Raw genomic sequence first — 286,314 nt, 5'->3', positions numbered from 1 at the left:
CATGAGATCCTGGGAATGAGGTTGCAGAAAGGGTATATAATCAAAGATCTCTTCGAGATATCGACTTTTTTTGCATGAGGTTAGTATGAGTAGAAGGTTTATCCTGGGCATTGTTGTTCGAACATATCATGGAAGAATTCAAACGTCTTTCAGTTCAAGTATTTTTTATTTTCGCGGAGTAAATGCTGTATTTGTCAGTCGCGACGACTGGGTGCTTTGCGACTCATGTACTTTGGCTTGGTTAAAAAAGGTAAACTTTGACGTTTGCCTTTAACATGTTTAATCGAAATAGTCGTTTCCTTTCGAGTTAGAAAGATTTCTACTCGGCCTAATGCAGAAAAATAACGCCTGATCGCAGGTTAGGTTACGCACGACAGAGTTACCTTTTGTCTCGTCACGCAATCTTAAAGAAGTAAATTTTCGTTTGGATATTACCAAAAGCCGCTTCTCCTCGCGTTATTCTTTACCTTACAGCTACACATGCCATTTCTAACGACTACATTTCCAGCAAAACAGTTGCTGTTATTTTTCTAATTGCGATCGATGCATTTACTTCTGAACAGAAGAAATCTTTTAACGTTTACTTACTACTTCCACCGGAAGTAATTTCACAACAGGCTACAAAAACACTTATAAATATCACTTAACACATTTAATGATGTTGCAATTAGCGAAGCGCACTAATGACGTCACAGAATTTGACCCCCGGTGTGAGTCAAAATTCAAACAAACAAACCGCTCTCTGTAAGAGCAATGTATGGTTGGCGGGCACTTTGGAGGCATATTTAGCGATTGTTTCACAAAACCATGGCCAGATTGGCTCGGATTTCGAGAGAAAGCCTTACCTGTGCAACGTAGAAAGCTCAAACCGTGGTTTGAAACAAAAGGTTTGTCAAACAGAGCGATTATTCAATAAATGTGTAAAATGTTTTACTCTCAGTTATTGAATGGATTATAAAGGCCCGATTTGCTGCCGGGATTTGCTGAAAGAAAACATTTATTTTTATGAGAAATGCAAAACGTTTACACTGTTCTTAGTGGCACATTTTCCAACACAACAGAGCTAACCTCAGATTTATGCCACCACAAAATTACACAAAGAAACGCTCGTCCGATCGGTCCCCTTGCCTGACCCGAATATTTTAAGAGGTCAATTTCGTTACACAATTGTCGCGGCAAATACTATTTAATATACACTGATCGAGCTCGGCAGCTGTAGCTGCAGTCTGTAATAGTAATGGGGATAAATAACAGCTTTATTAAAATCAAACCCGCCGTCAATTCCATTAGAAAGGCGTTTAAATAGCATAATATTTTCGCCCTCTATATCTATCTATCATGTGTCGAAACAGATCGGATGACCGGCGATCAGTGCCGTCAAATTCGGGAAGAATTCTGAATTTCTTGCAACCGACGATCTTTCCGGTGCCTAAATAAAGCAATCCTTCGCAATTATATAATTCGATAGTAATTCGCTATCCGCCGCTTAAATTTCTCGGCAGCCTGAATAATTTTGCACTGGGAATCAAGGTGTTATTGCCGGATCTTCGACTAATAAATTCAATTTTGGGCCATTTTTTGGATACCTTCAATCTGTTTTCACTTACTAAAGCTAAAATGTTTGGAATCTATCATTTTTCGAGCCTTTCGAGAATCTCGGCCTCGCATTGTGTCGGTCCCCTCCATACAAAGCCTTTGCCCAAACTAAAATTGTTGTCCGACTCACGCAGAGGGGGGGGGGGGGGGGGGTATCATGTGGCGAAATCTATTTTTAGTAATAGTGCGCTTCGCTAGATGATGTTGCAATTCTAAATTGTGCAACTCAGCAGAAATAATCAATTGTCACGAAATGAGATCCCTTTGGTTAACTATTAGCAACGTTTTAGTGTGTGAAAGACTTGTACGAGTACAAATTTGCGTTGTTAATCGTTTTAGGTTAAATTAATATTAGCGCCTAAAGACTTGTACTAGTAAAAATTGCGTTCTTAATCGTTTTAAACTTCACTGTCTTCGAGCGCTGAACCGCTTACATTCTTAATTGGATATGTGACGTAAGATTTGGGCTACTCACGTTTTTGATTCTTATATAATGTTTGTAAATTTGACAAGTCACGTTTTTTCTACAAGAACGGAAGTGCTGAAGCACAATTGTGCAACTCAGCAGAAATAATCAATTGTCACGAAATGAGTTCCCTTTGGTTAACTATTGGCAACGTTTTAGTGTGTGAAAGACTTGTACGAGTACAAATTTGCGTTGTTAATCGTTTTAGGTTAAATTAATATTAGCGCCTAAAGACTTGTACTAGTAAAAATTGCGTTCTTAATCGTTCTAAACTTCACTGCCTTTGAGCGTTGAACCGCTTACATTCTTAATTGGTTATGTGATGTAAGATTTGGGCTACTCACGTTTTTGATTCTTATATTTGACAAGTCACGTTTTTTCTACAAGAACGGAAGTGCTGAAGCACAACTATAGAGTGACACTTACAAGTCACGCGCTTTGACCACCCACAGCGGAAAGTATTCCCTTGAGAGTTAACAAGAATGCGATCCCTTCCGGTTCAGATTTGAGTCCACTAAACGCTATTCTCCTCTTTTTTGCTTGTAAACAAGCAAAAAAAGTCGAAAAAAGGGTAAGGGTACCCCGGGGCAGAGCCTCCCCATAAAACTGTTTTTTACTCTGCAGCAACCTAAGAGACCCAGAGGAAAGAAGTTTGATAAGTCATCAATATCAGCAATATCTTTCCCCTCTGTGGGTTAAATCACTAGCTGGGCTGGGAGAAATAAACCAACAATGAAAACTGACATGCATTTAGTTGAAAGCACGAAGGGTTAATTCATTTGTTAAGCCAGTGCCAGTCTGAGTGCATTTCATGTACTTTCATTAGTTTTTTCACATAGAAAATCAATGAACATGAAGCAAGAAAATCCAGTTCAATTAATATTTTAGTAATCAAGGTTAAAAAAGAAGCAATAATTATTCAGGTCAATTTTTCCTAGGTTTAGAAAAAGGCAATAAGAAGTCAAAAACACCTGTGTAAACACTTTAATTAAGTTATGATCTTATCTTTGTTACATGATAACCAGTTGACAAAAATAGAACAGAAAATTTAAATTGTGAAAACACTTCAAATTACTTAACTCATCAAATAACTTGTTTATAAAATTAATGTAGTAACAAAAGCAATTCATTTTATTCAAACTGAACATCTGAGCAGGCAAAAAGCACTGAGGTTTCCAGCACAAAAATTTGCTAGTTACGGATCAATGCCCGAGAATGGGGAATTCATATATTTACAAAGTTTGTAAAAATTTTTACTAGAACTAATAAACGAATTATTTTACAAAATAACTTACCAGTGAAAGTTATATAAAATAAAGTAAAACATAGAAATATTACTTTACTAATAAATGGATTTTGTTGCAAAAAAGAAATCTACTTTTTGCAAGATTTCGCTTTTACTAGTAATTAATTTATATTTACTAATAAACGCAATCTTGCAAAAAGCAAAACAGCTAATTTGCAAGATTTGGCATTTACTAGTAAGTACTATATAATTACTAGTAAACGCACTGTCTTGCAAAAAAGAAAACGGCTAATTTGCAAGATCTGGCATTTACTAGTAAGTATTATATCATTACTAGTAAACGCATTATCTTGCAAAAAAGAAAACGGCTATTTTGCAAGATTTCGCATTTACTAGTAAGTATTATATCATTACTAGTAAACGCACTATCTTGCAAAAAAGAAAACGGCTTTTTTGCAAGATTTCGCATTTACTAGTAAGTATTATATCATTACTAGTAAACGCATTATCTTGCAAAAAAGAAAACGGCTATTTTGCAAGATTTCGCATTTACTAGTAAGTATTATATCATTACTAGTAAACGCATTATCTTGCAAAAAAGAAAACGGCTATTTTGCAAGATTTCGCATTTACTAGTAAGTATTATATCATTACTAGTAAACGCACTATCTTGCAAAAAGCAAAACGGCTTTTTTGCAAGATTTCGCATTTACTAGTATTATATCATTACTAGTAAACGCACTATCTTGCAAAAAGCAAAACGGCTTTTTTGCAAGATTTCGCATTTACTAGTATTATATCATTACTAGTAAACGCACTATCTTGCAAAAAGCAAAACGGCTTTTTTGCAAGATTTCGCATTTACTAGTATTATATCATTACTAGTAAACGCACTATCTTGCAAAAAGCAAAACGGCTTTTTTGCAAGATTTCGCATTTACTAGTAAGTATTATATCATTACTAGTAAACGCACTATCTTGCAAAAAGCAAAACGGCTAATTTGCAAGATTTCGCATTTACTAGTAAGTATTATATCATTACTAGTAAACGCACTATCTTGCAAAAAAGAAAACGGCTTTTTTGCAAGATTTCGCATTTACTTAAGTAAGTATTATATCATTACTAGTAAACGCATTATCTTGCAAAAAAGAAAACGGCTATTTTGCAAGATTTCGCATTTACTAGTAAGTATTATATCATTACTAGTAAACGCACTATCTTGCAAAAAAGAAAACGGCTATTTTGCAAGATTTCGCATTTACTAGTAAGTATTATACCATTACTAGTAAACGCACTATTGTTGGATACGAGATCGTTATAGCCAACTCAGCGCTACGCGCCTCGCTGGCTATCTACCATCTCATATCCAACAAGTGCGAGTGGAATAATTGTTTTTATTAAGAAAGCCCAAAGAATTGCAATATTTTAGCTCCCAATTGCAATATTTTAGCCAACTCAGCGCTACGCGCCTCGTTGGCTATCTACCATCTCATATCCAACGCGCGCTTGTGGGATATTTGTTAAAGCGGATATACAGTCACGGGAAATCATATATTCGCCAACAATTTCCCGCAAGCCTTACGTATCATCCGTCATCTTCATCTTCTTTATTAAGCAGGTTTTGAATTATAGGCAGCATGATTAGCTAATGCGGAAGGGATTCGATTTCGCTCTTTGCTCCAAAAAAAATTGACTGGGCGCTTTTAGAATGAACAATAAAATTTGCATGCTACAGGGTAAAATATTGAAATTAATAAATACTAACAGCGAATGTCTCTTTCGTTTTATGCTTTCAGGTTTACTGGTCTGAATCATAACCAACTGTATTCTCGTTTCCAGCTTGCAAGCCGAAAGGTACTGTCATCCACAGGAAATATTAGTGAGGATCGAAATGCACCAATCACAGGAAACCAACGTGCATAAATAGCGACATGTAAACAATCGACCTCATCGCCTGACGAGGACTAGCAGTACTACAGTCGAAAACAAAAATTGTACCTTGGAATTTTCACACAGATATCATATTTTACAACACTTAGGCTTCACATAATTTGTCTGTCTTTAAAGGAGTGACTAGATGAACTACCAATTTGTTGCTAATTAAGGAAGTCACAGAACATGAAAAAGAACATGAAAAAAAATTACAGATAGATTTGAAAATTAAAATAAATCATGTTTGATGCGACGTACTATTTTTATGAAATTCACATAATGTTGTTAAAGACTATTCAATGAAGTATCCATACCTCCCCACCGAAGGGTTTTTTCCTAAGAGCACCACCCCCTTGAAATAATAATAATAATTGCGGGCCCAAGAGAGGCCCGCAACCCTAATCTTGACAGTGACCAGCGGATTGCGTTTTACGCGTGCGCGCCACGTTTATAAACCGAATAGAGAAGCGGAAGTTGAAAATTTTTGTTCTTCCACTAAGCACGATCGGAATGCGAAAATGTGTCAATCACGACAGTTTGTTGTAACACCGGAAGAAAAAAATCTGTTCTCCAAGAACGAATGCGAAAAATAAGTTAATCTCTCAACAGCTTGTCACATAAGATCTAAACATTCCTTATAACACTGAAAACATAGCGAGTTTACCGACTGAGAAAAGTTCACATCCCGATCAGTTCACACCGCGTGCTCGATTACAATTCCCAAATCGACAATCAAAAGATAACTTTGATCGGTTCGCGGCAATAAGCAAAATTATAAACATGCATTCCCGTTACTCGGAATAATTGTCTTTTGTCCATTTTATCATTTATTTATCGACACAGATAAATTACGGGAAAGCGAATGATTCCAACAACGGTTATTGTCGAGAAATACGTTATAACACTTACAACATAGCGAGTTTACTGACTGAGAAAAATCACATCTCAATATTCACACTGCACCGCAAAAATCCTTGCGTGACGCGTTACTCAGAATAATTGTCTTTTGTCCATTTTATCATTTCAGTCATTAATTTATCGGCACTGCCTACCAGTACCTTGTCTATGTGCGTCAAGGCCCGCACTTTTTAACCTGTGGTTACCACTAGTAATAATATCTATAACACAATTTTCGTTTTTATTTGTTCTGGCATTAGAGGCGTTGATCAGTTCAGCATCTGTTTTGTCTGTTTCAAGGATACTGCGCATTGCATAAATTGCAGCCTCGTTTCCACTTGTTAGCCCAGGGTATACTTCAAGTGAGCCACTTGTGTTGATGACATCAGATCTGGCTACTCTTGTCACACATTTCCTGACAATATGATTGAAGATAGTAATGCCTTGATACTGAGGGGATCAACGTACTCTGTGTATATATCTTCTGGCCATTCTCCTAAAACCACAAGCAATTTATTTCGTGGCGTCGTCCGAAGGTGTCAATACATTGAATCCTTTTTCGGAAGTATTTTATTTATTTATTTATTTTAGTTCAGCAAAAATTAAATTAATTTTGGGGAGCCAATTTACATTGACCCCCCCCCCCCCCCCCCCCAATTTGAAAGTAATAGAAAAGCGTGTAAAACATTCAGGGATAAATGGGTTTGAAAACATTTCGTTGAAAGTTTTAAGCTAGCCCTGAGAACTAAACATCTGAGTCGAATGCATTAGCTTCATTACATTTAAAACAGCTTTGTTTTAAGGTCTTGCACTAAATTCGCCGTGCGCAAACACTCAAGCTATGGATAAGCAGATTGCATTTGAATCAAACTGAGGGCTCACGCAGAATTTGCGAGCAAAATTGAACATGAGAAATTTGGACTTTTGAACCAGAAAAGTTCGGTATATATTTCCGGTGCTTTTCCTGCTGATGTAATTTGTTTTAAACGTAATGTTGACTAAACTTTTCGGCTTATTTTCTTGCAAAATAGCCGTTTTCTTTTTTGCAAGATAATGCGTTTACTAGTAATGATATAATACTTACTAGTAAATGCGAAATCTTGAAAAATAGCCAATTTCTTTTTTGCAAGATCTGGCATTTACTAGTAATGATATAATACTTACTAGTAAATGCGAAATCTTGCAAAAAAGCCGTCTTCTTTTTTGCAAGATAGTGCGTTTACAAGTAATGATATAATACTTACTAGTAAATGCGAAATCTTGCAAAATAGCCGTTTTCTTTTTTGCAAGATAGTGCGTTTACTAGTAATGATATAATACTTACTAGTAAATGCGAAGTCTTGCAAAATAGCCGTTTTCTTTTTTGCAAGATAGTGCGTTTACAAGTAATGATATAATACTTACTAGTAAATGCGAAATCTTGCAAATTAGCCGTTTTCTTTTTTGCAAGATAGTGCGTTTACTAGTAATGATATAATACTTACTAGTAAATGCGAAGTCTTGCAAAATAGCCGTTTTCTTTTTTGCAAGATAGTGCATTTACAAGTAATGATATAATACTTACTAGTAAATGCGAAATCTTGCAAATTAGCCGTTTTCTTTTTTGCAAGATAGTGCGTTTACTAGTGATGATATAATACTTACTAGTAAATGCGAAATCTTGCAAATTAGCCGTTTTGCTTTTTGCAAGATAGTGCGTTTACTAGTAATGATATAATACTTACTAATAAATGCGAAATCTTGCAAAAAAGCCGTTTTGCTTTTTGCAAGATAGTGCGTTTACTAGTAATGATATAATACTAGTAAATGCGAAATCTTGCAAAAAAGCCGTTTTGCTTTTTGCAAGATAGTGCGTTTACTAGTAATGATATAATACTTACTAGTAAATGCGAAATCTTGCAAAATAGCCGTTTTCTTTTTTGCAAGATAATGCGTTTACTAGTAATGATATAATACTTACTAGTAAATGCGAAATCTTGCAAAATAGCCGTTTTCTTTTTTGCAAGATAATGCGTTTACTAGTAATGATATAATACTTACTAGTAAATGCGAAATCTTGCAAAAAAGCCGTTTTCTTTTTTGCAAGATAGTGCGTTTACTAGTAATGATATAATACTTACTAGTAAATGCGAAATCTTGCAAAAAAGCCGTTTTCTTTTTTGCAAGATAGTGCGTTTACTAGTAATGATATAATACTAACTAGTAAATGCCAGATCTTGCAAATTAGCCGTTTTCTTTTTTGCAAGACAGTGCGTTTACTAGTAATTATATAGTACTTACTAGTAAATGCCAAATCTTGCAAATTAGCTGTTTTGCTTTTTGCAAGATTGCGTTTATTAGTAAATATAAATCAGTATTACTAGTAAAAGCGAAATCTTGCAAAAAGTAGATTTCTTTTTTGCAACAAAATCCATTTATTAGTAAAGTAATATTTCTATGTTTTACTTTATTTTATATAACTTTCACTGGTAAGTTATTTTGTAAAAAAAATGCGTTTATTAGTACTAGTAAAGTTTTATACAAAGTTTGCAATTATCTGATGACCCCCGAGAATGCTCCTCATTATAAATGCGAAAACATGAAACAGTTCGTTGAAAATAACAACCTTAGTCCACAAAAAAGCGGCAGCAGATATGAAATGTCACATGAAAAGAAAGAGGCATACACTTTATGTTCATTCTAAAGTTAAGCGTTCAATGTTTTATGGATTAAGCTGAATTACATGTAAAACACGCCACGCAAGTTTGTGTACACATCACGATATTTGCACGTTGTTTTACGTAAGTTTAAGCCTGTCGGAAAGGTTTTTGTATCAAGCGTTTGCAGATTAAAATTATTTCAGACCTGATCCATGACTGCAGTAGCAAACAGATTGATTTCACTTTTGTATCCGTAAATATTTCTTCAGATTCACTTCGAAAATTCTCCGAAACGTCAACGAAGCAAATGAAACGTAATCCAGAACATAACACATTCCATATTTGAAAGTTAGGCCCAGTCCTAAACACTTGAAAGCGAATGGTTTTCGAAGTTGCTAAATTTTGCAAAGACACGTTACGTACTTATACGCTAAATGCGAACAATTTTAGCGTTTCCGTTTAAAATGAAGCAGTTTTTTGTTTTTAATGGGATTTTTTATGCCAATGAAACAAGGTTACAAGGAAATTGAAGTCAAAAGATGGGAGTGGAAGATCAATGTTTAGGCGCCCATACGGGCTCCTTGAACAAAAATTCAGTCGCCCGCACTCGTAACTTAGGCGCCCCTGGCGACCGGGCGCCCGTTAGGCAGCAGCCTTGGCTATGAAATCCATGTGTTTGTTACGGATTTTAAGTCACACTCCTTGAGTGACTTTCCGAGAGTTAAGTGGGAAAGGGGTATAGATAAAACCCGCCAATAATGCTTACATTTGATTTTAAATACATAGCCTGTACCATAGTTAGTAGAGTCCCCTCTACTAACTATGGCCTGTACTTACCCTTTCTCAAATCTATACTTCCCATTGTTCCTACTGTATTCCCGACAATGATAAGACTAAGAGATAGAAAAAGCAAACATTACAAAGATAACACAAATTAAAAGACTGAAAGAAAGTGGAATAAGTGACTGCAGAAGTCACAATAGCCTCTCTCAACAAAAGACATTTTTAAATTACCACTACTTGCAGTACTGTTTACAGCCTCTTTTTTTTCAACACAAAAAAAACACAAAGGAAACAGCGAGCAAAGTGAGTGTGAGCGCAAAACACAAGGGGGTGGCCCTCGCACCTCTCGTTTTGCACCAACATCCAGTTCTCTTGCATCCAGTTCTCTAAACCCGGAGGTTAAGAGATATACTTGGCGCCAAAACAAACCCGTCATACATTGCCGACTCGATTTTTTCCTATTAAGCGAATCATCTTTATGTGATGTTACTCATGCAGACATTGTTCCTGGCTTTAAAACAGACCACTCAATGGTCACCCTAAACTTATCTCTACACTCTAACCCCAGGGGAAAAGGTTTCTGGAAGTTGAACACTTCTCTTTTGTCTGAAATCAGATATATTGAAGAAATCAAAACAACAATTAATATCACCGTGAACCAATACAAGGATGACACAACGGTGAATCCGGCTCTTCTTTGGGAAATGATTAAACTAAAAGTGCGAGAAAAAACAATATCCTACGCCGCGTACAAAAGCGCAACTACAAAGAAACAAGAAGAAGCACTAGAAAGTGAAATCGCCTTGTTAGAAAATCAACTGGATAATGCAGAAAATAACAACCCCTTATATCACATCGTCGCAGAAAGAATTACCACCTTAAAGAAAGATCTAGAAAAAATCATTGAGTATCGTACTAAAGGCGCTATCATTAGATCAAAGTCGCTATGGTACAACGAGGGCGAAAAGAATTCAAAATATTTCCTAAATCTCGAAAAGAGGCACTGTAAACATGGAACAATAAGTCAATTAAAAGTCAGTGACAGCGACTTTGTAACCACGGATAAAGTTATTTTATCTGAATGTACAGATTTTTATAGAAACCTCTACACGTCCAAAATCCCAGACTGCTTTCAATCATCAGTGTTCGCCAAAGTAAACACCACTTCATTGACTCAAGAAGAACAAACCCTCTGCGAAGGAAAATTAACTCAAAAGGAATGTTTTGAAGCGCTGAAGAATATGAATCCCGACAAAACACCAGGCACTGATGGTTTTCCCGCTGAATTTTACAAAGTCTTTTGGAAAGATATCGCCCCGTTTTTGATCTCGGCCCTCAATTATGCTTTTGACTCTGGTTGCCTCTCAGTTTCACAAAGGCGAGGGGTCATAAAGCTTATCCCAAAAAAGGATGCGGAACTTTACTTCATCAAAAATTGGCGGCCCATTACTCTTCTTAATACTGATTACAAAATTGCTGCAAAATCTATCGCAAATCGAATTAAACGCGTCCTCCCAAACCTTATTAACCACGATCAAACAGGATTTTTAAAAGGCAGATTTATAGGTGAAAATATTCGGCTTATCGATTGCATCATCCAATATGCCACAGAAAAGAACATTCCGGGCCTACTTCTTTTCATAGACTTCGAAAAGGCTTTTGATTCTCTTGAATGGTCCTTCATATATGACACTTTAAGAACCTTCGGCTTCGGTGCTTCGCTCACTAATTGGGTAAAAACTTTATATAACAATACCGAAAGCTGTGTTCTAAACAATGGCTGGGCTAGCGATTTTTTTGAAATTCAAAGAGGTGTTAGACAAGGCTGCCCACTGTCACCATATCTATTCATTCTATCGGCAGAAATTTTGGCCATCGCGATAAGAAACAATACAAATATAAAGGGAATCTCTGTAAACGATGAGGAAATTAAGATAAGTCAGTACGCCGATGATACAACACTAATTCTTGACGGGTCTCATGAATCTCTCTTTTCATCTCTTGCAATGCTTGATGAATTCAGCAAAGTCTCTGGCCTCAGGCTCAATGACAAAAAAACTGAAGCCCTATGGATCGGTGCAAGTATTGGAAATGACAAAATCGTGCTACCAGGAAAAGAACTCAAATGGCCAAAAAACAAGGTAAAAACCCTAGGGCTATGGATCTCTACAGACCCCGAACTATCTGTTTCTTTAAACTACAGCGAGAAACTTGAGAAAGTTAAGGAAATGTTAGGATGTTGGAAATACCGCAGGCTCACCTTGTTAGGTAAAATCACTGTAATCAAGTCATTAGTAGTCTCTCAACTGGTTTATTTACTCTCTCCCCTTTGCTCAAACCACAATGTCATTAATGAAATTAACAATCTGCTTTATAACTTTCTGTGGAACGGTAAAGGCGACAAGATTAAGCGAAAAGTTATGATAAACGATTTTGGTAATGGTGGCCTAAAAATGATTGACATTATCTCCTTCAATAAATCTCTTAAGACCACCTGGATTAAAAAATATTTAGATAACAGTAACAGCGGAAAATGGAAAATCTTCTTCGATATAGCTCTCGAAAAATATGGCTGCCAAAACTTTTTTTCTTGCAACCTCAGCGCTAGAGACACCTTAGCGACAATAACAACTTCTGATGCCTTTCTAAAAGAAATATTAGTTATTTGGGCAGAAGCTAACTTTGAGCCTGAAATAACATCTAAAGATCGTTTTTTGGACCTGCCACTTTGGTATAACTCCCTTATAAAAATAGCAAACAAGCCAGTCTTTTTTAAAAAATGGTTCACAAAAGGAATTACCATGGTAAAACATCTTCTCGGTCCAGACACAAACACCTTTCTATCGCAAAAAGATTTCTACTCAAAGTATGGATTAGATCCTCGCCCTCTAAGTTTCTACGGATTAATATCGGCGGTAAAGTCCCTTCGGGCTAAATCTAACTTCCGAGATGTACAGAAAACCAACTGCGACCATGTGCCACTCACAACAAAAATTCTACAGGCCCAAAAGGCAACTTCAATAGTATACAATAAACTGATTAGCAACAAAAGTCTAACGCCAGAATTAAGTCAAAATAAATGGCTAGAAGACTGTAACCTACCAATAGAGGTTAATATAAATTGGACCGCTGCCTACGTCTTGGCTAAGAAATGCACCAAGAGTACTAAACTTATTGAATTTCAATTCAAACTCCTACATAGACGCGTGTCAACCAATACCTTCTTAACTAAAATAGGTCTAAAAGATAACGAAAACTGCAGCTTCTGTCACTCCTCCCCAGAGACATTAATTCATCTTTTTTGGTTATGTGACAAAACATCACACTTCTGGAAAGAAGTTATCAAATGGCTAGAAAACGTAAATTTACTGCCTAAAGACTACAACTTATCAAATGCCACTGCTTTGGGGCTGAGGCCAGACAATTCTCAATCTGCACTTTTAATCAATTACTGTCTTCTCTTAGCACGATATCACATATGGCTAACTAAAACAAAGGAAATGTACCCAAACTTAACGTATTTCATATGTCTACTCAAATCTTATCGGGAAATAGAAACAGAAAGTGGAGAAATTAAAAAATGGAAACCTTTTGCGGGATACATATAGGTATGTTTAATATTGTTATGTCCGTGTTGTTTTTTCTTTTTTTCTTACTTAACTTTATACTCCTAATCTCATGACAGGAACATAGGTTACTGTTTTTTTAAATATCTCAAGTGCAATCACATGCTTTTGCCTTACTTTAACAATCAACGGTACATTGTGTCTTCCTGTAATTATGGTTATTTGCCTTCTTCTTTTCTTTGCCCTGTGGTGTTATTGTAATTGCTAGTAGTTTAAGTAGTGTTTTGTAAGCTGTATTTAGGTATTGTTAAAGACTGTTAGTAGTTTAAGTACTGTAAGCAGTGTTAACCGTGTACTGTTGTTATTGTACTGTAATCGCTGTTTTTTTTTCTGTATGTATTGTTGCATTTCAATAAAAAAAAAAAAAAAAAAAAAAAAAAAAAAAAAAAAGTTCTCTTGCAAAGCTTTCCCCACACGCAATGCTAACCAGCTAGCGACTGAAGAATAATACCAAAAAATCTAGAGGGCTGTGAACAGTCTTGGTTTTTTTTCTTCCCTGGGGTGGGGGGTACTCACCCAAAATACCTATATGGGTATGTGCCACCAATTGGGTCATGATATTGGGCTCCAATGATCTCTTAGGATCTCCTTAGGATCTTATGGGATCCATAACGATCCTAAATAGGAAAAAGATTTTACTGCACGCAATAATGTTATCTCATAACTATCATTTAATAAAATAACCAGAATGTTGAGGAGCATGTTTTCTTACTTTTCGTTATCTGTTACAGCTAATGCTGAGACGGGAGACTCTCCAAAGTCAAAGCTTAAAACTGGTCGGCGCTGTGCCTTGGTGTCATACAATCGCACCTGATGGTACCCAGTACCAACTGCAATGCTGGGCTGTGATTCTTGACCAGGTAGAAACCCTAGATCAGTCACCCAGATGGGAACTTGAAGGTCCAGGAAATCATTAGGTACCTACAGGAAGGACAAGGAATTTAACTACCTGAGTGTAAATTGTTTGATAATAATGGCAGGGCCACGATCATTTAAGATGGAATCTGCTCAAAGTTTAAGCAATAAGTGCAAAAAACGAATATTACTTTAAGTCTTCTCATAGCACAATAACACCTTAATTTAATTCACTTCTCTACTGAAAACTGAGCCCAAGTTTAAATTCTCAAGCATTCTCACGAAATGCTCAAAACAAGTTATTTTGTTTTAATTTGATGTAAAACATCCATTTCAGTTAAACAAAGCAAAACTTTACTGTAACTTGAATTTTCTCTTTCAGGCTCCAGCTTTAGAGCTTAAGTTTCGATAAGTTGTTCTTAACTGTATTGAAAATGTTACCATTCTATGAGCTCTTTTTGGTATCTTTATTTTGTCTTTACAGTTACTGCTTGAATGTTCAGCAAAAACTGTTTTTAATTAATGTCTTTCTCTCATGGTCATTACATTGCTGCACACTGTACTGTTCCACTTGACAAAGTTTTTGATTAATCTTGACAACTTTTTGTGAACTTTGGTTGTCAAAACATTAATCAAATGTTTTCTCGACAACAGTATAATGAACAGCACTGTAACAATATTATTCCATGACCTGGTAATAACAACAACAACATTAAAAGATACAAGACGTATATTAAGCTGTACATTACATTCTTGGCTTTGAAGATTGGCTCTTCAGGTCTGTTAAGGTCCCAAAGTTTCAAGTCATTCTTCTGTCCTCCTGTTCCTACTTGAGATTGACAGAAGGGATTATGACGCACAGCAGACACATGACTGCCAACTTTAACATCTGTCTGAGAAGAGAAACAATTAAATTCATTAAAACCTAAGAATTATTATAGTCTACACATAAGAACTAAAATAAGATTTTAACTTTTTTTAGGGGAGGAGAGATGGCAAAGTGGTGAGAGTGCTTGCCTGCCACCAATGTGGCCTGGGTTCGATTCCCTGACTCCACATTATATGTGGGTTGAGATTGTTGTTGGTTCTCATCCCTTTTTTATTTTTTTTATTTTTTTTGTGGGGTCCTACCGTTTTTGTCCCTTCACAAAAACCAACACTTCTAAGTTCCAATTCGATCGGGAACAGTAAAAGAAGAGCCGCTCTTTGGAAATGCCACTGTGAAGGTCCATTAATAATTATTTGTTTTTATTTATTTATCACTTTCCAGTATGGGCAATTGACTGCTCAAGTACATTCACTCTGCCAAGTATTACAGTTAGTAGCAAATTTCTATTCAGTACTAACTCAAATTTTCATGGCTTCCAACTTGCAGAAACAAATAATAAAATTAAAAGATTTTCAGAAAGGCTTCTGTGCCTAAATCGCGATTCCATCTAGTTAACGCCTGTTTACACAGGCAATTTTTGTCATGTCAAAGTTGCATGAAGTCTCCTGCAATATCCCAGCGAGATTGCACACATGTGATATGGCAGAAAATCACTCCATATTGCAGGAGTTTCTAACCTGTTCAAAACTTAATGCAACTTCAGCAACTTTGAGTTGCGTGACAAAAATCGCCTGTGTACCGTAAATGATCTAATAAACTATTAAATTTAAGGAGTCCAAGAGTTAAATAGTTATTATGAGGCCTTTATTAGAGAGAAGCATTTATTTCACTTTCAATGTAACAACTTCAACCAAAAAAATAAGACTTTAAGTTTGCTCGCGGAGCTAAAATAGAAAACAGAGTTTGTGAGTAGCAGACAAATCTAATCAGCGCCAATGCAAAGACTTCAGATGTCGTTCATAGTTTGATATAAATTTATTCATTGTTATTGAGGTCAACCATGTTGGCATCGTCGGCCTCTTCGATGTCCAAGTCAAGCAGGAAACTAAATTAATCGTGTGATTTTACTCTATGGATCGTTCCTTAGTTTTTGAGGCAATTCTTGGGGGGAGGTGGGCGTCTATTAGACTAAGAACACAATGCAGTGCCCTGGCAAGGTCTCAAACCCAAACCGCTCGATCCAGAGTCTGGTGTACTAACCATTAGGCCACCGTGCTTCCCATAATTGATTCACATACTTTACCATTATTTGTTAATAACAACTTACAGGATTATTTTCATTTCTCCATATTTTCAGTTGTCCTGACTCCACACATGTCACAACAGCACTATCAGCACAAAAATGAGTATACTATTAAAATTAATATGATCCAAATTGCTAACTCCCAATGCGGATAACAATTCCTGTCCTCTACCTGGACAGTACAACATTCTTTTTCACAAATATTCTTAGTTATTAGCATTTTTATTTCGCAACTTCACACATTACATATTTTTACCTTTTTACATTTTACCCGTCGAAGGCTGTAGTTCTAACAGCCGATAGCTTGTATTTTTAAAGTTTTTAAGCCAGAGATCGTTTTAAATTTTATAATATGATCTAAATTGTTAATTTTATTAAACTAGCCACCCTCGAGTAACATCTATCAGGGTATTTTCCTTAGATGGCTTTATGGGCTGATAGTGTCTCTTCACAGAAGAACATAATCCCATCAATAATTATTGTTCATTTTCCCAGGGGAGAGTCTTGTTATCTGAATTTTATGGTAAAGCATCGCAACAACCTGTTTGAATACAATTTTTTCAATACCAGGCAGCAACAACTGGAAACTCTGCATTTCCAAAATCCTTTTTTCTTTACCTTCTCCCGCCATATTTCAATAAACAGCCTTCCCCAAAAACCAACCTGTCCCATTTGAAGAGTCCTTTCAGCTTTCCTTCTCCAATAGCATGGCTGCATTCAGCAATGAATTCATTCTTGGTGACATCAAAGGTCTTGATAATACCATTTGCTAATCCCAACAAGATCTAATGATAAAACAACCATCATCATTATGACACAATGTACCAGCTCTTACAATGTTAACATGACAGGAGGATTGTAACAGGAGGATTGTAACCAGGATGAAGCAATCTTTATATTTTTTTTCAGAGCTAGGGAAAACTTCAAAGGCAATGTCCGCTGGTTTACATTTTCCTTCACAGGCAATCCCCCCCCCCCCCCCCTCCCCTAAATCCCAATAATTTTAAACAAACAAAAGAGAAAGGCTGAGGCTAATAAATAAACTGTAATATATATAAGCACATCAGTCTTGATAATTCTCGAAATCATACCTGATTCTCACTGTCGTCAGCCCAACACATGGCACATATTTCGTGGCTTCTATCCACTTTTGTTGCAACACCATGATTTGTAAATGATGACTTCTTGAGATCAATTCCTGGGAATCACGTTCAACAACACTCAACACAAATCCATAATATCGAGTTTTCAACTGGATTATAAAATATTTCACAAACGTCATATAATTTCATACACTTTAACCCACAAATCCGTATACTGAATAACAGAACAGTTCTGTGAAAAATTCGTAAAAGAAATAAGTTTACCGTACCTTTAAGAAATCCTATTTCACTTCCAACCCAAACGTCCGCCATGCTGGAAATTCACGGTCAGGAGGTCTGAGAACTGGTAAGGCTCGAAAAGTTCCATGGGTAACTAGCGCCAGTTTTTCTCTTTCTTCTCCTTTTGGACGCCTGCCACAAATGGACTTTTGTGCTTGTGTTTATATGCCGGTTGTTTTTGTGGAGAGGTTTTCAATCGACTTGGAGTGGAAGAATAAGCACAATGGATCTGAAAATGGCAGTTTCAATACTTTTTTATGCATTTATTGGATGTTTTGTCCAAGGGAGCCAACAATTAGAATCGTCATTTTCTGAGAAAACGCGTCTAAAGTTTGCATCAAAGACACCTTACCAAAAGAGAAACATCAGTTTTGAAACACCGAAAAATTGCGAGTCACTTCACATTAGCATGGTGCTGAGACATGGAACACGATATCCCAGCAGAAAAGACGTTGGAAAAATCGACAAAATGCTAAAAGTGGTTAATGAGGCTTTTAATTCCAGTACACAAAAACGCATTGGGGATCTGAGGTTTCCATGGAAAAACCCGTTTTCACGTACCCATGACAAACTTTTGGCCCCTGTTGGAGAGCAAGAAATGTATGAAATCGCCAAAGAAATGCTCAAACGTTTCCCTAGCTTGCTATCGCGCCCTTATCATCCTCAAGACTTTGACTTTATTAGCACAGGAACCTCTAGGGCTTCACAAAGTGCAATGGCGTTTGCTTATGGTTTGTTTGAAGGGCGTGGCCAGCTTGGGCTGAGCCTGTTCCAACCTGTGGCAGTCCAGTCCAGAGCCATCGACAATGATCCCCTACTGCGCTTTTTTGATCTGTGTCCAAAGTATTCAACTGAAGTTGCGGAAAATGAAACTGCACTTCTTGAATACAAGAAGTTTAAACATGGTGAAGAAATGAAAAATGTTTTTCAAAAAGTATTGAACAAAATGGGTATTCATTCAAGTGCTTTTTCGGATGATAACATAGTTGCCATGTACACAGCTTGCATCTTTGAGGTTGCGATCTTTGGCAGGGAAAATACTTGGTGCCAACTTTTTGATGACGAAGATTCATTGGTTCTAGAATACTTGTTTGACTTAAAGCATTATTGGAAACGAGGATATGGATATCCAATAACCTATAAAATTAGTTGTCATCTGTTGGAAAAAATTGTCAGCACCCTAAAAAATGCAACAGATTCAACTTCAGAGGAGAAGAAGTATGGTACCTTTATGTTTGCACATGGCGAGACATTACAACCCCTATATGCATTGCTTGGCTTATTCAAGGATCGTGAAGATCTAAGAGCTGATAACTTCCTCAAACAGCTTGAGCGCAAATACAAAACTGGTAACATTGTACCTTTTGGAGCCAACATTGCATTCGTCATGTATAAATGCACAGAAAGCCTTGATCCTCACTCCTTTATAGTTCAAGCGTTTGTGAATGAGGAGTTGGTTGCCCTGCCTTGTTGTGGTGAACAAACAGAATGCCCTTGGGAAACATTTCTGCAGTGTTTTGATAGCAAACCAAATGGGTCATGTAATCTGTCATCTTTATGCAGCTTGGATAGTAGTAATCCAAAACAATCTCATGTGGAATTATAGGTAATGTCAAAAACTGGAATTAAAAACAAACCCCGCTATTCCCAAATAAGCCCGCCAAAAAAATTTTTTTTAAAACCCCCCCCCCCCCCCCCCCAAAAAAAATTTTTTTTTCCCCCCCCCCCTTCGCCCCCCCCCCCCACCCCCCCCCCCCACCCCCCCCCCAAAAACCAGGCCCCCCAACGAATCGCGCCAGAGGGGGTCCGCTTACGAGAGCTTCACTGTATTTTCTTTCCATTCTTTGTAGGAGGTTTGCTGGGGAAATCAAAGGGCCAGGTTTACAAAAAAAAAAAAAAAAAAAAAAAAAACCCTAAAAAAAAAAAAAAACCCAAAAAAAATTTAACGCATTTCACTGTAAACTGCAATAAGGCCTGGTCAGGGTATTCTTCTTCTCACAGTTCCCCTTTCGACCCAGGAGTATAAATGGTCCAGAAAATTGTTTAAGCACCTGACAAAATACTGGTGGGTGGGTATATTATGACGGACTAGCATCCCATCCAGAAGTAGTACCAATACTTCTTGTCACTTCATGTTACAGAAACCAGAGTTAGACCAGTACTGATTAGATAGCCCCCCAAATCCCCCCCCCCCTCCTCTCCTCTTCCTCCACCACTGCCCCTTTATACTAGAACAGACTTATAAGTTTCTTTAAAAACTGACTTTAGGACAGTGATCCTTTTGTTGGTGTGAACACAATTTCTGTGCATCACAGGATGGTCCGGCAGAAAACCCGGGAGCTTTGTTTTTCTTAATGTTATTTATTTGGTTTAGCTTGTACATATACAGGATTCACACTGCTAAAAGCATACCATCTATACATTGTAGTAAGAGACCATAAAAGAAAGTGGTACTATAGGCATAGCAAAGAAAGCTTACAATGTAAAAACCCTGGTTTTCTGTGGGTCTATCCTGTGATACACTGAGCATGTGAGCACTAACAAAACAAAGCACTACCCTAATCTTGGTTTGTGAAACCACAGAACTTGACAACTCCGTTACATGTAACACTGTTACAATCTGTCTTAGTTTTGTCAAGATTTTGTACTGTAGCTTTTAGCATTTTGCCATTTTTAACTACCACTTCAAACTGTTATTCTGGAGATTTTTATTTAATGTGAGAGAATAACCAAAAAAATTTTTTAGACTTTTTACAATACATCTGTCCATAATTTTTAAATGTACAGTAAACACCCGCGTGTAAGAACCACAATTTTCTAAGTTTGGCAAAATAGGTTCTTGTATTTGGGGGTAGTTATTGGTAATTTAGTCTAAGTGGTTCTTAATAAGGTTCTTATTTCTAGGGGAGCCATAGTTTGGTACGAGAAGAAAAAAATGGGTTTGGTCCTTCATTGCGCATTTATTCATAACTTTTGCTTCGCCTCGCGGTCAAGAGACTATCTTGTGAATCTGTCTTTTCTTTATTTGTAAATACAGTTCTGTTAAAATGTTCAATTACCCACTGCTGAATTTGTTGGCAACAGGTTCTTATCTTGGTATTAAAATGGCAAATTTCTGCCAGCGGTTCTTAAACCACTAGGTTCTTACATGCGGGTGTTTACTGTACCATACCTGTAGGGTCATGGACATTTTATTGTGAATGTCTCAATAAATGTGTAACATTTATTACAAGTGTGGTGCTTTACATTTTCAGACCTATTATGGAGAAATTAAAATACATTTTTATTTAATACAAAGCTAATTATTATTGTGAATATTTCCCTTCTGTATTAGTGGAAGCAAATGCTAGCTGTCAGTAATTCCCAAATCTTCCTTTAACTGCTCTATCATTTCACGTAAACGACTCTGAAAAAAAAAAATACAGAGAGAGTGTTTTAAAATGAGGAATAACACACCTTTTATATAAGAGACAGTACTTGAAATTGATATGGATATACAATTATTATTTTCTTGGAAAGACTTTAATATTACACATTTAGGCCTTTCTGTTTTTTTTGTGCTTTTTTTGCGCCCCGTTTTGGGGGGGGGGGAGTTTGAAAAGGGCAAATTTTGTCAATGCCGGCCGCAAAGAAAACTCTGCTTGCATGCTCACAAATGCAAAAGCCACAGTGCCTAAATGGGCAATGATTAAAAAGTAGCACAGATAATTTTTACATTCCTTACTCAATAGATGAAGGATAACTAAACAAATATGACCATTTTACATGACCAAAAAAACAAAAACTTCAAATATGTTTTGCAGTGAAGTGTAAGCAGCCCAGTCCCCAGGTATTCTCTTTTAGCAAGCAAATAGCACAAGCAAGGGACTGGGAATGAGGCCATTTTCATCACAAATCATCAGCTATTAGCCACATTGTGCATTATTAACCACAAAGACAGACCATAAATGTACACATGTGAAAAATGGGTGTTAGATGGGTAAGGGTGTATACTTACTTCATCTAAATAATCCTTTCTTCTTTCAATATGCATTTCAAACACTTGTTTTAGAACCCTGGAATGTAGAAATGTTAAAAACAAGTTATTACAAAACAACTCTAAACTTAAAAAAAAATAACAAGTTTTATACACTTCCCAGTAGTTTAACAGCTGCACCTTAGTAATTTAAACCCTTCATTTCCCAGTTTGCTCTGTATATAATCTGGAGTCTGGACCAAGAGGTCTAGGTTCAAGCCAGGCTCATTGTGTTGTGTTCTTGGGCAAGACAGTTTATTTCACATTGCCTCTCTCCACGCAGGTATAAATGGTACGGCAAATTTAAGCTATGGGGTAACCCTGGGATGGACTAGCATCCCATCCAGAGGGAAGTTGGAACTGACTCCCAGTTATTTCATGTTGATGAATTCGAAACTGGAGAGAGGGGCCAGCCTCCTTGGAGCCCGGGGCAGTTAGTGGGGGGGGGGGGAAGTCTATCGGGCAAAAACTTTTTCGCCGATTTTTTTTTCTTCGCCCGTATCTTTCTCCCCCCCCACTAACTGCCCCTGGGTCTCCGAGGATGGGGGCCAGCCTGATGGACCACAAGGCTTGAATTCACAGAAAGGGAAACTACTTTTAAGTATTTTGTGAAACAACAGACAGTAATCCATCTGCAATCACAAGCTTGAATAGAACATACCTATTGCTAAAGATGCCTCTAGCCAGGATGTCTGTTGTAACATCTGAAATAAATTTAAGGTACTGCTGTTCCTCTTCCCTAAAAGACAAAAACATTGATCACAAAAAAAATCACAAAAGAATGTTATGAATAAGATGTCAATTTAAAGCAAAGCTAAAATACAGTGCTTTGGACAAGAAAGTTAGCAAATGTACTACCCCAAGCTAAACATTGTGTGTACTACACACAATTTTTAAGCCAGAAATGCAAAAAATATTGTGTACTTCCCCAATTACAATGTAAGCACTACAATTGAAAACGTTATCCGGTATTTGTTTTAGGGCTAAAACTTTAGGAGCCCACTGGAAGGGATTTTTAGATTTAGATTTTTTCAGTTATTTTTGAATTATACAGTATGTAGCAGCTGTAAAAAAATTAAAAACACCCTAAGCAACACAAAAACAATTTGAAATGGCTAAGCTTCTCAACAGTGCCATGTAGAGTGTCGACACCCTCAAATAAGTTTTAACTATGGTCTGTTATAATTTGTATAGAGTGAAATGTACTCTATTCCTTCCCCCCCCCCCCCCCACCCTCTGTAACAGATAAAAAAATACCAGGCATAGAGTTATAGAAATTTCACTAAAATTACCAGTATGTAGTGTGCACTTACCAAATGTTAGCCTTAAAATCAGTTGAATCATTTGTCCTTATTGATGGTGGACCTCTGTGACTGTACTGCACATCAGTTAAATCAAGATGTGGGACACCATCATGTCTAACTGACACACCCGTATTTTTAAAGTCCTGTGGCTGCCTGTTTTGATCATCTGATCTTCTACATATTTCCGCATAACTAGTGTTTCCAGTTGCTGTTGTCACTGAATTTTCCATAGCATGAAAAGGTTCATCGTGGCTGGCCAATAATGTGTTAACATTACCATTTAAATTATCCAAAGTACTTGATTCAGCCCTATTCAAAGTGCGCTCAGTTCTCTGGTTCCTTTCAAGTCTTGTTTTATGATGACCCTTCCTTGTTGCACTCTGTGGTTGCTTAGCGATGGGTGAAGCAGGAGGTTTGGACAGCAATCGCGCAGATACTGGGGTAGAACGATCATGTGTCGGCATATTTCTAGGTGAGGGAGAAGGACCTGCAGGTGGGTAATGCCTGTCAAGGGACTGTGTAGACAGACTTCTATGAATTGGTGTACCTGTGGCCTGCCTCCGACCTGGAGACTGCCAGTTTGTAGTTGAATTTAAAGGAGACATTCCATTATGTGATGATGACAAGAATTCCATAGATGGGCTCTGCAAAAGAAATGTAATACTCAGTTTGGAACTGATTAGAAATGAGTTTGTTTTGCTTTAAAAAATAATAATAATTTATTAATTAATTATAAATTTTAATTTGTTCATCTAGTACAATCAATATAATTCTAATGAAAGTAGCCCTTGCATCAGGAGTGTGATCATGAAATAAGCTAATGGCAAGCCTGACAAAGCCCTAGAACTGTCTGATTTTTGGCGACCTTCGTATTAATAGTAGTTATTTTTTAAGTCAGATAAATAATAATTTAGGCTCTGGTTGTTATTCAGTTGATGTATATAATATAATCTTATTGATTCATTCTAGATATCTATTTTTAATTACCTTGTGGTTGGGAAAGTCATAAAATTAAATTAATTATATATGAAAAAAGTTATCAATCTACTGCATGTAATTAAGACGTAAATGTATGAGCTATTTGACTGTCTCATTCTTTAATGGAAATTCCCTGTGCAGTCACTGGCTTATAACAGTTGGAAAGACAAGTACTCTTCACTGGCTAGCTCTTTTTGTAAACATACACTGTAAATATATGAAGTCAGGGAACTAGATTATAAATAGTTATAAACATATAAAGTCACAAAAATTCAAACCCGTGTTCTCAGTGAAGCTGGAGTTCCGGCTCTACTTTCCAAGACTGCACGTTTCTTTTGATCATGAACTGTGCACACAGTAAAAGTGAAAGAAATCATTAATTACATTTATTACATAACTGAAGTTGTCATAGGGGCCATTATAACTAAAATCAATCAATCAGGCCGGCTAGAGTGCTCCATTGCTGGCAGCTGGTCAGATATTTTCTAAGTATTGGGCAGGACTGGGTATTCATTGTTCCAATCAACATTAGAAAATTCATTTCTGACCAAAACACCCAGTCAATCCTCTGTCAGAATTCTGTTTTTGTTATCCTTTCCACTTAACGTATAAATTATTTTTATAGCTATAAAAATCATTTATATACTGATGTAATAAATAACCAAGCTTGCTCTTGACCCTAATGGCAAGGCCTTTTCTGTCTGGATCGATATTCTTCCAGTACTGCCTTCATGCTTAGTTAATAATCTGTATACATGTACTAACTAAACTTAAGGTACTAACATGTGTATCCAAGGGGCACTTATATCACAGGCATTTTGTAAACATGGTGCTAAAATTGAAGAACTTCAGGAATGTCTTCTTTAATCTTCATTATTTTTATATTGTGGCTGGGTCATCTTAAAAAATCTTGCACTCCCAAGATAAAAATCTCACACCAATAACTGGGAAATGTTGGCAGGTATAACATTATATAATACTTTACCTTTTATATGTTTTTTCATGGATTTAGGAGGAGATGTATCAACAGCAGCTGTACCATAGAAAAAAGTGACAATAAAAAACATTCAATTTTTAAACCAAGCTATGAGTAAAATCATCTGATGTTAACTTAATATAAACTTTATGAAACTGACCAAAGAGTAAAATGATCTCATAAAAACTTTTAAAAAACTAGCTTTTCAGCAAACTTTTTGTTGCCTTTGTCAGAACTACATGTAGTCTGAAACAGTGTTACTGTTTCAAACTTACTTTACATGTAGATGTTAGTGCATATTTTTTTGGCCACATGTAGGGGAATGACCAGCATCTGGAATCTGTAATAATTGTGCTAACTGGTCTTCCAGTGTAAATTAAGCAGAATGTTGTTATCAGAAGAGTAAAACTACCTGCAACAAAAATTACCTTTTGCAGACATGATACGTCTGTAGTGAGATTTCATGTGGTTTGCAATAAAATCCTGTCCCATGTAAGACATAGCTGTAGGGGCAAGTACTAAAAAAGCACAAAGTTTATGTTATGATCTGAGATACCTGTATTTCCCATTCGGTTTTTTAACTACAAAAATGCTTCAAATATCTAAGAAATTTCAAATTACCTCAGATTGGCCAAAATAAGTGTGAAAACAAGTAGTTCAAGAACTTTCACCCTTATCTGGGAGATTTGGTGACCCATACGGGAGACTAGGCATGGAGAAGCAGTCCCGGGGGGGGGGAGTAAAGCGAGTGTTAGTAAAGCGACTTTGATTTTATAAAGATTTGTGTTTTGCCGTGCGCGGTGCCGTTATTTGCGTCGTCACGGCGCTTCTCCTCCCTTGTAGGGTGTCATTCGTTGGGCCTTAAAAGGGATCAATTCCCTTTCTTTTCCTTAAATAGGGTAAGGGTAAGAACCTTGGCGGCACACCCCTATCCAAAATTTAGGAGTACCCCCCCCCCCCCCGGGGAAGCAGTCTTTATCCAGGAGTCAGTTGGCATTTAGATACACACTTAGCACATATACTTAGGGACTTGTTTTGCACAATCTGCAACATTTTTAGATTTGCAAACCTTCCAAAGAGTTCAAAAAACTTAAGAGATATTGACACTTAAAAGTCATTGGATGATCTTTGTGCAACTTTGAGTGATGACTGACAACTGTCAATCTTTTTTCCTTTCTGTCAATCATTTCCAGCTTTTTGGCACCCAGGTGCACCTGTTGTTTTGCAACATAAAACTTATTTAATGACTAAAATTTGTTAAAATGTTAATATATGCACAGAAAATTGAGCCGGTAAAGAAACCAAATTGCTTATACATGAAAGAAATCAAGATCCTTGTTTATAATTGAGAAATGTATGTATGTAACAGCTTAAATGTTCTACAAACTTTGCAATTATAACATGAAAAATTTTTGCAGTTTCAATTACTACAGAGCGAAACTGTGTTGTAACTGAGTTACACCAACGATACTAAACAATCCAGCAGCTGAAAAAAAAAAAAAAAAAAAAAAAAAAAAAAAAAAAAAAAAAAAAAAAAAAAAAAAAAAAAAAAAAAAAAAAAAAAAAAAAAAAAAAAAAAAAAAAAAAAAAAAAAAAAAAAAAAAAAAAAAAAAAAAAAAAAAAAAAAAAAAAAAAAAAGCTATAAATCAAGGAAAGTCGAGCTAATTATAAGATGGATTCTGCCTACTCACCGCTACTCTTCAAGGTGAAATGACCACGTTGTAAACGTGTCTGTGAATTACTTCCAAAGCTCATCTTCTATTAAACAAGCAGCGAACTATTCCATTGAAGCATTTTTGCGTCTTGAAGGAAAAGCAATCGAATAAAATGGCTTTCTTTCCGAGAGAAAACATCTCAATACCTTTGGATCGCGGGCTCATGCAGCGTTGTTATTTCCAGGGCAACAGAAGCCAATACCGTAGGTCCGCACTGTGTACTTTAAAATCTCGGAAAAGTTGGTTTGGAACAACCAGTAACTTTGGCAGGTTTCGCTCGTGATGTCGACCCAAGAAAAAATATTTTCTGAAATTGGAATTGTTTCCTCTTTTAGGAGGTTTTGTTATAATTTCCGATGAGCCTTTCTGTCTCTCTTAAATGGGAGTCCCCACTTCCATCCTCAACCTCGTTCCCAGGGCTTTTCCCTTGGTGACTTGGAACGGGCAGGAAAAGACCCTGACATCGGCCGGTCACGTGATTATCTTAAATATTCCGCGGAAATCTAATTTATCCAACGGCCGGTTAACCCCGCTAAAACAAAAGTGAATAGAATACGTTTTCTCGGGTTTTCTATGAAAATTATGGAGCAGTCAACTCCCAAAAAATACACGGCCGGTCCAAATCACCAAGGTAAAAGCCTAGGCTCTTACCGAAAGTGCTAGTAAAAAAAGCATTTAATGCTTAAAGCAGTGCTCGTTTTTTGCCAAAAAAGTGCTAAAATAATGCTATTTTTTAAAAAAGTGCTCGTGGTTTACATAAAAATGCTCACTTTTTTCCGATTTTTTAAACAGAATATAACATTTTTCAGATTTTTAGTAGCATTTTTTCATTTTTTGCCTTGGCTGGCTGTCTTCCATTGTTCCTCGATGACAACGTGGATGACGCCATCCTGGAACGAATCAATCTCGAGCCCAGACTGTCTCCCGGCTCCGCGGTCCGTCAGCGGTTGGTCAGCGGTAGGGTCACCGGTATACACTCTGGGGTATGTAATTTATGTATCCCTTATTATAGTGTATACAGATATTGTATTCCCCTGTATTCTCATGGATTAATTCCCATGTATTCTTATGTATTCCCATGAATTCTCCTGTATTCCCCTGTATTCTCATGTATTCCCATATATTCTCCTGTAATCCCCTGTATTCTCATCATATATTGCTCTGTATTCCCCTGTATTCTCATGTATTCCCCTGTATTCTCATAAAAAAAAAACAAACTATAACTAAGTATTCCCCTGTATTCTCCTGTATTCCCCCTGTATTCCCCTGTATTCTCGTGTATTCCCCCTGTATTCTCATGTATTCCCCTGTTATTCTAATGTATTCCCCTGTATTCTCATGTATTCCACTGTATTCTCCTGCATTCCCCTGTATTTTCATGTATTCCCCTGTATTCTCATGTATTCCCCTGTACTCTCATGTATTCTCCCTGATCCCCCTGTATTCTCCTGTATTCCCCTGTATTCCCTATATTAAATATGAATTTTATTATCGAGTGGTAAAGCAATATTTTACAAAATATGAGCGCAGCGAATGAGTAAATTATTGCTTTTACTACGAGAAAATAAAATTCATATCTTCAAGCCACCGTGTAAATTTCTTTTTATTATAATAGAAAAAACAATGCATGAAGTAAAAGTTAAAACATTTTTATTAAATTCAAATGGTTAAACATGAGCGACTGCTAAATATAACAACTGAGCAAATTGCCAAACTGAAAGGAAAAATTTTGCAAACGGAAGCTTTCAGAAGATCAGATGTATCACGTAAATGAAAAAACAGTCTGTTTATTAGCTTTCATCATTATGTCACTGACAATAAATGAATCGCCTTTTTGAAATCTGTTTCTGCTCAAACTCACCGCTTTTCTGATTTCATCTGAGCCAACACTGACAAACAAAATACCGTAAAATTCCGGTTATAAGCCCTGGGCTTATACAACTTCCTAAGGGGTTTTGAGTGGGCTTATAAGCGGAGGGACTTATATCCGGGAGGGCTTATGAGCCGAATAAAAACATCGTTTCGAAACGAGCCACGCGAGTGTTGATCGAAATATGCTTGTAAGTTAAAAACGCATAATAAAGCAACATTTAGCCCTGTTCATTACTGTCATCCAGCAGAGGTGGGCTTATATCCGGGGAGGGGGGGCCCAGGGGGGTACTCCGGCTTGTAAATCGGAAAAGGGGAGGGACAACCAATTTAAAATTTAATTTAAATTTAAATAAATTTTAAATATTCAGAAATTAAGTAAAAATATTTAAGAAATAATAATAATGAAATGGAGCATGATCAAATTAGCGAGCATATTCTAATGCATTTTGATTGGGCGCCATCTTGGATCCTCACTCAGGAGAGGATTGGGGATAGGAAGAAACGTGCCCTAGCGTAGTAGGAGTGAGGCTGAAAACACAGTGAGGGGGAGGGGGAGGGGGAAGGAAAAAGGAGTGAAGTTGAGGTCCAGAAAAATAAAACAAAAGAGAAATTGAAATCATTTCACAACCTCGACTTTATTTATTTGTTTGTTTGTGATCAGTGGAGCGTAATTCGAAACTAGCCTATTGAGTGGTCATTGATCCTTACGCAAAAGTATGTGACTCCTGTTCGTTATTAGCCGCCCTTAGACTTTCTAAAAGTCGTTCGCTTCTCGTTTCCAGTTTGGTGGTAGAAGACCCTGTGAGCTCGACCTGTAAGCAAGTCTACCCCCACCCCTCCCCCCAGTCCTTAACTTTTCCACTCCAACTCCGTCCTTTCAAGATTGTTACTTTTTTTGCAATCCAACTAATCACCAGGGACTGCAGAACATTTTTTTCTAGAATACAATTCAGACAGCGCTAGGTACAACTTACATTTATTTCCATTCGATTCATAACTGACTTTACTGTTATAGTTTCCGAGCTTCCCAAATAAAGGTTACTGCATGGGTACAGTCAACTCTCACCTTGTGGACACTTGCTATTACGGACAAAATCCAGATCCCCGGCGAAAGAGGTTTGACTGGAAGTGACTCCCACTATTACAGACTCTCGCTATAATGGACAATAAACGATACCCTGAGCGTGTCTGCTATAACGAGAGTTGACTGTACTAGATTTATTGGCTATGTAAACATCCTAGTACAGATCTCAGTGACAAATACCTTGATCGAGAACAACTACACTTACTTTTAAATTTAACACACTTTCACATATGAAATAAGAAATTGCAAAGCAAGTTAAATCTGTAACCTCTTCAATTGGTTGCCATGTAAGAGTTGAAAGTGGGATGATTTCATGTAACCACGCATGAAAAATACCTTGATAGCAGGTTCCAAGTTTTTATTTCTATTTTTAAATTATATTTATTGTTAATTAAGTTATTATTTTTAACAGCTAAAGATTTAAAATAAATACATAAAGATTAAGAGGAGCGATTGAACTACCAAAAACTATAAGGTTTCAATGAACACCCTGCACATTGTCATTTGTAAAATATCAAATGTAAATGTGCATGCCGGCATGGGGTCATCGAAATTTTATGCAATTCTATTGCTCATCTTTATCTTAAAGTATTTATTTATAACAACTAAAGATTTTATAACAACTAAAGAATTTATATAAATACATTAAGATTAAACAAGCAATTTAACTACATAATGTTTCAATGAACGTTAAACCCTGCACATTGTCATTTGTAACATTTTCAAATGTAAATGTGTATGGCATGTGGTCATTGAAATGTTACATAATTTTATTGCTCATCTTTCCTTAAAGTATTTAATAATGATATTTTGTTATCAGTGTATAGTTTATATTACTGTTTATGTTGGTTATTTTTTAATATCGCTGTTGTCATTGGAAGCTGGTAGCAAGATTAACTTTTCAAGCATGATTACATAAAGTCATCCCAGATTCAAATCTATTATGGCAACCAACTGGTTTTGTTTTGTTCATCATTGTATTATGTAAATGTGTGTTGAAAGTAAATGCAATTGAGGTCGTTCCTAATCAAGATGCTGTTTAGTTATTCTTTCGTTTCATTTCAATTCTCCTTACTAATTCCCATACATTTCTTTTAATGTTTGTTTGGAGAATTTGGTGGTTTTCAGACGTATTCTCCAGTTGATGATTGTCTTTGTTCTCGTCACTTGACTGATGGACAGCGGACCAACAATGTAAGGAGAAATCAGAAGTTGATCGCTTGATCTTCTCAATATCGTTTGTTAGTAGAAAAGAAATCTTGTCTGGACTTTAAACACAGCATATCCAACTGACTACATCAATGTCCTTTTATGATCTTTACTGTTAGTCATTTGTAACATTACAGTTTGGATGTAATTGTACTTTGCTGCATTGAGTGTTGGTGAGTTATGCATTGCTCTTCCTCTGAGGACTTTGTTAAACTTAAACACTGTGGAAAAAAACCTGCAAAGAAAGTTGAAAAATACTGAAGATTTGCAAGCAAAAGATCCATAGCTTGAACAATTACTGTTGAAATGTACTGACGCTACTTGAATGGGGTCACTAGGATTTCTGACACAAGTATCTCATTATCTGACCGCAGTAGAAAAAAGCTCATCTTTGTCTAGACAGAAAATATAAGCCTCCTCTCTTAATATCGCTCCAAATATTGAAATGAATTTGATTTGGTTACAAGTTTTTAAAAGCTTAACTATGCACATCCAGATAATAAAAAATTATGTATTATGATCAACATTGTTATAAGCCCCCCTCTCCCATTTAACAGAAATTTATTTCATTGAGTTCATTCAATGTTGCTATGGCTCAATTCAAAACCTTTATTATTCTGCTTATAAGCTCCACCCAGAAATAAAGGGCAGCCTTGAACCAGTGGCACATACTGCTGGAGCTTATCCTGGTTCCCTGGATGGGATGCTAGTCCATCACAGGGTACCCCCAGCATTATTTCGCCGGTACCCATTTGTACACCTACCTAAGACCCTGTAATGTCCGGAGTCCAGCATGCTAACCATTAGGCCACTGCGCCCCCAGGGGGAGTACTCGAAGTATACATGAGGGGGGGTCTGACGAATTTTTTTGGTTGAAAATATACGTGCTCGGTATTTTTTTGGGCCAAGAGACCTATCATATTTTTTTAGCTCTTAAAGAGTATGTGTATTTTTTTGGGTTTATCTCCGAGTGAACTAATTTATTCAGGTTTTCGTTGCAATCATGCAGTGGGTCAGAAAAATATTCATTCGAACTTTTTCTAGCATTGTGCATTAAAAGCATTAAGCTGACCCCCCCCCCCCCCCCGCCATGTATACTTCGAGTACCCACCCTGGGACTGCACCTCCCATACCAAGAAATTAGCCTTGAATTATTCGGCTGAAATTTAAAAATAGAATGACCCTTTACAGTTGTGCCTCTCTTGTTGGTGGGGCTTGGAGTCCAAGCCCAGAAAATCCAGAATTTGTCCAGTTTGTAAATTACCAAACCATGCAAAAGCACACTTCAAATTTTGTTACAGCTTGTCTGACAGAAACTGAAAGCATCGATAGCGAAGGAAAATTGTTAGTTGCCCGTGCAGGTAAGTTAAAATTTTTTTTTTTCTTTGAACCACTTTTACGTATGGGTATCTGAATTAATACAAGCTTAACTATCCAATACCTTAGGATTTTTGTAGCGCAAGAATGCCAAGAACATATGACAGTTTGCCATAAATACAAGAACACGCTCTTTCGCTGGCGGACTGGAGAGCAAGATGTTCTATACCAATGGAAATTGCGAGTCATAAGCCTTCTTTTACTCAGGGACGATCGCGGAACTACAAGCAACCCTACTCTGTTTTACATGAGACGGGTATGCTTTTTTGAGCTAGATCACATAAGCATTAACTTTCTGTTACTTAATTTTGTTTTAAGCCCACAGTAACAACCTCCAAGTAAAAATTTAATGAATAATAGCTTACATGATTACTATAGTATTTCCTAGACTTTTAAGTTAAAACACTTTCTTTAATATTGTGAAAATCGCTTTTGGTTTTAAGTTATAAAATGACAGTTGACCTTACCCTACTAGCCTTCAGAACAAGCGGTGTTGCTCAAGGGATAGAAAGCGTATGTAAACGTGCGAGCAGGCGAGTGCAAACACAAGAGCGTGCACGCGATTGCTAAGTGGTACCAGTTGTTTATCCGCTTGATCCTTCGCGCCGCGCTAAACCACTCGTTCTGTAGACTAACACTTTTGCGAAGGCATTAAGTGACAGACGTTGGTTTTCAGCCAGTGATGCCAGATATTCGTTCTGGCAGTTATATACCAAATATTTTACCTTACCTGCACGGGCAACTAACAATTTTCCTTCGCTATCGATGCTTTCAGTTTCTGTCAGACAAGCTGTAACAAAATTTGAAGTGTGCTTTTGCATGGTAATTTACAAACTGGACAAAGTCTGGATTTTCTGGGCTTGGACTCCAAGCCCCACCAACAAGAGAGGCACAACTGTAAAGGGTCATTCTATTTTTAAATTTCAGCCGAATAATTTCGTGCTTTGTGTTAAATGTCCTGACGCCGGGTCCTGTCGCTGTGTACATGTTCGGTTTCTTTAATCTAATTTTGTGATGTACATATGAATGAATGAATGGATTTTGCACGATCAAAACCTTTTATATAGTTGTTTTAAAACAAGATGAGAAACTTTTCGTATTTTATTTCCATTAATGACAACTGAACGGAAGCTAACAGCGATATATGTCCATCATAGTTTTAATAATTATGTACGTTTATGTTCGTAAAAAGTAAACTTCCAAATTAATAATAACTACACGATTTATATTTTTGATGTAAGTTACGCAAGTAAATAAAATATACAAATCATTCCCAATTTCAGGTATTAAAGTGAATGATATTATCTTAATCTTTAATCTTAAATTTGAAATGTAAGAGTCCTAACAAACAAATCTTTCCTCCGATCTTTTTAATTCAATTATTGACAAGAAAATTCATAACGTGACGCAGGTCACGCAATGAGCTCAGTCGATGATTTTACTATTTTTTTCTTCTTTCTTCGCGTCTATATAACCTGTTGATAGGCATAAGACGTCAACAAAATCAAATAAAGTTTACAATTGCTTTCTTTGTGCAAATCATAGCTTCTAAATGTAAATTTAGCGGACCAGATCACTTAGCGGAGGATGAATTCAAAAATTAGCTTTATGCAAATTAGGCACGAGGAGGTCGTAAACTTTCGTTTCTCATTTGTGTGAATCTTGAGTACCCAGATTTTTTATTTAATATTATAACAGACGAGACATTGAGCTTTTGCACAGTGTTTATTTCGACTCCATATCGGACATATCAAGGTGCTTTTTCGGCCTCCAAAGTTTCTCAATTTTTGCCCTTTCCCGAAGTGCTTGATAAAGCAATATTTTAAAAGGCGAAGAAAACCTCAAAATAGCCGGAAAAAAATGAAAGTTTATGTTGCCTGAAAGAAGAAAGGTCAAGCTATTATTCTAAGTTTATTTCGATTTAAAGCATTGAAAATTGCTCTCATAGGAATATCGAGAACTTTGCCATTTTTACGCATATTTTTTGCATATTTAATGAGCCAAAAACCGTTATTTTCGTTTTTTCTTAATTTCTCGAAAACCATAAATTCCTAGAAGATGAGAATAATATTTTCGAACATAGTTCCCCAAAGGTGTTATTCAGGCAAAGTTTCAAGATTTTCGATTTCCCCAGCCTGTCCAACGATTCTCCATATTCTCAGTCGGAGCCTCTTAGTCATTTGGAGACCACACTTCTCTAATCAGCACCTTCAAGCCCTTTAAATAATAATTACACTCTACAAATTATCCACATACCTGGAGGAGTATCAATTATCAGGTTTTTCAATCATTCCCACTGCAAATCTGATGGAAACTGCCCGAGGTATGATTCTTGCTACAAAAAAATTACAAAATTACTGTTGTCACTAATGTCAGTGGTGAATGGTAAAATCAAGATAATTACATATACCATTTACATGGCTAAAAAAGTTAAATATTGTAAAATAAAAATGTAAAACCATCCACATGCAAGCATACCGGTATATCTTATGTAACTCCTGTTCGGAAAAGTTTGAAAACATAAGAAATAACTTGTTTGTTTAAGCTGGGGAAGAACTGTTGGATCATTAGCCTTTCAACAATCCTACGCTAATAAATATGGAATGTCTGTGCTGAGGAGAGAACACGCCAGGTGAAAGAATGTGATGGGCTAAGTTTCTCACAGGCTCACCAATGTAATCAATGCCACAAGAACAATTTCCTTTGTAAACAACTTTGGATCTTCCAACGGTTTCGATCAATGCAGTTTTACTTCATGATTTCATGTGTTCACTAATCCTTTTACCCAATACAGCAAAAATTAAAAACTCCGCCAAAATTTCAGGTTACCTTTCTGCCCTTACAGTTTAAAAGCATGTCCAAGCAATCTGCATCTCGACAGTACTAAAATTTTTGCCAACTACACTGTAGCTCTCCTCCTTTGTGGGACAAGAATAGGATCAATGCATGCCAGATGGATTTACACTTCTTCTCAAGTCTGAAAAGTAATCAAATATGTACTAAAGCTTATTGTAGCTCTGTGATAATTAGCAGCCCATGCATGTCTCTGCTGACGGTGACTGTTTCAGGTGATTTATAAACTTCATTCATTTCTACTGTTTCAAAATTCATAAAACAAAATAACACAAGCTTATTTAAGGTCTTAAAAGGTCTCTGCATGCACACATGTGGACAACACGCAGGGACATGTTACAGCGACATTAATATGTAGCAGCGACAAAATCATGTGTTTTTCACACTGAAGGGACATGAAGCAGGGGGTGTAGTGGGAATATATGTAGACAGGGCAAAAATTTAAACATGTACACACGCAACAGAATGTATCGCTTGTCTTCTCTTCTTTTGAAGTGCAATTCACACTGATGATTCAAGCTTACTGCTGTAAACACACACAAAAGAGGCCCTGTTAGGGTTTCAGGATTATGGAATATTAGGGGTATTCAGAGAAGAGACTGGTCACTAAATGTAAAAATTATGGATTATTTATTTTGTGTTCCATTACAAAATTACCGTAAGGACTTGTGTATATAAGCTGCACCCCCAACTTTCGAGGTTCAGGATTCTGAAAAAAAATTAAGAATGCTAAGTTAAAGTAGTTGGTTGCTATGCGCAATAAGATTTAATTTTATGCTGTGCATTTACTTCATTAATTAACTCTCAAATTACCTTTTGAAGCTTTTATTCACTCAAATTCCCAAATTCTTCAGAAAGAGATGCTCTTTTGACCAAAATGTTGTCAGTTTATTACAAAAGACCACGGATTAGTATGTACATTACAATACAGATTATTATCAGTCATCACTTTTAGGGTTATAATTATTTTTAATTGGGATATGAATTATTTCCAAAATTTACTTAGAGGATTATGTATTATTGACAGATCCCCTAACAGGGCCACACAAAGTCAGAAGTTTTATTCCAGGAAATTAAGAAGAAGAAAGGGTTTTGATCAATGCAGTCTTGTTGAGATTATGCATCATGTGTTCATTAATCCCTTTACCTAAAATTTTACTGTAAAAAATTAAGCCCTCTGACCCTTCTCCTCAAAGAAATATATGAAACAGAAAACTGCCAAAATTTCAGGTTACCTTTCTGCTATGACAGCTTGAAAGCATTGTCCAAGCAATCTGCATCTCGGCAGTACTAGAATGTTTGTCAACTCCTTCTTTGTGGACAGGAATAGGAACATGCTTGATAGATTTACACTTCTTCTTTTGTCTGAAAAGTAATCAAAGATATACTTAAGTTTTTGTAGCTCTGTGATAATTAGGAACCAGTGCCTTCGCTGAAGGTGACTGTTTCAGGCGATTAAAATTAGACTGCATTCATTGCTACTGTTTCAAAATTCATAAAACAAAATAACACAAGCTTTAGTCTTAAGGCAAGGAGGACACACAATTAACATGCAGTCTTTGAAGCGTAAACTACTGGGCACATTTACCAGCTGGATTTGTAAAAAAAAAAACCAATAATTTTGTGTTTACAAAACTATTAGAAGGGTGACTATATCAATTTGGTGTTATTTTCAAGAAAAGTAGGTTAACAAACTGGGCATGTATCAAAACCGAAACAACGAAACGAAACCACCGCAATGACACTTCAAAAAGCATTATACTGCAAATTAAGAGCCAGTGTTCAATGTGGTTATAATTGTATACTTACTTTTTCATTGTTGCCATTTTGATACAACAAACCCTCCTCATTTCCAGGGTCTTCTCTTCTTTTAAGGTGCAATTTACAATGATGATTCAAGCTGTAAACAGACACAAAAGAGGCCCTGTTAGAGTTCAAGGATTATGGAATATAATTTTACGGATTTTTAGAAAAGAGATTGCTCACTAAATTTTAAAATTACAGATTATTAATTTGTGTTCCATTAAAAAATTTAATAACCGTAAAGACATGTGTATAAGCTGCACTTGTACATACATGTACATGTAAGCTGCACCCCCAACTCTCAAGGTTGATTCTGAAAAAAAAAAATAAGAATGCTAAATTAAGGTAAAGTACTATTCACAATAAGATTTAATCTTATTCTGTAATCTCGTTCCCAGATCTCGCGGGCGAAGCCGAAGGCGAGATCTGGTCAAATCCGATTTGTACCACGTGATTGCCTGTCAGGAATGTGGCAGGCGAGTCAATTGCGCATGCCCTAGACAATTCTAAGAAAATGGCAATCAAATAAATAACCAATCCTGAACTATATGAATAACGAATGCTTTACCATTCTCGTCTTTCCTGGAATAATATCTAGCAGAGTATTTTACTAAGCAAAAGGCAATCATGAAGGCTTTTAGGTCGGGTAAAAATATTTGTTTGATTTAAAAAAATTGTTTATTCGGCGGTTACATGCAAAGTTTGAGACATGTCTAGATTTTATGCAAATTTGATCCGGTCACGTAATCAAACGTAAATATTCTTACGGCAGATTCTGTTTTTTAAACATCGTTTTTCGTTTGAAATAGCTTTATAATGCTACAAAGAACTAAAACGAAATCTTCTTGTCTTTTGAGGCCGACTATAAACAACGAAACATCCCAACAAGAATATATTATGATTGCGTGCAAGCTATAATTTGCATAAAATACAGACATTGAATTCCCTTGGGGCGGCATCGCACATTCAAATTTTAGCGCTGTGACAGCCATGCTTTGAAAGAGCCAATCAAAAAAATTGAATTTTCTTACTTGGCCAGATCTCCCCTTCCGGCTTTGTCTAACCCGCGAGATGTGGGAACGAGATTACTTATTCTGTTCGTTTACTACATTAATTATAATTAACTCTCAAAATACCTTTTTAAACTTCTCTTCACTCAAATTCCCAATTAACTTCTTCAAATAAAAAATTGCTCTTTTGGCAAGATGTTGTCTTTATAACAAAAGTCTACAGAGCCTCACAAAAAAGTCACAAATTTTATTCCAGAAAATTATATTCCAGTATAGCTATACCTTACCTTTTACACATAATTATATATCCAGAAATAGCACCAGTCAGATGGATATAGATTGCCATCCAGGTGATCCAGGCAAAAAAACCTGAAAAATATTAAGAAAACAAAGAACAGTACAGCAAGGAGAAGAGTGTCATAAAAAAAAAAAAAACAGACAGACATAAAAAACAGACAGTTTCAATACATAGAGGATGTACACGATACATGGTTGTGAGAAGATATGAAATTTCTGATGATTTTGACTCAAATCAATCGGTTCGAATCGAATTAACAACGTTTTTTAACTCTCCTTTTTGCAAAGTTGACTTCCGGTATGTCGGTTAAAGATCAAGATAGACAAATCGTCTCGAATCGATCAGTTCGAATCGAATTAACAACCTTTTTAACCCTCCTTTTTGCCAAATTAAGTTGAATTCCGGTATGACGGGTAGCGATCAAGGCAGACAAATCGTCTCAAATTGATTGGTTCGAATCGAATTAACAGCCTTTAATTTTTAACCCTCATTTTTGCCAAGTTGAATTCCGGTATGACGGGTAGAGATCAATGCAGACAAATCGTCTCGAATCAATCAGTTTGAATCGAATTAACAACCTTTTTAACCCTCATTTTTGCCAAGTTGAATTCCGGTATGACGGGTAGAGATCAATGCAGACAAAATCGAATCGAATACGATCAGTTCGAATCAAATTAACATTTTTAACCCTCATTTTTGCCAAGTTGAATTCCGGTATGACGGGTAGAGATCAAGGCAGACAAATCATCTCGAATCGATCAGTTCGAATCGAATTAACAACCTTTTTAACCCTCCTTTTTGCGTTGAATTCCAGTATGACGGGTAGAGATCAATGCAGACAAAATCGAATCGAATCGATCAGTTCGAATCGAATTAACAACCTTTTTAACCCTCCTTTTTGTCAAGTTGAATTCCGGTATGACGGGTAGAGATCAAGGCAGACAAATCGTCTCGAATTGATCGGTTTGAATCGAATTACCGGTAACAGCGTTTAATTTTTAACCCTCATTTTTGCCAAGTTGAATTCCGGTATGACGGGTAGAGATCAAGTTAGACAAATCGTCTCGAATCGATCAGTTCGAATCGAATTAACAACCTTTTTAACCCTCCTTTTTGCCAAGTTGAATTCCGGTATGACGGGTAGAGATCAATGCAGACAAAATCGAATCGAATTAACAACCTTTTTAACCCTCCTTTTTGTCAAGTTGAATTCAGGTATGACGGGTAGAGATCAAGGCAGACAAATCGTCTCGAATTGATCGGTTCGAATCGAATTAACAGCTTTTAATTTTTAACCCTCATTTTTGCCAAGTTGAATTCCGGTATGACGGGTAGAGATCAATGCAGACAAAATCGAATCGAATCGATCAGTTCGAATTGAATTAACATTTTTAACCCTCATTTTTGCCAAGTTGAATTTCGGTATGACGGGTAGAGATCAAGGCAGACAAATCGTCTCGAATCGATCAGTTTGAATCGAATTAACAACCTTTTTAACCCTCAGTTTTGCCAAGTTGAATTCTGGTTAGGTATGACGGGTAGAGATCAAGGCAGACAAATCTTCTCGAATTGATCAGTTCGAATCGAATTAACAACCTTTTTAACCCTCCTTTTTGCCAAGTTGAATTCCGGTATGACGGGTAGAGATCAAGGCAGACAAATCGTCTCGAATTGATCGGTTTGAATCGAATCGATCAGCGTTTAATTTTTAACCCTCATTTTTGCCAAGTTGAATTCCGGTATGACGGGTAGAGATCAATGCAGACAAAATCGAATCGAATCGATCGGTTCGAATCGAATTAACATTTAATTTTTAACCCTCATTTTTGCCAAGTTGAATTTCGGTATGACGGGTAGAGATCAAGGCAGACAAATCGTCTCGAATCGATCAGTTTGAATCGAATTAACAACCTTTTTAACCCTCAGTTTTGCCAAGTTGAATTCTGGTTACCCCCCCTTTTTTTTTTAGTTGGGCGCCCGGGGTGGGGGGGCGAAAATCAAAAACACTTAATCTTTTTTAAATTTTTTTCCCCGGGGGGGGCAAAACCCCCCCAAAAAACGCAGGCGACAAAAGGCTTAACTTGGAGGGTTGGTATGACGGGTAGAGATCAAGGCAGACAAATCTTCTCGAATTGATCAGTTCGAATCGAATTAACAACCTTTTTAACCCTCCTTTTTGCCAAGTTGAATTCCGGTATGACGGGTAGAGATCAAGGCAGACAAATCATCTCGAATTGATCGGTTTGAATCGAATCGATCAGCGTTTAATTTTTAACCCTCATTTTTGCCAAGTTGAATTCCGGTATGACGGGTAGAGATCAATGCAGACAAAATCGAATCGAATCGATCGGTTCGAATCGAATTAACATTTTTAACCCTCATTTTTGCCAAGTTGAATTCCGGTATGACGTGTAGAGATCAAGGCAGACAAATCGTCTCGAATCGATCAGTTTGAATCGAATTAACAACCTTTTTAACCCTCCTTTTTGCCAAGTTGAATTCCGGTATGACGGGTAGAGATCAATGCAGACAAAATCGAATCGAATTAACATTTTTAACCCTCATTATTACCAAGTTGACTTCCGGTATGTCGGGTAGCGTAGAGATCAATGCAGATAAATCGTCTCGAATCGATCAGTTTGAATCGAATTAACAACCTTTTTAACCCTCATTTTTGCCAAGTTGAATTCAGGTATGACGGGTAGAGATCAAGGCAGACAAATTGTCTCGAATTGATCGGTTTGAATCAAATTAACAGCTTTTAATTTTTAACCCTCATTTTTGCCAAGTTGAATTCCGGTATGACGGGTAGCGATCAATGCAGACAAAAAAAAAATCGTCTCGAATCGATCAGTTCGAATCGAATTAACAACCTTTTTAACCCTCATTTTTGCCAAGTTGAATTCCGGTATGACGGGTAGAGATCAATGCAGACAAAATCGAATCGAATCGATTAGTTCGAATCGAATTAACATTTTTAACCCTCATTTTTGCCAAGTTGAATTCCGGTATGACGGGTAGAGATCAAGGCAGACAAATCGTCTCGAATCGATCAGTTGACTTCAGGTGATGCAGGTCATGACTGTGCAAATCGGTCGAAATCGATTCAATCAAATCGATTCCGTTTGATGGAATGTTTTAAGAACGAGGAAGGTTTCTATTTTCATTTTGTGCTAGCCCTTGAGTTTGAGTAAAGTACATCTTGTTGTGCGAATCGTGTTGAATCGACAAGTACTCTTGACAAAAGAACGAGGAAGGTCTATCCTTTCATTTTGTGCTAGCCCTTGACTTCCAGTATGAGTATGAATGCTGTGTGGATCAACAAGTACTCTTGAGAAGTCAATATAGTTTGGGTGTAATTAAAAAGTTGCTTCTGTAATATGGCTTTGAAAAGGAGCTAAAAAAAGAATGTCAGGAGCCAGGCCATGGTATTTGCTTCTAAAGTTGTTTATTACTGTGAGAAGAAAGTTAAGTGAACATGTCATAATTATGTCAACACATGGCGATTGCATAAAAGTTAATTATTGCGAGAAGTACGTAACTGGCGAGTGCATCACAATTGATAAAAGTGGTTTACAAGGACACCAGGAAAACATGCATGGCAATTGGATATAGATCTCATCGTTATTAAGTAAAAACATCAAAGCAGTAAAAAAAGGATGCACATAAAAATACCCAATAGTAAAATTGCATGCACTTGGAATTGAGGGTTTGGAGTTACTTTAACACCACTTCTGTCATTTATTAGGAAATATTTTAACGTAGAAATTAAATTTCTTATTTTTTTTATAATTCAATTTTAGCCTAATAAGTAAAATAACATGTGACGCTCACATGAATGCATTGCAGACCTATTTCTTATCATTGCTGTAAAAAGTACATGTAGCCTTGAAAAATATTTTACTTTTCAAAAGCGCTTTACAAGTTCTTAACAATTAAAAAGTACATATCTATATTAAAAAACTTACTGTAATTAGTATATAATAAATACAGAAGATCAATAAAAGGATTAAAAAGAATAAAAAGACTAGCAAATTTATTCACCTAAGTTAATTTTTAAAAATACACTAAATTATAAAAACATCTTTTTGAGGTGAGCAGAGAAGTAGGCTTACAAAAAATATAAAAACATAACTACCAGTATCTGTGAGCAAATGGCTTTTGGAAAACAGGGTGGGACCTAGGATTTTTTGTCTGTGGGGGCAAACACCACACACTCTTTAGTTAGTTTTCTTACATTTTTTTGTCAGTTTTCTAAGTTTTTTGGGTTTTCCTGGCAGGGGCAACTGCCCTCCCCCCCCCCCCCCTGGCCCCCTTGAATGAACAGCCCAGAAAAAGGCTTAAATACCGGTATGTCAGTCGCAGCCCATTACAAGTCTCTCTTGCTTCATTTCCTAGCACAAAACCAATACATGTTTGTTGTTGCCGTAAGAAGCAGGATAAAAATGGCATTTGTGAGCATATGGCAAATGCTTTACAAGTTGCGCATTATTGTCGTGGGAAGAAAGTGATTGGTGAATTGAATTCAATTTTACTCGTCACTCACCTGCTAAATATCCGATCTGTTCCAAACTTTGAAAAAAGGCTTAAATGGCGATAAAATCCTTAGTGGTCTGGTCTTAAATTAATCATGTACAAATACCCAAAATCTAAAAAGCATTGGCACTTAAAATTATCATGTACAAACACCCAATAGTATCATACAAAAAAAGCCAATAGAAAAATAATATACTTGGAGTATCAAATAATAAGTATGTAAAAATATCCCAGGAGAAGGCGAAGCAAAGTAAAATCAAACAAAAGTTTTAACCATAATAAACATATGCATTTTTACTTACCAGAACTGTCTAATTCTTGAGAGCCAAATGTGTCTCATTGAAACACATGTAAACAGAAAAGGAAAAGTGGATCCACTCATGTCACAGAGTAAATGCTAACATAGAGAACAGGAATAATCAAAATAGCCAACAAATGTACTACAGTTATTCTCAAATGACAGTTTTTAAAAAATGGTAACAAACAAAAGCTTGTATGATCATCTGAACACTTGATTTAATTGATAGAAGTGGATGATTAGCTGTATTATACTTACATATCATGATCATAATTGAATTCGATTTAACCCGTCACTCACCTGCTTACGAGCTGTTCCAAGCTTTCCAAGCTAAGTGGTCTGGTCTTAAATTAATCATGTACAAATACCCAAAATCTAAAAAAGCCTTGGCATTTAAAATTATCATGTACAAACACCCAATAGTATCATATAAAAATAGCCAATAGAAAAATAATATGCACTTGGAGTATCAAATAATGAGTACATAAAAACATCCCAGAACAAGGCAAAGCAAAGTAAAATCAAACAAAAGAGTGAACCATAATAAACATAATGCATTTTTACTTACCAGAACTGTGAGAGCCAAATGTAAACCATGTACAAAAAGCCAAAATCTAAAAAGCATTGGCATTTAAAATTATCATGTACAAACACCCAGAAGTATCATATAAAAATAGCTACCGGTAATAGAAAAATAATATGCACTTGGAGTATTATAAATAATGAGTACGTATAAACATCCCGAGAGAGGGCAAGGCAAAGCAAAGCAAAATCAAACAAAAGTTTGAACCATAATAAACATATGCATTTTTACTTACCAGAACTGAGAGAGCCAAATGTGTCTCGTTGAAGCGCTTGTAAACAGAAAAGAAAAAGTGGATCCACTCATGCCACAGAGAAAATGGTACATGGAGAACAGGAATAATCAAAATAGCCAACACATATTGTACTTCAGTTATTCTCATATGACAGTTTAAAAAATGGTAACAAACAAAAGCTTGTATGATCATCTGGACACTTGATTTAATTGATAGAAGTGGATGATTAGCTGTCTTATACTTACATATCATGATCATAATCGAATTCAATTTTACCCGTCACTCACCTGCTAAATATGTGAGCTGTTCCAATCTTTGAAAAAGGCTTAAACGACAATAACATCCTTAGTGGTCTGGTGTGAACCTCGAGGGCAACAGGTGCAAGGAAGCTCTCTATTTCATTCACTATTAAAGGAGATGGAATTGCAGACAGTTAATGGTCAAATTACAATTTTCTCACACAGACCAAGAATTGACAATTACTGGTTACGAGCAAATTCAAAGCAAAGTGAAGGGCAAAGGAAATTGCATACAAGCAAAAAGCTTCAATCATTCGCAATTCTATAATAATACTCATTCCCGACCAAGCATCTCAAGAATTTTACAAACCCATCTCTCGACTCCTCAAACTTAAGAAATGAAACACTATATCTTTTTTTTTAAATAGCTGCTTGTCTGTAATCAGGTGTTAGTTGAAACACAAAAAAATTGTACACAAACATCCATTGGACTCAAAGGATGTTTGTCTACTCGAAGTATCAGTTGTGAGTTATAAATTTCCTAACTTTTTCCTGACGAACATAAACTTCCCCTGACCAAATAAATACAAAAAGTACATCATCTTATAGTTACAGTAGTTTCTCTGACCTTTAGCAATTGTAAAACTTAGAATTCGAAATTTATTCCGTCGACTTCGTAAGATTGTATAAACCCGTACTGGAATTATTAACTTATGCATATGCCACGAGGTAACAGCTAAACGAGCATTGCACGTTAAAATGGCAAAGAAGTAAATAAAATTGGAACTCCCGCAGATATTTAACAATTATCCTGCGAAATCGCGCGGAATATCGCCTGATACTTAGCCGACGAGGCCGTAGGCCGAGTTGGCTAAAATCAGACGATATTCCGCAAGATTGAGCAGGATAATTGTTTTATTATTCAACAAATTGTCAACGAAACACATTTTGCACATAGAAAAACTGTAATTGTGCCGCGCTTTACAAGATTTCGGACGAATCTTCGCAACCTACGAATATCGCAGGATATCTGTTATGTACGGATGACAGATATCGTTAACATTTTGACCATATATGGGCAGCGCGCGCATCTGTTGAATAATAATTAACAATTAGATTATGAGCTCGAGATTTCTATCGTGTGATAGTTGATGAGGGCGAAGCCCGAATCAACTATCACACATAGAAATCGAGAGCGAATAATCTAATTGTTTTAGTATAAATCTACTAGACGTTCAAAACTTAACAACAAAACAGGTTCTCGTTTTTATTAAATAATGATGCAAATAAGTCACACAACACGCGGATAATTGACAACTTCACCACATTGCATTGGCTTCTGTGTGCGCGTTTGCATTTCATTCACAATTTATTGAAACCGTTATATGCCCGAAACTGAAGGAAAAGCCAAGTTTTTTATTGTAAAATGACGATTGAAAGATGTACTGGCGTACAAGGGCCCTTGGAAGTCAAGTTTTTTTAAAATTCGAAAGCGTAAAAGATAAAAAAAAAGTTAAGCGAGTTGTTCGCAAGGAAGAAACCACATTGCACTGTTTAGCTTCTGTGTGCGCCTTTGCATTTCATTCACGATTTATTTAAACCATCGTTTGCTCGAAATTGAACTAAAAGCCGGATTTTCATTGTAAAATGACAATTTAAAGATAGTCTGACTTACAAAGGCCCTTAGGAAGTCAAGTTGTTTTATATGTAGGAAACTTGAACGATAAGAAATTTATGAAAAGTTGAACGATTCGCCCGCAACCTTGAATTCGCATTCAATTTTGTTGTTTTATTTAAGTCTTATTGATGCATTAAAAAACTTGCAGGTCGAATCTGTTTAGCCTTTCTTTAACTGCTCCTTGATGGGACGATGAAACTGTGTTAGTTTGCCAGACATTTTAAACTTTATTTCCACAAAATGTCTCGGTGAAACGCATCTCTGAATGTTATAAAATTATAGATTCGCCCGCTTTTAAAAGCGTAAACGAATATTAATTGCTTTTCTTACCGTGTAAAATCTTCATTACATATTTCGGTACAGTCTTAATCTTCTCCAACATCGGCTGGAATAGTAAATAATCCAAGTCCTTCTTTACGGTCAATTTAAAAGCCAGAAAAGCGAAAAAGCGGCGACCATTCTGTTGACAACCGCACGCTGTTTCGCTACTCACCTTCTACAACAGAATAGAAGGTGAGTAGCGTAGCCAATCAGAGAACAGCATTCGTGATAGAACGCTAGTAGATTTATACTAATTAAAGTGGTACTATGATCAAAATTTTACCTTCCCTTTTCTCTTCGGTTTTTCAAAGTACTTACATTAAATAGTAACCTTGCCAAATTTTAAGTTCAAATTCGAATTGGAAGACCACTTATTTCACGCGTAAACTTCGGCTTTGGCTTGCCGCCATTACTAGATTCAAAAATGTCCGAGGACCAAATAGAGATCTGGAACTAGTTGGGGCGAGAGCATGCTGACGTCATATGCGCATCAACAAAATGGCTTCTTCGAAGGCTGGAGTGACCGATCTGGAAAAACATTGGTTTTCTTTTTAATCTGTAGTGATGTAGAAGCCGTATCTACTGCGCAAATGTTTTTTAAACATATTTCAAGGCATCTCCAGGTCACTTTTGCACAACATAGTGGCAGAAAACATTTCAAGAGGCGAAATTTCGTGACATCTTAACTAGCCCGAACCACGCAAGATGAATAATAGATCGTCTGATAACTTTGAGGGAAACTTGTACTCTTGGAAATGCTTTATAGATATTTCTCCCTGCAACCATTGTGAGGTTAACTTCTTCAACTATCCAAGGGAAGTGAATAGAATAGAACGCTTCGAATTATCTACAGTGAGTTTACTGTATTCGCTCCTTTTTAGAAGCAAAACATTGGGTGAGTGGCGTAATTTACTTCTGTTGCTCAAGCTCTCGTGTTCTAGAATAGTCATTTTTAAATTAATTGTAAATACTTCATGTCAAAAAGGTAATTTTTGCGCAAATCGGCCTGTATGTTCCTGAATTATATCCTGTATTGTACAAATAAACTTAAATAAATTCGCACGAGGCGGTACATTATGTGAAAGTACATACAGAGGATGCAAAGCTTAGCAATATCTTTTTACTGATTATATGTACTGAAAATGTTTCCATTGTAGTCCTCTGTATACACTGTAGTCTTAATAAACTCACCAGCACATCTGCAGTGTTGGTCACTTGTTTATTTCTGCCATGCAATATAAAACACTACAGTAGACTGTACTTCATTGTGCACTTATAGTATTCATTAACATTTTTTGAGAAGTAATCTCAGGATAGAACAGTATTAGCCTGTCTCAGAGACATAAATGCTATCCGGATTTTACTCAGTATATCTTTATTATATTTAAGTACAACAGGGGCCATGAGCTATAATTATGACCTGTGCCAATCACTCCTGCTGTGTGCAACAGAGCACCGTTGAAATCCTAGCTACTCTTTATTTTAAGTTTGCAGTATATTTATTTTTGGCATGCTCTTTTTGTTCATAAGTTGAGAATGTAGTAGCCAACAATAAATCATGTAATTTTGCCAGAGAACCCCTGAGCTGCTGATCCATCATAATTTCTAACACAAGTACAGTCAAATCTGTACCATAAATAAAAATTCGACACCCCTATTTAGGTGCGGTGACCTAATGATCAGTGTGCAAGACTCTTAATCAAGCTGTTCAGGTGTGAGCCCAGACCAGTGTCATTACATGTATGTCCTACTTAAACCAAGATATGCTTTGGCCTGATGGGCAAGCAGGCTTGCATGCAGACTTTGCCTTTTTGCATCAAGGGAGCAATTTATTTAGGGTGGTATACGGAGCTGGCTTGTTTACAGTCACGTTAAGTTGACACAAGATTAGTCCCAAAATTGAACTCTCAATTACATACACATACTGCAGATGCACAATGTACTGCCAGTGATATTCTCTAGAAAGAGCCACTGTCATATTGCATATGATACCATAAAAAAATATTTTCTTGAGTAGATGCCAGACCCCGACTCAACGCAGGCTTCATTTAAATGCCGGTTCAAAACTGGAAACGTTTGATCAAGGTCCCAGTGTTTGTTTGAGGTCCAGGTGTTCCTGTTTATGAACTTAAAACTTTATACCCTTAATATTATTTTACTTGTTCCCATGTTGTGCATATATTGTTTGAGTTATTTTTATCATCAAAAAATCACGGGGCCAAGAGGAAAACAAATGGGTGAAATGAATAAGAAAAACTACTCCTACCCAGTTTTGCTGCTACTTGTGGGACAGTTTCATAATCAGTAAAATAGAGTGAAGGACTCTATACAGCATTCAAATGGTTTTCTTATTTTAAGAAACAGGAATACTGAATGCTGGCTGAAGCTGGATGTCTGAAGTGTTATTACCCATTAAAACACTTAGTTTTAAAAAGGTTTATTACCTGTATTGTTATGTAGTCAAGGAAGGTAAAACTGTATAAAACTCAAGGAACTAAATCCATTGATCACCTGCACCATCTTGTTGACTTTAATTTTTCTGTATAAATTTTACATTATTTCATGTTTATAAAGCTTTTTTCGGAATAAACAGCTGAGATAGATTTTATGCCCATGGCGTGTATGATAGATTACAAGAATGAAAACAACAGTAAAGATCATTTCAATCCTTCGCAAACGGCAATAGCAACCTACATGTATATATATGCAGAGCTCTCTATTAATTCAAACATTGCAGACATTTTATCCTAACTATTCAATGTCGTTCTCATCATACCATGTATTCAAACGAACGTAGTCCATGAATCGCCGTTCCTCTTCGTTCTTCGAGGCTTCTTCGATTGGACAAGAAGACGGCAGCTTCCTTGCAGCGCCAAAACCTCATCGATCGAATGAAGTATTTGCATACAAACATTGCCCTTTAGACCGACGTCAAACGGCTTTAAATTCTCATTATAAGAAACGATACCGCTAAATTGCAATGTCTCTTCGTTGCGGCTCTCTTGGGTTTCGCCACCGGGCAAACTAGACGAAGAATTTGTCGAAGAAATATCTTTTATAACCCTGTTAATTCTCAGTATATTCTCTCTTGGAACACTCGAAGCTCGAAGCGACGATGCGCATATGACGTCACGGACCAACTCATGCGTAAATCCGCTTTTCAGTACAGTCGCTGGCTCACTTTAGACGTCCGAGTAATGGCGGACGGGTTTTCCACGATTTTCGGCAAGCTATTTCAAGGCTTATATTGCTCGCAACGTTCTAAATTCTAGCGCGCTAGTTAAATATAGACTTATTGAACAAATTGACTTTAGAAAAAGACGAAAAGAAAAACAAAAATTTTGGTCATAGTAGCACTTTAACAATTAGACGGCGAGCTCGAGGTTTCTATCGGCTGATAGTTGGCGAGGGGCGAAGCCCCGAGTCAACTATCAAAAGCCGGTAGAAACCGAGAGCGAGCCGTCTAATTGTGTTAGCATAACCCACTGACCGATCTATTAAACACAAAATATAGCTAGAGTTGATTTATTGAAGGTTTTGATTGATAAAATTCAGCGAAGACTAAGCGCGCGCTCCGAGAGCCTTCTACGGATCAATAGTAGGCACCTGTTTAGCCAATCAGATTGCGCGATTACCAATAGTAGGTCAGTGTGGTTATGCTAAAATGGAATAGTCGACTCGACGAAGAAAGCCTAAAGGGTCGGAATTGAATGACGCTAGCTTTATAAGCTTATCTCGCTTCGTTCGCGCTCGACATTTTGCAGGTCGTGAACTGGAGGTATTAAGCCGCTTAAAGCGAAAGGATAATAAACAGAAAACAACACAACAAAACAATTTGAGAACTTACTTGCAAATAGAGATGAACAGAAGGCAGAATCGTTCCACAACACAAACAGTATTTTAGCTGCTTGTCCTCGTGCTCGAAGTGTCAAACATCTGACGTAATGCGCAGAAAACCGTATTTGCCGCGCTCAGAAGGCGCGCTGGGGGCGCTGGGTACATTTTCGTACCCAGTTCCATTCGACCAAAAATCCGGAAAATTCCAGTGGCGAATTGAACGATGGAACAGAATTTTTCGACTTTTCCGGATGACTGCACAGAATGCAAAACAAAATTATCATATGGTAGTCCGTCTAATATGGAAATTTTGACGGTGCATTTAAATAATGCACTGTGGCGGGTTTGCTGCACATAAAATGATAATGATAATATATAACTGATATTTTTGCAAATAAAAAAGCATTGAGCGCACTGATAAACACCCATGTCCAATATACCCGACCTGATACGGATCGTAAAAATCATCAGACGAATCGTACGGTTCGTCGGAGTCGTGAAACAATAGTTTACGAGTCGTACAGTTGGTGAAGTGCATATGATTGGCGAGGCTTAGTCAGGGACGGCGGAGCAATTTTCCAAGTTGGGGGGCTGACTAGTGACTTGAAGTGGGGGGCTAAAAAGACTTTTCTCTTAGTAAGTCTTTATTTTTTCGGAAATTCTGGGGGGGCTAAAGCCCCCCCAGCCCCCCAGCCCCCCCAGCCCCCCCCGGCTCCGCCGTGCCTGGGCTTAGTGGGTCCGAACAGTGCTAGTGCATATAATTAGTGAGACTTAGTGGGTCCGAACAGTGCTACGAATCGTACGAGTCGTGAAACAATATTTTACGAGTCGTACAGTTGGTGAAGTGCATATGATTAGTGAGACTTAGTGGGTCCGAACAGTGCTACGAATCGTACGAATCGTACGAGTCGTGAAACAATAGTTTACGACTCGTGCAGTTTGTAAACTGGGATACCAATATACCTGAAAAATGCAACAACGTTGATACCAAATACCTAGAATTATTACCTAAAAGCCATGTCCGACAAGAAAGGCTGGTGTAACTAAGGAACGGACCATTGTTTGTTTGGTGGTAAGGGATCCAATTTTCTTTTAGACAAACAATTTTTTATTTCGTTGTCCGTGCTTGTAAACAATTTTATTCGGGCTTTGACTTCCAGCAGAAATTTTTTTTTGGTGTCCAGATAGGTGCCTTGGCTGGTTATTTATTTATAGAACTTAAAAAGACATATCCTTTTCCTCTTTGGCGATATTCCCATAAACTATCATACAACTATACTAATTGAATTTTTTGAAGAGAACGATTTTTTTAATTTTTGCAGTGAGCAGCATCTACGAGAACTTTAGTTAAACCATTTATTTTTCTCCTACGTGTTTCATGTGACCAGTGCACACCTCATTTTGATCAGGGAGTTTTACAGTTATACAAACAAGTAATTCAGGGTTTTCAATGACATTTTTCATAAGCAGCTTCCGATTAAGAATAGGTGGACCACAGAATGGGGCTGCGAGGCCCCCTTTCCAAGGGGGGTCTGGGGCATTCTCCCCCAGAGAATTTTGAAATCTAGAAGATCGGAAATGCAATTTCCAGCATTCTGGGCATCAAAAAGAGTACTGTTGATTATGTATCATGATGTATAAATGGCTGACTATTTATTGTCGTCAAACTATTTATTTTCTCCTTCTCATGTCTGCAAACTATTTTATCAGGATTGTTTATCCCCCCTCTCCTTCTGCTTTTTTTCCACTCGTTCGTTAAGAGTTTCATTCTCTAAATTTTCAAAATCAAAATTAAGCGAAAAAAATGGAAATTCGGACTCAATTTTTTCAGTTTGAATGTCTCAGAACTCGTCGGCAAACATCGTGCAATTGGCGAGCGGGTTTTTTTTTTTACGGCCGCTAAACGCCGCTAAATTTAAATTACGAGATTCTGTTTTATTGGTAAAACCTCCTTTCAATTCATCGTACAGTAACACTACTTTACTTCAAAGTGACCGTGATATGGTGGCATATCAGGTCAGTTACTTGATATCGTAAGATATCAGGACAGTAGATCGCGCTTCTGATTGGCTACTTGTGATTTGGGTACGGTAATGCAAGAGTAACGTATGATATTCAAGTGAAAAAAAAAACTCTGATTGGTTGTCACTTGCGTGAACAAAAACAAAAATGTAAGAACCAATCAGAGGTTTCGACTTGAATTCAGACATTTAATACTTTTTTTGTAGGGATAGCCTCTCCAGACTAGTCTAATAAGGTCTCTCTTCTTACGTGAGCGAACGCAAAATGTATGCAAAGGCCTAGGATCTAGTCGCGTGGTTGCGTGAGACATGCCTTGACGTCATAACATTTAAGTGAGAAGGGGACACCTAGTAGCCAACGGATCTTCTTGTTCAAAACAAATGCACGCGTGGTTCCCAGTGATGGAACACTTGCATACAGGGAGTGGGGGTGGGGTGTATTATAGACTGGGATCGAGAATGAAAACGACCTGAAATATTATGGCAACAACAACTATGCATAGCAAGTATTTCTTATTCACAACAATACGGGTATTTCATGAACCTATTCTCATCAAATACACATGCACAGAATCCACTTCTTTTATGCCGTGGATAAAACGGACATTATATAATCATATTCTCGACAACTTTACATATACCACTATTTACGAGGTTGCTCTTTGCTCTGCTAGTTTGTTGATTTCAGGAGAGCTCAAAGACTTGACCAGCTGCTGAAGCCTGTTGCTTCCGTCAATCAGTGCTTGTTTTTCAAGGATAATCTGTTCTTCGAGAGCTTGGATTTGTTGCTCCATTTGAGCTTTAATATTTAACAACTTTGCCCTCTCGGAGTTTACCAAGGAACTGCGAAGCTTCTGCTTCCTATATGAAATGACAAACGGCATGTTAATAAATCTTTTTTTTTTTTATTTAATGCATTTTTTTCTATTATAATCTACCAAGAACTATAACGATAAGATGCCCCCAAAACCAACACCATGCCACGAGGGAAACGTCGTTCTCCGGGCCAAATTGACGAGATAGGGTGCCTTGGGAACGCTACTGGCTCATGGATGAGGCCCTGCCAGGGTAAATTCCGACAAGCGACATGGCCCAAAAAGTAGCGACAGCATACCAATAAAATTGCGACAAACGACAACCCTTATGGAAAAAACTTAAATTCCGACAAGGACAAGTAATTTCCCTTCAATTTAATTACCGACAGCGACATGAAGAGCGATAAAACAGCGACATGGCACATATTTAAATTTAGACAAGCGACACGGGAACCCCCCCTGGCAGGGCCTCATGGATATGGGGCCCAAAACTTAAATTTTCAACCTCGTCCCAAGTGTCTTTTTGGCTATGAGTTTTCCAAATGATTTGATTGTCTAGCATTAAATTCTTTTTGTTAAAAGATCTAGCCATTCAAATCACGTGTCCCCAGAGCCACTTGAAAGTGTAGTAGGTCTTGAGAACAAGGTTGTTAAAATTCAAAAGGGCTAAATATTGTATTCAAAGTTTTTTCTTTTCTTATTTTTGCAAAATGTTTCTATTTTAGGGGGGTGCTACCAGTAATCTAGTGTATGATTAGAAGTAATTTTGTTTAGCAGCAGTACGACAGGCTCAATAACCCACTGCATGATCAATCAGCTTTTCCGGATCGAATGGACCGAGTAAGAGCCCTGGGCTGGGGTCATTGTGTTTGTGGCCATTTTCTTCCCATAAGCCACTTGTTCTTACCCGGCTGACTCGGCCTGGTGCTCGAGAAACAAATGGCTCTGACGAAACGTGATTTGATTTGCTACATTTTTTAACAAAAAGCTTTAAAGCTTGCCAATTAAGGAAACTAATCACATCAACCCATTTGAAATCCCTTTGTAGCCAATTAGCCAATAAAATCAAGTGTCTCCAGAGCCACTTGTTCCTTGAGCCCTAGGTTCAGCCGGCCAAGAGGGACAAGTGGCTCTGGGGACTGGAATGGTTTGTGGTAAGGACCGATCGCGACTTTACTCTTACGTGAGTGTATCTCTTCTCACACACACTAGCTAGGTTTATAAATAGGTACGCCAAATTTAATGCTAGAGGGTAACCCTACAATAGACTAGCATCCCATCCAAGAAATACTCCTAGTCGCTTATAGCCATGGATATGCACTGGACTCGAACGCGGACTTTTTCTCACAATTCAAAAGTAAACTCGGTTTTCTTTGTGGAGTAAGCAAATTGATTTTTATTGCCGTACTGAAATGCAGTATGTCAAAAAAGTGAAACGTATATTGGGAGTGCGTTTGAAATACTGCAATGAAGAACACAAACAGTCAGATGTCTCAAAGACAAATAAAACCGTGTTGAGACATCTAGAAACACTGATGAATAGGCTATCCCCAAATCATCTAAAGCCTGTTCCAGACGTTCAACTTAAGCACGGCGGTAGCGCGACGTTTGCATTCATTCAGTTCGGCAGGCTGAATAAGTTCGGCACGACTACTTAGCACGGCGCAGCGCGACTTGGTTTAAAGTTATTTTGCAGCTTTTTGTTGCGACTGAAACGATTTAAATTTGGCGCGACTGTATTAAAGCTAATTATTAGTTAGACGTTTGAAACCATTGCCGTGCTATCGTCGTGCCACTACCAGGACAAATTCATTTGAGTTCGACACGGCAGTAGCACGACGTTTTGAATAGGCCTGACTTTTTTGCAGTATGTTAAAAGCAGTCCCAATATAGTTTTCACTGTTTTTATCCTTCAGTTTGACGGAGTGCTACGCAGCAAATCTAAAACTCTTTTTTTTCTGAAATGCTGTATTTACCACCAAAAACGCCCATTGAATAAATAAGAGCAGAAGGTGATTATTTAACGTTGTTTGTACGTCGCATCCGGCAGCAGAACGCTGTGTGAGAACGAAGTTCTGATTGTAAACTTTTCTTACTTTATATTTTCTTTTCTTACGATGCGTGGCGCGTCGTTTATTTTCGTTGATTCCGTAAATCGCAAACAAAAACAACGAAATAACGGTCAAACCTTTTAAGTTCCTTTTTCTCCTTTCTCTTTCCTTTGTAAGAACTCCAAGCAATACCCATTTTGAGCAGTTTAATAAGTTATTTTCTCTCTTTGCAAAAACACGTCTGAAGCAAACAGATTTGTTTTGCGACTAAAAAAATTTCTTTTATGACATAACAAAGGGAAAGATGCGCGTGCAAAAAACAGCCAATGAGAATTGTTTTAGTTGTGTCTGATGCAAGCGCGCGCGCTCAAGCGCAAAAAATAACTTCTTGATTATTTAAAACAGTCGATGTGGTGGGCTGCCTTAAAGTTTTAAATGACTTATTGATCAGTTAATTATGAAAATGGTCAAACCGGCTATTCACCAACAGATTGCCTACTGAAAATAATGAATATATCATATCATATATTTGAACTGCGGATAAAGAATAAAATGAAGAGAAGATTCTCGCGCCTGTATATGATGTCATATATATGAACTGCGGATAAAGAATAAAATGAAGAGAAGATCCTCGCAGTTATGAACACACTCTTTCCCAGCAAATCAACTTGAGAGCTCTGAATATACAAAAAGTTATAACGCGCTTGCAGGCTAAACCATTGTATTGCTTGCTAAACTTTTTGTTTGGTAACATTCGCGTTTCTTGTGTGCCTTTTGAAAGATCCCTGTTGTCGCGGCCACGATGTCATTCATGGTCGTTTATCAGTGCGCACAATGCTTTTTTATTTGCAAAAATATCAGTTATGTGTGCAGCAAACCCGCCAGCATTGTTTAAATGCAACGTAAAAATGTTAATGAGTCGTATAATATTCTAATGTTTGTGTACAATAAAACAATACACGAGTGGTCAGCAAACCTCAAAGAAATCACTTTAATAGTTATACAGAAAATAAGTATAAACAGGACGTGTCTTTCTTTAAGCACTTTAAGAACATGTTCAACCTAAATCGAAAATTAGCGGTCTGGTTCAAATCACGCAGGATTTAGTCATTTCACATTGTTGTTTTTCAGAAGATGGGAAAGAAATTTGCCAAGAGTAATAGAACACGTGCACAGCTATTTTCCTGCTCATTAAACCATTTGTTTGCTAAACATAAGTTGTTTGTCATCGTGATTTGCTAAAGCTCCCCATTGGATTGCTCGCGCAGAATTGTGTTACAGTCAAGTTTAATTTGTTTTTCTTTACGGGATGTTGAATATAAAATGTTTGTCTAAAATCGCAAGACAATTCAAGGCATGATAAATTTTAAGCCCCGTTATCTGTTTTGGTTTTTACATATTGGTAAATGCTTGAATTTTAACCTGACTTCCACATGCAAATAATTACGATTTATCCGCAATTTTCTGTTTTCCTGTACAGCTCATTTAAATATTACACGGCGCATTTGCATATAAAAAACGGGTTACACGAATTCACTCTAATATGAAAATTTTGTTTTGCATTCTGTGCAGTCATCCGGAAAAGTCGAAAAATTCTGTTCCATCGTTCAATTCGCCACTGGAATTTTTCCGGATTTTTGGTCGAATGGAACTGGGTACGAAAATTTACCCAGCGCCCCCAGCGCGCCTTCTGAGCGCGGCAAATACGGTTTTCTGCGCATTACGTCAGATGTTTGACACTTCGAGCACGAGGACAAGCAGCTAAAATACTTAAAAGGGTTTAAAATGTTTTCAAACTCGGAGCGCAAATAAAATTTAAAAGCGTGAAATATTTCGTCTGATATCATCCAGACTTCATCAGTCACTGAGGTGGTGTTTTTTAAGATGAATGTTAAGAAGACATTTCACTGCCTCGGGGGAGTTAAAATTCTGTCATAAATTGAAGCTAATTCAAAACCATTGTCTCTATTTAACAAAGGTTTTCTGAGTTTTATCTCAATGGCCTCTTTTACCCGGCGTTTAAAGGTGTTGATTTCGGTGGCTAACACTTTTGTCTTGCTTGTGTCTACCGAGTGGCCCTCCAGTCGACAATGTTCATGAATGGCTGACGAGTTCCTCGACTGATGTTCTTTCATTCTGGTTTCCAGTAAACGGGACGTTTCGCCAACGTACTCCTTGTTGCACTGTTCACATTGAACCTGGTACACAGTTCCGCATTTCTTTAGAATGGACGTTTTGTCCTTGACATGTACCAATTGCGACCTCAGGGAATTTACGGGTTTATGAATAAGTGTGACCTCGTGTGACTTAAACGCTCTTTGAAGGCGTTCAGAAATTCCTTTGATGTATGGCGCTGAAGTGTAGATTTTCTTCTCGTTTTCGGGCTCTTTCGTTCCAGACTTGGAATGCGGTATTGTTAGCATCCAATCTGGGTAGTTGTTTACTTTCAAAGCTTGTTTCACGTGTTGGGCTTCTCTTGTTTTGTCCTCGTCCTCGGTAACCAAGGTCTGGGCTCGCAGCATCAGGGTGTTAACTACAGCTCTTTTGTGTTGAAGATGATGATTTGAGTGGAAGTTCAGGTACTGATCCGTGTGCGTAGGTTTACGGTACACGGAGATCTTGGTAGAACCATCTTGGTTTACGTGTACACAGGTGTCAAGGAACGGGATTTTACCCTCCTTTTCTTGTTCCGAAGTGAACTGGATGTGCTGATCAATCGAGTTCAAGTGATCAGAGAAAGAATCGACAGCATGTTCGTGAATCTTGGCCATCGTGTCGTCAACATATCGGTACCACATAGTTGGCGGGGTCGGGGCGGTGTCCAGTGCTCTACTCTCAAACTGTTCCATGTAGAGATTAGCCACTATGGGAGAAATTGGGGACCCCATCGCAGCTCCTTGTTTCTGTTTGTAGAATTCATGCTGGTATGTGAAGTAGGTACTCGAAAGGCACATCTCAAGTAATGTGGATAATTGTGTGATATCCAGAGGGCATCTATCCGGCAGGCTACTGTCACCTTCCAGTTTCGCTTTGGTAACTGAGATGGCTTCATTAATCGGGATGCTAGTAAACAGTGCAGAAACATCGTATGAAACGAGTTTCTGTCCAGGAGGTACCTCAAGCTCTGCAATCTTGTTGACAAAGTCTTCACTGTTGACGATGTGATGACCGTTGAGGCCAACAAGAGGTTTCATAATCTTAGCAAGGAACTTGGCAGTGTCGTACATCACGCTACCAATGCTGGAGACTATTGGTCGTAACGGGGCGTCCTTCTTGTGAATCTTGGGCAGACCGTAGAACTTTGGAACATTTTCCGCTGTGGGGTAGAGCTGGTTATACAGATAGCCAGGGATTTTTCCTTCTCTGCGCCAATTTCTCAAGGTTTGAATGAGCTTGTTTTTGATGGAACCAGTTGGGTTGGATGTCAGTTTCTCATACGTGTTGGTGTCGTCTAGTAAAGCCTTCACCTTGGTGTGGTAATCTTGTTTGTTAAGAATGACCGTAGTGCGCCCTTTGTCTGCTGGCAGGATGACAATTGAATCGTCCTTCGCCAAATATTTGATAGCTTCCCTTTCGGCTTTGCTGATGTTCGATCTTGGAGGTTTACTCTTGCTTATAATTTTAACTACTTCATTTCTCAGGCTCTCGGCTTGGCTCTTATCCTTCAGTTGGGTGCAAGCCAGTTCTGTGGCTGCTACGATATCTTCAACTGGAATCTTTGACGGGGTGACGCTAAAGTTCAAACCTTTCATAAGAACCGATTGTTCACTGTCGGTGAGAGAGCGGTCTGAAAGATTTATTACCCACTTTCTCTGATCAATTTTAGTGTCTTCGGTGTTCAACGTCGGCAGTTCAGTTTTTTGTTTACTTTGAAGGCGATCGAACTTATGCCTTTGGCGGCTCTTTGCCTCCTCAAAGTGCGACGAGTGTGTGTTCGCGAAGAGAGTGAGAATTCGGTTGTTTATCTCTGTTGACACCTTGGATTGTAAACTTGATTTCAACTCTTCCATGTTCTCCTCATATTTCCGGATCGTAAAGTCACATTGTCTTATACGTTCCTGAAGCAGTTTCCTCTCGGCGTTATGTATAATCCTCGTGGTCTTGATGCCTTTCATACAAGTGCGTAGTTTCAGGCTGTTCGGAGTGACGTTGTTATGTCTACATCGAATGTTGAAGTGCTTGTGATTTTGCCACCGGGCGAGTTTTCCAAGCGTTTTCTCTCCCTTCCTAACCATCTTTAGGACTTCGCAACACGGACGCGAAGTCCTAAAGATGGTTAGGAAGGAGAGAAAACGCTTGGAAAACTCGCCCGGTGGCAAAATCACAAGCACTTCAACATTCGATGTAGACATAACAACGTCACTCCGAACAGCCTGAAACTACGCACTTGTATGAAAGGCATCAAGACCACGAGGATTATACATAACGCCGAGAGGAAACTGCTTCAGGAACGTATAAGACAATGTGACTTTACGATCCGGAAATATGAGGAGAACATGGAAGAGTTGAAATCAAGTTTACAATCCAAGGTGTCAACAGAGATAAACAACCGAATTCTCACTCTCTTCGCGAACACACACTCGTCGCACTTTGAGGAGGCAAAGAGCCGCCAAAGGCATAAGTTCGATCGCCTTCAAAGTAAACAAAAAACTGAACTGCCGACGTTGAACACCGAAGACACTAAAATTGATCAGAGAAAGTGGGTAATAAATCTTTCAGACCGCTCTCTCACCGACAGTGAACAATCGGTTCTTATGAAAGGTTTGAACTTTAGCGTCACCCCGTCAAAGATTCCAGTTGAAGATATCGTAGCAGCCACAGAACTGGCTTGCACCCAACTGAAGGATAAGAGCCAAGCCGAGAGCCTGAGAAATGAAGTAGTTAAAATTATAAGCAAGAGTAAACCTCCAAGATCGAACATCAGCAAAGCCGAAAGGGAAGCTATCAAATATTTGGCGAAGGACGATTCAATTGTCATCCTGCCAGCAGACAAAGGGCGCACTACGGTCATTCTTAACAAACAAGATTACCACACCAAGGTGAAGGCTTTACTAGACGACACCAACACGTATGAGAAACTGACATCCAACCCAACTGGTTCCATCAAAAACAAGCTCATTCAAACCTTGAGAAATTGGCGCAGAGAAAGAAAAATCCCTGGCTATCTGTATAACCAGCTCTACCCCACAGCGGAAAATGTTCCAAAGTTCTACGGTCTGCCCTTCACTGGCGAAAAATGTCTGATTGGTCGATGCGCAACCACGTGACACCGTTCAAAATGGCGGACGAATGCGGACAAGATGGAAGGTTGTAAGTCTTGTAATGCGAAGTTGTAGACGCATGCATACTGAAAGAATACGGATATTTTTTCTTCTAGAAGAAATCTTTCATGTGAGGCCAGTGCTCGAGTCCGCATTTTTAATACACACAACGTAACGCAAAGGACGGCCGAGGGAGCAAGGAGCGTGCACGAGCTCATTTCAAAAATCTACAAAAATCAATGGTTTCATAGCATAGTTAATTTAAATTCACGACCCCACAAGCTTTTAGCTTTTATTATTATCGTGTCAAAATAAAGTTTTACCTTACCTTACCTTTCATTGACGTGCAATCAAATTGTCGGTAAGAAAAAGGGCTGTACTTTACACTACAGTTGCAAGATTGGTTTCCTTCAGCAAAATGGAACCGATGCGTTTTGTAACAATAACATATATATAAGCTTATATTGAACCTATTTGGTTTTTGAGGTTGTCATCCGATCGATCACATAAGCTTATATTTTTGCACGTTCGTCAATTAGTCATATTAATTTTATTCATTGTCCAACTCTCTTTATAAACGAAGTTGCCAAGTACATCTGTTTTGTGACTTGAGGTTAAATTTCCTCTGGCAATTGTAGCTCATTAGGTAGTAATATGAATGATAAATGTTTTGCCTTTGAAATGAACAGTTTTTGTAGGTAAAATTGATTATTTGTAGCATTTCTAATAATTTTTATAGGTTACTTGCACAAATACCGCCATACATATGTGAATGCTGTATTATACATCAGTCCCTGAGAATTATTGCTTTCTCTTCATACACATTTGTTGTGAATAAAAGGGGAAATATCAATTCAATGTATGCTATTATTTCTGTACTGTAATAATATTCAAGTTCTCCAGGGGTGTATCATTGCACTGATTTAGTTTTTTTTTTTGTAACATTTACTGAGTGCTGTGAGAAAGATAAAATTAATTAAAAGGTTGTGAAAATTGGTTTTCAAAGGTTGTGAATATTTATTTTCAATCCCACCATCCCACCTGAAAAAAAAGACCTGATTGCATGCCGTTAAAAACAAATTGCTTACACTTAAATGGTTTGTTGTGCGTTCCTACAAGTTATTTTTTTTTTAACAAGACACAGTATTTTGAATTCATTTACAGATTCACTGAAACAAAATTATGACACTCACACAAAAATATCTTGAATTTCAACACAACACGCTGAACTTTGCATGAGGCTGTCAAAAGGTATCACTATGTGGGCTGGAATGAACATCTTTTTACTGTAATTGTTACTGAAAAACCATTTTATTGGAGTGACAAAAAAGTTTATTATTTGTTACTATTTAACATCTCCCAGTAACTTTTACGAAACACAAAGAGAGCAGCAGTCTGAATGAGAGAAAAAGAATTTCAAATTTATTGTCATTTTAGTGATCTTACAGTCAGTAAACACTGGTCTCTATTTGTTGCCATTTAGCCAACTGCACAACCTGCAAAAATAAAATAATATTTGAAAGTTAATGATTGCTGAAAAAAAACCTTTTAAATACCGTAGTTTCTGATCCAAGATGACCTTCAATCCAACACGGTATCCAAATCTAGATGGCTAACAATGTATAAAGATTAATTAAAAGGAGAGTAGCAAAGCTGATTTTTGAGGCATGAAAAGCATATCATGTAAGGTAGGTAAGGTAAAACTTTATTTATGAGGGTGGCCCATTCAGCACAGTGGCTGGTCTCCAGAGGGGCCCTGCTAAATGCAATTTCTAAAAATATAAAATAAAATAAAATATATAATTAAGGAAATAAGCAACAATTTTCAGTAGTTACAGCAAGGTGCCCAAAAGTGTGACCACTTTTAATTTATTCACATTCTTTCGTGCAGATTTAATCCAATCTGAAGTCAACTGTAAGCTATCCACGTCTTTTGATTGGATTAAATCTGCAGGAAAGAATGTGAATAAATTAAAAGTGGTCACACTTTTGGGTGCCTTGCTGTAAATGTATGAGGCCCCTTGATGATAAATTTTGTTGAATTTTACTATTTCCTGCAAATTTCAATTTTCAGTAGTTACATGTACATGTGTGGGGCATCAGTTTGAAGCATTCTGTCACACTGCCTGTCAATCTTTTACTAAAGTCCCTTGTGTACCGAACATTGTTACTTATGTCAATTCCCCTCACTCTGCAGTTGGATAGGAGTCATTTACACACAAGTTGTCAGCTACATTAAATTATGTTAATTTGATAAATTTCCTGAAAACTATTGAAGCTCTCCTTGTGAAACATCATTGCTGTGGTGAATGAAAACTTTGATGTACAAAGTAATTAATTTTGAGGTCAAGCTATTGAAGCAAAAGTCAGATCCTTTGATTGTTCCAGTAAATGTACAAGCAGTTATTTTCCTTTTGTTGGGTTCAAGCAAATAAAAGTACTTGGAAGATTTGAAAATGTAGCTTTTGCTTTAGTTAAGCATGTGTGACATGTAGTAATGTTAAACAGGGTACATGTAAGTCATTATAATGTACATTGTACAAATTTTGTTATAATTTATTTACCCATACATAAATGGTTAAACCTAATTCTGTTTTTTCGATAAGTTATCCATATCCTTAATCCTCTGTTGCAGTTAAACTATGACAAAGCTTTATTTTGTAGAACAGCATCTTGCAACACATTCATGGTGTGTTGTAAATAAAGCTACAAAAAACCCAGATGGCTATGAGAAATGAATATTCCAATATGTATAAATGCCACTGCCCTAAAGTTTGCATTTCTAATGTAATTGACTGGCAATCAAAATATCCCTAACCCAATTAAAAAATCCCACTTCCCTAAACAGAAACATATGCATCCAAACAAACACAAAGTGGGGTGAAACTGAACCCAAAATAAGCATTTCCTTAAGCCTGGTTTTCACTAGTGAAGCAAGCACAAGTGCAAGTACAAAAACTTGAACTAGAGTTCAAACAAACACTGAGAAATGCAAGTGCCGCACAAGGATGAAGACATTTCGATGTTTGTATTGGCGAAAGTTGAGGTGAAATCCTGTGTATAACACTTGACTGAGCCTAAGGTGTTCCGGTTTTTAATAGATACAGAAAATAGGAAACTTTGTAAACTTCAACAAAGATTTGCCAAGGCACATTTATTCTTATAACACATTGACTGTAAAAATGAATTTAAGCGGCCTTCTTGCTACAGTGAAAAGCATCAAAATGGCATGTGGGATGACAAACAGAAACTGATGTACATGTAAAGAGCTCATGGACAAAAAGAGCATGTGGTAAACTTGACAGTTGCTGTACTTAATATCACCAGTTTTAAGGAACTAACAAAAGTGAAACCAACATGTAATGTCAATTTAAACACTGAACAGGTACAAGTACAAATGCCATTTGAACAATTCTGGAACTCTAGAAAATAAATTTCTTTTGTATTCTGTGTCTGTATTTTTCTTTGAAATTAAAGCTTCTTTATTTGTACTGCAGTTCCAAAAGGGTTATCTAACATACCGAAAGCAGCATGTGTATGGCCTCCTGAAATATAAAAAGTCTCCTAGGGAGCAACATTTAAACTTAGGAAGTTTTATGTTCATAATGCAGTATTCTGGCAGAGAGTTTTTAGAAAGAGAAGATCATCAATACATGTCATACATGATATTTATATTTGGACCAGACAAGATCAGGAAGAAACAACAACTGAAGAAAAGAAAACTTCCAAGGTAAACAAATACGAATCTCTTAGGCCCTATTCTCCCAGAGGAGATTTGAGGATTCAGATGAAACAAATCCGAAAATATAGAAGGAAAAGCTATTTCTTCAAAATTCTTGCCATGTTAGGGGAAAAATTTACACACAAAGATTTACAATTCCATGGAACCATTCGCATTTACACTCGTGCCGCAATAAATAAATAACAAATAAGCAATAAACTATCGAATTGTACGATAACAACATCATTTTTATGTAGGATCGATCAGCCACTAAATAAAACAGCTCTCGGAGACCCATTATTCCTTTGAAGGATAAATTGAATACACTGTGCGAAAATCAATTTTTGGGTCGCGTTTTTATATTGATTCGATAGTCATCGATGTCGAATTCACTCTCCAAAATACAGTCCAAGTTTCAGCCAATTGCCACTTCCCTGCAACTCGGTACAAGCTAATTTATATATCTACAAAAAGCCTAGAAAATGTACTTTTACTTACTTATAATCCCTTCGTGTACCGTGCTGCACGAAACATACCGTAAGCAAAAACGTGAAATTCACCCACCTTTTTTGCATCACTTTTCGTCGCGATACTCCATTCCTGAACGCCACTGACAGTGAAATGCATTAACCAACCGTATTTGTTAATCGGTCCCAGGATGCAAGAATAACTGGAGAATGCGATACATTTAACAACGTGAAGAAAACAATCTTCGATCTCTCACAGAGGTAAAAAATCACAACACCTTCCTTGGTAAAAACGGCGGCCATTAATTTCTTCAATTTTGCCGGCATCTTCGCGATGAGCAAATAAAAAGGCTGGAAAGCCGTCACATGACTTTTTGCACAGCGCATGCGTATTACATTTTTCGCCAGTGAAGGTCTGCCCAAGATTCACAAGAAGGACGCCCCGTTACGACCAATAGTCTCCAGCATTGGTAGCGTGATGTACGACACTGCCAAGTTCCTTGCTAAGATTATGAAACCTCTTGTTGGCCTCAACGGTCATCACATCGTCAACAGTGAAGACTTTGTCAACAAGATTGCAGAGCTTGAGGTACCTCCTGGACAGAAACTCGTTTCATACGATGTTTCTGCACTGTTTACTAGCATCCCGATTAATGAAGCCATCTCAGTTACCAAAGCGAAACTGGAAGGTGACAGTAGCCTGCCGGATAGATGCCCTCTGGATATCACACAATTATCCACATTACTTGAGATGTGCCTTTCGAGTACCTACTTCACATACCAGCATGAATTCTACAAACAGAAACAAGGAGCTGCGATGGGGTCCCCAATTTCTCCCATAGTGGCTAATCTCTACATGGAACAGTTTGAGAGTAGAGCACTGGACACCGCCCCGACCCCGCCAACTATGTGGTACCGATATGTTGACGACACGATGGCCAAGATTCACGAACATGCTGTCGATTCTTTCTCTGATCACTTGAACTCGATTGATCAGCACATCCAGTTCACTTCGGAACAAGAAAAGGAGGGTAAAATCCCGTTCCTTGACACCTGTGTACACGTAAACCAAGATGGTTCTACCAAGATCTCCGTGTACCGTAAACCTACGCACACGGATCAGTACCTGAACTTCCACTCAAATCATCATCTTCAACACAAAAGAGCTGTAGTTAACACCCTGATGCTGCGAGCCCAGACCTTGGTTACCGAGGACGAGGACAAAACAAGAGAAGCCCAACACGTGAAACAAGCTTTGAAAGTAAACAACTACCCAGATTGGATGCTAACAATACCGCATTCCAAGTCTGGAACGAAAGAGCCCGAAAACGAGAAGAAAATCTACGCTTCAGCGCCATACATCAAAGGAATTTCTGAACGCCTTCAAAGAGCGTTTAAGTCACACGATCGAGGTCACACTTATTCATAAACCCGTAAATTCCCTGAGGTCGCAATTGGTACATGTCAAGGACAAAACGTCCATTCTAAAGAAATGCGGAACTGTGTACCAGGTTCAATGTGAACAGTGCAACAAGGAGTACGTTGGCGAAACGTCCCGTTTACTGGAAACCAGAATGAAAGAACATCAGTCGAGGAACTCGTCAGCCATTCATGAACATTGTCGACTGGAGGGCCACTCGGTAGACACAAGCAAGACAAAAGTGTTAGCCACCGAAATCAACACCTTTAAACGCCGGGTAAAAGAGGCCATTGAGATAAAACTCAGAAAACCTTTGTTAAATAGAGACAATGGTTTTGAATTAGCTTCAATTTATGACAGAATTTTAACTCCCCCGAGGCAGTGAAATGTCTTCTTAACATTCATCTTAAAAAACACCACCTCAGTGACTGATGAAGTCTGGATGATATCAGACGAAATATTTCACGCTTTTAAATTTTATTTGCGCTCCGAGTTTGAAAACATTTTAAACCCTTTTAACTATGTATCCGGAGCAGGAAACCAATATTTTCAATAGCTAAAATACTGTTTGTGTTGTGGAACGATTCTGCCTTCTGTTCATCTCTATTTGCAAGTAAGTTCTCAAATTGTTTTGTTGTGTTGTTTTCTGTTTATTATCCTTTCGCTTTAAGCGGTCTAATACCTTCAGTTCACGACCTGCAAAATTTCGAGCGCGAACGAAGCGAGATAAGCTTAAAAAGCTAGCGTCATTCAATTCCGACCCTTTAGGTTTTCTTCGTCGAGTCGACTATTCTGTTTTTATATCTGCGGGAGTTCCAATTTTATTTACTTCTTTGCTATTTTAACGTGCAAAGCTCGTTTAGCTGTTACCTTGTGGTATATGCATAAGTTAATAATTCCAGTACGGGTTTATACCATTTATTTTTACGAAGTCGACGGAATAAATTTCGAATTCTAAGTTTTACAATTGCTAAAGGTCAGAGAAACTACTGTAACTATAAGATGATGTACTTTTTGTATTTATTTGGTCAGGGGAAGTTTATGTTCATCAGGAAAAAGTTAGGAAATTTATAACTCACAACTGATACTTCGTTTTTGTGTTTCAACTGACACCTGATTACAGACAAGCAGCTATTTAAAAAAAAGATATAAGCTTAGTGTTTCATTTCTTAAGTTTGAGGAGTCGGGAGATGGGTTTGTAAAATTCTTGAGATGCTTGGTCGGGAATGAGTATTATTATAGAATTGCGAATGATTGAAGCTTTTTGCTTGTATGCAATTTCCTTTGCCCTTCACTTTGCTTTGAATTTGCTCGTAACCAGTAATTATCAATTCTTGTTCTGTGTGAGAAAATTGTCATTTGACCATTAACTGTCTGCAATTCCATCTCCTTTAATAGTGAATGAAATAGAGAGCATCCTTGCACCTGTTGCCCTCGAGATTCACACCACACCACAAAAGATGTTATTGTCGTTTAAGCCTTTTTCAAAGATTGGAACAGCTCATATATTTAGCAGGTGAGTGGCGGGTAAAATTGAATTCAATTATGATCATGATATGTAAGCATAAGACAGCTTTTCATCCACTTCTATCAATTAAATCAAGTGTCCAGATGATCATACAAGCTTTTGTTTGTTACCATTTTTTAAACTGTCATATGAGAATAACTGTAGTACAATATGTGTTGGCTATTTTGATTATTCCTGTTCTCCATGTACCATTTTCTCTGTGGCATTAGTGGATCCACTTGGAGTGGATCTACTTTTTCTTTTCTGTTTACATGCGCTTCAACGAGACACATTTGGCTCTCTCAGTTCTGGTAAGTAAAAATGCATATGTTTATTATGGTTCAAACTTTTGTTTGATTTTGCTTTGCTTTGCCTCCTCCCGGGATGTTTATACGTACTCATTATTTATAATACTCCAAGTGCATATTATTTTTCTATTACCGGTAGCTATTTTTATATGATATTCTGGGTGTTTGTACATGATAATTTTAAATGCCAATGCTTTTTAGATTTTGGCTTTTTGTACATGGTTTACATTTGGCTCTCACAGTTCTGGTAAGTAAAAATGCAATTATGTTTATTATGGTTCACTCTTTTGTTTGATTTTACTTTGCTTTGCCTTGTTCTGGGATGTTTTTATGTACTCATTATTTGATACTCCAAGTGCATATTATTTTTCTATTGGGTGTTTGTACATGATAATTTTAAATGCCAAGGCTTTTTTAGATTTTGGGTATTTGTACATGATTATAATTTAAGACCAGACCACTAAGGATGTTATTGTCGTTTAAGCCTTTTTCAAAGCTTGGAACAGCTCGTAAGTAGGTGAGTGACGGGTAAAATTGAATTCAATTATGAACATGATATGTATAAGTATAATACAGCGAATCATCCACTTCTATCCATTAAATCAAGTGTTCAGATGATCATACAAGCTTTTGTTTGTTATCATTTTTTTAAAACTGTTATTTGAGAATAACTGTAGTACATTTGTTGGCTATTTTGATTATTCCTGTTCTCTATGTTAGCATTTTCTCTGTGACATGAGTGGATCCACTTGGAGTGGATCCACTTTTTCTTTTCTGTTTACATGCGTTTCAATGAGACACATTTGGCTCTCAAGAATTACAAAGACAGTTCTGGTAAGTAAAAATGCATATGTTTATTATGGTTAAAACTTTTGTTTGATTTTACTTTGCTTCGCCTGCTTCTGGGATGTTTTTACATACTCATTATTTGATACTCCAGGTATACTATTTTTCTATTGGCTATTTTGTATGATACTATTTGGTGTTTGTACATGATAATTTTAAGTGCCAATGCTTTTTAGATTTTGGGTATTTGTAAGTGATTAATTTAAGACCAGACCACTAAGGATGTTATCGCCATTTAAGCCTTTTTCAAAGTTTGGAACAGATTGGATATTTAGCAGGTGAGTGACGGGTAAAATTGAATTCAATTCACCAATCACTTTCTTCCCACGACAATAATGCACAACTTGTTAAGCATTTGCCATATGCTTACAAATGCCATTTTTATCCTGCTTCTTACGGCAACAACAAACATGTATTGCTTTGTGCTAGGAAATGAAGCAAGAGAGACTTGTAATGGGCTGGCGACTGACATATTTAAGCCTTTTTCAGGGCTGTTCATTCAAGGGGGCCAGGGGGGGGGGGGGAAGGGCAGTTGTCCCTGCCAGGAAAACCCAAAAAACTTAAAAAACTGACAAAAAAATCTAAGAAAACTAACTAAAGAGTGTGTGGTGTTTGCCCCCACAGACAAAAAATCCTAGCTCCAGCCCTGTTTTCCAAAAGCCATTTGCTCACAGATACTGGTAGTTATGTTTTTATATTTTTTGTAAGCCTACTTCTCCGCTCACCTCAAAAAGATGTTTTTAAAATTTAGTGTATTTTTAAAAATTAACTTAGGTGAATTTGCTAGTCTTTTTATTCTTTTTAATCCTTTTAATTTATTGATCTTCTGTTTTTATTATATACTAATTGTAAGTTTTTTAATATAGATACTTTTTTATTGTTAAGAACTTGTAAAGCGCTTTTGAAAAGTAAAATATTTTTCAAGGCTACATGTACTTTTTACAGCAATGATAAGAAATAGGTCTGCAATGCATTCATGTGAACGTCACATGTTATTTTACTTATTAGGCTAAAATTGAATTATAAAAAAATTAAGAAATTTAATTTCTAGGTTAAAATATTTCCTAGTAAATGACAGAAGTGGTGTTAAAGTAACTCCAAACTCTCAATTCCAAGTGCATGCAATTTTACTATTGGGTATTTTTATGTGCATCCTTTTTTTACTGCTTTGATGTTTTTACTGAATAACGATGAGATCTATATCCAATTGCCATGCATGTTTTCCTGGTGTCCTTGTAAACCACTTTTATCAATTGTGATGCACTCGCCAGTGACGTACTTCTCGCAAGATATATGCAATCGCCATGTGTTGACATAATTATGACATGTTCATTTAACTTTCTTCTCACAGTAATAAACAACTTTAGAAGCAAATACCATGGCCTGGCTCCTGCATGACATTCTTTTTTAGCTCCTTTTCAAAGCCATATTAAAGAAGCAACTTTTTAATTACACCCAAACTATATTGACTTCTCAAGAGTACTTGAATTAATCCACACAGCATTCATACTCATACTGGAAGTCAAGGGCTAGCACAAAATGAAAGGATACACCTTCCTCATTCTTTTGTCAAGAGTACTTGTCGATTCAACACGATTCGCACAACAAGATCCACTTTACTCGAACTCAAGGGCTAGCACAAAATGAAAATAGAAATCTTCCTCGTTCTTAAAACATTCCATCAAACGGAATCGATTTGATTGAATCGATTTCGACAGATTTGCACAGTCATGACCTGCATCACCTGAAGTCAACTGATCAATTCGAGGAGATTTGTCTGCCTTGATCTCTACCCGTCATACCGGAATTCAACTTGGCAAAAATGAGCGTTAAAAAGGTTAATTCGATTCGAACTGATCGATTCGATTCGATTTTGTCTGCATTGATCTCTACCCATCATACCGGAATTCAACTTGGCAAAAATGAGGGTTAAAAATTAAGAGGAAATCCGCCAAGACTTCGAGTAGTTATTGGACAAAATTATGTACCAAAACTATTTACACCTGATTGCAAGCTTTTGTGTTACTGATTCAAATATCTTATCGAAAGAAATCTTTTCTAACAACACCACACATCGAAAACACATTTTGAAGTTCCGCTGAATTCCACTGAATCGCTTAAAAGATGTAAGCTTTTGCCCATAGCTTGTGACCTTTAAATATCATTTTCTCAGACTCCGATGAGAAATTGTTGTACCAGAATTATTTCCACCTTATTGCAAATTTTTTTGTTACAGCTTCAAATATCTTATCAAAAGAAATCTTTTCTAACAACACCACACATCGAAAACACATTTTGAAGTTCCGCTGAATTCCACTGAATCGCTTAAGACGAATTTACAAAATGGCTACATGTGAGATTTTTCCTATACCTTGTGAACTTTGAAATTCATTTTCTCAGACTCTGATAAGAAATTGTTGTTGGTGTTATCACGGATAATTACTTACATCTTTACCTTTTATTAAGGGTAGGAAATAACGCAATAGGATTTAAATTATTCTGGAAATTGAGTTTTGTCCAACTTTAATAAATATTACTGGACTTCCTAGTGGATTCCGTCTTAAACGCTGTTAATTTGATTCAAACCGATCAATTCGAGACAATTTGTCTGCCTTGATCTCTACCCGTCATACCGGAATTCACTTGACAAAAAGGAGGCTGTTAATTCGATTCAAACTGATCGATTTGATTCGATTCGATTCGATTTTGTCTGCATTCTTCTCTACCCGTCATACCGGAATTCAACTTGGCAAAAAGGAGGGTTAAAAAGGTTGTTAATTCGATCCAAACTGATCGATTCGAGACGATTTGTCTGCCTTGATCTCTACCCGTCATACCAGAATTCAACTTGGCAAAAATGAGGGTTAAAAAATGTTAATTTGATTCGAACCGATCGATTCGATTCGATTTTGTCTGCATTGATTTCTACCCATCATACCGGAATTCAACTTGGCAAAAAGGAGGGTTAAAAAGGTTGTTAATTCGATTCAAACTGATCGATTCGAGACGATTTGTCTGCCTTGATCTCTACCCGTCATACCGGAATTCAACTTGGCAAAAATGAGGGTTAAAAATGTTAATTCGATTTGAACCGATCGATTCGATTCGATTTTGTCTGCATTGATCTCTACCCGTCATACCGGAATTCAACTTGGCAAAAATGAGGGTTAAAAATTAAACGCTGTTAATTCGATTCAAACCGATCAATTCGAGACGATTTGTCTGCCTTGATCTCTACCCTTCATACCGAAAATTCAACTTGGCAAAAAGGAGGGTTAAAAAGGTTGTTAATTCGATTCGAACTGATCGATTGGAGACAATTTGTCTGCATTGATCTCTACCCGTCATACCGGAATTCAACTTGGCAAAAATGAGGGTTAAAAATGTTAATTCGATTTGAACCGATCGATTCGATTCAATTTTGTCTGCATTGATCTCTACCCGTCATACCGGAATTCAACTTGGCAAAAAGGAGGGTTAAAAAGGTTGTTAATTCGATTCAAACTGATCGATTTGAGACGATTTGTCTGCCTTGATCTCTACCCGTCATACCGGAATTCAACTTGGCAAAAATGAGGGTTAAAAATGTTAATTCGATTCGAACTGATCGATTCGATTCGATTTTGTCTGCATTGATCTCTACCCGTCATACCGGAATTCAACTTGGCAAAAAGGAGGGTTAAAAAGGTTGTTAATTCGATTCGAACTGATCGATTCGAGACGATTTGTCTGCCTTCATCTCTACCCGTCATACCGGAATTCAACTTGGCAAAAATGAGGGTTAAAAAGGTTAATTCGATTCGAACTGATCGATTCGATTCGATTTTGTCTGCATTGATCTCTACCCGTCATACCGGAATTCAAATTGGCAAAAAGGAGGGTTAAAAAGGTTGTTAATTCGATTCAAACTGATCGATTCGAGACGATTTGTCTGCATTGATCTCTACCCGTCATACCGGAATTCAACTTGGCAAAAATGAGGGTCAAAAATGTTAATTCGATTCGAACTGATCGATTCGATTCGATTTTGTCTGCATTGATCTCTACTCGTCATACCGGAATTCAACTTGGCAAAAATGAGGGTTAAAAATGTTAATTCGATTCAATTTTGTCTGCATTGATCTCTACCTGTCATACTGGAATTCAACTTGGCAAAAAGGAGGGTTAAAAAGGTTGTTAATTCTATTCAAACTGATCGATTCGAACCGATCGATTCGATTTGATTTTGTCTGCATTGATCTCTAGCCGTCATACCGGAATTCAACTTGGCAAAAAGGAGGGTTAAAAATGTTGTTAATTCGATTCGAACTGATGGATTCGAGACGATTTGTCTGCCTTGATTTCTACCCATCATACCGGAATTCAACTTGGCAAAAAGGAGGGTTAAAAATGTTAATTCGATTCGAACCGATCGATTCAATTCAATTTTGTCTGCATTGATCTCTTTCCGTCATACCGGAATTCAACTTGGCAAAAAGGAGGGTTAAAAAGGTTGTTAATTCGATTCGAACTGATCGATTGGAGACAATTTGTCTGCATTGATCTCTACCCGTCATACCGGAATTCAACTTGGCAAAAATGAGGGTTAAAAATGTTGATTCGATTTGAACTGATCGATTCGATTCGATTTTGTCTGCATTGATCTCTACTCGTCATACCGGAATTCAACTTGGCAAAAATGAGGGTTAAAAATGTTAATTCGATTCAATTTTGTCTGCATTGATCTCTACCTGTCGTACCGGAATTCAACTTGGCAAAAAGGAGGGTTAAAAATGTTGTTAATTCGATTCGAACTGATGGATTCGAGACGATTTGTCTGCCTTGATTTCTACCCATCATACCGGAATTCAACTTGGCAAAAAGGAGGGTTAAAAATGTTAATTCGATTCGAACCGATCGATTCAATTCAATTTTGTCTGCATTGATCTCTTTCCGTCATACCGGAATTCAACTTGGCAAAAAGGAGGGTTAAAAAGGTTGTTAATTCGATTCAAACTGATCGATTCGAGACAATTGGTCTGCCTTGATCTCTACCCGTCATACCGGAATTCAACTGGGCAAAAGTGAGGGTTAAAAATGTTAATTCGATTCGAACCGATCGATTCGATTCCATTTTGTCTGCATTGATCTCTACCCGTCATACCGGAATTCAACTTGGCAAAAATGAGGGTTAAAAATTAAACGCTGTTAATTCGATTCAAACCGATCAATTCGAGACGATTTGTCTGCCTTGATCTCTACCCTTCATACCGGAATTCAACTTGGCAAAAAGGAGGGTTAAAAATGTTAATTCGATTCAAACTGATCGATTCGATTCGATTTTGTCTGCATTGATCTCTACCCGTCATACCGGAATTCAACTTAGCAAAAAGGAGGGTTAAAAAGGTTGTTAATTCGATTCGAACTGATCGATGCGAGACAATTTGTCTGCCTTGCTTGATCTCTACCCGACATACCGGAAGTCAACTTGGCAATAATGAGTGTTAAAAACGTTGTTAATTCGATTTGAACCGATCGATTTGAGACGATTTGTCTGCCTTGATCTTTACCCGACATACCGGAAGTCAACTTGGTAATAATGAGTGTTAACCACTGCCTCGTGAATATGGAGGATGGGTGCCTGGGATACCCGGGAGGGCCTCCACTGACGTCAGCCGGCCCTCCCCAGATAGAATAAAGCTGCCAAGGCTGGCAATCCCAACAAAACAGCCATGAGCCCCCACGCACAGTCACCCGTCACACTGATTAAATCAGTGGAAAAATGAATAACTAATAACAAGAAACAGGGAAGGGAGGGAGGGAGAGGAAAAACTCGCAAAACATTCCTGAAAAACCTTCATGGAACGAAGTCCTGACACCACACTGTAATGTCCGAGAACGCAAAGCACTGAGCCTGACAAGAGCTAGTAACCGCTGACCACCAGGACAGCTGACTACCCACTCGTTGTGGTTAACTTGGTTAAATTGGTTTATTTAACTTGGTTAAATCGCATTTAACCTCATTTAAAAACGTTGTTAATTCGATTCGAACCGATCGATTTGAGACGATTTGTCTGCCTTGATCTCTACCCGACATACCGAAAGTCAACTTGGTAATAATGAGGGTTAAAAATGTTGTTAACTTGGTTTTAACCAATCTATTCGAGACAATTTGTCTGTCTTGCTTGATCTCTACCCGACATACCGGAAGTCAACTTGGCAATAATGAGTGTTAAAAACGTTGTTAATTCAATTCGAACCAATCAATTCAAGAGGATTTGTCTGCCTTGATCTCTACCTGACATACGGGAAGTCAGCTTGGCAAAAATGAGGGTTAAAAACGTTCAACTTGTTAATTTGATTCGAACCAATCGATTCAAGAGGATTTGTCTGCCTTGATCTCTACCCGACATACCGGAAGTCAATTAACTTGGCAAAAAGGAGGGTTAAAAATGTTAATTCGATTCAAACCGATTGATTCGAGACGAAATCTTCCGAAAATGGTCCAAAATCATCAGAAATTTCATATCTCGGTGCAACCATGTAATATCCTATATGTATCCAAACTGTCTGTTTTTAATATGACTCTCTTCTCCTTGCTGTGCTCTTTGTTTTCTTAATATTTTTCAGGGGTTTTTTGCCTGGATCACCTGGATGGCAATCTATCCACCTGACTGGTGCTATTTCTGGATATATATGTGTAAAAGGTAAGGTATGGCTTCCACGCATGGCGTGGAAAAATGTCTATAGTGCTGGATTACGGTGGACAATGTAAGCTACAAAATCGTTCTTTTTTTGCATTATGTTATTTTTCGAAAACGATCCAAAGACCAGCCAAATGAAACGCAGGGCAGTGTTTAGCACACATAAACAAACCTGCATGCGCAATTTGGAGCTGTTTGGATAATGTTCGATTCAGCCAGAAAGTCCAGGGGCCGTTGTTTCCCGCCGGTCTTCAATTAATAATCTGTAATTTTAAAATTTATTGAGCAACCTCTTTTCTGAAAATCCGTAAAATTATATTCCATAATCCTTGAACTCTAACAGGGCCTCTTTTGTGTCTGTTTACAGCTTGAATCATCATTGTAAATTGCACCTCAAAAGAAGAGAAGACCCTGGAAATGAGGAGGGTTTGTTGTATCAAAATGGCAACAATGAAAAAGTAAGTATACAATTGTAACCACATTGAACACTGGCTCTTAATTTGCAGTATAATGCTTTTTGAAGTGTCATTGTGGTGGTTTCTTTCGTTGTTTCGGTTTTGGTACATGCCCAGTTTGTTAACCTACTTTTTTTGAAAATAACACCAAATTGATTTAGTCACCCTTCTAAAAGTTTTGTAAACACAAAATTATTGTTTGTTTGTTTTTTTACAAATCCAGCTGGTAAATGTGCCCAGTAGTTAACGCTTCAAAGACTGCATGTTGTGTGTCCTCCTTGCCTTAAGACTAAAGCTTGTGTTAGTTTTGTTTTTCAAACAGTAGCAATGAATGCAGTCTAATTTTAATCCCCTGAAACAGCCACCTTCAGCAAAGACACTGGTTGCTAATTATCACAGAGCTACAATTAACTTAAGTCTATCTTTGATTACTTAATTTCAGACAAGAGAAGTGTAAATCTATAAAGCATGTATTCCTGTATCACCGGAAGTCAACTTTGAAGGAGTTGATTAACAATCTAGTACTGTCAAGATGCAGATTGCTTGGACAATGTTTTCGAGCTGGAAAAGCGGAAAGGTAACCTGAAATTTTGGCAGTTTTCTGTTTCATATTCTGAAATTACACACAAATGTGAAACATAGCAACTGATCGAATCACACGGCCTTGCGCTGGCGATGTTTCACATTTGCGTATAATTTTAGCTTCCACGTGGGTAATTTCAGCCTCACGTGTGTAATTTCAGCTTCTTTTCTTCTTTACTTTCTGGTATATATTATATTCTATATTATATTTTGTATGTGTGTCCGGCCAAAATTTGACTACTCAATTTGTAAACTGACAACCTGGCATTTTTAACCTAGTGGTTATTTCGGGTTGCCAGAACTCCTTATCTTTAGCAATATGTTTATATAATAATTCTGTAATGTAATTTAATGATAAGGAAAAATAAAGAGGATGTTTGTTTGTTTGAGGAGAAGGGTCTTAGGGCTTAATTTTTTACAGTATTAGGTAAAGGGATTAGTGCATGAACACATGATGCATAATCTAAACAAGACTGCATTGATCATTAATTTTCTGGAATAAAACTTCTGACTTTGTGTGGCCCTGTTAAGGGGTCTGTCAATAATCCATAATCCTCTAGGTAAATTTGGGAAATAATTCATATCCCAATTAAAACTAAAAATAATCTGTACTAATATTTGTAACGTACATAATAATCTGTGGTCTTTTGTAATAAAGACAACATCTTATCAAAAGAGCATCTCTTTGTAAAGAAATTGGGAATTTGAGTGAATCGAAGCTTCAAAAGGTAATTTGAGAGTTGATTAATGTAGTAAACACACAGCACAAGATTAAATCTTATTGTGCATAGCAACCAACTACTTTAACTTAGCATTCTTAATTTTTTTTTTCAGAATCAACCTTGAAAGTTGGGGGTGCAGCTCGTACACAAGTCCTTACGGTAATTTTTTAATGGAACACAAAATTGATAATCTGTAATTTTTACATTTAGTGACCAATATCACTTCTGAAAACCCCTAATATTCCATAATCCTAAAACCTAAAACATGTCGCTGTTACATGTCCCTTATCATGTTGTCCACACGTGTGCATGGAGAGACCTTTTAATACCTTAAATAAGCTTTCTTTATTTTGTTCTATGAATTTTGAAGGGCCAAGCGGCCCACACTGCCGGAGCTTATCCCGGTTTCCGTAGCATTAAGCAGCTAGGAATATTTCTACTCCCCCCTGAATGGGATGCTAGTCCACTGCAGGGTTCACCCCTGGGTGGAGAGAGGCACTATGAGAGTAAAGTGTCTTGCCCACGAACACAACACAAGTGACACCGGCCGGCTGCCTCCCACATGAATTTTTAAACAGTAGAAATAAACAATCACCTGTCAGCAAAGGCACTGGTTGCTAATTATCACAGAGATACAATAAACTTTAGTATATATTTGTTTACTTTTCAGACTTGAGAAGAAGTGTAAATCCATCTGGCATGCATTGATCCTCCTATCCTAGGAGCGCTAGGAATTGGCAAATATTTTAGTACATGGACATGCTTTTGAGCTGTAAGGGCAGAAAGGTACCAGTAACCTGAAATTTTGGCAGTTTTTAATTTTTTACAGTATCGAGTAAAGGGATTAGTGAACATATGATGAGATCAAAACCGGGGGTTTTTTTTCCTATAGATCTTGACCTGTTAGATCAAGGTGTCTAGTGGAGTCCTCACCTGCAGGGCTGGTGTCTGGCCTTCCCCTTGTTTTAATGTATTTGTTTAGTCTCAAAAACTCAAAGCATCATTAAAGGGGCTATATCACAGTATTTTAGGTGATTTTATTTATTTTCGCTAATCAAGAGCTCTAATCTTCAAATTGGCAGAGCAAAAGTCTTTTATTGGCAAAATCATGGCCACATAAAAAACTGGGATGATTTTTGAGCATTGTCAATGGCACTTTCATACAAATTGAGATATACTTGAAAATCGTAAACAGGTTTGGGATTGGCTAATAAATGGGAGGGCTAATTTATGCAATGGGTATGGGAGGCACAGTGGCCTAATGGTTAGCGTGCCGTTTAATATGAATAAATAATAATTAATATAAATAACTGATTACAGATGTTTTCTTTAGCAATTTTGGAAATCTTATGATACCTTATATAATTGCACTCATAACTTAAGAAAAACACCTTTCACGCTCCTTAGGCCCTTCTATGTGGACAAAGTCAGGCCTTGTAAAAAGATTGGACTTCCTGGCTAAAAGCTTGGCGCCAACGTTTTTAAGGTACATGTCACTTGACTTAACTATTTACATTGATAGTCCATTCTTTTTTTTTTTTCTGGCGGTTTATGGTCAGGAAATATATGGCAGTCTTGGTCTTAAGGAAGAAATAAAAGCAATTTGCAGTCTAGGAAGAAAAAAGAAAAAAAATGTGGCAGTCTGTGGACTGAACGACCCCCCTATAATAGCTGACCTTCTTACTAGTTTCTTAAATATTTCGGTTTTGTGATAAATTATAAGATTTACTGGACTGGTGTAAGGTTGTGGGTTTCTCTTCCATTGGGAACTCAGAGTTCTTACCTTTGTCTGGTGCTTATACAGTCACTCAGTTGATCATGACTTGAATAAAATTAATTACTGATTTTTGTTGTTGAGATTCTTGAGAAATATTCCTTTTAATGTTTTTAGAAATTTTGAGTATTGTATTCTCCAGGGTGTCAAGTTCCTATTTTTTCCTATTTTTTGGCCTGCCTCCTATTTTCTCCTATTTTTTCATCAAATTCCTATTTTTTCCTATTTTTTAGGGTTTTCTCAGGTACACAGAAACATTGTGAAATATTTGAAATGAAATTGTCAATAAAATTGATAAATTCTACAAAAAACTGAAACTTCATGTCAAAAAAGACCGCTTTGAAGCCTTTATGAGATGCAAAGCTTGGCGAAAATAGGACAAAAGAGAGAACTGTTGACTGACAAACAGCACAGACTGTTAGAAAAGGCCATGTCCTCAACAGCAAATGCTGCCAAAAACGAGAGCAAAGCTAAGGTTACCCAATCTGCTAAAAGGGCCAAAACAGTATAGTGTTGGACTTTTTGATTGTTGATTTTTCAAAGTCGTGGTTGGCTTTTATTGTAAGAAAGACATACATTTGGTGAAAGTGAACATTATATTGTTTCGGTTTGTAAAAACAATAGCTTTTCATTCTCACAGTTTTAAAGGTCTAATGACTTAAAGTAAAGGCATCTTGTGAAGTATCTATTAATGAAATTTGGAATCTGGTTATTGTTGTAGGATGAGTTGTGCTTGGTAACATTTGTTTATACGGCAATACATTGTGGATGTATGCCATTGTGCCTGTTAAATATTAAAGCGTTGGGTTGTGAAACAAAGTTGCTGTTGGGAGTGTTAAGAGGATAGAACTCAAAGAAATCCTCCTATTTTTTCCTATTTTGGGGTGAGAATTCCTATTTATTTCCTATTTTTTGGACATTGTCATTCCTATTTTCCTATTTTCTAAGTGCCATTTGTCACTTGACACCCTGTATTCTCTCATTTTATTGGTTTTGCATTTATCTGTATGTCAGTACATTTCAACAATAATTGTTCAAGCTAGGGATCTTTTGCTTGCAAATCTTTAGTATTTTTCAACTTTCTTTGCAGGTTTTATTTCACAGGGCTAGTTTAACAAAGTCCTTAGAGAAAGGCCAATGCATAACTCACCAACACTCAATGCAGCAAAGTACCATAATTAAATCCAAACTGTAATGTTACAAATAACAAGCAGTGAAGATCATGAAAGGACATTGATGTAGTCAGTTGGATGTGCTGTGTTTGGAGTCCAGACAAGATTTCTTTTCTACTAACAAACGATCTTGAGAAGATCAAGTGATCATCTACTGATTTCTCCTTTCATTGTTGGTCCACTGTCCATCAGTCAAGTGATGAGAACAAAGACAATCATCAACTGGAGAATACTGTCTTGATAAACCACCAAATTCTCCAAACAAACACTAAAAGAAATGTATGGGAATTAGTAAGGAGAATTGAAATGAATCGAAAAAAAAAAAACTAAACAGCATCTTGATTAAGGAACGATCTCAATTGCATTTACTTTCAACACACATTTACATAATACAATGATGAACAAAACAAAACCAGGTTCATCTATGAACTCTTCAGCTGGTTGCCATAATAGATTTGAATCTGGGATGACTTTACGTAATCATGCTTGAAAAGTTAATCTTGCTACCAGCTTCCAAATGACAACAGCGATATTAAAAAATAACCAACATAAACAGTAATAAACTGATAACAAAATATCATTATTAAATACTTTAAGAGAAGATGAGCAATAAAATTACGTAACATTTCAATGACCACATGCCATACACATTTACATTTTGAAAATGTTACAAATGACAATGTGCAGGGTTTAATGTTCATTGAAACATTATGTAGTTATAAATTGCTTGTTTAATCTTAATGTATTTATTTAAATTCTTTAGTTGTTATAAAATCTTTAGTTGTTATAAATAAATACTTTAAGATAAAGAATAGCAATAGAATTGCATAAAATTTCGATGACCCCATGCTGGCATGCACATTTACATTTGATATTTTACAAATGACAATGTGCAGGGTGTTCATTGAAACCTTGTGTAGTTCAATCGCTCCTCTTAATCTTTATGTATTTATTTTAAATCTCTAGCTGTTAAAAATAATAACTTAATTAACAATAAATATAATTTAAAAATAGAAATAAAAACTTGGAACCTGCTATCAAGGTATTTTTCATGTGTGGTTACATGAAATCATCCCACTTTCAACTCTTACATGGCAACCAATTGAAGAGGTCACAGATTTAACTTGCTTTGCAAATTTCTTATTTCATATGTGAAAGTGTGTTAAATTTAAATGTAAGTGCAGTTGTTCTCGATTGAGTTATTTGTCACTGAGATCTGTACTAGGATGTTTACATAGCCAATAAATCTAGTACAGTCAACTCTCGTTATAGCGGACACGCTCATGGTATCATTTATTGTCCATTATAGCGAGAGTCTGTAATAGTGGGAGTCATGCCTTCCAGTCAAACCTCTTTCGCCGGGGATCTGGATTTTGTCTGTAATAGCCAGTGTCCTCAAGGTGAGAGTTGACTGTACCAGTAACCTTTATTTGGGAAGCTCAGAAACTATAACAGTAAAGAGTTATGAATCGAATGGAAATAAATGTAAGTTGTACCTAGCGCTGTCTGAATTGTATTCTAAGCCGGAAAAGCTGGGGGAGGGGCACGAAAAAATAAAGACTTACTAAGAGAAGAGTTTCTAAAGCTCCCCACATCAATCCACTATCAACCACCCCCCCCCCCTTCCCCATTAGAAAAAAATGTTCCGCAGTCCCTGGTGATTAGTAGGATTGCAAAAAAAGTAACAAGTTACCATTTGAAAGGGTGGAGTTGGAGTGGAAAAGTTAAGGACTGGGGGGGGGGTAGACTTGCTTACAAGTCGAGCTCACAGGGTCAATTACCACCAAACCGGAAAGGAGAAGCGAACGACTTTTAGAAAGTCTTAGGACTGCTAATAACGAACAGGAGTCGCGTACTTTCGTGTAAGGATCAATGACCACTCACTGGGGAATACATGAGAATACAAGGGAATACAGGGGAGTACTGGGGAATACATGAGAATACAGGGGAATACAGGAGAATACATAAGAATACAGGGGAATACATGAGAATACAGGGAAATACAAGAGAATACAGGGGAGTACTGGGGAATACATGAGAATACAGGAGAATACAGGGGAGTACTGGGAAATACATGAGAATACAGGGGAATACAGGAGAATACATAAGAATACAGGGGCATACACGAGATACAGAAGAAAATATATAAATATCGGAATACACTATAATAAGGGATACATAAAGTACATACCTTTCTTTTCGAGAGAAAACATCTCAATACCTTTGGATCGCGGGCTCATGCAGCGTTGTTATTTCCAGGGCAACAGAAGCCAATGAAGGTCCGCACTGCGTACTTTTAAGTACGCAGTGCGGAAAAGTGCGGAAATCTCGGAAAAGTTGGTTTGGAACAAACAGTAACTATTGGCAGGTTTCGCTCGTGATGTCGACCCAAGAAAAAATATTTTCTGAATTTGGAATTGTTTCCTCTTTTAGGAGGTTTCGTTATAATTTCCGATGAGCCTTTCTGTCTTTCTTAAATGGGAGTCCCCCCTTCCATCCTCAACCTTGTTCCCAGGGCTTTTCCCTTGGTGATTTTGATCGGGCGGGAAAAGACCCTGGCATCGGCCGGTCACGTGATTATCTTAAATATTCCGCGGAAATCTAATTTATTCAACGGCCGTTAAATCCCGCAAAAACAAAAGTGAATAGAATACGTTTTCTCGGGTTTTCTATGAAAATTATGGAGCAGTCAACTCCCAAAAAATACACGCCCGTTCCAAATCACCAAGGGAAAAGCCCTGGGAACGAGGTTGTTCCATCCTATCATCAACCCCTTCTTTCACCGTAAAATATTAAGTTATAGTGATAAGTCACCTTTCAAATCATACTACGACAAGGCCACACTGAATTAAAGGAGAATTAAAACTTTTATTTATAATTGTCATGTATAGTTAAAAAAGCAAAAAACCATCCGTTTTTCCATTTTATTAGACACAATAAACACTAAACAGTACTGCTATTTCACACTGTTATCATTCATTCAGTTCATTTATTAAAACAAGATCTTTTCTCAAACAATACATTTAAAGCGGCTTTGCCGCATAAAATGGTACTTTTGTATATTACACTCTCTTTTATTTTGTTTTATACGGACTTATTTTAGTCAAATTTAATAACATTACACTCCCACTCGTCACAATTTTTGTTGCCCCACGCCGCCAGAGGCTTTTTTGCGCGTTTTGCAGAACTTTTAGGTAAAAAAACACTCTCTTGTGACCTAGCGTTTGACTGATAGTACGATAGAAACACTGGTAACGAGGTCTAAATGAAAGACACGGCGTAGAGGATCATTTTCATCAAGCTATTTCACTCTCTTGGATATTATATTTTGAGTGAAACTACCACCTTCGCAGTGTTAATAAGCAGCTAAGCCAATTTTTTGCCCGACTGAAAAAAAAATCATAGCTGTAACTTTTTTCAGGCTCTTCAAACCTCGTTTCACACAAGACTTCATGTTTCAAACGCAAATCATACAAAGAATTGATGTGATGCTGTTATGTCGTTCATTTACAGTACTCATTACGTCATCACACCCATTTTGGAATCCAGGTAAAACCTGTTCTGCTTCGTACGCTTCGTACTGGATAAAAATTGCATTTTTTGTTTGTTTAATTTGTTTGTTTTAGTTAAGAAATTAGTTGAATAAATCTAGTAGCAAGGGTGGTTAAAATGTATTTCTTAGTCTTGACTTGAACGATTGTTGGCAATTTAAAACAGTTGAAAAAAATAAGCATTTAATAGGAAATAATCTACCAAAACCAGTTTGTAAAATGATTACAATGAAGCCTGACTTAATCTTATTGAAAAGTTTTGAACAAGCCTTAGAGATTTAAAGATGTCTGTCTCCTTCTATTATTTATTAATGTTATTAATGTTGCCTGTGTTCAATCAATTTCTTGGAGCGTTCCCCAGTCCATGAAACGTACTCTTTGAGCCAAACGTATACTTTGAGCAAACTGAAAGAAAACAGCAGAAAGATCAATGTTAATATTTTACCGACTCACGCCACATAAGCTCCAAGAAGTGGGGATATAGTAATCCCTATAACGGACTGTATGGAGAGGCTCTGCCTGAAAGAGGTACCTTTTTCAAGCTAAAAGTGTTCCCTAAGTGAAAAATTTGGAAAAAGGATCAGTACTTAGGCAACCCTTTAAGCTTGAAAAATGTACCTCTTTGGGTACCGTAGGTATGTCAATGGGGAACAATTGTCCAAACCTTTTCTGTACTAAAAGATATAATATGACGGTATGGGTTGAACCTTAGCGCGGAGCCTTTCCGAATAAAACTTTGTCGAGTGCTCGAGCTCCCGGGTGTAATCTGAATGAAATTGAGAATATACTTGATCATTTTAGGCGTATGTGTAGCCATTGTCTTCATTGGAAAAGATTATGGCTGCACCGGCTAAAAAATGCAGCTACGATTACTGGCTTGTCAAAGGTTAAAAAAAGAAACTGAAAACCACTTTGCGCATACAACAGTGAAAAAGATCATTTTTATTCAAAGGGGTATCTTTCGGTATTATCACCTTACAAATCATTTTGAAAGGTGTAAATTTCTCAAAGGGATTCTTTCAACTAAGATCATAAAAAATGTCAACGAAATTTTAACTAAATCGTATTCTTACGTGTGATTCGATTGACCATTGGATCTTTTTCCAACCAGAACTTAAAACCTTCTTTAGCGCGTTGATTGTACACGGAAGGACGCCTTTGAGCCTGAGGCCGCTGTAGTTTGCTCGTGGGCGCGGGTACTCTGGTTGAAGATTCCTTGTCCATCGGTTTGTCTTGGTAGTACATGGTGTAGGTTTCTGAAATAAATACGCACATGTATCAAGAGGATATCGAGTTTAAAAAAGTTCCCTTCAACACCTGAACTTCTTACTGTAAACTTCAACTTTTAAAGTGGAAACAGTCTGGTCTGGTAAAGAGAATACATACTAACAGTATATCGTCTTCGTTTTTTAGCCTCAGGTGTTTTATCTGCTAGTCATTTTAAAAATAGCAGAAGGTTATGAAAACGACTACAATGTTATGTTTTAATACTAAAAACAAAGTCTATCAATATCGCCCAAGAACTGAGTATAGCGTTTCTAAAGAGAGGCCAAAAGGCACCACGGAACAGGAAGTTTTAGAGACCCGATCTTGTCTTTTCACATGACGCAAAGTTGTCTCAAAGGGATGTTGATCAGGCCCGTAGGGTGGGGGAGGGGGGTTCGAGGGGTTCGAACGAACCCCCTAAAATTTTTGAAGTCGGCATTTTTAGGGAGTTGAAAAAATAAAAAAAATACACAAAACAATCCAAAGACTGTGACTGGTCGATTACACGGACGACTGCCTTCCTTGTCAGGATTATCTGAGGAAGCCGCAACATTTTGGCACTATAATAAGAAGTTCTAATGTTTTGGATTGGTTAATTGAAGTTCGTTTTGCTTTCCATCCTTGTCGTGGCGCACGCGGCAATTAGAACTAGCGTTGGTTGGCTGGATAAGCAAGCATGCGCATTTATTGTTTTGTTTTAGCGCTCGTGTTAGCGCCTCCGGCGCTAAGGAATAGGCCTCCCAAAAAATAAAAGAACCCCCCTCAACAGAATCCACCCTACGGGCCTGTTGATTCTATTGTCGCGCGTGAATCAACTATTAGCAATATCAAAATTAACAAAAGAGGTTCTTTATGTCCAAGAAAACGGACTAAGCCTTACACGTCCCACTCTGTTCTTACTAGTACTTTCTCATATTTTCAAGCGTGTTTCTCGTCAGTATTGTCTGTGTGTTTAACCATTGTTACTCACTTTTCAATAGATCCTCTCTATGCCTGCCTTTATCGTAGTAATACCTCTGAAACGCACTTGACAGCGCCGGGGTATTCTGGGAGCGGCCCGTTATGGCTTCATTTGGCGGGTAACCGTACGACACTCGATTTACAAAGTGAACGTGCTGAAACATGAAGGTAAAGGTCTGGTTAAAGTCGGATTTTTTCGTTAAGTCTTTTTGACCTTGTAAGCTTTGCATAAAATAATGAGAGGCTTATTTTATCATCATATTTTCACGCAAACGTCTTTCGTTATTACCGTAATTCTTTTTTGGATAACAAGAAAATTAACAGTTAATAAATACAAACACTGTGCAACAATGGGATGTGTATATCTCGCTACAAAATGTCCCGCTATATTTTCTTGTGTGTGTACATGTTATGGTTTTGTTCCTGCTACATGTGGCTGCGACATGTTCCTGCAACATGTCTCTTTGTGTCACCACCTGTAAGGCTTAAGTTAATCTTAATATTTAAAACCTATTAGATAGTCCAAAGCGGACTTTGAGATAAGCCAGGATAATTTCATCCTTCACCTGTTCCATCAAGTCTCGCATTTCGACCAAATTAATACATGAAATACCTAAACGCAAAAAGAAACACAGGTAATTTTCCGGCATTCCCTGTTTTTATCAGTAATACAGTTTTGGCAGCTCAGCCCTCTTCTTGCAGTATTTAGTTTTCTGGGTTAACTTTTTCTTTTGTTTTTTTTTTTTTATTTATATAAACTCGATATAAACAGTTAAACGATCAAACGCTTTTGTCCAACATTATGTTGCGGGACGCACCGTCAAAACGAACCAACGCTGTTCTTTACGCCAAATTTTGTGTGAATTAATGTTTGAACTAGGAGCGGCTGAAAAAATCAGTGAAGTTAATACAACATGCTTTTCTGCTGGAAATGTTTGATAGTTCTGATAGTTTAGCCAAGGCTCTGCTGTTGTTTTTAACTACCTATCTATGGCGGTTAAAATGGTGGAATGTAAATGCATTACGCGTGTTTCGTATATATCAGTTCGACAAGTGCTTAGAGGACACAGATTCTGACTCATGAAACGATCAAAATAAAATTTCCCTCTGAAATATTGATAGAATGTCAAGCAAAAACGTGACTGATGTGAATGAAAAAATCAAACTAAAGGTGGGATAACCAAAATGTGCCACCAAATTCTCAAAACATTCATAAAGAAAATTGAAGCAAGCAGTAGCGAGAACTTTTACTTTGATCTTGATAATAAAATGTCAGTTATAAACACTTACCTTTCCTTTCAGTTTGGCCCAGTGATCTGTATCCAGTTGACCAGCTAGTTTAAGAGATGGAACATCTTTTTTAGCCCAGTGAGATAAATCCTTCCTGAAGAAGAAAAATAAATAAATAAACCCTGCGAAGAGAAGGGGAAAGGGATGATTTGTGACTACGAGGAACGGTGGCATAATGGTTATAGCGCCACTTTTGCCTCCGGTATGAGCAATCCGGGCATGGGGTGCTGGTCAGAGGCGTTATTTAACTCGCAAAACGCTTCTCTCCCTCTCGCCAATATCGAGTTGGGAAACTTTGAATTAAAAATTCTAGTTGACGTATATCGAACTAATTTTGCATATTTCATTGCTCGCTTTAAATAAAAATTAAAGGTATTGCTCTTTCTTCTCGATGCTACAAGTTAATGAAAATTTCAGCTAATTTTGCAAAAATTCGGACGAGATTCGCGTTAAATGCAATAAACGATGACGTTTTTCTAGCGAGACAGTGGGCTTTTCTTATTTGCAAAGTATAAATTTACATCAAACACAAAGTTCATGTCTAAAATATAATTTTGTTTTCGTCCCCGTTTCCTAAAATGTAAGTCAAACATTGTACCTGTGCTCCCAAACTTTAGGAAATTCTTTCGCCAACGGCGCTTGCGAAATTGCTGGAAGGTGCAACGCTGTAGCCATTTTAACGAGCCACCTCTAGTCGCAAACACTTAGTATCTAAGAGACCTGTGTTAGGTTTTCATTCATATTTAATTAATTCTGTCTCAAAACAGCTGTCCTCTAGGGAAAAGGTCTATTTTCCGTCTACACAAAAGCTGGATATACAACCAGACGCTCTGTAAACAAGGGCCATTATGTTAAAACAACACGCAGAAGTTATTCGTTAGAGTGCATAAGTTTTAATTGTTTGCTTAGGTATTTTTTTCACTATGGCACGGACTTATGGTGTTTCTGCAGCTCTAATCGCGCTGTTTGCCGTTCTTGGTTCATTAAAAGTACATGCATGATCACAAATTGAGCCTGGCTGATAATGGACTTTTGTCTTATGAGTTAAGCGCCGTAATTTGCAACAAGTTTGTGAGCGAGTGTCAATTTTTTTTTCTCGATCCTTAAAGTATTTTTCACTGTGCGTTGACAATGAGACGTTTTTCTAGCTTATAATTCCATAATTTGTTTGCCGACCGACCGATTTCACTGCCTTGAGTGTTTTCAATAGACAAGCTTTATGTTCAAGCTTTGACATTCAAGCCAAATAGAAAACATATAAAGATGGCGGCAAACTAAGATGAAGCTTAAACTTTAGACAAGTATGTTATTATTGTGTTAATGATGATATTTTTGGCCAAATCTTCATCGAAGAAGGAAGTCGTCTTAGGCTGAAAATACGGCTCAGTTTTTCGGTCCGGAATACCGTCAGTGGGCTTTGGCTGAGCCCACGGTTTTCTTTAAAGACGTTGCTAAGGAACGAACGTATCCTCATCGGGCACCAGGCTGGAAAGCTGGAGACAGTCACATTCTTTGGTGCAGATTTTATTCAATCGGAAGTCCACTGGAAGCTGTCTTCGGCTTTTGATTGGATAATGCATACTTTTGGGCTCCTTGCTGAAATACTGAAATAATTTAAATAAATGGCTTTAAATGATTCTTATGTGTAACTCTAAGCAGGCTAAAGTCTCGCACTCTAGCTTTAATCAGCTAACCCTTTAACTGTGACTTTCATTAGAAAGACTAAATTAACTCACTGCCGTGTCAAAAACTACACGCTTATTGACTACATACCCAGTAATAAGCATTTTATCGTTTCAAATGAACCTGCTTTTCTTGAAAAGTTTTAAAAATGTTAATATGAGTAGCCACATTTTTCTAAAAAGACAAATAATAAGTTCCAAAGGTAGCATAAGTTTAACATCGATTTCTTCGTAATAAATTGAGGACAAAAAATTGTTCTAGACTTGACTGAAAATTAAATCAATAAGAGAAAGTCATTTCATTTTTTGCCACATTGACTAAAAGAACAGCGAAAGGGGTGATATTTTTTTGTTTTCCAAAGTGTCCAGGCGGCACTTAACGCACGTATCCGTTCTTATTAAAAAAAAAACGGAATATTTTTGTTATTCGTAATCCGTCTTAATCTTCGTCAATTGAAACCATCCTTGGTCATTTTTGCGTTTTAACAACAACAATACTTTATTTAACCACGCGACACCTAGGAGCGCAAGCGCTCGTTAAAATGCGTGCTCGAACGCAAAATTGTATGAAAGAAAAAAAAATATATACCTAAAAAGAGTTTAAAATATTAAAACCTAAAATATTTACCTATAGTAATCGTTTAAAAGTTAAAAGATCGTTAGCGTCGCTTACTCCTTTGTTGGTTTTCTATGACAAAACTATTATTTTGAGGTTTTCATCAATTTGGAAGTAATAAGAAAAATGTCTTAAAATAACGTGACATTGCTCCTTAAATTAAAGAAAATATGAACATTAAATATATATGCTTTAAACATTCTTATCCGGCGCGAGTTACTATAGAGTCACCACTTTCAAAAAGTTCCGATTTCAAACACAAAAATAGCGTTTTCAAAAATTTCCACTCTGGAGAGCGTTTCGAAACAGCTTTTCGGTCACCGTTTTTACGGAAGCGTATGGACGGGGCCTGATCGAGCCTGCAGTTTTCGTCTCCATGTTGCTAAGCAACTGATCGTGCCATGATGACGTGACATTTTTCGGAGAACTCTCGAGTGCTTACGCTACTGCTTTGATTGGTTAATAAAAATCGGAAACTTTACGAGTGTTACGTCGAAGATTTGCCGAAACCGGGGCAATTGTTTCCTCGACTGTAACAAAAGCACTGCAAAAATTTGCAGTTGTGAACCAGGCATTTATTTGAGAACACAAAAAGATATCACGCGTAAAAAGAGCCAATTACTGTAGTAACTAAACTGGCGCCCGAGCCGATTAACTATACAAAAATTGTAATATAGTGGCTGTGTTTTTTGTTATATAGTGACTGTGTTTTCGTTATATAACCCAGTTTAAATTATCCGATACAGTGATTGTAGCTCACACAGAGTACAATACTAAAATTTTGTTTAATCTTACGCTCGCTGACAGCTTGCATTTTTATTGTTATTTTTATTGCTGTGTCGACTGGTCTCGGGGGGAATCGCTCGTTATTTTTTTTGCGAATCACGATGCTTTCAGTGTAGAAAAGTCAGAAAAAGGCGATGGAAACATTGAGATTCGAATAGAAGAAACTAACTCCCCGATGTAATTTTGTATAAAAACAATATACAATGCTGCCACAATTATGTTTTAAATCAGACTGATTACATGGAATTTATATTACTCAGTGGCGAATATTTTTTGCGGGTCTCGTTTAAGAGTTTCCGGCTCTTAAAACAAAAATCTGGCTAATACAGTCAAGCATCGTTGTTTAATATCATTTGAGTAAACTTGACTTCACGAATATTAATATATTGGATGAACAGTATTTTAATAAGTATTGAATTAAAATTTGTTTTATCCAACGCCGTGTAAGATAATTTGCTGTTTCTTCAATTCTTTGTGCGACTGATCCAAATACCTACTGAGGCGCAATGAAACTTGCTCATTGAAGAAGCGAAAACGAAAAACTCAACTATAAAATAGAGATGAGTTGCTATAAAACGGCAAGGTTGTTTCTGTTTTTATTTGTTTTCTCAAAACGAACAATGAAATCCGTTATGAAAAGTACCGTAGATATTACTGAAAAAAGAAGTGCTGTTCTGACTGATTTTCGTAATATTGAAAACCTGCTCGGAAAATAATTAACATCTGTAAAACAACTGATCCATCAGGCGAGATTGTGGCATTTTATGCTGCGTTCAATGATTCATTATTCAGTTTTTAACTCGTAAAAGCCATCACTGACTCTGATGCCCTCGAGCGTTTTTAAACCAAGCAACATTCTTCGCTTTATGTCCAGTATCCCTTGGCAGAAACTGACATAAGCTAGCACGCTTTCTGTTTTTCCAAATAAAACAAACGACATTGAAAATAATAATGACTTTCAGCGAGATCTGAAGATCCTTGAAAATGCTTGAAACAGGTTTGTATGTTTACAGCAGTGAAATTTGAATATCTCACGGAACTTTGGCTAGCTAGACTTTAATGACCGCTCTCTCAACTATCAGCGTCATCTTGACCGCTTACAAGTTGTTTTCGCTTTCTAAATTGCCCGTCTAGTTCAATTTCAAGTAGAAAATTTCCTACAGAGGTGGGCGATTTTAAATTTTTCACGGGGAATGAAAATGAACCGTCTTTTCGCTTGACGTAACATATTAAATCAATATTACAAGGCTTGGAAATTTTTTACGAGTTTTATTCCGTGTTTTATCGCCCTTAACTCGTGTTTACCTAGCGAGACTCAACTGTCTTTCGCAGTTAAAACCACCAGCCGCTCCATTTACAAAAATAATCACAAGAAAAGTCTCTAGTATGAAAACAAATTATAATTTCTCAACGCTCAGTAGGTTAGCGGCGAGATTTTTCCCGCGGGAGGTATTTTGGTGTTTATTTTTCGCATATATAGAACTTCACTCAAAGCCGTATTCAGCTTAGAAAAATCTCTTTTGTTGTCAATTCCACCAATGTATATTTGACAGTATCACTGTACTTTTTCTTTGAAAACGAAGTCCCTTTTTAATGTCAAAGGTTCAACGACAGTCTAGAGTAATTAAAATTCTTCTTTTTCGAGACGCCAGCTAAAAAAGGAAAACAATTGAGCAATGCGTTTCACTAAATACAGTCGGTATTAGGAACAACTGTTTTCGCTCGTGCGTTTTCAACCATGATTGTAAAAACGCGTTTCGTTGTCAAAAAGAAGAAATAAGCCCTAAAGTTAGGGGCGGAATTATTTGATTCATCATCTTCTGCCCAATGTTGCAAATTATTTTCTTTGCGGTTTTGTTTTAATCTGAATAATCGTCGCCTGGATTAAATTTCGGGCTCAACTTTCCGTTTTGAACCCAAGAAGTTGGAAAAGTCTCTGCGCGTCACAAACACACTTTCACTTTCTTGTCTCTTGGGAAAAGCTTAAGACTGATAGCAGGTATTTTCACCATATTTTTATTTTGATTCAAATTTAACCATTATTCAAATAATTGCTCCAGCGCTTGGAAGATTCCATGCATTTTGCATAACAATAGCATTAATCACGTGGGCTTTTTGTTCGCCAGTAAATGATTGACACATACTACGTATCGGATGAACAAGTTTTTTGCATTTCTGTGTGGCACGGCCTTGCTCAAACGGCAAAGTTCTAAACTCGAGTTTTTCTTGCTAGTTTTCTCGACAACGTTTAAAAGGCTTGATGAACGCTTAGCGGCGTTAAATTTTCTTCCCGTTTCGTTTACTCGAGTTTGGAATTTCGATTTTTTTCAGGCGAATTGAAAAGTGGGTTGTGTTTTCTATATTAGCACACAGTTATAGATTGGCCGGCAGTTTAGTTTTCATCGAGGCCTTTTCTTTTTAGGCGCTTGTTTGTTTTTCATGGAGATTGACAACGTACTAACTCGCTTGCTGTTGATTTGCTTTATTTTAGACGAGATTTCAAGGAGCAGAAACTGGCGACATGTCCACAGAAGATAAAACAAAGCACAATGGAACTGAAGAAGCAAAGAAGCAAAACAAGACTTCGCATGGAAACGAGGTCAAGTATTTCACGCACCGCAACGCAACCATTTCGGGTTTTTTCCGTGTTAAAACTTCGCAAGAAACGTTTCGGCTTCGAGCAACAACTGCAAAAATCCCAGTCATTTCTTTATCAACTTACAATTTGTATTTAAACGGACAATTTGTCTTGCAAAAGGACGTTTTTCCGAAGCGAAACTGTCTGAACCCAAAGGTTATTGAATATTCAAACATTGAAACTCTTGAAGCGTGTAGTCGACAGCATCGAAGAAAGTCGCTGCGGTATTCGCTTAAAAGCTGTTTGCTCCTTTGATAATTATCGCTTAGGTTTCGATGGATCTCGTTTGCTTTTGTTTGAGGCAAGAATGACTAAGCTTTTCACGATTTTCCGTGTCATAACCTCGCGGTTGGCTCCAAAAATAGCTTTTAATTTATGAATTGATTTCATAACATTATAATGCCATCTTAGCTACTTTTGTTTGTTTTGCGTCTTTTGGCTTCGCTGAACAAGAAAAGTTGAAAAAGGTTCGTTTTCCTTACGGATTTCATCGTGTGTTTTAGCTTTTCTACAAATTCGAAAGTAACACTTTTGAGCTTTTCTGTTTCTTCTAGAAAGCGGATTTGTTTTCATAATTCACACTGAGATACTTATGACATGCACAAAAGCAGTCGACCTTTTCTTTCAGGGGTCGCGGATTGTGGCAGTTTCTTTGAAAGCGTTTCTGTCATTTATTCTGCTTCGCTTATGATCATGCCAATGGGTAAATTGTTCAAAGTCCGAAATTTACGTCATAATATTTTCAATCACTCTCGCTTAGCCTGCCAGTGCAAGCACTTTAGAACGGAAGACAGCCCAATCTCCTTTCAGTCTATGTGAAAATTCAAACGATTTTAACAATTTCTTTTTTTTTATTTTATCGCACCTCAATGCTTTATAAATCGACGTGTTGTTTGGCAACCCCTCTATCATATTCCTGCGCGCTTTAGACGCTCGTTAAAAATATCGTCACTTGAGTGGATATTCCGTTGCAGTGTTTTAATCACCACAAAAAACCTTTTTTTTTTTAACAAGTAAACCGTATTTTTATCTCCCGGAAAGAAATTTCTTTTCGGGCAAAAATGTGCGTCGCATCAAGAAGTTTCTATTTCACTAAGTAATTTAAACATGAAGATACGATAAAACAAAACAAATTGGAAAAGAAAGTTTCTATTTTTTTTTTAGTTTTAGCTCCGGGATCTGGCGATACAGTCAAAAGGTGTTTGTGAAAAAAACAACTGTCTCTTCGTAGCTGTTCCACTGTAGAATTTACAAAAATCTTGTTCAGCCGTCCAAACGCTTTTCTAAAAATCTGCAACCATTAGTGGGTGGTTCGAATTGATTTTATCTTGCCTACAGGTAGAACTTTCGTTTCATTTACGTGCTGAAAAGGTCAAATCTTAGATAGTCGGCCGGCCGGATACAGACTGTATCTGTTATTCTTGTAAATTTAATACTTTTTCGTCACGCAATTCATCAAGTCCCTTAAATTCTACTTTAGACGGGGCTTCCCGACAACTCAAAGCCGTTCGAAATTCAAACTTTCAAATAAACATTTTTTTAAAAAAATGCGGAAAGCAGCAGTTTGTTTTCGTTTCTTAGTCTTAATTCGTTAAATGGCCTCGCGCTCTTCTAAGTCAGTTCCCAGAAAAGAACATTGCTGGCAGGACATTTTATTCCATCGCGTGTGTATTAAAAAGTGTCAGAGACGCGTCGCTTCTCTGCTAAATCCTTTCGTTTAGAATCGGCAAAACTACACTAAGCGGCTTTCGGTACTGGCAAACAAAAGATCACAGAAAGAATTTCGGTATTCCGCGTCTGGCACAAAACAATAAAAGATGCCTCATAAAGTCATTGTATATATAAAATTTCAACATCTTTCTCTCGAGTCCTAACTTTCTTTTCAGATCAATTTTCTCCATTTGTTAACTTTGTAACTGGATTCAGACTTTTTTTCGGTGAGAAGAGTTTGAGGCAATTTTGTCTTCGCCTAAACAGAAGAACAATTACTATCTCGTTCTATCTTAGAGAAGAAAATTGCCGACGGCAACTCTATATCTACCCGTTATTAAATTTGAGCGGGTGGCAATATTTACCATAATTTATTTTTATTTTTATTATCCAACTCCACAGTCAGTAGATTACAAATAACGCGCGAAACAAGAACAGATATCCAACGATATTAGTCCTAAAGGAGACCAGTTAAGCACTTATGATCTGTAGTCTTCTTTTCCTTTTGTGACCGCGCAAGGGGGCGAAATACGTATAATTTTCGTGAGGGGGGGGGGGGGGGGGGCGTTGGATACTAAATCTCTTATCAGAAAATTTTTGTTCCAACTTCAACTTTTGTTTCAGTAACATATTAGTTCTAATATACAGGCAAAGCCGCATTTTGGAGTATCGCTATAAATTTTTAATCGAAATAATTATTTTGAAAAGACATGTCTACAACGATACTTGGCACTATTATAAAAATGTCTAATTTATAAGTATATTTATTGTTGGAAAGAATTCCTACAACGGTCGACTCGAAAAACGTTCAACTTACAAGTTTTTGTTTTTCAAGTAGTAAAATCGAAAAATACAGATTTTTTATTTTATTTTAGATTTTGACGAGTTACATGAAAACAAATAATAGATTATTATTATGTGCGGCTATGCTGATGTGTTAATGCGATGAATGTGAGGCCACAGCTGTCACTGACTGTTCTTGTTATATTTTGCTTTCTTCAACAGTGGATATACGGGAACATTGCAAATGGAGACTTGCACCAGAACACCTTTATAGGATTGGCTTATGGACCGCCGACAAAGAAACAGAAAACTGAAAATAATGGCGAGGCGAAACGGGCAGAAGAGGCCCTACACTCAAATGGTATTTCAATATATTTAGTCACAGAAATAAAGTGGGTGATGCAAAGTTATTACACAGGCACTGCATGTCTGAGCCGCGAGGAGAATGGGGATGGCACGAGCACACACTTCTCCCCATTCTCCTACCGGCTAAGATCGCGCGCGACTTGTGAGCCTCTTAGTTTGTTTGTCCCGAAAAAAAAAACAGTGATATCTCGCGAGTTTTACGACTTAATTCAGTGTAGATGTAGAAAAAAAAACAGAAACGCGTAGCCGCGTAGGCTAAGCTTGGAACTGCTCTTTGAACGCTGTGTTTTATTTAGTAGCAAACACCAGTTATGAAACATCTGATATAAAAACGAGTTCACGTGCTCCGCTAGAATCGATTACACATACATACACATACATTACTTTATTTATTCTCGGGTTGACGAGGCTTGTTGGGTCACTAGCAAATACAAAAATTGCTAATTTGCCGAGAAACGAAATAAAAAAAATATATTTACAAGCTAAACATAGTAAGAATATAAGGGGGAAAAAACCTATCCAATAAACTTAGCTAACAAGTATTAAGTCTGCGGACGCCTTTACAGAAAAGTGAATGAGAAGTTAAAGTTCTTAATAGTAAAAAACCTCGTTCTTTTTATAATAATACTTATAGGATTACACTCTCCTAAATAATAATTAAATGAGCTGAGTTTAAAGCAGAGTTTTAGATCATAGCAGATTTCACACGCAGGAATTAAAGAAAAACTTACGACAACTTTAATTATTTCCGTATAGAAAATTTGGTCATACGATCAGAGCCATTCCCGGAAGTAAGCACTTCTTCACCACTTGTGACCACTTCCGGTGTCAGCGAGAAAAATAAGACTTCGCCGACAAATGCTACGGAACTTAGTAGTGCTGTTGCCAGGCAACCAGTAACCAGTGACAGTAGCAACGATCTGAAGAAGACATCTGTTGAGAAGAAAACTGCTGATGATGGTGACGATCCGTTTGGGGCTCTAGACTGGAAAGATGGAATTGCCACTTTACCAGGTAATACACTTCTGTGCTACCTTTGGTATTCTTTATTTTATTTTTTATTCCCTCCTCCCTTCCTTCCTTCCTTCCTTTCCTTCTTTCTTTCTCTTTTTTTCCATCGTTCTTTCTTTCTTTTCAACAGTGCTTTGCTACTATTGGTATTCGCTGTAGTTCAGTCCTTTTCGCAAAAACGCTCTTTAACCTCAGTATATTTTTAAGAATATTAGCGTTGAACTGGAGAAAAGTTTAATCGCAATCTCGTCAGCTTGACCTAGCCTTCGCTGGTGTGGAAATCCAAGATAGGACTATTTGGGGTCTGAGCCCCATCTTGCGTTTGAACACCAGAAAAGGCCCTGGAGACGAGTTGGTCTCATCACACGGTTTAGCTAACATGACGAACATGATGTGAATTTTGTGTGGATTATTTTAACAGGAAGCAATCTTAAATTCAAACTGACCGAGTTCGGTACTCTGGAGATTATCAGCACGGTGGAAACAGACAAGGGCGAGTACGAGTGGAGTACACCAACACAGCATCGTAAAACAAGCTCTGACGACAGAGAGAACAACAAAAAAGGCAAGAAAAGCAAAGGTGAATTTTTTAATTCTATTTTCTCCTTACCTTTCTTTAGTATAAAAGAGGTCAGCTAATGAAAATAAAAAACTATTGACTCAAGGTAAAACTCTCTCGAGGGGAGCTACATACGGAATTCTATGAAAACAACAAAGAGAATAAAAAGTTTCAAGCTGAACATATATTCGATCTACTAAAGAGGGCAAAACATGAAACAAGCCAAGTGAATCACTGTTAGTTAAGTCGCGTCGCTTACAAAAAATGTTAAGAAAGGACTTTTATCAAGAAGGCCTAGAAACTTGCCAAAGTGGCATTCGTTCGGACGTCGTATTAAAATTGCAACATGCGCGCAAAGTTTCAAAAGACAAAACGTGATATGGAAATCAGGGAAAAGCTCGTACGCCAAACGACAGCGGATTTTTTTACCACCCTACCTTCAGTTGGTCTGACCAAACTGCTCTATATTTTGGACAACAGAGAAACTCACATTAAAACAAATATGTACTATAATAATATTTTCGATATCATCTGGAAAAGCACTCTGATCATCCAAATGCGATATTACCAGAGGCACCCAACAGACCGTTTCGGTGAATATCTGTTCGGAAGACCTATCTTCTTTCTTCTTTCTTTTAAACCCTTTCGCTCCCCATGGAGCATAGGTCCACTGAAACCACTGCTCGCCATCGTGTTCTGTTTTGGGCTAGCCTTTCAATCTGCCTCCAGGTGTAGCCTGCTTTGCTCGCCTCGTCATCTACCGTCCTCCTCCAGCTGTTTTTGGGACGGCCTCGGCTCCTCTTCCCCTGTGGGTTCCATCTCAGTGCCTGCTTGGTGACATTGCAGTTTGTTTTCCTGAGGGTGTGCCCAATCCAACCCCACTTTCGCCTTCTTATCTGGATGTTGATCCTTTCCTGCTCAGTTGTTGTCCAAAGCTCTTCATTTGTTATGACCTCTGGCCAGTGGATGCCCATGATGGATCTCAGGCATTTGTTGATAAAGGTCTGCAGTTTGGCGGAGTTCGCTTTTGTTACTCTCCACGTTTCAGAGCCGTAAATGAGGACTGACTTTACGTTGGTATTAAATAACCGTAGTCGGAAGACCTATAATCGCCTATTATTTTCGGAATTAAGTGTGATGAAAAACTGGAGCCAAGTTTACTTTAGCTCAACATTTCGTGACATGGGAAAAGTAATGCCTGTTGTTTTCGGAGAGAGAAAAATATCGTTTTGGGTACCAAATATGGCCAGCTACGATTTTCGAGAAGGCAACAGCGGCTCGTAAATTCGGGTATTAATGCTTTGCTCCCTAAAATTTTCGGAAGTTTTCAAGGTAAGCTAGCGTTTCCGAAAAAATACACTTTTCAAAAGGACACTTAAAACGTATAAACGATGTTTCGACACCTATAGTATAGCCTGCAGAACAGGCTGTTTATTTTGCGGCTCGCGCGATATACTATAGGCTACCTATAGTAAAATTTTCTCGTTGGTTGCCCCTGATATTACGACCTAACTAATAAAACGTTCACTTCTCTTAATGAGTGAATTTTTTTTATCTATTTAACAGCAATGTCAAGAAGTAACGCGGATTCAACAACAGCATCTCCCGACACCAGCGGTGTATTGTGCTGTGAAGTGTGCGGAAAGTACGGTCTGCCTCATGAATTCTCCGCCTCGGGGAGGTTTTGCAGTTTGTCTTGTGTGGGTGTTTATACCGGAAGGAGAAATAAAGGAAGAGAATACGTACGGCACGCTAAAACAGTGGACGGCAAGATTGTGAAAAGGAAGAAAAAAGACAAAACAAAGAACCGGGACTCGTCCGCGCCTTATGCGGATGTTCCTCATGTAAGCACACACAGGGTATACGCTTACGATTGTTTAATTAGAGATCGATTGATTTGATCTCGTTTTAAATTAGACAACGACAAAAACAAAACGTGTTTTTATTTAACGATGTTTGACTGATGTATCATTAGAAAGGAAGGAAGGAAGAAAAGAAGGAAGGAAGGAAGAAAAGAAGGAAGGAAGGAAGGAAGGAAAGAGGGAGGAGGGAAAAGGGGAGAGAAAAAACTAATCAGTTCTCAAATTATGTTAATTAGCCAACAAGCTTACGTCTGTCCTGATCTGTGATACAAAAGTAAAATTTCTGTTCCTTCCGGTTTTAGGAAACATCGCCATCTCAAGAAAATGGGCAAGAAATGTTGGGAGCTCGCCGAACATTTAAAGTAAAAAGAAAACGCATGAAAAACAAACTGAAGTTTAAAAAGGCTTCTCTGAATGCAACGGATCTCATTAAGGGTGAAGACGGTGAGTAATGGATGGACTTACACCCTTAAACTATCAACGTATGTTTTGTTTTGCAGGTATATATGATATAAGGCGCGGTCTACTGTAGCAGTTATTTGGCTTGTCATGTAAATTCAGTGGAGACGCTTTGGGTGGCGTGCTAAAACAAATTGCTGCCGGAAAGACTCTTTCTAATTGGTTGTTTAGTATGTTCTCTTATGAACATGACTTCGACGCATTCACCCCATATTTTCTTGCCTGTGGCTTGCACGTACCTTGCCTCAACTCCTTTTACACTATGGTTTTTGTTGTTTACAAGAAGGTTCTAAAAAAGTTACTTGACATTTGCAGTACTGTCTTATGACTTTTTTTGTCTGGCTTTGACTCTTTCTCTAGTTCCATATGATTCAACCAAGCCGTTTATATGGGCAGATTACTTAGCAGCTTGTAGTTCGAAAGACGTCCCAATCAGCGTTTTCAAGCAGGTTTGTACTTGTTGATATATTTGGTAACATTCTTTTACGCCGTTATCTTCAACATCTTTTTCTATGCTGTACAGATTGTGCTGCATTTTTTTCAGGGCACGAAACAAATAATACGTTGTTTTTTCCTTTTATAGGAAAACCCGTTTCTTGATATGGAAAATAATTCAGCGTGTGGATTTGAAAAGGACATGAAACTGGAAGCAATCGATCCAAAACATCCTTCATACATTTGTGTTTGCACCATAGTCAGGGTAAAAGGAACACGTTTGAGGCTTCATTTTGATGGCTGGTCGGAGAGTTATGATTTTTGGACCAGTGCTGATTCACCTTTCATATTCCACGTTGGATGGTGTGAAAAGAATGGCCAGAAACTTCATCCTCCAAGAAGTAAGAGAAGTGCACGGGCTTACGTCAAATTCTACTGGAATTTGTGTTCTCTTTGTTTTTCAATACACGTCTAGTACTCGATCATCGGTCTTTTAATTTCTGGTTGAAAAGAGATTTAGCACAAATGAATTGTCCCATAACACCTCACACGCCCTGCGTCACTTGTTTCCAATTTTTTAGTATCTTGGTTGGGGCTTCACCGCGGTCAAACGTCTCAGGCAGCTTTTCTTTCCATTTCGACGTTTTCGACGTTTTTGAGTGTTAGTACGAGCAAGGATAGATAAAAATAGTTGCTGAGTGTAAACATAATCTCATTTCCTCAGGTAAACGAGTGTTTTTCCTTTTTAAATGTTTCGCATCCGAACCAAAGTGCTTTGACAAAATGGCGCCGACAAGTCCGCATATCGCTATTTTCAAACACGTAGAACTTTTTTAGTAAAGCTCCAAAAAACTTAGTAAACCCTTAGAATACCGGTTATGTATCGAACTGTGAAAATTAATACCTTATCTTTGCAGTACTTTTCTTATTTTTTGCATATTTCTGTCGTTTGACCGCGGTCGAGGTTGGGGCATAAATAAAATCCTGTATAATATACCATAGAATTACTGCCGAACAAACATTTAAAGCGGAAAGGAGTACTTTTAAAGTTTTAATTGTTACACTACATAACGATGGGAGAGTTATTATTGATATGACTTTTTTTATCAAATCTGACGAAGCAGAATAATCATCAGAAGCATTAGCTTCTTGTCGGGTACAAATCACTTATTTCAAACTGTTTTTCTTTTGTTTCAAGGCATGTCATTTTCGGAGTTCAACTGGGAGAAGTATTTAAAGGCATGTGAGGCTAAAGCCGCACCTGAACACCTCTTCAAACCTGTAAGTAGATTGCTGCTGTTAAAGTGAGCGGCGTACGTACAAACTACCATCAAACGGGACAAGCGGGCTTTGGCTTCTTTAGGGAGGGAGCTTTGGAAACTAATCTTGATTACGCGTCACTTCAAGATGTCACCCAAAGCAGTATATTTTTGCGCTCTCGGACGTTGAACAGATAAAACCGTCTGAGAACTAGGTCGACAAACGGTGTGTTTAGGCTACTTTAAAATCAGAAAACCTCAAAAGAAATCCTGTAGATATTCCTGGTATAAAACTTGCATACTAGGAATATGACCCACCCTTCTTCACCCTCGCACTCCCCTCCCTCCCATCACCACCACCATGCAGTTACTACAACCCCCCCCCCCCCCCCCCCGCCCCATCTAAAAACGCTAACACGAACAGTCACGAGCACAAAGGTATTTTTTGACAACAGTACAAGTTATGTTACTTCCCTGTTAGTGTAGTTCGCGAGTTCCATCGATTCTCAGAGACGTTTTTTGGAAAAAGAAAGTGTTTGGTTTTCAGACTTTAGTTATGAAAATCTCTTTATCTTTTTCCAGATTCCACCAACGAAGCATGGTTTTAAAACTGGTATGAAGCTGGAGGCTTATGATAGAATGAACCCGGATCTTATCTGCGTTGCTACGGTAACAAATGTGATTGGCAACCACTTTCTAGTTCACTTTGATGAGTGGGATGACTCCTATGACTACTGGTGTGGGGATGACTGTCCCTACATTCGTCCTGTAGGGTGGTGTAGGGAAAATAACAGGAATCTTAACCCACCTAACGGTAAGTGTAAACATTGTGGCCAGGGTAGGAAGGGGAAGCCATAGCATGCTTCTGTGACGCGTTTACAGCTAGTCGCGCAATCTAACCTCGTCGACGTTGCTGACGAAAGATTGCGTGATCAGCTGAAATTCTCCGTGACAAGGCAGATATGAAGAGAGAGCTATTTGCAAGAACGTTTAAGCTCATAGACTTTCTCAATAAACCTCGTGACATCGCCACTTAAATGAAATATTTGACTTAAGAACTACTTTTCTATTGACAAATGTGGGTAAAAACTTCCCAGATGATGCGTGACACTTTAAAAACAGTAAAATAAACAAGAAACTAAAAACATGGTGTTGTAAGTGTCATTTTGTGCAGCTCACAAACGTTTCGCGCATAGCTTAGCCCTTCTTAAGTGTGTAACCGTTACAATATTTATCAACAGTTTCTTGTTTATATCACTTTTCTATTGTCGTCGACGTTCATGGCAGAGTATAGCCGAGTATTTTCATGTAAGACAATCCACTTGTGTAAGTTCCGAACTATTTGAATAAAACATCAGTTATCCGTCACTATATACCATAAATTATCATGAGAATTATCATTACCTTCTTCATTATCGATCATGATTATCATCATCATCATCATCATCATCATCGTCGTCGTCGTCTTCGTCGTTATCATCATCGGAAGCTTATACTCGCCTAAAAATAGATCAGTAATAGATATTATAGGAATGGACATTAGTTTTCTTGTGAGTAACAATCTCTTGTTTAAATCTCATTTAGATGACGAATTTCACACTTTCCGCTGGGAGGAATACTTGAGGTCTACTAAAACCATTGCTGTGCCTTCTCATGCCTTCAAAACGGTGAGTATAACAAGGTTTTAATACGTTTGTGCATAATGTTACCAAATACGACCGTTAACATTACCAGAATGGCCTAACTGCTGGCCGGTTTTGCAGTGGAACAATACAGCGGTAAAAAAAAAAAGAATTTTAAACTTCTTAAGTCCCCGGAGTATCGTTGTGAACAGGCGAAATGGCAAAAAAAGTTCGGGAGAACAAATATGTGATATACAAAACAAACCTGCTAAAAATAGAATTTTCAATAACAAAATCGGATTCAGATTGGCCGGTAACGTTTTGAAACGGTGCAATGTATAAGTAAACACATTGTTTTAAAATCTGCTGAGAAAGCAGTCGATGAGTGATCCATCTTACTGTTTCTTTTCTTTTTTTTATTTTAGCGGCCTATGCCAGGTTTTCAAGTGAATCAGAAGCTTGAAGCAGTTGATAAGAGAAACCCTTCTTTAGTGCGAGCTGCTACCGTAGCTGAAGTGAACGAGTACCGATTACGAATTCATTTTGATGGATGGGACGACATTTATGACGATTGGTTTGATGCTGACTCCTTGGATCTGTACCCAGTGGGCTGGTGTGAAAAAACAGGTCATCCCTTCGAGACCCCTCTCAGTAAGTTTTTTTGCCTCATTGAAAAGTGTTGGCGATAAGTGTGTTTAAGTTCGATCCCTGTTAGGCTTTCCAAGCACTAACTCCTTAATATAGCAATGAATTTTCAATACATTTAACCATTTATAATATTTATTGTCCATGTTTATAATTCAAATTACTCATACAAGCCTCTTTTTACACCTCAGCTACACGGGAGAAGATCTCGAGCGCCGCATGTCCAACTCCCGGATGTAAGGGCATTGGTCACGTGAAGGGCGCAAAGTATTCCACCCATCACAGTACATTTGGCTGTCCTTACTCGATACAGAACTTGAATAAAGACTCGTGTCTTGTGGATCGACTATCCAACAACTCTATGACGGAGGAATCAGATTGGTCTTACGCCTCGAAGCAGAAGTTAGCAGTTGTGAAAGCAATAAAAGGTAACGAGCTTTTTCAAATTGCATTATTTTACACGGCATTCTTAGTCAGAATCCACCGCGGAGAAATTGTCTAAATCTGGAGATTTGTTTTCGGGAAGTTTTGCTAGGTAATCGTCGGAGTGCTGCCGACTGCTCGATCATTTCTCTGATTGGTCAGTGACAATCGGAAACCTTCGGAAGACTTTAACGAGAATGTGCGCACAAACTGCACCTAGAATGCTAGTTTTCGTTTTCTAGTATTATTTGATATTCATGACATTTGTTTGACCCAAATCTTGTAGTTTTGGTTTCGTGGAGCTGGTCGGATGCTAAATACATTAACTCACGGGCATTAGGAACCCCGATATAACGAATTTGATCAAATTGAATCACGTAGCGAGTGTGCTATAGAGATACCTGCATCTTTAAATAAGAGAAGTGTTGTTGGTTGACGTCACATAGTGCAGATTGATTAAATTGTGCTAACATGATGTTGGGTTGACTGTTTGTTTTGTTGTTGTTTTTAAAAGGAAAATATTCGATCTTCGAGTTAAAGACAACAGCTTGCGAAATTTTTTTATCGGTTTTTATAAAGCTCTATATGAGTTACATTTTTTACCCAGAATCGGTTATATTGAACACTGCTATTTTGGAAACCGGCATGTTTTTTTTTTACGTTAGCGTTTCACTCTTATATTAGTTGATAATAGAGAAACCAAATAACAGAATCGTGAATCAATTTTGTTCAATATATTTTTTTATTGTAGAAGAAATTACTACAACCCAAGATGGAACCTGTCCAACGCCTGGATGTGACGGATCAGGTCACTTGAGTGGACAATGGAAGACACATTACACGTATGTTCATATCATTTGATATTCCATGTGTAGTTGATATAAAATAAATACTCGTAAGTCGACTAAACTGCAAGGGTAGGCAAAATCTCCTTAGTGCATTAGGCAGTAATTTCCTTGCGGTTTTTTGGCTTCAAAACTCGCAAATATGGTCCATTTTCAATTATGAGCCAACTAACGGGATACCGCGCAAGGATAATGTAACCTCAAGACGTAAAACTCCAATTTAAACATTTCAGTAGCAAGAGCAATTTTCTCTAAGTGTCCACATTCGATCGATCCCAAAGTGATCTTGTCTTTTACCATCATCCTCTTTCTGCAGTTTGTCTGGTTGTCCAAGAGTAAAGCATTTGGCAAAATCCCCCACCACAAAGAAAACTGCCTCACTCTACTCCCCCACAAACAAGAGTTTCTCCACTAGCAGCACAGAATCCACGATCATTGGAACACGCAGTACTTCCAGGTGAGGAAAGTTTGACCGTTGAAAACTAATAACATTCTGGACTGAAACAGTTGGGAAGGGTCGATTAGTTTGCCACATTTCAAAGCCATAAATTCCCCATGATTAATATCAAAGCCATAAATAGGCTTTGTAACTACGCATGGGTCCCGAATATTGCAGTAGCACTCTATTGAAATTCCTCAGCTTTATAATCGCCGACAATCAGTTAATATCCAAACATGACACTGTACTTGTTAACGAATAACTGCTTATATAACAATACTGTTCCATTTCAGGCGAGTCAGCGTCAAAGAAGAAAAGTCGGAAAGTACCAGGCACAGGGGTAAATTTACAGAGAAGCGATTTTTTACGATTGTAAAAAAATACTATTAGATATTTCATTAAACATTCTTGAAGAGACAGTGAAGAGAAAAGTTACTTAATGCATTGAAGGAATGTCTGTAGATGCCAGTTTTTTCTTTCTCTCCTATTCGTTTCATTCCATTTTGTGGTTAATTCGAACTTAGAACAGCGGAAGTTTAATTTTAAATTTATTTTCTCTTAGTTGCAGACAAAGGTATTCAACACGTCTCGCCATTTTCGTTCCCATGGCCTCTCGGTAGTGGATTTCCGTCAGCATTTCTTAGTGAGCTCAAGACTTCCATCAACCGCAATAACAATAGTGCAGTGTCCAGTGAGCGACAGCGAATCCTGGCATGGAATGTTGATGACGTAGCTAGTCACGTGCGTCTTTTAGGTTGTGTAGACCAGGCCAAAATTTTCATTGATCAGGTGAGACTTTATACCCTATTGTATAAAAAGCCTAGCCATGATATATATTGCAATTCCTGAGTTTTGATTGGTTAACAGGCAATGGCACTATATGAGCTCATATACCATGGACCACAAACAATTTTATGGTAGGTGGCACTCGTCAACGAGAACAACTGAGGAGCTTCAAAATCGCAATTCTTTGGGTGTTTTCGGTAAAACAATTATTCTACTCGCGCTTATTGGATATAAGATAGTCATAGTTGGATAAGACTATAGAGATAAGAGACGCGCCTACGTTGGCTATCTACCACCTCATATCAAACGCGCGCTATGGAATAATTGTTATATCCCCTCTAAGCAAAAAACACAAAGACGCAATTTCCCTAGTTAATTCTTTAACCTTTTAATTCACTTTACTTGTTGCTGTCTTGAGTAGCCTTCGTTAAATGTTAAACAATGTATGTTTTCTCTCTTTTCCATGTGTCAAAATCGTAATACCGGGGTTCTCTTTTCAAGAACATCTTTGTATGTTACAGGCGATAACTGACCCCTTTGATAAACGACACAAAACGTTTTCTACTGTTTTCTTGCAGCAAATTGACGGAGAAGCTTTCCTCTTACTCAACCAAAGCGACATCGTTAACATTCTCAAGATCAAGCTGGGGCCTGCTCTCAAGATATACAACACTATCCCAAAGCTTTGATGAAATCGCTTTTAACTCTACTAACACAAAAGACAATCCATTCACCCAGTCCTTAACGGCTGTGAATAGCCGGGCACTTACGCATTTAATGGTCTTCAGCGCCAAGATACGATACATGCTTGGTTGTAGGACGTATATTACTTGTTTTCTCGTACTCACATTATGGAGACTGACGTATTCCAGTATTAAAAAAAAAGTATTAAAAAACAAATGTCTTTCTTCAAGCGCTTAATTCCACCCACTGCGAGGGAGACTAAAAACGACAAATTACGCGCTAATGACGTCGCACTAAAAAGATTCCTGAGTTGGCTCTGATTGGTTGTAACTCAGTTAGGAATTTCACGCACCATTGCGAACCAATCAGAGATCACCGTAGTGCTACGTCATCAGTACCGACGTTTTTGGCTCGAATCTCGCACGGGTGAAATTTGCGCGTTACGAGAGACGTGTCACAGCTTCCTAAGTATTATAAAGCTAGCTAGTAATTGAAATTCCTTTAGACAAGGTTTTGTCAAGAAAAATCTTTTTTTGGTTGCGTTTAATGCGTTATTGTAAAGCAATCAGCATTTTCTTCGAAGGCATATATTTTAGATATCGAATTCGACTTGAAATACATTTGTAATAGCACATCCATGGAATTGTCTTACAGTTTTTTAAACCTGTCAAAAGTAAAAACTGAGTGAATTAAACAATCTATTAGGAATATCCTTTTAAAACCAACTGGCTCATAGCTTTCGGCGCTTAACTTCAGTTGCAGTATGACGTGGCTAAGAGTATTTCCTACTTCCCCCTGGTCTACTCCCCCTGGAAGGGATGCAAGTCCATTGCAGGTCACGCCCCAGCATTCTGTCAGGTTCCCCCAACAACTCGTTGGTACCCATTTGTACACCTGGGTGGAGAGAGGCACTGTAAGAGTGAAGAGTCTTGCCCAAGAACACAACACAATGACCCCGGCCAGGGCTCAAACCCGGGCCGCTCGATCCGGAGTCCAACGCACTGACCATTAGCTATAAAGCCCACCGCGCCTCCCACAGAATTATATTACAAAGGAAGTTTTATTTAAAAATTGACAGAAAAAGCTTTTCATCAAATCGTTGGGAGCCAAAAGAGACTGCTGATGCCAGTGCCCAAGGGGTTTATTTCCCTTGTAGCATCTGCGTAGGCCTCCCTATTATTTGCCTAAAAATGTTAACAGATTATTAGTAGGTGGATTTTTCTATTTTTTCACCACTCGGGATAAATCATATCTGTTGTTGGACAGGTCTAACTTAAAAAGCATTAAAACACGTCTCCAGCCGCACCATTCCCACAAAGGTCATGTACGATATACGCTTTCTATTGCTAACTGGCCTGAAAGGGGTGTCGGTAAAGCTGGTGCATGGTGCATCCTTTCCCGCCACTTTTTACGAGACTCACTTGTACCCAGTTCTTTTGAGGTCTTTAAAACAATGCACGATAAAGACCGCTAAATGAGCCCCTTGTTGTCAACAAGGAGAGATTGGACATTAAAAGTATCAGTGTACCCCATAATTACTAATTTGCAAGGTTTCAGTTTTCGATATTTGAAGATACAGTATTTGTAGATCGAATGTATAAGGGACTGGTCAATAAGTAGAGAGGGGGTGGGCCGGAGCAGAAAGGGGGTGGGTCATCAGTTTTTGAGCCCTCGAAAAGGGGTGGGTTATGTAGTTTTGATCTACATGTAGGGGGGTGGGTCATCTTATTTGTATCAGTATAAATTGATAAATTTCTCGAAGTAAGCAGTTTTAAATGATTTTCTAGCGATTTCAGGAGGCCCAAATATAAAAAAATTTCCCGGGGGATCGTGCCCCCTGACCCCCAATAGATGGCTTGTGATTACAGTTTTGCCTGTCTGTCTACAGCCTTCGTAGATTCACTCTGCGCTTTAGGCTTTCACCAGTAAACTCTTTTCTCAAACACTTCGGAATTATGAATTATAGACAGTGGTTGTAGATAGTTTCTGTTATCAATTTCTGTATTTCTTGAATAATTGTTTATGAATTAATGTTACGTACTGTTCCAGTTTTCCCATATGTTTGTGTCTAAATTTTCCCATGGACTTAACACACAAATATGTGGAAAACTTAAAAAAGACTAGTATACCAAATTTTTCCCTCTTTGGTGTGCTAAGAAATGGAAAAAGCTGTATACCGAACAGCAGTGTCCATCAGGGATAAAGTAGGGTGGTGTATGTAGGGAATCACACTTTAAAAGCCGATATCAAACCAAAAACCTCCAACCCCTTACAGAATAATGAACTTTTTGAGCAAAGGGGGTGGGTCATGTAATTTTCAACCCCCTATCAGGGGTGGGTCGGTCAGTTTTGAGCCAGAAGAAAGGGGTGGGTCACAAATTTTCAAGCCACCACTTTTCCAATTGCTCCGGCCCACCCCCTTTGGTACTAATTGACCAGTCCCTAAAGACTCCTTTCAATTCCAAAAAGTTTCACGAAAGAAGACACACCTTTCAGTCACGGTTTTGAGAAAAAACAGGATTCTTGTCATGGTATTTCTAATCGAGCTGTCAAGAGTGTGTCATCAACGACGTATTTGAATTTCATGTTGTCATATTTTACAACCTGATTTAGATTTTGTTCGTGTTCTAATTTTAATAGTTTTTCTTAAAATTTTTGAAATTAAAGAAACGCAATTGACTGTGTTCCAGTTTTTCGTCAAAACGATACCGAAAAAGTTTGATACGAGGTAGACTCGCTCCGTAACCTTCTACGCAGATAGCGCGAACGCCTGCGTTAGAGCCTAACGCGCTCGTCGCAAACTAAGTAAATGCTAACTCAGAAAGGCCTAGAATTTGTTGGAATAAATTTACTAATCTAAATTTTGAGACCACTGATGTTTACATGCAAGATTATATGTCGGTTTGAAAGTTTAAAGGCTTTGTATGTTGAATGGCAAAGCTTGCATTCAGGAAAATTTTTTCTTTCTTGAAACATTCAAACCGCATAAAAATTCACATCTTGACCTTAATAGTTTGAAAATTGGCAGTCGCATTTCATTAATTCTCTCTCATTTGTCTTTCTTCAAGAGGGGTTCTAGCCTGCAGAACAGGCGGTTCCTCTCTGGGTTCCGAAGATCCACTTCCACTTTGCTGAAGTCCATGCCAATCCACTCGCTATCCGGGAACTTGATATCTAGGAGGAACATCCCGGATGTTACCTCTCGCGCAGAAGAACGTGTTCGAGGTCGTGTTGTTCGCCATTTTAGCATCGGCTTGTGCTCTTCATTTGTTAAAATGTCAGGCTTAGGAAGGTATCCCTTGAACATCCCCTCGCTTTCTGATGCTTTCGCAAACTTCCAGCATGGTTTGTCAAATTCCAACCAAAGACGGGACCGACTAGATTACGATGACAGACGGTTCAGAGACCGTGATCGAGATTCAAGGAGAGATGACGACTTTCGACGAGACACTGCTGGTTCAAGAGGAAGATCTTCCCGTGACAGGTTTTCACCAGAAGTAAGCTCTATCTTGTTAAATAACAACAAGTCTACCTTATGTAAAATGGGTTGTAAAAAGTTAATTATTCTGAAGAGCACGTGTTTATAAGGGCAACTCCGAACTAAACTTTGCACAGAAATCGATGAACTGGAAATTCCACGCTTTCTTTCAGTAACCTAAGCGTTTCGTTTTCCTTGCGTGTATCTCGATATCTTGGGTGCAATGCCATTTGGTTTACAAAAGACATGTCTGCGGATCGGGAGATGGAAAATAGTTTGCAAATGTCTTGCATCGGATCCTAGTTCTTTGATCTTCCAGAGCTGAAGGATTTTAGCTCGAAGGTCATATAGTTTCCCATCAATTTATCCTCTCTGTGAGTTCCAGGTTTTACTGAAAAGCTGGAACACAACAGCCTCATACTGTTCCTGCTATTCACCAAGCTGACACAAACCTATCTCACTGAACTGCTGTTGTGAAATTGCTTGGTCCTTGCTGAAAATTATAGCATGTTAAAATTGCACTTTATTTGGGTTTCTTTGTGAAGTCAAGTTATGTCCATGCTACAACTGTAAGCTCTGAAACATATACATGTATCTTTTATAAGCAGTTTGACCATTGATCTCATTGGGTCATTCTTTATCAAGGCACGTCCTTCAAATAGGCATTCCTGCTTCTCCCAGGATCAACAGACGTAAACATGTCACCATGTTGCCTGACACATAAATGCTTGAAAAATCAGCCATTTTAATCCTGAATGGCAGACAGTTTGGCCATCAAGGACGTTGACAACATTACAAACTGTTTCCTGTTGCTCACAAGTTCAACACAACAGTTTGGGAAACTGATCCCCATTCTTTTATATTGTTGTCAGTGAGTTTATGTTACTTTATGACAATGCCACAAATGCCAAATTGGAAGAAGGCCACTCAGAGACTAATCATTTATGATACTGTACAGGTGTTTGCCAAGTCTCACATTTATTGAGAAATGTCATGGCTTGTTAGAGTTATTGGAGTGAGTAAATTAAGGTGGCCTTCAGTCAGGGATGTAGCTAAGGAACACTAAGCTGGCTCATCAACAATCCCAGCTGGCTTTTTTTTCTGGCCTTGGCAGCTCTAAAAGTTTACCTAAGTCTCTGTTTTCATGTAAAATTTCAGCCAGATTTAAGATCTCTTTCAGCCAGTGAAATTAGCCAGCAGCCGGCTCTTAGTGACATCCCTGCTTTCTACTATTGACAACTCATTGTCACATCCATTTTAAGGCCACTGTAGAACATATTACTCTCCATTATTTCAGTCTCTTTATAAATCCCAAATGTTGGAGAACTGAAGTACAGTACAAATATATTGTCTATTGTCAGTCAATTCAAGTGGCATGTCTTTAGAACATGGTACATGAAGTTGGAAAGTGTGTCACAAAGTCATTTTGCATTATTTTAATATACAAGATGAGTACATCTTGATGATTCAAATATGCCGTGAAATTAATTAAGGATTGAAAAACACCTGGCACTGGAGATTTTAACATAGACTCATATTTATATTTAAGTTGGAATTGCCATCTGTTTTTGGCTTGGTTTTTGGTTCGGTCAAGAATATCAAATGCTTAGTTCGCTTAGTTTCACAAATGCTTATGTGTAGCTACTCAGTGAGATTTGCTGTGTGAATTCAGGGATTATATTGTGTGTACCATCATGTTTTTAAATCCCAAGATGAGTTTCATGAAAGCTTCGTCTATCTTATCTCCAGTGCAAGTTGATGTACAGACTGTAAGTGAACCAGTTATAAGATAAACTTTTGTTCATGTGGCAAGTGAAATGCGCTGATGGTAAAGATAATTACATGTAAACCATAAAGTATTTTTTGAATATGTTATATCTTTTGTACATGTATACACTTTTATGTCACTGAGTCAGGATTTTCTTCAATTGACTTTTCATGTTTTTGTTATGCAGAATGTATGCCATTTGACATAATTCTTATGGTTTTGTTGCCTCATCAGGAAAAAGTGATAATCAACTGTGCTTTGTTACTGATACCATTCTTGCCTCTATTTTGTCACTTTACACACAGCCTTCGTACTCATCATATATGGATGATCATCGTCAGGGAAGCCAGTCAAATCTGGTCAGTTATCCTCTGGGACACTTAAACAACTCCAGGTCTGACCGAGGCAATAACAGGAATGATAGAAATCGGAACCAAGGCAGAGATCGCTATCGCAACAACAACAACAACAATAATCGGTCGCAAGGCAACAGAGGCCCTTCTAATCAGGGACCTGGAATCCTGGGCGCTAAGCCTGGCGATCGCTCAGTGCCAGAGCTGCCATCAAACCCTTTACAAGTTCCAGGTCTGGTGCAATTGTCATTGATCAGTCATTGTTTATTGCTGTAAGACATTAACATGGCATAGCCTAATAGGCTTTCTGTATTGTCTGTTGCTGGTTGCAAACTACATGTATTGTAAGGTCGCCATCATACAATGTTGTGACTTACATGTATCCCTTAAATTGATATTGCTCCCTCGCAACTATGCACTTTTCAGTTTTCCCTGTATGTAACCTTCTCTTTCTTTGTGTAACTTTGCTTTCTTCCTGATAGTTTGTGATGGCCTTGTTATTTTGTTGTTCTGTGTTCTCTGTCAGTTTTTGTCATATCTGTTTTTTCATGTGAAGCAATTCTGGAGGTATTTGTAACCCTGCAGACCATTTTACATCGTTGGATGTTAGAACAAATTTATTGTTACATGGCTGACTTCTTTAGTAAGTTACCCAGACATGAAATGGAAACCAAAATGATCAAAGCATTATGATTGTAGACCAAAACAACGATATTGAACAGGGCTGTAATTGCACTGTCTCACCTTGGGTGTTGTTTTTTTGGTCATTTTAAAACTTTGAATTACCACAAGGTCATCTTCATTTGCCAGTCATAACAGGTAACCTCTACATGTACCTACAATTGACAGCCGTGCATTGAAACACCTTACACCTGAGACCATGGTCTTTTGTGCCATTTGTGTTTTGAAATACCCTTAATGTATTGATAAAATAGGGAGAAAATGCCCCTGTTCTTTTTTTTTTCTTGCACCCACACGCTTCTCCATCTTGTTTGCTGTGACTGTGATGTTGTTGTTATAATAAAAATCTTTCTCTGCACTGAAGAATTTAAACTCAACACTGGAATACATTTTGACACACTGGTCCATCTATCTTCTAATGTTCATGTATCTATCTACATGTACAACCATACATTTCCGAGCCATATCTGGTCATAAGGGCATTTATTACTCAGAAATTTGAGTACACTAATTCAAAAAAGGAGAAATTTTACCAGTGGAGTTGAATTGGTCAAAGTTGTGAATTTTGCAATTCTTTACAGCGGTATCTGCTTCATTCTGCCAGGAAATGCTATACTTGTTATTTATACAGGTCTTGATATACATGTACATGTTTCACTGCGTACAAATTGTATTTGACCTGAGCTTCGTAGATCCCTTTCCAGTTTTGGAAAAAAAACCTGGATATATTTTGGTGAACTTTTGATCCTCAAAGTTCGAGCTATGGCTATTGTAGTATTACAAACATTAGCTAACGAAGTGCATTCTATTATGCCAATTTCTGGCACTTGTCTAAGCACATAGCAAGTAGTTGCTTACAGAGTAAACTTTCAACCAGGGAAGCTCTTTGTGCACTTAAACTTCAATCTATATTTTTCTAATTGAAACACAATGGGCACCTATTTTGTTGTTACATGATCAAGCTAGAGATGATATATCCCTTGCAGCACTTAAAGTTGCTGTCTTGAAAACCTTACAATCTAGCACCAATATTTTTGTATATATTCTGTATGCATCTGTTGGACTTCTTGATAACGAAGTTCATGAATTGATTCATCGTACCAATCCAATTACTCCTGATACTGTCTGCTGGGAATTCCTGAACATTTGAATGTCAAGAGACAAAACCAGATAAACATACATGTAAGATCTTTCAACTTTCTAAAAAGCCAGGGATGTAGCTAAGAAAACACTAAGCCGGCTCATCAACAAGCCCAGCTGGCTTTTCTGCCCTAGGCAGCTCTTAACATTCACCTAGTAAGTCTATGTTTTCAGTGAAATTCCAGCTGGATTTAATTCCTCTTTCAGCCATTGTATTTACCTGGCAGCCGGTCCTTGGCCACATCCCTGAATAGCATCAGAGATTGTGCTAACTATGATGGAGCTAAACAGTCATGTGTTTACAGCACCGTAACAGTGAAAATTTTCCTTAACCTTTCATGTTACCCTTTTCTCTGCCTGAAAATACCAGTACATGTACTGGGGGGCTCAGGGAAATAAAACTTGGTGTTTTCCTCTGGGCCGGTCACTGAGTCCATGATGAATGATTCTGTATTGTGCTGATTAAAATTTGCCCAAAAAAATGTTGACTCTCTGTCACTTCGAATCACCTGATTTTGTCAATTTACAAAAAGGTGCTATTGCAACAGATCCTCTGCCATGTCAGCATTGCACTGGATACATGGGTAGCATCTGATGCTGCTGTATGTCAGATGTGACCTTGTATCAAACATCTGAAAACATTCTGGTTTCTTCATTTCTTTTTCACAGGTTCATGCAATACCCATGTGAATTTACGGCAGTCTTAAGATGTACAATTCAATTGTTCAACCTGTCATTTTCCCTATAGAATTATGCAGTTTTTCCCCTCTAGGAAGTTGCAGCCTTTTGAGGTGTCACATAGTGACTTTGTGAATTTACGGCAGTCTTAAGATGTACAATTCAATTGTTCAACCTGTCATTTTCCCTATAGAATTATGCAGTTTTTTTCCCTCTAGGAAGTTGCAGTCTTTTGAGGTGTCACATAGTGTTATCTTGCTTGTTTCCTCTATTTCAGTGGCATGCCTGTAAACTAGGCTATCTCAAAGCTAAGCACATGACCACTATATACAACATTTACATATTTTTTAACATTTACATCAGAAATCTTGACATTTCAGAAAGAACACAATTTTAGAAGTTTTGTTTTGAGAGAATGAAAGTTACACAAACACTATGATGTACCAAACAGAGATATTTGATGGCTTTCAAAAACAAGACAAGTGACAAAGTTTTTATGATTGTTACATTAGCAGAAACCAAAGTTTTTTGTCCTCTTTGCATGTAGCATCAGATAAACTACAACCTTAAATTTAATTTGTATACCTTAGAGGTACATGTACATTAATTGTATCCCTAGTCTAAGAGATGTAGCTCTTCCAGATTACATCACAGCTCCCTTGAACACTAGAAAAGGTAATAAAATTAATTGGAAACAAGAAGATACTATTATCTGAATGTACATATTTTTCTGAGACTCCTTAAGCAGAGTTCTTAATCCAGTCGCCTCTCTGAAGCTCTGACTCAAAGGAATTTGTAATTTCATTGATCTGGTAATTTCCAGAAAATCTCCATCAAAGGCACTGCAGTTCCATGTTCTGCTTTTTTAATATTTAATACCAGTAAAAAGATATGCATAATGTTGGAAACCAAGTTAAAAAAATCTGGAGTGATTGCACGTAATAGCCATAACAGTGAAAGTTTTGAAAATTTTGAAATTCCCAGACACTTTTTTGGTGGTTTGTTTATCTGCCTCCTCTCCAAAAGAATGGACAAATTTCCTTTAAGTTGTAACTCTTAAGTTTTAAGATGCCTCAATCTGCTCAAAATATGTTTAAGGAAAACAGTGTGAAAAGTTTCGAGCCTCACTCAAACTTCCAGTAACCTTAAATGTATACTGCTAGAATGGATGTCTTGCACGATTTAAAAGTAGAGATTTCTTTGAACTGGATATTATTGAAATGGAAAACAAACCAGGAAACCAGCATACATAAATCAAAGTAAAATTTTCCATTGTTATCAGTGGTTTCATCACATCTGGATTTGGTGCCTTCTTGCCGAAGTTTTGGTTATTGTTTAATGAAATTTAAAATTGTCACTATGCACTCCAGGTCACACTGTGTTGCTATGTATTTTTCCATTGTTACAATGTGAGTACAGCCCTTCAAAGCAGATACCAACGGTAAAACTTGAAGGTTAGATTTAGTGTTTTGTGTAGTCCTAAACAATATATACTTGTATTTATTTAAACATCCAGGTGTTGAGTTCAGATTCTTCTCAGTGCAGAAAAGCTTAACATACTACTCACTTCTCAATTCATGCATGGCCTTGTAACTTTAAGTTTTTTTTCCTGTGCTAAATTTACAGGTGGGAATTGCTTCATATTAACAAAAACTGATTTTTTTTTTTCGTTTTTTGTTCGTAAACTTTGTTTAGAGAAATTAACTTTGCATTATGCATCATACAGGAATGGGTGTGTCATCAGGTGGTAACCTTGGGTCTGGTTTGACAGCACAGTTGGCCCAACAACAGCAGCAGCTTATGGCAATGGTGCAGACACAGTCCTTACTAGCCGCCATGCAGGCCCAGGCTAACGCAAATGCTCAAGCACAAGTACAGGCTCAAGCTCGAGGTAAACAGGTCATGCCTTCCTCCCTAGGACTACTGCCAACACCACTGATCCCAAGGACAGGTGGTGGAAGAGACATGCAAAATCGGCAAAATCGCAAGCGGAGGAATGATGGATGGGGTGGAGGTGGTAACTATGGAAACAAAAGAGAACGGTTTGATCGTAACCGTGGGCAACAGGGTAATAACCGTGGGGGACAAAACCAACAGAACAGAGGCAGGCAGGGTGGAGGGGGACCACAGAGTCAGCAGGCCAAGAAGGCTACAGCACCTGATGAGAAGGAAACCAAGAAGGAAGAAGCCACAGAAGAAGAGCATCATGAAGAGGCAGAGGAAGATGGTAAGGCATCCGGGAAAACTTTGTACTCTGTATCACAAGCTTTGATTTTTGTCTCCAACATAGAAGAGGATTTAAGGGGTCATTGGAATAAAGATTTTAGAAATCGTGTAAGAATCTTAGAGAATGCGCATTTAGAGTGGAAAGAAAATGAAATCAAAGTAAAATTAACTACTTAGTCAGCAAGTGTTGCTTCCAGAATGAACTGGAAAAGGTTTTAATTTGCTAGCATGAAAGGAAGAGCTTTCACTAGATATGTTTGATGATGGAAGTCCTATTTCAAAGAACAATGTATTCAACATAAATAAAAGGCCGATTTACACTGTACAATTTTGCTGCATGCGACAAGCTTATGACACGCCTACGACAGTCGTAAGCGAGTTGTAGGTTTGATTTACACGACACAATTCGTGTCGTAGGCGTATTGTAAGCATGTGGCACACATGTCACATGCAACAAAATCGTACCGTGTAAATCAGGCTTAATACAGCATTTTAAGGGAATTGCTGGTTATATTATTGTGAGTAGTAACCATTAGTTCACTCTATATGTTCCTCCAGTGTTGCCAATTTTCATTTCTGTCAGTAGTTAAAATTAGTGTGAGTTTATAGTGATACATCCCAGATTAGTGTTTTTATATTGTGTGCTTGATGATACGTATCTTTTACTAGGTGAGGATGCACATGAATTAGATAAGTCACAAGAAGAAGACAGACAAGATCAAGAGGATGTTGACAAAGCACCCGTAGAGGAAAACCGTCAGCCCCCTCTTCCAAAATCTGTCAATTTCCTTGGAGAGGATGTCGACTCTTTGATGATCTCTCTGTTTGACAGAAAAAGGTCCAAGTACATTTGCCAAGAATGCAAGATCATCTGTAACTTACCTATGGTAGGATTTTTCATGTAAAATTATTATGTTTGGAGAAAAGTGTGTATTATTTTAACATCCATCCTTGCAATTTAAGGCAAAAATTGTTTTGCTTACTTTTCTGACCTCTTTAGTCAAGACTTGTTATATTATTTTTTGTCTTGTGCATAGAGTTTTCACAAACATCTCCTTGGTAAGAGGCATGCCAGGACTGTTTTGGAAAATCAAGGGAAAGAATTTGATGCGGATGAGTTCAAGAGTTTTAGTCAGGTGTGACACAGTAGCTGTATTAGCTAGTAAAGAAGTACACCTAAATTGTTTTTCAAGTGCTTTATTGGTTTGATTAAAAAATGTTCATTATCCTTCTAACAAGAACGAAGCACCTCCCCCCCCCCCCATCTTTGAATCTTATTAGAATCAAAATTTAAAAAGAATGAAGATTCTCGTAGGTATCTGGTATCTTTCTCTCATTAGAATACAAAGATTAGGTATAAACATATATACAGAACAAAAGGATGTGATCATTAGCAGCATGCGTCATAGTTACAAGGTTTTTATTCTGTAATTATCTAATTTTAGCTGCTTTTCAGCGTTTACCCCTTCTCTGATCTCTATTCCATATGCTTACCCAGCATGTGTCAGGGAGAGGTATCTCCACTCATTAATATGACTCTGAAATAGAGCCAAAATATTGTATAATATATTATAAAATCAAATTTCTTGTAATAAACCAAAACTTGGTTTTTTACAATGATTACGCTTCTCGGCCTTGCCTTCTTTCCGTTATATTCTAAACTGTCAGATGGCTCTGGATATTGTGTTTTGTTGGTCAAATATTACCACTGAGAACTCTGAATTCTTTTTAGTTTTAAATTGCTGGCTTATTTGGTTCTGGTCTGTTGTTTAGGGAGGTGCACCTGCCGAGAAGTCAGAAACGGAAGGAGTGGCAACTGGAACTGAATCTGATGAACGAGAGAACATTAGTGACCAGCAGTTGTCCAGTCCTGCTGATGATGAAACAAATTTAGACTTTGTCAAGTACACTTGCGATACGAGAAAGACAGCTATGAAGGAAGGAAATATCATCACTATCTCATCGGTGACCCAGTCGCGAGTCAGGATTGATGGTTTTACCAGTGGAAGGGACATGTTAGGTAAGTCATTGTTAGTTGTTTGCTAGTTTGTTTTTTGAAGTAATGTATCAAACACGTGGGAGAATGTTTCATCACAGTTCCAAACACCAAGAAGAGCTTTAAAAAATGCGCAACAGAGTATTTTTGACAAAGTTTTAAGGTGTTTGAAAATGTGATGAAACACTCTTGAGTGTTTGATATATCTTCTCAATAGACCGTAAAAAAAAGAGGGGGGGGGGGGGCGGGGAAAGAAACCGCCGCCCCCCCCCCCCCAAAAAAAAATAAAAAATTTTATTAAAATTTTTTTTTAAAAAAAAAAAGAAACCCACGGCCTTCGCTCTTTTCGACTCTTTCATTCGCGTTCGCATTATTCTTGTTCATCCTGGACTGGAACTAGCTTGCAATGGAGGCTCATGCGGGGGAAAATATCATTAAAAACAGCTTCATGTCATTTGCATTTGCTCTAAAAGATTACCCGCATGAGCCTCCATTGCAAGCTAGTTCCAGTCCAATACCGAGAATACGAAAAAGGTCTATTGAAACTAGAACTTTACAGAGAAAATGGGCAAATAAAACTGCTCAAGTCTGTGCTAATTAGGATCACATATCCATTCCACCATCATTTTTCTGATCTTTGTTTTAACTTGATGAATTATTAATACTAGGTCAAAAATAATTATTGTCCTCCCTTTATGTCAGGTTGTGAATTTGTCAAAGCTGTGTCGGGATTTAACTGTCGTCTTTGCAAGGCATTTATACGCTGTGGAAATGATGTGATAAGTCACATTAAGGGCAAAAAACATCAGAAGAATTATCAGGTAATCTGACTTGAATTAAATATGCTGTACTAATGGCTGACAATGCTTCTGATTGGTTTTAAGACCTTCAGGAAAATCGTAAAGAAGGAAACAAGTAGCAATCATTTTTCTTTCAATAACTATTAGACCTATCAGAGACACTACAAAATCTCTGTATTGCCAAGTCATCAGCCAAAACTTTTATGTACCTTGTGATATGTCATGTTATTGTTTTGGGCTGATAATACTGTTATCACACCAAAATCAGATTACCCATTTTGATCAGTCGTAATTCTACTTGGCTTAGATATGTAATGTTATGGTCTGTTCTGCCCTCACAAGGTCCTGTGGAACATGTATCTGCACTTCCAAGTGTAGTCATTTCCATTGATTTTTTTTTTCAAGTTTCCTTACCTTCACTATCAAGTTGTCAAGAATGAGTTTGTCACCTTGAAATGGTGTGAAACAAATACATACTGTAAAAGACTTATTTTTTACTTGTTTTAGACGTATGTCCAGGAACACCCACAGTATGAAGAACACCAGTTAGCAAGAAATAAAGAATTAGAGGCAGTGTTGGAGCCCAAAGAAGGAGAAGAGGTGGTGTTATATGAAGTACTTGATAAAGACATAAAAACAACAGCTTCAAAGCAGAGAAGTCATCGTAAGGACTCACAGACTGAAGAGCCATCAGAGGTGTGTATTGCAAGATTGCTTTGATTATTCAATACTACGGTCCAAATTTTATTTTTGAGAGTGATCAATGTTAAAGGAGCAATGTCACGATATTTTAAGTCATTTTTCTGATTACATCCAAATTTAAGAAAACCTCAAAATAAAGTTTTTGTAATGTTGAAAAACAACAGAGGAGTAGTAAAAATGCAAAAATAACCAAGGATGGTTTCAAACTGCCAGTTTTCTCAAAATGTGTTGTCTGTGACGTAACTCCTTTAAATTCTTATGCAAAGGGGAAATCTGACAGCTGACATGCTGGGCCTGAAAATCTAAGAAAGCACTCTTTTTAAACCCAAGGCTAAAATTTTTGAGGACAGTTAATTGCATGATGCCCTTTCAATACTCAAGGTTGAAATTTTTTAGCTTGGTCATAAATTGAATGAGGCACTTATTCTAATGATATAAAGATTGTCAACAGATTTGCCTTTTGCATCAAGTAGCCCAGTTGGTGACCACTTTTAATTAGTTTACATTCTTTCTAGCTGATGTTTGATTGGATTAATTCTGTAGATTTAAAAAGTAGTCACCCTTTTGCGATCCTTGATGTAATCTACAAACCTTGTAACCCAAATTGAATTATAAGAAGATTATCAAATGAATATGATGTTTGAAGGGTAAGCCCCTTAAAAATCGTAACTTCCAAGCATTGTTTCCAGGTGCAGATCACAAAGTTTGTAGTAGCACTTGAACAGACTAACGAAGGAGCTCAGCTACAGTTCAACTGTGAAGCAGCAGAGGTAGATGTAACCATGGAAAACATGGAACACATGAATGACGACTCCCTATTGACAGAAGACAGTTTTGAGGAACAACGTGATGCAGCCTTGATTACAGAACAGGAAGAACTCTCATACGATCATGCAGAGCTGGCTGGTGTTGACGACACTTCAGGAAATGAATTGACACTGTCAATAATTGCACCACAACTTGATGTAAGTACATGTAGAATACCACTTGGTAAAAGTCACTGTTGTTGTTGTTGATGATGATGATTAAGGAATTTTGCAACTTTCTTAACTAGCAGTACTTATCAACCAGAATTTAATGTCAAATCAAAGCTTGTATAGCATCTTGCGGTGAAATAAAATGATAAAACAGAAGTGGGATTGCAAAGATCATGCAGCCCTGATAAAAGTGTACCGGCAGGTGGTGATTTGGCATCAACAGTACAATATTAAGTTAACACTCAGTTACAAAATACAGGGTGTTGCTACTACTTTTTAAAAAGTGTCATCTTGTAATAGTTTCGTTTTCACTCGTTTTGTTGACAATCGATGTACAGGTATCTTTTGTCGTTTCAACTTTGCGGGGCGTGTTCGTCAAACTGGTCGTGATCGGCACACGGTTTGTTGGGTGGCCACAGTGGCGTCGCACTGTAATACAATTGACTTTTTAATCTACAGTGGAATTCCAATTTTCGGAAGGGAAACTGCTTTTGCTTCAGGTTATGGAGAGATTCTAAAAATTAAGGGGTTTCCACTGTATTTCATCTTATGAATGCACTAATGCTTACAGTATTTCAATGACACCTTTTACAGGAGACTGAAGATTTCATACCACTGACTGTTGATGAACCTGTGAAGACTGATGAGGTAGAGGAGCCAAAGATACCACTCCCCATCACGCCCAGACTTGCCGCCAGCCAGGATGATGAGAAGGAAGAACTGACTGAGTCAGAGACACCAAGCAGTTCACAAGAAGAGATAGAAGACACCCCTCCTAAAGAAGTCACCCCCACAGGTAGTGGAAGGCGTGGCAGAAAGGGTCAAACTAGGGGAGGGGCTGGCAGAGGAGGTGCAGGTCGGGGAAGAGGGCGTGGTCGAGGATCAAGGCGTAGTGCAAGGAGTGCTGCAGGACCAGGAAAGGCTTTAAAAGCTAAAAAGGAAAAAGCAGAAGCGAATGTGGACAATAATGATGATGTGAGCTTTATGGAAGGCTTTGAAGTAATAGATGAGATTGGCGATGGAGAAGATTAGAAGCAGATAGCACTGTCCATTTAAGCATTTCTATTTTAACTTGAATGAATGTTTTTGCTGAATGCAAAGTAAAATTTGTTTTAGTTATTCTTTATGTTTGATTGTGGAAACTTATACAATTAATAAATGTGCCTGAAGATTAGTTTGACAACAAAATGTTTTAATTCGGAACTTGATGAGTTCATTTCTTTCTCCTTACATGCTTGTATTTGTATATTTGCCGGTCCACAATAAAATATCAGTCCAGTCAAAGTTCTGAACTGTTGAAGTGTGGTTTGTATATATCCCCTCCAAATGTCCCTAAAAATCAAAATTCAGGCATTCTTAAACTTGTGAACATGTGTTCAACAAAGAAACTACAAGTACTCAGCTTTTACTTTTTGTACTTAAAAAAGGTCAGCTAAACAAATCGATCACATTTTTCCATGGTCTACCCTCTTTTATTAAAAACTAGCAATGGTATATTGCAATTCCTGAGTTCTGATTGGTTAACAGGCAATGGTATATGAGCTCATATACCATAGACCACAAAAATGGTAGCCAATAGGCATCAACGAAACAGCTGGGAAGCTCAAATATTGCAATTCCTTGGGCGTTTTTAATAAAAACCCTAAAAACTCACACGGCTGATATTTTTCTCCATTGAAATCAACACCACCGGTAGAGTGAATTTAGAAGCAAAATCTGTAGCATGGATTTGTTGAAATTAACATTATTTAGAAAGTTATGATGTCACAAAAACTTTATGACATCACGGGTTTTTTTCAGTAACTAAAGGTGAATTTCAACAAATCCATGCAACAGATTTTGCTTCTAAATCCACTCTACCACTGGTGTTGATTTCAACAGAGAAAAATGAAAGCTGTGTGAGGTTTTAGGATTTTTGTGTTCTGGTCACTTGACTAACCAAATATGGTCATGACTACCAAAAATGAAAACAACCTCCAATAGACAAACATGACCAAAAACTAAACCCAGGATACTAAGGGCCGGGAGCCCAAGATATGATGGTTAGAAGCCATCCATAACAACCATTTAGGGCCACCCTCCTTAACGTTAACCTATTTCTGTATGACAACCATCTCGTGCGACACACCTGTACGTAGATACAAATGCACCGGCAAACCATGCTGCTAGGCATGATGACCATGAAAAATCAAATGCATGGTTTTCCTGTTTCTATAGTTATAGGGCTCGCTCTGCAGAGCTCGGCTATTATCATTGACCAAAAGAAGACAAAATATAATAGGTTTAATTTTAATTTCAGAACAAGAAGTGATGAGTGATTTCTCTCTAAATATCGTGAAACTTTACAGTGTTATTGAACTCTTTCAGCATCCATTTCATGTACAACCTTGTTCACTGGGTCAGTCTAACAACTATTACATAACCCTTACTACACACAAGGGGCAAGTCCCAGCACAAATTAATACTACCCCCCCCCCCCCCCTTTTTTTTTTTCCATTTTTTTTTTTCCTTTTTTTTTATTTAAAAAAAAAATAATTTTTTAAAAAAATTTTTATAATTTTTTACAAACCCAATAAACCACCCTAATAACCCACCATTCCCCGAGGGGCCCTTAATAGATTCAACTTAGTTTGACTTGAAGATAGAAGTCCTTGAGACTGTCCCACAAATTAAGGCTAGCACACGTGAAGGGACTAGTCTGCTAGACAAAAAATTTAATATGTAAACTCTTCCAAGGTACTAGTTGCAGGGTCTTGTCCATTTGTGTGTGCTGACCTTACTTAAAGTCCCAAGTTTGCTTTAACACAGGGCTAATAATTTAAACTTGGAAAGCAATAAGAAGACCAGGTACAATGCGAAACTTAGATAAAAACAGTTTTGTTCAAGTTGGTGATTAAGAAGTTTGAAGTTTTACTGGTTTGAATACAAGTCATTTTGTTTCTGTCTTTACGATTTAAAATTTTCTGCGTACTGCAATGTTTGTATGGGGTGTTATGACATCAGTGCATTGTTGTATGAACTTAGAGATGTATACATGCTCTAATGGCTTCTAATGCATCTTCTGGCTCAATAAGTTACCATGAAAACTTCCTCTGCAGACTCCATATTTTAATCTGACACTGACAATGCAATGACATCACAAAACTTACCATTACAACATGGTGTGATGCCAAGGATTTTTTGAACTGAAAACTAAACACTGTGCAGCAAACGTCTGACTCAATTATTTGGGAACTATTCGGTTACAAAACAGACTTACTCTAAAATAGCAAGTCACAGCTAAACTACACCATGGCAAAAGTCTGCCTTTGGTTCAGTTTGGCTATGATGTGAACCACTCTTCCAGATTACAAATATGAAATAATGTAAGGCATAAAAATATTCATATGAAAACCTCAATCTTTTTCTCCATCCTTACACAAAATAAAAGATAGTAATTAAAAAGCAAGAAAGAAGAAATTCTGAACAACGATGATTTGGGTGGTCAAATTTTAAAATTTACCGGTACATTATGTTTTGTCTTTGGATATTGTTATTTTTCAAACCTGAGTTGGAATTTTGTTTTCATTTGTCAATGTTCACTTCCAAAATTTGAAACAATGGAAAATGAAACTCAAACGGTTTGAAAAATTTCAAATCCCCCCAAAAAGGAATACAGTAGAACCTCAGTAACTTGAACTCTGAAGGGAATTGAAAAACAGCTTGAGTTTGCAGGGTTGATTCAATCGATTCATGTTGCCATGTTAATAATTGATAGTTTACAGATTTTTTAGCACTTCAGTAACTATACCAGGGGCGTAGCTAGCCTATAGACCCGTAGGCCCGGGCCTACAAACGGCCAACTCGTAGTTTAAAAGTACAATAGAAATGCAATATTAACATATCTACATCAATATGTGCCTCCCCTTTCATGTTGGATCGGCTCATCTGCAAGTGCATCTGTGGGCCTTCGGTTAGCCAGGTGACAGGCAAACACGCACGGCATGTGCTGTGTGTTTGAAGCGAAATGGTGCAATTCTTTTATGGTAGATTGGGCTGTGAATACACAAAATCACTAAATAGTGGAGGGAAAGCATCCTAGGGTCTTGCTTTCAAGCCTTGCCCGGTGACCCTGTACCCCTCAAAGGCGGCTTGTCAGGCCTACAACTCTTCAAAAGCTGGCTACGCCCCTGTTACCATACAGTGCAAATTAAACTTATCTCGTCACAAACTATAACACGATTACAGAGATTCCAACCTTCTGAGGTGAAAAAACGGGAGATTTTGGTGCGAGCCTCTAGGGGGTCCATGGGTACCCCCCTGGAAATTTTTCTAAGATGTCATTTCCTGTATTTTGAGATCATAGTCAATGGAAATACCAATTAAAAAACATGCAAAACCACAAAGTTAAGGCAATCCATCCATTACTGCGTCCAAAAACTGTGGGCTCATGCTAGGGAGCTGGGCAATCATCTCGGGCTTCCTTTACCTTTACAAGATACCATAGAGAAACGACAAAGGATCGTGGAAAAAAGGCTAGTATGGCAGAGAAAACGTTATCTTACTTCGCTAGTGGAAAGTTACAAAAAAGGGAGAATATTGAGCGAAAAGGGGAGGCCGGAAACGATTGCCAAAAACAGGAGGTTTCCGGCCGAAATGGGAGGGTTGGAATCTCTGCAATAATATTATGTATTCTTATGATAATACAGTAGTGTGACCTATAAGATGGACACAATGCTAATAAAAACCTCTACAAGAGCTAATGGGGGTATTTCAATGGGCATACCTGTCGAGTTGCAAGAACCAAAATTTAAGTTGATCAAGGGAAACAAAATTTATTTCGAGTTAGTGAGGAATTTAAGTTATTTGAGTTGAAGTTAACTGAGTGAAAATGACTGAAAAGTGGTGTCAAATCAAAGGGAAATGGGACCTAGTTCAAGTTAGCGGGGAATTTTGAGTTATCCGAGTTCAAGTTACGGCAGTTCTACTGTATAACCATACAGAAAGGAGTTGCATGGTGGGAATGAACAATGACCAAAGACAAGTAAATTCAAGCTTTATGTTTACTTAAAGTAAGGATAAAAAGAAAGGAAGGTTTCTGTTTTGGCTTATTGTGACCTAGCCCTTTAAGTTCATCACAGTAAATCATGTTGCAATTTTCTCACATTAACATTATTTTTACAAGACATTGTTGACAAGCGAATTTACCGTTCATAGATTTGTTTTTACAACATCCACTTGTCTTCATAAAATTTTTTACAAAATTAAACTTGGCCATAAGCCATAATAATATTTCATTACTTATGTTCTCCACTGGCAGAAGCCACCTTGTGGTGGCTTGTGGTGAATATCTCCTTTTTCTTTCAAATAGTTACCCAACAACAAATAATATACTCTGACTGGCATCTTTTCAGTCATTTAGACAGTGCAGGCTTGTAAGTATCATGTCAACTGTACATCCTTCAAATTATCATTTAGTAAGTCTCGAGCCCTTGATTCACATAAAATATTTTAACAAGTGTATGAATAACAAACAAATAGATGAGACAGGTGGATTTACATAGTCTCTCCTTTTGCCATTAAGTGGAGAGCTGTGCAGCAAACTGAGCTGCAAGATTATCTTTGGCATGGCAAGGGGAAACCTACAACTCAGGGGCCTCTTTGTCCTCTCTGCTGGATAATTTTACATTTCAAGAAAATAGAGCGCATAACAAGATATAAAAGGAATTTGCATCTTTATTGTACTCATTTAAGCAAGTCAAGAGCTTGGAGCACCTTTTGTCTTTTTATTGGCTGAGAAACATTGCAAGATGGGAATCAAGAGATAATTATGCACCTACACACTACATTGATTTCCTGCTTTGAACTATAAGAAACAAAGTTTCCTCTCAGTAAATGTGCAGACATCAATTTTGCCAGGCTTATATCAGGGAAGGCCCAGTTTCAATTCTATTTCCCAGTCTAAAGCTAGAAGGAAAGTTTTATGTCCAACCCAGACACAGTTGTATATCTAGAACAGTCACGCACTCCATAATTGAAAGGAAATTAATTTTGTTCGCAAAATATCCTGCAATTTGTCCACCAGGGGGTGGGAGGGGGGGGGGGGCGGATGGTGAGATTCAAGAACCACAGAGATTCTTTCAAGACAAAAATTATCATATGACTTCAAGAACACTTTAGGATTTCTACACTGCAAAACCCAAGAAAAATTTGGTTAGACTCATAAGGCACCACTCTTCTCCTTGCTCAGTTGGACAATGACATTAATTCAACGTGATATCCCTGACTTATACCACACACATGACTCAGTCGATACAGGAAGTGTATGTACATAATATAATGCCTGATTCCCAAAACTGCATGTACTGTACTGTCATCATTAATTTTCATGGCTAGATAAAGCCAAATGGCAAAATCCAATAAAAGAACAAACAAAAATAAATAAAATAATAATGGCATTGCATTGGTGTTTATTTTGCTAAGCACTTTACACAAATTGTCTTATTCAAAAATTCCAGAAAGTACTGCTGTTAATTCACTTTTTACATGGCTGTCAACCAAAGAAATTACTGGTACTCACAAAATGGACAGAACTTGATGTGAGGCATGGACCACAAAAACCTTCCATTTACAGAATAAATTTCCTTAGTTGATGAAACATTTGCTCATCTGAGCCATAATTTCAGCCTAAGTGCATCAACACCATTAAGGTAGTACCTAAACAACCGTTTATCTCGAACAAATCCCAGGTTTTCATAAAGTCGGAGGGCTGCTGTGTTGCTCACTTCAGTCTCCAGAACAACCTGCAAGTAAAATAACAAGACAATGTTACATTATCCATGATATGAACTGCAATGTCAACATATTATTCTTGGTTTTTCTCTTTATATAAAGACAAAGCCTGAAACCCACAAAAACATTGACAAAAACACAATATTATTATAATATGATCAAAAGTTAACTCAGTCTGTCTGTATAATATAGAATATAAATTTTTATGGCTGTGAAAATTTAAAGATTGTCAACAAAATAATTAGATTAAATGGTGTAGACTAGAGGCTCATCTAAGCAAGAAATGATCACAAAAAACTGCAACAGCATCAGCTTGGCCCAGCAGTGAGTGTTTTATTTCTACAGAAAGACTCACTTGGAGGCTGGATAAATTAAAATGATGAAAATAAAAATTAAACTGGTTTGAAAAATATGTACACTGTTTGAAACATTGTTCAAATTCACATTTTTGTAGCCTGTGAACGGGCTTCCCAAACAGGGCGGGAAATAAAATAGTGCATAGAAAACAGTGCCAAGCAACAGCACAACGTTGGAAAATTTTCTGCCTTGTAGTTGTTTTTGTCCTAGCTAGAACACTAAAATTCATCATCGATCCTTTTCGCGCCAGAACACTAAAATTACCATACACAAATTGTGGTTTACCAATGGACTCAAGCAGCAGGGATCTGCATTCAACCCATTTTAATACCAGAATTTTGACAGAGAGGACCAGTCCACGGTCCACATTTGCCAACTGCAGAGACAAACCCTTAACATATCCTTGTATTGTCACAAATAAATAATATTATTGCACTTTATCTCTTTGCAATACAAGGATGAGCTTTAACATGTAGTATGGGAATCTTACCTCATCACAGCTGTCCTCAACCATTGCCTTGATGGCCCTTACCACAAGATTTGTACCTAAAAAGGATGAACTATTAGAACAGGGACTGCTTCGGTATCTGGTCAAAAAGAACAGTATGTGTTTGAGTCTAATAGCCCATCAGGCTGGTGCATATCTTTGGTTTCTTTAGCATGAAGTGACTAGGAGTATCTCTACTCCTCCCTGGATGGGAAGCTCGTCTATCGCAGGGTTACAACCCAGTATTTAATTTGCTGGTGCCCATTTATACCCCTGGGTAGAGAGAGGCACTATGAAAGCCAGAGTTTAAGGCTAGATCTGGAATACAGTGCACTAACCATTAGGCCACCATGCCCCCACCTACTTGGTCAAACCATGTCATTAATTATAGAATTTTCATGATATCTCAGTTTTGGTCTCTTAACCATCACCTTCATTGGACAGAAGATCATTTTACACAAATCAAGGATCAAGTGACAATGATTTTTCCCTGTTTTCTGGACAATTTCATAAGTTTGGGAGCATCTCTTACTTTTAATTAGTTCATACATGATTGACCAAAGTTAAGGCAGTTCTGAGAAGAACTGTTGTCGGTGATTGAGGTTTTGACAGCCTGAGCAGTGTTCAGTTGTGAATCAAGTTAGGAAAGACCACTTTTAGATACTTATAACACTTGACTGTCAGCAATTTTTGTACTTGACTCTGAAGAAGACTTCTACTCAGGTTGTCGAAACATCAGTCACCAACAATAGTTCTTTTTAAAAAGTACTCTCACCCAGATCTCTTCTGATTCTTCAGTGTCCTGGGTGATGGTGTATAACATGCCGTGTTACAATTTTTCTTATTTTATGATGTCTGTCTGTTATGCCAAGCATACATGTATGTTAACAACCACACAGCTCACCTATTTTATGTCGTCTGTATTCTTTCTCTACAGCTAACATTGCTATGTATCCTCTGCGAACCATGTTCTTGTGCATGTCGAGCTTGCACACAACAGCACCGACACACTTCTCACCATCCATGGCCTATAAACATGTAATAGTTTAGTTCCCTAAACACTTCACATTTTCAAATTTAGCACTACACCGCAGGGAATATACAATAGAGTAAGTAAAGGACTGAAAACAATGAATGGTTTAGATGTTTTTCTTTACCTTCCCTTACACAAACTTACAGCAAAGACTGCTAATAGTATCCACGTCTTTTACTGCTGTGATCTCAAATTTTAAAGGAAATTGTTAAAAGTCTGTTTCAATCAATGCATTTAATAGTTACAACATTTACAAACATTTGTGTGGCTGGTGAAAAACTCTTGCACCTGACCATACTGATACAATCTGTAATTTCACATTTTTAAACAGGAAATATTCATTCATTCAGTATTTAACATGTTTCTCTTGTATTTGCTACAGTAACTAAATGGTACAGTCACTATTAATTTATCACGTAATTAAGTTTGCCAGACTGGGTTACAAGTAACTTATTATTAGTAAATTTGCTAATACAAATGACATGAAAAACCTCAACATCAACAAGACTGCTTTTGAGGGTGGTAAAGCAAGTTGTGAACTAACAATAAAGAATTTTAAGGGGAAGGGGGGGGGGGGGGTAAATATGACTCCCGACTCCCCAGTATCATATTTCCTGGAATTCAAGAAAAATGGATCCACAATGCACTCCAAGCAGATGGAATGCTTCAATGGTCAAATATTTCAGCATAATTATTTTCCAAAGAGAATTTTTACATGTTATGCAACAAACTTCCTGGTGTAATTTTAACTTATTTTTATTAGCTTGATTACCCTTAACTCACCAAAAAGCACAGCTTGGGCCAGTTATGTATGAAATAACGATATGTGTAGATGGAATATGGCTCAGAAAGGTCCTTCGTTATAAGAGCCATGATAGACTCCATCTGAAGTTCAGACTCGTACCCGACGTAAGTCAAATTTATACTTTTTTCAGAAGCATCTGCAGTTCCAGCCTGTTCGGAAGATTCTTTTTCTTCAGGAAGTGACATGTTCGTCGTTGAGGGGTCACAATTTGAGTATTCAGTGTGACCGGAGGTTAAATGATTCTCACTTGCCGATGTACTTGGACATGATTGAGTGCGGATCGTTACGCCATTAAGATCTGTAACTTTCTTGGCACCGCAGATTTTCTGTGACTGTTCAGGATCGTGAATCTCGTCTTTTCCGTGGCAAGATGTCGAAAGCTCGCCGTTAAGGACGGCGTTTCTGTCCTGCGAAGTTAGAACTGATGTTTCGTCCCCACTCTCCGCAGGCGCTGACTCCATTGCATCGAGCTAAACTAAGAATAAATATTTAAAAATCTGGTAGGATACTACTTCGCCCTCTGAGCGCCAAATTTTAAGAGCAAAATGTCACTACCAAGCAAAACGTGCTAACTTCGTGACTACGTTCAGAACGGGAAACCGCCGCCATATTGAACTATCTAGCCTGGCAAGGAATGCTGGGTAACGCAGTCTTGGTAGTGCCAGTCCTACTCGGGTGGTTTTTTGAAACTCAACATGGCGGGCAGTGAGGATGGGAGCCCGTCGGACGAAAACAGCGAATGGTCTGATTTTAGCGGCAACAGCTCAACAGCAAATACTTTCGACAACGTGCCTTTTGGTCTCAGATCTTTGGATCCTATTTGTGTCATCAATACTCTAATTACATGTTTTCCCTGGCCATCAGATTCTACATCAGCTGGTGCGAGCGATGAAGTGCCTGTTGCGCGAATGACAGGTTTAAAATATTATCTACAGTACTTTGATTTTAGCGTCCAAGTATTTTTATGCTTAGTGAATCTATTCATTTATTTTTGCGCCTTTTTCGTTGACAGAATTTTAGACCGTGTCGATCCATCGCTAGAAACTTATGGCGAACCTTTGATTTGGCGGGGTTCGCATACAGAGGTGAAATTCTCCAGGGCGTTGAATCTTCCTTCGTGTAGCTGTGAAGTAAGTTAAATTTGTTCGTCTGAAATTTGATGATCTCTAATAGTTGTTTAATATTGCTGCATAAGTACCTTTTAAACCGAATTTCCTAAGGATTTCCCTTGCCTGATTTACATTGCAGATGTTGCTTTCAGGCAACAAATCTTTAAAGTTCTGGATTTTATATTTAATTTGCCTGTTCTTTATGAAGCTAAGTTTATTATCAAGTTTATAGGTTTCTTTATGAAACATTTATTCAAATTTAATTCGTGGGTACAATAGTGTTTTGACTATCCTTTCTTCGTTTTAAAAAGCTGTCTCGCATTTGTTTCAAAGTTTCATTGAAATAAATTGACTGTATCCAAAATTTGTAGTGGAAATTTCATTTTCTAGCTATTCACTGTAATGGGTTCGCACCTTTTGCGAGTTATCCGTTTATATTAGACATTTTAGATTAGAAAACGATTTTAAATGACCCCGGTGACACTTGGTAAACAAACCATAATATTGCCCCTGTAATTTTCATGTGTCAACACGAACAAGGACAATAAAAATTCCTATACACAAGAAACTTTTAATAATTTTAAGAAACCGGGCTTGATTAAAATAGGTTCTTAGGACTATTTATTTACCATTATTTTTATGCAGAAACCAGTGCATACAGTGTTTACCTAGTACATGTATCTTATATTTATGCACCTCAAATTCATTCAAATAAAGAAGGTTTACAAAAAATTAAAATGAGGTAAGGGCCAAGTTAGTTGGTACAACTTTGTTGCCTTAAACTGTCGTAACTTGCGATACTCTCGTCATACAAAAATCATATATAACTTTAAATAATTTATTCATCATTGTGCACCGTTTGCCGACTATGTCTGATGTAGGGTTCATATAAAGCGTGTTTCAAAATCCTACAACACTTGGCAGACACAAGCAAGTTGAAGCTTCAGTCTAAATCTTTATTGTCAGTAAGCATCTACCACTGGCGGCCCAGACATTGTATTCGTTCAATGTGACATGCTGATGTTGGCGATTAGATTGCCTTACGTTTTCAGTTTTAAAAGCTTTTCTTTTGGGGAAGCTAAACCGCCGAAATCGTAACTCGCTTAAACGGCTTAAAATCCACTTTTTGAACACATAGAAGTCAAAATAATGCAAGACAACGGAATGTAAGGGTGCGTTTCTTTGGGAAAATACAAATCCGGATTCTCCAAAACGGATTTTCTCTTACCTTTCCGGGATTCGATCATGTCGGTCCACACTTCGGGAATGCCGATTAGGATTCGTCGTGCGTTTCGGGGATTCGAGTCGGCCGCGCTGTGAGTGCACTGTACACTGGCATCGGAAAGTGGCGGTTATTTCGTCACAAAATTTCCGAGGAACGGTAGCTTCAGATAGGTATGTAGTATCATTAAACGGGATACAGGTTTTCTGAACAGCCACTGTGTGCCACGGAAGTGTTCCTTGTTGTCCGGTGAATTTGCACTGATCATTTCGCATCATTCTTCGCTCTCTGCTTTGTCGCCACATTGTGCTTAACGCTAAAGAAGATCTACTTCGACGTGTGGTTTTGTAGAGTTGCTTTAATTATTTTAGTAGGATACATTCGGAAAAAATGTGCGTATTTTATGTTCTGTGCGTGTGTTTACGGGGTTGTCATGGCAAAAATCCGTTTGATTCTTCGTTTCTTTGGGAGCAAAGTATCCGTGTGATCTGAGATCAATGATCCAATTTTGGATTTTCCCAAAGAAACGCACCCTTAGCCAATTTTATTTCAATTACTTTCGACATGTAGTATTTAGTTAAGAGTAATTTTTGAAGCATTCTCATACATTGTTTTACAGCTGAAAACGTAATGCAATATTATCGCGAACATCAGTATGTCACGTTGATCGAATACAACGTCTGGGCCGCCTGTGCATGTACCAAACATACTTAAATGAAAGGAAGGTGCTTTCATTGTTTTTTGTTTTTTTTGCAGAATAATTTGCAAGCTTGGCAGTACAAAGAAGACGCTGATTTTGTCTCAACAAGAACTTTTGACTTTCATAAACTTGCTGAAAAATTCAGCTCACAATCCTCTTGTCAAAGATGGAGTAGTGATTCTAATGAACTTCCAGAGGATTTTGTTTTATCAAAATCTCCTGATCCACTCTCTCCCACTGCTGATTCTGATAGTGAAAATGAGGATGAAATTTTTCTTGTCTTCAGAGGAAAACCAAACAGTCGGCTGTCAAGTTTCGATGAGTGCCAAGCTGCAGCAGGTAAAGTTGTCAAAAACAAGAGCTCTTGCCCTGCGCTGGTCTCGTGGCCTTGGGGGCCTGTCGGGGCGCGCCGCCCCCTTTCCCCTTTCCCGTCCTGTTCCTCCTGGTCCCCTGCGTCTTCTTCTGTCCTCCGTTCTCTCTCTTCCCCGTCCTTCCGCTCTTCGCTCCGTTTCTTCCCTTTCGCTCCTGGTGCTCTCCCCTGTGTGCTGGCCCCGGTGCTGGTCCTTCGTCGGGGTCTCGTGTTCCTCTCCCTCTGCCCTCCCCTGTCCCCCTGTTCTTCGTCCCCTCCCGTCCTCCCCCTGCGGTTCGGTCCCGTCCTTCCCCCCCTCGTCTCCTCCCTGGCGTCGGGTCGGCCTTCGTCCGGGGGTCGCGCGCCTGGGCCTCCGTGTGCCTCGGTTCGTGGTGGGTGTTCTCGTCGCGTCCCCCTTCTCCTGTCGCTCTCCGGTGTCTCTGGCTCGTCGCTCGGCGTGGCCTCCTGTCTGTCTCGCTGCGCGGTGTCCTCTTTCCGGGTTGTTCGTCTCCCGTGCCCTCCCGGGCCGCTCCTCGTGCTGGGCGCGCTCTCCGCGTTCCGCTGCTTGCTGGTCGCTTTCTGTTTGTCGGGCCTCTTCCGGGCTTTTCTGCTTTGTCTTGCTTTCTCCCCCGCGTGTGCTTCGGCGGCTCGGCTTCTTCTTGCTGGTGGTCCGTGTGCACTGCTCCGTTGGGCCTTGCTGTCCGCTGCGTGCTGGGGCCGCCTTTCTCTGGCTGCCCTCTCGTTCCGGCGTTTTTCTCGCCCCCCCCCCTCCTCCCCCCTCCCTCTCCTCCCGCGTTCCCCCTCCGCCTCCCCTCTCTCCCGCCGCGCCGGCTCCTCCTGCGGTGCTCTCCGCCCCCCTGTCTTCCTTCCCTGGTTCGTCCGTGCGCGTGCTCTCTGCGGCCCCTCCCTCTCGTGCGGGTGTTGCCGTTGCGTCCTCGGCTGCTTCTCCTCGTCCTGTGTCTCGCCGCCTTCCGGCCCGTTGTGTCTCCCGCTGCGTTTGCGTGTGTTCCTCCCCCTTTGGGTTGCTTCGCGTGGGGCGATTGCTTGGTGCTCGGGTCTGCCGATCGGTGACTGTCAGTGCACTTCTCCGTTGTTCACGATTCTGCCCCTGGTTTTCTTCGCTGTTCTTTGGTCGCTCGACACTGCTCCTTTGCCGCTGTCCCATTGTGTTTGCTTTCCTGTGTCCGGCCCGGCCGGCGGGGCTCGTCTGGTCACTGGCGCTGCGAGCAGCTGCGCAGCGCAGTTAATTAATATTCACTGTAGCACAGTCTAATGTGTTTAACCACCAAGAGTAATCTCCCTTCAAGTTTTCCGCACAATATTGTGACATAGTCATGTCCATTAGGAAAGGTCATGAGAAGTAAGCAGTGTTCCTTTTTTGAGAGGGATCTTAGGTCAAAAACCCAACAAGGGCAGTTAACCGACCTGGTAGATTGTAGAAGACGTCTTGGTGAATTGGTGGGCTCTTGTAATATATTCCATTTGCACAAAAAAATCTTGATCAGGGATGGGGGGGGGGGAGTGAACTTCCTCTGGTTCTTGACGAAAAGAGTTTACAGAAATACCTCCCCCTCCCCCCCCCCCCCCAAAAAAAAAAAAGTGTGGTACAAAAATATTCCTAAGAACAAGGTACTTGATTGAATGCACAAATAAAATAGTTATGCCAAAAAGCATAAGTGACGTAAAGTGTTTACATATCTGGCCAGGATTCAGAATTTCGGGTCAAAATAGTGCAACATTGTTGCTGAAAAATTTAATAGCACTTCGTGAAATAAGGCTAGTACGTTAATTGGCACAATGTTTTAAACTTACATTAATTTTGTAAATGTTACCGGAATTTTCAATAATGGGTAAATCGTGAATTTTTTGCAGGACTTTCTGAGCTTTCAAGTGGAGAACTTTTAGACTTGAAACAGGAAATGGCTGCTTATGTCAAGGAATACTCTGATGTTCTTGTTGAAGAATTGACACTGAGGGAGGAATTAGAAAGAGAAAAAGAAATAAAAAATAACTTTATCTCCACTTTATTAGCTGTTCAGTCCAGAATACGAGAATCACAGTCTGGCCAAGGAAAGGGGAAAAAAGGTTCTTCAGCTAATTCTGGAAAGGTAAGTCTCAGACTCAATAAAATATTTTCCAGTTCAAAAAATAACTGTGACAGGGCTTGAATGTGTGTTCTGCACAGATTTTATGATTTTATTTCTCCATGTTTTCTTTAGGTTTTCGTTGTTTTTTTTACAAAAACTCAAGACAATGTTGTATTACATTTCCAAACAAATCCAATTCTATAAAAATGTTTGAAAACTGTGTAATGAAACACTGTCTCTGTGTTTGATTATTACGGTACTTGAAAACTTGGGTTCATTTCCCAGATGGTTTGAGAATACAGTCAACTCTCTCTAAGATGGACACCTTTCGGGACCGGCCGCAGCTGTCCATCTTAGAGAGGTGTCCGCTTTGTAGAGAGTCGAGGTAGCATGAGACCAGTAATTCTGAGATAATAAAGCTAAACCTATGCACAATGCAACAAACTTTTGCTAACTGCAACAAGACTAAAATAATAAAAGGACCGTATTTGCTTTTTAAAGCAAAAATTGAGAGCTTCTACAAACTGTAATACTGTAGGTAGAGAACGACCTCTTTAGTGTCCATATACGTAAGCAAAGAAGTAATCTGTAATCTGTAATGTTTGTGGTTAGTAAGCTTGGTATACACGTATCCTTTGGGCACTGACTAACTTTACGAAGTTTGGGAGTGTTTTCACTAATAAAAAATGATAAGAAAACAGTTCTCAAGGGCTAATTCTTTCCTTAAGAGGTGCCTAAGAGGTGTCCGTTAAGAGAGAGTTGACTGTAGTTCAATATGCCTGTTCTGTTAGTAGTTTCTTGTGTGTGATTGCTGTGTGCATATATATATATGATATTTTAAAGAATTCTCAAACTAACTTTTGCAAAGATCAGGCAAATGTTTATAATTTAACACTTTATAGGTCAGTCAAATATTTCTGATTAATTGCGGATTCTTTCCAAAATTTGACATAGATCCCCACTAGATTCTGGTTACCGGTAAGAGAACTCCCTATATATTGACTATGGAAATACACCTTGAATAAGGAACTGCAATGTGTAATATTTAACTTGCTCATATAAGCTTATTTGTTCTTTATTTTGTATAGGTCTGTAAAAACATTATTATTTAGCTTTCTTTCTTGTTATTTCATTTTATTAATATTTTATTGTTACTGCTTTAGTTAGCACCATACTAATTACGTCTGGCAGTAGATACTTCTGTCAAAATATGTCTTTGCTTTGAGTCAATACATTAGTCATTTCCAAGAACCTTTAAAGAATTTCCAAAGTGTTCAACTATACATACAATGTTTATCCTAAAAATATTTCTGGTTTTGACCAGCACCTGACCAGTCTCTTATAAAGTTGGTGCAAACTTTTTGCCAGTGTACAGGAGCAGCCAGTCACATTCCAGAATTGTTCAAGTAATGTAACAATATATGATGTTCGTTTTTTTTAGTACCTAACCACAGTGATTCCTTATGATGACTTTGGGGGAGGTCCAAGCACTAAAGTGTTACTGCGATTAATTGAAAGTAAGCTTTTTATGTGCAATAAACAAAAAAATACACATTCTGTAAGGTGCTGGTTACAAAGAGGGCACAATAGTTTTATTACTTAATAGAAGCCACCTTTTGTTAAGGTTTGTTTGTTAAGGGCAAAATCACACTGAAGATTAATACACAATGATACTCTGCAAAAGACCTCCAAAGGTGGCCCCATGATTTTCAAAATGATCCCACGGTTTCAGGAAGAGCTCAAGATGACTTAAAGACTACCAAATATTACTGGAGATTACCAGTGTACATTTCCAATGTCATTATACAGGAGAAAGATGTTATTTCTGTTTTTATGAGCGTGGAACAAAGAAAACGTCTGAGTCCCTGGCAAAAGTCAAACCGATGACCTTCTGCAGGTGGTTGGATGCTTTAACCACTGAGCTACACCGAGACTCACAGTGACCCAGGCCATTCATTATATCTCCATACTGTATTTACTCAAATAAGCTCCGCCCCCGAATAAGTGCCGCCCTGGAATAAGTGCCGCATTTAGGACAAAAAGTTAGAAGCGCCGCCCAAGAATAAGCGCCACAGTCCCAATGCAGCGCTTATTTGAGGAATTTTGTTTTAACTAAAAACGGCACTACAAAGCAACTGTAAAACATCAAAAGCAATGTTTTGCAGTTATGAGTGATTGTTTTTATTTTGCTCTCCCATCAGTTTTTCTATTCAACACTCTTACAATACGTAGTTCTGTAAATGTTGTGAAGGGCGCAAACTTTGCCAGGACAGCTAGCGCCACTTCTGTCTCAGCAAGAGACAAATACTGACAATCAAAAGTCGCTCTTTTCAATATCTGTAAATTAAAGATAAGATTCTTTGTGGCGTCCAAATTTTAAATAAGCACCCCCCTCAAATAAGTGCCGTACCTGAGGCGCGAAAAATTTGCTGGTAATAAGCACCGCGGCGCTATCTGAGTAAATACGGTATATAATATGCCTCCTGCATACTGCTAGGATCAGCAATGTCAAAAGGGTCCCGTGTGGAGATGAAGTTGGTAATTTTTAAGCTTGGTACAACTTAAATGTACATGTAAGGAAATCAGCAAACATTTCCAATAGTCTACCAAAGGTTCTTGTGTTTTCAAACATGTTTTATAACACTGGAACAATCATTGCCAAAGAGAAATTTGAATGATAATGACAGTTCCAAATTCTATATAATTTATCACTAAGAAAGCGACAAAAGTCATATGTGACTTAGGTGTATCATGTAAATCAACTGGCCAATGTTTGTTTTTCTCTTGATGACATGAATTAACAATGCAACTTCTTTTAGTTATGGAGGCCCTTATCACAGACAGTCCAATGGTTCCTGGACTGCTTACTGAATATATATTGAAAGGTGAGATTAAAACATATTATACTGATTCTACATTAATCCCAGTATATCTAAGGGAACCAATAATTAATAAAAAAATGATAATCAGTAATTGACTACTTAGATAAAAAGACAAGCCGCAAGTCAGCTATCATAGTCGACACAAACCAGAGCAGGCAGTCTTACTGTTTTAGCATAATAATTATAGAATGTTGCTAGCAGTTTTGTTTACTCTTTAGTCATAATGGTATCATGTTCCCCTAAAGTAAACTGGCAGTGAGCAGTCACCACAATACACCCAGAAAAAAAAACATGACAATTAAATGTGATTTCAAGAATTTTATTGCAAACTAAGATGAATCCCCAAATTAATCTTTATAAGCACAGATGGTTACTGGATTTTTAGCAGGAGCTAGTAACTTACAGCAATTTTTGTTAGTGTGGCCAAGAGTGTTGTTTCCATTAGAATGCCTGTGATGACTTCACAGGGAGAATGTTATTAGAAGAATTGTAAAATTTTACCTAAACAAATTAATTTTTCTTTCTCTGACAGTACTGTGTGCTGAAGACTAGTCTGCACTCCAGCATCCAATTGTAAGTGTTCCCAGCATCATTTTCTTCTTAGCAGAATCCTAGAGTTCATGTATTATATTAAGACTGAGTAATAATGGTGAATAGATAGGGCCGTGAACATACACTTTATTGGACGGTTGCTCTTTTTTGCTATTTTTTACTGATAGTAGCCTGAGCAACCAAGTAAGTTTATTTTCCCAGTCCCCACTTTCCTGCCCTAGGGTTTAATGTGGTCCAAAATGGAAGCATAAGAGAAATTTAAATGACATAACGATTTTGCTTTATCACGGAATTTATGTGACTTTTGAACTGAAAACCACATTGCCAACATGCAATGAAAATTACACTCATAGCTGCTGTTTTACTGGAAACCCAACCCCGGGGGGGTACTCCCATATGTGGCCTATGTAGGTATGTGCCGCCCGATAGGGTATGGTTTTTGAGGTTCTCGGTCCTTAAATAGGGTATCATTTTTGCTCCTTTTGGCAATGAGTTCCCGGTGTGATCCTTAGATAGGGTACCTAAATTCTATAAGCTAAAATAAATGCCCAGCTCAACCAAATAACCGGCACGCATACATGCATGCACAGGCGATGACGCTTTACAATGATCCCAGAAATTGCATTTTTCTTATTCATTTTAATTTTTATTTGCCTTGACTACAAAACGAACCTCCAATACATTACAAACTTACAGTATGATAAGATGAATACATGTACATTAAATCATTATGAACTTCGTCATTAAGCAACAGAAAGGCCCAGGATTGATTTCCACACCTAGTCGATACTGAAGATTGTGTGACACTACCGTATTGAAATGGTCTGAAATGTAATGAAGTCAACACCGCTTACTAGAAATAGGGTAGAAGTTCTTTCTTAATTTCTTAATTCTCAGTAATTCTGGCTTCTCGTACAAATAGGAATACGGATACCGTCACTGTTTTGTTTTTAATGGCTTGAGATAAATACCCGAATAAATATTATCAAAAGCAGTAAAATGAAGATGGCGAGTCGCGAAGGGAAAAGAAAAGAAAATTAACTTAAACTTAAATATTATCGACAACAATGCACGTCAAAGCAAACAAAGATTACAGATAGCTCACCTTTGCAATCTAATCAAGATACTGCTGCCATCGGTCTCCCTTTTGGAAAGGTTTCAAAAGTTATGACACTAACCGGCCTTCACTCGTCAAATTCAACATCAGTCAAGTTAGTCTGCCATCACATATGCCGACTTCGAATACACGTATAACGGTAGAAAAGTTCTTTAAGTGAGCTCACAATTATCCAGTACATCATTCTCCCTTGAACCCAAAACTCTGTTTAACTGTACGTTAGAAATCAAACGCGTTTTGCCGATGGATGCTCTTAAAGTTGATTCAGTACTCATGACAATCAAAGATGGCGTACCAAAACTGAGTAAACAACAAAGTGCCTAGTTCCCAGTGCTACTCGGTTGGAGTAATCGTAACATTGCCCGTCCACGGGCCACAGCATATAGGCGTTGCGTCACCGCCTAAAAAGGTATCTTAAAACTGAATTTTCTGTTTAGGTATTAGTAAAGCGATTTTATAGAGATTTGTGTCTTGCCGTGCGCGGTTAGCCGTTATTTGGGTCGCATGGAACGCTTCTCCTCCCCTTGAATAGGGTGTCATTTTTCGGTTTTGGGCCTTAAAAGGGTATCAATTTTCGCTTTCTTTATCCTTAAATAGGGTCAGGGTTTAAGAACCTTGGCGGCACACCTCTATCCGAAATATCCCCCCCCCCCCCCCGGGCAACCCAACAAGTCCTAAACTACCGGTAGTCTTATTGCAAGAAAATGATCTCATGACCTTTACATTAAAATTGTTAGCTGTTACATGGCTTGTGCAAGAGTGACTATTCATGGAATTTTAATATTTTAATCATAGTAGCTGCATTGCCAGTGTAAGCAAATAATCTCTTGTGTAGCCACTGCCTAAACCAGTTCTATAACGCTACGTTTAAATGGGACCAGATCGGAATCCTTCCAAACCGGACTGGACCAGATCGGCCTCGGTTAACACAGAACCCTACATAGCAGGTCCAGTTTTGGATCCGTTCCGAACCAGTTCCAGAACAGTCTCGTGTAAACAGAAGGCCTATCTGTACCGAAAATTGGACGGGATCCGTTCTGGTCTAGTCCCGTGTAAACATAGCATAATAATCCTAAGAACAACTGCTGTAACATTCTCCAGGTATACAGTTGCTCTGGTGAAGAAAATTATCTTCTGATGTAAGGGATGGCAGTACTATTCATGATGTAACCCAGTGACAAAGCAAGCAATTCAAGAGGGCTGTAGCTCTGTTTACAGAAACCAGGAACTCAATGACACAGACATGGAGAAGATTGAAGTTTATAAACATGTGCAGATTGTGCAGTCACTTGTTGAGTCACATGTTTACTCACATGTGCTTTGCAAATTGTCATGGCTCTGGGGAGATCAATTTAGCTGCAAGTGTTTCAATTCACTAAATCCCTCATCCACAATCTCGTTGTCATATCAGCTTGTTTTGAAAGAGTGGTAATCCCCAGGATTGGAGTGAAGTTTTTTTTCAAGTAAAGTGCCTTTTAAAGGGGCTATGTCACACAATTTTAAGCAATTTTGACACTGACCAACTGGTCATAGAATTAACTGAAATATCACAATAATGGCTTAAAACTGTAGACGAACTCAAAAGAAACACAGAACTTAGGCCAAAAAGGGGGCATGGATTGGCAAAATTCGAGAAGATTAAAACAGAGTGCGTTCAGATAAACTTGAAAAACGTTGGCCCAACTTTTTTCAAGTTTATCTCATTTTACAATGCTCGAAAATCATCCTTGTTTGTTATGTGGCCATGATTTTGCCAATAAATAACTTTTGTTCTGTCAATTTGAAGTTAACAGCTCTTAATTAACGAAAGTAAAAATAATTACCTAAAATACCGTGACCTAGCCCCTTTGAATGAAAAGGTGTCAGGACTCTAAGTAGAGTTGGCACTGAGGACACACATGAGAGATTCTGACTTACACAAATTGTAGATAGTTTCTTCATGTTGTAGAAAGCATCTTAGGCAAATTTTCATTATTTACAAATAGATATATGTCTTCGGAAAATATGGATATTTATTTTCTAATATGTTTGAAATGGTTTATTTTTTAATTGTTTATTTGATCTATTTTTTACTCCATTTTTATGTAATATTTCAAAAATATTTTAATGAATTATTAAATGTGCATTGCTAAAAGCTACTCCAAGGAGTTAGGAATTACACATGTTCCCATAGGCTAGTCCAAAGACAAGCAGGTTAGGGAACACTCAGAAGTTTTTGCAAGGACTTATTAAAGTGCCTTCTATAACTATAGCTAAACACAAGATTGTTCTATAAAATTTAACTCTGGAATTCAACTAGTTGAAAACTAGAAATAGATTTATCCCTGTTTCTTTGTAGTTGTGAAAACACAAGTGGAAGTCTGGTCAGAAAAGACACATTTTGTCGAAGCACAAGCTATCAACAAGTGTCTCTGTAGCATTTTCAAGTTCTTTCAAACTTTCAAAAGCATTCCTTGGCACTATAGAAACAAGGAAAAATTTTCTTGATTTCTTTTACAAAACAGAAATAAATCGTTTTACTTGGCAAAGAAACATGATTTCCACAGGTTCACACCAACTTGAAGTCCTTGAATCTCAAAATAAAAATTCAAGGCCTTGAAAGTCCTTGAAATTGGTTTTCGGTCCTTGAAAGTCCTTGATTTTTTTATTGAACGTCAAAAGTCTTTAAGGCAATGAGAAGACCGCCAAAAAAAAAAGTCCTTGAAATTTCCAAGAAGGGTGACCGTCCTGGAAAGTCCTTGAAAAGTCCTTGAATTTTTGGCCTGAAAAAGTGTACGAACCCTGTTTCCAGACAATCAGACTGCACAGCTAATTTTGGCTATTTTATTCCTCATTTAAACTTGCTATGCTAAATCAGGGCACATGCTACAGATCAATTTTATAAATTGCAAATAAAATTATTGTCATATATATATATATTGTAAATACAGATTAATATATGAAAATAAATGTGTCTGTTTTTCATATTGTTGCTCTGGGTTGAAATTCATTTGAGCTGTTTCGCAGCCATTCATTTAATAATTTAATTGGGTTTTGTTCTTTTTTATTCACAATAAAATAAATAAACCCCTTTCTCTCCCCTGGCTCTGCACGCTTACTTTTCATCTCGCCTATTCCCAACCTGTATAAAAAATTAATTGGCCTCTGCGGAGGAGAGAGGCCTCGGGGTTTATTTTCTAAATATATAAGAAAGGGGTCGGGTATGGAACGACAGAAGTTGATATCAGAAACAGCATGCAGGTAGATTATCCTTGCGCAGTTTCTATAAATATAAAAAATAAATAACTTAAGTACTGCAAAGGTGGTCGTAATTCCCGTGTGAGAGAGAACTGATTAGTTCTACACTTAATTAGATTAGATCTACACTTAAATTTTTTTTTTTATTTTTAGATCTGTTTAAACCATTTATATTTTAAGCTATTACCACAGATCGCTCCAGCAGTTTTATTTATACACTTAAATTCACTAATCAATTTCTCTTTTGGCAAAAACCGTTACATGTATTTTCTATTTTTTTAATTCAAAACGTTGGCCTCAGGAAGTCCAAAAAAGGCGCGTTCCTTGTTTAATTTCACTTGTGGGTGCCTTGTGGTTTATTTTGAAACAAGAAGCCTGAGAAGCTTAATATCGGGCGGTTAATAATTAACTATCCACTTTGACTTGAAAGGCAGGGTTCAGTACAGCAAAAACCAAGAAGCATTTACTTCTAATAAGTAACACTCAGTCCGACTGGGTTTACGTAAGCGTAACACACACATACCCCCCTCCCCATCCCCCTGTGTGTTTCAGTTCTGACAGGGCAGGTCAAGTCTAAACTGAAACACAGCCACAGTGTGATTCAAAACTGTCATGGGCTGCCCATGTAAGAAATGAAGAATACTAGAGGCAACGTGAAACAGAATGAACAGGCCCCAACCCCAGTCAGAACTAAAACCCGAAGGGGGAGGGGTGTGTCTCAGAACCAAAGCCGCACCGAACCGAACACGATTCAGTTCTGAAACACACATGCCCCCCCCCCCACCCCCCTCCAGTGGGTTCAAATCCCGTTATAACATTTCATCATTTATCTGCATTTTTCATGTGTCTTTCATATACCCTATAGCAAGATTTAACGACTATTTAATTTAGCGATTTTCCAAAAAAATTAATAGTAAGTAAATCGTGTAAACTAGTTTTTATATAAACAGCTAAGATGGAAATAAATGTTAAGTGAAAGAACAAACTCACTTGCAATTGTCAAAACATTTGCACTGCCAGAAAGAAAAAGTTTCCTGCATCTTAATAAAGCGGTTTTAAATGTCCTGCGTTAAAATCTCTTAAATTAGTAAATATTGCCAACGTAAAGCAATTTGATACAATAAATTTACTAAACGCTTTTACTCATTTTAAATTTTTTTCAATATTAGACACAGTTAAAGTCTATTTAGTCTCAAAGGCGAAAGCCTTCACAAGTCTCAGAATGCTCATGCGGAGACACTATGCAGGTGAAACAATGCGCAATCTTGAAGTGCAAATAAGATAACTATTGGACTCTAATTTCATTGTTTTCTTTCTGTGTTAACTTCTTTCTTAAGAGTTGCCGACTATAAATAAAACAGCAATGCTGAATGAGCAAAAAGACCAAGATTTTCAGAGGGTGGATAGCGCTATACATCATATAAAGCACTATCCACTTGTAATGGCAAAGCGAACAACGCTATCCACAGGAAAGTGATGGCAGCCTGCAATTCCAGAACTCAGAGATAAATATTTCCCCAAACACATGACGTTGAAAGGATTAGTGATAATTCCCGGCGGTGAGTTATGGAAAATACCAAAATGAGCGTGCTATGTCATAAATGCTTCTTCACCCTCTTGCGAATTTTTCTCGTGCGTTGCTATAGGCACGGTCACTTGATTGGAGCAGACATACTCGTTTATGTTAATTCTTTTTTCTTCACAATTTTGTTTATTCGAATTAGTTGAGCCGAATACACCAGAAGACGAAAACGTGCATGAGTTGAGCGTACATGTTGTTGACAAAAAAGCTAACAGCAAGCCAACTTTATGAGTTACTGGATTCAGACTGACGGCTTTAGAAGACAGGGAGATGAGGTAGGTACAACGCCGAATTAAAGTGGACAAAATGGTTTTGAACTTTAACAGTTTCGGCAACTGTGGCTGTTTAATAACTGGGTCTTCGTTTCTCAGGATTGAGCGTACTTGAAAAGAAAGGAACAGAAAGGAGAAAACAAACAGGCTACGAAAACTCAGTGCGAAACAAAACCACAACAAGGTAAATAAGCCATGACTTTTTTAGAGCTTGTTCGTTTTTCCAACTTCTCTGAAAATCTTGGGTAGTGTAATTATCAAAGATCTAGCAACGGTAACTTTACGCAAAGTTCAGCTCTTTATGACATAAAGGAAAGGAAGCCTGTTTACAGTCAGATGTGAAAACAGTTTTCAAATGTAAAAGGTTTTGCGACCGTTTTGATTTTGTTGAATAATTCCAATGTCGTTGCTCGAGAGTCGAGCCCTCAAAAAATTGTATGCAGGTGACTAAGCGAAAATAATTCGCTACTGAAAAGCAAACAATGCGAGCAGTTTTTTGTAATTTTCGAAGCGCTGCACACTGCGTTAATTTTGTTTTTTGAACCGTGCGGCTGAATACTGTAAGTTCGGAAGGATTGTTTTCTGTTATCGTTGCTAAATACTTAAGAGAATTTCATAAAGGTACTGAATGAACTTCATAAGTTTTTACAAGCTCAGTCCTAAATATACAATGATGCATATAAAATATAGCGGTTGAATGACATATTTCTTGTTTTATGTCTTCCGTGTTATTGAGAATTGCTGGGTACTTTTACTTATTTTGACTGGTTTGCGGGATTATTCTACAGTTTTTAATTTGCGATCGCAAAGAATATATCAGTCGAGTTGTTGTTTTTATTTTACAAATCGTTCAACATTAAAACATGCATTTGCTCGTCAAAATCGACAAAACAAAATTTCACAATTTGTTTTGCACATGTTTTTGCCAAGTAAATCAAAAACGTTTAAGGATTATTCTACAGTTTGATTGTGTAGCTGTTAACAGTCTCTTTAGTCCTTCACTTTGATTTAATTCTTTCTCCGAGGTATGATGAGTTTCTAATCTTGTTATGGTATGTTCACTATACAGGCTGATCATGCGACAAGACCCACTTAGCATTCAAGAACTAGAAAGACACATCTGGTAAGTACAAACAGTTATGTAAAATCAGTAAAACTTGTGTCTAGTAATGACCAATTATGCGAGAATATAACAGCTAATCATCCACTTCTAAATAGGGAAATGAGGTGTTCAGATCATCATGCGAGCATTCATTTGTTACTCAACTTTCAGTAAAATGGAGTAACCTTGGTAACTTCAGTGCACTCCAGATCAGTGAATAATTCCCGGAAGAGAGTTATTAAAAATGACTCGGGAAATACCAAAATGAGCATGCTATGTAATGAATGCTTCTTCTCCATCTTCCGAATTTTTCTCGTGCGTTGCTATAGGCACGGTCACTTGATTGGAGCAGACATGTTCGTTTATGCTAATTCTTCTTTTTTTCTTCACAATTTTGTTTATTCGAATCAGTTAGGCCAAATACACCAGTAGCCGAGAATGTGCATGAGTTGAGCGTAACGTCTTGGTGACGAAGAAGCTAACGGCAATCCAACTTTATGAGTACCTGGATTGAGACTGACGGCTTTGGAAGACAGGGAGATGAGGTAGGTACAACGCCGAATTAAAGTGGACAAAGAGGTTTTAAACTTTAACAGTTTCGGCAACTGTGTTTGTTTAATAACTGGGTCCTCATTTCTCAGGTTTGAGCGTACTTGAAAAGAAAGGAACAGAAAGGAGAACAAACAGGCTACGAAAACTCAGTGCAGAACAAAACCACAACAAGGTAAATAAGCGTTTTTTTGCGTGCTAATCTTGTTATATTATTCTGGTAGTTATTGCGCACATATCTTGTTATATTATGTTACATTTTTCTTGTTCTTATTGCGCGCTAATCTTGTTATATTATGTTATATTATTCGGGTTATTATTGCGCACAAATCTTGTTATATTATGTTGTTTTTTTCTAGTCCTATTGCGCGTTAATCTTGTTATATTATGTTATATTATTCTGGTTGTTATTGCGCACATATCTTGTTATATTTTGTTGTATTTGTTTGTTCTTATTACGCGCTAATCTTGTTATATTATGTTATATTATTCGGGTTATTATTGCGCACATTTCTTGTTATATTTTGTTGTATTTTTCTTGTTCTTATTACGCGCTAATCTTGTTATATTATGTTATATTACTCGGGTTATTATTGCGCACATATCTTAATATTTTGTTGTATTTTTCTTGTTCCTATTGCGCGTTATTCTTGTTTTATTATTCTGGTTGCTATTACGCATTAATCTTGTTATATTTTGCTTTATTATTGGGGTTGTTATTGCGCACATATCTTGTAATATTTTTCTTGTTCTTATAGTATTGCGCGCTAATCTTGTTAAATTATGATGTATTTTTCACGTTTCTGTTGCGCTTTTATCTTGTTACACTCTGTTGTGATTTGTAGGTGTCTGGTGCACATTAATGCTGTTATATTATGTGGTAAATTTCGGTGGCTTTTGATTACCTTTCCTGTTCTATTATGTTCTATTATGTTGATTGCTGTTGCGCACCCATCTCAATATTTAATGTTTTATTATTTTGGTTGTTATTGCGCACATATCTTGTTATATAATGTTGTATTGTTCTTGTTCCTATTGCGCGCTAATCTTGTTATATTATGATGTATTATTCTGGTTGTTATTGCGCACATATCTGGTCATTATGTTGTATTTTCACGTTTCTGTTGCGCTTTTATCTTGTTAAACTCAGTTGGATGTTTTAGGTCTCTGGTGCACATTAATGCTGTCATATTATGTGGTAAGTTTCTGTCTGCTATTATGAACTAATCTTGGTATATTATGTTTTATTATTCTGGTTGTTATTGCGCACATATCTGGTCATATTCTGTTGCATTTTTCTTGTTCCTATTGCGCGCTAATCTTGTTATATTATGATGTATTATATTATGATGTATGTTTCTGTTGCGCTTTTATCTTTTATACTCTGTTGCAGTTTTTAGGTGTCTCGTGCACATTAATGCTGATAAAGTATGTGGTAAGTTTCTATGTGCTATTGCCAACTTGTCTTCTGGTTGCTATTTCGCACCATCTTGGTGTGTAGTGCGCAACTAGGTATGTATATAATGTTGTATTTTTAAGGTGTGCAGTGCGCTAGTAGGTATGTATGTCATGTTGTATTTTCAGGTATTTAGTGCGCAACTAGGTATGTATGTCTTGTATTTTTCACGTGTGAAATGCGCAACTTGGTATGTATGTCTTGTTGTACTTTTCAGGTGTGCAGTGCGCAACTTGGTATGTATGTCTTGTTGTATTTTTCAGGTGTGCAGTGCGCAACTAGGGATGTATGTCTTGTTGTATTTTTCAGGTGTGCAGTGTGCAACTAGGTATGTATGTCTTGTACTTTTCAGGTGTGTAGTGCGCTACTAGGTATGTATGTCTTGTTGTATTTTTCAGGAGTGCAGTGCGCAACTAGGTATGTATGTCTTGTTGTATTTTTCAGGTGTGCAGTGTGCAACTAGGTATGTATGTCTTGTTGTACTTTTCAGGTGTGTAGTGCGCTACTAGGTATGTATGTCTTGTTGTATTTTTCAGGAGTGCAGTGCGCAACTAGTTATGTATGTCTTGTTGTATTTTTCAGGTGTGCAGTGCGCAACTAGGTATGTATGTCTTGTTGTACTTTTCAGGTGTGCAGTGCGTAACTAGGTATGTATGTCTTGTTGTATTTTTCAGGTGTGCAGTGCGCAATTAGGTATCTATGTCTTTTTGTATTTTTCAGGTGTGTAGTGCGCAACTAGGTATGTATGTCTTGTTGTACTTTTCAGGTGTGTAGTGCGCAACTAGGTATGTATGTCTTGTTGTACTTTTCAGGTGTGCAGTGTGCAACTAGGTATGTATGTCTTGTTGTATTTTTCAGGTGTGTAGTGCGCAGCTAGGTATGTATGTCTTGTTGTATTTTTCAGGTGTGCAGTGCGCAACTAGGTATGTCTTGTTGTACTTTTCAGGTGTGCAGTGCGCAACTAGGTATGTATGTCATATGTATTTTTCAGGTGTTTAGTGCGGAACTAGGTATGTATGTCTTGTTGTATTTTTCAGGTATTTAGTGCGCAACTAGGTATGTATGTCTTGTTGTATTTTTCAGGTGTTTAGTGCGCAACTAGGTATGTATGTCATATGTATTTTTCAGGTGTTTAGTGCGCAACTAGGTATGTATGTCATATCTATTTTTCAGGTATTTAGTGCGCAACTAGGTATGTATGTCTTTTTGTATTTTTCAGGTGTGCAGTGCGCAATTAGGTATGTAGGTCTTGTTGTATTTTTCAGGTGTGCAGTGCGCAACTAGGTATGTATGTCTTGTTGTATTTTTCAGGTGTGCAGTGCGCTACTAGGTATGTATGTCTTGTTGTATTTTTCAGGTGTGCAGTGCGCAACTAGGTATGTATGTCTTGTTGTATTTTTCAGGTGTGTAGTGCGCAACTAGGTATGTATGTCTTGTTGTATTTTTCAGGTGCGCAGTGCGCAACTACGTATGTATGTCTTGTTGTATTTTTCAGGTGTGCAGTGCGCAACTAGGTATGTATGTCTTGTTGTATTTTTCAGGTGTGTAGTGCGCTACTAGGTATGTATGTCGTGTTGTATTTTTCAGGTGTGCAGTGCGCAATTAGGTATGTATGTCTTGTTTTTTTTTTTTCAGGTGTGCAGTGCGCTACTAGGTATGTATGTCTTGTTGTATTTTTCAGGTGTGCAGTGCGCAACTAGGTATGTATGTCTTGTTGTATTTTTCAGGTGTGCAGTGCGCAACTAGGTATGTATGTCTTGTTGTATTTTTCAGGTGTGTAGTGCGCTACTAGGTATGTATGTCTTGTTGTATTTTTCAGGTGTGCAGTGCGCAACTAGGTATGTATGTCTTGTTGTATTTTTCAGGTGTGTAGTGCGCAACTAGGTATGTATGTCTTGTTGTATTTTTCAGGTGCGCAGTGCGCAACTAAGTATGTATGTCTTGTTGTATTTTTCAGGTGTGTAGTGCGCAACTAGGTATGTATGTCTTGTTGTATTTTTCAGGTGCGCAGTGCGCAACTAAGTATGTATGTCTTGTTGTATTTTTCAGGTGTGTAGTGCGCTACTAGGTATGTATGTCGTGTTGTATTTTTCAGGTGTGCAGTGCGCAATTAGGTATGTATGTCTTGTTTTTTTTTTTCAGGTGTGCACTGCGCTACTAGGTATGTATGTCTTGTTGTATTTTTCAGGTGTGCAGTGCGCAACTAGGTATGTATGTCTTGTTGTATTTTTCAGGTGTGCAGTGCGCAACTAGGTATGTATGTCTTGTTGTATTTTTCAGGTGTGTAGTGCGCAACTAGGTATGTATGTCTTGTTGTATTTTTCAGGTGTGCAGTGCGCAATTAGGTATGTATGTCTTGTTGTATTTTTCAGGTGTGTAGTGCGTAACTAGGTATGTATGTCTTGTTGTATTTTTCAGGTGTGCAGTGCGCTACTAGGTATGTATGTCTTGTTGTATTTTTCAGGTGTGTAGTGCGCTACTAGGTATGTATGTCTTGTTGTATTTTTCAGGTGTGCATTGCGCAACTAGGTATGTATGTCTTGTTGTATTTTTCAGATGTGCAGTGCGCAATTAGGTATGTATGTCTTGTTGTATTTTTCAGGTGTGCAGTGCGCTACTAGGTATGTATGTCTTGTTGTATTTTTCTGGTGTGTAGTGCGCTACTAGGTATGTATGTCTTGTTGTATTTTTCAGGTGTGCAGTGCGCAACTAGGTATGTATGTCTTTTTGTATTTTTCAGGTGTGCAGTGCGCAATTAGGTATGTAGGTCTTGTTGTATTTTTCAGGTGTGTAGTGCGCAACTAGGTATGTATGTCTTGTTGTATTTTTCAGGTGTGCAGTGCGCAACTAGGTATGTATGTCTTGTTGTATTTTTCAGGTGTGCAGTGCGCAACTAGGTATGTATGTCTTGTTGTATTTTTCAGGTGTGTAGTGCGCAACTAGGTATGTATGTCTTGTTGTATTTTTGAGGTGTGCAGTGCGCAATTAGGTATGTATGTCTTGTTGTATTTTTCAGGTTTGCAGTGCGCAACTAGGTATGTATGTCTTGTTGTATTTTTCAGGTGTGTTGTGCGCAACTAGGTATGTATGTCTTGTTGTATTTTTCAGGTGTGTAGTGCGCTACTAGGTATGTATGTCGTGTTGTATTTTTCAGGTGTGCAGTGCGCAACTAGGTATGTATGTCTTGTTGTATTTTTCAGGTGTGCAGTTCGCAATTAGGTATGTATGTCTTGTTGTATTTTTCAGGTGTGCAGTGCGCTACTAGGTATGTATGTCTTGTTGTATTTTTCAGGTGTGTAGTGCGCTACTAGGTATGTATGTCTTGTTGTATTTTTCAGGTGTGTAGTGCGTAACTAGGTATGTATGTCTTGTTGTATTTTTCAGGTGTGCAGTGCGCAACTAGGTATGTATGTCTTGTTGTATTTTTCAGGTGTGCAGTGCGCTACTAGGTATATATGTCTTGTTGTATTTTTCAGGTGTGTAGTGCGCAACTAGGTATGTATGTCTTGTTGTATTTTTCAGGTGTGTAGTGCGCAACTAGGTATGTATGTCTTGTTGTATTTTTCAGGTGTGTAGTGCGCAACTAGGTATGTATGTCTTGTTGTATTTTTCAGGTGTGCAGTGCGCTACTAGGTATGTATGTCTTGTTGTATTTTTCAGGTGTGTAGTGCGCTACTAGGTATGTATGTCTTGTTGTATTTTTAAGGTGTGCAGTGCGCTACTAGGTATATATGTCTTGTTGTATTTTTCAGGTGTGCAGTGCGCAACTAGGTATGTATGTCTTGTTGTATTTTTCAGGTGTGTAGTACGCAACTAGGTATGTATGTCTTGTTGTATTTTTCAGGTGTGCAGTGCGCAACTAGATATGTATGTCTTGTTGTATTTTTCAGGTGTGCAGTGCGCAATTAGGTATGTATGTCTTGTTGTATTTTTCAGGTTTGCAGTGCGCAACTAGGTATGTATGTTTTGTTTTGTTTTTTCAGGTGTGTAGTGCGCTACTAGGTATGTATGTCTTGTTGTATTTTTCAGGTGTGCAGTGCGCAACTAGGTATGTATGTCTTGTTGTATTTTTCAGGTGTGTAGTGCGCAACTAGGTATGTATGTCTTGTTGTATTTTTCAGGTGCGCAGTGCGCAACTAAGTATGTATGTCTTGTTGTATTTTTCAGGTGTGCAGTGCGCAACTAGGTATGTATGTCTTGTTGTATTTTTCAGGTGTGCAGTGCGCTACTAGGTATGTATGTCGTGTTGTATTTTTCAGGTGTGCAGTGCGCAATTAGGTATGTATGTCTTGTTTTTTTTTCAGGTGTGTAGTGCGCAACTAGGTATGTATGTTTTGTTTTGTTTTTTCAGGTGTGTAGTGCGCTACTAGGTATGTATGTCTTGTTGTATTTTTCAGGTGTGCAGTGCGCAATTAGGTATGTATGTCTTGTTTTATTTTTCAGGTGTGTAGTGCGCAACTAGGTATGTATGTTTTGTTTTGTTTTTTCAGGTGTGTAGGGCGCTACTAGGTATGTATGTTTTGTTGTATTTTTCAGGTGTGCAGTGCGCAACTAGGTATGTTGGCTTGTTGTATTTTTCAGGTGTGCAGTGCGCAACTAGGTATGTATGTCTTGTTGTATTTTTCAGGTGTGTAGTGCGCAACTAGGTATGTATGTCTTGTTGTATTTTTCAGGTCGCAGTGCGCAACTAAGTATGTATGTCTTGTTGTATTTTTCAGGTGTGCAGTGCGCAACTAGGTATGTATGTCTTGTTGTATTTTTCAGGTGTGTAGTGCGCTACTAGGTATGTATGTCGTGTTGTATTTTTCAGATTTGCAGTGCGCAATTAGGTATGTATGTCTTGTTGTATTTTTCAGGTCGCAGTGCGCAACTAAGTATGTATGTCTTGTTGTATTTTTCAGGTGTGCAGTGCGCAACTAGGTATGTATGTCTTGTTGTATTTTTCAGGTGTGTAGTGCGCAACTAGGTATGTATGTCTTGTTGTATTTTTCAGGTTTGCAGTGCGCAATTAGGTATGTATGTCTTGTTGTATTTTTCAGGTTTGCAGTGCGCAACTAGGTATGTATGTCTTGTTGTATTTTTCAGGTGTGTAGTGCGCAACTAGGTATGTATGTCTTGTTGTATTTTTCAGGTGTGTAGTGCGCTACTAGGTATGTATGTCTTGTTGTATTTTTCAGGTGTGTAGTGCGCAACTAGGTATGTATGTCTTGTTGTATTTTTCAGGTGTGCAGTGCGCAATTAGGTATGTATGTCTTGTTGTATTTTTCAGGTTTGCAGTGCGCAACTAGGTATGTATGTCTTGTTGTATTTTTCAGGTGTGTTGTGCGCAACTAGGTATGTATGTCTTGTTGTATTTTTCAGGTGTGTAGTGCGCTACTAGGTATGTATGTCGTGTTGTATTTTTCAGGTGTGCAGTGCGCAACTAGGTATGTATGTCTTGTTGTATTTTTCAGGTGTGCAGTTCGCAATTAGGTATGTATGTCTTGTTGTATTTTTCAGGTGTGCAGTGCGCTACTAGGTATGTATGTCTTGTTGTATTTTTCAGGTGTGTAGTGCGCTACTAGGTATGTATGTCTTGTTGTATTTTTCAGGTGTGTAGTGCGTAACTAGGTATGTATGTCTTGTTGTATTTTTCAGGTGTGCAGTGCGCAACTAGGTATGTATGTCTTGTTGTATTTTTCAGGTGTGCAGTGCGCTACTAGGTATATATGTCTTGTTGTATTTTTCAGGTGTGTAGTGCGCAACTAGGTATGTATGTCTTGTTGTATTTTTCAGGTGTGTAGTGCGCAACTAGGTATGTATGTCTTGTTGTATTTTTCAGGTGTGTAGTGCGCAACTAGGTATGTATGTCTTGTTGTATTTTTCAGGTGTGCAGTGCGCTACTAGGTATGTATGTCTTGTTGTATTTTTCAGGTGTGTAGTGCGCTACTAGGTATGTATGTCTTGTTGTATTTTTTAGGTGTGCAGTGCGCTACTAGGTATATATGTCTTGTTGTATTTTTCAGGTGTGCAGTGCGCAACTAGGTATGTATGTCTTGTTGTATTTTTCAGGTGTGTAGTACGCAACTAGGTATGTATGTCTTGTTGTATTTTTCAGGTGTGCAGTGCGCAACTAGATATGTATGTCTTGTTGTATTTTTCAGGTGTGCAGTGCGCAATTAGGTATGTATGTCTTGTTGTATTTTTCAGGTTTGCAGTGCGCAACTAGGTATGTATGTTTTGTTTTGTTTTTTCAGGTGTGTAGTGCGCTACTAGGTATGTATGTCTTGTTGTATTTTTCAGGTGTGCAGTGCGCAACTAGGTATGTATGTCTTGTTGTATTTTTCAGGTGTGTAGTGCGCAACTAGGTATGTATGTCTTGTTGTATTTTTAAGGTGCGCAGTGCGCAACTAAGTATGTATGTCTTGTTGTATTTTTCAGGTGTGCAGTGCGCAACTAGGTATGTATGTCTTGTTGTATTTTTCAGGTGTGCAGTGCGCTACTAGGTATGTATGTCGTGTTGTATTTTTCAGGTGTGCAGTGCGCAATTAGGTATGTATGTCTTGTTTTTTTTTTCAGGTGTGTAGTGCGCAACTAGGTATGTATGTTTTGTTTTGTTTTTTCAGGTGTGTAGTGCGCTACTAGGTATGTATGTCTTGTTGTATTTTTCAGGTGTGCAGTGCGCAATTAGGTATGTATGTCTTGTTTTATTTTTCAGGTGTGTAGTGCGCAACTAGGTATGTATGTTTTGTTTTGTTTTTTCAGTGTGTGGGCGCTACGGTATGTATGTTTTTGTATTTTTCAGGTGTGAGTGCGCAACTAGGTATGTTGCTTGTTGTATTTTTCAGGTGTGCAGTGCGCAACTAGGTATGTATGTCTTGTTGTATTTTTCAGGTGTGTAGTGCGCAACTAGGTATGTATGTCTTGTTGTATTTTTCAGGTCGCAGTGCGCAACTAAGTATGTATGTCTTGTTGTATTTTTCAGGTGTGCAGTGCGCAACTAGGTATGTATGTCTTGTTGTATTTTTCAGGTGTGTAGTGCGCTACTAGGTATGTATGTCTTGTTGTTTTTTTTCAGGTGTGCAGTGCGCTACTAGGTATGTATGTCTTGTTGTATTTTTCAGGTGTGCAGTGCGCAACTAGGTATGTATGTCTTGTTGTATTTTTCAGGTGTGCAGTGCGCAACTAGGTATGTATGTCTTGTTGTATTTTTCAGGTGTGTAGTGCGCTACTAGGTATGTATGTCTTGTTGTATTTTTCAGGTGTGCAGTGCGCAACTAGGTATGTATGTCTTGTTGTATTTTTCAGGTGTGTAGTGCGCAACTAGGTATGTATGTCTTGTTGTATTTTTCAGGTGTGTAGTGCGCAACTAGGTATGTATGTCTTGTTGTATTTTTCAGGTGTGTAGTGCGCTACTAGGTATGTATGTCGTGTTGTATTTTTCAGGTGTGCAGTGCGCAATTAGGTATGTATGTCTTGTTTTTTTTTTCAGGTCTGCAGTGCGCTACTAGGTATGTATGTCTTGTTGTATTTTTCAGGTGTGTAGTACGCAACTAGGTATGTATGTCTTGTTGTATTTTTCAGGTGTGCAGTGCGCAACTAGGTATGTATGTCTTGTTGTATTTTTCAGGTGTGCAGTGCGCAATTAGGTATGTATGTCTTGTTGTATTTTTCAGGTTTGCAGTGCGCAACTAGGTATGTATGTTTTGTTTTGTATTTTTCAGGTGTGTAGTGCGCTACTAGGTATGTATGTCTTGTTGTATTTTTCAGGTGTGCAGTGCGCAACTAGGTATGTATGTCTTGTTGTATTTTTCAGGTGTGTAGTGCGCAACTAGGTATGTATGTCTTGTTGTATTTTTCAGGTGCGCAGTGCGCAACTAAGTATGTATGTCTTGTTGTATTTTTCAGGTGTGCAGTGCGCAACTAGGTATGTATGTCTTGTTGTATTTTTCAGGTGTGCAGTGCGCTACTAGGTATGTATGTCGTGTTGTATTTTTCAGGTGTGCAGTGCGCAATTAGGTATGTATGTCTTGTTTTTTTTTCAGGTGTGTTGCGCACAGGTATGTATGTTTTGTTTTGTTTTTTCGGTGTGTGTGCGCTACTAGGTATGTATGTCTTGTTGTATTTTTCAGGTGTGCAGTGCGCAATTAGGTTGTTGTCTTGTTTTTTTTCGGTGTGTGTGCGCAACTAGGTATGTATGTTTTGTTTTGTTTTTTCGTGTGGGGCGCTACTAGGTATGTATGTTTTTGTATTTTTCGTGTGGTGCGCAACTAGGTATGTTGGCTTGTTGTATTTTTCAGGTGTGCAGTGCGCAACTAGGTATGTATGTCTTGTTGTATTTTTCAGGTGTGTAGTGCGCAACTAGGTATGTATGTCTTGTTGTATTTTTCAGGTGCGCAGTGCGCAACTAAGTATGTATGTCTTGTTGTATTTTTCAGGTGTGCAGTGCGCAACTAGGTATGTATGTCTTGTTGTATTTTTCAGGTGTGTAGTGCGCTACTAGGTATGTATGTCGTGTTGTATTTTTTAGGTGTGCAGTGCGCAATTACGTATGTATGTCTTGTTTTTTTTTTTTTCAGGTGTGCAGTGCGCTACTAGGTATGTATGTCTTGTTGTATTTTTCAGGTGTGCAGTGCGCAACTAGGTATGTATGTCTTGTTGTATTTTTCAGGTGTGCAGTGCGCAACTAGGTATGTATGTCTTGTTGTATTTTTCAGGTGTGTAGTGCGCTACTAGGTATGTATGTCTTGTTGTATTTTTCAGGTGTGCAGTGCGCAACTAGGTATGTATGTCTTGTTGTATTTTTCAGGTGTGTAGTACGCAACTAGGTATGTATGTCTTGTTGTATTTTTCAGGTGCGCAGTGCGCAACTAAGTATGTATGTCTTGTTGTATTTTTCAGGTGTGCAGTGCGCAACTAGGTATGTATGTCTTGTTGTATTTTTCAGGTGTGTAGTGCGCTACTAGGTATGTATGTCGTGTTGTATTTTTCAGGTGTGCAGTGCGCAATTAGGTATGTATGTCTTGTTTTTTTTTTTCAGGTCTGCAGTGCGCTACTAGGTATGTATGTCTTGTTGTATTTTTCAGGTGTGCAGTGCGCAACTAGGTATGTATGTCTTGTTGTATTTTTCAGGTGTGCAGTGCGCAACTAGGTATGTATGTCTTGTTGTATTTTTCAGGTGTGTAGTGCGCAACTAGGTATGTATGTCTTGTTGTATTTTTTAGGTGTGCAGTGCGCAATTAGGTATGTATGTCTTGTTGTATTTTTCAGGTGTGTAGTGCGTAACTAGGTATGTATGTCTTGTTGTATTTTTCAGGTGTGCAGTGCGCAACTAGGTATGTATGTCTTGTTGTATTTTTCAGGTGTGTAGTGCGCAACTAGGTATGTATGTCTTGTTGTATTTTTCAGGTGTGTAGTGCGCTACTAGGTATGTATGTCTTGTTGTATTTTTCAGGTGTGCAGTGCGCAACTAGGTATGTATGTCTTGTTGTATTTTTCAGGTGTGTAGTGCGCTACTAGGTATGTATGTCTTGTTGTATTTTTCAGGTGTGCAGTGCGCAACTAGGTATGTATGTCTTGTTGTATTTTTCAGGTGTGCAGTGCGTAATTAGGTATGTATGTCTTGTTGTATTTTTCAGGTGTGTAGTGCGCTACTAGGTATGTATGTCTTGTTGTATTTTTCAGGTGTGTAGTGCGCTACTAGGTATGTATGTCTTGTTGTATTTTTCAGGTGTGCAGTGCGCAACTAGGTATGTATGTCTTTTTGTATTTTTCAGGTGTGCAGTGCGCAATTAGGTATGTAGGTCTTGTTGTATTTTTCAGGTGTGTAGTGCGCAACTAGGTATGTATGTCTTGTTGTATTTTTCAGATGTGCAGTGCGCAATTAGGTATGTATGTCTTGTTGTATTTTTCAGGTTTGTAGTGCGCAACTAGGTATGTATGTCTTGTTGTATTTTTCAGGTGTGTAGTGCGCAACTAGGTATGTATGTCTTGTTGTATTTTTCAGGTGTGTAGTGCGCTACTAGGTATGTATGTCTTGTTGTATTTTTCAGGTGTGCAGTGCGCAACTAGGTATGTATGTCTTGTTGTATTTTTCAGGTGTGTAGTGCGCAACTAGGTATGTATGTCTTGTTGTATTTTTCAGGTGTGCAGTGCGCAACTAGGTATGTATGTCTTGTTGTATTTTTCAGGTGTGCAGTGCGCAACTAGGTATGTATGTCTTGTTGTATTTTTCAGGTGTGTAGTGCGCTACTAGGTATGTATGTCGTGTTGTATTTTTCAGGTGTGCAGTGCGCAACTAGGTATGTATGTCTTGTTGTATTTTTCAGGTGTGCAGTGCGCAACTAGGTATGTATGTCTTGTTGTATTTTTCAGGTGTGTAGTGCGCAACTAGGTATGTATGTCTTGTTGTATTTTTCAGGTGTGTAGTGCGCTACTAGGTATGTATGTCTTGTTGTATTTTTCAGGTGTGCAGTGCGCAACTAGGTATGTATGTCTTGTTGTATTTTTCAGGTGTGCAGTGCGCAATTAGGTATGTAGGTCTTGTTGTATTTTTCAGGTGTGTAGTGCGCAACTAGGTATGTATGTCTTGTTGTATTTTTCAGATATGCAGTGCGCAATTAGGTATGTATGTCTTGTTGTATTTTTCAGGTGTGCAGTGCGCAACTAGGTATGTATGTCTTGTTGTATTTTTCAGGTGTGTAGTGCGCTACTAGGTATGTATGTCTTGTTGTATTTTTCAGGTGTGCAGTGCGCAACTAGGTATGTATGTCTTGTTGTATTTTTCAGGTGTGCAGTGCGCAACTAGGTATGTATGTCTTGTTGTATTTTTCAGGTGTGTAGTGCGCTACTAGGTATGTATGTCTTGTTGTATTTTTCAGGTGTGCAGTGCGCAACTAGGTATGTATGTCTTGTTGTATTTTTCAGGTGTGTAGTGCGCAACTAGGTATGTATGTCTTGTTGTATTTTTCAGGTGCGCAGTGCGCAACTAAGTATGTATGTCTTGTTGTATTTTTCAGGTGTGCAGTGCGCAACTAGGTATGTATGTCTTGTTGTATTTTTCAGGTGTGTAGTGCGCTACTAGGTATGTATGTCGTGTTGTATTTTTCAGGTGTGCAGTGCGCAATTAGGTATGTATGTCTTGTTTTTTTTTTCAGGTCTGCGTGCGCTACTAGGTATGTATGTCTTGTTGTATTTTTCAGGTGTGCAGTGCGCAACTAGGTATGTTTGTCTTGTTGTATTTTTCAGGTGTGCAGTGCGCAACTAGGTATGTATGTCTTGTTGTATTTTTCAGGTGTGTAGTGCGCAACTAGGTATGTATGTCTTGTTGTATTTTTTAGGTGTGCAGTGCGCAATTAGGTATGTATGTCTTGTTGTATTTTTCAGGTGTGTAGTGCGTAACTAGGTATGTATGTCTTGTTGTATTTTTCAGGTGTGCAGTGCGCAACTAGGTATGTATGTCTTGTTGTATTTTTCAGGTGTGTAGTGCGCAACTAGGTATGTATGTCTTGTTGTATTTTTCAGGTGTGTAGTGCGCTACTAGGTATGTATGTCTTGTTGTATTTTTCAGGTGTGCAGTGCGCTACTAGGTATGTATGTCTTGTTGTATTTTTCAGGTGTGTAGTGCGCTACTAGGTATGTATGTCTTGTTGTATTTTTCAGGTGTGCAGTGCGCAACTAGGTATGTATGTCTTGTTGTATTTTTCAAGTGTGCAGTGCGTAATTAGGTATGTATGTCTTGTTGTATTTTTCAGGTGTGCAGTGCGCTACTAGGTATGTATGTCTTGTTGTATTTTTCTGGTGTGTGTGCGCTACTAGGTATGTATGTCTTGTTGTATTTTTCAGGTGTGCAGTGCGCAACTAGGTATGTATGTCTTTTTGTATTTTTCAGGTGTGCAGTGCGCAATTAGGTATGTAGGTCTTGTTGTATTTTTCAGGTGTGTAGTGCGCAACTAGGTATGTATGTCTTGTTGTATTTTTTAGATGTGCAGTGCGCAATTAGGTATGTATGTCTTGTTGTATTTTTCAGGTTTGCAGTGCGCAACTAGGTATGTATGTCTTGTTGTATTTTTCAGGTGTGTAGTGCGCAACTAGGTATGTATGTCTTGTTGTATTTTTCAGGTGTGTAGTGCGCTACTAGGTATGTATGTCTTGTTGTATTTTTCAGGTGTGTGGTGCGCAACTAGGTATGTATGTCTTGTTGTATTTTTCAGGTGTGCAGAGCGCAATTAGGTATGTATGTCTTGTTGTATTTTTCAGGTTTGCTGTGCGCAACTAGGTATGTATGTCTTGTTGTATTTTTCAGGTGTGTAGTGCGCAACTAGGTATGTATGTCTTGTTGTATTTTTCAGGTGTGTAGTGCGCTACTAGGTATGTATGTCGTGTTGTATTTTTCAGGTGTGCAGTGCGCAACTAGGTATGTATGTCTTGTTGTATTTTTCAGGTGTGCAGTGCGCAATTAGGTATGTATGTCTTGTTGTATTTTTCAGGTGTGCAGTGCGCTACTAGGTATGTATGTCTTGTTGTATTTTTCAGGTGTGCAGTGCGCAACTAGGTATGTATGTCTTGTTGTATTTTTCAGGTGTGTAGTGCGCAACTAGGTATGTATGTCTTGTTGTATTTTTCAGGTGTGCAGTGCGCAATTAGGTATGTATGTCTTGTTGTATTTTTCAGGTGTGTAGTGCGTAACTAGGTATGTATGTCTTGTTGTATTTTTCAGGTGTGCAGTGCGCAACTAGGTATGTATGTCTTGTTGTATTTTTCAGGTGTGTAGTGCGCAACTAGGTATGTATGTCTTGTTGTATTTTTCAGGTGTGTAGTGCGCTACTAGGTATGTATGTCTTGTTGTATTTTTCAGGTGTGCAGTGCGCTACTAGGTATGTATGTCTTGTTGTATTTTTCAGGTGTGCAGTGCGCAACTAGGTATGTATGTCTTGTTGTATTTTTCAGGTGTGCAGTGCGCAACTAAGGTATGTATGTCTTGTTGTATTTTTTAGGTGTGCAGTGCGCAATTAGGTATGTATGTCTTGTTGTATTTTTCAGGTGTGCAGTGCGCTACTAGGTATGTATGTCTTGTTGTATTTTTCAGGTGTGTAGTGCGCTACTAGGTATGTATGTCTTGTTGTATTTTTCAGGTGTGCAGTGCGCAACTAGGTATGTATGTCTTGTTGTATTTTTCAGGTGTGCAGTGCGCAATTAGGTATGTATGTCTTGTTGTATTTTTCAGGTGTGCAGTGCGCTACTAGGTATGTATGTCTTGTTGTATTTTTCAGGTGTGTAGTGCGCAACTAGGTATGTATGTCTTGTTGTATTTTTCAGGTGTGTAGTGCGCAACTAGGTATGTATGTCTTGTTGTATTTTTCAGGTGTGTAGTGCGCAACTAGGTATGTATGTCTTGTTGTATTTTTCAGGTGTGCAGTGCGCAACTAGGTATGTATGTCTTGTTGTATTTTTCAGGTGTGCAGTGCGCAACTAGGTATTTATGTCTTGTTGTATTTTTCAGGTGTGCAGTGCGCTACTAGGTATGTATGTCTTGTTGTATTTTTCAGGTGTGTAGTGCGCTACTAGGTATGTATGTCTTGTTGTATTTTTCAGGTGTGCATTGCGCAACTAGGTATGTATGTCTTGTTGTATTTTTCAGGTGTGCAGTGCGCAACTAGGTATATATGTCTTGTTGTATTTTTCAGGTGTGTAGTGCGCAACTATGTATGTATGTCTTGTTGTATTTTTCAGGTGTGTAGTGCGCAACTAGGTATGTATGTCTTGTTGTATTTTTCAGGTGTGTAGTGCGCAACTAGGTATGTATGTCTTGTTGTATTTTTCAGGTGTGCAGTGCGCAACTAGGTATGTATGTCTTTTTGTATTTTTCAGGTGTGCAGTGCGCAATTAGGTATGTATGTCTTGTTGTATTTTTCAGGTGTGCAGTGCCCAACTAGGTATGTATGTCTTGTTGTATTTTTCAGGTGTGCAGTGCGCAACTAGGTATGTATGTCTTGTTGTATTTTTCAGGTGTGCAGTGCGCAACTAGGTATGTATGTCTTGTTGTATTTTTCAGGTGTGCAGTGCGCTACTAGGTATGTATGTCTTGTTGTATTTTTCAGGTGTGCAGTGCGCAACTAGGTATGTATGTCTTGTTGTATTTTTCAGGTGTGTTGTGCGCAACTAGGTATGTATGTCTTGTTGTATTTTTCAGGTGTGCAGTGCGCAATTAGGTATGTAGGTCTTGTTGTATTTTTCAGGTGTGCAGTGCGCAACTAGGTATGTATGTCTTGTTGTATTTTTCAAGTGTGCAGTGCGCAACTAGGTATGTATGTCTTTTTGTATTTTTCAGGTGTGCAGTGCGCAATTAGGTATGTATGTCTTGTTGTATTTTTCAGGTGTGTAGTGCGCAACTAGGTATGTATGTCTTGTTGTATTTTTCAGGGGTGTAGTGCGCTACTAGGTATGTATGTCTTGTTGTATTTTTCAGGTGTGCAGTGCGCAACTAGGTATGTATGTCTTGTTGTATTTTTCAGGTGTGCAGTGCGCAATGAAGTATGTATGTCTTGTTGTATTTTTTAGGTGTGCAGTGCGCAATTAGGTATGTATGTCTTGTTGTATTTTTCAGGTGTGCAGTGCGCTACTAGGTATGTATGTCTTGTTGTATTTTTCAGGTGTGCAGTGCGCTACTAGGTATGTATGTCTTGTTGTATTTTTCAGGTGTGCAGTGCGCTACTAGGTATGTATGTCTTGTTGTATTTTTCAGGTGTGCAGTGCGCAACTAGGTATGTATGTCTTTTTGTATTTTTCAGGTGTGCAGTGCGCAATTAGGTATGTAGGTCTTGTTGTATTTTTCAGGTGTGCAGTGCGCAACTAGGTATGTATGTCTTGTTGTATTTTTCAGGTGTGCAGTGCGCTACTAGTTATGTATGTCTTGTTGTATTTTTCAGGTGTGTAGTGCGCTACTAGGTATGTATGTCTTGTTGTATTTTTCAGGTGTGCAGTGCGCAACTAGGTATGTATGTCTTGTTGTATTTTTCAGGTGTACAGTGCGCAATTAGGTATGTATGTCTTGTTGTATTTTTCAGGTGTACAGTGCGCTACTAGGTATGTATGTCTTGTTGTATTTTTCAGGTGTGCAGTGCGCAACTAGGTATGTAGGTCTTGTTGTATTTTTCAGGTGTGCAGTGCGCTACTAGGTATGTATGTCTTGTTGTATTTTTCAGGTGTACAGTGCGCAATTAGGTATGTATGTCTTGTTGTATTTTTCAGGTGTGCAGTGCGCTACTAGGTATGTATGTCTTGTTGTATTTTTCAGGTGTGTAGTGCGCTACTAGGTATGTATGTCTTGTTGTATTTTTCAGGTGTGTAGTGCGCAACTAGGTATGTATGTCTTGTTTTTTTTTTCAGGTGTGTAGTGCGCTACTAGGTATGTATGTCTTGTTGTATTTTTCAGGTGTGCAGTGCGCAACTAGGTATGTATGTCTTGTTGTACTTTTCAGGTGTGTAGTGCGCAACTAGGTATGTAGTTCATGTTGTATTTTTCAGGTGTGTAGTGCGCAGTTAGGTATGTATGACATGTTGTATTTTTCAGGTGTGTAGTGCGCAGTTAGGTATGTATACCATGTTTTATCTTTCAGGTGTGTGATGCGCAGCAAGGTTTGTATGTCATGTTGTATTTTTTAGGTGTGTAGTGCGCAGTTAGGTATGTATGTCATGTTGTATTTTTCAGGTGTTTAGTGCGCAGCTAGGTATGTATGTCATGTTGTATTTTTCAGGTGTTTAGTGCGCAGCTAGGTATGTATATCATGTTGTATTTTTCAGTGTGTAGTGCGCAGTTAGGTATGTATGTCAGTTTGCATTTTTTCTTTCCTTTCTTAAGACTTCTATAGCTTTAAGACAACTTTTGAACGTTTTTGCTCGTCGATCCGTGAATTTTGTGTGCGGAGCTGAACCTGTGTTTTATTCTTTTAGCCGCTGTGATTGGTTTACCGTCATCCGATGAACTTGTTGAGAATAAGACATTTAATCACGAAATATAAAATAGATTCCTATGTCTTTGACGAAAGTTTTCTATAGTAATTTCATAAAAGCAATAAATCGCACTTTCTAGGGCTTTACTGGCGTAATAAAACAACTTGGGATGTTGGGAGAATTAACACTCGAAAAGCTTGTAAATCACTCGCCTGCGGCTCGAGATTTAGAAAGCGCGGTCTATTGCTTTAGTATTTTTCACGTTTCTGTTGCGCTTTTAAGTTGTTATACTCTGTTGTATTTTTTAGGTGTCTGGTGCACATTAATGCTGTTATATTATGCGTTAAGTTTCGGTTCTGTGTGCTATTGCACACTGACATCTTTGTATTTTGTTATATCATTCTGGTTGCTATTGCCCGTTATTGCGCACTCATCTTAATTCTTCTATTATGTTGTATTATACTAGTTGTTGTTGGTCACATATCTTGTTATATTTTGTTGTATTTTTCTTGTTCCTATTGGTCGCTAGTCTTGTTATATTATGCTTTATTATTCTGGTTCTTATTGTGCACATATCTTGTTATATTATGTTGTATTAATTCCTTGACTCCTTTAAGGCTAAGGTGCCTAATGGAAACCTAGTGTGACTGCATTACCCCTTATTAATTGTTTAATTTTTGTTGTTTAGTGTTGTTTTGTTACTCATTGTCATTGCCTTTCGATTTGCTTGAGATCTGTCTTAGTTTGTGTCTTTTCTAGTAATTCATTGTGTTTCGTTTTGCTAATTAATTGACATAAACATCATCATCATCTATAAAATTGGAGTCAAGTGTCTTCAAGTAATATGTTATTACAGCAATTAAACATCTGAACATGTTATTAATGGTCAATCTGCATTGTGTTTTCCTTATTCTTCCAGGTCTAGAGATGTTGACCTGGCTGAGCCAAGTATACGTAGGATGATTTTATCGAGGGAAAAGACATTATCACAGCTCAATTCCTCTAGGTTCTACCCCAATTGCAACCTAAGTGGTATAAATACATGTTGTTGGGTCATGGGTGGTATGTCAATGGCTGGGTTGTGTCTTGTGACCAACTGAGACTTGACATGTGACATTGAAATTACCTTGTGGAAAATATGTTTGCCAAGGAACATGCATGATAGCAGCATGTTCATTCCCATTTCCTTATTCTGCTATTTCATGTCATTCATATTTTGTGACATTGAGATGACCTTAAAAACCACACTTATTTTTTGGACAAATTTGTGTGTCTACTGAACAATTCTATGAAGTGGCCTGAAAATACAGATATATATGCTTTTCCTTAAAGCCTACATGTTTGCCAAGGAACATGCATGATAGCGACGTGTTCATTCCCATTTCCTTATTCTGCTGCTATATCATGTCATTCATATTTTGTTTTCATCTTTTCTTCTTCCCAACTTTATTATAAGGGTTCACAGCTTCTTGTGGGCTTTAAAGAAAAGGAACAGCTGAGAACAGGTACTCTAGCTAGATCATCTGCTATCAATTAAGTTATTGCTGCTAAATAAGAAACTACAGTTCAAGTCTTCATTTGTAACTGAACTAGGATTTCACAAAACACTTAATGGGATTCTTGTTTTCTCTGTGGAATCAATTCTTGTGGATTTTGTGAAACAAAAAGAAATTGCAGTCATTCATTGGTAAAAAACTGAAATGTACATTGTATCACTTGCAGAAACTTAGATTGAGTAGGTGAACAAGTAAATGTGCGAAATCAAATTGCCTGCTTTGTTGAAATTCAGAGAAATAAGATTTTTGCAATTTACTTGGCATATACACACTAGATCAACTGAGATGCCATTTCCTTGAAACAGCATAAAATAATTGACTTGACTTGTCAGACTTGGACCCCCGATGCATGACGAACAACCCAATAAGTCTGGATTTCTTTTGCAAGGCTTCAGTCAAAACTCTTGGTCACCCAGAAAATATATTACACTGTCTCTATTTTACCACACACCACTGACCTTCAAGTAACAGTTATAATTATTATTATTTGTAGCAGCAATCTTAAGTCAGAAAGTTTCTATCACATGTGCAATGTGGTGATCTGGAGTACCTGATAATTGACACATCTCCTGGGTATGTGAGTAATTTATACAATGTATAGTAGTTATTATTTGAAGTGCTTGAAGGTATTCTGCAAACTTCAAAATTCTTCAATGGTCACCCAGAAAAGATATATTATAATTTATGGGACAATTATTGTCCCAGCTGGTGGTACAGATCATCGTAAATCAACAAATGTACCACTTTATTTGATATTCCAGTTTGTTTAAACGTACAACGATGTGAGCTGATCACTCTCAAATTAGGCCACACTGAAGTTTGAAGTCTGTTCTTTCAAGGACCAAGATCTCCCATGAAAGCAAGTTGAGGAAATTTGTTTTTTGGGCTACATTCCACAGGCGGTACTGGATTTCTTGATGTCAATTAGTTGCATGCCTTGTGTAAACATTTGTATTCTGTACACTTCTAGGTGGAAAACTTAAACTCATTCAAGTGCTCTCACATGTTTCAAATCACCAAAAAAAGGCACAAAAATAAACTTTATCTTATTTTATTACAAATACCCAGCAATTATAGCAATTAGTGAATAAATTTGAATTTTTATCTGGGCATGCTGTGACCTCACAAACAGATGATGGTAATCCTGTGACCTTAGTAACAAATAATAATTTAATTTTTTTTTTGTTTTTGTAGCATTTAATTACCATCATTTAATGCGGCAGTTTCAATCAGTTGTGCGATGGTGTATGTGGACTGTACCTGACAATTTACAAATCTCCGGGTATGTGAATAATTTGTTCAATGCAATTATTATTTGAAGAGCTTGAAGGTACTGATAATGGAGGTGCAGTCTGCAAATGGTGATAAGTGTGCAAGACTTTCGATTGAAAGATCTGCTGTGCAAGACACTAATTTGAAATTGCCTCTCAAGACTCAAGGATGCAAGAGAGACCAAACTGCAGACAAAAATACTTGGGGATAACCTGTGATTGACAAGTACACTGTAATCTTCCACTTATCAAATCCCTAAGCATGTACCAGTTTGGGATGGGCATAAAAATAGGAGTTAGCTTATTTCCAGGTTGAGGTTCTTATTTTAATATTTGGAGCAGTATTGGGAGATGGGGCTGGACGGGGGTGGGGGGGTTTTACATCTGGGCTGGAGCTTATAGGAAAAAACCTTTTAGAAATGAGCCATAGCTAATATTAGGTCTTTGTAATTTACTGTTATTGGTTATTTATGTAAAGGGTGACCTCATTTAGGTAGTCGCTCTTATTGGTACGTCGGTACATTTCCACAGAGAAAGTTCTTGTATTTGTGGATTGTTGCTTGCAAATCTATAGCTTTTTCATCTTGCTTTATTGCAGGCTCTATTGTGCAGTGCATGTCAAACAAAGTCCTTAGAAGAAGGCCAATGTAGAACTCACCAACACTAAATGCAGTACATACAACCACACCCAAACAAAGTCCTTAGAAGAAGGCCAATGTAGAACTCACCAACACTTAATGCAGTACATACAACCACACCCAAACAAAACGGCATGCAGTGGAGATAATTTGTGAAAGAACAGGGATGTGGTCAGTTGGATAATTGTTTTGTCTCAGAATCAGACAGGATTTCTACTGATGAACATGACTGAGAAGATCAAGTGATCAACTGCTGGTTTCTCCTAACAATTTGTTGGTCCACTGTCCATCAGTCAAGTGGAGATCAGAACAAAGACAATCATCAACGAGAGAAAACTGACTTGATAATTAAACCATGAAATTCTCAGGACATACCTTATTATAGGAAATTAATGATACATGCATGTTTTTAACGCGAAATTCGCATTAATTTTATTGATGTAAACATGTTTACTATAAGCATTATACCAGAACTTTTCATAAATTCGCTTTAGTTTTATAACATGTAAATTTTGTTTGCGTTGTTAAAATGCTTCGTTATATTCCTATAATAAAAGAAATGTATGGCAATTGGTAATGAGAATTGAAATAGTGTCTCGATTTGGAAATGGTTTAATAAATGAGCAGCAGTGTTTTGATGTAGATCAACTCATTCTTGCACTAATATTTAGATTTGGGGTTATTTAATTTGGCCTAGAAAATTGGATGTAATGTTGAGCCGTGTCTATCAGATATAAAGACACTCATTAAACATTAATTTCTTTTGTATTTTCTTTATGAATTAGTTTTTTAATTACTTTTACTTTCAACACACATTTACATAATACAATGATGTGACTTTATATCCAGTTTTGGCGATAGATCACCTCTTCAGGTTGTTCCATTGTTAATAGATTTGAATCAGGGATGACTTTATGCCACTAGGCCTGAAATGTTAATCTTGTTACCATGCAGCTTCCAAATGACAACAGCTATTTAAAAAAAATAACCAACAGAACGTGTGTAAATAAATACTTTAAGAGAAGATGAACAATGAGAGAACACAACATTTCAATGACCCCATGCCGGCATGCAAATTTACATTTGAAAATTTTACAAATGTTAATGTGCAGGGTTTTATGTTCATTGAAACCTTGTGTAGTTCAATTGCTTGACTCAATCTTGATTTATTTCCCGGGGGGGGGACTCCCATATGAAACGGACGGGGATGCTCGTCGGAAATTTTGAAAAGAACCCCTAAAAGAGACCAATCTGGGTGTGGCTCAAGCCTTTCTTGACCCCTAAAAGATACAAAAAAACTAAGAATGGAGTTTATATTTGTATATTTCTTCGTGTGTAACCCTAAACGAGACCATTATGGCTAAAAATATTGGCGTTTTGGGCGTTTTTTTCCGGAACACCCTAAGCGAGACCAAAAGTCCGAAATTTACACCCCTAAGCGAGACGACGAGCATCCCCGTCACTTTCATATGCGAGTCCCCCCCCCGGGATTTATTTATTTATTTAAAATCTTTATGTGTTATATAAAAAAAAATACTTAAAGAGAAAATAAAAATAATGAGAGATACTTAAAGAGAAAGATAAGCAATAAAGTTACAGAACATACACATTCATTTAAAAAATCTGAAAATTTTAAATTCATTGAAACCATATGTAGTTTAATTGCTCGTCTTAATCTTAATGTATTTACTTTAAACCTTTAGTTAGAAATTATTAATTTGCTATAGAATTTAAAAAACTAAAACTAGGTACATTGTTTGGAACCTGATATCAAGGTATTTTTCATACTTGGTACATAAAGTCAACTCAGATTCAACTCTTACATGGCAACCAACTGAAGAAGTCATAGACTAAACTTGCTTTGCAGTTGCGTATAATTTCCCTGTAAAAGTGTGTTGAAATTAAATGCAAGTGTGGTCGTTCCTGATCGATTTTTACTTGTTTGTTAACATGGCCATTACACTAGTCGCGCTGTAAATCCAGTATTCTTTATTTTGAAAACTCGGAAACTGTAACAGGTAAAAGATGTTGTAAGCTTAAATCAAATAGGAATAAATGCAAGTTGTACCAAGTGCTGTCTGAATTGTATTTTGTGTTAGTCATTAGCTGCTCCTTTCTTTTCATTTATTTCTAAAGAATTATTGGTTTCCTTTATCGCTAATTTTTTACGGGATGAGGGATTGGCGCCGTGCCCAATCTCCAACCTGAATGGGCAAACTTTTCTGTCGGGGTATCCTTTCCTTAGACGTCGAGTCCCGTTATTTGTATAAAGGCGCCGGACACTCACCTTATGCCGTTGTCACTAAGCTGCAACAGGCTGCATTACCAGGGTTATGACAGGGAAGTGCCACAGCCGTCTTGGTGGAAGACCCTATAACACAATGGGCGCTACCCGGGGGGGGGACTCGCATATGAAAGTGACGGGGATGCTCGTCGTCTCGCTTAGGGGTGTAAATTTCGGACTTTTGGTCTCGCTTAGGGTGTTCCGGAAAAAAACGCCCAAAACGCCAATATTTTTAGCCATAATGGTCTCGTTTAGGGTTACACACGAAGAAATATACAAATATAAACTCCATTCTTAGTTTTTTTGTATCTTTTAGGGGTCAAGAAAGGCTTGAGCCACACCCAGATTGGTCTCTTTTAGGGGTTCTTTTCAAAATTTCCGACGAGCATCCCCGTCCGTTTCATATGGGAGTCCCCCCCCGGGGGGCGCTAGAACACTCCACGAGACCCAATTTTGTGATTAATAGGATTAATAAAAAATATTTTTAGGACACGTGACCATCTTGAGAAGGCCCTGGGGACGAGGTTGTTCTATTGTTTAAAGACCAATCGGGAGTGATGAATGTCAATATGTAAATCCTGCGCGTAATTTGCCCGTGTTGTGGAACTTTCACCTCAGCTGGTCGATCGACTCGTTCAATCGAGTCTCTTCGCAATTTATGGTGTGTGCTTCAGGAAAGATTGGAGCAAATCGAATGTACGGATTTTGAATTGCTTTGTTTTTTTGTCCGGAATGATTGCTAAGAAGCGTCAGAACGATGTAGGATCTCCTTTTTCCTTATTCTTTAAAGCTTGTTCATTTAACGCTCCTGTTGTAATTGACTTTTCTCAAACACACGCAAGCCACACAAGACCACTTAGCACCACATCAGATTGTTCTATTTAGCTTTTTGATCGCGAAGGACTCTAATGAGAACGTCCTGTCGCTGGTCGATTACGTTGTCCCTACGAGACTGTATATTAAATGGCTTTTTCGTTGCCCAAACACTTACCGGTAATCAAAACACCACTAACGGGTACTTGAGAAATAGCAGACTTCAGTCTAAGCGGAACGACGGATGTAAATGTTTAACGACAGATTCGCAGGCCCGTAAGTGAGTGGGGGAGGGGGGGGATGAGGTGCGTATGAGCGCCGCAGGCGGGTATCCTCCCCCAGGAAATTTTGAAAAAATAGGTTATCTGAGACAGCATTTCGTTCGTTTTGAAGCCAGTTTGTTGAGGAAGAAGGCAGGTTAAAGTGAAGGTAACGATGACAATAATTCTGGTACAAACAGACGCAATTTACAATTTATTTAGCTAACAATGACGGCAGTACATAGATGGAAAACAAGCGAAAATGATAGGATTCTTCATTTTAGTAATAATAATAATAATAATAATAATAGTAATAATAATAATAACAACTTTATTTAACCACGGTAAAAAGTTTAAAGCTAAAAGCTTGTGAGGCCGTGTACAAATTAAAATTTAAAAAAGACATATAAAAAGACATCCTAAAAATATTAAGAAGATAAAAAAATTCACTATTATAACAACAATTTAAAAATTCAATAAAATTTAAAAACATCATCGTTCAGTATGACAGTCTGCGTGGATAACACCTCGAAGTCAAATGGTCAATGTCAAATGGTAATTACATAAATCAGCCGGAGTCGGTTTGTTGATCTTTTACACTGTGGCACGCTCCAACCTTTTTGGGTGCTTCCGAGCCCAGCAAGTACCCAGTCTCCTCTCTTTCAGTTTGGTAGCGTCTGAGAATATTAATGGCACTTCGAACGGTTCGACTATGACAGCTATGAAGGCCATTGGGTAGAATTTTTCGTTGGAATTAACCTAGCATCACACAATTTGGTCCAAAATTAACCTGCGATCAGGTTTTTGCGGCGGGAATCTACAAATGGTGGACCTTCAACACAAAAGACCATATTGAATGTAAATAGTCGAAGTACAGAACTACAATTTCCATTTATTTCTTACATATTTTTTTCACTATGAGCGGACTTCCAAGGCTCGTGGGGGGGGGGGGGGGATTGCGGACGCACCCATCGCACCCCACTCCCTACGGGCCTGGAACTTCGGATTTAACAAAGTGTTGACCGTATGATTTAGTCTGGAAGCTGTCACGTCACCCAAGCGCATTACTGTGAAACCTTCGCTTGTAAAAGTATTGCTTAAAAGGACAAAATATCGCAATAAAGGAATGTTGCACCACAAAACATTCGATAAAATGTAAACCGAAAATATCTAGTAACGTGGATACTTCTAGCTTGTTTTAGACAATTACGTTCAACTGGCGACTCTTATCTTTCAGCGAAAACTACTATTCTCGATTTTCAATTCAAGCGGTCGCCAAAAGACGCGTTGATTCATTCCCTTATGTGATGTATGGGTTGCCTGTGACTTCCTTTGGAATTGCTTGTGTGCAGACCTGATTTGTCTTCTGTTCATAGTTAGTATGATTTGCTTCAGTGAAGAAAGAAGACGTCTGCACACAATATGTATGCTCCTAAAGCATAAAAATGTAGACTTCGGATTAAAATCTTTTAGAGTGTCTACTAAAACAATTAGACTACTCGCCCTAGTTTTCTATTCGCTTATTTTAAAACTCGGGCCCGTAGTCTAATTGTTAAATAAAAAGATAAATCTGCGCGCGCTTTTTCATCAGCCCGAAAAGCAATTATTACGCACACTGACGTCATCAAAGGGTTAATGAAAAAAGAGGGAAAAGACGAACGCAAAGATGTCTCGATTATTTCGTGAAATATCTTTTGAAAGAACGAACAGCAGTCGATTCGGAGTCCGCATTGTTCGTAAAACAAAGGTGAAAAAACTTGAAGCCGTCGATGAGAATGACTTTCTCGATCTGATGAGCTTGCCTGCTGGGGTCAGCGACAAAACAGAAAACAGTGGAAGCTTGGGCAAACGACGAAAAACAACGTTTAGAAGAAACAAAGTCGCGCCAGCACCACAAGAACCGCCGCGTACAGCAGTCAAGTACAGCATGGAGGAGACCTGCTATACTGAGTCAACAGAGGTCGTGGAGGAAGACGGTAATGTGACATTCAGGACTTCAGTCCAGAAGTGGGACACCAAGACAGGAAAGGAAATTAAACTGGGTAAAAATAATGAAACTGAAGAGTCTTCATCATCATTCGGCAAGAATCCGTCAGCATTTCTCAACGTTCTGACTTTACCCAACACAGACAATTATAACGTGTGCGCTGCCAACGGATCATCATTTGGCCTGTCCTTTGATGAAGACGATGTCCCCGGTTCCAGTAGCGTTCCCATCAAGGAGGAAGTAATCGTAAATTTGACAGATGGTAAAGCCTGGGAGGAGACCGTAAAACAAACTGAGAAGAAATCTACACTGTCAAGCTTCTTGTCAAAATTTAGGCGTGGGGGACCAAAAACCACCAAGGTCCGCAAGATTCGTATTTAAATGACTTGGCGAACTGCGCTGTTTTATTGATTTCTTTTTTTATTGATTTATCTTTATTTTTTGTTGTATTTCACCCGTTTTGATCAAGTTCCCTTTTCAAAACCCCTTTTTCAAAGAACCTTTTTTAAGAGCCTATTTCAAATAACCTTATAAAGACCCTTTTTAAAGCACCCTTTTGAAGACCCCCTTTCGAAAAACCCCATTTCAAAGACCCCCTTATAAATCCCTTTTCAAACCCCCTTTTTTAATCCCGCTTTCATTAACTCCCACTTCTTTCAAGCCCCTCGTTAAAACCCTCATTTCAAAGGAAGACCCTTCTTCAAATCCCCTATTTAATCACCCCTCGCCAATTCCCTTTTCAAAGTCCCTTTAATGCATCAGTCAATTGAAACCCCGGCCCCCCGACCCCCGGGACTTACCGGGGAATTTAACATTTACCAAGTGTTAAAACCCGGCTTATTTTCCCGCCCTAGGGGTCAAGACGTCTGTTAAAAGCCCCGCATAGCGGGAGCATCCGAATCGACTTTCAGGAAAAACCGGACACATATCTTGATTTCATTGCAGAAGTTGAAAAAACTATTTCTTTCATTTATTGTCCATATATAGTTATGAGGTAGGAAAGAAACCTGATGTAGTTTCTTTCCGCCAAAAACCTATTAAAAATCGTTTTTCTTGGTCAGAGAAACAAATTTGTCAAATTTCAAACCCGAAATTAGCCATTATGAACACACCTACCGGAAGACCCATAATATCGGGGTGTGGTTGCCCTACAGAACGTATTTCAGCTTTTGTTGACCATCTACTTCAGCCAATAGCACAGCGACAAGCTTCGTGCGACAGACTTTAATAACTTCATTGAGAAGATTACACTAAAACAGCCTAAAAAAGCCTTCCTTGTCTCATTAACACTGAATGCGAAGCATACGAAGAAATTCATCAAGGAAACCCTCCCGTACCTAACACGTTTGTAAGAGAGATGCTCAGTCAGTGTGATCTTTCAAGAAAGCTCGTTCCAATTAGGTGGAAAATATTATCTTTAACCGCATCAAACATCCATGGGCACGACAATCGACGCAGCTTCTGCTGTCATCTTCATGGCCAAAATAGAAAACGAAATACTCAGACAAGTAGCAATAAGCCTATCCTTTGGAAACGATTTATTGACGACGTCTTTTCAACTGATGTGGGACACAAGAAGAGACAAAATAGAAGAATTTCTTCTAAAGGTAAACAGCTTTCAACCTACGATATCATTCACTGCTAAAACCTCAGAAACAGAAACTACTTTCTTGGAGACGATAGTGTACAAAGGTGGCAGATTCCAAGTACAAGGAGTCTATTTTTATCGGTGCGAACACATTAAATACAAACCCAGGCGTCACGAAAGGCTTCATCAAGGGAGAAGCGTAAAGACTTCTTAGAACGGATTTCTCAGAACGAACATTTGAGAAAAACATTTAGTCCTTTATGTTATATCCCGGCTGCCGTCCCCGCTTCAGGTGATCGCGTTCTGTTAAATCACCGCTCCCCGGCCCCGGTCTACTGCCTTTTCGTTAAAACCACCGCCCACCGGGGCCAACGCGCCGTTAAAAGTGCGTTAAATCCCGGCATTGGACGCGTTAAATCCCCGCTAAGTCCCGGGGGTCGGGGGGCCGGGGTTTCAATTGACTGATGCATAAATTCTGTTAATTGAATTATCTTACTTTTCTTTTTTTGCTTGATCAACTGGGTTGAAATAAATTAAGAAAACTCGTGATGTTATTAAAGAAATAAAATTGTTTTTGATGGATTTTTTCTGTTTCTTTGGTGTTGTTAATGTTTCAAGAGTGCATGTTGGTGTTTTGAGGTTCTGTAGTTGGAACAAAGTCGATCAGTATACCGTTGAAGGCACATGGACCACGCAGTTAGAATTTGAGTGGTGGTGGTGGGAGAGGGGGAGGCTAAAACCCTATCGCGCAAGCGTGAGCCAACAAGGGGGTCCGGGGGCTGCTCCCTCTGGAGTAATTTTTAAAAGGACAAAATGTCGCAATAAAGAAACGTTGTTCCACAAAACATTAGACAAAACCTTACACCACAGAGCTAGAGGCGTGGGCAGGATTTTTTCTGAGGTACGCACAATTTTCCAAACCCACCCAAACATCTCAGTTCTCCCACATCGTTCCTGCACCGAAATTCCTTGATTACATTTGTTTTTATCATGGCTATGGCAAGGCTGTCAATGAATGAATGGATTGGCACCTAGGTCGAAAAGCGTTTTGGAACGCTAACCTAAGCGTTTCGATGTGAGAGCCGAAATGCCACTAAAATGTGTTTCATTCATTGCGTATCAGACTGGTCGGAAAATTGCGGCATGCAATTATATATGCTGCACTAGCGGGGAAGGGGGGGGGGGGTAGCGTAAATATGTACTCGTCAGGTCAAGTTTCACTGCCAATCATCAGCAACAAAAAATGTCCAGACTTATCTCTTTGATCCATACTTGTGACTGAAGACGCTTACCCAGGCTTTAAACATTAAACCTCGCGTCCGGCTCATTACTCTGATACGCGAACCAACGATATGAACACAAAACCTTTCTTAACTCATTGTACATACTTGAAAAGACGCAAAACAATGCTTTGAACATGAGACCTCACTTAAAGACGCGAAACAGCGCTTTGAAAACGAATGCAAGATGACTAACTTCTGCTATTGAACCACTCTCACTTCTCACCGTATAACGACCCGGCACCTTTAACTCGTAAACAGTACAGTATTATCTGGCTACCAGAGTACGGTTTTTCGTTTTGACTCAAACTGGAAATTGCTCATGAAAAGCCTCTGGCATCCAGGCCCAGCCCGGGCACCCAGGCTAGATGAAGTAGTGTAATATTACTTTTAGACAGAGTATTTAGCTGGTCACTGTAGAAATTAATGCTAGGCGGCCACTGGCAAATGAGCACATAAGGCAAGGTATCAGCCGAGTAACCCTTCATTCTACGTGAATAGCACTGGCTAAGTTAGTTTATTGCATATATCCGTGGCTTTGATCGGTGACGTCACTGGTGTCTTGGTTTAGTCTGTCAGACTACTCCCTGGGCGTGTCCCCTTGCCTTGTTCGCGCGCCTTAGAGCCTTTCATTTTCTCGTCTTGTTGACCTATTGAGTGGGAGGGGGGGGGGGGGGAGTCTTAACGTAAAGGCCATTACTGGAAATATGTCGTTCGCGTTTCAACTTTCAAGCAATGCAAAAACCCTATGCTCATCCCATAAATCTATGTTTGAGGGTGTTTTGAAAACTTTTGGGTGATTTTTTCAAAAAAAAAATTTGGAGCTCAACCGTCTGGTGGTGTTCCAAAACTAATTTTCTTTCTTCTACCCTTGACCCTTCACTTAAATTTACATTTAGTAACGTTTTTTGGTGGAAAACGTGGCTATGGCTATCATGGATATTGTGGGTATAAATCAAAGTCTCTTCGAGATACCGACTTTTTTTGCATGAAGTATGAGTCGAAGGTTTATCCTGTGCATTGTTCTTCGAACTTATCATTACGGTTGCTTTGTAGTTTAGTTTAACAATTTCCTATCTTCGCGGAGGAAATGCAGCCATATAATTTTGTCAAAAATGGCTCGTCCGCGCCGGGTATTTATACACATATTCCTCAACATTACACAAATAAACAGTGCAAATTTCACCGAGATCTGACAATTCTATACTTTAAAATTGCAAGGACCTTTCGAGGCAGTCGATCACGGCAGCGAAATTAGCAAATGAAACAGCAAAATATGCGTTCGACGCTTTGTTTTTGTGACGCCATATTTGAATTGTTATAGGTAGACCGCTGTTCAATGTGTTCAAGGCCGTATCGTTACGATTGCTCTCGAAAAAAATACGGATATTTCCGACTACTGTCGGAGAAAACATTGCGTAATCTAATCGATACACTCAAGCTGCGTTTTTTCTGACTCGTCCCCAGTCGTCTTCATATAGCACGCGGCAATCTCTCCCTCCGCTGTATATTTGCCGCGTGCTGTATGAAGACGACTGGGGACGAGTCAGGCGTTTTTTCGCTCCCCGCCCCCTTACCCGCCCCCCACCCTCTTGCTTCTTCTGTTTTGTGCTGGCGTCCAGGTCTCTTGCCGTTCTCACCGAGCGCTCATCGATCGAAAAACACGAAAAATAGAGGGCTGTGGACAGTCTATGCGAGGGTCGGATATCAAGACAGCTTCTTCGTGGGCTTCCAAGAAGGATTAAACAAAAGCCATATATACAGTGAATGCTATCGAATTATATTTGAAGATGAAATACGAAGGAATTTTGCTGTCTTTGACTGGAATTCCACTCGAACTGCGTAGATACGATCGCATGTTGTAAAGCCGATTCATGCAACATTAATGTCAACGCGAGGTCACGTCCCTAACGACCTAGGCTGATGACGAAATAGAATGGGCGCTTGTAGCGACCAAATTTGGCCTAAAAAAGAAGCCTTAAAAGAAGCCCCCATCTCTTGCATTTGTTTTAACTTCAATAATATCTTTGAAAAGAGCAAGTTTTTTGGTATGGTTTATTCTTGACGTTTGTAATTTTTAAACGATGTAAGTGCTAGTGGCTATTTATTCGTGTTTTAGTTACGCAATCCATTGTTTGTGCGACGCTTTTTATAGATCGCCTTTCAGTCACACGTGCGTTGAGATAAGAAAGCTGACATGTCACTTTTAACATTGTTATATAACGTTTGTAAATGTGACAAGTCACGTTTTTTCCACGAGATCGCGTGATCACCCACAGCGGAAAGTAATCCCTTGAGAAATTAAAATATTCCCTTGAGAAATTAAAAAAGTCCCTTGAGAGTAGACAAGAATGTTCCAAATTTTCCCTAACATAACTGCTATTCTCCTATTTTCGCTTGTAAACAAGCAAAAAAAGTCGCAAAAATAGCGAAGCGCGCGAGGTTTAAATACCCCACCCCCGAGGCTCAGAAAGCATCAGTGTATTCTGAGAGAAACAGAGGGAATCTAGGCGAAGTTTTCATTTAAAAAAAGTGTTTTAGGAACACCCGCTGTTTTACAAAGTGTTTCAGGAAAATCACCCGCCATTTCTGTGTGCGTCGTGACGTCACTCGCGCGCTTCGCTCTTTCATGGCGACAATATGTAATGGCTTACATCAAGTGCTGATCAAAGGACTCATCCAAGATGGCGGACGACTTCTAGCTACTGAAAGGAACAATCAACATGTACATGAAATAGAGCTGTATTTTCACCGTTGTTTTATCTTCTTTTCAGGTGCTGAATCTCGGATCATTATGCCAAAACGAAAGGTAAGAGAATGTTTCAGAAATATGCCTTCAGACAGCCCTTAGACACGAGCGGCGCGGAATAATTATAAGCTTAAACTGCTGCAGTAAAGTAAAGGGAGTAAAAACCCGCAAGTAAGAACCCGCATTTTCCCAAGTTAGCCTTGACAGGTTCTTACGTAAATGAGGTTATTGAGGCTATTAAAGAGTTTTTAGTGGCATTCGGCCTTTTCCTTTTATATACATTTTGTGATTATATCAATAATATTTTATAATTTTCAACATTGGTATTTACATTGCTACTGGAGTGATAAGGCTCCCAGGTGTCTCCAAAGAGGATCGAGAATGTCGACTTATCTTATTTCCCAAATTTAGTTACATTTTTAATTGATAAGTCGTATAGTGTGATCGTCCGGGTGAGAGTAGTTCTGAGAAGAACTGTTGTTGGTGACTGACGTTTCGACAGCCTGAGCACAAGTCATGATCATGAAAAGTTGTTGTCAGTCGATGATGTTATAAGTCTGGTCTGTTCATAGGAGACCCAAGCGTGAATGTAGGGACTGGTACTGAAAATTGAAACTAATCAAAAGCATATGTATTTTACTGAATAAAGTTTATTAAACATTGCCTGGTGTTATTTTTTGTCATTCTACCGAGTTTCAGCGAGATTTGAGCGATTTTAGGTTTTTAACCCTACAGCGTTATAATGAGTGACAAGGTAGGAGACTTTGACGAGTTTAACTTCAAAACACGCTTTGTAAACGACTCGAATTTTCACACGAAATGACATTCACTCGTATTGCTACTCACTCAACTCAAAGGTTAATGCCTCCAGATTCACTCCATGCAATCCAACTGAACACACTTCGCGATCTCACGGTGCAAAAGAATGGAAGAGATGAAATATCGAGCAAGAAAACGACGCCAAAAATGCGTGACGACCGAAAGTTGCCACAAATGCTGACGCCATTCGTGGCCGAGACTGAGTACGAGTTTCAAATGATACCTCACTCGGGGAGGGACAGGGATTTTATCGTACGACAAACTTTGTCTCGCCCCTCTACGGGTAAAGGCAGAATTGGTCATGACGTTAGCGCCAAATGGCGGGAAAGCGAAGCACTTTTGCTCCGGATAGAAAACAAATTTTCGGGGATGAATTTTTTTCATTATGGCCAGGTATGTATGATATTTAATTAATTAACACCATACTGATATTTAATTATCGCGTTGCTTTCCCGTAAAACTTTTAAGCAGTGATTTTTAATGTTAAATTGCCATGACAATCCATTAAAGCTTCATTTTTATCCTAAAATCAGTCGTACGATAAAATCCCTGTCCCTCCCCGAGTGAGGTATCATTTGAAACTCGTACTCAGTCTCGGCCGCGAATGGCGACAGCATTTGTGGCAACTTTCGGTCGTCACGCATTTTTGGCGTCGTTTTCTTGCTCGATATTTCATCTCTTCCATTCTTTTGCGCCGTGAGATCGCGAAGTGTGTTCAGTTGGATTGCATGGAGTGAATCTGGAGGCATTAACCTTTGAGTTGAGTGAGTAGCAATACGAGTGAATGTCATTTCGTGTGAAAATTTGAGTCGTTTACAAAGCGTGTTTTGAAGTTAAACTCGTCAAAGTCTCCTACCTTGTCACTTATTATAACGCTGTAGGGTTAAAAACCTAAAATCGCTCAAATCTCGCTGAAACTCGGTAGAATGACAAAAAATAACACCAGGCAATGTTTAATAAACTTTATTCAGTAAAATACATATGCTTTTGATTAGTTTCAATTTTCAGTACCAGTCCCTACATTCACGCTTGGGTCTCCTATGGTCTGTTGAATTTGAGTGGTCAGTTTATTAGCCGTGATGTTATTGGCTGTAAGACTCGTGTCAATATGTTTATGTAGTGAATAACTCGTTTGTAAGCCACCGGTAGTTGCTGACATCTGTTGATAGGCGTTTGTTTTAAGTTTGTGTTTATGCTTTTCAAAGTCAGTTGTTAAAAATAGTTCAGTGGAGTCCCTGTCAAATTTGGGGTTAGTAAGTCGATGGTGTTCAGAAATGTGATTGTTGAAATCACCATTTCTTCTCAATTGTTTGTGTTGAGGCAGTCTTGTGTTAAGGTTTCTACCAGTCTCCCCGATGAACGAGGCCTGCCAGTTGGAGCATTTAATCACTCCCTCTCTGTCGTTAGGTTCGTCCCTGTCTTGGTCAGTAAATGTCGTAATATCATACCGGTAGTTATTGGTTTTTGAGCTGAAAATTTTAGGCTAAAGAGTTTCTTAAAAAGAAGGCAGGTTCTTAAAACTAAGGTTCTTACTCGCGGGTTTTTACTGTATATTATAAATTTAAAGCTAACAACGTTCAACTATAGCCTGTTACAGCAAGGAGCCCAATAGGGTGACCTCTTTTAACTAAATTATTCACAAATATTCTTTCGTGAAGATTTTCCAATCAAAAGGCTAGGATAGCATCTTGGCAACAAACACAAACCGCAAGCCATCTGCTCTGTTTGTAAAAATGAGGCCTACTATTCAGTGACTGTTTTCCTTTGTTTAGCGATTACAAGTGAGCAATGATTTATCAGATGACTCAGATTTTGAGGTTGATGTAGTGGAGATTTCTGACAGTAATAGTGATGCAACAAGAAGCCCTTCACCCAGTAAAAGACCAAGTTATCCACTGAGAAATCAGAAAGTGCCAAAAGGTTTGTATGACAGTGGAGGAATGAAAGATTCATATTATTTATTTTTGTCAAACTTACAAGTTTAAATACAAAATAGTCTCCATAAATTAACATTTATTTTCTTCAAGTAGAGTATGTTTTTATTTTATTTTAGTGTTGGTCTAACACTAGGTGTGAACACTAGATAGAGCACCTGTCCATCACAGTGTACATGTAGCTTATAGAATTTGTTGACAGTTTGCTGGAATCTTTTTTTTTTTCTTGGGCAAGATAATTTTGGCTAGTATCAGATTTTACTAGGTTTTTTATAAGCACTTTATCTCTTTTGCTTGGGTCTTCTTTGTTGAAATGTGTCATTTCATGAATGTTCCTCCCCTTGTGTGCTAGCAACCTTAGGAGTTCAGCATGGGATATTTTGGGGTTTACTTTGGCTTGGGATTTTTTGGGGTTTTGCTTGAAGTCTGAGGGATTTTTTGGGTTTTTGCATTCACACCTCCCCATCACCATAAATCCTGATTACCTGTAAAAGAATATTCTACTTATCAAATCTTATTAAAAACTAGCCATGGTATATTGCAATTCCTGAGTTTTGATTGGTTTACAGGCCATGGTATACATGAGCTCATATACCACATCAACAAGAACCACTGGGAGTTGCATTTCTTTGGGTGTTTTTAATAAAAAAACTATTCCCCCTGCGCTTGTTGGAGTTAAAATAGTGAGATAGTGTATTCAAATTTTAAGAGCTCTGTTTTATTATTATTTCAGTCTCCTACTCTGGCCCTGTAGAAGACTAGTACCGGCAATATTATTTTAGTCGAAAAAAACCCTGCCTATTTTCATGTCTGACATACTAGCCTTGTAATTTAAGTTGTTTTTTCTACTCTTTAAGTGGTGTGTAGTACATGCATCAAATGGCCCTCTGCATTTTCAGTTTGTGTTAATATTCTCCTTCCCAGTAATAGTAAAATATATTATATAGCAAAAGAACCTCAATACAGGGAAACCTTTAAGTGAACATTTTTTCTGTTCCTTTGGCTCAGATAACAATTTGTTATATTGAGGTTCACTGATGGCCGTATATAAAACAGTTAATGATCGTCATCTAAGCTAAGTAATTTTCTTGTGTGAATTAATTGTAAGTTGTGTACTTAATATTACAAAAAACTGTAATTAATTTTTATTTTGAAAGCAAAAAGAAGATCCACCAGACTTAATTCAAGAAGCACTTCAGATGATAACCAACAAGATTGTATCATTTGTCATGGTTTTGAGGATGAACAGGAGCTCTTAGAATGTTCAAATTGTAAAACTGCTGGTAAGACTACATGTATCAAACTGACATGTGACTGTATCTGTTGGCCTACAAATTGTTATTCCTTTTGTTTTACTGTAAAAATTGTAACTACGGCCAGTTAGTGAGAATTGATTTCTCAAATAAACATTCATTCAACAAGTAGCCACAGTACAACATTATTGTCACACCATAACATGTACTGTTCTATGGTTAAGTTTTCACAGGGTATTATTCATACTTAAACGATTTTAATGTGGTTGTTGTTAGGGCACAGATCATGTTGGAACATATCCAGTACTGTCTGTCCCAGGTTAGACAGTTCTTTGTGGCAATGCAAAGAGTGCAAAACTTGTTATGTATGCAATGCAGCTGAAAGTGAGGTAAGCTCTTACTTTAGCGTTTGTATTATTAAAATAAAACATGCCATCAACTGGATCAATTAACGGTCTATTAATGATCAGAAAGGTTTTTGCTGTAGTTTAAAAAATTAACACTTATATCTTGTACCTCCTATGTTCAATGGAATCCTGATGTTTCCAATTGATTCATTGTCTGTCCAAAATCAGGTCTAACACTAACTAACAATGCAAATTAAAAATACCCTAAAATTCCCGTTATAAGCCCTGGGCTTAAACAACTTCGTAAGGGGTTTTGGGTGGGCTTATAAACCGAGGGGCTTATATCCGGGAGGGCTTATAAGCAGAATAAACAAAACATTTTGAAACATTTTTAAGTTAAAAACGCATAATAAAGCACCATTCAGCCCTGTTCAGTACTGTCATCGGACCAGGGTTCATATGCATCTTGAAAACCCTTGAAAACCCTTGGGTAAATTTCATGAAAAAAGTCCTTGGAATTTCCAAGAACGGTCTTGGAAAGTCCTTGAAAAGTCCTTGAATTTTTGACCTGAAAAAGTGTACGAACCCTGTCTGGCAGAGGGGGGCTTATATCCGGGAGGGTTTATAATCGGATATATTTTTGTTGTTGTTTCCAGATAGATGGGCCTATAACCGGGGTCTTATAAGCGTGAGGGCTTGTAACCGGAATTTTACGGCATAAAGGCTAAACACATGGTAATAACTGAACAGGGGGTCCCGTTTCAGTTGAGAATACATGATATAACAAAGTGCTTAGCTAGGTACTGGGAAAATGTATATGCTGACAGGGATTCAGTATTTATAAATGAAACCTTATAACAACAAACTTGTGGAAAAATTGCCAAAATCTTTATTAAACACCTAACCACTTATATATCCCCCACCCTGGGCAAGGAGCTATTAGAATCAGTACTGTTGTGGTTACTACACCTCTTGTATTTTGACAGCTGAAGGTGTGTGAAAGCTGTGACAAGGGATTCCACTCATTATGTGTTCCTCCTCAACAAGTTGGAATGCAAGGCACCGCAATGTGTCCTGACTGTGTATCAGTAAACAGTTCTAGTGTTGGAAAGAAAAAACGAGGTCGACCAAGGAAGATCCAGCCATCATTAGAAATATCTCAAACTGACTATGAATCAGAAAGTTCACAATCAACATTACCCAAGACTGATGTCAAAGAAAAACAGCATGCAAAAAGACTGAAGAAGTGTCCCACTTTGGGCTGTGATGGGCAAGGTCACATGACAGGCAAATTTGAAATGCATCATACTATTTCTGGTTGTCCAAAATATCATAACATGACACCAAAAGAGTGCAAGGTTTGTATTAAATATCAAATAAAGTAGTCAGTCCTGGAAACATTAATGGTTAATCTCTTTACTTTTGGTTTTAAAGGTGTTTTTTATAACTACTTTGTAACTCTCTAAGAAAATTTCATTCTGGTCAAATTATATTACTGAGAAAGAGGGTGGTAAAGAGGGGGGGGGGGAGGGTATTGATCATATTTCAGGAAAAATAAATTGGCCCTTTCACAATTCATGAATGTTAATAATAACATTTTACGCTGAAGTCACGATAAAAAAAGGGTTTTTCTGACATAAGTAGCATACCGTTACATTTTGAAAAGTTACATCAAAAGCAAAGCCTTGTTTGAGGTTTTCACTATATGTCCGCCTCGCGTTCTGGGTGCTTCAAAAAGGAAACCAAGCTCTGCCTTCTATGTATGATGAACAGCACCATCTTCCTCCACTATAAAATCAGGATCGCTTTCGGATGAGTAGTTATCGTACATGTATTTGGATTGCTGATTGCCTCCTGTGTCCCTCAATGTAGACGCGCCATCTCTTCCCTCATCCTATGATAATCAGGTTGTTCTTCGAATTCTAACCGTTCTCCTTGATGGGTAGCGGTCTGATACATATTTAGAGGAAGAGTTCCAGCTTTATACTTGGTGGTTTCTTATTGGACGGTGCATTATCTTAAGCACCATGTGTGTGCCCAGTTCCTCATCATATCTTGCTCTGCTGAATTCATGAAAGGGAGGCTTTGTTGCGACATTCTCAGAAAATCTTGAAGATGAATTTGTAATGAGGGCACAGGATAATAAGATGTCGTGTGTGTAAAGTAAAAAGCTGACCACTTTGTCATTTGTTTTGCTGATTCGAGAGCGGTGCTCCCAAAATCCACTCTCCTGTCACATCACGCAATATTATTTTTGTTTTCATTACATAATGACAGATGTCGAAAATAACAAAAAACCTTATATAAATCACGGTTCACGGCGAAATAAACATCTATTTTTCATTTCACGAAAAATAAGTTTAGAAAATCACGGTTCACGGCTACTATAGAAATCACTATTCACGAGAAAAAAAGCCATTTCACGGCGGAAAAAAGGGGCAGATCACGGATCACAAAAATTCCCTTTTATTACCCTCAGTGAAAGGGTTAATGTGAATTTTGGAGTCCTGGAGAAATCAATCTGAGTCCTGGAAAAGTCCTGGGAACTTCTTTGTGAAAAGGTTACAAACCCTGCTTTGCTTTATTTATGTGTGTACATTAATTTGTTTGAGGAGGCTTACAACAGGTTCCAGCACTTACCAGCTCTCATACTTTTATGGGTCAGTGCTACAAACATTTATCAGTTACTGCTACAAATATGGTATCAAACAAAATGCCTAATCATTGATGAACAAATTGTGGTAATTTTCATTAATAGCCGAGGAAATCATAACCTGTTAACAACCTTAATTTTAGCTTACCGGTATTTTGCTTATAACTCATTCCCGCAGTGCTACAAACATTTATCAGTTACTGCTACAAATATGGTATCAAACAAAATGCCTAATCATTGATAAACAAATTGTGGTAATTTTCATTGGTAGCCGAGGAAATCATAACCTGTTATCAACCTTAATTTTAGCTTACCGGTATTTTGCTTATAACTCATTCCCGCATATTTTATTATTGAATAATGTTCGACTTATGAGATTGTTTGTTGTTTTTTATTTTGCCAACAGGAGAAGGCAAAGGAAAAAGAAAAGGAGCTGGTAGTCACTCCCAAGCAAGCAAAGGTTAAAGCAAGCATTTCACCTGGCATGGATGAGCTACCCAAGAAGACATTGAGAAACAAAGTCAGTTGATTAAAAGTGTGAACTACATGTTAAGTGTACATGATTGTAAAGATTATAACACAGCTAACACATTTCTTGGCTTAGTGTATTCCTATTCTAAAAATGTACACAACAGTCTACTCTCTCTAAAACACACCGTCTTGACCAGCTCCAAGTTTCCATCTTAGAGAGGTGTCCGTCTTATAGGGAGCTAAGTTACAGTAAACATTTTAATGACTAAAAAACGGTAGAGACGGGACCACACTTGTAAGGTGTCCATATTACAGAGGTGTCAATCTTGTAGAGGTGTCTGTTAAAAGAGGGTTGACTGTGTACATTATACAGGTTCTGGAAATGACAATAATTAGAAACCATTACTCTCCATTCTTTAAACAAAGCTGTAAATGCACATCGTGACATCCCAACAATACCAAATTTAACAGAATTTGCAAAGAAGTTACCGTAATGATAATGTGATACAAAAGCTTTAGTGAAACCTGATTGGAACAAGATTCTTCATTTACGATTAATACCTTTCTAGCCACCTCGCACTAATCAATTTCGCTGCTGTGTGGTTGCAGGTTCAGCTGTCCTTTATGCCAGAAAAGATACGTGCAGCTGTAACAAGCAAGGAGATTACGCCAGAGGAGCACACTGTACAGAAAAGCAATGACAAAAAGATCAGCATGTTATCAAGTGAATGTTTCCAGAACACTCCAGGACAGCCTTGTGAATCAGATAGAAGTAGTACTGCAGTTATTGAACAACTTGATGAAGAGGCTCTCAAAGAAATAGCATCAGATGCTGATTTTTCATTGTTTAAAGAGGCTTGGACAAAATCCATACAGGCTAATGAAGAGGTACGTACAATGATATTATTTCTAAGCTAATAATTTTAATGTAGAATTAAAAGAAATTAAAACTGGAGGTGGTGTCTTATTCTGGGGGAAGTACAAATTAAACAATCATGTACAAAAGCAGGGGTGTATAAGTTGCAACAAATTCAGAATTTCATTCTTATAGACTATGAGCAACACCTTTTTTCTTAGTCCATAGAACATGGAGCCAATTATGCAAAAAAAGAGCTAGTGGCTTACAAGTGCTTCACTCTGATGGGCTAAGAAAAAAAGCGGGTGTGCTCATGGTCTATATATTATACATGGTGTGTTGTACATATGATAAATTAAGTTCTGTATTTGTAGGAACTTTTACCATTAAATGGTAGATCTGGAAGCCGCTCTATTGAGTTTGGTTCGTTTGAGATAGATACTTGGTACTCTTCGCCTTATCCTGAGGAATTCCAGAGACTACGCAAAATATACTTATGCGAATTCTGCCTCAAGTACATGAAAAGCCAAACTGTTCTTAGAAGGCATGTGGTAAGTATCACCAACAGTCTTCTTTCTGCTTGCTGGTAATGGCAACTGTAGTTAAAGCAAAAAAAAACATGAATTTCATATGGAAATCATTTGATATACATTGGATCTCCATACAAATACTGTGATTTTACAAACAATCATGTTTATCTTACAGGTCAAATTTAAATTCAGGTCAATTTTTTTTAATCAAGGTACCTTGGTTAAATAATTTTTCAGGGTTATTAGGGATTGGATTGGATTCATATCTTTTAAAAAAATAGTGGTTCACCCAATATTAATTTTCCTATGTGGCAAAGGAATATAGCTATGCATAACTTTGTATTGATGTACATAATGTACAGTATAAGAGAAATGTTTATCATTTAAAGCTTATTTGTTTAGGCTAAATGCAACAGCAGATATCCACCAGGAGAAGAAATATACCGAAAGAATGGCCTCTCTATATTTGAAGTGGATGGAAAAAACCACAAGGTCAGTCATTATTTTGTTCTGAACTCACAAACATGCTGAATGTTTTGTACCCGTTAGGTGAGGCCTTCCAAGGGGGTTTCTGATGTCACTTTGTCACTCATTTCCAACCCAGCTGTCACCTGCTGTCGCAAATACACACCCTTTCAGTGCTAGTTTCTGTCGGCTGTCAATGCTCTGGAACAAGATTGTCGCTACATTTTTAGTTATTTTGGAGCAATGTAGTCTGTCACCACTATCATGTTAAATGTACACACATTGCAATCGTACTAACACTAATAACATGATTTGGGACTCAGGTTTACTGCCAAAACTTGTGTTTATTGGCCAAGTTATTTCTTGATCACAAGACTCTGTACTACGATGTGGAACCCTTCCTGTTTTATGTTATGACGGTAGCAGACTCTACAGGGTGTCACATGATTGGCTACTTTTCAAAGGTGAGACATAACATTGTTCCCTGTAAAATACTATTGCCCAACTGATTTTGGTATTATGTTCCTTTTGTAAAAACTTTGTCGTGTTCAAAACATGATAAAGCTTATCCAGGATAAGCATTCATGAATGTCAAGCTATTGAAACTGGGAAAGGCTCCTGCCTGATGGGCCACTAGGCTCAAATGCAGACTTTACCTACCTTACTTACCTATGCAAGATAAATTAGAACACTGTTCAACATTTAATCCTGGATTAATGTTAATTAACTCTGAATTCAAACAACTAAAAAAAACTGTTAACATTGCAATATTAATACCTGGGGGGCAGGGGAGGGAGAGAGGGGGGGGGGGGAGGAGGAAAGGATTTGTGGAACACAAATTCGTTTTGAAAAGAAGTGTTTAACTACATGTATTTACCAGCAGGCTATTTCATAGTTGAGGGCACATTGCAAAAAACCCATACCTTTTTTAGCTTCATATTTCCATAATACTGTGCTGGTAATGTGCAGCGAAGGAAAATATTGAATCATGTACAGTGATACATGCAGCCTCAGTTTTGCTAAATATATAATATTGACTTAATATTTACTTACTGTTTTTGGTTTATCAACTTGAAGGAAAAGAAGTCTTTTTTGAATTACAATGTCTCATGTATACTTACCTTGCCAATGTACATGAAACAAGGATATGGAAAAATGCTAATTGACTTCAGTAAGTCATTGTTTTTTTACAATTTATTAATATTTATAAGTTGCTTCTAATTAACACACCCATTAAAACCAAATGTTGGAATACAGGGGTAACCTTGTGGATTTTTATACGTCCTGCTTTACAGTCAACTCTTTCTTAACGAACACCTCTATAAGGGGGACAATTCAATCTTAGACGGACACCTGGTGTTGGTCCTGTCACTGCTGTTTTTCAGTCATTTTACTGTTACTGAACAGTGGACAGTTAGGATGTGTCATGATGGTGTTTGTTTTAGAGAGAATCAACTGTGTTACATCACTCATGCTATTAAGATGTGTTGAGTCATCACCATCACTGTTATCAGTGCTAATAATTTTCCAGTGTTATATGGGCCAGTCACACTGGGCCTAGGAGAAAATCAGTCAACTCTGCAAATAGTTTGGAACTTTCTGCCTTACTGCAACCTGGGGCCCAAAACGGCGACCACCATGTGATTGTATTAAGTTACTTTAGTTGGTCATGAGCTCACCAATTTGCATGAAAAAGGGGTCGAATGCCAAAAAAGCAACAATTTATTTAATCATTAATAAGCTTCTCTAATAAATTTGTGTTGTGTTGGTGTTCATTAGGTTATCTTCTATCAAAAGTGGAAGGAAAAGTTGGGTCACCTGAAAAACCTCTATCAGATCTAGGACTTATTAGTTATCGCAGTTATTGGAAAAGCATTTTGCTAAAATATCTCAAGAATTTTGGATTTGACAGGATCTCCATTAAAGGTGAGCAGTCAATTTTGCATTTATGTTCCAGTGTTACACTCCTACAAAAACTGTGCACTTATTAACCTTTGATATATTTGAAGAGGATCCATATGGTCAAAACAGATTGCGATGAATCCAATTTTGCATACTGTGACTTAAAAACATAAAATGCTTGGTAGTAGATTTTGCAACATGCCAGAGGTACATGTAATATCAGTATGTAGCATCAGTGAAAACAATGCAGTTCATTGGTCAATTGTTAGAAGTGTTTTTGAACAGATGTCAATGATATAAAATAATAAGAATGACACTTAATGCCAATAAATAATTGGAAGTTACATTGGCTCCAAGGTTATAACTCACATGTAGAGTATCAGGTTGAAAAAAGTAAGTGACTGTATGGATAATTCCATTACGTGAAGTGATGCAAAATGAATTGCGATATGTCAGTAACTGTTACCCATTTGTTTTGAAAGCTTGTTTTGGGCCAAGAAAGGCATTGTGAGTGAAAAGTGCCTTTTCCAAGAGTACCCTGGCCTAACAGACCACTACATGTAGTCAGGCTTTCAGCCAGGATTTAACATATGGCTGTGGGAGTCCAAATTTTTTTTGCCTGACTCTGTCCCCATAGGAGGGCCTGATCATGAGAAGAATGCAAGGTGTTTTACTGCAGTTATGAGTGCAAAGGTATCGATTAAAGATTTCCAAATTTGCTAAAAAATACCTCTGTATACAGTTATTCATAATTTTTATTTATTTTCTCTGAAAAGTGGCCGTCCATAGGACTCCTGGACTCCCACCTGGCTAAAAGCCTGCATGTAGTCCATAAGGCCGTTATAAATCAAACACTTTTCATGTGACAAGACCTGTATTGGCTCAGGTTTATGATTTAGTATGCAAAGCTTGGAAAACTGGAAAATAGTTCAATTGAATTTACACTCATGCTGTTTTACTTCTCTCATTATTCCCAGATATCAGCCAGGAAACAGCACTCCATCCAAGTGACATTATTAGCACTCTACAGTATTTGGGTATTCTAAAGTACTGGAAAGGAAAGCATGTCATTCTTAGAGCTACAGTGAGTGTCACTCTGTGCAGTCATTTATAACAATGTCGAAGGTGGAAAGGAAAATGAACTTAGTGACCCATCAGGCCGGGTGGAGCTTGGTCTCTTGAGATGTTCATAATTTTCAACAGTGTTTCATTGCATTTTCAAACACCTTAAATCTCGTCATAAATACTCTGCAGCATATTGTAGTTTCGTCCGTCTTCTTAGTGTCTGAAAATGCGACGAAACAGTGTCTCTTATGTTAGATATATTACTACAATACACCCTGTACTTACAGTAGCCCTTAGATTCCAAGTCTTAGGTTTTACTATGCTGAGATGTATCATTTTTAAGCGATGAAGTCTAAGTGATGATGCCATCACTTTATGCAGGCAGCGGATCGACAGGATCTTTTTTCTGTTGTCTGTTGCCTGTTTAGCGTGATTGAGCAAAAATCAAGTTTAACTTTACAAGAAATGACTGGGTAGAACAAAAAAAGCAAAAATAATCCAGTGCTCTCAGAATTGAACACTACAATGTATGGAATGCTGAATGTATCTCTATTTCAGTTGACAAATGTTTGTCAGTCAAAAGTAGCTTGTTCTTTTATCCTCTTATAATGTCCTTCTAAGTAGAATTTGTTACACAGTATGCCTAACACATGTTTACTGATTTTAGGATCTGTTTGATGATTATGAGAAGAAGGCTTCATCCAGGCCTGCCAGCTACCAGGAAATTGATCCTACGTGTCTTTCTTGGGTCCCAAGAACTATTCAAGATGATAAAACGTGACAAGACAGGCCTAAGATTTCACAGTACCACAAAACCGTGCCGAAACACAAATGTTTGAAGTGTTGGTTACAAAACTGTTCTTATTGACATTTGTTCGGACCTCTGATGGGGTTCAGGTGTGTCACTCCCATAGAAAGGCAAGTCCTAGACCGTTTTGCTGCAAATAAGATACGATCCTTTAAATGAACTCCCTGCTTGACTCTTTAATCCCCTGATGTTTTAAGATATTAATGCCGTCATCACTGATAACAACGAAAGAGTACAGATAAAAGTCGCTAGATGTGGTAAAGCATGATTAATGACATCTTTAGGTCTGAGAGGGTACAGATCTTAAAAGAACTGGTCTTAAAATTAGGCAAGGCTTTGAGAACAGTCCTAAAGGAAACCCTGCATCCTCAGATGTTTGTCACATTTATACAATAACCTTAGCTTTGATGTAGAAAACACGAGTAAGTGAAAGGTTAGAGATTGTGTCATTAACAGCTTGTAACCTGGCACTTACAACGCAGAGGATACAAATAACAAACATCCCCATCTTTTGAACACTGTAGTGTATTTTTTTTTTACTGGCTTCTTTATTCAGAACATACCCACTTGAAAATATGGCAACATCAGTTTTATAAGACACATCTTTAACACAAACTGTAACTGATTATCAGATAACTTCTCTTTCAAAGGATTTACATGTATATCGCAATATTTTACGTCATTTTTTGACATACAAAACTACATTAAAACTGAAGGGAACCTCGTAATGATGTTTTCTAAGGTATAAATCACCAAAGTTATAAGAATAAATGCTAAATAAACAACGATGCTCACGACTAACGAAGATTATGAAACTTGAAAGATGCACCTTAGATAACCAGTGAGCCAACAAAGTTTTCATTGGTTTTCTAGCCTCCCACGCAGTCGTTTTTAGATGCGATAGAACTGTCAATTATTTGAGTTATCCTCCTAGATTTTCTTTTTATTGTTACTTTTCGTGCGGATGTGTTATCCCTTACAGCTGTATAATTTACAGTATTTTCATGTGTGCTATTTATGTTAGACCTCCACCTTAATAACCTCTGCTTTATACTTAGCATTCCCCCATAAATGTGTGCGAAAGAAATAGGCCTCTGGGGGAGGGTTGTAATAGAGCTTTTATGGTATATAATGGTTAAGGTTGTGTAGTACATTTAAGCCAGCTCTGCCCATAGTTCTTTGGCCAACTTTATATGCCCATTTTAAAATGAAATAAATTGCGCCAGATGTAAATACCTTCCAGGCTTTGTGCTAAATGATGCTACTAAATAAAAGTGTTTAATTTTACATGTGAGTGATACCAGTCAATCCTAAGCGATAACTGCTTTCATTGGATTTCACAAGTCTATAAAAGTAGCACTACATAGATCGTTCATTAAACAAAGACAAAAACAATAGTGCTAATAACTGTTGTCTTTTTGTTTGTAAAGAGCAATATACACGCGACGAGAAAAGATTACAAGAATCGTTGCTTTGTTTTCTGATTTGCTGCTGTTTAGATTATCGATATAAAAGACTTTTCTCTTTTCCACTATACAACTTTGGAAGGAAAATTTTTGCTTTGCTGAGCGACTTTTTAAGGAATAAACAGTAATTTATCGTCTAGACACATTCCATCACGAATACATTGATATTTCTCCCCATAAAATAAAATCGTATGTTATTTTATCATGTTATGAAGTTCCCTTACTAAAATCATAAATTTCACAAAATATTTCTATCTACTAATTTTTGAAAATAAACCAGATGGGGGTAGGGCATCAATACATGATGTCAACCTCTAAAATTATTATATTTCATCATCCTATTTATTTTTAAACTATGACGTCGTCATCCTCCATAAACGGTCACCCATGAACGCCCCTACGCCCTTGAAATTACGCCCCTGCATCCGATGATGTCATCCTCCGGAAAGGGAAATTACCTCATGGTCGTGACGTCATGAGCGCCCCTTACGCATGCTATACTGGCGCAGTATCCCTATCTTTATCCTACTCCCGCGTTTTGCCTACAATAACATCAACATTTGTCCAATAATCACGACTCTTCTATTTAGAAGCCAACATTTGCGAACAACGTGTTTTTTTTTTTTTTAAAGTTACTTGGAAGAAACAACCGTTATTGTCTGTTATGACGTCACTAACACATCGAGAACTGCTAGCAACTACAATGGATGCTGTTGCCTATATCAGTTCCGTCGTTCCGTGCCCGGTTCTCGAGGACATCGCGCTCTGCGTGTTGGACACACGAGTATAAATCACGAGTACGACGCGCGAAAAAAACGTCTCAGAAAAACGTCCCCATTCATTCATTTACAGCCTTGCCATAGCCACAATAAAAGCAAAGGTAATCAAGGAATGTGCAGAAAACGATGTGGAAAAGCTGAGGTGTTAGGGTAGATTTGGAAAATTGTGCATACCTCGGAAAAAATTCCTGGCTACGCCCCGGTCTGTGGTGTAAGGTGTAAAGAGTCAGTGAGTAGTTTTATCGAATGTTTTGTAGATCAACTTTTTTATTTCTGTAGAAATAAAGCATGATAAATTTTGCATTAACTGAAAAACTCGGGGAAAAAATTCCGGCTGAACGTTTATTTTTTTAATTTTGAATGTACTTTTCGGTATTTAAGAGAAATTAAAATCCAACGTTTCCCGGGGAAGCAGCCCCCGAACCTCCTAGTTGGTTCACGTCTCTGCAATAGGGTTTAAGCCTCCCCCCCCCCTCCCCCACCACCACCACTCAAATTCTAACTGCGTGGTCCCTGTGCTTTCAACGGTATACTGATCGACTTTGTTCCAATTACAGAACCTCAAAACATACAACATTCTTGAACATTAACAACACCAAAGAAACAAAGAAAATCCATCAAAAACAATTTTATTTCTTTAATAACATCACGAGTTTTCTTAATTCATTTCAACCCAGTTGATCAAGCAACAAAAAAACGTAAGTAAGTAAAGGAACAAATTCAAAGGGACTTTGAAAAGGGGATTGAAGAGGGGTGATAAAAAGGGGATTTGAAAAAGGGTCTACATTTGGAATGGGGGTTTTAACGGGGTTTTTGAAAATGGGGCTTGAAAGAAGTGAGAACTAACATGATTAATGAAAGCGGGATTAAAAAAGGGGATTTAAACGGGGGTCTTTGAAATAGGGGTGTTCAAAAGGGGGGTTTTGAAAAGGGTGCTTTAAAAAGAGGTCTTTATAAGGTTGTTGAAATAGGCTCTTGTAAAGGGTTCTTTGAAAAAAGGAATTTGAAAAGGGAACTTGATCAAAACGGGTGAAATACAACAAAAATAAAGATAAAGAAAAAAGAAATCAATAAAACGGCGCAGTTCGCCAAGTCATTTAAATACGAATCTTGCGGACCTTGGTGGTTTTTGGTCCCCCACGCTTAAATTTTGACAAGAAGCTTGACAGTGTGGATTTCTTCTCGGCTTGTTTTGCAGACTCCTCCCAGGCTTTTCCATCCGTCAAGTTAATGGTTACTTCCTCTTTGACGGGAACGCTACTGGACCCGGGGACATCGTCTTCATCAAAGGACAGGCCAAATGGTGATCCGTTGGCACTGCACACGTTATAATTGTCTGTGTTGGGTAAAGTCAGAACGTTGAGAAATGCCGACGGGTTCTTGCCGAATGATGATGAAGACTCTTCAGCTTCATTATTTTTACACAGTTTAATTTCTTTTCCCGTCTTGGTGTCCCACTTCTGAACTGATGTCCTGAATGTCACATTACCGTCTTCCTCCACGACCTCTGTTGACTCAGTGTAGCAGGTCTCCTCCATGCTGTACTTGACTGCTGTACGCGGCGGTTCTTGTGGTGCTGGCGCGACTTTGTTTCTTCTAAACGTTTTCTTCCGTCGTCTGCCCAAGCCTCCACTGTTTTCTGTTTTGTCGCTGATCCCAGCAGGCAAGCTCATCAGATCGAGAAAATTATTTTCATTGACGGCTTTAAGTTTCTTAACCTTTGTTTTACGAACAATGCGGACTCCGAATCGGCTGTTGTTCGTTTTTTCAAGAGATATTCCACGAAATAATCGAGACATCTTTGCGTTCGACTTTTCACCGACTTTTTTCCGTTTTCAGTTTTAGTCTTTGATGACGTCAGTGAGCGTAATAATTGTTTTCCAGGCTAATCGAAAAGCGCGCGCACATTTACCTTTTTATTAAGCAAATAGAAATGGTAGTTGGGATGGGAGGGGTTAGGACTTTTCATGTTTCGAGCAACTTGTTGCAATTTGAGCAATCTCTTAAAAGAAGATCACCGAAAATTGTCCAAATGTTGTCCGAAGGCCATATGAACGTTTCCAAAGATTAACGACGTTTGCCGAAGATTTGCGTGGACTGGAACATCCGAAGGCGTCTCGACATTCAACTCAAACCCATTAAAACATTACAAAATTAGTCAACAAACATTACTCACGATTTTTCTCGTAATTCATCACATTTCTGAATTAAAATGTTATTTAGACACTTCTGTTGTAGTTAAATGGCATGAGACTGCTAAGAAATCTTACCTTCAAAGGAAAACTAGCATATGTTTGGAGAAATTTTCTTTATGATCAAAGATCTCTTCGAGATATCGACTTTTTGCATGAAGTTAGTATGAGTAGAAGGTTTATTCTGGGCATTGTTGTTCGAACATATCATGGAAGAATTCAAACGTCTTTCAGTTCAAGCATTTTTTTTATTTCCATGGAGGAAATGCTGTATTTGTCAGTCGCGACGGCTGGGCGCTTTGCGACTTATATACTTTGGCTTGGTTAAAAATGGTAAACTTTGACGTTTGCCTTTAATCGAAATAGTTGTTTCCTTTCGAGTTAGAAAGATTCCTACTCGGCTTAATGCAGGGTTCCCGACAAAGGTTACGCACGACAGAGTTACCTTTTGTCTCGTCACGCAATCTTAACCCCACATTGAGAAGTAAATTTTCGTTTGGATATTACCAAAAGCCGCTTCTCCTCGCGTTATTTTTTACCTTACGGCTACACATGCCATTTCTAACGACTACATTTCCAGTAAAACAGTTGCTGTTTTTTTTCTAATGGCGATGCATTAACTTCTGAGCAGAAGCAAAAACTTTTAGTGTGTACTGCTTTCACCGGAAGTAATTTCACAACAGGCTACAAAAAAACTTGTAAATATCACTTCACACCTGCATTGAATGTTGCAATTCTAAATTGTGCAACTCAGCAGAAATAATCAATTGTCACGAAATGAGTTCCCTTTGGTTAACTATTAGCAACGTTTTAGTGTGTGAAAGACTTGCTGACCATTTCAAATTTGCGTTGTTAATCGTTTTAGGTTAAATTAATATTAGCGCCTTAAGACTTGTACTAGTACAAATTGCGTTCTAAATCGTTTTAAACTTCGCTGCCTTCGAGCGCTGAACTCCTCATATTCTTAATTCGTTATGTCACGTAAGATTTGGGCTACTCACGTTTTTAATTGTTATACTAGTAATAACGATACGTTAAGTAGTGCGACCATGTGTATTTTGTATAGAATTATCTTTTAAAAATGTTGTAAAATAAAAGAAACTACAGGAATGTGAATTCTAGAAATGAGTTATGTTTTATGTGAATTATTGTTTTTCAATCCGGTCAGTGTAAAATGCAGACTGCAGACCAGGGGAAAAATACAGACCGAGGGTAAAGTAACGAAATATGAGTCACAAAGCCATTTTTCCCTGCCGGCTAGCTGCTCCAAATTTCAAAGAAATGTACGCCAGACAACGCTTCGCATGAGTTATCATGAAAATGAAGTGGTGATAAATGTCATACAAAATAGATAATTTGATCAAAAGCTATCAAATTAACTTTTTGATACGTTTAAAAACCCGATTTAACTCATTTAACTGGACGGTTTAAGGATAATTTAGAAAAATAATTCTCTTTTATACCATGCCGACACAGCAAGGTCACGTTCAGCGATCAAATTGCTCCACCGCAACAGCTCTTTCAAGTGTTTTTAACTGGCGCAGATTAAACGCTTCCGCAGTAAAGTTATAAATAATGGCTTTGCTTCGCTAACCGTCGTAATAAAACTCTATTTAAAAAAATAAAAGGTACAACACTTTTATGTTTATAGAGAGCGGTTAACTTGCTTGCTTGCGTTGCGAATTGCAGACGATCGAGGATTTCGTGACACGTCCGGCTGCAACACAAGGAGCGATAAACAAATGACTTGAGTCACAGGCGGCCCAAGCTCTCTATCAGATTACCTTTGGACGTGACTCTTGCTTACGAGCGGTGTTGTGTTACAAAGATTCGATTTATAAGGGTTTGTATGGGAAACAACGGTTTTGCTTTAAAAGTAAAAAAAATGTATATTTTGTGAACAAAGTTGACTTACTCTGATTCGTTGTTTCATTCTTTGTTGTCTGCCAGCTTCTCAGGTCGATACAACGCGTTTTTGGCGAGTTATCGTTATTAAGGTGTCCACTGCTAGTCCGTATTAAAAGTAAAAAATTGAACACATTTTGTGTCGACATTTTAACATTTTAAAACCGCCAGTCCATTCACGTGTTCGCTCATGCGAAAAGTAATCTGACATACATTTCTTCGAACTTTGGAGTCGGCGGAAGGCTTTGTGACTCGTATTTCGTTACTTTACCCTCTGTCTGCATTTTTCTTCCAGTCTGCAGTCTTCATTTTACCCTCAATCTGCATTTTAGTCTTCGTTTTACACTAACCGCTCAGAAAACTCATGGGCGATGTGAAAACATGTTGACATCGTGAAAACACGGGCACGTACGAACACGCCAAATAAGGAATATGAAATTATTGAACGCATGTTTCGCTGCACCAAATATGGATTAATTTAATAAAAATCATATGAACAGGAACATTTGTTCACGTGCTAAATGCCAAATATAGCTCGAGAACAATACAAGCGCCCGCGAATTTTAGGAGTATATAACGCAATCGCTAGTCAGCGTCAAAAAAATCTTTCCTCACCAACCAGCATTAGAGTTGCTCCCAGCGAACTGCGCTGGTTCTTGTTCGCTGGTCGCAATAACGTTTGTTAATTTGACAAGTCACGTTTTTTCTACAAGAACGGGATGCTGAAGCACAACTATAGAGTAACACTTTACAAGTCACGCACTTTGATCGCCCACAGCGGAAAGTATTCCCCTGAGAAATTGAAACAGTCCCTTGAGAGTTAACAAGAATGTGGTTCGAGATTACCCAACTTAACCGCTATTCTCCTTCCTTTTGCTTGTAAACACGCAAAAATGTCGAAAAAAGCAGCGTTTGGGGCAATTTAACTTTCGAGCAACTTTTCTAATCAAAAGCGACTTTTTTGGATTTTTGGAACAAAAGTAATTTTGAGCAAATTCTTAAAAGCCCTAGCACGAAGTTAATATGCTGCCTTAAGAAAATATGAGTTCCATAAGGGACTCACCACCTGGTTAATCATAATAATCTAGCACGGGGTTAATATGTTAACCTCAAATGATATGAGTTCCTGGTAATACTTATACAAGAAGGGGGGGGGGGGGGGGGGGGAGGAGGTAAGGACAGTGTCTTTGTCTTCTATCAAATCTGAACAAAGATTCAAGAATTATACAATAGAACAGAGCTTAATTTATTAAATATCCGACAAAGAATTCTTACATTCAGTGCTACACAATGTTCACTAACTTCATACATTGTACATCTAACAATAATTTATATTAGGCTCTAAAATGTAAGGAATGAACAACATATCTTGCATATTTATTTTCTACAATAGTTTATTCTGTTTCCTCACAAGTGCATGGAACATGCTCATTAATTCAAACCTGAGCAACTTAATTTGAAGCAATAAAATTGTGTACCAATTTAATAGCTAACTTCTTGTGAAATTTAGTGAAAGAATATTTCATCTATGAATTGTACATCAAACTATATATCGTTAAATGTCAAACTAGGTGTGAATCAGAACACTTTGGTTCAAGGAAAGGCAAGATAATGCTTTATAATGGATAAATTGCTATCTAGTGTATAGCATAGGTTTTTGTTGTTGAAATATTTCATATGAAATTCATAGTGATTTATCCAGTATATAAAACATATTATCCAACTTTTCAACAACCTGGCTTATAACATTACTAGTAATTATTCTCTTGTTCTTTTTTATCTCATCTGATTCAATTTTTAACAATACCTCCATCAACTTATTCAAATTATTTTACTTATATGTTGAATGTAGACTTTTTGGGATTGTATTTAGGTAAGCAGCAAGAAAACCCCGGAAAGTGTCCAGATTAATAATCCTGTATTAGCTAGAGGCCAAAACTATTGTAAGCTTGCAGGAGTACATGAAGTGAGCTTTGACTAAGAGGGGGTTTAACAGGACATTTAGGTATTTTAAAGTCGATAAAAGTCATGATCATAATTTATTACAGTGGGGAACTTAATAGTTAAATGAAGAGGCTGCATCATTTGACTCTCTGGAGCTATTATTGTGCATAGGCTGTTCCATCAGCTTGGTGTGATTGCAGTGTGCACAGACTGTTTTTCATTTAAACTGGGCTCAACACACACTTGGTTCCCTTGTTGCTGGAGGTGTGACCTTTGGAGGATGTGTATGAAGACGAGTCACTGCAAAACAAATTAATCATGATCAGGAACTCCTCTTATGAACTGATACAAAAAGCTATACATAACTATGGTTATTCAAATGGGGATGAGTGAAATTAGGAAACAACTTCACATCCATCACACTTTCTGTAATTAGGGAGTAATAATTGTTGTTCATGATGTACATAGTGAAATTAAAATGTTTTGTTTAGGATGGGGCATGCAGGTCTACAATCACCCTATCAAACAATTTTGTCTGACTCAACCTACATGTAAGGTACCCATCTGAGTCAAATTCTTTTAGCTTTCACGAACATTCGGAGCCATCATGGTGCCTTTCTCAAGTAATATTGAATGGGGTGGTAAGTTAATTGTCATGTCAACTTGGGAGGTGGGAGTCGCAAAGAGAACTGAAGGTATGAGCAGAGCTCAGAGATAACAGGACAACAGAAATACACCGTGAATATTCTGCTCCCCTATGTACCGGTACAAGGGGTATCAGAAAATCTTTTGCACTTTCAAAAAGCAGGATGTCAACACCTACTGCATACCTTTCAACACCATCAAGTCACAGCTGGTACACACTAAAGTCCCAATTACTAGCGGAAAGAAGTGTGGTGTGGTCTATGAATTAGAGTATGTGGATTGTGGTAAGGACTACAATGTATATTGGGGTCCATATTAATTTAAGAGTTTTTAAGTTTTTTCCTTTTCCTTTTTTGAAACTTTTGTAATTTTGTGGTTGTTACCCTTAATTCTCTATTTCTACACAACAGTTCTTGGTCAAAATGTTATACCTTTTTTTTTCTTGTAATTGCAAACACACAGAAGCACATCACTTACAAAAATACAAAAAAAGTATGCCCACTACTCACTACTTATTGTACAAATACTTAAGCTGTGCACAATACAATATGTTATACTTACAATAGCCCAGGCCCTGAAGGAATAGAATCACTGAAGTTGCCACTTTATGTGGCTGTTCTTCTAGCGGCATGCCCCCCGAGTCTGACACACTGAAGTAATTGGAAATCGTGGGATCCAATCTGGAGTTGGTGTCGATGACATCATCTTGGTGTGGAGAGTTAGCTCCAGTTATCAGCAAAGTAGAACACTTTAGGGACTGCACTTTCTTAGCACTGCCAAGCTCTGGGCGCTGTATATGAAGGTCTGTGCGTCGCAGGTAAGAGTTAATAAATAGGGAGAGGTTGCGAGGAGACAGGACTGTGTGGAGGCTCTGTTTAAAGGCATGTACAAGATCCAGGTTTTCCTCCTTTGTCTTTTTGCCAAAGTGATGCCAGAGAAGATAATCCTCCACAAAAGTTGTCAATCCTTTACTTTGCAGCTGTTTGACACACATCTATGGAACAAATGTCAAAATATAATTAAGCTATCAGGTAGCAGCTCTCAAAATATCCTTGCCCAGAAGAGTTGCATGTGACTTTGTTTACTTTATATTTTCATATATAAATATTTAACAATTAGACTATAAGCCTAAAAAAATAAGCCCAAATAAATTAATGCATCTGGATTATGCAGGTGGTTCTTACTTTTTTGCATTCCCCACCCCCTTCACCTTCCCCTTGGATGACACATAAGAATAGTTTTATTTGTTTTCAGCAACAGTACTTGTTATTTCCCATGTGATTTTCAACGCAATACTTTAACAGGTAAAAGCAATTAATATTGCAGAGGTGTTATTGTGAATCTAACGCATAAGTTTGATAAATAATTAACACCCTTGCCAAGCTTACATTAATAAGCTTACAGCGGACCTGCACACTTGCTATTAAATGAGACATAAGCTTGAATTATTGCACGTACAAATGTTCATGTACCTTTTGGTAACCCCATTCGATCCATCCTCCGTTAGATGCCACTAATTCCACCAGCACTAGCGCTTCAACCTTATTGGGATTCCAGAGCGCATATCGACTGAGGATGTTGGCTCCCGCACCAACACCGAAGCCAATAAATCGCTTGATGCCGAAAAAATTCACCACATCACCGACCATCACGGACAACTCGTCCATTGTAGGGAACAAGTATTCTTCTGGTAGGTCTTCACTGTCTTCCTGCTGCCCAGGTGCATCAATGTGGTAGATGCAGAAATGATCGAGCAGTGGCCGAGTTTCATTGAAGTTAAAAAACCCGAGAAATGCTGATGTGTGATTTTGCCCAATATCATGGAACGTGACGATGGCAGTCTTTCCATCCTTTCCTTGTCGAGTCACATGAAGTTTGCCCCTGGAAGTTTCCACGTCGTGTTCAGAAAGAAGAGAAACGAACGCCTCGTGGTCGTCGAAGACTTTTGGCTCGGGTTCGTGAATATCTATCGAAGTAAGGCTGACAAGAGGTTGTGCATCCATCTTGTTCGTGTTTTTTTGCCAAGACGCGATTGCAAAGTTCCACGGGACCGTTCGAATATCGAGCGTTTCAATGCAAGTTACATGAAGTGTAAACTGAACCAGGACTGTTGCGAGGCGCGAATACTGTGTGGTTCTTGATCAAATGTTCTCTAGCTAACAACATGTATTTTTAAAGCTAAAATTTCCGCGTTCATCCACATTTAAGGATGACAAGTGCTACAGCTTCAAACGCACAGGTTGATGGAGAGAGGACTGATAACAATGTTGAAGATGTAGAGCGGAGTAATGACGATAAACATTCCAGTGAAGTCGACCAAAACACTGCAGATACCAGCGAACAAACTGACCTCCTATCTGATGAGAAATTACCCGAGGAACCACTGAATGACCACGAACGACATTTAATGTTTGAAAAAGGAATCAAGTAAGCTTTAAATTGCAAGATGTCCTTTTAAAACGTGGACATGATATTATTTAGCGAAATCTCGACTTACCTCAGGAAATTGTAAAAGTTGATTGTTGAAAGAATTTATAACAATCTTAAAAAGAAAGGATTAACTAGCTACGGCTACAGTGTACATCGTTTTAATGAAGTGCATTTTACATGTTGCCAACATTAAGAAGGAAAAGTTGTGATGGTCATAATTTAAGGGATTATTGATGTGTGGCCGAGATTGTACAGCTGTATCTATAGCCCTTTGTGCACATTTCTTGTTTATTATAAAATGTCCGAGAAATTGCGCGCGCTGTGATTGGTCAGTTTGACTTCATTATAGCTCCATAAAGCACGCTGCATACGTCACGCACATGCTTTATTGAGTTATAATGCACGCTGCTTACGCCACAAGTTTTAGCGCGCGCAATTTCTTTAACATTTCATAAAAGAAATAAAAAACTTTCTTCTCGTGCATTGTTGAGTTATATAAGCACTTGGGAATTTTTAAGAACACTCGAGAAGTGCGAGAAGCACTCGGCTGCGCCTTGTGCTTCTCTATGCACTTCTCTCGTGTTCTTAAAAATTCTTGCGTGCTTATACAACTCAACAATGCACTCGGGTGTGTTTTTATTTCTTTAGTATAGTATAGTGACCTCCACAGTTTGGCTGTGACTAAAGGTGGGATAGGGACATGGGGACTGGGACACAAGGACACATATTTGGGATGTAGGGATGAGTGGCCTGGGACGTGGGGATGTGCTCGTTCGAAACGTTGTCTGAAAACCCTTCAACCTTTGAAGTTTGGTGACTATCATGCAACCTCTGATACCCAGTTAGAACATCTTTTTTCATAACATGTTTATGCTTAGATTTAATGGACAGTAAGACCTTGACACCACTGGAAATTGTATTTTACACATTCAACAGAAAAAACTGGTTCAGTTTGTTTATGTCCCAGTGTCCCCAATTTTGCATCCCCATATCCCAATCCGCGTCCTGCTTCCTGTGGTCCTGACATCCCACATTCTGTGTTATGCATCTGCATCCAGAACATGAGTCCACTCAACCCAGTCCCCATGTCTCTTTCCTACTTTTAGTCACAGCCCCAAAGTTCCCTGTGAAAAGGTACTAGATACCCCGTGTCTTTTCTGTAACCATTAATGTATACCACTTTTTTTTCTTTTTCAGATTTAAGGTAGAAAGATGACTTGTTCTTTCCTATTGAGTTACTGACCAAGGTTCTAAATGGAACAGTTTATCTTGTATTTTGCTTTGTGTTATGAGGCTGACCTTTCCAGTTAATGAGCCAGGTCTGATGCTAGCTGAGATGAGTTTTCTTTCCTTAACAGAAGAGGGCACATGGCTCTAATAGCTAGCCTACACAATTTTTAGGGTTATTGTATGACTTCTCTACATTACAGTCATTGTCATCATTATTACAGTAATATAACTATAAGAAATATTAAATTGCATCTTTGAATTTGGGTGTGATCATCTTGTAAACAGAAGAAAGGCAACTTGCAGCATGCTCTGTATTGTCTATTGGCCTGTGTGCGAGGATTAAAAGATGGATCTGAATTTCAACAACTTCCAGATTGTCTTCATAATGTGAGTATGTCAGTTAGAACTTTACTCTTCTCTTTCCTATGCTTTAAACATCTACACATAATGCATGTATGGGTTAAAGTTCTTCAGAAAAAAATCAAAGTTTGACGGCTGATCAAAATCAAGATTTGACTACAAAATCAGTTGTGAGAAAATTGATAGAAATGATATTTGGACTCCGTAATATCACGAGACCTACCAATTCAAAGATACAAAAACCCTTCAAGGTTTTTTCCAGTTTCCCCTTCTACACAGAAAGCCAACACTCTAAATTGCAATTCAATCTAATCTTGATGCATAATGTGAACTTTATTACAAGCACCTCAGAGCTCATCTGTGTTCCGTGGGTCAATAAAATCACATTAACATTTTTTTAATTTTGTGAATAGTTATGTTGTTTCTTTCTTGGCAGATAGCAGAGATATACAGTCAGATTGGAGATTGTATCTTTTGATCATTTTCGATTTTAAACGAAAATGAGTGTAAAGTTTAAAAACTTTACACTCTTTTAACTTATATAACTTACTTATATCATTTTGACACATTTTATGCTATTGTTTTATTATGTACAAAGTTGTAAATATTGTAATTTTTGTGAGTAACTGTATTCAGTTTTTCACGGGGATTGGACAAGGAATTTACGTTCCGAGTCCCAAATGGTAGTTGACCTCCTGGACACTGGTTAAGATAATGTCCTAACAACTGAGCTACAGGAGACTAGTGGCAAGTTAATTAGGTCATTTAAAGGTTGAGTGTGACACATGTCTTGCATGCTGCTAGGATCAGTAATGTTGAAAACAATAGGTAGGGTGATGAATATGAACGTCAATTGGGCTTTGACTGTATTTGGATTCCTCGCAAGTTGACGTGAAGAAACAAAGTCAGTGTAGGTTGTATTTGTTGGGTCAAATCTGTCTTAACCTGAGGATAACACTTTATTAATCATGTAGTAGAAACTCAGCTGTGTTCTATTGGAAATCCGCAAATCTGATTGATTCTCCCACTGTTTTCTAATAAACAACATTTTGTAAATCAAGCAGTCCAGTTTTCCGCTGCATTTCTTTAGGACGGAAAAACTGGATGCAGCGGAAAACTGGACTGCTTGATTTACAAAAATTATGTTGTTTAAAAGAAAGAAGAAACCTAGCCTGAACTCGCAATTGGATTCTATCCGTGCAAAACTATTTGTTTAAAACAGATATGTTAATGAAACATCACACCTCTAATCGCATATATAACACTGTTGAACCGTTATTTTATTTGTCACTTGAAAATGATGTCAGGATGACATTGAAACATTGTGTCTTACTCCCGCTTATTTTTATTGTCAAATGTTTATCAAAATTTAGTCTTATTTAAATTTAATTTGTTTATAAAATTCGTTTTTTGGACCATTCATTTCAGTCCTTAACTAGTTTCCTAGATGAGAATGCTGTTTCATTTGCTCAGGCTGAAAAATTATATTATGAAACGTCACTTATCAGTGTTGGAAATGAAGTTCAATCAAAACAGGTTGAACCGGGTGAGTGGGTAGACTTCCGTCAATCATTTTGGAATGTTTGGTCAGGAGCATCTTTAGAAATGTTGGAAATGTCCTTGGATATCTTAAGTAATCTTGGGATATGGTCAAGTTGTCTTGGAAAAAAATCCTGATAAAAATCACATGCCTTTGGTTTGAAAAAAGATGTCTGGTATAATTGAACCATTTAAGGAAAACTATATGAAACTCAGAATCATGAAAAAAGATTGCTAATGTCAAACTTTAAACTCCCCCCCCCCCAATCCCCTAAAAAAATCTTTACATCTGCCACTCACTCTAAGGTTTGAGATCTTCCCCAAACAACCATAAAATCACAGACCTCTTTAAATTTTCATTTTAAAATTGATATTTTATTTTATATTAATTAGCAACGTATCGACTCCCATGAGCAGGCCAAGGCTTTGACTTGTCTGATCTCTACTAGCTCAGTCTGTTATTTTTAAACACAAATACAAAAAAATACACAAAAAACACAAACTTAGACCATTGACTAAGGTTGTTACTGTCTATTAATTTTGTAGATAATACCGCCAGTTTCTCTACATCAGACAAGAGTACAGGAAATAAAGTGTCCCAGGTTAGATCAGCATGAATCAGCTGAAAAAGACATGTTAGGCTTTTAAGCTTCTCAGAACATGCAGTGTAGTCCTAGGAATGAATTTATGTATGGTGGGGCCCTTATTTAAGGTAACTTTCAGTGTGTGTGTGTGGGGGGGGGGGGAGGGGGGAATTCCTGTCACTGCCAAGTAGAGTCCCCCCTACCCTGTCACTACAAAACAGTCTGTTATTGACTCTTTTGTTTTGCTCCAAACCTGCTCATCCCAGATCTTTTTCAGGACCAATGTTTTGCCCAAATAAAGTTATTTTACCACACCCTGAGCCCAAGGCTCGATTTCCATTGCACCCTATCGAGTCCAGTCTTTGTTCATTTCCCAAACAGCAGCTGGTGGTTGAGCCTACCCACTGGCGAATCTAGTGGAGAGGGCTGAGGGCGCTGGGCCCCAACCTTATTTGTAGGCGAAACTGAGGCCCAAAGGGCCGAGAAAAATTATTTTTGAGAGGGGGTGCCTCTCTTATTCCAGGAGTCTGAATTATCTTTACCCACACTTACCTGAAGGTCTGGATCTCCCACTACAACCTGAGCCCTGGTCCCAGTCATGCACAAATATACGGAACAAATATGTAACATGTCCCAAGTCCAAAGTTCATCTGTACTTTTTTCTCCCAGCCTGAAGTCAAGGATGATCCACAGGGACAATCAGCTGAAGCACGATCAGCAAATGAATATGAGAAGCTGGCACACATGTGTTTGAAGCAGAAAGAGTAAGTGCCAAGACAAAACATGGTCTACATTGACATGTATGATGTCTGTTAAGAATTATTAGACATAGTGGCATAAATCCAGAATTATTTAAGCCTGGCCAAGAGTCCTCATGTTCTGTTTTAGGGCCTGACACCTGACTCCCACCCCAGTGACTAATGAGAAAAAAAAAACTATTTACCTTATTGTTACTTATTTTCGCAGGACTTAATTTTCGCGATTTTCAAAAAAATCGCAAAAATTAAAAACCCGCGAAAATTTATTTTTAACGTTTTTCATTGTATTTTTTTATGTTAATTACGTATTTTTGGCCAAATCGGGAAAATTAAGTCTCGTGAAATATGCCCGTTCCATTTTCGTGAAATTAAGATCCCGCGAAAATAAGAACTGGTCAAAAAGGTAGTTCGAATCAGAAATAACGTAAATGATCGTTAAAATATGCGTTCAAAAGTGCTCAAAACGGTTAAAAAAAGTATGATTCAAGGATGCTACCTCTTTCCTGTGGTTTAAATGCCTAATGACTTTAATATTTACAGTACATGTATACTTTATATTTCTCGTTTCTCTTTTCACAGTGCTCAGCTGGCATTAGAGTATTGTGGTAAGGTAAGACCATTTAGCATTCCTTGCTTACGATTATTTGACAAGGGAAAGATCTTTTTCAAGGGGTACAATTTTCAGAAAAGGGGTTTGTAAGAAATAGTTTTGAAAACTTGAACTGGTTCGATACATTTGCCTTAAGTGAAAAATGTACTGCATCTTGATCATAACTTGATCTTTTCCATTTGACTTGCAAAGATTCTCTCTTTACCTAATAAGCTAGGGTTAACGCTCAGAAGACATGCATAAAGCTAAGGCTCATTAAGTTAAAGGATCAGACTCTTGACAGTCTTATCAATTTCTTTATAACTTAAAAGTGTTATTTCCAAATTGTCTCTAGGCCGTTAAACTGCGTCAATCCATATATGGAGAGGAACATCCCATAACAAAACGTACACTGGATCTTTTTACTGTCATTTATGCTGAGATGGGAAAGGAGCAATATACAGGTAGGAAAAATGGTCTGAGTATTAAAACAGATGGATGATGGAAGAACTAAAGTGAGAACTAAAGTGAAAACAGAAGGATTTCCAGCCGCGAGAAAACGTGAATAAAATCAGTTTCCGATCATTGATTCCGATTCTTATTGTCCAATCAAAAATAGCTCGAGCACTCCCCGAAAACCGTCTCGTGATCTTGTCGTATTCATTCATTCGTCTTGTCGTATTCATTCATTCGTGCCCCTTAGAAACCACAGCCTAGGGTGTCGTTCATAGTTCAAAAAAAGACAATACTCTGCAAATGTGAAATATGCCGTTTTATGGATGGGGGTTAAATAGCTACCGGGATGGACGGATTGGGTCTTAAAAATCACACGGATTGCGGACTTTTGCAATAAATTGAGGGGATTTGCGGATTTCGAAAATACGGTGGATCGCAGATCAGCTGAGAATTTTGGCCCGGATTGCAGACTCTACCTGTCTTGAAGTTTGAATCGTGGATCCTAAACGGTCTAAACGAACTTTCGGATCACGGATATTTGGCCCGAAAAGTTATATTGTTTACAGAATGTTTACCAACAGAGATTCAGTTTTTGTCAATGAAACCTTAAACTGATACAACGTAAACGGTTGGATTTTGGCCTGACTCATCCCTAGTCGTCTTCATATAGCACGCGGTTTATCGCATTTTCAAGCACTTTGCAGATAGCAGTAGCAGCTTCAAATTCTGCTCATAGTCTCACCCCTTCTGCTTCTTTCCTTGTATCTTCAACATGATCCTCGCTTCTAACTCTGCTTGCTTTGCCTTGGCTTGGAGAGCTCGTGCTCTTGAGGAAGTGGTTGATGCACGTGAAGCTATGGGCGTACGAGACTGTATCTTTGCCGCGTGTTATATGAAGACGACTGGGGACGAGCCAGAATTAAAGTTATAAAAAGCTGCCCTCGGGTCTTAAAATGGTTTCGGGACGTTTGTTGTATTATATCGATGTTTTAAATAGTGCTGTAACGTTGCCTTCGTTCAAACAAGCAATTAATATTATAGGAAACTTCTTTAAAATCAGCATTAAAACACAATAATTTACAGTCCGTTCCAGTGAAGCTATGCCACATAAAGTTCTCAAGCAATGCGGATCCGGATTTGAACGAAAATAGTGGCGGATCGATACCCCTATTCACCCTCCTCTTTCTGCTTGTTTATCGAAAAACACTGAACTCATGTGCTCTTCATCTCTTGTATTCTTCTCTCAGCCGCCATGCAGAAATTCAACGAATCCAAGCAGTCTGGTGAGACAGTTCCTGAAGAGGTTGCAAAGACTCCAGAAAATGTTGAGTCAGTAAAAAAAGAAAACAAAAAGAATGGAGACGAATCTATGGATTCGAGACAAAGTCCTGCTGGAGAGGGTCAGGAGGATGAACGTGACACAGACACGCCTGATGCACAAGTCAACGGTATGTCTTGGAGTTTATTTGTTAATAGATGTTGGTCAGGTTATTTTGAGTGTATTGTGATACAGTTAAATCTCACATATAAGATCCTAGATTTTACAAACTTAGCCTAAATAGGTTTTCATAGAAATGGTATTTAGTAGGATTTTAGGCTATTTAGGTTTTTAAATAGGTTCTTAATTTGATAGGGGCACTAGCGATCAGCACAGATAACTACTACAGGGCATATGTGATATAGTTTTTCGGATGATAACCATACAGTAAATTTATTTTTCCAAAGTACTAACGTGCATGTCTAGACTAAATTTTTTTTCTGTATTTTCATCTGTGCCTTCATTTTTGTAAAATAAGAACTTGTTAAAAATTTTAGGCTAAATAGGTTCTTATGAAAAGGGGGTTTTAAATGAAAATTTCAGCCCAACAGGTTTTTAAATTTTAGGTTCTTATGCGTGAGTTTTTACTCTATTGCATCCTGTACTACATTTATTAACGGATCCTTTTGTCTTTCTTCTCAGCAGACGAGCAAATGAGTATCAGCCCTGGTCAAGCCATGTTCTGTTTCTTCCTCATCACTGCTGCACTAGCTGTTTGCGTGACATTGTTTTGCTGTCACGTCAGTGGCAAAGACCCTGTCTCCACATTTAAGTACATCGTGACAAGGCTCAAGTTTTACTATTTCTACTATTTCAGGCGAGCGCCAGGAGGGAACAGATACTTCTGATACGCGTGAGAAGCTAGCGTGACACTTGTGTTTTGCGTGACAATCGTAACAGTCTTGGCTTTAACAGCGCAGGAACAATAGAGAGAAAACGACACGAAACTTGTGACCGTCTTGATAACGATTTCTTCTCTTGGTTATAAAATCGTGATCAACAGGTGGAAATGTGGGGTGGGGGATTGAAACTCCTGGGGTTAAGGTGAGCATAGAATGAAAACCTAAGCAATTCTACCCAACGGTTCGTTCATTAGCAACAGTGGGCTTGTAACCATTTACCACCGGGCAAACTTTTAGAACAAATTTGGAACCATTGTTTACTGTTTTAGATAGGTTATATAAAAAGACATATCCCTGGTGTTATATTTCACATCAGAGCTCCGATAAATACCTTCATTTGACCTATAAAGTAAAATAAGAAGAAAAACGTTTGGTATTGTGAGTAGAGAATGGTTTTTTTTAACACAGTATCATGCCGTCCTTTAGAATGGGGTGCGCTGAGAAAGGGATATTTATTTAAAATTATTAATCGGCAATAACAAAAAAAGATGTAAGGCCGGTAACAAAAGGTTTACGTAGTGGAACCCGCGTGGACGGATAACTCTCAAAACTTGTTTAATTTCCTTGCTCATAATTGTCGTCTGTAGGAAAGACGGAGGAGGAAGGGGCGGGGGTTGGCTTAATGGAGGGTAGAAGAGTGTTAAAGGGGTGCTTACTAGATGGGAGAAGGTGCGGTTTTACATAGTTTTTTTTACGGTATTTCACCTTTATCATCACTCGGCCTGATTAAGCCTCGTTTCAGAAGATAAACAGGGCGGTGAAGTTATTAAAATACAGCCCATTTCAGACTCAGTTGTTGCGCGTGCGAAAAATAGCAAGGAAAAACGGAGTTACGAGTTGTTCAGTTGTAGCCTAAAAAGCTGTCACTTATTTGGTCTTCGCAATCTCAGGGCCTGGAACAGGCTATTATTTAAAAAGGGTCTTCTTGTTTTTTCAGCTCATTTTTTAAGAATTCTTTCTTTTTATAGAATGTTCGCCAATTTTGAACTATGTATTTGTACATTTATACGATGTAGCCAGTCTCCCAAAAGAGTATGTATTTAACAAATTACTTGGTAAACTTTGGTATTATCAGTTTTTTAAAATAAAGTCATGGTTCTGTGTTCTTGCATTATGTCCTGTTTAATTGTCTTTTACTTGTCGGTAGAGGCAGCTAGCCAGTGTCTCGAGTCTTTGTCCAACCAGTGTTTACCGTTTCTAGTAAAGTATCTTCAGGTAAAGATGCCCCAGAACAAAGTTCCACCATATCAGTGACAGAGATAAAGGTTAAGGTAAATTCCCGTCAAAGGTAAAGATGCCCCAGAACAAAAGCTCCTGAAGATACTTTATTCTAGACGGAGTATTTGCCGTTAGACGAAAATGCTGGAACACCACACTCTATCTAACCTGCGATCAGGCGTTCTTTTTTCTTTTTTCGAAAGGGAGAGGGAAAAAATTAGTGAGTGATAAGTAGGGAGGGAGGGCATGATCTCAGGTTACACTTTATCAAGCGGGATACCGAAAATTAACTAATAAACGCCCGGGGCGTCTATTAAATTTTCGGGGTCCTAGGGGAGGCGTTAAATAGTTATGAGGCGTTTATTAGAGAGAGGCATTTATTTCACTTTAACTGTAACAACGTCAAAACAAATAGGATGAAAACAGAGTTGGTGAGTAGGAGATTAATCTAATCTGCGCTTATGCAAAGCCTAGAGATGTCGTTCATAGTACGATATCGATGTTTTCATCGTCATCGAGGTCAACCATGTTGGCGTTGTTGGGCTATTCGATGTCCGAGTCAAGCAAGAAACTAACTATATTGCGTGATTTTACTATATGGAGCATTTCCTTTGTGGTTTTTGAGGCTATTCTTACGTATTCTTGGAAGGGGCGTCTATTAGACACGCAGCGTTTATTAGAGAGGGGCGTCTAATACAAACTTTAGTCTTCAGGGGAGGCGTTTATTGGATACGAGGCGTTTATTTGAGAGTGGGCGTTTATTAGATCATTTACGGTATGCCCATTTAGATTTAAGGTTGCACCCCTCCACGGGTCTTTTCCTTACTTGGTCGAGCTTTGCCGGATACGGGTTGGTTCAGGCGGTAGGTGGTGGCACCCCTCAGCTCTCTCCAGGTTACCCACATGATCTCAGACCAAGCTGTCCAACTTGGTACTTCCGTTTGCTTAATTCAATAGTCTGCTGTGAATAAATGTTAAAACAACAGAGTACCCATTTCAGACCTATGCATACGTTGCCCGGCTCCCCTGGTCTCCTCTCCGCCGCGGGCTTCTTCCCCCCCCCCCCCCAAAAAAAAAAAAAAGAAAAAAAGAAAAAGAAAATAAAAAAAAAAATTACAACAGCAACAACAAAACCACAAAAAAACAAAAAATTAAAGGAAACAGCAAACACGAGCAGCAAACACGAGCATCCAACCCACCCAATCTTGAGAATAAAGGAAGAAATGACTCGTTTTTCAGACATGATAGGCAAGATTCTCAGTGAAAGTAAACGGGAAACTAATCAAAATCGCTGAGAAAGCAAACTAAAATAACGTAGAGCATACGAAATTTAACAAGCAATACGCAAAACTTTCTGGAAGACAAAAAGCAAACACGTACAAGGCTTCACTTCTTTCCACGCGCGCTAACCGGACCTAGTGAAGGCCTGGTGGCTTATTACCCGGCCAGGCGCCCAAGTCAGTCCTGAAACCATGTCGAAGCACAAATATGGCGGCCGAGGAGGAGTGGTATTTTGAGGAAGAAGGGTGCCTTCAGTTCAGTGGCCGTCCAATTTCAGTCACATTTTCTCCTACGTCAAACTGCTTCATCTGTACGCTCGAAGATGGAACGGTTGAAGTTGTGGATGCACGTTCAAGTCTGCGTTTGAAGCGTACTACGCCGGCAGGTATGTATTAAGCATGTGCTGTAAGATAATTTTGCAGTTGGTTTATAAGATTGTGCGGTTTTTCCGTGTTTGAAGCTTATGCTACTTACCCAGGAAACAAAATCCTGCCAATTCATCTGTGCAGGAGTTTACAATTTTAATGCTCAGCGTTTTTGCTTTTTAAAAGTAAATGTAATTGCATGTCGTGCAGTTACCTTATAAATCGTTCCACAAGACGAAATCGATCTTGTTGATAGCTGTAGTCAGCACTTTACTAATTTACTTTCAGTATCATGAAAATGAACGTACTTGTACGGCATCGCCGTAGAACAGCTTCCGTAATCTACGAAATTCATTGCAACTATGAAAGCTTTTAGGAAAGCCCTACGGTTGAAAGTCACTTTTCATTCATTTATAGTTTTACTTTAGGTTATATAATACATGCAGTCGTATATTTCTGGAAACGTTTAGGACTTGATGCAAAGACTGATAAAACTTTGAGTTAGAAATATGGTTAAGAGAAGGTAAAACATTGTGAACTATGAAACATTACAATGTGGTATATGGGAAGTTGTGAACATTACAACCATTTGTGGAATGTTTCTGAAAATATTCAATTGATCTCATTTAAGGATGTTCACACTAACTGTTTATGGACTTCCTTACTGTGCACGCAATTCATGTTGCAATGCCACACCACCTCATGCATTGAGAAATTATGTGCGCTGAGGAAATTATGTAAACACATATTGGCCTGGTAGCTGGTAGGTTAGCTTCATTTGCAGTTTACTTTTTATGGTGCCTTACTACAGTTTTTGCTAGCTAGTCACTTCATGCTACTAAACTGGGATAAGCACCGACCTGATGGGACACTAAGCTTGAATGCAAACTTTACCTTACCTACCTTTTTGCTAATAAAGAGTTCTAGGTAGTGAACCCCTGTTTCTTTTTATTCAGAAAATGCAAGGCCTTTGCAGTGCAAGTTTTGTCCTGAGGTAGAGAAGCTGTTCATTACAAATGGATTTGTCTCTGGGTTACGCAAGGATCTTAATGGAGTGTTGCTGCTGGACAGCATCTTACAGCCTCCTCTTAAAGGCCCTTGCTTGGACCCAGTCGTGTTGGAGGTGACTCTCACAGATGTAAGTTCAATCAATCTTAAAATCAGCATGTGTCAATAATATTGATAATGTTCTTTAAAACCACATGATACTTTTTAAACAGCAAAATGTGTTTCAGGTGCATCTCCAACCAATGTCAGTTGTTTACAATAGGATAAGTAAAATAACATTTATCATGAATGTGATTGTTAATGACCTTGTAAAGTGCAATTTAGCAGCTAAAAATGTAAACAAAAGAATGCAAATATAATATTGACAATGTTGTCAATTATCAAACGGCTATGGACAAAGGAGGTGTCACCTAAATTTTTTAGAAATTATATTTCGAAGTAATGTAAAGTCTGTAAGCAATAATCTTACCAGGTAATTTTTTTCTCAACTGAAACAACCTACTAAAATGTTTTTTAAACACAATTACAGTGACTGTCGAACCTCAAATATCTGGACTCGTGGGGACTGCACTAAATAGTCCAGATAATCGAGAGTCCGGATAATCAAAAGTATGAATATTAATGAGCCAAAAATAAAACTGAATAACTTGGATGAGCAAACATGTATTTAATTGAGTTGAAAATAGCAGTCAGCTGCTGGCTTTAGCTGACACTTTGACCACACTTGCTGGCGACTTTTCACCCAAGAAATGGGGGGGGGGGGTAACCTGCAATTGACTAGCATCCCATCCAGGAGGGAGTATCAATACAGCTCATCAAGTCATACTATGGACAGTGGGATAAGCCTGGCTCGTGTGAGCCCGTACACGTAAGCAAGCAGCACCAGACAAAATCCTTGCTTAGGTTTTCTAGATGTATGTCGAAGCCCAAAAAGCTTTCTTAGATTATTCCTGACTAATTGCAGGACATGTGTTATGTCTTTTGTTAGGCTGTTCAGTTGTTGTCGGCTATGGAGTTGTGTATCTTGGCTGCAGAAGAGGGTATCAGGGTGAAATGTATGAAGGTCGTACATTCAATGCTTAAAGAAGAAGTTGATGAGGCTCAGTCACTATTGAGTTCTAGCCACGATAAAGCAATTAAGGTAATTATACATTATGATTAGTATTTAAACTTCTCAAATTCATAAATAAGTGATCAAGCTTAAACAAAAGAAAACATAATGTTGATGGGTTAGGGGTTCAGCAGATTTCAAAACACCTCAAGGTTTACTCTGTGGCCCATTGTGTTTTCAACTCTCTTCGTGGTGTTTGGAAGTAATATATCAAACACGAGAGTTTCATTAGGATATCAAAACACCGAGAAGAGAGTTTAAAATATGATGCACAGCGTAGTATTTTTGATGAAATTCAAGGTGTTTAGATCACCGATGAAACACTGTCTCGAGTGTTTGATATATCTTCTTGATCCAAACAAAAACTAAGGAGTAAAACTGACATATACTGTAGATGTTGTTTCCTTGGAAAACAATGTTGTCATATTTTATGGCTGTATTTCTTTGTTCAAAGTGGTGTACCTGCCAGTTGAAGTATGCTTGCAGTGGCTTGAACACAGCCTTTTCTGATCTGGCCACCTATCTCCAGAAAAGCTGCAAGAATCATGCAGCCCTCCCAGTGGTTTCAGCCATACAGTCCAGGACAATGTACCTGCTTGAGATTGTCACTACTGACAATAAACCTTGTTCAACTGGGAACAAATTTCCAATGTTCATGGAAGCAGTGAGGAGAAAGACTTTTTTGTCATGGCCACACAAAGAATACAGGTACATGTACTGACAAAAACTGCTACTTTGCTGTATTCATGTATTCTAATTGGTCATAGAACTTCCCCCAAAGTCACAAATTGTAATCTTAATGAATGGTCACCTCACCAAAGTGGCCAGGAGTTTTTGTACCAATTGAACTTGGATCCATACTTTTTACCGAATGGTAATGAAGGTATTAAAATGACTATTTATTTCCCTCACTGGCTCACTCACTCACTCACTCACTCACTCACTCCATTCTGATATCAAACCGCATTAATTTATCGCTAAATAAACGTGCTGACAGGAAGGTCCTTTAAACGCATTCAGCATGTCAATAAAAAATATTCTTCAACCTCGTTCCCAGGGTCTCTCTCTTCAGGGAACTAATTATTTTCACTCGGGGATACTTACACTTATCCTCTGGTGATAAAAGAGATGGAATTTGCTCAACGAAGAGCATAGGCTATCAATGAGCCATTCACGTAAGAAAACATTCAAAGACGCGTTTTAGTAAACACAACATTCATGCACGTTTTTGTTTCGCGTCACATCATCTTCGTGTCACGTCATCGCTTCTCTTTTTGAGTCGTGCGACGCGCACTTTCTCTCAATTTATCGCTGCTTAAAAAACGCACTGCTGGTACAAAAGCTGATGACAAATTTTGGTCAGCTCGGCCTGAGGCACGCCCCTAAAAAAAAAATTCAATGAGAGTGTAACGCTTATTTGAAAAAAACATACGAAAAATGGAAAAGAGATGTGAATTGACTAAACTACATATATTACGCTAACTGTATTAAAGCTCACTACGTGTAATAGCACTCATCTTTTTGAGTCGCAGATACACGAGTGCTCGGGCGATCTTTTTCTCATTTTCCCTCTCAAATACGCTATCGTGCTGAAGAAAGTAAAATTACAAAAAAGCTGAACATCGATTGAAACTGATCGCAACCCCTGAGAGCATGAGCCATCTCGCAACTCACGTGGAAAATGGCTTACTGGAAGGAAATCGCGTGCCTGACGCCCGTTCACGCAAGCAAGTGGGGCCATCTCGTGTTGAGAAGCACGCGGCTTATCGTCTTTTGGTCGGCCGCACTCTTTCTCTCTCTCCGCTAGGAGAAAAGTATCATATTCACAAAAATTTGCTGGATCAAGGTAATTGATCCTTTATACGCAACGGCTGAGAAAATAAAATCACAAAAAATTATTGCAAAAAGGATCGGTACATAAATTTGCGGTGAAAAAATGATTCGGCTGACTGAGAGAACCATCAATGTCGCAACTTTCTGAAGAAAAAACACAGCAAACAAAGTGAGAGGCTTGGACGCTTATTGGAAAACATCAATGACCCATTGGCTCAAAAAACATTCAGGCAAAAAGAGAGATTGTGACGTTATTGATATATAGCAGCTAAACTACATGCAGTTACGCTAAATATCAAAAAACGCTTGCCGTGTGTAGTGTTTTAGTTAACACGACATCCACACACTTTTCTTCCGTTTCACGTCATCTTGTCACGTTAGTATGAATGTTAGTAATAAAGTGAGATGTACATAGACGCTTATTTGGAAAAAAATTGGACAGTCGGCACTTCATCGATTGCAAATTACCATGAGGTGCTCGAAGAGCCTTTGATTACTCTTATTCAGGGCTGCCATATGTCAGCAAATGGTCAGGGAAAAACTAAAATTCTTGAAGGTCAGGGGAAAGTCAGGGAAATTTATTTTGAGTCGGATTATGTCCTCCATACACCTCTGTTTTAATACCATTAAAGGGTGGAAGAAACATTCAGGTCAATGCAATCTCAGCAGTTTTTTTGGAAGTGGAGGCTGGAGGCCAGAGGCTGCTACTATATCTGACATTTTGAATTTATTTGGTCAGGGAATTTTTTTTTATCGGTGAAGGTCAGAGAATTTTGAGAACCAATGTCTGTGGGAACCATGTTATTAAAATCTCCTAACATTAGCTACAGCGTGCCTCTCAAAACTGAAAAGTTAATTTTTTTCTCAGGGCAGCCGTTGTAGAGACTGAGAAATTCAAACATAGTTATTGTTCACACTTTTGGCAAAAGAGAATTATTCTGTAATTGTGATCTTTATTTACTGGTAGCTGTTGATTTTTTTTTTAAGGTGGGCATATCCTGAAGCTATGGCGAAAGCTGGCTTTTATCATCAAGTAAGTTTAAGACATTTTCAAGCAAGCAAACAATCAGTCATGTTAAGAAAGTATGCTGAAAGACAACTTTAACTGCACATATATTTTTTTGCTGATTTCGCTAAAATTTGTTTCCTATTTGTTTGGAAAGTTCTTTTCTTCTTCCTCAGCTTTTTTCTCTATGGTTAATGTACAAATTATTTTATATTTAATTTCATAAAGTGGATTTGGAATTCTGAGAGCACCCAGGTTGAGTAAAGGCCCAGCAAAATAAGGAAACATGTTTGCGTAATTGTTTTCTAGTTTTGCCATGGCTCCATGCTGCGCGGAAACACAGAATCTGTCTGTTTTGGAAACCAAAATTGACGCTGGAAACAATGCTTCCTGTATGAGAAAACTGTTAAACATTTATAGGAAACATGTGTGCACTACAAATTTTTCTGGAAACCTGTTTCCTTGTTTTTCCAGGCACTTGCTTTTAGTTGTCTGTCTTCCTATCACAATATTATGCAAATTTTTGGTTAATCAACTTTTTTAAACAACTCTCTTACAGCCTAGTAATCGTGGAGATGACCGGGCTCTCTGTTTCACTTGCAATGTGTGTCTGGTATGTTGGGAACCAACTGATGAACCATGGTAAGTAAGGTACAGTAGAACTGCTGCCATAAGTCCACCATTGTTGATATGGCTGCCTCATCACTATATTTTTTTTTTATAGAGACCTTTTTTTTTACATTAAACCAAATTACAACACCTCACCTTAACACATGCCAATTAAGGTTCTCACTGATTTAATTAAAATTAAACTTGTGAGATTACTTGGAACAATTTTGGAAGGGTTGCTATCAATCTGTGGCAAGTTAAAGCTATAAGACTGCATAACAAAATGACCCTGGAAAAACTCTGCTATTGATTTGTCAAGAGGATAAAACCAAAACAATTGACAATAAATACACTGTCTGACAGTAGTAATAATGATAGCCTTGTGACAGATTTTAGCTCCCCTTTTAATGTTGAATCCGGCCCTATGCCCACTTAGGGCTTTGGCCATAAGTTGAAGTTGTTTAATGTTGAATGTGTTTGAATGTTTCGATGAAATCTTGTGTTTAATACTCTAACTTCAAGTCATCTTTACACATGCCAGTGTAAGTGTGAATATTATGCTCTTCTTTGATATTGACAATAACATAAGATGACTGTTTGACTTGAATTTTGCCGGTGAGAATGTATTAGTATATTCCTTAATTAAAACAAAGAAATCTCAAGTTTTGGTTTTTAGTTGCATAATAAAGTTGTGTCATTTCATCTGCCAGGTCAGAGCATGAGCGGCATTGTCCAGACTGCTCATTTGTGAGAGGAGACCACACTAAAAATGTACCCATGTCAGGTTAGTGATGCCCATTGTAGCTGTTTACATGTGAGGTCTGTGACAGTTTGTGATCTGCATGTAGACAATCACAAGGGAGAAATAATGAATCAGCGATGGACACAACGATCTCTGAGGTACACCATCCTTATAATATAATTCTGCAGCCTGAATTAATGTCATGGGATGGAATGGAGCATTGCCAAATGTTTTAGTAAAAAACTTTCATTTATCAGTCCAACCAACTTCTTTGAACAGTTATTCTGATAACCTTTGTAAACATGCAGGATTCAACCTGGAAAATTCCAAACTCACGATATAGCTTTATAGAGATAAATGCAGTGTTTTGGACTGTTTGTTAGTACATATGAAAAATTAAAAACTGCCAGTTAAAGATGCTATATGCATACCATCAGTATAGAATTTGTTTGGTCAAATCTTAGACAAAGTCGTGTGTTGAACAGGGAAGAATTGAGCAGACAGAGAGAGTTGTTTTCTTAGGCTATTACTGGGAGGCCAGGTAGCCTCATTACTTCTCCTCCCACAAGAACGCATAGGGATAAGCATACATTGTATAAACTTAACGTTTGTGAGCCTGTCTGTAACCATGCATGTGTGTGTGTTTTTGCAGTTTCTCTGGCTACTGCTCCAGCTTGTGCACACGAAGCAACACAAGTGAAAGTAAGTTCATGAAGCCATGTGAGAAGAGAATAGTGAAAAAAAAATGCTTCATATTACTTTTGAGATTGTAAAATATTGACTTCTTTTACTTTCATGGTGAAAACCTTAGATTTGCTACAAATTGGTAAGAGTTTACAGTTTTGAAGGCTGCAAGAGGTGATGCAACTAACATCTTTTCTGCAAGCCAGCTACAGACTTTGTTTACTAACCCTTGCAACAAAAAAAATGTAGCTCTGGAAAAAAAATTGAGATAGAAAGGCCTGTGAAGTTTAACTAAAATTCAGTGAGACTTTGGAAGGACCATTCAATGGAGTAGAATCTAACAAGATCCACAGTTTGGAGATTTTCTGGATTATGCAAGAGAGTTGGCATGTCTTAAGATGTCAATTTTGCTCGATGGACATAGCTGGTAAAATCCACTGACAATAGATGCATAATACATACTGTGAGTTCCCTACAGGGGACAAGGGAATGGCTGGGAACAGAAATAGAAGGTAGAAATAACTTGTTTATTGTTTGGTGTAGGTCATCAGTGAGAGCTCCTGTTCACACTATATAGCAACATGCAGTGAGGATGGGCATGTCATCATCTGGAACATCCAAGATGAGCTTAAGGTTGGGAATTAAAGACTTGCCATGTGCATTTAAACTTATGCCCTGTCTTGATTTAATGTCCATAATTTTAAATAATGACCTGTGAATAAAGCTTTGTCATTGTTGTGTGTTAAATTGTACACTAGTTTTATTTACAAACAACACCCCACCCCCTAACCTTGTTACCACTACTAAACCTGTTTTTTATTGACTTCGTGAGGGCCATACTGGGAGTCTATTATTGCCTGAGGTACAAGAAATACTGATGGTGATATTCTTCAAGTATGCTACTGAGCTAGTGATAGTTTAATATAAAGTTGCATTTAACATACTAACCGGGCATTAACATTCTCCTAATGCTTGTGGGTTTTTGGGAAAACCCAGCCCCGACTTTTATCCAGTGAAAGGACATGTTACTTATTACCAAGCTCTAGTCGTATACATGTAACAATGTTGCATACTGTTGGTTTGCAATAAGTTTGCATTGTTAGTAAGATAGCCTGCAGTGCAGGCATTTTTCATGGACGCGCAAGTTTTCAGTATTGGCACGCAATCAAGTAGATTCGCTGCCATGTTGGATGAAGAAAAGTTGGTGGAGAGAGGGTTGGAAGTACGAAAACACATGGGAGGGGGTGGGAAGCACGAAAACACATGGGAGGGGGTTGGAAGCAAGAAAACACATGGGAGGGGGTTGGAAGCAAGAAAACACATGGGAGGGGGTGGGAAGCAAGAAAACACATGGGAGGGGGTGGGAAGCACGAAAACACATGGGAGGGGGTGGAAGCAAGAAAACACATGGGAGGGGGTGGGAAGCACAAAAACACATGGGAGGGGGTGGGAAGCAAGAAAACACATGGGAGGGGGTGGGAAGCACGAAAACACATGGGAGGGGGTGAGAAGCAAGAAAACACATGGGAGGGGGGTGGGAAGCACGAAAACACATGGGAGGCGGTGGGAAGCACAAAAACACATGGGAGGGGGTGGGAAGCAAGAAAACACAGGGGAGGGGGGTGGGAAGCACGAAAACACATGGGAGGGGGGTGGGAAGCACAAAAACACATGGGAGGGGGTGGGAAGCACGAAAACACATGGGAGGGGGTGGGAAGCAAGAAAACACATGGGAGGGGGGTGGGAAGCACGAAAACACATGGGAGGGGGTGGGAAGCACGAAAACACATGGGAAGGGGTGGGAAGCAAGAAAACACATGGGAGGGGGTGGGAAGCAAGAAAAGACATGGGAGGGGGTGGGAAGCAAGAAAAGACATGGGAGGGGGTGGGAAGCAAGAAAAGACATGGGAGGGGGTGGGAAGCAAGAAAACACATGGGAGGGGGTGGGAAGCACGAAAACACATGGGAGGGGGTGGGAAGCAAGAAAACACATGAGAGGGGGTGGGAAGCAAGAAAACACATGGGAGGGGGTGGGAAGCAAGAAAACACATGGGAGGGGGTGGGAAGCACGAAAACACATGGGAGGGGGTGGGAAGCAAGAAAACACATGAGAGGGGGTGGGAAGCAAGAAAACACATGGGAGGGGGTGGGAAGCAAGAAAACACATGGGAGGGGGTGGGAAGCAAGAAAACACATGGGAGGGGGTGGGAAGCACGAAAACACATGGGAGGGGGTTGGAAGCAAGAAAACACATGGGAGGGGGTGGGAAGCACGAAAACGCATGGGAGGGGGTGGGAAGCACGAAAACACATGGGAGGGGGTGGGAAGCAAGAAAACACATGGGAGGGGGTGGGAAGCAAGAAAACACATGGGAGGGGGTGGGATGCACGAAAACACATGGGAGGGGGTGGGAAGCACAAAAACACATGGGAGGGGGTGGGAAGCACAAAAACACATGGGAGGGGGTGGGAAGCACAAAAACACATGGGAGGGGGTGGGAAGCACGAAAACACATGGGAGGGGGTGGGAAGCAAGACAATTTTTCCTTCCCTTCCCCTCACTCCTACTCGTTGGGATGCATTTTCCTCTCTCCTTTAGCCTCTCCTGAGTTCGAATCAACCCCATCCAAATGTGCTTGCTCACTAAAAAATAATATGCCTACATTACAGGTTATTGTTAAGACAGTCTTCAATCTTGTGCATAACCTGGCCCTTCAATATTGCTGAGGCCCAAGGCTCCTTTGCAAAATCTAAGTACTTTGATTTTTTTTATCATAGATCCACACAGAGTTTCAAGTTGATCTCCCTGGTGCGGTTGCAGATGTTCTAGGTTGTCAAGGTGGTGATGAGTCAGTAGGCACTGGCCCTCCTACAAGCTTTGTTGCTTGGGCTGAACCTGATAATGATGAAGACATGGAAGATGCCTGCATTGAACTAGGTAATGGCTTACAAAATCCAAGTAAAGTATTTACTCCAGTGAGCAATGTTGATGAAAGCTGTAAAAAGGAGATATCCGTACCCATACCAATACCCACATCGTACCAGAATACCAGTGAAGAATGCAAGAACGGACAAGGTAAAGATCTTTATTTAGTAAAACTTTCCTGTCATGAAATGTGTGAATGTGATTGGTTGTGGTGTGATCTCTGCTGTTCATTGGAATTGGGCAGCAGCTCTCATAAGGCCTCACATGAATGGCTTGTTACCCTTCAAGAAAATAATGCAACAAACAATAGGCACAATGTCCCTAGCTCCCAAAACAATTAGCAACTGCTACACTAGAGGACAAGTAGAATTACGAGCTTATAAGAACTGCTAGTACACTAAATAAGAAAGAGTACTCTAGGGCCAAGTTTTGTATTATGGGGTTGTTACTGGGAAATAAACAACAGACAAGAAGCCATATTGTCCTAGTTACAGTCCCACATGCAACTGCAAGGTGAGACTTACCCCAGATTTCTTCTCCTTTTCTAAAGAGGCGATTTGAATAATAATAGACCATATTTGTATTCTTGGTATCGGACTGGAACTAGCTTGCAATGGAGGCTAATGCGGGTAATCTTTTCAAATGCAAATGACATAAAGCTCTTTTAATGATATTCCCCTGCATTAGCCTCCATTGCAAGCTAGTTCCAGTCCAATACCGAGAATACCAATATGGTCTATTGTCTTGTTCACACCACAGGTATGACAGGTAGTTTTGCAGTTATGACTGGGAGATTATTCTGCAGATGTTATATATTTTTCTTTGTTGGATTCACATACTTCATACTTCACTTCACATACTTCATGCTATAAAATCCGTTTTTGTTATTCACAGATGAGGAGAAGTGTGCTGACGGTCCATCTGAAAATTATGATACCAGTCAAGAAAAGTGTGCTGATGGCCCATCAGAGAATATTGATACCAGTCAAGAAAAGTGTGCTGATGGCCCATCAGAAAATATTGATACCAGTCAAGAACACAACAAGCACAAGCTGATTGTCTGCACAGTGTCTATTGTTTGCTCATGTGGTAAAGATCCAACAAACAACACAGGCCAGAAATGTCAATCATTTGGACACACGGCAACTTTACTGCTTGCAGTTTTTGTTGAAAAGAACTATCCAACAAGTGATACTGTAAATGCAGATGACAAAAATGATTTAAATGTCACGGCAGGAAGTCAACTTTGCCCATACATTTTGGTGTATGACATCTTGGCAGATTCAGGAAACAAACTAGAGGAATCTTCTTCAAAGCAGCTCTTCAATGTTGACAGCAGCACTGAACTTGAAAAGGAAATGCTGATGCTAACGCCATCTGGCAGTGACGACGATTGGATGTACGATCAGCTTCCTGTTCTTCCACCCCCTCCACCCCCTGTCCTCCCCCCTGACACTCTTCACTCTTCTGTGTTACAAAAATTTGCCGAGGCTATCGCTGGTGACGAGAATGAAGACAAAAGCAAGACTTTCAAATCCAAAGAGGAAACAAATCAATGTAGGAAACTTGTTCAATGTCTAGAGTTGTCAGAAGCTTGCAAGGGTCAATGTTGTAAGGTGTCCAATATAGTCCCGTTTGGAGATGGTCAAAATCTGCTGGTCAGTTTTGTCTTATGTACTTCTTGTGGCAAAGAAATAGAGTTAGATCCCAGTGGCACAAGTACAGAAACTGAAAATGTAGTTCAATCAAGTGATGATTCTTCTGCAGATGTAGCAAATAGTTCAGTACAGGAAAATAATTCAAAAACTCTTAGTTGCGAGCATAATTTTTCACAAACAACACTGGCAGTATACAGAATAGTTATCAATAATGGCAAAAGGACGTTGTCCCAGGAACCTACAAGAACAAAACAGTTTTCTGCTACTGAGGGTATCCTTACTAGCATAGTTACTCTGCCACTTGAAAGCCATGAGCTCTTAGGTGATCTGTGTTTTCAAGAGGCTGAAGCAGAGCTCTCTTCGCTGAGTCAACTGTTTGTGGCTGCTGTAAAGGAGAGTGTCATCCTAATTGATGCAAACTCTCTGAATATTCTCACCAAGTTCACAGCATCAAATGGGAGTTCAAGGATCACGCATGTATTGAACTGTCCAGGGATGGACTGCTTTTGTGCATGCACAGAGGATGGATTGATGCGTTTTCTTGGATTACGGCACCAGCAGACTGGTGAAGCAGGTGAAGGCAGCATGGGACAGGAAAGGACGGATGGCATCCCTCAAGCAGCTTCAGCAGGTTCTTGGTCACAGTCAGGTAACAACAAATAGAAAGGACTATTATTAAAAATTAATATGCTATTTTTCTAGTCATAGGATGTTCAATTAATATTTCCTGTCACAAATACCTAGTTCTGAAGCTTTTTTCACTGTTACATGGCTTTTAGGCTCGATTTTTGCTGCCTTCTCGGGTCCTGTCTTTGTGCTTTTGGGGGGATGACTGCAGGCTCATTTTCCCAAAAAAGTGCTGGAAATTAAGCCAACATGGCTTTGGGTTTGGAAAATTCTTCTAAAATTCAGTGTGGCTAAAGTACTTGATTCCAACATGTCTGAAGAAAAAACAACATACAGATGTACTGTATGAAATAAGCCTCGCCATGGCATGTTGTGCTATCTCATTAGTATTCAGTGCATGCAACAGCTCTCTACTTCTATCGGCAAACTTTTTTTTTTCAGTCTTGTTGCATAAGCTTGAGGCTTTGATCTGGAAATTATAATAAAAATAGCTGTATTGTAAAGGTGTCTCTTATATTACCGGTTCTTGCAGTTGCTGACAAACTAGCAAAAGTGTGTATTAATTAAACTAGTGGTAACCACAGGTTAGAAAGTGCGGGCCTCGATGCAGTTAAGAGAAGGTACTGGGAGGGAAGTGTTTTTAAATCACTGGAAAAAAGAAAATTATTTCGAGTAAGGTCGAGTAACGCGTCACGCTTAAGTCACGAATGTTTTTTATCGTTTCCTATTGCCCCGAACCAATCAGAGTTGTTTTTTTGATTGACAGTTTTGCGAAGTGTAGTCGAGCACGCGGTGTGAATTGAGATGTGATTTTCCTCCGTCGGCAAACTCGCTTTGTTGTCAGTGTTATAAGGAATTTCTCGAGAATAACCGTTGTTGGAATCATTCGCTTTGCCGTAGTTTATCTGTGATACAATCACAGCAGATCTTCTCAAAAGCTCAAAAGCAACACCTATAAAACAACGTCTGGAAAACGTAATGTCTGCAAGACAGAAGCCTCGATCTAATATGACAAGCTGTTGATTTTTCGCATTCTTATCGCTCTTGGAGACAAGATTTTTCTCTTCCGGTGTTACGACAAATGTCGTGATTGACACATTTTTTGCATTCTGATCGTTCTTAGTGGAAGAACAAAATTTTTAACTTCCGGTTTGCAGATAGCCTTTATAAACGTGGCGCGCACGCGTAATACGCAATCCGCTGGTCACTGTCAAGATTAGGGTTGCGGGCCTCTCTTGGGCCCGCAAAAAGGATTTTATTGTGTTGTAACCACTTGTGTCATTATTGCAGCTGTTGCTCTGAGCCCAGATGAACCAGTGACCTTGGCATACCTACTGTCCTTAGTTCAGCTTACAGAATTTGTAACATTGATGCCAAGGTTCACAGCATCTGTGCCGTCATCATGGGTGGAGGTTCAGCAGGATCAACAGCGTCTTCACCAGCACAGCTTGTTAGATCCTGTGCTGCATACCAGGACATGGAAACTGCGATCAGACAGTAGCAGGTATGAGTAAGCAATAAGATGGTTTAAAATTGCTGGGTTGTGATGTTACCATGGCTCTAGCCACTCTTGTCACTGATAAAAACTCAGCTACAAAGCAACCAGTACCTGTAGGTGTAAATACTGGATTGACTTTTCACTTGTGAAAGCTATTTTATATAAATTTTGGGTAAGACGTTGCAAAGTATGTCTAGACATTCAAACAGCTATGGTGTGCCATTAAAGTGTTTTAATGGTTTCAAACGGTAATGATATTAAAGCATTTAAAAGGTAAACGAAACATCTAGAGCTCACCGTTCGAATGTTCTACAGCAATTCTAATGAGGCATTTGAATGGTTGAATATGTTAACTGAGCAGATGAATATATTTACCATTTCGGCCTGTTAAAATGGGCTGTAAGAAATTTTTAACAGATTAATAAACCGTTCAAACACTAGTGTGTGCATATGTTTTCCCATGGAAGGTCACAATATATTTTATTACAAATTATGTACATGACTGTATAAGGTGACAATTTCTTTCTATTGTATGTCAGGCCCAGTCCTTAGTACTTAAAACATTAGTTTTTGAGGTGTGTTTAAATTTTGCATTAAAAGAACATGTTGGCAGTTTCTGGGTGTTGCAGATAGTTTGATCTACAAATGACAAGAAAACAGAGGATTCACAAGACAATAACGAATACCCAGACCACAATAAAATACTTAACATGCAGGCTGTTATACTCCCAGCACCGCCCATCTGCTTAGTTGATAAGACATATTTACATTACTCTTTCTTGTACATTTGTTGCAGCTTTTTGAGCAAGGAACAAGTTGTTGAGCTTGTGCTTCCACGATATTGCCATGTGGGCCATGTAGACATCAGATTCTCATTAAGCCCTATGACAACTCAGCCAGCAACAAATGTGTACCTCCTCAAACCACCGTATCCTAGCTCCTTTAAACCCAATCACAAGACCTTCACAGCTCCTGTGCTAGAACATCACAAGAAAGGAATACTGGCATCTGCACGAGAGCAAGACACCATTGTGTGTGGCCCTGTGAATTTGAAACTGGGGCTCGACAGCACGGGGCGACATGGCCGTGTGACATTGACAAGCCCAGAACTGATCAAATCTAGCAGTAGAATTTTGCTGATGGTGATTGACAGTTGTGGTCCAAGCGAGGACTTAACTGAGGTGTCAATAACAGTGACAAGGTTTAAGAACAACTTCCCTGCAGAATGCCACAAATTGAGGACTAGTTTGCTGGAAGACAGCAGCCGCAGATTGCTTGAAATTGTTGGGGGATCTGAGCCTGTGCTTGGAGCAACAAGAGTAAATGATGGAAGAAAACTGGCACTAGAACTCCTCTGCTGGATTGCCGGCATTTGCGTCAACTACGAAACTGGGTAATTTTATTTTGATGGTAGTTATTGGGTTAAGAAAACAAGAACATCATAACATCAATTCGTTAATGAAGCTCCCACCTTGGATTATGTGCCCCTTCTTGATTAAGCATCCTCCCTCTATAATGCGCCTCTCCTGGAATAAGTGCTCCATAGAGTAGTCAAAAATGTGATATAAACCCACACCTAATATTGTATAAAAATAAAACTGGCTCAATCATGAAGATTAACAAAGGAAAACCTGACATAATTATAAAGTACAGTAAGTGCCCTAGGTGTAATCTATGAAATTATACACTACAGGTATTTTAGTCAAACCAGAAGTTCTTACTTTGTTATTTTGATTGAAACAACAATCTACACAACCCACAATGGAGAAACTGTTGATTGTGGCAGAATATGGGGTGGAAAAGAAAATGCCTCAGAGAGAATATTCCAAATAATATTATTATAACTATAGCACATGTCGACTAACTTAAGCAAGTGTCAAGTTTGTTGTGTGAAGAAAAATCTCTATATTTGAATTTCAGGTTTGATTAAGGATATACACGTAAATAATGCTTTTTTAAAAACACTATAGCAATAAAAGTTGGGGTTTACTATAAGGAATTTTTTGTTTCCAAAATGTATATGATTAGATAAGGACAGATTTTGTTTCTGAAAAAAACAAAACAAGGTACATGCAAGGATACAGCATACTACAACTGATAATCAAAAGTAAATGAAAAATTCTCTTAACATAATAATAAAGCTTGTCCTTTTACGGAAGGTTTTTTGGTTTGAACCCTTGTATCCCTCTCCTTTATGAATTACGGTTTTTGAAACACAACCCCTCCTCGGGACCTTTATTTGAGCGAATATGTATAATTCCTGGATCTGTTTGTTGACAATTAATATTTTACTGTATTCTGGTATCTCAATAGGGTCAGCAGCAGCTTGGTACAGGATGTGGAGATGTATCTTCCAAAGTTGATTCAGACATGTTACCTCTCCTGTGGACGGAGCATTGCTCACAAGTGTAGTAGACTTTTGATGATGTGTGGCAGGTAGGGTCATTGTTTTAAAGTGTGACTGACTAGGGACACTCAGACAATAAAAACCAATCACTGTGGAAAAGGGAAACAATACACTTGCATATCAAGCCAATTAAATGTCTACCATCGATTGCATCTACCCGTGAATGCACGTGCTAAAAATATGTTTTCACGTGATGTTAAGACGAAGTTTAGCAGACCGTAACGCGAACTTTTGCACTCAAAATGCTCACCATAAACACCGAGTACGGGTGAAACTTTACACTGGAAATGATTCAAGTGAACCTGTGTATGCATATCGACAAAGATCAGCATCAGTTTCTCGGAAGAAGTCTCTATATCTTATCTTTCTGCCATTTCAAAACTGGAATGTGTTGAACTTTTGGCGTGAAAGTTGCCATTACAGTCTGCTAAACTTCAAAGTTTGACACCTGAAATGAAGCCGTTTGATGTCATGAAAACATGTTTTTAGGGCGTGCATTCACGGGTAGATGCAATCGACAGTAATAGTTCAAAACAAAATTTTAACTTGCTTACTTGAGATGATTTTTATTTATTTTTTTATGATATTGAGTTTTGAGGTTAAACACACTCTGTTTTTAATTAGCAGTATGATTTTTAAAAATAATTATACCTAGTGAGAGAGAGATTGTGTGAAAACAGTGAAATCAATGTGATGGCCATGTTAGCGAATTGTGTGTCTAATTGGACTTAACAACCATACAGGAGTATTTTTACACAGTGATCTTATTCACAACTATTTTTCAAGCAAAAAGTCAACGAGGATGAGAGTTGACGAGAGTCAACTCTGATGAGAGTTTTCATCAACCCTCGTTGACTATCATCAACTCGGGCCATGTGAGAATAAGAGTCTGTCCAACTCTCATCGACTTGCATGAAAACTTATGCACGTTTGAAGTCATCAGAGTGCAGTAGAGTGGATGGGAGTGCATGAGATTTTAGGGTAACAATTCCACAAGGATTGTCAGTTCTTGATTTGGGTGATGATGGTTATTCCTCTCAAACAGTAGATCGTTTTAAAAAGAACAGTACAGAGTTTTTACAAGTTTTGTCCTCAAAAACCTTGATCAAAATCCTTGAAAGTTGTCAACCTTTTGGTGCAACAAAGGGTATGGACCACAAAAAAATAATTTTCAAACTTCCCAACCTTGGCAAAATGTCTGTTAAAATTGTTATCTCTCTTTGTCCACTAGGAAAGCTGCTGCCCAGAGGACATCCACTGACTCGACATCATCATTTAGAAGATCTCTTCTGAATGCAATCCTGGATGTTCTGCGACTCACTCCGTGTGCTGTTTCTTCTGGAGCAGTGCATTGGTTGTTTAAATTACTAACTGGATTTGCAGCCCAGGCAGATTCTACTCTCACTAGCTTTGTATGCTTGGAAATGCTGGAATTTTTATCATCAAAGCTTGCAAGTGCAAGACTTAAGGAGCATCTCTCATTAAGAGCAAGGTCAGAAAGTTTACTATAAATATACTGTTGCTTAGAAAATTCTCTCTCAGCTTGTCTGTGCCAGCATTCCAGTAGATCTTTTTTACTTCCACTACATAACCATAATTATCACATGCACTGTTGACGGGGTTTGTTTTCAGCAAAATTAATATTTATTGAGGCAGAGTTTCTGATTCTTATTATACATGTATAATAAAAAAAATTTCTGCACACATTTATTACAGGACCTGGAGCCCTTACTAAAAAAAGATTTTACCCGCAACTGTTACTTGTTTCCCTGACTGTGGTGTGTTGTCCTGTGAAGTTCAGCACAGAAATTGTAAAACCAACCCACACTCGTCTGACAGATATTTAGACTTTTATTCTCAACAAGACAAAAGCCATAAGATTAGCACAGCTGAGACCCTCTTACACCAGGCAACTAAACTCCCTAGTACAGCCCAAGGGAAAAGTACTGAAATCAATCATGTCACTGATGCTCTAGGACCTAACAACTAGCCTTCTGATATTATTTCTAGTAACATTCTTAAGAAGAAATTCTCCAATCCAACAACACATGCCATCCCTTCATGGGATGGAATGGGATGGTCATTAGACCATCGCATAGACTTGGAGAACTCTAGTGTCATTGACAAAGGCTCTTTTCGCATTAGAAAAACTTTGGAGGCTTGGCACACCTCTGCTACTAAGCATGCTGACAATAATTCAAAGCCCATTCCAAGCCAATACTGTATTCTTTTCAAAAAATAGCATCTAAATTAGCATATTTTTACTTCGCTTTTGTTTTTTTATTATTTTCTTTTATCTCACCTTTCTTGTATATATTTTATTCATTTTTTATTCATTTTTTTTTTATCCGCCGAAGGCTGTAGAGAGACAGCTGAAAGCTCATTATTTTTAATATTTTTAGCCATGAATGTTATGTATTATCCTGGCTGCGCTTCAATCTTTAATCACACAAATTGTGTTGTATCTGATTGTTTAAGGAGCTATCATGAGTATTTTAAACCAATCACAGAGTGCAGTAAAGCAAAACCAGTAATGGTAACTGTAGTTATGCATGGTCATCATTACTAACACTGTGCTCACAATTTTCTTTAGATACGGACTGTATGGTTGCCCATTAGATCCTGTTCTGTTTGATGCTGTACCGCAAACCCCTACCAGCCAACAGAGTCCACCAATTGTTAATGGTCTTAGTGCGCTATCTTTGGCCGTTAAGGGAGCACTTACTTCAGGGAGTTCTGACAGTGAGTCATGGAGTAGTGTGAATTCCCCATTGGCTTGCCGAGGCCTCTTAGAAGTTCAGCCCCTTCATTTTGTGTGCTGTTCAACCAGTGACGGTGCACGAGTGGAGAGAGGTGACACCCAGTCAATACCTGGCGGCAGTTTAGGGCCTACAGGACCATCAGTGGCTGTTCCAATGATGTCTAGTGCAATGCCCCCTTCAGCGACACTTGCACCGACACTGCCAACTGTTTCGGCATCTCTGGCCGCCCTGGAACAAGAACTTCAGATGTTAAAGGTGATAACATTTTAGGATTGGAAATCTTGTTAAATGAATTATTTACCCTGTTATCAAAACTAGCAAAAAATAATTCTTAAACTTGAATGATTATCAACAGGGCCTTTTAAGAATTTGAAGGACTGTTTACATGTCATGCAACAGTCAGACATCATGTTTGAGTTATTAGACAGTACACACCATTTTCAAAAGAATATTGCTATTGGACAGTTGCACTTAAATGGTTTACTGTTTTCTATTCATGATACAATATGGTGTCTTACAATGAAGGTACAGAGTTTAAAATTATGACTGATAGGGTTCTTTGTGCAAGATAGAAAATTTCATAAATGGGGACTAAAAGATTATCTTGTCCGGTATTTTTTTTATTTAGAGTTTTTGCTTAGAAAACTGAAAACCTTCAAAGAGTTACACTTAAAACTGCAAACAAAAAAAACAAAAAAACGCCTGGAGGTAGAGCATGTACCTGAACACCTCCTAGGAGGGTGGAGCCTTTGGCCCCGGCAATAATTTTTTTTTAGGCCCACTTGTCAAATCCTGGTCCTGGCTATGCATGCTGTTATTAGCACAGTAAATGACAAGAACATCATGGCAAAAAGTTGTCTGTCCTTTTTTGACGGAATATTTAGTATGACTTGTCAGTAGTGTACTATTTTGCTTTCACTGTAGTTGCCAAAATTCTGAAAATTATAAAAAAGTTTCCTCTCTTCTTGATTTAATTTTGGGTGTTGTCCTTATGATGCAGCAGCACCAACAACAGCTAGTCAGCCTGCAGCAACACAAACAACAGCTAGAAAAACATAAGAAGGAACTGGAAGATCTGTCCATGCTGTCCCTGTTTCCTAAATTTTTGTACAAAGCTGGAGATGTGTGGAGCCCACCTTCAACTACTCAAGCATTCCCACCACCTGCTGGAAGTTCTCCCATGACTTCCACCAGCACTCTTATTAACCTGGCACAACACAAGAAACAAGCATCATCCACCAAAAGGCAGGAGAGGGTAACTGGTGTTCCTGCTTCTCAGCCAATCCAACAACACCTTATGCAGGTTTGTGAAGGAAAATACCCCAATGAAAGTAATGTGTTTCACAAGACACATGGGACACAATAGAGAGGTTAAGCATGGCGTTTATTTTTCCCACGAACAGCGAAATTCAACTTCTGCCATCTGCCGTTTGGCATTCGTATGCAGAAAGGGGTAGTTTTTTTGTAGTGAATGTGGGATTTTTCCCTATTTTTATGAGGGATTAATTTTGGAATTCGATAAAAAGGTAGCAAAATGAACGGCAAGCTAGCGTTTGCCATTTGCCATATAACGTCAAGCTTAATCTCTCTATTGTTTCTCAATGTGTCCCACACATCCCAAATCTATTAACTGTAAGATGTTGAGTAGCTATTCTGTGTTTATCTATCATCAACAATTTTGTGTTTGTCACTTTGAGGTTTCAGGTTTTTCACTCTTTTGAAACAACATGGAGTATAGTATTTCAGTAAAATATCTTTTGCATTCTAGTCTGAGTGTACAAAACACAAAGGTTGCCCTACAAACACTGTACCACTCAGTAACTAACCATAGACCATTTGCGTAAATGGCGTCTGCATTTGAATGACAAAACATATACATCCTAAGCCTCGCATTCATGTAAAAAATCCTTTGTCTATAAACATCCACATGAGGCTAAGGATGTACTAAGTATTGTAATGCAAAAGTGGGTGCCATTTATGCAAAGGGTCTATGTAAAGGTCCATTTCTTAGTAGATTCATGTCCTTGTGCAGGCTTGGTGTTGACCATGGTTGAATGTTGATTATTGGGACTCATGGGGGTCCAGAAAATTAAGAGCATTCATATCAATGAGACAGAAATAAAACTAAAGAAAGCTGAATATGACAACATGCAAGCAAATCTTTACAATTACCTAAAATGTTGACACAAAATGACTCGACGAAAAATATCTAGGATTTGCCATTATTTTGCTGATGCTATGTTCATGTGATGAATTTGAAATTTAATTATTCCTGCAAAAAATGAGACCACAGAAGAAACACAGGCACTTCAAACAAGTAGGGAAGTCTAGAAAGTTAAAGTCAGGCAGTCAAGGGTTGACTGTTGTTAATTTCTTAGATGGTTAAGTTATGTTTCTTTCTTCATAGCTCCCTCAACCACAGATGCTGGTGATTGACCGTCTTCATGCAGGAGCTCGTCATCATGTTGTTCTAGACTTTGGCTGTGTTGTCCAGTTGACAGATGTGTTGATTCCTCAGTGCTCAGACATCATGTCTTTGTCTATTGATGTTTGGACTCTGTGGGATGACCCAGATGTCCAGAAAATAGCTGTGGTGTCCGACATTAACCTTTGTGCTTGTGTGCTCAAGGACCTGTTACCTCCCCCCGTGTGCCGTTATGTCAAGGTAAGTTTTAGTTTGATCAGAATAGACTTGAGTATTAGACAGATAAATACTTTATTCAGTTAACAACCAGACCCAGCCAAATCATCTCTTTTTGCTGGTAGTAAATCTCTGAGTGAGCAATTTTGAGCCAAGATACGTGTACTCTTTTATGTTAATTACATTTTCTTTAATACGTAGTTGACTGTGGTGGGAAGACCCAAGAACAATGCAAAAGCACGTGTGAAGATTGGGGAATTCTATGGTCACCCATTGTGTGGTCAGACATCAATGACTGGAGAAACTCAGCTACTGGATGCAGGCTGTCATGACCAGCAGTGTTTACCAATACTGCACAATCTTCTGGAAGACATCCATTGTCACTACAACTTGGCGTGCACTCAATTGCGAATCCTGCTACAGTCATCTGAGCCAAAGAATCCAAGAATTGGTGCGACTGTAAAGGGTGCATCTCTTACTGAGGAGGAAAGGAAGGTCCACAAAGCTTACAACCAGTGCATGAACCTTCAGCATCAACTAAACCTTGTAGAGCAGTCCATTAACAGACTGACATCCAATTCAGAAAGTAGTGGTGGTGTTACCTCCCTTGAGGAAGCTAAATATGATCACTTACAGGTGATTTGCAACTGTTTGATTGACACTGTGGTGGCACTGATGGGTGTTGGACCTTCTTTAGATGGTTATCTGGCAAAGCCTAAACTGGCAGTCGAGTGGCAACCCTGGCTAAGTCAAGTTACACCTGTGATGTGTGAAAACCTGTTTAGGAACCTCTGTGTCAGTGGCTCTCCTCAGAAGCGGGAGAGAGTTGGTACTCTTCTTTTGAATGCTTGTGGTAGTAAGACGTGGTGGGGTGAATTTTTGTCCAATGTCCTGAAAGAGTTCTTTTCTTCAAACCAGAAGTGCACTTTTCCCCAAGAAAGGTACGGATATTTCCTTCTTATTCTCTACAGAAAGAAATGCCATAGCAAGTCAATTATTAGACTGTGGCTATTTTTTTCTGTGTTTTTTCATGTGTCAAACATTCAAGTTTGTCTTGACAAACTGTCAAGTAAACCAACAAAGGCATAAGGGTTTATGTATTTCTTAAGCAATGTACAAATCTCACACATTTAGAAGAACCTTCTGGCAAAGTTTGATGGTAGGAAGACTGATATACATCTTAAATTACTGTGAATCACTGTGAATTGTACATGTATGGACTAATATTTTGCAAAGCATTTAAGTAGTGTAAGTTAACTGTGATCTGTCTGTTCAGGTTGTTTGCAGTTCTTGTGAGTTTGAGCCAGCAATCTCCTTCCATTGAATTGGTGCTCACAAGTTTTCTGAGCCTCTTCGATGGACTTCTGCCATTAAAGAACCTCAAAGTAGATTTAGAAGCTGTGGACTTGACATTGGTTGGTTGGCTTTTGCTGCTGTTGCAACATGTTCTGGACACATGCATAGTTCAGTGTGAACCTACTTTACCTGGAGCAGGTTAGTTAGAATGTTAGATTGCATAATCATGATAGTAATACAGTTGAACCTCCTTAAATGGTCATGGGTCAGAGCTGATAATTGTCCATATTATGGAGATGTACCTAGTATATGAATTCTGTTTTGTCTGGTACCAAGTGAACTGTCCATGTTTTCTGGAGTCTGTAGACTTGACATTAGTTGGCTAGATTCTATATCTTGTAGCCGAGTCACAATGTGCCAGCAGCCAGCGATTTTGCTGCCCACTTCACACAAAAGTGCATTAATAACAAATATGAGGTCTCTTCTAGTTTAGATGGTAACCATCTACAAATGGACCCTGCATGCTGAACACACAAAGCCCCGGACCTTGCATGCTGAGTGGCAGGGTTACTGGGGCCTGGGTTCCAACACCTTGAATATTATGTGGGATAATGGGTTGTGTGAACGGTCAGCAGTCTACACTCTTGCAGTTACAAGTTTGCAAGGTGGTATTCAAAGAAGCTCATGGCAATGCTTGTGCTGCCTACTTCTCCTGCCATCTTGCCTACTACTCAAAAACATTTTGATTGGCTGATCTTAATGCATCTACAGTCTGTATAGTTTACTGTTAACCTGCCTCGTGTGTTGTAGCATAGTTAAATTTTTACATAGTAGTACATTTTTATGACTAACGTAATTCTCTTGGTTCCAGTTGGGACAAACAGCCACTTTTACTCCTCTTCTTGCATAACAAGCTGTAATGATTAATTTTAGAATTGATGTTAAATGTGTCATCAGTCATCATGAACAGTTTTGTTTCTGTATGTCTTATCAGAAAATGGAGAAAATTCCAAAGGATCAAATGACAAAAATGGTGGTACCTCTACTCCTAGTTCCAGTAAGATCAGATCATCAAAACCTGCAAAAAGTAGCAAGAACTGCAAACGAAGTAGATGGGACTTCATGCTTCCAATGCCGGCAACTCAGCCAGCAGCCCTGAGCAGTGATAGCAGTGCCTACCGTTGGCAGAAGCACATGAAGATGAGCAAGTATGTGTTTCCAAAGAAACCACCAACAATGAAACCACCATCAGATTATTCACCGCAGAGCCTAATAAAAGGAAATGGAAAACAACCCTATAAGGTACTGGTGAGTAACTGTAGAAATGACAGTTTTGAAGAAAGAAATTGTGCTTCAAAGGTTTTGTTGATAAACACCTACCAAGGTCTGTGTTAACCTTTACATTTCTTTGGAGGTAAAGGAATGGGCCTTTTTATTTAAAGTGTATTATCGTAATAATTATTGTTACTCACTGAAATGGAGCTGGAGCTATAAAAAGTACATGTAATAACAGAATAACAGAAATGTCATATATGTGTCTGGGTTTTTGTGCAAAGTTTAAAGAGTGGCTAATAACTTAGTTTGTTTATCTGTGGTTACTACTTTAAGGGAGTATAAATTATTAAGTCCTGGTGGAAAACGTGAGTGTCAGATAACATTACTGCAGTTTGGTGAACATAACATAATCAAGTTATAGGCTTACCTGAATCATATTTGGCATTAACATTTTACCTGCATTCAGTGATGGGCAAGGAAACTGGCTTGCAGAGTCGGTCAGGTGTAGGTGGTATATGTATTAAGTTTTGTAAGGGCAGCACAGAGGCAGGTGGGTGGGTAACATTTTAATTTTTAGTGTCCTCATTTAGTGGGTGACTGCTATTTTTAATTAACACTGGAATAAAGTTCTTATTTTGTTTTCATCATCTACTCTTCAGCACATGAAGGATTTGTCCAAATTACGTCGCATTGTTGACGAAGGAAAACCACAACCTGAAAAGACAACAACCCAGCCAACCATGCTTTTCACAACTACTCCTCTTCCAGCTAATACCACAGTTCCTGTCATGCGTAAGATGATCAGTTTCATTCTGAGCATGAACTCTACCTGCAGTGTCGAGTTGTTTTTGGTTTCATGCAAGGTAAGGTGTTGAAAACTGTAGTTGTATTTAGTCTTGAATGCTTTTGATAGTGCTGAAATTCTAGCAAGCACACAAAGAACTTTGTGACCCTCACATTACAATGGGAATTAATTTACATGAAACAGATGTGACAGCAACAGTGTCAACAAAAATTTTGTATCAAAACATTCCTTTCTACCATTTCAACTTTGAGAGGTAAATTACTACAAACTCTGTTATGAGCAATGTTGTTTGTGGGAGAGGGTGTTGGTCATGCATAATTTGCTTGTATTAACTTAAACCTCAAAACATGATGTTGTCTTTGATTGTCGTCACCAATATTGTTGGTAGAACTTTCCGCCAATTTAAAAATGGTGTACATATTTTTAATGGATAGCAACCTTTCTTGTTAATGATGGAATTAAATAAACCATGAGATTTATGTGTGTATTTGTAAACCTGGAAGTGAGCTTAGTAGAACTTGACAGAGTGTGCGAACCCAGACTGCAAGTGAGGGTTTACACTTGAACTGTCAGGTTTTCACCAGCTAGCTTGTACATTAAATAATATTAATATGATTCTGTTTTCTCTTGTTGGATGAAATTCGGGCAAAAATGTTACCTGATGCCATTGCTGTATTAAGAAACCCTGTGCAAAATAACTATTATTTTGTAGCTATCCAATCCGAGCATGCATTATATACCAAACCTTATGAAACATGATCTTGTGTTTCCATCTTGAAAGGTCACACAGAATTGTCACTTAACACTGCTTGTACTTCCTTTTTCAGGTAGTAGCTCACCTAGCGTGTGTAAGTGAACCATCCATTTGTATTGCTGATGTGATGACTGACGATCAGCTGGAACAGCTGCTTAGGATGTGTGTAATGCCAAGTGGAACTCACTTGGCTCACTGGGGAGGGCCCTGGGCATCTCATTCACTGACCTCTCTGTTACAGGATCTCCTTCAAGGTATGACTATCAGGATTAACTTATGACTTGTACACATATAGCTCACATGTAGAACTCATCGAGGTCGAATGTTTTTTTTGAAGTTTACCCCTGACCAAGAAATGGTTTGCATTGGATCGTGGGCTCAAGAGCTATATTTTGCTGTTATCGGTCACAAAATTCGAATTTTCCAAAAGGGCGAAGTAAATAACTGCAGAGCTCCGCTTTTAGGCCTGGCTAAATCTATTTAATAACAAATTAATCTATTCTATATAATAACAAATCTATTTAATAACAAATTACCCTATCCACTAGATAGTGATTTATCCAGTGGTCAGCATTATCCTTTCTTTGAACAGCTGGGGCCTGGGTGGAGAGAGGCATTGTGAAAGTAAAGAGTATTTACCAGGAATACAACATAATGTCCCTGGCCGGTAGTTGACCCTGGGTCACTTGATCCAAAGTGCAATGTGCTTACCATTAAACCACTGTGCCTGACATTCTACAGCACAAGGCTGATTTGAAATTATGAGCATGTTCACTGTTGAATTGTCATTTTTTACAGTAGTTCTTTGTTAAGATAAAATAAGAAAATGAAAAGAAATAAATGAAAAAAATAATGACAAGCATAGGAATAATGCCTGACAATCAACAGTAATTATGTATTGTTGTTTCTGCTGTCCGTAATGTCTAGTTCTTGTCTGTTTTAAAGTTTCATGTATGTTTATAAATATTGTTATTATGACAACCTAGGCGGACAAGGAAACAAAACATGCGATACTCCAAAAACTGGAACAGTACAAACTCCTGCAGCTCAGGAAAATGGCACAGAAAGTCCCCCTGTTGTGACAAGCATCATGGATGCAAAAGAGAAGAGTATTCTCTTGGATATCGAATACAGCGACTTATATGATTATGATTTGCCTTCTGAGGGAGAACTTCAAGCCCCAGGTTGGATGGCGGAGTTTAGTGACATAAGTAATGGCAATGAGATGCCACAGCCAACACCAGTGCACGAGAAGCCAGTGACGCCATCTTCGTGGGATGCAAAAATCAGTCCACCACCTGTCAAGCTGTCATCTGCAATTGACATGCGACTGGAACTCGGTCTTGAGATGGAAGCAGAACAAGATCTTAAAATGTTGGAGCATCTCCAAGTGGAGGCCATTGCAAAGGCGTTGAGTACCACAGTGCCATCATCAAGAGGAACCACTGAACAGGCAAAACGGGCTCTACCTAGAAATGGGAACAGTTCTTTAGTGGAAGGGACTCTGCAGGCGTCCTTTAGTAAGATATTTAATGACTGCAACAGTACAGATGTGGATATCCCCTCTCTTTTGCAGTTGTGGCTAAAGATTCGACTGTGTTGTAGCAGCTTAAAACTTGATACGGCATCACTGACTAATTTACTATCGCACTTGGTAAACCAACCAGGATTGTCTCCTCAAACCCAACAACATTGCTTACAAGTCCTTACAGTTATGTCTGAAGGGCAGTTGATGAACTGTGCTAAGTCTGAACTTTTGGCATTTCTAAGTAATGAAGATCTTCTGAAGTTTTTAGTGAGGCTGTTATCTCAGTTCCCGTCATTTGGACCATACTCTCTTTCACCCAGTTCAAAACCAGTGAAAGCATTCCTGACATCCTTGCAGTCTGCTGCGGAGGGCCATAACGATATGAAGCTTTCCCAGCTTTTCCAGGAGCTGTTACTTAGGACCATTCTTGAACTATGTACAGAAAGGTACCGTAACTGTACTTTTGTTGTAATATTTGACTTCTGTGTATATATTCTTATGTTTGGTAAGAAGGGAAATGTTGAATGCATTTTCAAACTAGTTGGGTTTTCACTCCAACAGCTGATGCTCATCAGAGGAGCTTTTAATTACCATTGAGTTTTTAGATTTTGTAGTATTCCTCCAAGGTAATCTGATGTCCAATACATTTAGCTTGGTTACCCAGTTTGTCTGAGTTTTTATTATTGTTGGAGCAAAAATCTGAAAAAAGGCTATATCTAAGCCAAAAAGAACTTGAATCTGGTTTTAGATGCTAAGATACCAAAGCAACTTTGATGGAGCGTATCATTTGAAAATTGCTCTTTAGCAAGTGATTTTAACCCAGAGGCATTCGCAATTTACCTGTCATGATTTTCTAACTAAGAATTGTGGTAATTGATATTTTGACAGCCTGAATAGAAGTCATGTTTAGAGTAAAGGAAAGTCACTTCACTCTAAAACCGACTTCCACTCAGATTGCAGAAATGCCGGTCACTAACAACAGTCCTTTTCAGGATTTTTTCGCCGTGGTAAGTCACTGAATGATTTACTAATAAAAATGTCTTGTCTAAAATACCTTGCAGACTTTCCAACAGAGGAGCAGTCCTGCGGGTGGAACCAGTCATTGACATTTTAGTAGGAAACCCAAATGCTGCCTGGCATCAAGTAGGATGTGATGTAGTAGTAAGACTTGTAAACGCTTCAGCACAACTTACTTTGGTTCACCTCACCCACAAAAGAGGTGTTAGTCTTGTTTCTTCCACTGATGTCCTTGCTTCATCTGCAACTGGAGTGAGTGTCGACAAGCTGGATAACAGTACATGGCTTCTTCAGCTCCTCAGTTTAATCATTCAGATATTACAGAACTCTGTAGTGAAGCTTCCTGACAGCAACGGAAATCAAACAACAGATGTTACTGCTGAAGGGATGGAGTCAGGTGAAGGCCAAAGAGTTGCTGGTAATGGCAACAGCAGCAGCAGCAGCAGCGGCGGCAGCGGCAACAGTAGCAGCACTTTAACATCAGTCAGTTTGACTGATAAATTGGTAGCTGAGAAAGAGATACTCCTTTGTCTGTTGGAATGTCTCAACCAATGTTCTGCTGATAAACAAGGCTTGCTAAGCTCAACAGCTTCACTTTCTCAAGACAAGTTATCAGTTGATGTGAAGATCTCAGGGAAGCCCACCTCAGTTGAAGATGGAGTCTTGCAACTATTGTGTGTTATTCAGAACCAAGTTGCTGACCGTGGGCTGCTAGTGGATGGAATTCTCTCATATCTCCTGACATCCAAAGAAGATGATGAAGGGTCGTCTTCAACATCTGTTAAGCATCTCTCAGACCCGCTCTTGTGGCTTTTATTCAAACTTTTCAATACCTCTCAAGCTGTGACTCAATTTTATGATAAGGGTGAGTGCAATTATCTTTCACTGTCATACTGCTTAGTGATAGTTGAGTACTGCAATGTTATGGTGCATTAAATCCTTAACATGGTGTGTCAGTGTTGTTTGGCACAAGCCAGAACTATTTATTGCCTGGTCAATGACAAAGGGTACCACTGAAAATCACATCTTGGCTCTGAAATAGTAGATCTTACTTACTATCATCTTGAAATAATGGTGGTACTGCACAGGATTCGTAACAATTACAGCAGAATAGGTTATGTTCATATTCTTGGGATTGAATTGGAACTATCCTGTAGAGGGGACTTTTCCCCTCAGCTAAACATTTTTAGACACGATAATAAAGTTATTCATTCATTCATTCATTCATTCATTCATGGAAGCATGCACAATGTTAAATTTCAAGGAAGTCAGGGAACCCTTAACGGCTCACTTGGGGCTCACTGTTGCATGCTGGCACTTAACTAACTGGTTTATGTGACATAAGCAACAAGGGGTTTTTGCTACTGATCTGCCTCCCCCGATCCAGCATTTTATTTCCATTGTTCATTCAACACATTATTTATGCTTTTTAGGTGGTCTTGACGTTGTGTGCAAAGCAATTGTGACAGGACAGGCAACCTCACTGGACCACACATCTCATGGTCTTCTCTCTGTCATGCAAGAGTTGACAAGTAGGAATAACAGGAGAGAGCCTAGCAGGAGCTTAACAGCCATTGCAGGGAACGATTGGACCAAACAAATGGTCAACTTTGCCCCTTATGGTCAGTTCTTGTGGTGTTTATGTTGGTTCTCATTCATTTAAACACCAAAAAGTGTCGTTGGACACAAGTTAAATGTAGGACAATTTTTTGTATTCCATAAATGTGAACCTAACTAAGTGAATGGTTGCCTATGTTTTTGTTTCACAGGAAGCATTCAGTGCACTTCCTCACCAAAGCATCCTCCTGATGCCCTTTTGAAAGCCACAGCTCAGCATCGTCGTGCTCGGTCTGCAGCATGGTCATACAGATTTCCTGTCTGTGAGGAATGGTGCGAGTTGGTGGTTAGTCTTCCAACAGCAATCTTGTTGCATGAAGTGCACATTCAGCCACATTCCACGGGACTATCAAGTAAGTGCCTTTCCCTTTTCTCCTTTGCTTTTGTTCACATTTGTATTAAAAAACAGTGGAGTTGTGACTAGAGGTTCACAGGCAGAAATTTTTTTACATAACGACTTTCACTTCTCCTTGGGCCTGGTAGTGTGAAGCTATTGCAATTCAACCCCATTTTATAGACACCTACTAAATACCATCGTGGATGCATCATAATTAAAGACAGTAGTTTTGGTCCTTGCTGAATCATCATTTTTTGTTACTAAATTAACCTGCTCAATAGGGAACCCTGTTGAAAAAGGAGGCAAGAGTAATTTACTTTTTTTTTTTTTTTCCCCCTTTTTTTTTTTTTTTTTTTCAACAAAAAACTCTCTATTACCTGTGTGGTAAATGTGGGCTAGTAGTTTTACAAAGTTTCTAGCCTGGTGGCTACTGATTTTAGCAAAGTCAATCACCCTATAGCTACAGTGGAAAGCAACGTGGTCTGCACATAATTACTCTTTATATTCAATTTACCTCCTAGAAAAGCTTCACTTCACGATTTTTTTCAGCATGTCCGTCACATGTGTCACTTGACATCAGTAATGAAAGTCAAGTCCTTGTGCCTGTTTGCCAACCAGTTTTGACCACTGGAATTACAATTATCAAGCTTAAACTTCAACAACCTCAAGTTGCCCAGGTACGATATCTTGACACTGTTCATATAGAAGGCATGAGTAATGCCACAAACTGGGGCAAATGCACAACGAGTTTCAGGCATTACTATGTATCATTCTTGCTTTATGTTGGAAAAGTTTGGCAATAATTCCTTAGTAAAGGTAAACGGTAAAGGTAATTTATTTACTGTCTTATACCAGGAAGTGGTTTCCCAGTCTCCCGAGCCAGAGGCTCATGATGGAAGTGTTTGATGATTAAGAAATAGAATAAATAAAATAATATTAGTGTGAAAATAAATAGAAGTGTGATAAAGACACCCAAGCTTCAATTGCCACTGAAGTCTTTATCAAGAAGTCTTTATCAAGAATAAAATACGAGAAAAAATGGCTCCAGATGGTACAAGTGAGGCAATTTCTGAAGCGTGAAGAAACCTTCAAAAAACGACCTTTGCTCCTTGAAATGTAGGTCACTTGTAAACTTTTTATTTTGTTTATCTTGCAATTTATGTTAAATTTCAATCTCTGCAGCATGTCCACATTCACTGTCATTGCCCACGAGACTCTCATGTCCTGGGGCTGTCACAGATCAAGATTTTAGGGACTTCACTACATGGATCCCAAAGCATAGCAAACCAAGATCTGAAGGGTCAAGCAGTTAGGTAAAATATTAAATGTTGAAAATACCAGTAAATTTGAATATTACAAGCGAACTAATAAATGCCACTGAACTCCACTTTGTCTGCATGCTCATTATCTTTCTTGGGAGAATTGAGTTAAGTCTAGGTGCCACTTATGATCATTATCATGGCTTGGCGATTTCTGATAATTACTGGGAAAATTTGTAGACATTGATTGGCCAGACTATTTTAAAATTATTGAGAACTCGGGTAGCTACTCGGGTAGCATTCATTTATGTTTAAAAGGAGGGGTGTAATGGAAATTAAATGACACCGAAGTCAAGCAAATCTGTTGGTAAGCTACGTTAAGTAACACGAAATCCTAACCTACCTTTTCCTCCTGTCCCAGAGAGAGGGCAGAAAAAAAACCCGAACCACACATTCACCAGATAGCCATCTACCTTTCCAGTCTGTTATTGTTAATACAGTCGAACCTCTGTAATGCGGACACCAAAGGGGGGCAAAGTTGAGTGCCCTTATAAATTTATGTCGTTTGTCTTATAGAGGTATAGCTGAGATAATATGAATTCTGGTTTCTGTAGGACTAAGTGAATTGTCCGTAATAGGGAGGTGTCCTTAAGGAGATGCTCGACTGAAGCCAAACTGCTCATTCACTTAAAACGGTGCAATTTATAAAAAAGCTTACACAATGTTCGTTCAACTGAATAGGAATTTAACCTTTTGTGAGAACTACTCATATTCTAAAGCCAGTCATGTTTTCTTTTTCTCAGTCTTGGTTGGATTCAGCTTCTGGGTCAATGCCTTTCTCAAGGTCCTGACCTGTATCAAGAGACAAAGGACCCTTCAACACTGCTCTCAGATGTGTTTAGCACCTGTACTTCCTTGCTCTTATCACCACAAAGGTAAAAACTTTCTGCAATATTTGCAACATGTGGTGGCATTTGTAATAAGGCAACCAGATTAACAAGAACTGTGGGTTGAAGAAATTTTATACCGTCTTGGATCTGTTTGGTACAGTATTCAAATAACAAACGGCAATAAATGAAACTTGCCTATCTAAATGGTGCCTCTTAATTTCTACGTCGAAGATATGTATGTGTAGTTGGCTTTGAGAAGTAGTATTTCTGTTGAGATTTTAAAAGAAGCCATGGTTCAATTGTTGGCTACAGCTGAGGTAGATTAATGTGCAATACTAGGTATTTAAAATTTGTTAAAAAAGCATTCTTTTTATCTGTGCACACTTTGTAGTTTAAAATAAAAAGGTCAAAATGATTTTATTCTAGGTTGATTTGTGTTTTCTTTGTTTAAGGATTATCGTAATAAATTTGACCTGAAGTTTATTTTTAACTACAACACATTCATTAAATAAGTACGAATTCGTTAAAAAATCTGCATTCTACAATTATAACACTGAGTTCAGTTCCATTAGAAATTTCTCTCTTTTTTTCTTCTTACCTTTTAAGTGAGGGGTACTCTGCTTGTCTGGAACTGGTGCTTATGAAGTTGTCAGTGCAGTTTCCGGAGCTTGGGACAATGTTAATTAAACAGCTTCTAAAATGCCCAGGTGATAAGGAGAGAATGAGAGGACCAGTTGTAAATGTCACAACAGTGGAACTTATATATCAACTTGGGAAGAAACAGGATTCTTCATATCAGGACAGGTAAGGCAAGATGGGTCATAATGGGCCTGTTACAACAATTGGTGCTGTATATCTGTAAGAAGTAGGAGGAGTGTAAGAAACATAACCGTAACAGAAAATTTCAGGCCAGGAAAGGACAAGGGGAAGAATTTATTGTAGTTTGTAAGTTTAAACATTTACAAGGATTTGTAAGGCACATTACTAGAGCGTGACTGGATGGCAAGGGTTGTTTTTCTCATGCGAATCCTTATAACTTTACACGGCTGTCGCTATAAAAACATTTTTTTCGTTTTGGAGATAGAAACCTGAAAAAACCTTTTAGTTTTGAGATAGAATCCTGAAAATGCCCGGCTACTAGCTTATTTATGTGCGCCTTTTCTCTTCTATTCCTAATTCTTGGAAGAGGGTTGCTTTTATGTTGACAGAAAGCAAGTCACATGACCAATTGATGCCTATTGTATTCACTGGAAAAGCTGAATGTTGTTTCGTTGTTAAATTAATATCTGGTCGCTATACAGATGTGTTATGAACTGACTTTTAATGTAGCATTCCATTAGACATTGGTTGATGTAGGTAGTTATGTACCCCTCCTTCTTGTTGGTATACGTCCTTTTATTTAGCATGGGTAGAAGCAGGCATTCCATCAGGATTTAATATATGCACTTCCAGACACTTAACGGACCACGTTTCAGAGGAGGAAGCACTAGTTTCTGTAGATAATTACCACAGGAAAAAGACAAAAATTAATGCTGACTAAATGCTGGCTTTTACCTATCTTTGTTTTATTCTGTTTAATGTTTGTTTTTTTCATGGTAGCTTTTTTGTCGTGTTGCAGGTTGTCTGTGATGTCATCCTGGTTAGGGTCGTTATGCGACTCGTCAGCATCAATACAGACAGCACCTGGGCATGTTCAGGCTATAGCTGCCGTGATCTGGCACGCAAAGGAAACAGATTCAGAGTCTATTGTTAGTCAGCATTTTTCAGAGGAGTTCTTTAGGTGTGTTGCAGTTGAATTGTTGCAGTGGGGGGAAAAATTTTAAACTAACCTTCCATTTGATAAACTGTGTTTAATATAAACCTGATTGAAACAATGTTGTCGGGAAAGAGTATAAGCCATGAACGAAACGACCTTGTCTGCGCTTATGGAAACACTAAATTTGTGTTTGCATAATTAACCTTCAGTCAGTGTTGATGTCGTTAAATGCTTTAATTCATGTGCACAGTCTCTTAGAATGTAAATAAGTAGCAGTTGAGAAAGGTGCAATTTTCTGTTGTCATGAGCATGGGCCAAGTAAAAAAATGTAAAGTAAAAAAAGTCCCTCATGGGAATCTACTATTAACTGCTTCTTTCACTTTTTAGGTGTCTCTATGCTTGGTCACAAAAGTCATCGGATCAAGGTGCTTTGAAACAAAGCATTGACCATCTAATTGGTGCTTTGTCATACATTTGTCCAGTGTATTATGAAGTGCTTTTAGAGCTGACTGGAACAAAGCAAGTGCTCAACCAGCATCACAAGAAAGGCACCAATGCTGGTGATGCATTATCAAACCTTCTGTCATCTCCCCCACAACTTGCAACACTTGCCACAGCAAGCCAATCTGCCGTTACAAGTCAAATGCTTCTAAATTCTGGCTTACTTGAGCTGATGGTACAAGGTATTGTGGACTTCTGTCACTCAGCTGAAGACTCAAAAGATCAAGGCAAAGATGAATGTTCAAGCAAAGCAGAGGCGAATCCATCACAGAAGAGAAACTGTGTCCCTATCAATCTTCTTCCACACCTTTTAAGTTTTCTGACGTGTTGTTGTAACGAACCCGCCATCAAGGATTGGATGGGTGAAGGTGGCTACCAGTTTTGGTTTCTGCTTCTATCAAAGCTCTGTGGAGGACAAGGAGGCATAGCATCATCCATTTCAAGCTACACCAGTTTTGCTGTGGAAACTGCGACAGTGGAACTTCTGTGCAACTGTGTTCATTTTCATCCCAGAAATCAAGAGAAAATGGCGTGCCTTCTGGTTGAGACCATCGGAGGTCAGACTTCATCGAATGCATCTGATTTTCCAACGAAACCCAAGGTTACCACACACGTCAGTGGCTTCATACGGCAATTGATCTTGCAGATGTTGTTAGAGGAGGAAACAATCCCTATTTGTTTGCATCTTGAGAGTGATTTGAATTTACAGACGTTTAAAGGATTTGATTTCTTTCACAAACACGGTTGGCATCCTCGCTTTGGCGCAGGACACTCATTCGTGTTAGTCACTGCTAAGTTGTCTTCCAGTCTCCAGGAACTTAGTGAACAACTTTTACTTCCTAAAGCAGACAAACCAGTCGAGGCAACCCCTGAAGAAAAGTTTTGTAAGCCGACAATGGAAGGGATGGCTGACCCCAGTGATTTTGGCCAGTATGAAGGATTTGAATTCCTTGAGTCTGTTAGTCTTGCTGCTGGACTAAACGTGAAAAGCAAGAGAGCTGAAAAGAATGAATCTTTAGCAGCAAAGGAGAGTAATCCTGCTACTACTCAGAATCAAAATCAGAGACGGAATTTATCATGTTTGTTTTATCATGAAATGCTCAGCGATGTGCCTTTACCACAAACTTTGACACTGGCTCAGTTGCTGCAATCTCTCATGGACAAAGGGTTGCCTTGTGGAAGCTCTTTTCTTGAACTGACTTGTAAAACGCAAGAAGAAACGAGTCTACAGGACGGATTGTCGAGTGCTGCGCCATTATTGACCCCACTTGATGTGTTTGCCAAGCAGGATGGATTGGCCCAGTTGTCAATGCATTTACCCTGTCACATCATCGTGCCTTCCTCGCTGACTCCTGATACTGAAGCTGGAGGTAGCGAGCAGGACAACAGTGAGAGCCGGTTACCCTCATACCCAACCCAGCTTCCACTACCTCTCGTCTCTTTACCTGCTTCAGTCCTGAGCACAGTCCCGGCGCATTCACTTGTTGCGTTTGGTTTGTTTATTCGTCTTCCAGGATATAACAAAGTGCTGCTTCAGGATCGTCTGAGAGCTCGTTATCTTTTGAGGCTGCTTCTAGGTGCCAAACAGGACGGTGATGGAGGTAGGTGTAATTTATGTCTTTGGGACAATATTTAATAATTATTCGCCGAATTAGAGGTGAATAGTGGTGGATATTTCGCAGCTAGGAAAATATCCACCATATTCACCGACACTGAGGAGAATACTTGTTTTAGTATATACCACACAAGTTAAATAACTAGCGGACCAAAACATCACTTTCGGTAAACAAAGCGACGCGTGAAGGCAGTTTGTTTTTCTTTAGTTGCTCGGAGGTGAACAGTACTTTGCTAATCACCTCCGAGTTAACCAATCAGCGTGCGTGAAAAGCACTATTCACTTGTGTAACATCTAATAATGACGAAACATTGATGTAGGTGTTTAAATTGCTGGTACTATCCGCCATTCAGCTGTTGTAGTAAAAGGTTAGTGAGAAGCTTAAGGGGTTATTGGACAGTAGGAAATAAAAAGCACTGAATGGTCCCCTTCGCTAGCCTAAAGCCATAATACTTTGCTGTTAGATTCCAATATCTCAGTGAATTCTTAAATCGACTAGACAAGTTTAGCCTAGTTTATACGAGCAATTTTTATGTGAGAATTTTTATTTGCTCATGTAGATGAGAAAAATTGGCCAATTTTTGTGTGACATAGATTGGTTGACAAGCAGGCGTGTTAGCCTTTATTTGTTATAGTCTATAAGATTCGAACTTTGGTCGGACACCGTACCTCACCGATTTCGCTGAAATTTGACATGCAGTCTTGTTTTAGGGTCCTAACTACCAAATGTATATTAAAAAGTTTCAATTCTTTTTATTTTGGGAAATATCGAGAAGGCCGATTTGAAGCGTCCGTAACGGTTCGCCAACATGGCGGATCGAAGGTGTTCTTGTTACTTCAACACTGAACCTGCCGTCACAGTTTCTCGATCATACTTGGCATAGTTATAAAGAACTATCTTTCTTCTTTCTATATATCAAAATAGATTCGGCAAATGTTGAGTTTGGATGATCAACGGCCAAGAAGTTCGAAGGTATGTTAACGATGTTTTGAACAGTCTCAAATTTACTACAAAATGAAAGGCTAATAACTTCACTGTTATCTCGATTTAGAACTAGCCATTTACCATGAACAAAGCTTGTTCATTGGTGAATTGATTCCATTAATAAAAAAATTGGGGAAATGTAACCGTTAAGAATAAAAAATTATGGAACCTCTAGTAAATTGGCCATTTCAGCGCCATTTCAGCGGTTTAGCTCATTTAACAGCAAATAATCGGGAGAAACATGAAAGGGTTACAGTCGTTTATAATAAGCAGTTTCCATGTATTCTTTGCTTATCTTAAACAAATACATGATCTTTGCCAAAGATATGGCGATTTTTGAGCGTACGATCGTTTCTCCAAATTTTTATGTCGGCAACTTTATTTTATTTGTTGTCGAGATTATACGCTGTTGTTATTCAATATTCGTTTCACAAGAACTTCTGTTGTTCGCATTTCCCAAATCATTGTTTAAGAAATTGCCCATTCCGTAACAGGGTCATTCTTACTTTTTCTTTAAAAATTACTAGGAAAGCAAGAATGTCATAGAACGGTTTTATACTAGTGAAAATACCTGTCAGACATAACTTAAACTGTTTGTGTTATCTGGCTGTTTTCACAAATATGCAAATTAAGGAATTCTTAAAGTGCCTATCTTTAACTATTTCACGCTTAAAGATTCCTCTAAATCTTTTCGCCTACCTTTTTGCCAAACGAAGTTTTGTGTCTCCAGGCAGAATGCTCGTTATCAGCAATGAAAGTCGAAGAGATGCAGAAGCTCGAGTAAAATTCTAACTGCTGTGAAATGAACATCGTTTGAGCTTGACGTGTATTTATAGATTGCGCTCGAGCTCCGTTAATTAAGTTTATTCATTTGGCGATCAGATAAAAATCAATGAATGATCATAGTTATTTTTAAGTCCATTTCTAAGCACGAGAAACACGGAAGTTTGTTTCAGAAGCATTTATGCATAGAAATACCGGTTTATTTTTGAGCGGTAAATCTGCATTTATAATAGCTGGGAGTTTGGGGTGTTTTTTGGTGTTGTTTTTTTTTAGGGGGGCTCGGGGGGGGGTGGGAGGGGGGTGTGGAAGTGGTGCCTTCGTATCCTCTTTTGTTCTTTTACACAGTGGCCTGAATTTGGAACAGTTCGGGGAATGGATTATCAATTACTCTTCGTTATGCCATGTCACCCCTTAATGTGGGAGCACCGCGCCTCAATTCACGATAAAAAATTTATGGCCGCCCGGTCCATTTATGTAGTTCTCCGCCAGGTCTCTCAATAGGCAGGTTACGAGCCTAGTGGCCCATCAGGCCGGAGCTCATACCGGTTTCCGCAACGTGAAGCGACAACGAGTATTTTTACTCCACCCGGATGGGATGCTATTCCATCGCAGGGTTACCTCCCTTCCCGAAAAGCTAAAGATTGACTGGTAATCATTTTTACACCTGGGTAAGGAAAGGGACTCTGGGAGTTGAGAGGCTTTCCAAAGAACTTAACGCATTGCCCCCCCAAAAGCTCTATCCAGGACTGTTTGGTCCAGAGTCCAGCGCAGTGACCATTATTAGGCCATCACGCTCCCCAACCGTGTAAGAAAGTGCAAAAATCTGCTTGGGGTAAGCCCTGTGGTTGTACAGTTTGGTACGAAATGTGGGCTTTTAAATGTGGTAGGTCTTATATCCGTGGTTGGGGTGCGGTGGCTTAAAGCGACATTAAAAAACGTTTTCATAAACTGATTTGAATTACATTAATGAATTAAAGGGACAGTGTCACCAAGATTTAATAAAATTTAAAACTCTCAAGACGGTAACCTGGTAGGAAAAAAGTGGCCTTAAACTTTGACAGTTGACTTGGAAGAAATATATGGGCCTTGAATTGGGAGGGCTTATGAGAGAAAAGAATAAAAAGGGGAATTTCACAGAATCTGCTCAACAGCGTACTCTCGAATTTATCTGCCCACTGTCTTTTTCTCTCTCCAGGTTTTGGTAAGGCCAGACCGCTATGAGTGGATTTACAATTCATATTAACACATTTTTGAGATTTTTAAATCCCGGTTCGGGCTTTGAATTGTGGGGATATTGCGTTGAGTTCTTCGGAAAGCCTCTGTAATATCATACCGTATTTACTCGAGTAAGCGCCGCCCCCGAATATGCGCCGCCCTCGAATAAGCGCCGCATTTCGGACAAAAAAGTTAATAAACGCCGCCCCCGGCGCCGCAGTCCCGATGCGCGCTTATTCAAGGAAATCTGTTTAACTAGAAACAGAACTACAAAGCAACTCTTAAACAAACTTGGATATTTCTTTCCATCAAAAGCGACGTTCTGCAGTTCAAAGTGCTTGTTTTACCGCTCAGTTTTTCTATTGAACATTCTTCAGTACAATCTTCAGCAAGAGACGACTTTTGGCAATCAGGGGACCCTATTTTAATAAATGTAAAGGATTAGATTCTTTGTGGCGTCAAACTTTTTAATAAGCGCCGCCCTCAAATAAGCGCAACACTGGAGGCGTAAAAATTTAATAAGCGCCGCGGCGCTTATTTGAGTAATTACGGTAGTCCCTTTCTACACCTAGGTCGGCGATAAGGACATACGTGATGTAAGTCATGACGCATCACGAGAGATGTCCTTATGGAGAGGTTCGACTTTAATAAAAAAAAAAAGTCCGAGATAACAAAAACAGCTAAGTTCTCACCTGCTTTTTTTTTTTGTAAAAATCTGGACGAAAAACATTTGTATCTTTTAACTTGCCCTAAAAATAATTGATTCGAAATTCATTTCAAATCAATGAGGAAAATGTGTTAGCTTCACTGTTATTATGTTGTTCTTGCCGCGAGTAAGCCACGCCTTCTTCGAACACGATAATTACTGATGACACAAACGTAAAGTCATGTTCATTTCAAAATCAGCTCGCATTATGCTTATTAACAGATGAGCTCTTTTGTTCAACATTCAGACCACTGTGTCAGAGATCTAAAGAGGATTCGGAGGCACCACTTCCGCCCCCCTCCCCCCGCCTTCCTACAACAACACCAAAAAAAACCAAACTCCCAGCTATTATAAATGCAGATTTACCGCTAGAAGCCGAGTATTTTTTAACCGCGTCAGTCAATAATAAACCGGTATTTCTATGCATAAATGCTTCTGAAACAAACTTCCGTGTCCCTCGTGCTTAGAAATGGACTTTAATAACTCTGATCATTCATTGATTTTTATCTGATCGCCAAATGAATAAACTTAATTAACACATTTAAAAGCCCACATTTCGTACCAAACTGTACAACCCCAGGGCTTACCCCAAGCAGATTTTTGCACTTTCTTACACGGTTGGGGAGCGTGATGGCCTAATAATGGACACTGCGCTGGACTCTGGACCAAACAGTCCTGGATAGAGCTTTTGGGGGACAATGCGTTTAAAAGTTCTTTGGAAAGCCTCTCAACTCCCAGAGTCCCTTTCCTTACCCAGGTGTAAAAATGATTACCAGTCAATCTTTAGCTTTTCGGGAAGGGAGGTAACCCTGCGATGGAATAGCATCCCATCCGGGTGGAGTAAAAAATACTCGTTGTCGCTTCACGTTGCGGAAACCGGTATGAGCTCCGGCCTGATGGGCCACTAGGCTCGTAACCTGCCTATTGAGAGACCTGGCGGAGAACTACATAAATGGACCGGGCGGCCATAAATTTTTTATCGTGAATTGAGGCGCGGTGCTCCCACATTAAGGGGTGACATGGCATAACGAAGAGTAATTGATAATCCATTCCCCGAACTGTTCCAAATTCAGGCCACTGTGTAAAAGAACAAAAGAGGGTACGAAGGCACCACTTCCACACCCCCCCCCCCCCCCCGAGCCCCCTCAAAAAAAAAAACACCAAAAAACACCCCAAACTCCCAGCTATTATAAATGCAGATTTACCGCTCAAAAATAAACCGGTATTTCTATGCATAAATGCTTCTGAAACAAACTTCCGTGTCTCCCGTGCTTAGAAATGGACTTAGAAATAACTCTGATCATTCATTGATTTTTATCTGATCGCCAAATGAATAAACTTAATTAACGGAGCTCGAGCGCAATCTATAAATACACGTCAAGCTCAAACGATGTTCATTTCACAGCAGTTAGAATTTTACTCGAGCTTCTGTATCTCTTCGACTTTCATTGCTGATAACGAGCATTCTGCCTGGAGACACAAAACTTCGTTTGGCAAAAAGGTAGGCGAAAAGATTTAGAGGAATCTTTAAGCGTGAAATAGTTAAAGATAGGCACTTTAAGAATTCCTTAATTTGCATATTTGTGAAAACAGCCAGATAACACAAACAGTTTAAGTTATGTCTGACAGGTATTTTCATTAGTATAAAACCGTTCTATGACATTCTCGCTTTCCTAGTAATTTTTAAAGAAAAAGTAAGAATGACCCTGTTACGGAATGGGCAATTTCTTAAACAATGATTTGGGAAATGCGAGCAACAGAAGTTCTTGTGAAACGAATACTTGAATAACAACAACGTATAATCTCGACAACAAATAAAATAAAGTTGCCGACATAAAAATTTGGAGAAACGATCGTACGCTCAAAAATCGCCATATCTTTGGCAAAGATCATGTATTTGTTTAAGATAAGCAAAGAATACCTGAAAACTGCTTATTATAAACGACTGTAACCCTTTCATGTTTCTCCCGATTATTTGCTGTTAAATGAGCAATCTATAAATACACGTCAAGCTCAAACGATGTTCATTTCACAGCAGTTAGAATTTTACTCGAGCTTCTGTATCTCTTCGACTTTCATTGCTGATAACGAGCATTCTGCCTGGAGACACAAAACTTCGTTTGGCAAAAAGGTAGGCGAAAAGATTTAGAGGAATCTTTAAGCGTGAAATAGTTAAAGATAGGCACTTTAAGAATTCCTTAATTTGCATATTTGTGAAAACAGCCAGATAACACAAACAGTTTAAGTTATGTCTGACAGGTATTTTCATTAGTATAAAACCGTTCTATGACATTCTCGCTTTCCTAGTAATTTTTAAAGAAAAAGTAAGAATGACCCTGTTACGGAATGGGCAATTTCTTAAACAGTGATTTGGGAAATGCGAGCAACAGAAGTTCTTGTGAAATGAATATTGAATAACAACAGCGTATAATCTCGACAACAAATAAAATAAAGTTGCCGACATAAAAATTTGGAGAAACGATCGTACGCTCAAAAATCGCCATATCTTTGGCAAAGATTATGTATTTGTTTAAGATAAGCAAGGAATACCTGAAAACTGCTTATGATAAACGACTGTAACCCTTTCATGTTTCTCCCGATTATTTGCTGTTAAATGAGCTGATCCGCTGAAATGGCGCTGAAATGGCCAATTTACTAGAGGTTCCATAATTTTTTATTCTTAACGGTTACATTTCCCCAATTTTTTTATTAATGGAATCAATTCACCAATGAACAAGCTTTGTTCATGGTAAATGGCTTGTTCTAAATCGAGATAACAGTGGAGTTATAAGCCTTTCATTTTGTAGTAAATTTGAGACTGTTCAAAACATCGTTAACATACCTTCGAACTTCTTGGCCGTTGATCATCCAAACTCAACATTTGCCGAATCTATTTTGATATATAGAAAGAAGAAAGATAGTTCTTTATAACTATACCAAGTATGATCGAGAAACTGTGACGGCAGGTTCAGTGTCGAAGTAACAAGAACACCTTTGATCCGCCATGTTGGCGGGCCGTCACGGACGCTTCAAATCGGCCTTCTCGATATTTTCCAAAATAAAAAGAATTGAAACTTTTTAATATCCATTTGGTAGTTAGGACCCTAAAACAAGACTGCATGCCAAATTTCAGCGAAATCGGCGAGGTACGGTGTCCGCGAACTTTTAAAAAAGCTCGAAAATTATGGAGTATTACACTTATGTGACAAATAAAAGTTGTCACATACGATAATTGCTCGTGTAGTGACTCGTCACATAAAATGTGGCAAATATTGCGACAGCATATGTGTCCCCAATCTCCCAAACTCCTACTGGGTACAGTGCGCGCGTATCTCTGTGCGTATCTCTGCTGTCCAAGGTCATTTCTGGCGCACTCAACTTTGGCTGTTGACAAATAATTATTGTGTCGTCTACACCATCAAATATATTTGTCACATACAAATTGCCTGTGTAAACCCGGCTTTAAGCAAGCAACGAAGTTGCGAGAGATCGACTTGAAGGGTCTCGACTCGTTTGAAGGGTTTTCATTTACGTTTCGCGCCAAAAATGGGGAGTATCAAAAAAAGACCATAAATAAGAAGAAATTTACTGAAAGCTTAAAATCTACTAGCCTGTAAGGAAAATGAATCCTAGGCTATCAGACGCAACTTTTGCTCTGCCTTACAGGAAAATAGCCTTTCTGAGTAGTGCAGATACTGCCGCAAGCATACTACAGGTTATGTTATAGGATAGAAAAAATGCAAAAAAAGAAAATTCTCCAGATTATGCGAAAATTGGGTGTCGCAAAATATCGCTCTTCCATAGATTTAGTAGCGAAGTTAAGTTGTCATGAAGTTTGTGTTATAAAGTAACATGATAAGCAAGTTAATACTCCACAAACAGAACATACAGGATGCATCTTGATAGCAATCCGAATACTCTATGCTTATTTGAAAAAAGTGTCTAACGTTATGTTATAGCAATGGATTTCTCCAAACTCTTTGTTCCAAGTACATCGCTTTCCATTCTAACAAGTGGAGTGTTTCTGTTTTTACTTCAGAATCAATCTTGTCATCACCAGTAGCCTGCAGTCTCTCCACATTGCCATTCCAGATGTTGCGTATCTTGTTCCAAGGTAGTGAGCTCGTGCCACAGGAAGGTGAAGCAGTGCACAGGGCGGCTATGGAGGTTGGTGCCATCCAGATGGTGTTACTGTGTCTAGCTGTGCTTAGTCACCACAAGCCAAGAGCTACTAACCACTCTCACAAGCTGGCGTTACAAGCTCTCTCTGCATTGACTGGCAGGTACTGTGGGAACGTGCAGATCATGAGCGTCTTTTTTCCAAACTCTTTGTTCCAAGTCAAGCTACACCTTGTCTAGAACTTCTTTAAAAGGATGCACGTATTTCCATATTAACTGACACGTTAAAAATATATGTCTTTCTAGTCATTCTACAAAGTGTGTAAAATAATCAGCGTCACTACGTCCACTGTCAGAACTGGATATTTCTTTGATGAAGACAATACGTACCAATGCAAATAGCATATTTCACTTGATTTAGTCCTTTCTTTCTGTACGTTTTTTTACTAAAGCATATAAATGCTTACCTTTTCGAGAGAAGGTATTAGAAAAACAAGTTCTCAACTGGTGGAAGAAGTAACAAAACCGTGGGTTAATATGGGTATTTTTCGAAAAAAAAAATTAACTGGTTATTCTCTTAGTGTAATTACAGCTAGGAAGGTTCTACTATGTACTGAAGAATTAACAAAGGCTGTCAAGGCTCTGCTCGTAAATTCTTTTTCTACTGCTCGAAGCAGATGTGTTTTCTATAAAGGCGTAGTTTGGGGTGTATATGTAATACTATTTAGACAACTGAATGCAAGAATATGAAACAAGCGTGTAGATAACACTTGATGCATAGAGCTTAAAGTGAGCCGGATGTGGACGTGATGAATCCCTTCTCTGAGCACCGCTTTTAGTTCTGATACGAGTGTGTCTTTGCATTTGATATACAGCGTGTGTCGTGACAATGATGTTGGTACAGGGAATGAGAGGAGCTACTGGGCCAAAGGAACTGGTTTTGGTACAGGCTCCACATCGTCTGGCTGGGATGTTGAGCAAGCTATGCTAAAACAGAAGGCTGAAGAGGAGCACGTAACCTGTCTACTGCAGGTAATTAGAGTGTACCACAAGGCAGTCCGTACAAGCCATCCCCTTATGTGAATTCACAATAACTGTTACCTGGGTGGGGTGTGAACTTAAATGCTGGCCAAGACCACCACAAAGTTTGTCTCAATTTGATTGTAAGGCACTGTTGTCTTAAGAATGCTGTTTACGTGCATTTCTTTTCAAGTCACCTTCCTATTTTGAACGTGACTCCTGTTGGAAATGTCTTTTTGTGGTAAAACTTAAGTCTTATACGTCCCTCTCGGTGTATTCACTGAATTTTACACTACTTTCTATCACGTTTTATACTCACAACAATACTTATAATAGTTCGTGATAATACTTGTGATAGTTCGTGTCTTGGCCAAGAAAACAACAGAATATAACAATCCCAGTTAGGGCGCAAGCCTTGTATCTCTCGATCTGGAGTCCAGCACACTAACCATACACATTTCGCCTCACATATAAAGAAAGTTAAATGGTCTTACTCAGTGAAGTCTCTGTTAGTGAAGCTGAGTGGTAGAGCACCTTACCAGTGAAAGGAAAGTCCCAGGAAGTTGAAATCTATTCACTAAGTGAAAATTTTGTTTGACAGGTACTTGCAAGTTACATCAAACCTTTTGGAAAACAGAGCGACTCTCACAAAGCACCATTGACAGAGTATTCCCAATCAAGCGCTGATGGGTCCTATCCACTTGTTGTAGCGCTATTAGAGTTATTGGGGGAATCCTGTCTCATTCCTGCTCTCTCGTCCTACTTAAGGAATGACTCTGGTATGTATGCATATACGTAAAGCGACAGTAGCTTATTTAATGCATAACATTTTCAGATCACTTGTGGTTTGGTCATATTCCTGATTGCTTGTAAAACGGCACGTTTGTTTTGATTGTTTGTAATATGTTACACGACCTCTGTAGTTATGAAGCAGTCGTTGTCGTTTGTTGGCATTGCAAGCGTTCTTTCGATTAGACGGACAGTAACAGAAAATTATATTTAGTTCACTATTCAACAGTCGTTGGTACATTTGTAATTCAACTTTATGTTTACATAGCATATCTTCACTATTTTCTTGCCGCTCTATGATAGAGTGGGGCTAGATCATTACGTACGAGATCTGTTGAGGCTACCATCACACTTTGCTAGGTTTTGGTAACAAAGCGATCACTAGTGAAACAATTCTCACACTGTGTATCAAAATTTAACTTGCTTTGAAAATAAACAGTAAACTTCTAAAGTTAAATTAGCGAGTATTTTCTTGGGTATAATATATACAATAGAATTTAGCGGATGTTAAATTTAATAACATACTGTTTGGCTTTCTCTTCTGCCAGTGCTGGACATGGCCCGCCATGTTCCTCTGTACCAGGCCGTGCTCGAAGTGCTCCGCGCTGTAGCCTTGTGCCCAGTCCTCTTACCTTTGTTACTTCCACGTTCAAATGGCTACTCCCTGAACCAACAAGAAAGAGCCACAGCAGAACCACCTTCGATAGTCAGCCTTTTGGACAAGATGAAGCAGTGCGTGGATACTTACTCGAAAACTTTACGGTAAGACCCTAGTAGTGTGTTCAAAAACTGTACTTAGGTTTCTTTATAAAAATGGTAATTTGAGCTGATAGTATTAGTTCTTGTTAAACTAAAAGATTATGTTGGTCAAGGTGGTTCTATCTTTAAAGTCTGTAGTTTTAACACTAATGTGCTACTATACCCTTTGATGTTTATCCTTGTGCGTTTTTATATATATATAGTTTTTATCACTTGATCCATTGATTTAAACTGATTATACAGTATGGGGTAAGGAGAGGGGGGTGGTATTACAGTCCGAGCTCTATTAAGCGGCCACCTATTAAGCGACCAACCTCCATTAAGCGGCCACTTTCCAAAGTCCCGATTTATTTGTCACTGAACTTCTGTATTTGATACCTCTATTCAACGGCCACCTCTATTAAGCGGCCGCGGCCACCTTTTTGCTGTCGCAAGTGTATTATTTATATGGGTTTTTACCTCCATTAAGCGGCCAGCAAATAATTTTTCCAAGCGAAATGGTGACAGATGATATATATCGTCCGTGAAATATCTTGAGCTAAATTTTTTTACATACTAACTGTTGATGCAAAAAGGCCTAACAAACTTGTCAACGATGTTTATTTATATTTTTCTGTTCATTTTCAACCCGAAGAAATATTGTACATTTCAACTACATGCCCTCTGTGTTATTAGCTAGAACTATGAATGGGCTGGAAATACAGTTGATGTTTTGTTACAATGAATTGTGGATTTATCTTCATATATGTTAACTTTTTAAAAGCATTTTGCTATATAGAGTCAATAAAATCATGTTTACTGCCATTCCTATCGAAATTTATATTGTACCTCTATTAAGCGGCCAACCTCTATTAAGCGGCCACTTTTCAAAGTCCCAAGGGTGGCCACTTAATAGAGGTCGGACTGTAGTTTTGTTCTTGTTTTTCATTCTTTTTTTTTAATGGGTGGGATAAATTTTTTATATTTTTAATAGCATATACTTAAGTGTATTTTAATTTTAGTCCTGCGTTTTATACATGAGCCTCTGGCTCGGACATTGAGGGAGACCTCGTCCCACGTATGGACAATAAAATTGTATTGAAAAAAAAAATTTGAATTGAATACAAGTGAAAGGTATTGAGCAGTACTTTGGAATGGCACTATTTGTTATGCTTTGCGAGGTAACCTTTTAAGGCTGTGGATGAAAGTCAAACCCTAGCGTGTGATCTCAATATTCAAAAGAAAACTATTGAGACGAACTTCCATGTGGAACTGTTCGTTTGCCTTAATTATCTAAAATGAGATTTGTAATAAATTTTGCCCTTAAGTTTGTTGCTCATAATGAAAGAAAGAAAGTTAACGTCTTCTCATCCTGTCAACACTGACCCTCTAAATAACATAGTAGTGCTTCAGGTGACTCTCTGAAATGTTACGGAAAGATTAATATTTGGTCTTGTATGTTGCCAATCAGATCTACCCAAGGCAGAAGAGAAGATTCTCCTGTGCCAAGCTCCTTAGGCGGAACGAGTACCACAGCACAACCCAGTACCTCAACAGGGCCAGGTACCACAGCAGGACCAAGTACCACAGCCGGACAGAATTCCACAGGGACGCCAAGTACTGCAGCAGAACCAAGTATGTCAGCAGGAACAAGTACATCAGCAGTTCCACGTCCAGGCTCATCAGGTCAGGGTGCCACTGAAGAAAAGAAGGACCATGAGGCGGAAGGACTCGCACAGCTCATACCTGACATTCAGGAGACAGCCAAGTTGATGCAGAAAGTAGTGCGTGAATTCCACCAGCAGCAGGCCAGCTGTAACAAGATGGCAGAAGGAGCCGACAATGAGCCTGTGGAACAGGCTGCATCTCTCTCTGCTGAAGAGAAGTACTTGGCCAAAATGAGATCACTGCAGTTTGGTGAGTGTACAACTGCTTTACATGTGGTCTGTCTGATAAGGCTTACCAAACAACATATCGGTTGATTGAACTGCATAGAAACACGATGCACCTCAAATGCTGTTTCAGGAAACTCTTTCTTTCAGACTTTTTCAGACATTGGCTCTGTCTTGTTGAGCGATTTATATAGCCCTTCGCACCTGAACTGAATTTTAGGCTTTCTTGTTTTTGTTTTGGCAGTTTTAGTGTCGAAAGAGGAGGTTTTGTATAAAACGCAGTCTTGCTAATTTAATCATACGTTTTCCACTTCTGGTATTGTACGTTGTAGTCCATGGCTGTCACATGACCGCCAGCTACGAATGACTGATTGACTACTGTCGACTGTTTGGTTTAAATTTCTGCAAGCGAATTGTCAACGAGCTGCGGCCGAGTTGACTGTCGATCATAGAGTAAAAGGTCGAGTAGTCTAACTGTTTAATTAAGTATACACTCATTTAAATCCAAAATTGCTCAGAAAACGTCATGCGAGGTGCACTAGCCATTGCTATTATACATGTTATGTTTGTTGCCAGGTGTAACGAAAATCTTATGAGAGCCTTTGTTACTTTTTTTAACAGGAACTCACAGAATTGTGATAGAGAAAGATGACGGAAAACTGGAGTTTGATTCTGGCGGTTACCACTTTGCGTCTTCGATACGTTCAGCGGCTACTGGTGGTGGAAGTGGAGGCATGGTTCGAGCCAGGCGGTTGGCGCAGGAAGTGTCATCACTTGCAACGTCACTTCCGCTCTCTAGCAGTTCAAGTGTATTTGTTCGCTGTGACAAAGAGCGACTGGATGTCATGAAGGTATTTCATGAACCGTTGTATTATTTATATTATATTTGCATTATTTGGAGTTTAATCTCAGACCTCAAGGGAAACGTCTGTTTGTTCATGCAACCAGTCTCGGTATGAAAGCGAGGTTTGGATTGGGAGAGATCATGTAAAACGGAGCAAGCTTTGCATTAAAAAATGTCGACTCTAGCTTCACTTGTGCTCAAAGGCCTGACCATAAATCACAGAATTTTCAAATGGGCATGCTGATTCAAGCATGCTAGCAAATTTTCCCAATGGCCCTGCTGGCTACATTTTACATTGCTAAATATTGATCGAAGTTAAAAATCTAAAACGTTTTTGTCTTTTCTTTAGGTTCTTATCACCGGTCCATCAGACACTCCATATGCCAATGGGTGTTTTGAGTTTGATGTGTACTTTCCACAGAACTATCCAGAATCTCCAATGTACATCAACTTTGAGACAACTGGCCATCACAGCATTCGCTTCAATCCAAACCTGTACAATGATGGAAAGGTAAGCCGAAACTGATTCACTCCTGTTTGTATCTAACATTTACGGATGTACATTTATCAAGTAATCAACTAAATCTGGTGCTACATTCTTGCCATTTCATTTTTCGTGGAACCAGGAGACATGTAATTGCTAATCTCGAGAAAAGTAAACGCAGTTTTTAGTTTCAAAAACATGTCACCGTTGGATTTTCATCCTTCATCAGTAGCTCTGATGTAACATATCAAACACGAGAGAGGGTGTGTTGCATCATTTTTCCAAATACCGTTGTGCTGCGGATTACTTGAGACAAACGTAAGCTATTCGAGGGCACTGTAAATAAGCATTAATTAAAGAAACAATTATTAGAACCGAAAGATGATCAGAATCCTAAATAGCAAGAGGCTGACCAGTTGGCTGATTACAAAGCGTGGAGGAATTAAATTCGGGACTACCGAACACAAATCCATCTAGTGACAGGAAGGCTTTAAACCAAGGAGTTCAGCGCCCTAACCACTGGGCCACGCTGCCTACGAAAAGAATATGAGTGACCATTAGAGCATTAAAATAATAGAATTCGAACCAATACCCGATTCCCTCTATAGCGCGCGCCTGCAGGGAATCACGGTAGTTGTATTCATCAAACCATGCGCGAGACTCAGCAATGTGCATCGTTGCTGAGTCTCGCGCATGGTTTGATGAATACAACTACCGTGATTCCCTGCAGGCGCGCGCTATAGAGGGAATCGGGTATTACCCCGTGCTAATAACAAAGAAAACTAAGAGCCTGTTTTGCAAGTTGTCTGTGGTAGGAGGGTCATTCCCATACCAAGTCAACCAATACATTTTGTACATTTCCTTTTAAATAGCAACAAACAGTTTACACGAGAACTACCAAAGTTGGCGGGGGCGGGGGGCAGTTCAGTTGGCAGTGTGACGCGGGAGAGGGGAACTTTTTTTTTTCATGTATTTTTGACTCTGTCAGCACGGACAAGTTTTTACATATAAACGCTCGGTAAAACCTGGTTCACACTTGGAAAATAAGCATAAGCACAGTAGAACCACCTCTACAGACACCTGCTTATTACGGTCAGTTTTGTTTACCACGACAAAAAGTTTATAAATTTTCTCGTACATTAACCTGCTAACAGTCCGTTTCACAAACTTTTGACAAACAGTTTCCAAAGGTCGTTTGAAATTCCCGAAGTTCGCTACGAACTTGGGAATTTCATTACGTAGTTGTCAATCAAATCGCAAACTTCGAAACGAGGTTGTGAATTTCACGTGCAGCTAAGTTCGCAAGTTGTTGTGGCTGCTGTTGCTCAATACGGTCACCTGGATACAATACGGACACTTTGGCATGTCCGTTTGGTATCCATATTAACCGGCTTCCATAACAAGAAAAAAATATTTTCTTGTGCTTGTGCTTCTTTCACCATTTCATTATCCAAAATTCGTTGTTCTCATTGAGTACAAACAGAACGTGCGTGTATGCTCGTATTTCAGGTGCTCGTGGTCATAGTGAGACTATTGTTTGTGTGTAAATTGTATTAGCATTCGGTACTCAACAATACAGACAGTTGCGTAAATCATTTGATAAAATGGCAACAAGAAATTTCGCTAGAAGTTCATCGATGTTTCGGCAATACTGCCTTCATCAGGGTGAGCAAAAAACAACGAGTAAAATAATTTGCCAGCTGGTTGAAAATATTTCATGATGAGTCACACTGAGTTATGTCAACAATCATTTTGAGCCATTTATGAGTTGTTTTTTCCTCGGGCAATATAGAAGAAAATGGGTTGGGTCGTGGTGCAATACCATTCGTCATTTACATGCAAATCAAACACATTTTTACTCGAAAGGTTTTTTAACCAGGTCTCGATTCTGCAACAGACTACTCCTTATCGGTTGTATCTTCCGACTATCTATCAATAAGACTGCATGCTCAAAATGCTTAAAACTACAGTAAAACCCAGAAAACCGTCAGATCTATGTATCAAGACTATTGTTTATTATGAATAAAATTTAATCAATTAAAATTGTAAACATTAGATCACTGAAGAATTGCTTACAGATCGTTTGGTTGCTTTCAAATCTTATGTTTTAGTCTTTTAACTTATAATACATGTGTCCATGACGTTCTTTCTCAGAGTCCACTAAATACAGACACTTTTGCTTGTCCCTATGTTTCATTTCCGTATTAATTCCACTGTTTCATATGAAAAAAAAAAGCTTTTCTTGTGTTTGTGCTTTGTTCTTATTTCACGTTTAAAAGTACAACCGTTTTTTGCCATGCAAATCCCCATATTTCAAACACACAGTACGGACGTGCGCGGATGCTTGTATTTCGTGCTCAGGAGCTTCTGTTCGTAAACTGTCTTAGAATTTGACACGCAGTTGTACAAACAGTTGCGTATAATCATGGTTAGACACAGTGTGTTATGTCAACAATCATGTCAAGACATTTACCTTATTCTTACTAATTTTTGCGCGTACTTAATGTCACGAAAATTCAGGAGCTGAATTTTGCGAGTATTTTCGCCATTGCAAGAAAAATTAGAGCATAAGTGTCTTAAATTTCGCGATTTTGTCTGTGTTTTATGGATCAGTCGTCAAAGTCTACTGGAAATATACAAAGGTCTGGCTTAATGTAACTACAAGGAGCCTGCACTGTACTAAAGAGGTTTGGGCCGATTTATAAGCTGAAGAAAACAGTTATCAGAGGAAGGGTGTTAGTCTAAAGCAAGGCGGAAAGATATTTTTAAGGTTAGATAGTTGCAGTTCCAAACATTTAATATTTACATTGTTTTGACATATAATATGGTAATAATTTTTGCGTGTTTAAATTTCGCGCAATGTTGTTTTCGCGTGTATTAATTTTCACGATTATTTTAAAATCGCGAAAATTAATAAGAATAAGGTATGAGTTCTTTTTTCCTCGGGCAATATAGAAGAAAATGGGTTGTGACCTGGTGCAATACCATTCGTCATTTACATGCAAATTAAGCCGCTTTAACTCGAAAGGTTTTTTAATCAGGTCTCGATTCTGCAACAGACGACCAGTCAGACCACTCCTTGTCGGTTTATACCCTGCTGACTATTTAGCAACAAGACTGCATGCTAGCGCAAAAACTACGTTTGTCTTGTACGTGACCGATCAAAGCAGAATATTAATGTTTGCAAAAGCTTTCGTGCTTCGTGCGAGACATTTAAACAGGCCACTTAAAAACGTTTTACTTTTATGCCAAAGTACAATGGTCACTGTCGTCGCTTTGTTTTATCAGATGGTATAAATTTATGTGTGGCAGTTCGTAGTGCCACTCCTAGCTCAGTAGCGAGTGAGTGAAGGTTAAGTTTCATTTGCTGTAAGAAAAGAGGAAAGAATGGCTTCACAGGCACCTATGGCAAAAGCTCGTCCAGCTTTCAAGGCAAGAGTTCTCTACGATCCCCCCCCCCCCAACAGGACCAAAGGGAGTTAATTACCCCCCCCCCGAATTTTTACCCAAAAGGAAAAAAAAAAAAACAAAAAAAAGGGGCGTCCTTCCCAGCCGCAAACCTCGCGATCCAATGTCGTACATGCTATCCGACGGGGATTTTTCCGTGGGAATTCAGCTGTTGGATCCAAACCACGACTACGCCAAGTTTGGTCCATACAGAGCGGTTGAAGGCGATTCCGCGAGAGCCAAGTTGCGAAACCCGAACGTGGATGTGGCAGAGACTGTTACTACGAACTCGAAGAATAATCCCGATCAATTTGAGCTAGCATTCAAGCCGGGCGAGTTCTTTGGATCTGCCTACTGCGCCATCGATGACGGCCATAAGATTGTCGCCCAGTACTCCGACAGGTTGAAGCTGAGCAAGGGGCTGACGTTTGAGATGTATCGCTTCCAAAGTGTGGAAAGGTACACCATCAATTACATCGAGATCACCATTTACATGGATTCCAAGTAAAGTTGAAATGAAAGCTAAATGTGTAAATGGACGACAAGGACTTATGTAAGGGGCTACACCTATGTTCATACTCAATTACTCGCGGACTGAATAAATTATGTAGATTCCGATATACCTACTAGATTGACACTCTTCAGATTCCTGATAATTCCGTACCTAAGAAATGCGAAAGACAAAAGTTAGAGAATAAAAACCCACGTTTTGTCCTTGTCAGTTGTGTTGTAAATTTTTAGTTTTGCGTCCTTTTTTGTCCCCTTAAGGGTTTTGTTAAAACCCAAGGAGACACCTTCGAGTCCCCACGTAAAAATACCTACCGTTATGAAAATATCAAGGCTCGTATAGGCGGACGACGGACAGCATCTCGGTATATGATTGTTTCGAGAAAGGTTTTCGCACAGTAACGTAAATGCGTACCCGATAATGCCAAGAGGTATTATGGCTAGTTACCGTTGCTTTATCGACGTTCACGGCGTTTTATCGCGAAGGAAAGAGAAGCCAAGGATGTACTTACTAATGCTTACGTTGAAATACTGGAAACTTCGATCAAACGATTATAAACTACAACTTAACCCATAGCGTCAAGGTACACTCGCGCGTACCTCAAGGTGAGCCTGCTCGCAGCCTATGTTGTCGCGTACACTTATGTACTTGTGTAGGACCTTTCTGGAAACGGCTGTGTACTCCCTTAATGAATGCCACAAGTGCAATGAGCCTTAAAACTGTTGTTGAACCAAAGTTTTGATGCCTCTGTGTGTACATAATCATACAAATCATCGTACACCTGCGAAATGAACACGAATACGTATCTATACACGGGCTAGCACGAGATTGTTCGGAATTCCATTGCCAAGAAAGCAAGGCGTTCCGTGTCTGCTGTGAGGCTCTTGAGCTTCTTTATTAAGTGGTTGGCTTATATGAATGCAATATGTAAAGACGACTGAGGAAATATGTGATTTCTACCCAATTTCCTTTGGGAAAATTAAGGATTCGTCACGGAAAAAAAGCCATTCCCGACGAAACATTTCCCCCCGAATTCAACACACAGAATATGACGTGCGCAACCGGTTCATATTTTTGAGATCGAGGTGCTTTAGTCGAAGGCTATTGTATGCGTGTAAACTGTGTTGGAATTCTGCTCACAATAGTACAGAGAGTTGTTTTATTAGAAAACGTTTGTTTGTTCAATAAATCATGGTTTACCACACCTACCATTCATGTGAAAATTAGATTGGTCTAAATTTCTATAGACGACCAGACAGACCACTCCTTGCCGGTTTTTATCCACTTGGCTCACTAAAAAGACTTCAGTGTTTGTCTTTTATGTGACCGATCAAAATATGTGATTTCTACCCAATTTCCTTTGGGAAAATTAAGGATTCGTCACGGAAAAAAGCCATTCCCGACGAAACATCGAAACATCGAGACACATAAGTGTCTCGAAACATCGAGACACTTAAATCAGAGACCATATGAAAATTAGATAGATCTTAATTTCAAAAGACGACCAAAACGAGGTGCCCCTCGGTGGTTACCTGTACAAATAAATTGGTTGTTTGATTGATTCGCCCACTTCCAACTTTTTAGCAATGAGACTGTTAGCGTTTGTCTTTTACGTGATCGATTAAAACGGAATTTTAATTATTGAAAAACCTTTTATGCGAGGCACATAAATCAGACCACTTGAAAACGTTTGTCCGAGCGCACTGTCATCAATTTGTCTTGTCTGTATTTATGCCCACGCATCCGGTTACCTAAATCCCGAGGAGGCTTCTTTCGAGTGCCCAAGTAAAAGTACCTACAACAGTTAAAATATTTTGGCTCGTTTTGGCGGACTGCGATCGCGGTATACATGTTTCAAGAAAGGTTGACAAGCGTAGGCGAGAATCCCGAAAGTTTATGGTAGTGGCAGTTTGCCGTCGATTTATTGAAGTCAGTCACGGCATTTTATCGTGAAGGAAAGAGAAACCAGGAATGAACTTTTCACTGCTCGCGCTGAAACACCGTCAACTTGAATCAAACAATGATTAACCTGCACTACCTGCAGTAACTTGCGTACGCTTTATGCCTCTGGGCGCACCAGTGATTAACAATTACAATGCTTAAAACACAACATGTCACAATAATCCCCCCCCCCCCCCACCCCAAAAAAAAAAAGAAAGAAAAAAAAATTGGTACAACGGCAAGACCTAAGTTAATAAATACCCTGCTTTCTTCAACAGGTGTGTCTTAGTATTTTGAACACGTGGCATGGCAGACCGGAAGAGAAATGGAATCCACAGAATTCAAGCTTTCTTCAGGTAACAACTGTTCTTCCGGTTCTCTAATGCTCTCACCAGATGCAAGTGACTGGCGCGTACATTTTACTAAACTGTTTCCTTCAACACTTAGGTCCTGGTTTCCATTCAGTCGCTCATTCTGGTTCACGAGCCATACTTCAATGAGCCTGGGTACGAGAGATCTAGAGGGACACCCGCTGGCCAACAGAACTCGCGGGAGTATGATGCTAACATCTGTCAAGCCACTGTCCGCTGGGCCATGTTGGAACAGTTGAAGAAGCCTTCGCCCTGCTTTAAACAGGTCAGAACACAATCTTGTTTATGAACTAGTATTGCATTGCGCATCCCTACAGCGCCGCATAATTTCACGCGTGTTTAGCGCTCGCACATTAAAAAAAATGGCGGCATGGGCACCCCCTCCCCCCCCTTTTATTTCAAAATTTAAGTTCCTATAACATAAACAATCAATAGGCAAAGCTTGACAAAAATCTCAGTGCTGGTTCTATTTCAGTGGAATGACCTCAACTTCCATATAACGAAGTAGTAATAGGAGTACATGAATGGCATAGAGCACATTTGAATTCAGAGTCGTAGAACCAAGCCAACACTACGGCCAATCACAAAGGACCCAGACAATCCAGTGAACCAATAAAACTTGAAGCAAATACGTGTAGCCCGCGCGAACAGGAAAACGTGTGTAACCGTGTCACGATTGTGTTTGTTTTTACTTCTGATTGGTCGAGAAAGTGAAATTACTAAGCATAGTTATGTAAAACCATAGCAATGGTTTTCGTAAGAAATTATCCATGTCTGTGACAACCTATGAATAGATTTTCTCTGCTTTGTTCCTCCGGGGGTAGCCTGCGTGCAGCTGTCTCCTAGGAGATAGGATGATGAGGGGGAGAGGGGCGTACTTGGAAAAGTTTGGGTGGACAGCTCAGCTACCCCTAACCCATCTCAGACCAAAAACCCCTCAGATTTGCCACCCTATTGCAGACTAGAGAGTTAAACTGCATACCTCATCTCAGACCGAAAGTGATGTGTATCTTGCAAACTTTCATCAGACTGCTAGAACATCTGCCTTTGTTTTCGCATATTTCAAAACGACCTGATGTAGAATGTAGAAAGATATAAATTATACATGATTTCTCCCTTAGCGACCGCATTTCAGACTAAAGGGTCAAAAGTGGATTTTTATCACAGACATGGCACTCCATCCAGCGCCACATAGCCTTTTAGCGTATATAAGGTAGTACTCCCACCCTACCCTCGGGTTTTATCTTTAAGTTTTTTCTGATTAAGTTTCACTCGCGTCTTTTAGGTCATTCAAGCCCACTTTTATCTCAAGAAGGATGAAATTCTGGAGCAGTGCGAACAGTGGATCAAAGACACGGAAAGCCTGTTATCAGGGAGGCCAGTTGGCCGAGCCATATCACATCACGTACAGTCACTGAAGCAGAATACTGCGCTACTGAAACAGGAACTCGCCAAGCTTGAACCACCGCCAGATCACAAGGAAGGAGAAGAAGACAGTGATGAAGATAGCGATTAATGAAAGACACAGCAAAGAGGAGTCACTTACTGAAATGTTTCATAACAACGGCTGGGCTGCTGCTGGGCGTTAAGTGTAACACTGACTCGACGACGCGTTCGAGCTGTCACCTCAATACTACTGGCTAAAATTTAACATGAAAAATGTTGCTCCCACGAAAACGCACAAGATTTCTTTTCATTGACGCAATGAAGTTTATCTTCCTACTGAAAGAGCAGTGCTTTGAACAGCAGAATAGTTTTCGCCGACCAACAAGTTATAAAGAATTTCCATTGTGGAACTGAGTCACTTGACTGCAGATGTTCTGAACAAGTTAAGGACTTACTACAGACACCAAACCTTTGCATAATGAATATAACTGCTTTGATTTTTTGTATCATCCCAAGGATACACGCCATTACGATAATCAGGCCAAATTGAGACCGAGTATTTCGAATGGCACTTGCGTTATAAGCTCTGCTAATTGGATTTGGTATACACTTTATGAGACTGAGGCTAAATTGTGCTGTCGTTATCATTTTTTTTATTGTAGAAATATCTTTCGGATTGAAAGGAACTCCAAAATACCAGTGTACCACAGTTTTAAAGAAACGTCTCAGAAGTGGTAACAAATCAAAATGGTATGAGGATGGCACAAGATGGGGGAGGATGGACACTGATTGAAAATGAGAAACTGGGAATTGGCTGCTTTTAGTTATTGCCAATATTGTATGATAAAAGTAACTTCGCTTTAAATGAAGTCAGCTGTGTTTAATGGACGAATTACCTATTTTGAATTGCTTTGAACTTTTACATAGTGTAAATTGAAGGGTATTCTTAAGTATTTTTTTTACATTTTGATTATGTAAATCTTCTCACGCCAGAGAGCAAATTGAGAGCACGTTCCAGTTAGAAAGTTAAAGCTCGTGTGTGTTTGAATACGCAGTTTAAGTTTATGTAATAACCTTATATCGACTGTAAAGTTGTTAAGTAGTGGTTATCAAATGTTTCTATTTTCGTTTAAGTGTAGATTACTTTTAACTCTCACTGAACAGTTTTATGTAAGTATTTAATAGCAAGTTTCTTGTGCTTGCATTATAATTGAATCTCCACGTTCCTCGTTCTTTACCTTGCCGGCTTTATAAAGGTATCAAGTAAATAGGAATTTTAGGGTTTACAAATTAAGCAATCTATTGTCTGACAGCATCGTCTACGTATGCGGCATAAGGTGCATGAAAGTTGTCAATAACGAAATCGCATTATGAATTCGAACAGGGTACAAATTGTAGAAAAGGTTTAGAGATTTAGAGTAGCTACTGTCTGAGTAAAGAAAAACTGTATCCGGTAAAAGTACCTTTATTCAGATTTATTATTTTTTGGCCATAAATAAAAATATTGAAAGCGAGCGAAATCAGTATTCTATGTTAAATAAACTTTGAACTTCACTCAACGCGAAGAAGGATTTTCTGTGTTTAGGGATATTTAGTCGTACTTGTGGAAAGTACGCAGGGATCCAAGGGAGGGTCTTACGTTGCTGAAAATGCTTTACAGCACGATACTACTGCCCCTGACCGTACTTCGCATTAGAGAGGTTAAGCATGACGTTTACGGCAAACGGCAAAATTGAAACTTTTGCCGTCTCTCTTCAGTTGTGTGTACAGTAGAGTGAAATTATTTGTATTTGCAATGAATAGTAGGAGACGTTATTCCATTTTTCTATGCTTTATTTACGGATTAGAAGAAAAGAACTCAAAATCAGAAATTATCTTTGCCGTCTGCCGTTAACGTCATGCTTAACCTCTCTATTTAGCCAATCAAAAGACTTGACTGCTGCCCTGATTTCCAACAATATCTGTCCGTTAAGTTACTGACCAGATATCACCGGATTTTTGGCCGAATTTGGGTACGTTATATAGCTGATCGTTCTGTTTTGGTTCGCTACGACGGGATGTTAGGCAAGTTTGGTGTCGAGGTACTTTGGCCTGACTGCGTTTCGCCAAAACACGAACCATGCCTCGTCCAAACGAGTATGCATTTAGTTGCAATATCATACAAAAAAGGGCAAGTATAGCCTGCAAATATAGCCAAAAATCGCCTGCATAGTTTTTGAGCGCAGGTTTGGAAAGTGCGAAAAGCGGGAGACGGCCACGCGCGTGGCCGTCTCTTGCCTTTCACGTAATCCAAATACGCGCGCAAAACTACAAACGGGACAAAGGCGCCTGCTACGCAGGCTTAGCCTAAACGAAATCCAGCAAAAAGGCATTCAATGAACTAAAATAGTAACCTTTAAGACGAAGGCTTGTGAATTACATGAGTTACGTACTCATCGTTGACTAAAATTGCCACTGTATTGATCGCAGACTCATATTGATACGCGTGTGAGTGACAGCTGACGTATCCCTGGAGTCCTTTCGGGATTGTCTGGATGAAAGTTGAGGGCAGTGCAGAATCCCGGGGCAGGATGTTTTGCAAGATTGTGTTAGCTGTCAGCGAACAATGAGTAAAGTAAAACAGTGAAACGCTGAAAAGGTGAGACGTTTTCTACATCACGTTTTTATGTTAGGTAAGTTTTTATATCGCATAGTTAAATAAAGCGCACAGATACTGAGATAGAACGAAATGTTGTCGGTCTCCTGCGCGCTTCACACGTGTGATCTAATTTCGAGGCCACCATCGTTCCGATTTGAAATACGTTAGCGGTTGGAATGTTCAAGCAATTCAGGGAATTTGTTAAGAGACGCTTCTAATGGGCTGAACAAGGGACTAAGAAACGCGTGAATTTGGTTCTGGTCGCCATTTTGTCGGGTTGGCGATCACTGCATGAAGGTCAAGTACTGAAGTAGTTTGTGTTGGAATTTAAAGTGAAGGGAAACAAATTCTCGGAGGGTTATCAATTGCAAACTTACACGTGTAAGCGGACTGTGATTTATTGGTTGACAGTCCGCGTTCATATACCGCTATAAAATTCCGGTTATAAGTCCTGGGAGTATAGCGAACTGTCGTGGGTCGTGGGTCGTGGGTGGAAGTCGTGGGTCGTGGGTGTGGGTAAAGTCGTGGGTGTGGGTAGAAGTCGTGGGTAACAAAAAAAACATAAAAAAAAAACAAGAGAGGATAACAAACATTTGTAGGAAAGTAGTTCGTGCATGGCTAGTCTGACGAAGAGTTTCGACCCGGTCAAGGGACCCTCAGGAGGCTTTTCTGTTCAACAAACTTGTTGGGGTGTCTGTAAAACCAGGACAGGAACACCACGAAACACCCCTGGAACACCGAAAATGTTTAAACACATATCAACAAAACAGTTCAATTAAATTTAAAAATTTATAGGATTTTTATTTTATATTCTGCGTTACGATTAGGATTTCGTCCTCGCAAACTCCCCCCCCCCCCCCCTTACCCCACAAGAACCGTGACTTATATTGCGTGACATTGTACATGGCAGACTGAACGACCGTGGGAAATTTTAATGGTCGCGTTTGCGGTTACAAAAAGGCGCTTCTGTTTGGTTAATATTTAAAAGTAGATACAATGGCTTCGCCTGTTGGCCAATGCGACAAAATGTTCGATTCGGACGCGGAAATGTTGCAGCCAACATTTTTACGACAAACTATAACACACTTGGAATTGTGAGAGTTGAGTGAGTGAGTTTGTGAGAGCTTTCTTTTTAAATCGACACCCGGCGAATTGCATATAATTCTGTGCCTATACTTCTTTCAAATTATTGAGCTTATTTTTATGACGAGCATGTATATTGTAGCCTGTATACAGCCGCCCCCTCCCCTAAAAAAATCGGGAACAGGGAGGGGGACGGCTGTACACAGGCTAGTATATTGCTACTATTTGAATTGAGTGTTTAGTTTGTTTGTTTGTTTTTTTTCACCTCACGGACTTTAAAGAGTGAAACGCGGGCTACGGGCTTCGGACTTGGTTTAAAATATGTACCGCGTTCTGAGTGACGCATTACGAAAGGTAACTCATCTAGACGGGTAACGAATCCTGTGCCCCTCTTTATGAGAGAGACATTTGTATCCAGACAAAATACAAAATGTTTGCCCATGTTCTTCCCATCTCTGGAATGAAAACCGACCAGCGTCACGGGACTTCGGAAATGTTCGGCAGCTTTCTAAAAATGTTGGGTTATGTTCGGGTAACTCTTGGAAGTTTTCGGACGACTACGGAATTTTTCGTTGATATCATCCAAAGTCTTTAGTTTTAATCCAGTTGTGAGCAATCAATCTTTACCTTATTTTTATTTTTAACGTTAATTTTAATTTATTCAAATCATTTTTTTTATCTGTGTTTAAACATTTTCGGTGTTCCAGTGTGTTTTGTGGTGTTCCTGGTATTACAGACACCCCAACAAGTTTGCTAAGCAGAAAGACCTCTGAGCCGGGTCGAAACTCTGCGTCAGACTAGCCATACACAAACTATTTCCTCACAAATGTTTGTTCAGTATTTTTTATGACTTTTTTGTTACCCACGATTTTTACCCACACCCACGACTTTACCCACACCCACGACCCACGACTTCCACCCACGACCCACGACCCACGACCCACGACAGTTAGCTATACTCAAGTCCTGGGCTTATACCACAGTCCTCCCAAACGAACGATTCGAGAAATCGATCGAAAAAGTTTTTTATGTAAGCGTATGAATGATTTGAGTATAGCTAACTGTCGTGGGTCGTGGGTCGTGGGTGGAAGTCGTGGGTCGTGGGTGTGGGTAAAGTCGTGGGTGTGGGTAAAAGTCGTGGGTAACAAAAAAAAACATAAAAAAAACAAGAGAAGATAACAAACATTTGTAGGGAAATAGTTCGTGCATGGCTAGTCTGACGAAGAGTTTCGACCCGGTCAAGGGACCCTCTAGAGGCATTTGTTCAACAAACTTGTTGGGGTGTCTGTAAAACACCACGAAACACCCCTGGAACACCGAAAATGGTTAAACACATATCAACAAAACAGTTTAATTAAATTTAAAAATTTATAGGAATTTTTATTTAATATTCTGCGTTGCGATTAGGATTTCGTCCTCGCAAACTCTCCCCCCCCCCCCCATCCCACAAGAACCGTGACTTGAAAATATTGCGTGGCATTGTGCATTGCAGACTGAACGACATTTTTACCGTGGGAAATTTTAATGGTCGCGTTTGCGGTTACAAAAAGGCGCTTCTGTTTGGTTAATATTTAAAAGTAGATACAATGGCTTCGCCTGTTAGCCAGTGCGACAAAATGTTCGATTCGGACGCGGAAATGTTGCAGCCAACATTTTTACTACAAACTATAACACACTTGGAATTGTGAGGGTTGAGTGAGAGATTTTACGAGAGCTTTCTTTTTAAATCGACACCCGGCGAATTGCATAGAATTCTGTGCCTACTTCTTCCAAATTATTGTGCTTATTTTTATAACGAGCATGTATATTGTAGCCTGTATACAGCCGCCCCCCTCCCCTAAAAAAATCGGGAACAGGGAGGGGGACGGCTGAACACAGGCTAGTATATTGCTACTATTTCAATATTGAGTGTTTAGTTTGTTTGTTTTTTTCACCTCACGGACTTACACTAGGAGTGAAACGCGGGCTACGGGCTGCGGACTGAGTGACGCATTACGAAAGGTAACTCATCTAGACGGGTAACGAATCCTGTGCCCGTCTTTATGATAGAAACATCAGTGTATCCAGACAAAATACATAATGTTTGCCCATGTTCTCCCCGTCTCTGGAATGAAAACCGACGAGCGTCACGGGACTTCGGCAATGTTCGGCAGCTTTCTCAAAATGTTGGGTTATGTTCGGGTAACTCTTGGAAGTTTTCGGACGACTACGGAATTTTTCGTTGATATCATCCAAAGTCTTTAGTTTTAATCCAGTTGTGAGCAATCAATCTTTACCTTATTTTAATTTTTAACGTTTATTTTAATTTATTCAAATCATTTTTTATCTGTGTTTAAACATTTTCGGTGTTCCAGTGTGTTTTGTGGTGCTCCTGGTATTACGGACACCCCAACAAGTTTGCTAAGCAGAAAGACCTCTGAGCCGGGTCGAAACTCTGCGCCAGACTAGCTATACACGAACTATTTCCTCACAAATGTTTGTTCAGTATTTTTTATGACTTTTTTGTTACCCACGACTTTTACCCACACCCACGACTTTACCCACACCCACGACTTTACCCACACCCACGACCCACGACTTCCACCCACGACCCACGACCCACGACAGTTAGCTATACTCGAATGATTTATGTGAGTGTTTGAATGATTTATGCGTGGTGGTATTCAGGTATTGCCTGGTGTTGTGTTACATTTTAGGCCGTTTGAAATTTGAAAGGGAAAATCAAGCTGCAGATTCAATTTTTGGCGAGAAAACGGCCTCGCTCTGTCCAGCCTTGACTTAGTCTTATGAAGGCTATGACAAAAACCTCAAAACCCCCAAAAATGAAGAAATAGCCCAAAAGGACAACAGAAATCAAGAATGGTGAGTACATTTTCTTCATTTTATTGAAAAGAAGGTAAAATTTTATTTCGTTGAGTGCTTTTATTCCACGGTATTTTAAACTCCATACAAAATCTTACAGAGCGTTAAAATCTTCAACGGCCTAAAATGTAACACAACACTGCGCACTTCAAGTTGTCACGTCCCCCCCCTCATTTACTCGATACGTTACATAAATCATTCGTATGCTTCCATAAATCATTCAAATGCTAACATAAATCATTTATATGCCTGTGCTTATACAACTTCGTAAGGAGTTTTGAATGGGCTTATAAATTGAGGGGCTTATATCCAGAATAAAAAAATGTTCAAAACGGCCAAAGCAGTGTAGATGGATATACCTTTTTAAGTTAAAAAGTCACAATAAAGCAACATTTAGCCCTATCCAGTACTGCCATCCAGTAGAGGGGGGCTTATATCCAGGGGCTTATAATCAGGTGGTTTTTTTGTCTACAGGTATATATAACCAGGCCTATAACCAGGGGGGTTTATAAGCAGGAGAGAGGGGCTTATGACTAGGATTTTACGGTATGTAAACAAATGTAAGCTTATCACAAAATTGACAAGCAGTTTCCGAACAGATGGTGCTAAGGTCTTGGACTTTAGTAAATTGTAGCGACAAGTTAAGTGCATGTAGCCATCAGGAAACCAAACTATTAAATGGAGGGTGATATTTTTTAGGGGTTGGGGCTGGGCAATTTTTTCCAAGAAACAATTTTTTGTGTGGCTTACATGAAAATTAATGTGTAATTCCACACAGAGAGGAGCGCTGGAAAAGATGGAAATCCTCAAACACATTCCTCTTTCTCCATTCCAACAAATCCCTGTATTATTTGTCAAATCATGCTTATCCCACACCACCTGCAGGAATGTTGTAGTACCGTTAGGACTGTTTCATTTTAACTGTTTTTCTTGGAAATGGCAAACAACCATACTAGCTGAACGGCTTTGAAAGGAATTTTGTAGTACCACTGGAACTGTTCTGTTCCTACTGTTTTTTGTCCAAATGCAGCCCAGTCAAAATGTACCAGCAGCTGGTGATTTTGCACCATACAAAGAAATATCTGCGGTCCACAACACAAAATAAATCAGGGTTTATTTTAACTTTGCCATAAAATCAGCCATGCAATAAATTAATGTTAAGGTCGCGCGGGACCCTTGCTCATTAATAAATTCATAAGCCAAATTTCTTGACGGAGTGCTATCTTGTAAAGCTTTAATTCACTACATTTTGAACATCGATTTCTCTAAAATTTAACAAGGATATTCGGGGATGATGGAATTACATCATGATTGTCCTTTTACTGAGAGATGACCTTTGTCTGTGATGTTACAAGCCCTTTAAAGTTTAACTGCAGATAATGCGATTTTGTGTCCAAGTTTTCAGCTAGAATAGCGCACCAAATTAAATGATTATATAGCCTAGTGATAAATCTTAACCTCTTTTGTGCTATGGCTAGAACGAAATTTTCGATTTCAAAAACTGCTACAAGTTAATGGCTTCTAAGAGAGCAAAAATGTGAAGTTTAAACTTTGAAACGTGCCATCTTCATTTTGAGAAGGAAATTTAAAAATTCGCTCTAGTCATAGCACAATAGAGTACACCAAGTTTATGTTCCTAGCGAATCAACTCTTGAAATTCTATATCGGCGGAGAAAACTTGGACACAAAATTGCAGGTTTTGAGGCTTCCGAAGACCTTCCGAGTCAATGTTTACAACAACGTGTGATATATTCAAAGCTGTGAATCTAATTATGATAATTTCCTATGTTCCAGCGCACGTGGCACAAAGCTGAGAACAATTACTAGTAATTACTTGTACAAAAGAGTTTAAAAACAAACATTCTCATGAATATTTCGTTTGTTGTCGGCTTCAGTCGTCCGGCAGTTCGTGCATACTCTTTAAATAAATACATACTAATGATTGCAAGGGTCCTGCGCGACCTTAAAACAACAATTTCGTTGATCTTGCTTTGCTTTTGTCATGACAAATATAAGCCAAAACACAGCTCATAAAGTAGCCAAAAACAGCCATATTTTAAAGTCAACCTATAATGCATTGCAAACCTTTGAAGGAGTGTACGTTATGTATGCTTATGGATTGCAGGGCTCAAAATAATGCCTGGTTAACGGACAATGTCCCGTCAAGATGACGATTTGTCTGGACAAAGTTTCGGTTTGCCGGTCATTTTGGGTCACGGACATGGTTTTTAAAATGATAACTGATGACCAGAAAAAAAAAAAACATTGTTGTCACTTACACATCTTACACGGGCATTAAGAAGCAATCTATTCACCAAAATTGCAGCCAAAACAGTGAAGAAATAGCAGGAGTTTTTATGCCACACAAACAAAGAGGATCTAATGAACAGCAGAAACCAGTGGTAGTTTAAAACTGCTATTTTCAATATTTTGATGATCAGTCAGAAACGACACGTGACCGAGCTAAAATCTTTTTGGCCGGGCAACATGACCAGCAACTGTCCGAAAATTTTTTGGAGCCCTGGATTGTGTCTTTGTTGATGTCTAACTGAAGAAAAGGCAATATTCCAGTTGCCAAATAATTATTTTAGCAACAAATATTGCTGTAAATGGATGTGATCATGCTGTTGACTTAAAATTTCTTTCTTCTGTACATTACAAACAAGATGGCGTCCAAACGAGCTTGTGGCCTTTGGGATTACTACTGATCAGGTCAGTTGGGAAATTGTCATTTCTTTCTTTCTTTTTTTCTTCTATCTTTTATTTTCTGGTGCTTTATTGCTGTTGTTTCACAATGTTAAAAAATAGGTCTGCAACGCAAACATGTGTGACCTTTCACGCAAAAACGTACACTAGCGGCTTTCTAGTAAACGGGTGAAATAAACGACTATCAAACGGGTTATAAACGAGTCTTGAAGTCGTTTGAAACGAGTTCCACTGAAAGTTCAAATGGCTCATGAATTATTCCGAACGGGCGTCTAAGTCGTTCGAACGACTTGTGAAAAATTGCAAACGGGAGGTTAAACGACTCGAACGGCTCATGAATTATTCTGAACGAGTAGCCGACCCGTTTGCAAGGCTCATGAATTATTCCGAACGAGTAGCCAACCCGTTTGCAAGGCTCATGAAAAAAAATTATTAATAATATTCAAGCGGCCAGTCATGAACGGCTAATTCGGCGTTCTTATAATTCTGAACGATTCACCAATTTATATTGTGTGATAAAAGCTAAGCCGAACGAAAAACTAAGAACATTCGATACCGAGTTTACTATTAAACAAAACTTAAAGAAAATCAAAACCCGCTTTCATACAGTTTTACGTTTTATTTAAAACTTAAGTTATATTCAACGAGTTACTAGAACAATGTTTCGATGCTTGACAGTGTGTAAACGTCAAGCGCTTTTGATTTGAGGTCGAGGAAAAATTACCTGGAATCCACTGTCGACTCGTTCCTGTAAACAAGCTCTCTCGCTTGAAAAAAAGCGAACAGCTTTGCTCTTTCAATTTGTAAACCGTCATCTTCATTGAACATTTTTCTTTTTCCAAACTTCACTTCAAATCAAAAGCTCCCTGCGTCTTGTTTGTTTGTGTGGCATATCAAAGTTTTGCGGTTTCGCAACGTCTCGGGTTTCAAGTTACAAGCGAAATAATCCCGCACGTCAAGTGATAGTTTTGAGTCAATTCGAGTCAACTTTGTTGAAGGCAGAGTATTTTACTGTTTCAATAAACTTTACACACGTTGTAAAACCCAAGATATTACTTGTTTTGAAACTTTGCCGAGACGCTTGATCAAAATGCAAATCAACGCGGCCGACAAGTTGTCGCACGTGGGCTGAATCTGCTGAATTTGCAGATGGTCACGTGACTATTTCTGTTAAACAGTCACGGTGCTTTTTCTGCTTTTTAGCCATCACTGCTTTATGACATTCGATTATCGATACTCGTTTTATTCAAGATTTAAGTTTCATTCAGCAACTGTCCGAAAAAAATTTTTTTTGACTTGATAGAAGTCAAAGAATGCAAATATCAAGTGCTTTTGATTTGTGGTTAATTTTAAAGATATCTCCCGTGGGAATACACTGTCGGACGTGAGAAATCATTTTCTCAACCTTCCGGGAAAAACTTTCGATTCGCAGGCTTGAAATCGAAAAATTAAGGCCTGTGGGGACTTGCGGCGGATGGAGGCTTACAAAGTTTTTGACTTTTGCATTTTCACTTCTACCCTTGAAGAAAATGAAAACGCATACAAGCAAAGTTTGATACTCATGCCCGCTCGGCTTCTTTGTTTACTGCGACGAAAATTTGCTTCCGCTAAAGACGCTAAAGTAGCTAGTAAACAAGAAATACCGTAAGGAACGTTTTCCTTTTAAAATGGCGAAAACTTAAAACAAAAGCACAATTGAGATGTTTTTGCGAAAGTACTTGTATGTGTAAATAAAGTTTCAGGCCCACCGAAAATAAGCATAAGAAAATGATGAACATCGTGTTTGCCTCTTAGCACCTTTCTCCAAAAAACCCTGTCTCAGATTTTTGACAAGTGCATTTGTTCTTTTGTAATAGGCAGTTAAAGTTAGGGGAGATGAATCATCAAATTATTCAAAAATGAAAAAAGAAAACAAAAATCGCAGACATGGTTTTGGAGAAAAACTATCTGGCAATGAGCTGGCCAAATTTCAGCCAAATCGGTTCCTGAGGGGCTGCCGACTTGGAGTTAAAAACGTACCTTCAACTTGTTGAAATTTTCTTTCTGAGAAAAAAAATTAATATATTTTTTGCGGCTTCTTGCTCATAATCGGATTATAACGCCTGGAATGAATCAAACGCCAAGGTTGATGCTTACCAGAAAGGGATCATCTTTCTCTAACAACAGATGCTTGACAGGTTACATTCAGCAGGCAAAACATTTACACGAGATACTTTTATCTTCTGACTGGACACAAAGCAAGGTTTATAGAAAATTCAAAATTCACGCTTCACGTACGGAGTCGCATTTTTGTTATATAATTTTCTTGACATGCTTTGAGTTTGGTTGTGTGCCGATTCATCGAAAGCGGAACAAAGCCGGTAACAAACGACGATTGCAGCTGCAAGTGAAGGTGAAGCCTCGAAATATCGGTCGGTCAACACAAAAGAAAACAGGCTGGCCGAAATGAGACTAGCTGTTCTAACTGGGTAAGAATCAAGTTAATTATAGGCTTACATATTTTCAGACAAAAAATATCTTTGATTGTAAACCCTAAACGCTTCACAAAGCAGACAGTATCGGCAGTTAGTTTTTAAATATTTATGCGCGCGGTTGTTTCCATTGAACAGTAGCGCATCTTCTGTTCAGTTTTACCACTCTCTAGACCTTCAACTGGTTTTTCGACATGAATTTCCGATCGGCTTTCACTTGTTGGTGCGGAAAACGATTGCCCACATTCGGCGCTTAGCTTGACTGCTTGTTACAACTCTTGTTCTTGCAAGTTTCTTGCGTGAACAATGGAGCTTGTATTTCGTGACGCGTTGACAGGACATCTCAACGGGAAATTAACTTAATTTACCTTGCAAAAACTTTATCGCGCAGAAATAAGATTTTTTTGTGAACTTTTTTGTAAAAGAACGTCTTTGAAGAGCTTTATCTGAACATCACAAAATCTCAAATTTAGAAAAGTTGCACTTTTTAACCTTGGCTGATACCTTAAATGAAATTAAATTAGCATGTATTTAATATTTATTGTTGTACATAATTTTATTTTCTCTTTTAGATTTTTAAAATTGTTACTTCTATTATTTTTCTTTGATTCCCTTTTTTCCTTTTGTGGTAATGGCTGATAAACACTCTGATTTAACACATTAAATTCTTGAAAAACTCTTTTAATTCACTGCACAACACGCCATGTTTTCAACAACCCGAGATCCTCTTTGACCTATAGTACATCATGTATACTATCATGAAATGTCTCAACAGCGATAATAGCTAAACACTACATTCCATTCCTTTGTGGCAAATAAAATTGCAATTAAAACTGAGTTCAAGGAAAATGTCTTCATGAAAGTGGAATGTCTTTGTAATAAACAACAACAATACCAAATACCCTTAAACTAATATAATGGTTCGAACTGCAAACTGTCCTTATCAAAATAATGTTTGGTGCTAAAAAGTCCAAACAAGTCAGTTCATTTGTCCAGGCAAAGTTTTTAAATATTCCAGGCAATTTTGTAGCACAGGTTGGTCTGTTGCTTGTCTCTGCTGTACTTGAGGCTTTGCTAGACTGAGGTTTTGCGGGAGCTGGGGTTGGGGTTTTTGCTTCTCTAGAGCTTTGTTCTGGCGAAGAAGACTATGGCCCTCCAGGAGTTTTGTACGGTTTGACAAAAGAGCTGTTTCTCCGATACACTATTCCATTGTCAGCTTTCAAGGAAGTTTGTGTCCTTCCTTGGTCTGGACTGTGTATGGCTGAGGCTCAAAATGTGGAGCCAGTTTACCAGATGATTTAGTGTTTGTAAGCAGAACCTTGTCACCAGGGAGTACTGTATTGAAAGTTGCATTCCTTTTCTTGTCAGCATAGAGCTTACTGGACAATTTGTGATTCCAGTCCCGGTCTCTGATGCTTTCATCCAGCACGCTCTTGTTAAGGCGTAATTTAGGCAATTTTGTTTTCATCTCTCTTCCAAACATTAGAGATGCTGGGGTCATCCCAGTGGTAGAGTGAGGGTTAGATTCCCGGATGCATAGGAGATCACTCTCCAGACGCCATCTTGAAATTGTGTGAGAACTGCTCCAATTCCAGTAGGACCTGCATCTGCGACAATACGAGTTTTACAATCATTCTTAAAGTATGCCAGTGTTTCTGCTCGTGTCAAGAGGTCCTAAAGCTTCTCAAAAGACTGTTGATGAGCTTCTTCCCATATGAATGGTTTGTCTTTTCTAGTCAGCTGTCTGATAGGCTCAGCTTCCTGGGCAAAATTTGGCAGGAATTTGGCACAGTACTGTACAAGACCTAGGAATGATCTGACTTCAGCCACATTCTTTGGAGGTTTCACATTCTGAACTGCTGTCACTTTTTCTTCACTGGGTGTAACTCCATTCTTGCTCAGATCATGTCCGAAGAAGGTCAACTTGGGAAGTCTGAAATGGCACTTGCTTGCATTCAGGGTTCTTCCACACTGTCTGAGGCAATCGAGAACAGCTAGCAATACTGCTCAATTCCACATCCATGTACAAACACATCATCTGCAGTGTTTGCAATACCTTCACACCCTTGCAGAACATCACTCACAATCTTCTGATACTTCTCTGGGGCTGATGTAATGCCGAACATTAGTCTCTTGTATCTGTAAAGGCCTCTGTGCGTCACAAACATGGTAATTTGACGGGACTTTTCATTAAGCTTGATTGGATGGAATCCCCGGCGCAAGTCTAGTTTGCTGAACACAGTTGAACCATTTAGGTCATGGAGAACTTCTTCTATGGTAGGAATAGGATACCTCTCTCTTTCCATGGCTTCATGTGCTCTTCGCATGTCAACGCAAATACGAATATCACCATCTTGTTTTGGCACGACCACAAGAGGTGATGTCCACTCTGTAGGACCACATGGTACTTCCTCTATGATGTCTTCTTGCAGCAACTCATCCAATTTCTTGTCTACTTTGCCTCTTAGACCAAAGGGTAGTCGTCTCACTGGCTGGGCCACAGGCTTGACATTCTTGTTAATGTGCAACTTGAGTTGGAAGTCTTTAAATTTTCCAACACCTTGGAATATGTCAGCAAAGTCCTTTAAAACGTCTCCAGCATCGCCTTCACTGGTGATAGTGCATGGCAGTGGGTTACTGGGGTGGTAGCAGCTGCTGCAGTGGATGCTCCCCCGGACTAAGACTGTGGAGACCACATTGGCTGGGGTCAAGACCGATGACTTTAAGTTGCTTTTTAAACAGCTTGGTTGAGTAAGTCAACTGTTGCGGACAAAAGGAGAAGCCCTGTTTAGTATGGCAAATCTACCTAAACAGGTAGTCAGATTCATTATGCTGCCCAACAAGTAATAACCTTTCGGTCAAGGCCACAGGACAAGTACGAGAGCCTGCGCGAGCTACCAGGATTACGGAACCCTCTCTAAATTGGTCGTTCTTCCTTTTAGTCATGATAATGGACATATGGTCACTTGTCAGTTGCAGATTGGCTCGTTTCAGATCACTAAGGTTATCCCAGTGCAAG

The 286,314-nt window shown here is 38.5% G+C and overlaps 17 protein-coding genes and 5 long non-coding RNA genes across 34 annotated transcripts in view; 14 read left to right on the top strand and 8 right to left on the bottom strand.

The window, feature by feature from the left end:
- Window positions 1–17,676, bottom strand: part of LOC144634616 (WD repeat-containing protein 74-like) — a 23,644-nt gene extending 5,968 nt beyond the window's left edge. The window contains exons 1-7 of the mRNA XM_078493631.1: window positions 17,546–17,676; window positions 17,265–17,371; window positions 16,837–16,958; window positions 16,198–16,258; window positions 14,791–14,934; window positions 13,899–14,107; window positions 9,615–9,670 (exon numbers count right to left, since the gene is read on the bottom strand). Coding sequence (XP_078349757.1) covers window positions 9,615–9,670; window positions 13,899–14,107; window positions 14,791–14,934; window positions 16,198–16,258; window positions 16,837–16,958; window positions 17,265–17,371; window positions 17,546–17,588 — 742 coding nt within the window. The 5' untranslated portion in view covers window positions 17,589–17,676. The remainder of the gene's footprint in view (window positions 1–9,614; window positions 9,671–13,898; window positions 14,108–14,790; window positions 14,935–16,197; window positions 16,259–16,836; window positions 16,959–17,264; window positions 17,372–17,545) is intronic.
- On the top strand, window positions 415–929 carry LOC144634748 (uncharacterized). Its single transcript, XR_013567261.1, has 2 exons — window positions 415–578; window positions 716–929. It is a non-coding gene; the product is annotated as an uncharacterized LOC144634748 (long non-coding RNA).
- Window positions 17,655–19,186, top strand: LOC144634586 (multiple inositol polyphosphate phosphatase 1-like). Its single transcript, XM_078493597.1, has one exon. It carries the CDS (start codon window positions 17,779–17,781, stop codon window positions 19,159–19,161), a length of 1,383 nt encoding a protein of 460 aa, XP_078349723.1. The 5' UTR covers window positions 17,655–17,778; the 3' UTR covers window positions 19,162–19,186.
- A 1,474-nt stretch (window positions 19,187–20,660) lies between these two features.
- LOC144634627 (spermatogenesis-associated protein 7 homolog) lies at window positions 20,661–26,688 on the bottom strand. Of its 2 annotated transcripts, XM_078493644.1 has the most exons (8): window positions 26,520–26,688; window positions 25,257–25,346; window positions 24,838–24,885; window positions 24,131–24,198; window positions 22,884–23,518; window positions 22,232–22,309; window positions 21,553–21,610; window positions 20,662–20,961 (listed from the first exon to the last, which is right to left on the bottom strand). In XM_078493644.1, exons 1-8 carry the CDS (start codon window positions 26,581–26,583, stop codon window positions 20,902–20,904), a joined length of 1,101 nt encoding a protein of 366 aa, XP_078349770.1. In that variant the 5' UTR covers window positions 26,584–26,688; the 3' UTR covers window positions 20,662–20,901. The 2 variants fall into 2 exon arrangements, with proteins under 2 accessions (XP_078349771.1, XP_078349770.1); XM_078493645.1 differs by lacking the exon at window positions 24,838–24,885 and having other exon boundaries at window positions 20,661–20,961.
- Window positions 26,689–29,031: 2,343 nt separating this feature from the next.
- LOC144634719 (uncharacterized) lies at window positions 29,032–42,868 on the bottom strand. 5 transcript variants are annotated; one of them, XR_013567235.1, is made up of 9 exons: window positions 42,596–42,868; window positions 38,039–38,120; window positions 37,015–37,054; window positions 36,748–36,838; window positions 36,174–36,303; window positions 35,596–35,647; window positions 34,915–35,062; window positions 34,342–34,420; window positions 29,032–30,943 (listed from the first exon to the last, which is right to left on the bottom strand). It is a non-coding gene; the product is annotated as an uncharacterized LOC144634719 (long non-coding RNA). The 5 variants fall into 5 exon arrangements; XR_013567237.1 differs by lacking the exon at window positions 42,596–42,868 and having other exon boundaries at window positions 37,021–37,054; window positions 38,039–38,179; XR_013567236.1 differs by lacking the exon at window positions 42,596–42,868 and having other exon boundaries at window positions 34,929–35,062.
- Window positions 39,064–39,719, top strand: LOC144634747 (uncharacterized). The gene is made up of 3 exons (XR_013567260.1): window positions 39,064–39,180; window positions 39,265–39,371; window positions 39,579–39,719. It is a non-coding gene; the product is annotated as an uncharacterized LOC144634747 (long non-coding RNA).
- Window positions 42,869–52,444: 9,576 nt separating the features above from the next.
- Window positions 52,445–54,940, bottom strand: LOC144636973 (uncharacterized). Its single transcript, XR_013567648.1, has 2 exons — window positions 54,801–54,940; window positions 52,445–52,658 (listed from the first exon to the last, which is right to left on the bottom strand). It is a non-coding gene; the product is annotated as an uncharacterized LOC144636973 (long non-coding RNA).
- A 199-nt stretch (window positions 54,941–55,139) lies between these two features.
- LOC144636972 (uncharacterized) lies at window positions 55,140–58,898 on the bottom strand. The gene is made up of 2 exons (XM_078496161.1): window positions 56,836–58,898; window positions 55,140–55,158 (listed from the first exon to the last, which is right to left on the bottom strand). The coding sequence occupies exons 1-2, from the start codon at window positions 58,896–58,898 to the stop codon at window positions 55,140–55,142; spliced, it is 2,082 nt and encodes a 693-aa protein (XP_078352287.1).
- Window positions 58,899–59,054: 156 nt separating this feature from the next.
- Window positions 59,055–59,930, top strand: LOC144636970 (uncharacterized). Its single transcript, XM_078496160.1, has one exon. The coding sequence runs from the start codon at window positions 59,055–59,057 to the stop codon at window positions 59,928–59,930; it is 876 nt and encodes a 291-aa protein (XP_078352286.1).
- Window positions 59,931–63,736: 3,806 nt separating this feature from the next.
- LOC144634636 (protein NDRG3-like) lies at window positions 63,737–203,162 on the bottom strand. Of its 2 annotated transcripts, XR_013567224.1 has the most exons (4): window positions 202,589–203,143; window positions 201,678–202,110; window positions 199,970–200,771; window positions 63,737–63,749 (listed from the first exon to the last, which is right to left on the bottom strand). XR_013567224.1 is itself a non-coding variant. In XM_078493653.1 (3 exons), exons 1-3 carry the CDS (start codon window positions 203,117–203,119, stop codon window positions 200,704–200,706), a joined length of 1,032 nt encoding a protein of 343 aa, XP_078349779.1. In that variant the 5' UTR covers window positions 203,120–203,162; the 3' UTR covers window positions 199,750–200,703. The 2 variants fall into 2 exon arrangements, 1 of the variants encoding a protein (XP_078349779.1); XM_078493653.1 differs by lacking the exon at window positions 63,737–63,749 and having other exon boundaries at window positions 199,750–200,771; window positions 202,589–203,162.
- On the top strand, window positions 64,498–65,541 carry LOC144636969 (uncharacterized). Its single transcript, XM_078496159.1, has one exon. It carries the CDS (start codon window positions 64,498–64,500, stop codon window positions 65,539–65,541), a length of 1,044 nt encoding a protein of 347 aa, XP_078352285.1.
- Window positions 73,203–81,080, top strand: LOC144634717 (uncharacterized). 3 transcript variants are annotated; one of them, XM_078493755.1, is made up of 8 exons: window positions 73,203–73,478; window positions 73,579–73,928; window positions 74,079–74,879; window positions 75,244–75,334; window positions 75,774–75,908; window positions 76,748–76,794; window positions 78,043–78,121; window positions 79,500–81,080. In XM_078493755.1, the coding sequence occupies exons 4-8, from the start codon at window positions 75,294–75,296 to the stop codon at window positions 79,522–79,524; spliced, it is 327 nt and encodes a 108-aa protein (XP_078349881.1). In that variant the 5' UTR covers window positions 73,203–73,478; window positions 73,579–73,928; window positions 74,079–74,879; window positions 75,244–75,293; the 3' UTR covers window positions 79,525–81,080. The 3 variants fall into 3 exon arrangements, 2 of the variants coding, with proteins under 2 accessions (XP_078349881.1, XP_078349883.1); XR_013567233.1 differs by adding an exon at window positions 77,306–77,421 and having other exon boundaries at window positions 73,218–73,928; XM_078493757.1 differs by lacking the exons at window positions 73,203–73,478; window positions 73,579–73,928 and having other exon boundaries at window positions 73,974–74,879.
- Window positions 82,433–87,382, bottom strand: LOC144634703 (uncharacterized). The gene is made up of 5 exons (XM_078493737.1): window positions 87,247–87,382; window positions 86,649–86,742; window positions 85,369–85,513; window positions 84,206–84,388; window positions 82,433–83,537 (listed from the first exon to the last, which is right to left on the bottom strand). Exons 1-5 carry the CDS (start codon window positions 87,321–87,323, stop codon window positions 83,470–83,472), a joined length of 567 nt encoding a protein of 188 aa, XP_078349863.1. The 5' UTR covers window positions 87,324–87,382; the 3' UTR covers window positions 82,433–83,469.
- On the top strand, window positions 90,711–106,969 carry LOC144634551 (lethal(3)malignant brain tumor-like protein 4). 3 transcript variants are annotated; one of them, XM_078493547.1, is made up of 19 exons: window positions 90,711–90,729; window positions 92,224–92,331; window positions 95,086–95,224; window positions 95,986–96,243; window positions 96,662–96,820; window positions 98,366–98,643; window positions 98,964–99,105; window positions 99,481–99,569; window positions 99,704–99,956; window positions 100,754–100,836; window positions 101,397–101,628; window positions 102,399–102,481; window positions 102,862–103,087; window positions 103,273–103,509; window positions 104,256–104,346; window positions 104,666–104,806; window positions 105,082–105,128; window positions 105,351–105,577; window positions 106,153–106,969. In XM_078493547.1, the coding sequence occupies exons 2-19, from the start codon at window positions 92,254–92,256 to the stop codon at window positions 106,261–106,263; spliced, it is 2,874 nt and encodes a 957-aa protein (XP_078349673.1). In that variant the 5' UTR covers window positions 90,711–90,729; window positions 92,224–92,253; the 3' UTR covers window positions 106,264–106,969. The 3 variants fall into 3 exon arrangements, with proteins under 3 accessions (XP_078349673.1, XP_078349672.1, XP_078349671.1); XM_078493546.1 differs by lacking the exon at window positions 90,711–90,729 and adding an exon at window positions 91,905–92,075; XM_078493545.1 differs by lacking the exon at window positions 90,711–90,729 and having other exon boundaries at window positions 91,905–92,331.
- On the top strand, window positions 109,459–122,349 carry LOC144634553 (uncharacterized). Of its 2 annotated transcripts, XM_078493549.1 has the most exons (10): window positions 109,459–109,755; window positions 111,810–112,089; window positions 116,083–116,583; window positions 117,252–117,469; window positions 117,620–117,718; window positions 118,356–118,602; window positions 119,281–119,399; window positions 119,886–120,074; window positions 120,770–121,045; window positions 121,652–122,349. In XM_078493549.1, the coding sequence occupies exons 1-10, from the start codon at window positions 109,534–109,536 to the stop codon at window positions 122,087–122,089; spliced, it is 2,589 nt and encodes an 862-aa protein (XP_078349675.1). In that variant the 5' UTR covers window positions 109,459–109,533; the 3' UTR covers window positions 122,090–122,349. The 2 variants fall into 2 exon arrangements, with proteins under 2 accessions (XP_078349675.1, XP_078349676.1); XM_078493550.1 differs by lacking the exon at window positions 111,810–112,089 and having other exon boundaries at window positions 109,617–109,755.
- Window positions 127,475–131,123, bottom strand: LOC144634680 (uncharacterized). The gene is made up of 4 exons (XM_078493712.1): window positions 130,489–131,123; window positions 129,577–129,700; window positions 128,676–128,731; window positions 127,475–127,839 (listed from the first exon to the last, which is right to left on the bottom strand). The coding sequence occupies exons 1-4, from the start codon at window positions 130,969–130,971 to the stop codon at window positions 127,702–127,704; spliced, it is 801 nt and encodes a 266-aa protein (XP_078349838.1). The 5' UTR covers window positions 130,972–131,123; the 3' UTR covers window positions 127,475–127,701.
- Window positions 131,206–143,492, top strand: LOC144634637 (fasciculation and elongation protein zeta-2-like). Its single transcript, XM_078493654.1, is given in 9 exon segments — window positions 131,206–131,409; window positions 131,412–131,425; window positions 131,523–131,640; window positions 133,598–133,880; window positions 135,763–135,998; window positions 137,419–137,494; window positions 138,797–138,862; window positions 139,392–139,432; window positions 141,630–143,492. Coding segments are annotated over 8 exon segments (1,017 nt in total). The 3' UTR covers window positions 139,412–139,432; window positions 141,630–143,492.
- On the top strand, window positions 166,504–168,508 carry LOC144634749 (uncharacterized). Its single transcript, XR_013567262.1, has 3 exons — window positions 166,504–166,785; window positions 167,407–167,494; window positions 168,082–168,508. It is a non-coding gene; the product is annotated as an uncharacterized LOC144634749 (long non-coding RNA).
- Window positions 179,008–193,472, top strand: LOC144634561 (histone acetyltransferase KAT7-like). Its single transcript, XM_078493558.1, has 14 exons — window positions 179,008–179,142; window positions 181,674–181,821; window positions 182,993–183,118; window positions 183,365–183,477; window positions 184,422–184,793; window positions 186,495–186,608; window positions 187,169–187,447; window positions 187,790–187,966; window positions 188,348–188,437; window positions 188,734–188,874; window positions 189,488–189,581; window positions 190,190–190,336; window positions 191,290–191,396; window positions 192,045–193,472. Exons 1-14 carry the CDS (start codon window positions 179,128–179,130, stop codon window positions 192,156–192,158), a joined length of 2,037 nt encoding a protein of 678 aa, XP_078349684.1. The 5' UTR covers window positions 179,008–179,127; the 3' UTR covers window positions 192,159–193,472.
- Window positions 203,128–212,393, top strand: LOC144634734 (uncharacterized). The gene is made up of 11 exons (XM_078493766.1): window positions 203,128–203,543; window positions 204,744–204,750; window positions 205,062–205,163; window positions 205,573–205,603; window positions 206,584–206,682; window positions 207,222–207,277; window positions 207,929–208,023; window positions 208,597–208,627; window positions 208,962–209,070; window positions 210,310–210,510; window positions 211,023–212,393. Exons 1-11 carry the CDS (start codon window positions 203,326–203,328, stop codon window positions 211,226–211,228), a joined length of 1,155 nt encoding a protein of 384 aa, XP_078349892.1. The 5' UTR covers window positions 203,128–203,325; the 3' UTR covers window positions 211,229–212,393.
- Window positions 212,394–213,726: 1,333 nt separating this feature from the next.
- LOC144634529 (dual E2 ubiquitin-conjugating enzyme/E3 ubiquitin-protein ligase BIRC6-like) lies at window positions 213,727–273,094 on the top strand. Of its 2 annotated transcripts, none has more exons than XM_078493504.1 (43): window positions 213,727–214,166; window positions 215,103–215,284; window positions 216,143–216,295; window positions 216,720–216,973; window positions 219,086–219,131; window positions 219,664–219,746; window positions 220,424–220,497; window positions 221,108–221,157; window positions 221,683–221,772; window positions 223,917–224,214; window positions 224,959–226,371; window positions 227,640–227,853; window positions 228,644–229,240; window positions 230,161–230,283; window positions 231,486–231,746; window positions 232,848–233,271; window positions 234,020–234,319; window positions 235,424–235,681; window positions 235,859–236,598; window positions 236,934–237,151; window positions 237,948–238,255; window positions 238,888–239,091; window positions 239,861–240,041; window positions 240,774–241,761; window positions 242,377–243,197; window positions 243,766–243,954; window positions 244,102–244,302; window positions 244,836–244,963; window positions 245,469–245,599; window positions 246,349–246,480; window positions 247,042–247,239; window positions 248,054–248,215; window positions 248,579–250,293; window positions 258,036–258,279; window positions 258,991–259,147; window positions 259,737–259,914; window positions 260,473–260,686; window positions 262,134–262,579; window positions 263,176–263,405; window positions 263,748–263,909; window positions 270,057–270,134; window positions 270,226–270,414; window positions 271,435–273,094. In XM_078493504.1, the coding sequence occupies exons 1-43, from the start codon at window positions 213,989–213,991 to the stop codon at window positions 271,663–271,665; spliced, it is 13,443 nt and encodes a 4,480-aa protein (XP_078349630.1). In that variant the 5' UTR covers window positions 213,727–213,988; the 3' UTR covers window positions 271,666–273,094. The 2 variants fall into 2 exon arrangements, with proteins under 2 accessions (XP_078349630.1, XP_078349629.1); XM_078493503.1 differs by having other exon boundaries at window positions 234,017–234,319.
- LOC144634715 (uncharacterized) lies at window positions 267,445–268,050 on the top strand. Its single transcript, XM_078493753.1, has one exon. The coding sequence runs from the start codon at window positions 267,454–267,456 to the stop codon at window positions 267,835–267,837; it is 384 nt and encodes a 127-aa protein (XP_078349879.1). The 5' UTR covers window positions 267,445–267,453; the 3' UTR covers window positions 267,838–268,050.
- Window positions 273,095–286,314: the final 13,220 nt, after the last annotated feature.

Source organism: Oculina patagonica, chromosome 13 (assembly GCF_052425735.1).
Source record: "Oculina patagonica isolate OP01 chromosome 13, crgOcupat, whole genome shotgun sequence".
NCBI classification, from domain to species: Eukaryota; Metazoa; Cnidaria; class Anthozoa; order Scleractinia; family Oculinidae; genus Oculina; species Oculina patagonica.
Note: the sequence above shows the minus strand (reverse complement) of the source record. Positions and strands in the feature narration are given on the sequence as shown.

What these genes read in the sequence shown, in the direction of transcription:
- LOC144634586 (XM_078493597.1), top strand. Translation starts at nt 17,779, where the DNA reads ATGGATCTGAAAATGGCAGTTTCAATACTTTTTTATGCATTTATTGGA.
- LOC144634627 (XM_078493644.1), bottom strand. Translation starts at nt 26,583, where the DNA reads ATGAGCTTTGGAAGTAATTCACAGACACGTTTACAACGTGGTCATTTC. An exon ending in CAGCTTCACTGAGAACACGG is followed by an intron (nt 23,519 to 24,130) that starts GTTTGAATTTTT and finishes TTTCTTTTGCAG; the next exon opens with AGCCCATCTATGGAATTCTT. An exon ending in GATTTTAAGGCTAACATTTG is followed by an intron (nt 22,310 to 22,883) that starts GTAAGTGCACAC and finishes TTTGTCTTTTAG; the next exon opens with GGAAGAGGAACAGCAGTACC.
- LOC144636972 (XM_078496161.1), bottom strand. Translation starts at nt 58,898, where the DNA reads ATGGTTAGGAAGGGAGAGAAAACGCTTGGAAAACTCGCCCGGTGGCAA.
- LOC144636970 (XM_078496160.1), top strand. Translation starts at nt 59,055, where the DNA reads ATGAAAGGCATCAAGACCACGAGGATTATACATAACGCCGAGAGGAAA.
- LOC144636969 (XM_078496159.1), top strand. Translation starts at nt 64,498, where the DNA reads ATGCGTATTACATTTTTCGCCAGTGAAGGTCTGCCCAAGATTCACAAG.
- LOC144634717 (XM_078493755.1), top strand. Translation starts at nt 75,294, where the DNA reads ATGAGGAGGGTTTGTTGTATCAAAATGGCAACAATGAAAAA. An exon ending in AAAATGGCAACAATGAAAAA is followed by an intron (nt 75,335 to 75,773) that starts GTAAGTATACAA and finishes ACTTAATTTCAG; the next exon opens with ACAAGAGAAGTGTAAATCTA. An exon ending in CGAGCTGGAAAAGCGGAAAG is followed by an intron (nt 75,909 to 76,747) that starts GTAACCTGAAAT and finishes TTTTTTTTTCAG; the next exon opens with AATCAACCTTGAAAGTTGGG.
- LOC144634703 (XM_078493737.1), bottom strand. Translation starts at nt 87,323, where the DNA reads ATGGCTACAGCGTTGCACCTTCCAGCAATTTCGCAAGCGCCGTTGGCG. An exon ending in GGGCCAAACTGAAAGGAAAG is followed by an intron (nt 85,514 to 86,648) that starts GTAAGTGTTTAT and finishes TTCATGTTTCAG; the next exon opens with CACGTTCACTTTGTAAATCG. An exon ending in TAGAGAGGATCTATTGAAAA is followed by an intron (nt 84,389 to 85,368) that starts GTGAGTAACAAT and finishes TATTTATTTCAG; the next exon opens with AAACCTACACCATGTACTAC.
- LOC144634551 (XM_078493547.1), top strand. Translation starts at nt 92,254, where the DNA reads ATGTCCACAGAAGATAAAACAAAGCACAATGGAACTGAAGAAGCAAAG. An exon ending in AGACTTCGCATGGAAACGAG is followed by an intron (nt 92,332 to 95,085) that starts GTCAAGTATTTC and finishes TTTCTTCAACAG; the next exon opens with TGGATATACGGGAACATTGC. An exon ending in TCCCTTCGAGACCCCTCTCA is followed by an intron (nt 103,088 to 103,272) that starts GTAAGTTTTTTT and finishes TTTACACCTCAG; the next exon opens with CTACACGGGAGAAGATCTCG.
- LOC144634553 (XM_078493549.1), top strand. Translation starts at nt 109,534, where the DNA reads ATGTCAGGCTTAGGAAGGTATCCCTTGAACATCCCCTCGCTTTCTGAT. An exon ending in GTGACAGGTTTTCACCAGAA is followed by an intron (nt 109,756 to 111,809) that starts GTAAGCTCTATC and finishes CTTTACACACAG; the next exon opens with CCTTCGTACTCATCATATAT. An exon ending in AGACTGAAGAGCCATCAGAG is followed by an intron (nt 120,075 to 120,769) that starts GTGTGTATTGCA and finishes CATTGTTTCCAG; the next exon opens with GTGCAGATCACAAAGTTTGT.
- LOC144634680 (XM_078493712.1), bottom strand. Translation starts at nt 130,971, where the DNA reads ATGGAGTCAGCGCCTGCGGAGAGTGGGGACGAAACATCAGTTCTAACT. An exon ending in GGCCCAAGCTGTGCTTTTTG is followed by an intron (nt 129,701 to 130,488) that starts GTGAGTTAAGGG and finishes ACATGTTTATAG; the next exon opens with GCCATGGATGGTGAGAAGTG. An exon ending in TTGAGGACAGCTGTGATGAG is followed by an intron (nt 127,840 to 128,675) that starts GTAAGATTCCCA and finishes TTTTACTTGCAG; the next exon opens with GTTGTTCTGGAGACTGAAGT.
- LOC144634561 (XM_078493558.1), top strand. An exon ending in TGACACCAAAAGAGTGCAAG is followed by an intron (nt 184,794 to 186,494) that starts GTTTGTATTAAA and finishes TTTTGCCAACAG; the next exon opens with GAGAAGGCAAAGGAAAAAGA. An exon ending in TGATTGGCTACTTTTCAAAG is followed by an intron (nt 188,875 to 189,487) that starts GTGAGACATAAC and finishes ATCAACTTGAAG; the next exon opens with GAAAAGAAGTCTTTTTTGAA.
- LOC144634636 (XM_078493653.1), bottom strand. Translation starts at nt 203,119, where the DNA reads ATGGATGCACAACCTCTTGTCAGCCTTACTTCGATAGATATTCACGAA. An exon ending in TCGAATGGGGTTACCAAAAG is followed by an intron (nt 202,111 to 202,588) that starts GTACATGAACAT and finishes TTTGTTCCATAG; the next exon opens with ATGTGTGTCAAACAGCTGCA. An exon ending in CCTTCAGGGCCTGGGCTATT is followed by an intron (nt 200,772 to 201,677) that starts GTAAGTATAACA and finishes TTTGTTTTGCAG; the next exon opens with TGACTCGTCTTCATACACAT.
- LOC144634734 (XM_078493766.1), top strand. Translation starts at nt 203,326, where the DNA reads ATGACAAGTGCTACAGCTTCAAACGCACAGGTTGATGGAGAGAGGACT. An exon ending in ATCAAAACAGGTTGAACCGG is followed by an intron (nt 206,683 to 207,221) that starts GTGAGTGGGTAG and finishes TTAATTTTGTAG; the next exon opens with ATAATACCGCCAGTTTCTCT. An exon ending in GGGAAAGGAGCAATATACAG is followed by an intron (nt 209,071 to 210,309) that starts GTAGGAAAAATG and finishes TTCTTCTCTCAG; the next exon opens with CCGCCATGCAGAAATTCAAC.
- LOC144634529 (XM_078493503.1), top strand. Translation starts at nt 213,989, where the DNA reads ATGGCGGCCGAGGAGGAGTGGTATTTTGAGGAAGAAGGGTGCCTTCAG. An exon ending in AAGCTGGCTTTTATCATCAA is followed by an intron (nt 219,132 to 219,663) that starts GTAAGTTTAAGA and finishes ACTCTCTTACAG; the next exon opens with CCTAGTAATCGTGGAGATGA. An exon ending in GAACCAACTGATGAACCATG is followed by an intron (nt 219,747 to 220,423) that starts GTAAGTAAGGTA and finishes TTCATCTGCCAG; the next exon opens with GTCAGAGCATGAGCGGCATT.
- LOC144634715 (XM_078493753.1), top strand. Translation starts at nt 267,454, where the DNA reads ATGTCGTACATGCTATCCGACGGGGATTTTTCCGTGGGAATTCAGCTG.